General features: G+C 45.1%; 6 protein-coding genes and 2 non-coding genes across 12 annotated transcripts; 2 read left to right on the top strand and 6 right to left on the bottom strand.

Annotated features, from left to right (window-relative positions):
- Positions 1-269: 269 nt before the first annotated feature.
- Positions 270-6,418, bottom strand: RPL27A (ribosomal protein L27a). The gene is made up of 5 exons (XM_044281966.1): positions 6,331-6,418; positions 4,952-5,015; positions 1,319-1,394; positions 699-873; positions 270-436 (listed from the first exon to the last, which is right to left on the bottom strand). The coding sequence occupies exons 1-5, from the start codon at positions 6,331-6,333 to the stop codon at positions 308-310; spliced, it is 447 nt and encodes a 148-aa protein (XP_044137901.1). The 5' UTR covers positions 6,334-6,418; the 3' UTR covers positions 270-307.
- Positions 1,764-1,894, bottom strand: LOC122929856. Its single transcript, XR_006388071.1, has one exon. It is a non-coding gene; the product is annotated as a small nucleolar RNA SNORA3/SNORA45 family (small nucleolar RNA).
- LOC122929855 lies at positions 5,081-5,211 on the bottom strand. The gene has a single exon (XR_006388070.1). It is a non-coding gene; the product is annotated as a small nucleolar RNA SNORA3/SNORA45 family (small nucleolar RNA).
- Positions 6,419-6,450: 32 nt separating the features above from the next.
- Positions 6,451-50,468, top strand: TBRG1 (transforming growth factor beta regulator 1). 3 transcript variants are annotated; one of them, XM_044281968.1, is made up of 11 exons: positions 6,451-6,555; positions 8,716-8,790; positions 31,375-31,510; positions 37,281-37,351; positions 40,140-40,348; positions 43,061-43,200; positions 43,686-43,832; positions 44,093-44,190; positions 46,601-46,711; positions 46,805-46,947; positions 48,621-50,468. In XM_044281968.1, the coding sequence occupies exons 2-11, from the start codon at positions 8,723-8,725 to the stop codon at positions 48,770-48,772; spliced, it is 1,275 nt and encodes a 424-aa protein (XP_044137903.1). In that variant the 5' UTR covers positions 6,451-6,555; positions 8,716-8,722; the 3' UTR covers positions 48,773-50,468. The 3 variants fall into 3 exon arrangements, with proteins under 3 accessions (XP_044137903.1, XP_044137902.1, XP_044137904.1); XM_044281969.1 differs by lacking the exons at positions 6,451-6,555; positions 8,716-8,790 and adding an exon at positions 28,455-28,587; XM_044281967.1 differs by lacking the exons at positions 31,375-31,510; positions 37,281-37,351; positions 40,140-40,348; ... (4 more) ...; positions 46,805-46,947; positions 48,621-50,468 and adding an exon at positions 15,839-20,017.
- PANX3 (pannexin 3) lies at positions 50,118-73,607 on the bottom strand. 2 transcript variants are annotated; one of them, XM_044281974.1, is made up of 5 exons: positions 73,451-73,607; positions 58,313-58,455; positions 56,107-56,321; positions 54,048-54,721; positions 50,118-50,440 (listed from the first exon to the last, which is right to left on the bottom strand). In XM_044281974.1, the coding sequence occupies exons 2-5, from the start codon at positions 58,406-58,408 to the stop codon at positions 50,412-50,414; spliced, it is 1,014 nt and encodes a 337-aa protein (XP_044137909.1). In that variant the 5' UTR covers positions 58,409-58,455; positions 73,451-73,607; the 3' UTR covers positions 50,118-50,411. The 2 variants fall into 2 exon arrangements, with proteins under 2 accessions (XP_044137909.1, XP_044137908.1); XM_044281973.1 differs by lacking the exon at positions 73,451-73,607 and adding an exon at positions 62,719-62,991.
- A 171-nt stretch (positions 73,608-73,778) lies between these two features.
- SPA17 (sperm autoantigenic protein 17) lies at positions 73,779-175,956 on the top strand. Of its 2 annotated transcripts, XM_044281971.1 has the most exons (11): positions 73,779-73,873; positions 99,988-100,154; positions 126,958-127,133; positions 128,908-128,978; positions 133,233-133,352; positions 133,529-133,648; positions 135,025-135,165; positions 137,215-137,339; positions 140,765-141,602; positions 157,248-157,464; positions 175,534-175,956. In XM_044281971.1, the coding sequence occupies exons 3-10, from the start codon at positions 126,980-126,982 to the stop codon at positions 157,446-157,448; spliced, it is 1,770 nt and encodes a 589-aa protein (XP_044137906.1). In that variant the 5' UTR covers positions 73,779-73,873; positions 99,988-100,154; positions 126,958-126,979; the 3' UTR covers positions 157,449-157,464; positions 175,534-175,956. The 2 variants fall into 2 exon arrangements, with proteins under 2 accessions (XP_044137906.1, XP_044137905.1); XM_044281970.1 differs by lacking the exons at positions 73,779-73,873; positions 99,988-100,154 and adding an exon at positions 126,789-126,875.
- Positions 81,959-91,305, bottom strand: SIAE (sialic acid acetylesterase). Its single transcript, XM_044281972.1, has 10 exons — positions 91,185-91,305; positions 89,974-90,135; positions 86,401-86,576; positions 86,189-86,327; positions 85,475-85,670; positions 85,269-85,378; positions 84,487-84,620; positions 84,255-84,409; positions 82,673-82,868; positions 81,959-82,501 (listed from the first exon to the last, which is right to left on the bottom strand). Exons 1-10 carry the CDS (start codon positions 91,237-91,239, stop codon positions 82,271-82,273), a joined length of 1,554 nt encoding a protein of 517 aa, XP_044137907.1. The 5' UTR covers positions 91,240-91,305; the 3' UTR covers positions 81,959-82,270.
- Positions 175,957-179,070: 3,114 nt separating the features above from the next.
- VSIG2 (V-set and immunoglobulin domain containing 2) lies at positions 179,071-212,711 on the bottom strand. Its single transcript, XM_044277576.1, has 8 exons — positions 212,487-212,711; positions 209,769-210,043; positions 194,715-194,922; positions 184,329-184,536; positions 183,140-183,292; positions 181,416-181,535; positions 179,705-179,852; positions 179,071-179,179 (listed from the first exon to the last, which is right to left on the bottom strand). The coding sequence occupies exons 1-8, from the start codon at positions 212,709-212,711 to the stop codon at positions 179,071-179,073; spliced, it is 1,446 nt and encodes a 481-aa protein (XP_044133511.1).
- Positions 212,712-288,358: the final 75,647 nt, after the last annotated feature.

Consider the following 288,358-nt stretch of genomic DNA (forward strand, 5'->3'; position numbering starts at 1 on the left):
TGCAGACCATACTGCCTCCAAATGTGATCAGCTTCTCAATTAAAATAACTGCAGAACTGCTTTTACTCGGAATGTATTAGAATATGTAGTTGGTGAGGTTTCAAACCATAAAAATACATTTCATCTCCATGCGTAGTCTGATCCAGCAGTCATGTTACTCCGCCACAGTTTATCAAGAAATAGAGACAGACAGAGTTGGACATGACTCACAACTACTGTTGCCTGCAGATCTGCCACTGATGTACACAGAGGAACAATCAACCACAGAGTGTAAAGAATGGAAGTTTAATAGTTTTCTGTGCACAGTTTATGCTACCAGCACACAGGCTCCACCAACTCCTTTGATTTTCTCCTCTGCTCGGCGGCTGAAGAACTTTGCCTTTACGATGACTGGCTGTCTGGGGAGTTTGCCTTTTCCGAGAACCTTGTAGTAACCCTGGGGAGAAAGGAAGAAGCAGTGTGTAAGTAATCAGTATTAACATGCCATGGTACAGGTGTGCAATTACAGCCAGGGTTGTCACCCAGCTCTTCTAAAGTCGTAAGTCAATACAAGGCAGAGGAATGGCCATGTAGCTTAGCAACTTTGGGCGCCAGATCCTCACAGCTGAGAAAGTGGTTATCTTCGTTAAATATCCTAAAGATATACAGGGTAGTAATAGCTGCTGATTTCACAAGATTAATAAAGGGTTCCCACTTACTGCACGCACGGCATCGATGATGGGTGCTGGGCCTTCAAGGTTCTTGGCATGGGTCAGCCTGGTCTGCTCACTAACCAAGGTCCACAGTTTGTCCAGGTTGATTGTGGGGCAGAACTGTTGGTTCCTCTTCAAGTGGTAATGTCTCATACCGACCTTTCCGAAGTAACCAGGGTGGCTGGCAGAAGATAAGGAGCCAGGGTTATTGTCTGGGATGATATTGTACAATAAAACAAGTTCAATGGGAAACACGTTTCTTCCGGAAATAACAGGAGTATGCAGTCCCATGGCAGTCATAGAAAGACTGAAGCTGATCTGAAGAAATCTTAGAATGTAAGGCAAAGATGTCAAAGTTAAATGTGGTGACCGCTATAAGAGGGCCTTCTTTTCGGGTATATAACTAGCCAGACAACTGTCAGTATCACAACAAATGGGGGAGCCCAACTGTTCCCCATCTACCGAAATGGATACGACAGCCACCTATTCGTGAACATCGCTCTCCTCGCGTGCAACATCTGCATGGACAAACTAATGGCCGCCATTACTTATTTTATTGATTTATATAGTGCCACCATATTTATCAGTGTTGTACAGAGACTGCCATCACTTCTCGTAATACTTACTACTTATCAAAGTTGATTCTGTGGTGATGCATACCACCGGCATTACCGCGACCTCCAGGATGCTTTCTGTGTTTGCCTGGAAAGATCACCACGTTGTGAGAATTTGCAGCAAACAAAATCATGACCAAACCACTAAACTACATAAGCTGCTGTGCCAAGAAACCGGTATACCGGGGATTCATAGGAATGTCATTGACAAACAGGTCTCAAACATCTAGAAATATGTTCTTTGCAGACCACAGCGGTCAGTAAAAACTCCAAGCCATTTTATTCTTTAAAAAAGTAAATAAATATTATACACCATTTGAGAAAAGCGGTGCATGCTGCCAAAACATTGCACCCAATTGTTTAAATCAGTTGAGAGTTTGTGGTCTGTTTGTGTGTGGAATATCCGGATTGGTTATCCGATGATCGCCAGCACAGTGTTCAGGGTACTGGGACGACGACGTGTCACTGAGCCGGTGACTGGCTGCGCCACAATGAGAGCCCGCCAGTGAATAAAGCACAGTGATTGCTCTCCGAGAACTCTAGCACACCCAGGGCACAGACCAGCCAGGATGAGACTCTAGTCTCGGGGGATCAGAGGTAACATTACTCCTCTTCGGTATGAGTCTTAGGTAGAGGAGGTGGCTGCGGATGAATGTGTCAAACTTGCATCCAATGTATCTCCTACAGGAAACTAATAGCCAAGCACTGGCTTCATTGCAAAGCTCACAGCTGTTGCCCTGCTGTGCCAGTATTGCAGACAGCACACAGCAGGTCTGCAACATATGGGCACCGGCCGTGTGTGCACCGTACAAGACTTGAATGGGTCTGCAATCCCGATGATACAGTGCAGTGTGGAAAGGAGACAGACTCACGGAGTGCTTCCGTGGGTTTTCTGCCCGTGGATCTGCACCGCAAAAAAGTAGCACATGGACTACTTTTCTGTGGTGCTAACCGTCAGGTGCGGATCACAGACCCTATTTAAGTTAATGGGTCCACCTCTGCAGGCAGTGGGCACACATTCGGTGCCCGTGCATTGCAGTCCGCAGCACAGTCCCGTCCAGCATGTGTTCATGTGCAAGAGCCCTTAGACTGGATGGGAAGTTTACCAGAAGCGCAGAGCTCTAAGTTTAATAAGAATTGGGGTTTGTAGAGAGACACTCAGGGGCTTCATATACCAGCATTAAAAAGTTGGGTAGGAGGCATAGGGTAAGGACATGCACCTTATTTATTCACTTTGGTTTGCTCTAGGTAAATGGGCCCCATCAGCACCCTCTATCAGATGATTTTGAGCCGGGACGTGCACACCTTTATGGGGGAGGGGGTTTCAGGTTTGTATATGAAAACTAAAATCTTAGAGGACCCGTCACCACAAAACACAGTGCAATTTGACAGCATCACAGTTATACAGGTGAAACTCGAAAAATTAGAATATCGTGCAAAAGTCCATTTATTTCAATAATGCAACTTAAAGGGGTTGTCCGGGTTCAGCGCTGAACCCGGAAATACCCTTATTGTCACCCAGACAGCCCCCCTGAGGCTAGCAAATTGAGGGATGTCCGGGTTCAGAGCTGAACGGTTCCAGGGGTGGCCAACCTGTGGCCATTGAGCTAAATGTGGCTCTTTGCTTCTTCAAGTGAGGCTCTAGCTGTGAATCCAGGAAGCATGGCTCAGACGGCTCACTCTCCACCCCATGCTCAGATCTCTTTTCCTAATCAGGCACTGTTACTCCTTTGCAGCTCCAGCTCACACTTCACTACGTCCTGATGCACAGTGTGCGAACGTAGTATGGAGACTCGCACTATGACCTGACGTTGTGCTCATCAGGTCACAGTGGAGAGCGTGTCAGACCTGCAGAGTAGCAGGTGCCCGAGCAGGAGCCCAGTGCCTGATCAGGAGAGGGAAGAGATTTTTTTTAAATTATAGAACTGAGCATGGGGGTCTGATCTGAGCATGAGGGGGGTCCTGATCTGAGCATGAGGGTCTGATCTTAGCATGGGTGGGAAGATCTGAGCATGAGGGTGCAGATTTGAGCAAGGGGGTTTTGTTTGAGCATGGGAGTCATATCTGAGAAGGGGGGAGATCTGAGCATGGGGGGAGTCTGATTTGTGTTGTCTGATCCGAGCATTGGGGGTCTGATGAGGATTGGGGATCTGATTTAGGAGTCTGATCTGAGGTCTGATGAAAAATATATTTTTTCTTTACTAATGAAAAATAAAAAATATTTTTATCAGACCTCAGATGAAAAATATTTTTTCTCTCTTATTTTTCTTTGTTAAAACCTAGGTGCATCTTGTAGAACGAAAAATACGGCAACTCGTGTGTAAATGTATAGCTTGTGGCTCCTGGTAGTCCTAAGTTTCTTTTTTTGGCTCTTTGTGTATGTAAGGTTGGCCACCCCTGGCTGAACACCTTTAAAATTTGAATTTTGTGAAAAGGTTCAATATTCTAGGCTCAAAGTGTCACACTCTAGTCAGCTAATTAATCCGTACCCCCTGAGCAAAGGGTACATGAGATTGTAACTTTGGGGTTTCATAATCTGTAAGCCATAATCATCCAAATAACAAATAAAGGCTTGAGATATCTCGCTTTGCATGTAATGAGTCTCATGTTAGTTTCACCTTTTAAGTAGCATTACTGAAATAAATGAACTTTTGCACCATATTCTAATTTTTCGAGTTTCACCTGTAGAGCAGGAGAAGCTGAGCAGATATATAATGGTGGGAAAAGATTCTGTAAAACCTGCATGAACAGCTATTGGTACAGGAGGGAGGGGTGATTAGTGATTGATGGCATTGTGTGTCCATAAAAGATAGCTGTCCGTCACTGGTAACTCTTCCTCCCTGTACCGATAGCTGTTCACAGGGCTGCAGATAGAAGTGTAAAAATTACAAGTTTTACTGAATATTTTCCCACAAAAAATATATATCAATCTGCTCAGCTTCTCCTGCTCTATAACATGGTGCTGTCAGCTTGCATAGCATTTTGTGGCGACGGGTCCTCCATAGGCCTCTTTCACACAAGCGTGACGGATTAGGTCCGGATCGTCCAGTGAAACTCGCACCATTTTGCAGGTAAGTTCAGTCAGTTTTGTCTGCGATTGCGTTCAGTTTTTTCCACGCAGGTGCAATGCGTTTTGATGCAGTTTTCACGCACGTGATAAAAAGAAAAACCCTGAAGGTTTACAAACAACATCTCTTAGCAACCATCAGTGAAAAACCCATAGCATCCGCACTTGTTTCCGGATGCAATGCGTTTTTAACGCAGCCCCGTTCACTTCTAAGGGGCCAGGGCTACGTGAAAAATGCAGAATATAGAACATGCTGCGTTCTTTACGCAACGCAGAACTGATGCGTGAAAAAAAAAAAAAACAGCCCATGTACACAGACCCATTGAAATGAATGGGTCAGGATTCAGTGCGGGGCTATGCGTTCACGTCACGCATTGCACACACATGGAAAACTTGCTTGTGTGAAAGGAGGCTTAGAATTTCACCCCATTTGGAATATTGTTCCAGTTTCCAACTACACAGTATGCAATATTAAATGGTGCCATTGTCATGCTTTTGGGTCCATAACGTGATTACACTCAGTACCGCCAGTGACTACCACACGGGTATACAGTAAAAAAAAAAAAATCAATACCTACCAATACGGCCGTGGCCATGGCTGACATGTCCACGGAGCTTCCTGGTCTTCCTTAGTTTGGTCGGCTGTTAAAAAAAAAAAAAAAAAGCAGCGCAATGAGAATTTCATATTAACAAGAAGTTTCAGTATTAAATGTCACTGAGCCGGTGACTGGCTGCGCCACAGCAAGGGCCAGCCAGTGAATAAAGCGCAGTGATTGCTCTCCGAGGACTCTAGCACACCTAGGGCACAGACCAGCCAGGATGAGACTCTAGTCTCGGGGGTAAATAGCAACAGCAAGCCCATATACAGCCAGCCCAAATAGATGACAATGAAACAGCAAGCAGAGATAGTATCTGCTAGGAGATATGACAGTTTACAGAAGGATGCTCACATGACCGGCCGCCATAGACTTAAAGGGGTATTCAGTTTGTAATGAGACGTTTTTCTTTAGACAATAAGATGTTAAACAATTTCCTAATTTACATCAATTTAAAATTATCTATATTAATATCTGTTGCTGAACCTCCATAATACAACTAGTACAAACCCATATACTCAGCTGGACCCCCATATACACCGCTAGGATGAACCCCCCACTGTACCCAACACACATTAACGGCATCTATACATGCAACCGCTGCTGTACCGTAGTACAACCAGGACATACCCCACATACTCAGCCGTGCCCCCACATGCAGCTAGGAGGGGCCCCCACATACTCAGCTGTACCCCACATCCAGTTGGAGGGCCCCCACATACAGCTAGGAGGGGCCCCCACATACTCAGCTGTAACCCACATCCAGTTGGAGGGCCCCCACATACAGCTAGGAGGGGCCCCCACATACTCAGCTGTAACCCACATCCAGTTGGAGGGCCCCCACATACAGCTAGGAGGGGCCCCCACATACTCAGCTGTAACCCCCCACATACTCAGCTGTAACCCCATCCAGTTGGAGGGCCCCCACATACAGCTAGGAGGGGCCCCCACATACTCAGCTGTAACCCCCCACATACTCAGCTGTAACCCCATCCAGCTAGGAGGGGCCCCACATACTCAGCTGTAACCCCACATCCAGCTAGGAGGGGCCCCACATACTCAGCTGTACCCTAATACATCTATATCCCATCTCACACACAGCCGCACGCTGTCACATCACTCTGCGGTTGAGAACTCCGGCTCTCAGCAATGAACCAGCATGGCCGCCATCCTCTCCCAGGCCTCCAGCTCCGACCACATGCCGCTCTCCACACGTCATCCCACAAGCACAACTGAAGCCGTGCAGGACCCGAACTCCCCAGGACACCCACAGGCGACACACCAAGTCAACCCGAAAACCAGCAGCCTCTACCTCCTCTTTCTCCCGGTTGTAGCCTCCGAACTGCGGCCCCGATACCTACCATGACGGAGGCAGCGAAAGAAAGAGGGAGATCCCCTCAGATCCCGCGAGAACTTATGGAGGGCGGGGCTCAGGGGGCTAGTTGCGGAGCCAGGAGATCTCGCGAGAGTTGGTAACGTGTGGCCACTCGACAGAGGTAATGGCGAGCACTAGAGAGCGCTAGGCGGCGGACATATTGGGGAAGACACAGCACCTGGAAGTAGAGTGGATATACTGACCGCTCCTGGTATGTGTGTGGCCGGGGACACTACTGTAACACGCTGCTATCATACACTGCTGTACCCCCATATCACACTACTATCATACACTGCTGTACCCCCATATCACACTATTATACACTGCTGTACCCCCATATCACACTATCATACACTGCTGTACCCCCATATCACACTACTATCATACACTGCTGTACCCCCATATCACACTACTATCATACACTGCTGTATCCCTATATCACACTACTATCATACACTGCTGTATCCCCATATCACACTACTATCATACACTGCTGTACCCCCATATCACACTATTATACACTGCTGTACCCCCATATCACACTATCATACACTGCTGTACCCCCATATCACACTACTATCATACACTGCTGTACCCCCATATCACACTATCATACACTGCTGTACCCCCATATCACACTACTATCATACACTGCTGTACCCCCATATCACACTACTATCATACACTGCTGTACCCCCATATCACACTACTATCATACACTGCTGTATCCCCATATCACACTACTATCATACACTGCTGTACCCCCATATCACACTACTATCATACACTGCTGTACCCCCATATCACACTACTATCATACACTGCTGTATCCCCATATCACACTACTATCATACACTGCTGTATCCCCATATCACACTACTATCATACACTGCTGTACCCCCATATCACACTACTATCATACACTGCTGTACCCCCATATCACACTACTATCATACACTGCTGTATCCCTATATCACACTACTATCATACACTGCTGTATCCCCATATCACACTACTATCATACACTGCTGTACCCCCATATCACACTATTATACACTGCTGTACCCCCATATCACACTATCATACACTGCTGTACCCCCATATCACACTACTATCATACACTGCTGTACCCCCATATCACACTATCATACACTGCTGTACCCCCATATCACACTACTATCATACACTGCTGTACCCCCATATCACACTACTATCATACACTGCTGTACCCCCATATCACACTACTATCATACACTGCTGTATCCCCATATCACACTACTATCATACACTGCTGTACCCCCATATCACACTACTATCATACACTGCTGTACCCCCATATCACACTACTATCATACACTGCTGTACCCCCATATCACACTACTATCATACACTGCTGTACCCCCATATCACACTATCATACACTGCTGTACCCCCATATCACACTACTATCATACACTGCTGTACCCCCATATCACACTACTATCATACACTGCTGTATCCCTATATCACACTACTATCATACACTGCTGTACCCCCATATCACACTACTATCATACACTGCTGTACCCCCATATCACACTATCATACACTGCTGTACCCCCATATCACACTACTATCATACACTGCTGTACCCCCATATCACACTAGGTTATAATACACTGCTCATCCCCGTACATCGGTCTATAATAATACACTGCTGCATCCCCATATCACCCTAAAATAATTTACAGCCACCCCTTCCCCATATACCATTCTGCAAGTGATTTCTTGCATTGTAAAAGGCAAATAGAAGCTGTGTGACCACCAGCATGGCTGCCTCCTTGCTTTCCAGACTCATTATTCTGCCTAGTGATGGAAGACATCGCTGCTACATCATTTTCACATTTAAAGGGGTTGTCTGGAGTTTTACTATTGATGACCTATTCTCAATATTAGATTTGCAGGGGTCCCACACCTGGCAACCCCGCCGATCAGCTGTACGATGAGACGGCGCCTGTAGTGCGTCTCCCTTCTTTCTTCCTGTCCGCTCTTGCTATGATCTTTCCCATAGACAGCAGCAGCAGCGGACAGGAAGAGAGACAGGGGATGGCATATGCGCACTACACACGCTGTTTCATCATACAGCTGATCGGCAGGGTTGCCAGGTGTGGGACCCCTGCAAATCTAATATTGAAGATAGGTCATCAATAGTAAAAGCCCAGACAACCCCTTTAAAACTGTGTGACTGTCCCATGTGAACGGTAATGGCAGCCATGATGGTTGTCACCGGGCTGTTCTAGGAGTGAAGACCGTACTGAGAGCCATTTACTGGTGGTAGATGTACAGTGACGAGTCCTGGGACAGTCATCAGATTTGCTTTTGTTTTCTGCAGTGGCGAGATGACGGTGTGCGCCATGTTCGGCTGTAAGAATCGCATGCACAAGGGATGTGGGAAACACTTCTTCAGGTAATTCCTGCACATTACCCGGGGGGGCGTCCAGTAAATGGAAGTGTATAGTGTAAAGTTCAAAATCACTTCTTGCTGTCAGCGAATGGGAAAATTCTTGTTTACCTGCAGAGGCTGGAAACCAGTCCTGGCCTATTACATCTCACAGCTGAGTGTTTGTTGCAGTTGTATCCATCTTAGATAATTCACGGTTATTGGCCACAGATCGTATTGTGCATTCATGTTGTTTCTTTTTAGGTACCAGTCATTTAAAGGGGTTGTCCGAGTGTTACTGATGGCCTACCCTCAGGCAAGTTCATCCGTAGGTGATCGGTGGGGGGGCCGCCGATGAGCTGTTTGGAGAGGCTGCTGTTCTCCAGTGAGTGCTGTGGCCTCTTCCTAGACCAGTGACATCACATTCATCGATCATGTAGCCTAGGCGTAGCTCAGCCCCATGTAAGTGAAGTATGAAGCACCGCTGCAATCCAGTGGACGGGGCTGTGCTTGTTAAGCTGGTAGGAGGCCGCGACGCTTGCATTAGCACCGCGCCCTCTACCCCTTAAGGACTCGGCCCTATTTCACCTTACGGACTTGCCCATTTTTTGCAAATCTGACCAGTGCTGATAACTTTAAAACGCTTTGACTTACCCAGGCCATTCTGAGATTGTTTTTTCGTCACAAATTGTACTTCATGACACTGCTAAAATTGGGTCAAAAAAGTTTATTTTTTTGCATAAAAAAATACCATATTTACCAAAAATTTGGAAAAATTAGCAAATTTCAAAGTTTCAGTTTCTCTACTTCTGTAATACATAGTAATACCCCCAAAAATTGTGATGACTTTACATTCCCCAAATGTCTACTTCATGTTTGTAGCATTTTGGGAATGATATTTTATTTTTTGGGGATGTTACAAGGCTTAGAAGTTTAGAAGCAAATTTTGAAATTTTTCTGAAATCTTCAAAATCCCACTTTTTATGGACCAGTTCAGGTTTGAAGTCACTTTGTGAGGCTTAGATAATAGAAACCTCCCCATTCTAGAAACTACACCCCTCAAGGTATTCAAAACAGTTTTTACAAACTTTGTTGACCCTTTAGGTCTTCCACAAGACCTCATGGCAAATGGACATAAATTTTAAGAATTTTGATTTTTTGGGAAAATTTTCCAATATAATAAATTTTTTCCTGGAAAAAAACAAGGGTTAACTGCCAAACAAAACTCAAAATGGGTTGCCCTGATCCTGTAGTTTGCATAAACACCCCATATGTGGTCGTAAACTACTGTTTGGCCAAACGGGAGCAGATATAAGGAGGGGAACACCATATGGGTTTTGCAAGGCAGATTTTGCAGGACTGGTTTTGTTTATACCATGTCCCATTTCAAGCCCCCCCCCCCCCCCCTTGCACCCCTAGAATAGAAATTGCAAAAAAGTGACTCCATCTAAGAAAGTACACCCCTCAAGGTATTCAAAACTGGGTTTACAAACTTTTTAACCCTTTAGGTGTTCCACAAGAGTTAATGGCAGATGGAGAAACAATTTAAAGTAAGGGTTAACAGCCAAACAAAACTCAATATGGGTTGCCCTGATTCTGTAGTTTGCATAAACACCCCATATGTGGCCGTAAACTACTGTACAGGCACACGGTAGGGCGTAGAAGGAAAGGTGTGCCGTGTGGTATTTGGAAAGCAGATTTTGCTGGACTAGTTTATTTACACCATGTCCCATTTGAAGCCCCCCTGATGCACCTCTAGAGTAGAAACTCCATAAAAGTGACCCCATTCTAGAAACTACACCCCTTAAGGTATTCAAAACTGGTTTTACAAACTTTGTTAACCCTTTAGGTGTTCCACAAGAGTTATTGGCAAATGGAGATGAAATTCGAGAATTTAAATTTTTTGCCAAATTTTTTCCATTTACAAAGCAAGTGTTAACAGCCAAACAAAACTCTATATTTATTGCCCAGATTCTGTCGTTTGCAGAAACACCCCATATGTGGTCGTAAACTACTGTACGGGCTTACGGTAGGGCGTAGAGGGAAAGGTGCAGCGTGTGGCTTTTAGAAGGCAGATTTTGCTGGACTGGTTTATTTACACCATGTCCCATTTGAACTGAAGCCCCCCTGATGCACCCCTAGAGTAGAAAAGTTACCCCATTTTAGAAACTACAGGATAGGGTGACAGTTTTGTTGGTACTATTTTAGGGTACATATGATTTTTGGTTGCTCTATATTACACTTTTTGTGAGGCAAAGTAACAAAAAATTGCTGTTTTGGCACCATTTTTATTTTTTGTTATTTACAACATTCATCTGACAGGTTAGATCATGTGTTTTTTTTTTTATAGAGCAGGTTGTCACGGACGCGATAATACCAAATATGACAACTTTTTTTAGTTGTTTGTTTCAGTTTTACATAACAAAGCATTAAAAAAAAAAAAAGATCCTTTAGTGTCTCCACATTCTGAAAGCCATAGTTTTATTTATTTTTTGGGCGACTGTCTTGTGTAGGGGCTCATTTTTTTCGGGATGAAATGACGGTTTGATTGGCACTATTTTGGGGTGTGTATGACTTTTTGATCGCTTGCTATTACACATTTTGTGATCTAAGGTGACAAAAAATAGCTTTTTTTACACCGTTTTTATTTTTTACGGTATTCACCTGAGGGGTTAGGTCATGTGATATTTTTATAGAGCAGGTTATTACCGACGCGGTGATACCTAATATATATACTTTTTTTTATTTATGTCAGTTTTACACAATGATATCATTTTTTAAACAAAAAAAAAATCATGTTTTAGTGTCTCCATAGACTGAGAGCCATAGTTTTTTCAGTTTTTGGGTGATTATCTTGGGTAGGGTATGATTTTTGCGGGATGAGATGACTGTTTGGCACTATTTTGGGGTGCGTATGACTTTTTGATCGCTTGCTATTACACATTTTGTGATGTAAGATGACAGAAAATGGCTTTTTTTACACCGTTTTTAATTTTTTATTTTTACAGTATTCACCTGAGGGATTAGGTCATGTGATATTTTTATAGAGAACGTTAATACGGACGCGGCAATACCCAATATATAATTTTTTTTAATTTATTTAAGTTTTACACAATGATTTCATTTTTGAAACAAAAAAATAATGTTTTAGTGTCTTCATAGTATGAGAGCCATAGTTTTTTAAGTTTTTGGGCGATTGTACTATGTAGGGGCTCATTTTTTTGCGGGATGAGGTGACGGTTAGATTGGTACTATTTTTGGGGGCATATGCCATTTTGATCGATTGGTGTTGCACTTTTAGTGATGTAAGTTGACAAAAATGGCTTTTTTATACACAGTTTTTATTTTTTATGGTGTCTATCGGATGGGATGGATCATGTGATATAGAGCTATTCGTTACGGACACGGCGGTACCTAATATGTGCGTTTTTTATTTTTTTATTTTTTATTAGAAAATAAGGGGAATGGGGCTTGTTTTTTGTTTTTGTTTTTACTTGAAACTTTATTTTTTTATTCAAAACACTTTTTTGTAACTTTTTTTTTTTTAAACTTTATTTCTGTTCCACTCTTTTAGGGGTCTGATCCCCTCTGCAATGCATTACAATACATCTGTATTGTAATGCATTGCCTGTTAGTGTATGACACTGAGTCATACACTAACAGGTTGCCTAGGAGACGGGCGTGAGGCTGGATCTCCTCGGCTCCCGTAGAAGGCAGTTCCTGATGCCGTGCAGGGCATTGGGCAGCCTCTGCACGGCATCTGGCTGCCTTGTCACGCATCGGGTCCCCGCCACAGCAGCGCTGGGACTCGATGCGATCACTCACCTGCCGCAAACAACTTCTATGTCGCGGTCAGCGCAGACCGCGGCATAGAAGGGGTTAATCCGCCGGCATCGCTGTAAACAGCGATGCCGGCGGATACAGCAGGGGCCCGGCTACCAGGGACTGCCGGACCCCTGCAGTGATCGGGCGCGCACCGCTCCGGTGCCCGCCCGATCATCCCACCGTACATGTAAGGCGGAATGCATTCTGGCAATGCATCCCCTGCCGTACATGTACGGCGTTCTGCACTAAGGGGTTAAACAGCCGCGATCGGTGGGGATGCCGGGAGTTATCAGTATCTAACACTCGGAAAACCACTTTAAAGTGATGGTCTAATGATGAATTTTTTGAAAATTGGAACAGATTTACATTGGTCATAAATGATCATTTCTAGTACTATAGACACCATAATGAAATCTGGGTGATCTATGCACCAGTGTGGCAGCTTCAGGGTGTGTTTTACGCAATGGGGTTCATTAGCAAACATTTTTACAAGGTACAAATTTGCAGACAATTGGCCTTTTACTGTCTGTGTTGGTGAGCCAAACTCGCTGATTGTAGGGGGACCAGACAACTGTCTTAGGCTACTTTCACACTTGCGTTTGGGGTTCCACTTAAAGGCTCTCACAAGCGGCCCCGAACGCATCCGTACGGCCCCAATGCATTCTGAGTGGATGTGGATCCTCTCAGAATGCATCAGTCTGGCACCGTTTGACCTCCGTTCCGCTCAGCAGGCGGACACCCGAAAGCAGCTTGCAGCGTTCGGGTGTCCGCCTGGCCGTGCGGAGCCAAACGGATCTGTCCAGACTTACAATGTAAGTCAATGGGGACAGATCCGTTTGAAGTTGACACAATATGGTGCAATTTCAAACTGATCCGTCCCCCATTGACTTTCAGTGCAAAGTCTGGACGGATCCGTCTGACTAACTTTCAGACTTAGAATTTTTTATGAAAGATAATGCAGACGGATCCGTTCTGAACGGATCCCATCGTTTGCATTATAGGAGCGGATCCGTCTGTGCAGACACTAGACGGATCCGCTCCGAACGCAAGTGTGAAAGTTTGAAGTTTGATTTCAGCATGCCAAATCCTTTGTTTTCATGGGAGATTAGCGGCCAGAGGTATCTAGCTGGCAGCGGCTTACTCCCCTCTCCCCATTGAGAACACGTATAGAACAGAGCCAGTCTGAGAGTATACATGTATGGAGGAATAGGTCAGCCAACAGCTCTTTAAGGCCTTATGCACACGGCCGTTCCGTGCATTAGGGACCGCAGTTTGCGGTCCCCAATGCATGGGCAACATCCATGCGGCTGCTGGGACGGATCGAGACCCATTCAGCTTGAATGGTTCTGTGATCTGTCCGCACCTTAAAAAGATCTATATTTTTTGCGGAGGCACGGACAGAAACACCACAGAAGCACTCTGTAGGGGTTCCGTACCTCCGTTCCGCACTGCAGCTCCGGATTGCCTCCATGAGGCTGGAAGAATGACTTGTGCAGTCAGCGGGAGTGAAGTGAGTATTTTGTTCCTTTGGGGACACTTTGGAGGAGAGATTGGTGCATTATTTACTAGGGGGCACTTCATATAAAGAGACACTACTTGGGGGGGCAATATAAAAAATAAATAAATAAAACAAAAACACTACTAGGGGGCACTTTATGTAAAGCAGTCACTACGGGGGGGCATTATATCTACTGGGGCCTAAACGGGGATGATTACTAAGTAGGAGTATAAAAGGAGGCACTTTACTAAATAGGTGCACTCAATTATGCCGAAAGAAGTTGGTGATCATGGTGATCTGTGCAGGACTGAGATAAAAAAGGAAAGAGAACCACTTCAGTCAGAGGAGTCATCACCTGAGTCGGGGCCTAAATGGGATTATTAATGACTAGGTCATAAATAGTGTAGCAGTATTATTTTGCTGTTAAAGGGAACCTGTCACCGGGATTTTGGGTATAGAGCTGAGTTCATGTGTTTTTAGATGGCCGCTAGCACATCTGCAATATCCAGTCCCCATAGCTCTGTGTGCTTTTATTGTGTAAAAAAAAACCGATTTGATACATATGCAAATTAACCTGAGATGAGTCCTGTACGTGAGATGAGTCAGGGAGAGGACTCATCTCAGGTTAATTTGCATATGTATCAAATCGTTTTTTTTACACAATAAAAGCACACAGAGCTATAGGGACTGGGTATTGCGGATGTGCTAGCGGCCATCTAGCAACCCATGTCCTCAGCTCTATACACAAAATCCCAGTGACAGGTTCCCTTTAAGTTTTATTATTGGCATTGTTGGCCATGTATTTTGTAATATGCACTTTATTGTGTCTGGTTATGTGGGTGATTAACCTCCGCACTGCACCCACCCTTGGTCCGGGTGAAAAATGTCTTGTGTGAAAAAGATTGGGGACCACTGTTCTGGTAGATAATTGGTGTCCTTCAGTTGTCTGGGCTAGTGCCTGATAACATAACTGCAGTTGGTGGTGATGGCTTTTCTGCCTGTGGATGTAGACAAGAATGTTCACTGACAACTACTATGAGTGTGATGAAGAATAAAAAAAAAAATCTATTAAACAGTTGTGTGTGTATAAATATATTGTGGGGACTCGCTCTGGTAGACAGGACAAGCGGGTGCAGTATAGAGGCAAAGACGCGTTTGTAACTCAAAAACTGCAGTGTTTATTCACACTAGTTGCAGGTTCACAGTATGACAGTCCATTTTCAGTATTGGTGTTAGTTCACACACAAAACAGTTCATACAGAAAAAACATTCACCTTTTGATCCTGGGTGTTTAATCCACACCTGGCTGAATGCTCAGCCTCAGAAAGTCCACCTGCAGGCTTTAGGCGGCCTGCTCGCCCGACACACTGTCTTCAGCTTTCAGCTCACACACAGGCCTCAGATCTCAGCAGAGTTTCAGACCGCTCCAGTGTCAGAGAGGAGTAATCCCCCCATCTGACACTGCTGGCTGTTTTTTATAGGCCTGTCAAAACCTGGCCTGGACCATGGGGAGTAGTCACCCACCCAGCACTTTGACTACTCCCAGTAAGAGCCGTTCCAGATCAGCTATTTACAGCCATACTAGCTAGCAAGGTGTCAAACAGCAACTGCTGCTGACACAGAAAACTGGCTTTTACTCCACCAAGGCCAGGAACCTCGGTGACACATACCTATCATCTACAATGATTCCTTGTACCTTCTTACAATATATATATCTCAAACCAATATAAATTAGTGATTTCTAATCTGCAGGTTTCCCATGAAAGACCCAGAACGTCTCGCTAAGTGGATTGAAGCTGTCCAGAGAGATGATTGGAACCCCTCCATTCACAGCAAAGTCTGCAGTGACCACTTCACGGAGAAAGACTACATGATACGTCCTGGTGCTGCCTGTCCTTACTTGCGTATGGATGCTGTGCCCACTCCCATCTATCCTATTCAACGGAAGAAAAAGACTAAAAAGAGAAAATATACCAAGAAAACAGCAAGTGAAAATTCTGAACTCAAGGAAGTGAAGGATGGGAATATGACTCGGGAGACCCCGAGTGAGTGTGGTGTGAACTGCAGCCGTGGGGAGGAAATGGAAACACAGAGTGAAGTGAAAGTAATGGAAAGACATGTCGAAAAGCAGGGAACTCAGATGGAGGAAGGGGCACAGGGCAAGAATCAGACAGCGGAGACATGGCAGATAAAGAGTGAGGATGGAACACAGGCAGTAGATAAGCAGGTTGAGAAGCAGGTGGTGGAATTGCAGGTTGAGAAGCAACCAATGGAGTTGCAGGTTGAAAAGCAGGTGATGGAATCACAGGTTGAGACCCAGGAGGTGGAATCTCAGAATGAGAAGCAGGCAGTGGAATCACAGGTTGACAAGCAGGCGGTAGAATCACAGATTGAGAAGCAAGCAGTAGAATCACAGGTTGAAATACAGGTGTTGGAATCTCGGGGTGAGAAGCAGGAGGTGGAATCTCGGGGTGAGGAGCAGGCAGTGGAATTGCAGGTTGAGGAGGGAAGAAAAAATGAGGAGCAGACAGTTGAAGTACAAGGCGGGAAAAATGAGGAGGAAACACAGGACAAAAAGCAGATTGCAGAAGGGCAGGAAGAGAAGCAGGCAATGGAAATAAAGAACACGAAGAATGGGGAGAAAACACAGAGTGAGAAGCAGGCCGCGGAAGGTCAGAGTGAGAACATGAAGGCAGTAGCAACGAATGAGCCTCAGGTAGTAGAAACTCGGGGTGCAAATATGGAATCGGAAACCCACGATCAGCAGGAAGTGGATGCGCAGGTAACAGAAGGTGAAAGGGTGGAAACAACACAACCTGCTGAAAAGCAAACGGTGGAGGCAAGGGGCAAGAAGCAGGGGACAGGGGCACTGACTGGGAATCATTTACCAGACATGACCGTTGTAGTAAACCAGACTAGTTGGAACCTGCCACCCAGACCTCCTTGTGAGAACATGGCTGATTACATTCCTGTTGACCATGCGTACTTTGCTGTTTCTGGCGACAAGGAGAACGATGTCCCCGCCCCTGTTGCTGACCCACAAGTTGTTAAATTACGGCGAAAGATCAAAACCTTACAGAAGCAAGTTCTGCGCCAAGGAGTCAAGATCAAGAGCCTGAAAAAGACACTGGTTGATTTACGGAAGAACAACATGATGGAGAGAGATCCAGAGCAGGTGATTGCAGAGCACTGTAGTGGCCTCACTCAGGTTCTGTTCACACAGCAGCTGAAAAATGGTTACCGGCGGCACAGTGTCACCCAGTACTCCAGCCTCATGAAGGAGTTTGCTTTGAATCTGTACTATGCCTCTCCAAAGGCCTACAAATTCTGCCGCCTGTTTCTGTGTCTTCCACACCCTGTATCGCTAAGAAACTGGAAAGCGGCCACTGAGGGGAACCTGGGACCTTCAGCAGAGGAATGGGCACATGAAGAACATGCACCAGGGATATCTGCATGTGAGGGGCATTTATTGGATACTCCAATGCAGGAATTTTCTTTGCAAGGGCCATCGAGTCAAGAGGGACATTTGCCAGAGGTCACAATGGAGGAAGGACATTTATCAGTGATTTCAGTGCCAGAGGAACATTTGTCAGTGATTCCAGTGTCGGAGGAACATTTGTCAGTGATTCCAGTGCCGGAGGAACATTTGTCAGTGATTCCAGTGCCGGAGGAACATGTGTCAGTGATTCCAGTGCCGGAGGAACATTTGTCAGTGATTCCAGTGCCGGAGGAACATTTGTCAGTGATTCCAGTGCCGGAGGAACATTTGTCAGTGATTCCAGTGCCGGAGGAACATTTGTCAGTGATTCCAGTGCCGGAGGAACATTTGTCAGTGATTCCAGTGCCGGAGGAACATTTGTCAGTGATTCCAGTGCCGGAGGCACATTTGTCAGTGATTCCAGTGCCGGAGGCACATTTGTCAGTGATTCCAGTGCCGGAGGCACATTTGTCAGTGATTCCAGTGCCGGAGGCACATTTGTCAGTGATTCCAGTGCCGGAGGAACATTTGTCAGTGATTCCAGTGCCGGAGGAACATTTGTCAGTGATTCCAGTGCCAGAGGAACATTTGTCAGTGATTCCAGTGCAGGAGGGACATTTGTCATTGATTTCAGTGCAGGAAGGATGTTTGTCAATGATTCCAGTACAGGAAGGATGTTTGTCAGTGATTCCAGTGCAGGATGGACACTCATTGGTAATTCCAGTGCAGGAGGAACATTTGTCAGTAATTCCAATGCAGGAGGAATATTTTCAGGAAAAAGCACAAGAATGAACGTTGCTTCATAAAACAAAACTGCTGTGCTATCCAGTTTGTTTAAAGGAGACCTACCAAGAGCATTCTACAAAAGCAACTTTACTGCACAGAAAATCAGTTCAGCGTTGTCATAGTGTGGCTCTAAATTGCAATCAATTTCTATAATCCAGTTAACTTGAACAGTGGTAGTTATGATAGTTATTGATGGGAATGCTGATTGGGTTCCAAACAATGTTCCTGTGGCAATACTGAAATGCCACAGTACATGACAGGTAGTTTTGTCATGGGGACATCAGAACAGATTCAGAACAGAGGCTCGGTTACATGATTTGCAAACCCACAGCTTCATGATGGTAGATCTACAGCTGAAGCGTTGGGCTTCAGGGTAGTGGGAATGTCTCTATAAAAGTGAAGTCTCCTTTAAGAATATGTTAAAGGCTATGAACACATTTGGGGCATTTTTTTAGGATTGCATTTTACTAATTTTGGGCTAAAAATATATATTTTAAATAGTTCTTATTAAACATTTTCAGCCGTTTTTGAGATACAGGGGTTAAAAATCAGTCTGTTTGCAGAGTATCACTTCTCATTCCTATAAGTGACGGCTCATGTGACGCTCCTGCCCTCAGTTTGATAGTTTTTATGAGGTCAGGAGATCAGATATAAGGCTTCACATGATGGGACTGAGAAGTGATATTCTGCAACCAGACTGATTTTAAAAATCATACCCTTGTATGTCAAGAACGGCTGAAAATTGTTAATAAAGACCAACTGAAAACAATAGTTATTAGCCCAAAAGGAGTAAAATGCAATCATAAAAAAATTACTCAAAGGTGTCCATAGACTTTAAAGCTTTACTTTTCATTTTGCTTTAATTATAATTGAACTGAGTAGAATTAAAGAAGCTTTCCAGAGAGAATTTGAAAAGAAAGGGCCAAAAAATGTTACAAATTACAAAGAAGCATTACTCATCTCCGCCAGTCACCCACCCCTGCTATTCCAATGCTGCTTTGGTCCTAGCTGCTCTCAACCTGAGTGGGCATTTCAAGCATGTTAAGCTGGGACAGGTAGTGGAGAGGTGGAGAGCGCGGGGACCAGTGTCAGAGTGACATTGGCAGGGGATCGGTGGAAGTGAGTAATGCTTCTTTATTTTTTACATTTTTTGACATGTTTTTGTATTTAAATCCTCCCCAGGAAACCCCTTTAACATCTGCTACAGTAACAACGTCATAACCTCATCTCATATTTTTAAGAATCTTGCTGTGGGCCGTAGGTCTGTCATGTCCTATGCAAATAAACTGGAGATGTTGCAATACACTGCACTGGTATATGACTGATGTGCTAGTTTGTGGTGTAATCCTTATTGCTTCCCCCTCTCACTGATGTAAAGTGACTTCTGGAGGCACACAATTGTTATTTTGTTTTATTCACCAATCCCTAGATCAGTGGTGGCGAACATATGGCACGGGTGCCAGAGGCGGCACTCAAAGCCCTCTCTGTGGGCACCCACGCCCTGGAAAAAGTCTATGGTGTACCAATATGCCTTATGTCCCTTTCACATGGGCGTCGCGGAAGAGGTCAGGATGCGTTGCGGGAAGCCCGCAATTTCAGTCAGTTTTGTCTGCGATTGCGTTGTGTTGTTCAGTTTCTTCCGTGCTAGTGCAAAGCATTTTAATGGTTATAATGGAAAATAATAGCATTCTTTAATACAGAATGCTAAGTAAAATGTCCATTAAGGGTTAAAAATAATAATAAAATTACTCACCTCATCCACTTGATCGCGTAGCCGTTATTATCGTCTTTCTTCTTGCAGGACCTGCACTGACGTCGCCAAGCTCACCACATGGTGAGCACAATAACTTCAGCGCAGGTCCTTTTGCAGGTCCTGCAAGAAGAACAAAGAAGACGATAACAGGCTGTGGATGAGGTGAGTTACATTTTTTATTATTTTTTAACCCTTAATGGACATTTTACTTAGCATTCTGTATTGAAGTATGCTATTATTTTCCATTATAACCATGTTATAATGTAAAATAATAAAGTAAATGGACTTTAATGGAGTCCTGAGGATCATCTCATTATCTCCTTAATTTTCACGCAGCCCCATTCACTTCTATGGGGCATGCGTTGCGTGAAAAACGCAGAATATAGAACATGCTGCGATTTTTCACGCAACGCACAAGTGATGCGTGAAAAACATCGCTCATGTACACAGCTACACAGCCCCATTGAAACGAATGGGTCAGGATTCAGTGCAGGTGCAATGCGTTCACGTCACACATTGCACCCGCGCGGAAAACTCGCCCGTGTGAAAGGGGCCCTTAGGCCTCTTTCACACTTGCGTTTTTCCAGATCCGGCGTCAGCATGTAACACAACGCAAGTGTACTGAAAGCATTTGAAGACGAATCCGTCTTCAAAATACTTTCAGTGTTACTATGGCACCCAGGACGCTATTAAAGTCCTGGTTGCCATAGTAGGAGCGGGGGAGCGGTATACTTACAGTCCGCGCGGCTCCCGGGGCGCTCCAGAATGACGTCAGAGCGCCCCATGCGCATGGATGACGTGCCATGCGATCACGTGATCCATGCGCTTGGGGCGCCCTGACGTCACTCTGGAGCGCCCCGGGAGCCGCATGGACTGTAAGTATACTGCTCCCCCGCTCCCCACTACACTTTACCATGGCTGCCAGGACTTTAGCGTCCTGGCAGCCATGGTAACCATTCAGAAAAAGCTAAACGTCGGATCCGGCAATGCGCCGAAACGACGTTTAGCTTAAGGCCGGATCCGGATCAATGCCTTTCAATGGGCATTCATTCCAGATCCGGCCTTGCGGCAAGTCTTCAGGGTTTTTGGCCGGAGCAAAAAGCGCAGCATGCTGTGGTATTTTCTCCGGCCCAAAAACGTTCCGTTCCGGAACTGAAGACATCCTGATGCATCCTGAACGGATTTCACTCCATTCAGAATGCATTAGGATAAAACTGATCAGGATTCTTCCGGCATAGAGCCCCGACGACGGAACTCTATGCCGGAAGAAAAGAACGCAAGTGTGAAAGAGCCCTTAGACTTTTCTTGCCATTCAGCAGCGCAGGACGCACTATGAACAGCACAGGCAGCGCATTGGATGCAGGCAGGCTGTTATAGCTAAATGATAAAGTACATGGAAGATATACTATATTGGACTGTAATATTCAGGTTAAATTGTTGTGTTGGCACATTGCGATAAATAAATGGGTTTTGTTTTGCAGTTTGGGCACTTGGTCTGTAAAAGGTTTACCATCACTGCCCTAGAGTCACCATACTACTGTTAATTTGTTTTAGTCATCAGTCTGCAGAGTCACCACCACTTATTTTTTTTTCTTAAGGGCATTGTCCAGGCAGATGGCAGAAAAGCTGAATTAAAGGGAACACTGATGCACTCTACTATGCCTAGTCATGACTCTGGAATTAAGGGAAACCAAGTATTAGGCTATTTTCACACTAGCGGCAGGACGGATCCGACAGGCTGTTCACCCTGTCGGATCCGTCCTGCCGCTATTTCGCCGTTGCACCGTCGCTCCGTCCCCATTGACTCTGGGTAAATGAATCCAAATATCCAAGAGAGGAATAGGGAAACAGTGTATGCTGCACTGAGCAGGCAATATAAACCCTACCCCCAATACACATACAAGCCTCCAACCCCCACAGATAAACATACAACTGCAAAAATAGGAGCCAGAAAAAAGGTTGAAATAACAGCACCTATAGCTAGCCCATAAGCAGTATGGAGGGACAACAATAATAGTAATAAACATTAAATAAGAAAAAAATATACTATAACATATTACCTAGAGTTGATAGGAGGCACAGATGGAACAAACCCAGGTCTGGCAGAGAGCGCAACCCGATGCACGTTTCGCTCCTCCGCTTTCTCAGGGGGCGACTTTTTAGTCCGGCGGCCTCTCACCGTGAACTGCCGTCAAGTCAATGGGAACGGAGTGGCGGCATGGTGAAATAGCGGCAGGACGGATCCAACAGGGTGAACAGCCTGTCGGATCTGTCCTGCCGCTAGTGTGAAAGTACCCTTAGTCATGAGTCGCCCGTCCTGCCCTGCCATAGGTATAATACAATGTATCTCTTTCGCCTGGAGTGTCCCTAGTCGAGACTCCGTCTGCTCATTTCTGTTGCAGCATTTGGTGGTATACCATGCTAGTAATAGTGTACTTTAGAGTACAATGTCCATCACTAGATAACTCTAGAACAAGGCATTTTTCTTTGATATATTACAAAGTTTTTATAGTCTCTCGTACTATTGGTTTATACAAAGTTGTCTGAACAGTTAGTGACCATTTAAATAGACACTTAAAACCTGGTGACTGACAAATCTGTTCTTCTAAAGGGATTGGTCATTGTGAACCATGCCTTAGTGCCAACCAGATTCTGAATGCATGTTATATAGACACATTGGGGAAAAAAGGCTACAAAAGCATTGCTCAATACCTGGGTTTACATCAATCCATGGATAGATAAATTATCTCCAGATGTATAAAATTCAGGACTGTCGTTACTTTCCCTAGAAGTGGGTTTTCTGTTAAGTTGACTTCAAGAGCACAATAGGCAATCCTGAAGGAAGTAAGAAAGAATCCAAGGGTAACAGCAAAAGACTCTACAAACTGCAAAATCTCTGTTAATGTGTCCATTATTAGAAAAACACTGAACAACAATGGTGTTTTTGGAAAACCCCACAAAGAAAGATATTGCTGCCAACAAAAAAAACACCTGTATGAAAATGTTTTATGGACAGACAACAGTGGAACATATTTATCACAATGCACATCTCTATGTTTAGAGGTAAAAGAAGACACACCAACACCAAAATCTCATCCCAACTGTGAAGCATAGTGGGGGCACCATCATGGTTTGGGACTGTGTTGCTGCCTTAGGGTCTGGATATCTTGCAGTCATTGAAGAAAGATTTCTAATTTGTATCAAAACATTTTACAGGGGAATGTAAAGACAGCCGTCCATGACCTGAAGAGACATTGGATGATCCAATAAGATAACATCCCAAAGCACACAAGTAAATGAACTAAGGGTACTTTCACACTAGCGTTTTTCTTTTCCGGCGCTGAGTTCCGTCCTTGGGGCTCAATACCGGAAAAGAACTGATCAGTTTTATCCTAATGCATTCTGAATGGAGAGCAATCCGTTCAGTCTTTTTGCCATTTCAGGACAGAGAAAATACTGCAGCATGCTGCAGTTTTCTCTCCGGCCAAAAAGACTGAACCCTTGCCGGCATTTGAAAAAAATGCAAAAAAAATGTATACCGGATCCGTTTTTCCGGATTTCACCGGCGAGACGGATCCGGCATTTCGATGCATTTGTCAGATGGATCCGGATCAGTCTGACAAATGCCATCAGTTTGCATACGGAACTTCCGCAAGTACCTTAAAGAATGGTTGAAAGAAGATTTGTGTTTTGGATTGGCCTGACCTTAACCCTATCAAGATGCTGAATCATTAGCTGAAGAGGACTGTGCATGCAAGTCATCCCAGAAATATTACTAAACCGAAACACAATTGCAGGAAGGAATAGTCCAAAATTCCGTCTCAACATTGTGCAAATCCTATTTGCAGCTACAGGGAATGTTTAGTGGAGGTGATTGCTGCTAAAGGAGGACCCAACTGATTACTAAATTCAAGGGGTTCGCTTCCCTTTCTTCTCCCTGCTCTGTGGATGTTCACTCAATGTGCTAAATTAAAGACATGAACGGTATAACTGCTTTTGTTTTATTACTTCAGATTGTCTATAATTAAGACTCGGATAACAATCAGACCACATTTTATTAGCCATCAATGCAGAGATGCAGGTAATTTCAGAGGGTCTACTTACTTTTTCTTGCAATTATAATTATATATAAAAAGAAATTTCAGCAGCAAAAAGGAAGGAGGTTCAGTAACAGGAGTTTCAAAATAGTATAAACTTTAATAAACAAAAGGTTAAAATAAAATGGACATAATCATGGGGAAATAAAAAATACACATTTCGGATTGTTTCCTTAACCCCTTAAAGGGGTTATCCGAGTTATTTCTTTATTCTTTCTATGTTCCTAACTAAGCAAATGTAACAGCTTTCCAATTCACTCCCTTTATCTCCAGTGGCTGGTTTCTCAGATTTCACTGAGGGTCACATGACCTGTGATGTCAGCTTCTCTCCCTGCTCTGATAAAGGTCGTTTACAAGCCTGTAAACGAGACGTCACTGTGCTGGCCACGCCCCCCCTTCACTAGTGAGCCCTCTACTCTTTGCTAGGATACTTAACCCCTTCAGCTGCACAGCTCTGCAGCAGGGACAATTCTGGGCACTGGAGCTGAATACTAGAGAGAGCATTGCATAGGAAGGTAGGGGGAAGATCCTGTGTGTATTAGCAGTGTCATTATACAGCTGGGACTTGTAGTCCTCCACATACAACATGCTGCTGAGTCTCCCAGCAGGCAGACATGTCACTCAGGGCAGCACTTGTATCCACTCCCTTAGCAGAGCAGGGGGAGGGGCAGAGATTGTTGTTATTGCATGTAAACAAAGAGCCAGAAAAGAACCAGGGAAATTAGGAAAAATATATTTTTTTTTTGCATAAAACTTGCTTAGCTCAGTTATATATCAGATTTTCAGTGCTATATTATTTTTTTTCATAACTCGGACAACCCCTTTAAGGCCATATTTCACCTTAAGGACCAGACCATTTTTTGCAAATCTGACCAGTGTCACTTTGTGTGAATAACTTTAAAACGCTTTTTCTTATCCAGGCCGTTCATATTGTACTTCATGACACTGGTAAAATGGAGTAAAAAAAAACTCATTTTCTCTACTTCTATAATACATAGTAATACCTCCAAAAATAGTTATTACTTTACATTCCCCACATGTCTACTTTGTTTGGATCATTTTGAGAATTACATTTTATTTTTTGTGGACGTTACAAGGCTTAGACGTTTAGAAGCAAATCTTGAAATTTTCAAAAACCCACTTTTTAAGGACCAGTTTAGGTCTAAAGTCACTTTGCGAGGCTTACATAATAGAAACCACCCAAAAATGACCCCATTCTAGAAACTACACCCCTCAAGGTATTCAAAACTGATTTTACAAATATTGTTAACCCTTTAGGTGTTCCACAAGAGTTAATGGCAAATGGAGATAAAATTTGAGAATTTAGATTTTTTTTGGGCAAATTTTCCATTTTAATCCATTTTATTCAGTAACAAAGCAAGGGTTAACAGCCAAACAAAACGCTATATTTAGTGCCCTGATTCTGTAGTTTCTAGAAACACCCCATATTTGGCCGTAAACTACTGTACGGGCACACGGCAGGGCGTAGAGGGAAAGGTGCGCCGTGTGGTTTTTGGAAGGCAGATTTTACTGGACTGGTTTATTTACACCATGTCCCATTTGAAGCCCCCCTGATGCACCCCTAGAGTAGAAACTCCATAAAAGTTACCCCAATTTGGAAACCGGGATAAGGTGGCAGTTTTGTTTGAACTATTTTTAGGGTACATATGATTTTTGGTTGCTCTAGATTACATTTTTGTGAGGCAAGGTTACCAAAAATAAAAATTCTGAAATTTCATCTCCATTTACCATAAACTGTTGAGGAACACCTAAAGGGTGAATAAAGTTTGTAAAATCAGTTTTGAATACCTTGAGGGGTGTAGTTTCTTAGATGGGGTCACTTTTATGGAGTTTCTACTCTAGCGGTGCATCAGGGGGTCTTCAAATGGGACATGGTGCCAAAAAAAAAAGGCCATCAAAATCTGCCTTCCAGAAACCATATGGGGTTCCTTTCCTTCTGTGCCCTGCCGTTTGGTCGTACTGCAGTTTACGGCCACAAATGGGGTGTTTCTGTAAACTGCAGAATCAGGGTAATAAATATTAAGTTTTGTTTGGCTGTTAACCCTTGCTTTGTTACTGGAAAAAAACAAAATGGAAAATTTGCCAAAAAATTGCTGTTTTGTCACCATTTTAATTTTATTTTTTTGACCATGTTCATCGGAGGGGTTGGGTCATGGGGTATTTTTATTACTGTACAGGAGCGGCTGCATGAAGCGCATGGCGTCATAGCAACCAATGACGCAGTGCGCTCATGCTGTCAGCAGGAATCCCGGCCGGGTTTCCACGGTCCGCTCTCGGCAGCGGAACACGGCCGTGTGCATGAGGCCTAAAGAAAACTTCACATCTAGCCCAAGCAAGAACACTCTCAAGCAGGGAAATGTATCATTATCAAAATCAAGAGTGGCCTTCACCATTGTGAATCCAGGGGTTTTCTCAAGAACAGAAAAACCTACTTTATTAGAAAGCATGTAAAAAAAAATACTCTGGAACAAGGTTCTTTGGAGAAATGAAGCTAAGGGTTCATTCAGATGACTGTATGTGTTTTTGCTGTTCACAAATTGCAGATCTGCAAAACACGGATACCAGGCTGTCTGCGTTCCGTATTTTGCAAGTGCGGACAAGAATAGGACATGTTCTATCTTTTTTGCAGGGCTGTGGAGCGGAAGTATGGATGTGGACAGCACATGGTGTGCTGTCCGTGTCTTTAGCGGACCCATTTAAAAGAATGGTTTTGCATCTGTTCTGCAAAATTACCGTGGTCACATGTGAAAATATGGGAGCAATGTGCTCCCAGGCTGGGAACAGCTTCCCCTCACTAAGATCAGGGAAACTGTTTCTTGTTTAAAGGGGTTCTCCGGGCTTAACTTTTTTTTGGCTATTACAAGCTAACCGGTGGAGGAAAGATTATTGCTCACATACTTACCTACCAGAGTGCAGCCGTTCTTGAGATCTGCCTCCCGGTCACGTGGTCCCTCCAGATGGCTTTTCTGTGCTTCCTACCGAAGTCCGTCTTCTTATCTTTCTGTCTTCTCTTCCTTTCTCCAGCAGGAGATGGATTGTCATGAGTGGCGTCACCGCCTCCTGCTGGAGAAAGTGTCGGCCGGCAGTCTTCACAGTACACTAGTCTGAATGCTAGTGCGCATGTGCAGGACCGCCATCCGCTCTCTGTATCGTACAGGCTCTGTGCGAAGCCTGTACTGACTCCTGCACAGCGCGATGTAAGCACTGTGCAGGAGTGACAGCATAGCGATCAGCACTGGATGGCACAAGGGGGTCAATGTATTGCACATGGGGGCAATAGATGGCACAAGGGGCACTGGATGGCACAATGGGGGCACTGGATGGCAAAAGGGGGTCAATTGATCTTTTTTCTTGCAGCTCCGGCTAAAAACTGGTCATGTAAATACACCCTTACTAACAGTGTGCCAGTGCCCTAAAAAATAGCTATGCCCAGGAAACAGAAATAATTTTCTCCCAGGGTGCAGTGTTAACAGTGCCCCCAAGAGTAATAATGTCCCATTGTACCTATACTCGTAATCAGTCCCCCAGTATTAATACTCCTCAGGACAGTGCCGTGTAGCACCCAGAGAAAAACAAGCAGGGAGAGGTGAGTGCCAACAGCGCTTCACTCTCTCCACCTCATGCAGACTAGTGAGCGCTTCTATCATGGAACGTCTTGTAAAGTGAAAAATACACCCCCTCCCCCCCCCCCCCCCCCCCCTTAGGAGGGCACAGTTGCGACACCTATAGCTACGCTACTGGTGCCAGTCTCTCTGGTGGCTGAGACTGTGGGAGTGCACATAGGCACGCATACACAGCAGCTCCCATCCCGGCCACCTCGTATCTGCGCTGCATTGGTGGCCGTAATCTCTGGATACGAGCAGTGTAAAATGTGGTGAAAAAATAAATCCAGCCAGCAACGGAGGCAATATGGACAATCACAATACATTAGTAAGTGCCTTGTATTAACTTTCTCTAGATGATAAATGCCATTTGCTGAAGTGAGACAACTCCTTTAACATGTTCCTATAAAATAAAATAAAATGTTGGCTAGTGGAGTTTCCAAAGAAAGGACAGCTGTGGATTTTGTGCTGACAGTGAAGCAGCAGAGCCTCTGTGGTCGGCTTTATATACTGCAGGCTAGACACACGTGACTGATCACATGTGCATGACATCATCAAAGGTCCTTTAGCCCGCTGGGATCAAGCAGAAGCCTAGAGCTGACTCCTCCTCTAACTGATCACATGACCGTGACATCATCAAAGGATCTTTCGCCTATGTCCGTGTGTTGTGGTAAACTCTGCTGGTGATAGAGCTGCCTAGAAGTCCGTACAGAGCGGCTTCTCCATCTACCGCCATACTTCCAGCTGCTGCAAACATTACCTGGGTGAGTGGAGATGGTGGTTTATAATATAGGATATATTATATAATCAGCAATAAGCGATGTCTGACCTGTCCTCTGTGCGATCCGTCACAATTACCTTGTGATATTGTCACTGCGCACCCCCGCCTCCCATTCATCTGTTTCCGGGAAAGCTGAGTGCAGTGGCGTTGCTAGGGCTGGTGTCACCCGCTGCGGTAGAAAATGGTGTTCTACTGCCATAGGGGGCATCCGTTAGCTCAGCAGACCCCCCCTAGCAGTCAGAGCCTGGTCTCGGGAGGGGCACTTCCAGATTATTTTCTGTCCGCCGCCACAAAACAATGGTGTTTATAGAACAGACTACACAGTTTAGAGGTATACTGTATATTGTGTGGCACAGTGTAGAGGCATACTGTATATTGTGTGGCACAGTGTAGAGGCATACTGTATATTGTGGGGCACAGTGTAGAGTAGAGATGAGCGAACTTCTGTTTTAAGTTCGGCGTCTAAAGTTCGGGGGCGGGTTAGCGGAGAATCCCGATCTGGAACCGGATATGGATTCCGACTTCCGTTGTGGTCCGTGGTAGCGGAATCAATAATGGCCGATTATTGATTCCGCTACCACGGACCACAACGGAAGTCGGAATCCATATCCGGTTCCAGATCGGGATTCTCCGCTAACCCGCCCCCGAACTTTAGACGCCGAACTTAAAACAGAAGTTCGCTCATCTCTAGTGTAGAGGTATACTGTATATTGTGGGGCACAGTGTAGAGGTATACTGTATATTGTGTGGCACAGTGTAGAGGTATACTGTATATTGTGTGGCACAGTGTAGAGGTATACTGTATATTGTGGGGCACAGTGTAGAGGTATACTGTATATTGTGGGGCACAGTGTAGAGGTATACTGTATATTGTGTGGCACAGTGTAGAGGTATACTGTATATTGTGGGGCACAGTGTAGAGGTATACTGTATATTTTGGGGCACAGTGTAGAGGTATACTGTATATTGTGGGGCACAGTGTAGAGGTATACTGTATATTGTGGGGCACAGTGTAGAGGTATACTGTATATTGTGGGGCACAGTGTAGAGGTATACTGTATATTGTGGGGCACAGTGTAGAGGTATACTGTATATTGTGTGGCACAGTGTAGAGGTATACTGTATATTGTGGGGCACAGTGTAGCGGTATACTGTATATTGTGGGGCACAGTGTAGAGGTATACTGTATATTGTGGGGCACAGTGTAGAGGTATACTGTATATTGTGGGGCACAGTGTAGAGGTATACTGTATATTGTGGGGCACAGTGTAGAGGCATACTGTATATTGTGGGGCACAGTGTAGAGGTATACTGTATATTGTGGGGCACAGTGTAGAGGCATACTGTATATTGTGGGGCACAGTGTAGAGGCATACTGTATATTGTGGGGCACAGTGTAGAGGCATACTGTATATTGTGGGGCACAGTGTAGCGGTATACTGTATATAGTGTGACAGTACAAAAAATACCCCCTTGTAATGCCTCCCTCCCCATGTCCCAGTATTATAGTGTCAACTCCCCCCCCCCCCCTAAAAGTGCTAGTATCAAGTGCCTCTCTCCTCCCCCCCCCCCCATGTGCCAGTATCAGGTGCCAACCCCCTCCCCCCATGTGCCAGTATCAGGTGCCAACCCCCCTCCCCCCATGTGGCAGTATCAAGTGCCTTCCGCTCCCCCCATGGCAGAACAGTCGATTATTAAAAAACAAAACAGAAAAAAAAACCACCTCCATGTCAGCGATGTGATGCAGCCTCTTCCTGTATGTCCATATATGCTGGTGTAGCTGTCATGTGTATTAGATGTATTCCAGCACTGAGTTCCGTCACAGGAGCTCAATGCCGGAAAAGAACTGATCAGGCATATCCCCATGCATTCTAAATGGAGAGTAATCCGTTCAGGATGCCTTCAGTTCAGTTAGTGAACAGCGTTTCAAAATTCTGGCATTAATTTACATTGAAATGTATTGTGCCTGTGTAACAATATATTTTCCTACCCTCGTCACTTCCGGACGCACCGGAAATGACGTGAGGAGGTGTGTCTCGGCCGGTGTCCAGCTAACTCTGCTGTGAAATTTCCCTACCCCGTCGTTGTGCGCCGGCGCCGAACACCTCCTCACGTCATTTCCGGTGCGACCGGAAGTGACGAGGGTAGAGAAATCTCCCGAGGTAGGAAAATATAACGTTACATCGGATCCGGCATTAAAAATACCATAGAAATTTTGTTAGTTGGGGATATAGTTTTATTTTGATTTTGGGGGGAGGGGCGTGTTCAGCGCATAAAAATAATAAAAATGGAGAAAATGATTGTCTATTATTGCTAATGTCTTTTCTATCGAACAATTTGTGAAAATGGAAATGTAATGATGAGACATGTCAACTCATGTACAATATTGTCATTTTCTGCCAATAAAATTTGTTTAAAAAAAAATACCATAGAGTATAATAAGCAGTCGCCCTCCATTCATTGCTATGGGGCCGGCCAAAATAGCAGAGCGCTGGCTCGGCTGTTTCCATCTGCCCCATAGAAATGAATAGGAGCAGGGGCCGCTGCCCCATGTTGTCATTATATGATGCAGAATTGTGTACATCTAAGTTTAAGATACTTATCCACCTTTTTGTGGATTGTTGGGGAACCACAAGGTAAGTACTACTCTTTTTTTCATTTTGCAGGGAGTCGTAGCTTCATATCTGTTGAGGTTGAGGCCTGGGGTAGTAGTTTATTAAATTATAATAAACTTCTGGTATTTTTTTATTTTTTATTTTTTTAAATCTAGTCAGAAGATGAATCCTGCTTTCTCCTCTCGTTCCTCGTATCATGAGGCCAAGATGAGGACCAAGAAAAGAAGTCACAAGGAGAAATACCGGCTCAAGTGTCTGCGACTTAGGAGAATGGCGAAGGCTATGATCTTTGTGAGTAATTACCGTACTGTCTTTTTTTAAAAGAAATTGTATTCAATTTTTTGTAATATAAAGACATTTACAAATCCAGCAAAGCACAGGCAGTAACATGGGAAACCAAAAAGTTCACCAGAGCAGGGTGCAAGTCCCATATAAAAGTGCAGAGATACATGTCAAAATATCTGAAAATGTAACGGGGTTCCCTCAACCTGTGTCAAGCTAGGATCAGGGCAATTTTGAGCACCTGGAGTCGGCAAAAATGAACCGACTCTGACTCCTACTAAATTTAAATTGGAATAAAAAAAAAAAGTTTAAATGTCCCAATTCACTAAAAGTTATAATTAATTACTTCTCTACTGTAAGAATAAAGGCCAATGCATGCAGTGCGTCACGTGACCGTGAAGAAGCATGATTTTCATATACTTCACTATATGGCACGCAACGCACAGTTAAGGAGCGGCAATACTTATACTTTCCATTGTGTTGTGTTCCGCTGTTACAGGGAACGCAACGCCCATGGTTAACCTAGCCTCTCACTAATAACTGATTAAGTAAATGTTTTTTGCAGGACTAGAGACACTTGTATAAGAGAAGGGAATGGATAGTCAATAGTTCAAGACTGAAGCTGTAAACCATTTGAAAAACTGCTGTCATTCAGCTAAGGCTATAAAACGTGTAAACTCAGAATGTTAGCTTAAACTTTAAAAGAGACTATGGGATTCTACTAGGGAAATCATGTTTTAAAATAAATGCCCCTTCGTGGATCCTATCTTCAGCAGAAGATCAGCACACAAAGGAGAAGGCAGCAGCTTCTGCCCAACTACCTCTCTCTGCTATAAGAGCTTAGAAGAACTTGGTGGAACACATTGTGTTTGTCTTTTGCTTAAACTCTTCAATACGGTAGACTGTTGGCTTCCTAGCCAGTAGTTCTGCGGTAATGACATGTATGTTGCCTTTCTTCCCTTCAAAGAATGTATAAAATACATTTGCATATTAAATACAGAGGAGTTAATGAAGAACCCCATGGATAAAAAATGTTAAGGGCTCCTCAAGAAATCTTGGGAGACAGGGTGGCTATGTTTTAGACCGGCTTTTGCGGCGACCTACACAGCTAGGTCCCTGTCTGTATGGATTAACCAGATGAAAAACCACTTAGCAGCTGATACCCCCCCGGGAAGAAATTATCTCTTCTCTCCCAGTTTTGAAGAGGCTTCAAGTTTTCTGGCAGATGCCTCAGCAGATCTGGTGAGGCTCTCTGCCAGGTCTACTGCTCTTTCAAACGCTACCCGTAGAGCGATCTGGTTAAGGTCCTGGTCTAGTGATGCGGGCTCAAAGAGTCGCCTCTGCGCTATTCCCTGTGAGGTGAATAGGCTCTTTGGGTCCGCATTAGACAATATTTTAGATAAAGGGGTTTCCATCTAAATCCTGTTTTTTTTCATCAAAGAAAACATTTTCATTCCCAAGCCATGTTTAAACAAAATCAGATCACAAATTAGAGTTCTGTTTCCTTCCAAAGAGGGGCGCCGTAAGATTCCTTACAAACAAGATTTTTTCAGATCCTGTCAAACAGGAGGCTCTAGAATCAGAGGTCTCTTCCCTTTTAAAAAAAAATCCGTCATTACAAGGGTTCCGATAGACAGGGGGTCTACTCTCCCTTGTTCCTGATTTAAAAAAAAAAAGAAGCCAAATGGGAAGTTCAGGACAATCTCCAATCTGAAATGCCTAAATCAGTTTGTAATTTGCAAAAAATTCTAAATGAGATCTATAAGGTCTTCAGTAAATCTCCTTTTTCAGGATTTTTACATGGTAACAATCTGGCAGATGCCTATCATCATGTTCCTATCTACAGCGATCAAAAAGTTCTCAGATTCGCTGTCTACATAAAAGGAGAGCTCGGTCCCTTCCAGTATCAGGCTTTTCCCTTTGGCCTCTCCAGTGCGCCACATCTTTTCACAAAGATCATGGCAGATGTGGTAGGATACTTGCATCTGAAAGGAATAATTGTGGTCCTATTCTTTTCTTCTCGACCATCTCAGAATTGTGATAGAAACCCTTGGTTCCTTAGGATGGTTCATCAACCAGGAAAAGTCAAAACTAAACCCAAGCCAGCAGAGGTTATTTCTGGGAGTACTTCTGGACACCCAGCATCTATCTTCCTTTTTGCCCCGAGAAAAACAGATCAACCTGGTAACTCAGGTAAAAATCTTATGTTCCAAAAGGACAGCATCGATAAGAGACATCATGCGCTTGCTTGGACTTTTAACGTCAACAATACCCTCTGTGAATTGGGCTTAGGCCCACACCAGGATCCTGCAGTCTTTCCTCCTTTCATCTTGGGACAAGACACAGAGTTCCTTTGAAAATAAAATAAAGGTCCCTCACCAAGTAAAAAAATAATCACTAAGCTGGTGGATGGTGGAAAAACTTCTACAAACAGGAGTGCAGTGGCGGCCGAAGGACCAGATTACAGTGACCACTGATGCAAGCAGCAAGGGTTGGGGTGCCCATGCTCTACAAGAACTGGTACAGGGGACATGGGGTCTCCAGATGTCTTCAGCATCCTCAAATCTGAGGGAATTGACAGTTGTCTTCCGAGTCTAGGTCTGAAACCAACTATCCAACACCACCATCTCAAAGTTCTTTCAGACAAAACGACGACCGTGGCATACCTAAATTGTCAAGGGGGGGCGAGGAGCAAGGAGCAAGTCCTTGGCAGCTGTCTCAGGGATAATATTTAAGTGTGGAGAGGAGAACCTAAAGTCCATCTCGGCGGCTCATTTAAAAGGAGAAGAAAATACCTTAGCGGATTTTCTCAGCTGACAGTCTCTCAGAGAAGGAGACTGGTCATTGAATCAGGACATATTCAATCAAATCTCACAGATGTGGGGGCTTCCAGTCTGGGATCTCTTCGCGTCAAGGCAGAACAGGAAGGTAGAAAATTTCTATTCCATCTGCCCTTGGGAGAATCTAAATCAAATAGATGCTCTCTCGTTACCATGGCCCAAGGGTCCCCTCTTTGCATTTCCACCTTTCTCTCTAATCTCAAGTACTCTGAAGATACGAGAAGAAGAGGCACCGGTCATAGTGATTGCCCCATTTTGGCCGAGGAGGTCTTGGTTTCCGCTACTTTAAAAACTCTCGGCAGGGGAACCCTGCATTCTGCCTTAGGGTCCTGCCCTTCATCCCAACGTGCAGCATCTACATTTAGTGGCCTGGAAATTGAATGGGGCTTGTTAAAAAAGAAAGGGTTTTATGAGGCTGTTATATCTACACTACTACACAGTAAAAAGCAGATTACTTCAAGGATCTATCTGCGGACCTGGAATGCTTTTTTGTTATTTGCAGGTGACCGTTGGGATCCTCAGAGTAGTTTGGATGTAGGCCTTATTTTACAGTTCTTGTAATCAGAATTTGCTAAGGGGCTTAGAACCAGTACCTTCAGGTTTCGGCTCTTAGTGCCTTTCTGGATATCAAAGTGGCTGAGATTCCCCTAGTTGGTAGATTCCTAAAAGGTACAAGCAGGTTACGTTCTTTTTTTTTTTTTTTTTTTTTGTGAAAGTTCTTGGGATCTAAACTTTGTCCTTTTGGCTCTCATGTCCTTGCCCTTTTGAGCCTCTTTCAGATTTACCTTTAAGCATGTTGACTCTAAAAACCATCTTTCTTATTGCTATAACTGCGGCCAGGAGGCTGATGGAGATCCAGGCCTTCTCCTGTAAACAACCATACCTCACTGTTCTGGATGATAGGTTGATTCTTAGGCATTCCCTGCTTTTCTGCCAAAAGCTTTTTTCTAAGTTTCACTGCCAGCAGGAAATTGTATTGCCATCCTTTTGTCCATCCCCATCTTCAGATCTCTAGCCTCCACAACGGCACTGGGGTTTTCCACCCCCCCAAAAAATAAATTTTGTGTGTGGTCTATATTCACGTTTTGTGGTTGTTAAAAATTTTCACTGTGTGTTTATAAGATGTTCTGCTGTTACGGATTATCTTCTGTTCTCTGTTATTAACTGGAGTATGTAGGAGGAGGTGTCTTTATTTATTTATTTATTTGGGCTTCCGCTGTTGTTTCCTGTCCCTGGGAGGCGGGATCAAGTTTTCAGCTCCTGTATTGGCTGAACAGCAAATCTCATTAATTACCTATTTGTATGGGAGCTGGTGATATATGGCAGTGGTGGCGAACATATGCCTTTGTGTACCTGTAAGCCGTGTACCGGGGTAGGCTCCCCAGGATACAGCGAAGTCACGAATGAGGAAAGCAACTCTGACACTAGCTTTTGCAAAAACTGAATTTTACTAACGTGATAATAAACACAACCACAAATGCTGAGAATATAAAATAGGTTTACATACAACCAGCCCAAAGGCTGAGACCCCTGTGTTGCACAGCATGGCACCCCCTGATGAATGCCAGTGGGAATTTCGCGGTAATTTACCTACTGGCGAGCACAACTAAAACTGCCTTGCCGTACCTATTATTACCCTGAAACAAACACGAACAATTGTTTGGGTGCTTAGTACGGGTTAGCCTGCGGGGCAACAAAACAGTTTACAATCTTATCGTGCTCTATAATATTCCCCTTCCCATAACTATTCCGGTAGCAAGTGCCTGATTATTTCTCCTGAGCAAAACTCTGAACTGGATAGAGTTCGTGTGTGGGGGGGGGGGTGTTTATCAGCTCTCAAATGTGCAATGTCCCTTTTAGTAATGGAGTACAATGTAGTACAGTAGCAACACTTTAGGCCTGACACAAAGCAGAGACCCCAACTATCTAACTACAGGCCTGATCTAAGTCTCTAGGTGCCAATACTGCGGTAGTTGCGTGCACGATCTTACCAACCCGGGTCTGCTCTTCATCCACTGATGACCGAACAACCAATCTCTCCAACAAACATGCGGTCCCGCAGAGTATGCAGCTTTTGTTCCTTAGCTCTTGTCAGCATTCCTGGAAACGATCCTTCTTTCCCTGGACAGGATCTGGGTCTTGGACAAACGATCAGCTTCACTCAGCTGCAACTGTGGTCACTGAGGGGTTCTCTCACTCCTGGATCCATTGGATTCTCTGCTCACACACAGCTCCTCAGTCTCAGCTAGCTTGGCTCCTGTTCTCCTTCTTCATGCTCTGAAAAACCACACCTCTCATGAATATGGAAATATGTATATGCAGTCAGTCAGTTGTGCCTGGGAAACGGCAGCATCTTGTGGCCAAACAGCAGAATGTCAGTCCAGAACATTTAATTTAATCCACACACAAACAATGTTTCAACAATGGGAGCTGTTTCTCAATCTCACATATCAGTGTTGAACTGGTCAGATTTACTGTGCAGAAGTCTAGAAAAGCTAAATGTCAATGTAACTTAAACAGCTGATAAATAAATGACAGGAAGCAGCTCAAGAACTAATATACTGGGGATGGGGATCTTGCTGTCACCCGCTTTCCTTTACTCCTGAGTTAATAAAATAGTCATTAATGATAATTCACTGAATCATTACAGTTACCACTCTGTGAACATTAGGAAAGCTGAATGAAAACCCTGTGTGGCTGGAGTAGTGCACATGCTGTGTTTGGAGTAATGTCATTGTTGTATCAGAGCCTGGGAAAGCTGGGTGACAACATTGCTGGGTTGTCACCCAACCTTAGAACACTACTGAAGGACAAATATGTATACATCAATACCCATGTGAGATATTGGTTATCGCCTAGATTTCCTAGAAATTTATATAACAAAAAAAAAAATACATTTTATAAGAACCTGATGGATTTTCGTCTTCTGTGCTTTTCAGGAGAATGCAGCTCTGTGTGATGAAATCGCCCGGCTCGAAAGCAAATTTACCAGAGCAAAGGAAGAGAGAAGGTAACAAAGCAGTGGGGCGTCCATATGTTGGGCAACGGCTCATGATATAGTTCCAATTGTTTCTGGCACAGAACTGCCTGTTAATTTGGAATATCACAAGAACAGAAGTAAATTACTTTCCACAATTGAGGGGCTGTTACAATGTATCAGTCTAGAAAATCCTGCAGAAAAGATCTCTCTTCTGGCCTGACAGTTTGCTACAAATGTATCAGTCCGGAGTTCCTATTGTTTAACTTGATTAAATACGTCCACTCCTTTACTATTGATGATAGTATTGATCAATATCTGATCGTAGGGGGTCCGACACACTGAAACCCTGCTGATTAGTGTTGAGCGAACTTCTGTTTTAAGTTCGGCGTCTAAAGTTCGGCTTCCCGTTAGCGGAGAATCCCGACATGGATTCCGAATACCGTTGTGGTCCGTGGTAGCGGAATCAATAATGGCCGATTATTGATTCCGCTACCACGGACCACAACGGAATTCGGAATCCATATCTGGATTCTCCGCTAACCGGAAGCCGAACTTTAGACGCCGAACTTAAAACAGAAGTTCGCTCAACACTACTGCTGATCACTGTTTCAGAGTAGCTCTGGCGGCTGAAGTCGATGACGGGACTACATGGTTCTGTCCACTACACAATGGATAGAGCTGTGTAGGGTGGGCGGAAGAGCTACTCTGAAACAGCTGATTAGTAGGGGAATGGAGGTGTCGGTCATCTGTCAATCAGATTTTGATGGTTTATCCTAAAAAAGGCCATCAGAAGTAACAATTAGAAAAACCCCTTCTAAAGGGGTTGGCCCATCTCACACATTGCTGGCATATCTCTAGGATATGTCACATTTATATCGGGGCCCCCAAAGTGAAAAAGGTCAGAACAGCGCCCACCAGGCTTGGACTGGCCCACAGGGGAACAGGTGAATTCCCAGATGGGCCCCTTATTAAGGTGGGCACCTAGTCCTTCAACCCTTTTATGTGGCACATGGCCCAGTAGACTGACAGCACTACTCAACCAGCCTATGTTGATATGAAAACAAAGCACCCAGTTTATTATTATAGACACATTGGGTGGCTGAGATGACTTTTAGGCTAGCCATGTCCTCTTTCCCCCATGGAGCTGCCCTCTCGAAGTCACTGCATGGGCCCTTATAATTATGTAATAATCATTGTAGCGTCTTGCTACATGTAGTATTTGCATGTAGCTTTATAGTGGGCCCCCAAAATTTATTTTACTGGTGGGCCCTAGGCACCCCAGTCCGACACTGGTGGCCACCCTTTATTCACTTCTATGGAGTGCTGAAAGTAGCTGAGCACTGACTCGAACAGACCTATCCCCTTCTTCACCCAGACAGCCCCTCTAAGATAAGCATCGGAACATTTCAGTTCAGCGCAGGGCATGGGCTTTTTCATTAGGTCCGGTGACGTACCGGTCTCTGCTAGGGGAAGACTTCCGCCTAGAAGTGTTCCCAATGAGATCACCAACACTATTGGGTGGGATTTAGCACTGCCCTAGCCTGTAACACCCGGCCATTAGTGCCGGTGACGTTACCGGGAATACTGCTAGGCGGAATCCTCCGCCTAGCAGTGTAAGCTTGTAAACAAAAAAGCCCCTGCCCTGCGTGATATAGCATAAAATGCTCCGATGAGGGGATGCCTGAGTGAAGAAGGGTATATGTCCGGGTTCAGCTCTGAACCCGGACAATCCCTTTAACTCCCATAGATGTGAATGGACAGGTGGTCATGCTTGCGCTCCATTCACTTCTATTGGAGTTCCGGAAATAGCTGAGCACGCTCACTCAGCTCTTTTTGAAACTCTCACAGAAGTGAATAGAGAGCATGGTGCACGATGCACTCTCCTTTACTTTGGGGGGCTCCGTTCTAGAGATAGGTGTGGAACCTAGATGTGGGATCCGCAGCTATTTGACATATTGTATGTGCGTGAGATGTGTCAACCCCTTTAAAGGGCTTCTGTCACACCCCCCCCCTAAAATAATTTTTCATTTTTGGGCGACTTAAAATCCTTATACTGCGATTTATCAATATATAGTGGTCATACCCTTTTTCGTTCAGTAGTTTCTTCAAAAACCGCACTTTTATAATATGTAAATTACCTCTCTACCAGCAAGTAGGGCGGCTACTTGCTGGTAGCAGCCGCATCATCCTTTCAAATAAACGCCCCCTCCTCCTGTTGATTGACAGGGCCAGCGAGCGCTCTTGTCCTCTGGATGGCCCTGTCTGCGTTCTAAATCTCGCAGGGTATTAGCACTATATATTGATAAATCTCAGAATAAGGATTGTAAGTCGCCGAAAAATGACTTTAGTGGGTGACAGAAGCCCTTTAAGGTTTATTTATATAAAATGTGGGTTTTTGGATGTTCATAGAATTATATCTTGAAATGCGCACAGTTCTCTGTTCTTTTTAGGCCTCATGCACACGACCGTTGTTTTGGTCCGCATCCGAGTCGCAGTTTTTGCAGCTTGGATGCGGACCCATTCACTTCAATGGGGCCGCAAAAGATGCAGAAAGCACTCCGTGTGCTGTCCGCATCCGTTGCTCCTTTCCGTGGTCCACAAAAAAATATAACCTGTCCTATTCTTGTCTGTTTTGCGGACAAGAATAGGCAGTTATATTAAAGGCTGTCCGTGCCCTTCCGCAAATTGCGGAACGCACACAGACGCCATCCGTGTTTTGAGGATACGCAATTTGCAGACCGCAAGACACACAACGGTCGTGTGGATGTAGCTGAATACTGAATGTCAAAGTGTTTTTTATTTTAATTTTGTATTCCAGGTTTCTTTTAAAAAGGCTCCTTCAGCTCCAGGCTCTGAGCGAGGATGACCCGGCTGGAACTCAAAGCTCCAACTTATCTCTCGGCTTTGACATGTCTGGAATGAGCGATGGGAATCTGGATATGAGCCTGACCAGCGTAGTGGATGATGGTGCTGGGAAAAAGATGAAAAAAGACCGCAAGGAGAAGGGCAAAGAAAACAAGGCAGAAGGCAAGGATCACAGGAGCACATTACGCTGTGCGACCAATACACCGTACACTAGGGGAATGTTCACATGTGATGATACGCTGTGGATTTTCCATTGTGGAATTGCAGTTGAAGATCTGCAGTGCATTACAGTAACAGTGGATGCGATTTTATAACCGCTCCAAATCCTTTTCCGAGGACTGCACTCTACTTTCCAAAGAATTGACAAAATTTCATGCATGTGCTGTGGAAAAAAAATGCAGCTGAAATTGCTCTGTGGTGCAGATTTTAAATGACAGTTCTAAAAGTCGTGCAGCATATCACTTAGTAAGCATACCCTTAGACCTGGCTACACTCCGAATTTTTTTATTTTTTTTTGTACAACTGATTGATTATAATAATTGAACTACAGCTGCAGTCCAAATAAATGCACTCAGTTGAGTGCAATCTTGTGGACTGCAGCTGTCATTCAATAGTAAAACTCAATTAGTCGCGCTACAAAAAAATCTCAGTGCAGCCCAGGCCTAAGGGTCAGGGCCAGTTCTAGGTGAAATGGGGCCCTGGGGCGAAAAACAATAAGGGCCGCCCCCCCGCCCCCCCACCATCACTACAGAAATACAGCGCCCCATACCTCTTACATCCAGTGACGTCTCCTTTTATGTAGATGTTCTCTGTCCTCGTCTTCTCCTTTCAGACCAGGCCACCATTTTGTTGCCAATTTAAGTCTCTGCAGTTTGACAAAAAATAAATAAAAAAATCTTAGTTTACTACTTTTCCATCATCCTCCCATCTTCTGGACAAATCATCCTACTACCCCCAATACTGTGCCGGTGTGCTCCCCAATACTATACTGCAGAAACAGATAATACCCCTAATAATAATAGTAGTACCACACAGAGCCCCCATATAAAATAAAATACCCCTTCTTTGTGGCCTCAGTAGAAGTCCCCATAGTGCCCCATAATAATGTGCCAGTATCAAGTGTCTCTCTTCCATGTGCCAGTAATAAGTGCCTCTCCATGCCCCCACATGTGCCAGTAACAAGTGCCTCTCCATGCCCTCCATGTGTCAGTAACAAGTGCCTCTCCATGCCCTCCATGTGCCAGTATCAAGTGCCAACCCCCCCCCCATGTGCCAGGATCAAGTGCCTCCCGCTCATCCCATGTGGCAGTAAAATTCCGGTATAAAAAGAAAAACACAACACTTATACTTACCTCCATCACACAGCGATGCGATGCAGGCATCTTCCGGCCTGTGTCCCACGCTGTACGGCTCAGGCGGCGTGATGACGTCATTGCTCCGCCTGAACCGGCCTTTGATAGGCTGCGGGCCTTGAGCCGGCAGCCTATCAGAGGAACAGGAAAGGGAGACTCCTCTCCCTCCCCTGACCCACAGTCAGTATCGTCCTGAGGGTGGCGATACAGAGGACTATGGAGATGAGCGCTTCTACAATGGAAGCGTTCATCTCCTTGTGACCTGTTGATGTCGGGTGAGCTTGGGGGCCCCTAAGGACCCGGGGGCAATTGCCCACCTTGCCTCTATGGAAGCACCGACCCTGCTAAGGGTATGCCTACACAGCGACATGCACGGCACAGTAGCTGGTGTCATTTTTAGGCAACATATACACCTAATGTTAGTAAATTTGCTGGGGCTGGAGTTCTGGCACACCCTCGCTCCACCCCGTCCTCCCGCCCAACTGTCGAAAACTTTTCAACAATGGCCATGCAACTTCATATTGTCGCACGGCCTGTCAAAAAAAGGGCCGTAAGCCTGTTTTCACGTCTAAAATAGTTGCAAATCTCTTGATAAATAACCTCCATTGTTTTAGCAATGGAAAATTTCCCCATGTGGTCATATATTTGTGGCTAGGTTCATGCCCATTTATTCAAATAGGGTATAGGCAACTCAAGTTTAAATCTGTACGTTCCAATTACATGACTGGAATTTACACAGCAGCACAGAGTATTTCAGAAGAGAAACAAGCTGATCTTGTTGGCAGTCAGAGAGGGCGAGTTATTTGGTGGGAGAAGCACGATCCTCTCGGTATCGGAGTTGGCCCCTTTCACACGAGCCTGACAGATTAGGTCCGGATCGTTCAGTGAAACTCGCACCATTTTGCAAACAAGTTCAGTCACTTTTGTCTGTGATTGCTTTCAGTTTTTTCCGCGCGGGTGCAATGCGCTTTGATGCGTTTTTCACGCTCGTGATAAAAAAACTGAAGGTTTACAAACAACATCTCTTAGCAACCATCAGTGAAAAACGCAACGCACCCGCATTTGCTTCCGGATGCAATTTGTTTTTCACTGATGCCCCATTCACTTCTATGGGGCCAGGGCTGCATGAAAAACGCAGAATATAGAACATGCAGCGTTGATGCATGAAAGAAAAACGCTCATGTACACAGACCTATTGGAATGAATGGGTTAGGATTCTGTGCGGGTGCTATGTGTTCACGTCGCGCATTGCACCCGTGCGGAAAACTCACTCGTGTGAAAGGGGCCTAATTCAGGGGAGGTTTGCGCTGATCACAAACTGAGCCTGTTACATAGTGAGAGGAGCACAGAGTACTTCAGTAAAGGGTGTTCTGCTCTTGGAGGTCACAGGCTGAGACTTAAATAGTGGAATGTTCATGGTCCACCAGCAGCACAGAGTATTTCAGGTGAGAACTATCATGATGTGAGGATTGTGTTGACCTCTATGAAGAACAGAAAGTATATTTAGTGTTTTCTTTTTCAGTTATGAAGAAATTGTCCAAGAAGAAGAAAGTGAGTGAAGGAGCGATGCGCAGATGGGTGCAGCCCATTCTCCTGGACCCATGTGGTCGCCCCATATTCCCTATTATATTGGATGGTTTGACCGTCTACAGTCTGGGTGAGGTGAGGAATGTTATTATAGATTTCCTGCTATACTAGCCTCCAATCTAACCCTGCTTTCACACCTGAGCGTTTCTCAAACGCGCGTTTTTGTCGCGCGTTTTTATGCGCGTTTTTTGTAATAGTAAACGCGCGTTTGTGTGATTGACTGCAGTGTCCTATGGCCACAAACGCGCGTCAAAACGCCCCAAAGAAGCTCAAGTACTTGATTATGCGTCGGGCGTTTTACAGCGCGATCGTACGCGCTGTAAAACGCCCAGGTGAGAACCATTCCCATAGGGAAGCATTGGTTTTCATGTGTTGAGCGTTTTACAGCGTGTTTGAACGCGCTGTAAAACGCTCAGGTGTGAACTTAGGGTAAAGGTCTATGCAGCTGGTTCCACGGCTACAAAGCCCAGCATGTCGTGACAGCCATCGGCTGCTGGTAGTGGTGGTTTACACACACATTTGTAATATCAGAATCCTGATATCTTACATTTCCTCAACAGATCGTGTCCGACCGCAGTAGTTTCCATGACAAGAGCGCCATTTATCCAGTTGGCTTTTGCAGCACAAGAGTCTACGTCAGTATGAGGAGCCCTGAACAGAAGTGTTTGTATACTTGTCAGATAAAAGACGGCTGGTCTGGACCCAAGGTAACGACCCATAGGGTTCTAGAAATTATTGCTGGTCATTTTCTGCTCCTGCTGCTCTGTCCGTCCCCATGCTTTACACTGCAGCTCTGCTTGTTCAGATTGTCTGCTGTGTATAAGCACAAGCTCAGCAGGAAGTCGGTGCAAGGAGAGCTGACATCCATCATGGCAAGGTCAGAAGACTATAAATCACAAGTAACTAGCTGTGAGATGTCGGACTTTCTGCCCTATCTCTCATTTTGCCGATATCCTCTTTCTTGCAGTTTGAGATTGTGCCTGAAGATGATCCTCAGAATTCCATAATCGCCAACTCCGCTGCGGAGTGTCACGCTGCTCTTCTGAAGAACATAGGAGCCATTCAGTAAGTGTAGCTACGCTGTGTTTAGATTGACCTCAGCATCATGTCATATGCTTTAGTCACAGAGCTTCTGCTTCATTTTTAAATGCATTAGCTGACATCTCATTGCACCCATCTTCTGAACTCATTAGTGCTTTGCAGTAGGCCTATTCTGTTTGCACCAGGGACTGTACAATAACTGAATCTAGAGAAGAGGGGAAAAAAAACATCTCCCATAATGTAATTTACCGTGATGTGCTGTTAAAGGGATTCTGTCACCAGGTTTCACCCCTTTCAGATAAAAATATGCTTATGTTCAGGGTGCCTTCCACGATTCCTAATGTGGTCTTATAAATGTAATCTGTAGGCTCATTTTGCTAAAAAAAACGCTATTACTAACCTATCAATCAAAAAAATAAGGTGCCCAAGGGGATGTAAATGGATCCAAGCTCCCGGCCGCACCCGCCGCCGTTCGTGCCCAGCGCCGCCTTATAATCTTCTGTGACTCCTCCCTCCCTCCCCCCCCCCTCCTCCTGCTGTAACATCGCTGTGACGCCTCCCCCCTCCTCCTGCTGTAACATCGCTGTGACGCCTCCCCCCTCCTCCAGCTGTAACATCGCTGTGACGCCTCCTCCTGCTGTAACATCGCTGTGACGCCTCCTCCTGCTGTAACATCGCTGTGACGCCTCCCCCCTCCTCCAGCTGTAACATCGCTGTGACGCCTCCCCCCTCCTCCAGCTGTAACATCGCTGTGACGCCTCCCCCCTCCTCCAGCTGTAACATCGCTGTGACGCCTCCCCCCTCCTCCAGCTGTAACATCGCTGTGACGCCTCCCCCCTCCTCCAGCTGTAACATCGCTGTGACGCCTCCCCCCTCCTCCAGCTGTAACATCGCTGTGACGCCTCACCCCTCCTCCAGCTGTAACATCGCTGTGACGCCTCCCCCCTCCTCCTGCTGTAACATCGCTGTGACGCCTCCCGCTCTCCCCCCCTCCTCCTGCTGTAACATCGCTGTGACGCCTCCCCCCTCCTCCTGCTGTAACATCGCTGTGACGCCTCCCGCTCTCCCCCCCTCCTCCTGCTGTAACATCGCTGTGACGCCTCCCCCCTCCTCCTGCTGTAACATCGCTGTGACGCCTCCCGCTCTCCCTCCCTCCCCCCTCCTCCTGCTGTAACATCGCTGTGACGCCTCCCGCTCTCCCTCCCTCCCCCCCCTCCTCCTGCTGTAACATCGCTGTGACGCCTCCCGCTCTCCCTCCCCCCCCCCTCCTCCTGCTGTAACATCGCTGTGACGCCTCCCGCTCTCCCTCCCTCCCCCCTCCTCCTGCTGTAACATCGCTGTGACGCCTCCCTCTCTCCCTCCCCCCCCTCCTCCTGCTGTAACATCGCTGTGACGCCTCCCGCTCTCCCTCCCTCCCCCCTCCTCCTGCTGTAACATTGCGATGTTACAGCAGGAGGAGGGGGGAGGGAGGGAGAGCGGGAGGCGTCACAGCGATGTTACAGCAGGAGGAGGGGGGAGAGCGGGAGGCGTCACAGCGATGTTACAGCAGGAGGAGGGGGGAGAGCGGGAGGCGTCACAGAAGATTATGAGGCGGCGCTGGGCACGAACGGCGGCGGGCAGCTTGGATCCATTTATATCCCCTTTTTTTGATTGATAGGTTAGTAATAGCGTTTTTTTTTAGCAAAATGAGCCTACAGATTACATTTATAAGACCACATTAGGAATCGTGAAGGCACCCTGAACATAAGCATATTTTTTATCTGAAAGGGGTGAAACCTGGTGACAGAATCCCTTTAAGATTTACATCATGTCTTAAGCCTCATTCACACGTCAGTGTTCCACGGATAGCACAGGTCCCCATTCATTTTAATGTGTGTATTCACGCATCAGTGTTTTAGCACGGTCCATGGGTCCGTGTTTTTAGCACGGATGCATGCTCTATTTTGTCTGTGTTCACGGATCCATCACGCCTGTTATATTCTATGGGTCCGTGAAAGCCACGGATGCCATCAGTGTTGCGTCCGTGTTTCACGGATCATCAGGAAGAGATGCTTTGAAGATTATTTTTCAGCTGCTCAGTGTCAGTGAAACATGGACCCAACACGGATCCATCACAGACATCTTCACGGATGCATCACTGACCACCTTCTCACGGATTTGAACACGGACATGTAAATGAGGCTTTATACTGCAGCCACATCCAAAGCTTTAAATGTCTAAATGCAGCTCTGGATGTGAACCAAACATCAAGATTAGCAACTATAATGAATTTACGGTACAACTACTTACTGTAGATGTATCCTGAGGATAGGCCGTGAATCTCAAAATCCTGGTTAGGCTGTTTTCAGGTGTACACCATGTCATATACTCCAGTCACATCCAAAGCAGCTTTCACAATTGTGGCTCCTCATGTCATTATTATTTTTTTTTCCAGTGGGCAGGCTATCACAGCTCAGGAGAATACAGGTGAATACTTTTTTGGTTTCACCCATCCCACCATTCAAAACTTAATACAGAGTTGTCCGGGTGCTCGAAAGTGTGTAAGGTGAGGACTGTATATAGCTGTATATCATTCTACATCATTGGCTTATCTAAGTCCATGCAGCGTGACCAGCAGCTGCTCCCTTCTATATTTTAGTTATGAGTGGGTGAGGTTTGAAGTGTGGAAGCCTGGAGACGGATCAGTGCCTCACGAGTTGTCGGAGAACAGCCCGGCCATAAACTTTGAGGCCTTTCAGAGACAATCTTTCACAGAGATTAAACCGAACAACGTCCTAACAGGTATCATCCGGTCATCTTCTTTTTCTCTCTTTCCATCTGTATGGTTTTCCCCATATACACATGTGAACGGGAAATGCCCTGCTACATTGTGTGGATACATAATATGCAGAGAATGGGGCTATATAAAGACAAGGTAGGGGAGAAATCATCAGGCTTTAAGGTGAGGAGATCAAAGCTTTGTGCTCATGTGGTAGAAATTACCTGGAATCCACTTACTTTCTAAATAGCGATGTAGCAAAATCTGCAGCAAATCCAAGAATAAAGCAAAACGGCACACTGGATTGGAAATTTTTTCAAAAGCGCATATTTGTTTTTAGAATTACGTGTATTGGATTTTTTTAAACCGCACTCACATGCCTTGTACTGGAATTTTGTTGCTTGTTTTTGGTGCTGATTCTGCCCCAAAAATCTGCTGCAAATCTGCCAAATGTGCACATTTCTTAAAAGGACCCTTGAAATGGGATGTGAAGATTAACACAGTATATTCCTCCCTGTTATTAGCCATTTCAAGCTGGAGGCAAGCTCACTGTAGGATAGATAAGTGCAGTCTGTTGCTTCCTGTTGTCAGCCGTTTCAGGCTGCAGTGTTTTTCAAAGGTATAAAAGACAGGTCCCATATTTCCAGTGCTGAAAACCTCCAGGGACATTTACATTCATAATGCTCCTCTTATAATTCTGCTGTACCATATTAAGATGTGTAACTAATATCAGCTGCTCCTCTCATGGTGCTGTACCGTAATAAGATGTGACTGATATCAGCCGCTTCTCTTGTAACTGTACTGTAATCAGATTACTGATATCAGCCGCTCCTCTTGTAACTGTACTGTAATCAAATGTGACTAATATCAGCCGCCCCTCTTGTAACTGTACTGTAATCAGATGTGACTGATATCAGCCGCTTCTCTTGTAACTGTACTGTAATCAGATGTGAGTAATATCAGCCGCCCCTCTTGTAACTGTACTGTAATCAGATGTGACTGATATCAGCCGCCCCTCTTGTAACTACTGTAATCAGATGACTGATATCAGCCGCCCCTCTTGTAACTGTACTGTAATCAGATGTGACTGATATCAGCCGCTTCTCTTGTAACTGTACTGTAATCAGATGACTGATATCAGCCGCTCCTCTTGTAACTGTACTGTAATAAGATGTGACTGATATCAGCCACTCCACTAATAACTACGGTGTACTGTAATCAGATGACTGATATCAGCCGCTCCTCTTGTAACTGTACTGTAATAAGATGACTGATATTAGCCGCTCCTCTTGTAACTGTACTGTAATCAGATGACTGATATCAGCCGCTCCTCTTGTAACTGTACTGTAATAAGATGACTGATATCAGCCGCTCCTCTTGTAACTGTACTGTAATAAGATGACTGATATCAGCCGCTCCTCTTGTAGCTGTACTGTAATAAGATGTGACTGTTATCAGCCACTCCACTAATAACTACGGAATACTGTAATAAGATGTCACTGATAACAACCGCTCCTCTTCTTCTAACTGTACTGTAATAACACGTGACTGATATCTGCCGCTCTTCTCATTACTGTAATAAGATGTCACTGATATCAGCCATTTCTCTTAGTATTAATGCCTCTAAGCAATCTACTAGATCTTTCTTTACAAAATATATTTCTAATGTTTTACCTCCTTTTCTGTATTACGTTAGGGACATTAGACCTCCCAGAAATCCATGCCGCACACGATTATGTCTCCACCTATCAGGAGATGTTCCTTGCTCCGACCCAGCTCTCCAGGGACATCCAGCACCTGAAGTCTCCATCTGCCAACCAGTACAGCCCGCCGGGGTCTCCAGAGTAGCTGCTGGAAGTGTGTGTGTCGTATTTATTATGAATGTGAGGACACAGTGTGCACGTCGCTGATCTCTGTGTTGTACATAGAGCGGTGCTGTTACTTTGTGTTGTTTTTATTTTCTTTTTTACAATAGAAGATGAAAACACAAAGCGTCCTGGAATTAACTGGGCGTCTTCGCTTCTCATGTGACAATGTTTTACCGTATCGATCGGTGAGCAATAGAATAAGTGTAAAAATGTTCTACTTCTAGTATAGGGCTCGTCTAGTCTCGTGGAAAAAAGCACCATACTAGGAAACTTTTAATTTATGGTTGGGGAAGGAGTTCCAAATTAGGATCTTCATCTATTAGCTGGATACTTGTTTGTTACATGGCAGAACAACCCATTGATTTCAATGACAATTGTGCAATGCTTCACTTCTCCTGTGATGGCGCTGCGGGACAATTGGACACTTGATGCCGAGTACACTCACGGATAACAGACAATTATTGGGGCTCCCATCAGCTGGACCCGTCTAACAAAAAGGGTTTGTTAGTAGACAACCCCTTGAACACGTAGAAGGAGATATTGGGGATGTGGAGAGAGTAATAAAACCTGGTGTAAAGGAGAACTGACTTAGTTGCTCCTGACCACCAATCAGATTGATCCTTTCATTTTCCAAAGGAGCTTGAAAAATGAAAGGTGTAATCTGATTGGTTTCTAGGGGCAGCTAAGCCAGTTTTCCTTCACACTAGTTTTGCTTTCATTTTCCAAGTGACGTCTGCAAAATGAAAGCTGAACTCTGACTGGTTTCTGTAGGTATCTAATCCACTTTCCCCTTGCACTTATTTTGATATATTGCCCTCGTGTTAGTAAATCTTAAAACCTTAAGATTTCTGCTTGCTGTTAGTGACTAGAAATGTTGTTTAAGCTCAGAGCCTGAAAACCTATTGTCCAGCAATTCTTCTGCGCTATCCTCCAGGACGGGGAAGAAATTTGCAGTACTGATACATTTTAACAAAGCTTCAGCTGTGGGGGTAGGGCTAGGTCAGGACAGGGTTTTCAGACTCTGAAGGTAAACAAAGTATGTTTCAGTATACAGCAAGCAGAGATCTTGGAACATAAAGGGCCTAATGTACTAGAATTCTCTAAGACCTTTTGTTGCCGATAGTGACCAATCAGGGCTCCGCTTCCTTTTCTTAAACTACTGTGATAAAATGAAAGCTTTGCTGTGATTGGTTGCTGGGGGACAACAAATATATTTTTTTTTGTTTAGTTTTTTTTTTTTAGGCACTTTTGATAAATGTGCCCCATGGGCACAAGCCAAGTAAAGGTGCTATACACTTGTCTCCTGTGGTGGACAGACCCTGCCATAAAATTACTATTTCACTTTATTTATATAAATCCGTAAATAGAATTTGTGCTGTAGGGGACATTTTGGGGGTGACTATAGGAGAGGGAGGGGTCTTGCCCACAGCAGAACTCCTTCCTTCCCCCCCCCAAAAAAAAAAAAAAAAGAGGACGATCATGTCCAACGAAGATAATGTTATAACAAGCTGGAAATGATGGGTGGTGTTATCCGGCACATCACATGATCTTCTCCCTCACAAATAACCTAATAGAATGTGAAGAGGGGAACACGTCTCTCCTTCACCTGGACAGATCTTCTATGTTTTGGCCTCTTTTTTTACCATCTCTGGAAAAAAAAAAAAAAAAAAAAGCATGTCCACTAAAAGAAAATGTATAATAGTACATACATATGAAACTACAGACACATCATTAGCTGGTCTGTTATAACCCAGACAACTAGTATAGGAAAATTCCTTTAACGGGAACCGGTCACCTGGATTTTGTGTATAGAGATGAGGACATGGGCTGTTAGATCGCCGCTAGCACATCCGCAATATCCAGTCCCCATAGCTCTCTGTGCTTTTATTTTGTAAAAAAAAAAACGATTTTATAGATATGTAAATGAACCTTAGATGAGTCCTGTCTCCTCCATGCTTCAGAGAGGAGTCCAGCCATGCCCACTGTGAAGGAGCCCAGCACCACCCCGCATCCTCCGAATCTCCTCCTTGCTTCCCGACGTCACAAAGCTAGATCGCCATAATCACGCAATGAGCGAGCTAGCGCATGCGCAGTTCATTCCCTGAGGCTGATGCCAGCACAGGGAAGGAACACTATGCCGACACTGCGCATGCGCTAGCTCGCGCATCGTGAGATTACGGCACTCTAGCTTTGTGACGTCGGGTAGCAAAGAGGAGATTCGGAGGATGTGGTGCAGTGCTGGGCTCAGAGTCAGAGAACACTGGACTCCTCTCTCAAGCATGGAGGAGACCGGACTCATCTAAGTTTAGTTTACATATCTATAAAATCAGAGCTATGGGGACTGGATATTGCGGATGTGCTAGCGGCGATTGAGCAGCCCATGTCCTCAGCTCTATACCCAAAATCCCGGTGACAGGTTCCCTTTAATGCAACCTGACAAGTTCCAGATTATTGAATATTCCAGATTATTAAAAAGGATCCAAAAATTTACTTGGGCGGGGTGAGTCCACACTCATTTTTCTTCTGATGTTTTTGAGGGCTTTTGCAGCTTTGGGTATGGTTTTTCAAATTGCATCAAGCTCTGGGTCTGGCAGTTCCTCCCACCCATTGCCTAGTGTTTTTTTTGTTGTTGTTTTTTTTTGTTTGTATCTTCAAAAAAATAAAAATAAATCACTTGCAATGTGTGACATTTTTTCCCATACAGATTATTTACAAGTGGTCACGTGGACCAATAGTTGTCTCTTGGTTTACATGTGTTAATTTTACCTCTATAAAACATAACATTTATTTCCTTTAATAAAATTGTTTCTACTTGTGACGAAAATGTAAAATTCTCAGCTGTGTCTGTGAGTTTATTACTACAACCGTTGTCACTAGGATTTGCACTGTTTACCCACAGTACTAGCTAGTTAAGAGGCTCTCGTATCTTTCCTCCCTATCAGGTTCCCCTGCTCGATACGGTTACTGCCGTTATGACATGTACAAGCGCTGTTATTTCACAGCGCACTAAAGCTAGGAGTCTATCCTCTGCGGTCTGCACGATCTTCTAAACACTCCCTTTTGGGCACTTGTCCAATCGATGCTCGCCTTCTTTGCGCAGGCTCTAAAACTTAGACATGGTTTTCTCTATATACGTCTCCCACTGCGCATGTCAATGGACTTATACATTAGACGAACACTGGTCCTCCATTGCGCATGCGTTCAGTTGACATGGAGCGAGTCCAAATTCTCCATAGCGCATGCGTTCAATCTTATATGTATTTTAGACAGCGTGTGTCTGTGAGAAGTGACTATCGCGCAGACTGCAGAGGATAGGAAGACCTGATAAGAGAGAACGCTCCATAGACTCCTAGCTTTATTGCGCTGTGAAATAACAGCGCTTGTACATGTCATAACGGCAGTAACCGTATCAAAAAGGGGAACCTGTTAGGGAGGAAAGATACGAGAGCCTCTTATTAACTAGCGTGCACTGTGGGTGAACAGCGCAAATCCTAGTGACAACGGTTGTAGTAATAAACTCAGACACAGCTGAGAATTTTAAATTTTAGTCACAAGTAGAAACAATTTTATTAAAGGAAATAAATGTTACGTTTTATAGAGGTAAAATTAACACCTGTAAACCAAGAGACAACTATTGGTCCACGTGACCACTTGTAAATAATCTCTATTGCTGTGTCTCAACATGTGTTAGGCTACTTTCACACTTGCGTTCAGAGCGGATCCGTCTGGGGTCTGCCAGACGGATCCGCTCATATAATGCAGACGATGGGATCCGTTCAGAACGGATCCGTCTGCATTATATTGTAGAAAAAATTCTAAGTGTGAAAGTAGCTTCAGACGGATCCGTCCAGACTTTACATTGAAAGTCAATGGGGGACGGATCCGTTTGAAAATTTAGCCATATAGTGTCAAATTCAAACGGATCCGTCCCCATTGACTTACATTGTAAGTCTGGACGGATCCATTTGCCTCCGCACGGCCAGGCGGACACCCGAACGCTGCAAGCAGCGTTCAGGTGTCCGCCTGCTGAGCGGAGGCCAAACGCTGCCAGACTGATGCATTCTGAGCGGATCCGCATCCACACAGAATGCATAAGAGTACTTTCACACTAGCGTTTTTCTTTTCCGGCATAGAGTTCCGTCACAGGGGCTCTATACCGGAGAAGAACTGATCAGTTTTATCCCCATGCATTCTGAATGGAGAGTAATCCGTTCAGGATGCATCAGGATGTCTTCAGTTCAGTCGTTTTGACTGATCAGGCAAAAGAGAAAACCACAGCATGCTACGGTTTTCTCTCCGGCGAAAAAAAACTGAAGACATGCCTGAACGCCGGATCTGGCATTTTTTCCCATAGGAATGTATTAGCGCCGGATCCGCCATTCAGAATACCGGATCCGTCGTTCCGGCATGCGCAGATCGGTAAAAATGTGAAAAAATGTACAAGACTGATTAGTCGGTCCGCATGACAAGTGGAGAGACGGATCCGTCCTTGCAATGCATTTGTGAGACGGATCCGCATCCGGATCCGTCTCACAAATGCTTTCAGTCAGCGGCGGAACTGCCCGCCGGATCACACTGCCGCAAGTGTGAAAGTAGCCTTAGGGCTGGACGGATGCGTTCGGGGCCGCTTGTGAGAGCCTTTAAACGGAACTCACAAGCTGAGCCCCAAACGCTAATGTGAAAGTAGCCTTAACGAGTCAGCTTTGATAATTGAATTTTTTTTCCCATACAACTCTGCAGAGGAGGTGACATTCTAGGGGGGAAGAAGGGACATAAATAGATATTAAAAATGCCAGGTGCTAAATGGCCAAAAGTGCTGATCAAGTCAGGAATTTATATATATATATATATATATATATATATATATATATAATTTTATTTATTTTTTTGTACCTTCCTCTTCTTCCTGGGGAAAAAAAAAATTTAATGGCAGGACCAAAACTATGTCTGAAGATTTAGGCTACTTTCTTTCACATGGCACTGTTCTTCCAGATATGGCTGCCTGCCGTCAGACCCCATTGATCATGATGGGTCTGGCAGAGATCCGGCCACTACCCAACAAATATGCCAGGAATCCACCGGACAAAAACTGCTGCTTGCAAGAGTTTTTGTCTGGCCGATTCCCGGCATTCTATGTAAGAACAGCCTCCTGGAGAGGACAGCCGGACATGTGAACCTAGCCGGACTCCGACTATCAGAATTTCTATAGTATCATACAGAATATGTTATATTCAGCAGGACAAGGTGATTCTCACCAAAGCTGTTTGGTTTTGATGTGGGTTGTGCTTCACTCGCCACCATGTTTTCCTCACATGAAAAATCAGGAGTTGCATAATCTTCGTCCATTCCCACCAGCAGTGTCATGAAGTCCACCACGGTGTCGATCTTCTCATTGTGCCGGGCTGTCTTCTTAAGCGCACAAAGGACACTGAGGCGGCCAAAAGACTTTAGCTCGGAAATATTGGCACGGAGGAACATGATGATGATGTTCAGGTCGTTGATGGGGCAGCCAAGCATCTTGTTGGTGAGGAGATCGAAGGCGGGCAGCATCTCATAGACGTTCAGGAATTGCTTGTCCCAGTGAAACAGTTTGCTTATATTGAACAGTATGATGGGCAACAGCAGCAGGTAAACCACCGCATTGACCACACTGATCACCTGGAAGACGGACAGAGATAATAATTTGCACTTGACGAATTCGGATGTGGATGGTTCAGACACCAGAATTCCTGGCTTCACATGACAGATAAATTCTTCCTTGTTGAAGATGTTAAGATGGAAGAATCCGAGGTAGAAGCAGCTGAGGAGGATGAGAAGTAAAAGGAGGATGTTCCTGAAGATGTAGGTAAAGGCAATGTAGTGCGACCGCTGCTTGCAGCTAAGATACTTCTCCAGCAGAGGAAACTCAAAGTATCGGACGTGACGAGCACTGGAAACAAAGTAATGACAATACATTCAAAGGGGTTAATGGGAACTTGTGGCTGTGTTTTTAAAGGGGTTATCTAGGATCCTGGGGATAAGTTATCCTTATCACATCGGCAGGGGTCCCAGTCCTGGCACCCCCACCAATCACCTGCTTTAGGGAGCTGCCACGCTCACCAGAGCTCTGGTGAGGGCTGCGGACTCCCAGCAGATCACCAAGCACAGTGCTGTACATGGTATTGCAGATCAGCCCCATTCACTTCTACGGGGATGAGCTGCAACTAGGCGATGTGACCAATGTACAGTGACGTCACATAGCCTAGGAAGAGGCCGCGGCGCTCACGGGGCACCAGTCTCTTCGAATAGCTGATCTAAATATTCATGACCTATCCTGAGTGTAGGTCAGCAATATAATTTACAAATATATTATTGAGGTCAATGAAAACCTGTATAAATCCATGAGCACTAGACATGGTTCAATGTCCATAAAGTTTTTTTTTTTTTTTTTTTCCAGGAGTATAATATTGAGGACCTTTCCTTATCATCAATATTGGGTGGGTGTCTGACTTCAGGCACCCCCACCAATCAGCTGTTCGAAGAGACTATGGTGTGCAATGCGGCTTCTTCCTAGGCCAGTGACGTGGCGTTCCATGGTCATATGGCCTAGGCTAGTGATGGCTAACCTCCGGCACTCGAGCTGTGGTGAAACTACGACTCCCAGCATGCTCCATCCATTTCTGCGGAGTTCTGAGAATAACCAAGCAAGTGTGCATCTTGGGAATTGTAGTTTTACCAAAGCTGGAGTGTCGGAGGTTAGCCATCACAGACCTAGGCGCAGCTCCATGTCATTCAAGTGAAGTGCTGCAGCACTTAACAGAAGCTCCACGGCCTCTTCAAACAGCAGATCGGTGGCAGTGGCAGCAGTTGGACAACTGCCAATCAGATATTGATGACCTTTCCTGAGAATAGCCCATCAATGTTCTAACTTCTGGAAAACCCTTTAATGAAGCAAAGAAACACTCAGGCGCCTAACAATATTCCTGTATGTACAATATTTTAAAACTTTTTGGGGGTTTTCAGCCCCACTCTTTACTGGTTGGGTAGGGAGTTGGTGGCAGGTCCAGCATATTTAATATAACCTATGCCATGAAAAAGTCATAATCTATACCTGATATCTACCCCAGCTCCCTTTCTGGTATAGATTTCAGTTCTGCCCCATCTTATGCTGGGGGTGGGATAAATTAAGACAAACATGTAAAATGCTGGTCTTAATAAATGTCCCGTTTTGTTCATTCTCCATTTTCAAGATCTCTGCTTGTTGGCAGTGAATGACAATGTAAGTCCATAAGCCAGAGCTGTTCCACTGTATTTGCTGTGCTATACTCACTGCACCTTTTCAGCTCCTCCCAGAACAGCAGCGGGTCCGGGCAGGTCCTGTGGGTCTTCAGTAAATGTTGCACTAGTCTAATGGATCGATTGTAGGATTTGTCGAGCTCATCAATGATGAAGAGGAGATCTGGGTATAATGCAGATTTGGAAATATATCTCCACAGTGCAACCGGAACATACATCACCATGGCAACAACCATCAGCGTGAACGGGAACACCTAGCGAAATCAGAGGATAGAACTTAACAGAACACTATGGGGGAGACTTATCACACAGATGTAAAGGAAAACTGGCTTAGTTGCCCATAGCAACCAATCAGATTTCACCATGCATTTTCCAGAGGAGCTCTGAAAAATGAAAGGTGGAATTTAATTGGTTGCCATGGGCAACTAAGCCAGTTTTCCTTTAGCATAGTTTTACACACCAAATTATAAACTCCATTAGAAAACCCCCACAAAGAATAAATTACCTCCGTCAATTTTAGAAAAAATATAATTCAATTCATATAATACATGTAGGTAGAATAGCAGCAGGTGATACCCCAAGAGAGGACAAAGAGGAAACTGCAGAGTCCGTCAGCCTCAGAACAGAATATGATCAAACAATTAGGTCACTATCACAGTACGCCCGATGAAACCATTACTAACACCCAGGGCACAATGGCCACATACGAGTCTTTTAAAGTACATATATAAGGGCAGCATAGAGAATCCATTCATATCAATACCATCTGTAGCACGCCGACTCTGCAGTTGCCTTCTCCCAACGCCGTTTCGCCGGAAAAAAACTAAATTTTTGCTTTGCATTGCTATATTCTGACCCCCATACTATTTAAATTTTTACGTGTACGGAGCTGTCCATGATATTTAAAAAAATATATATAGAAATAATCTACAAATTCAAATCACTCCCTTATTTCTGTCGTGTGGATCAAAACATGTGGTGTCACCCTGTTGGGGGAGGTGCTGAATTTCTTTTTTTTTTTTTTTCTCCCCACGGATGCCGGGGACATGTGTTTGGGGGGCATGTCTTAAAAATTTGATAACCCATTTACTTTTTTTAAAATTATTTATGTATTTAAAATTTGGGGGAAGGGGGGTAGAATAAAAAAAAAAAAATTATATATATTTTTTAAAACTTTTTTTTTACACTTTTTAATAGTTCCCCTAGCCTAGAGAATCATTAGATTGTTTATTTCATAGACTCCAATGCATTAGCACTGGAGTCTATAAGAATTACACTAAGTTCCTATGGAGCCCTGCCACAGGCATTCACCCCTTAGAAACTAATGTGTGGCAGCCTGGTATCACTCCTGAGTAAAGGGCTGCGACACACACACTACTACTCCCCTGATTCTCACTGGCGGTAGCTGGAGCATGGCCATGCTCCTGGTCTTTAACTTACTAGATGCCATGGTCACATTTGACCACGGCATTTGAGGGGTTTAAAGGGGTTCTGCAGTTTTTTAAACTGATGATCTATACTCTGGATAGATCATCAGCATCTGATCGGCGGGGGTCCGACACCTGGGACCCCCGCCGATCAGCTGTTTGAGAAGGCAGCGGCACTGGCAGTAGCGCCGCGGCCTTCTCGCTGTTTACCGCAGGCCCAGTGACGTCACAAATAGAATTACTGGCCTGGGCGCGGCTAATCTCCATTCAAGTGAACAGAGCCCAGCCCAGCCCAGGCCATTGATACTAGTCATCACGTCACTGGGCCTGCGGTAAACAGCGAGAAGGCCGCGGCGCTACTGCCAGTGCCGCTGCCTTCTCAAACAGCTGATCAGCAGGGGTCTCAGAGGATAGATCATCAGTTTAAAAAAACTGCAGAACCCCTTTAATGTATGTGATTAACATTATTGTTGATCGCATACATTAATCCCGGGTGCCTGCTTTTTATAACGAGGAGGAGATTTATCAAAACTGGTGTGAAGGAAAACTTCTTCGTCTTCGGTGCCCATAGCAACCAATCAGATTTCACCTTTCATTTTACAATGGAGCTCTGAAAAATGAAAGGTGGAGTCTGATTGGTTGCTACAGAATGTATTTTATCCCCATAACATAATATAGGGAATGTCTTTATGTGGTGGATTTCATTGTGGAAAATTCAGCAGCATGTGAGGGCTCCTCTATACAACATGGGGCAACCACTGGTGAGTAGAGCCCTGATATGTATGGACGCCCACCCGCCCGCCCTCTTGGATTCTTACCTTATGGATCCACAGGGATGTGGATGACAGTTTGCCGTTGTCGGTGAAGTCGTGGTGCGTCAGTGACTGCCAGCAGTGTTTGTCCACATACTGCATTTGCTTCTCAGTGTAATTACTTGGAGAAAAGCAGATAATTTGTGACCCTGTAATAGAGGAAAAGTAATTTGATACTATACACACCCAGGCACCCGACAGATGCGCTATATATATCTTATATATATAAAAATTTGTTTCTGTCTGTCTAGACGTTCTTTATGCGCGACCAAACGTCTGGACCGATCTTAACCAAATTTGGCACACAGGTACATTAGGTATCCAGGAAGGTTTTAGACCTCAGCTCTCTAGGACGTACCGTTCCTGAGATATACCCAAAAAAATGACCCACATTAGCCAATACAAGCCTGCAAGTCTTTCTCTTCAAATCCCAACTGCCATCAACACAGTTTTACTCCAGGTTTCCATAACAACCCAGCCATTTTTCTTTACTGCTTAAAGGGAACCTGTCATGTGGATATTTGATTATAATCGAACTAATTATATGCAATCATTAACTACTAAAAAGTACCTTAGATGTATTCACTTACTGGTGTGACAGATGGTTATCTCATAATATACACACAAAGATGCCGCATGCTGATGAGTTGATTTGAGTCCAGCGTGATGTCATTGAGTCCAGCGTATATTTAATTTACAGCTATAGCCACTCCCCTGCCCACCTGCTGCTGATTCCTATGGAAACAAACTGTCACTCAGCAGCAGGTGGGCGGGGAGAGTCAGGAGCTCATGAATATTCAGGATTAATCATTATCAGCTGGAGCTTTTCAATACAAGATGTTGGCAGATTGACTGGGTCAATTATAGAAAGTGACCCAGCATTTTGCTAAGCGAATCAGTCACTTATTTATGTTCCCCCTAGTTAGGACACCATAAAACTGGTGACAGGTTTCCTTTAAATGGGCAGGCACTGAGGAGGTCACTGTTATTAAAGGGGCGGGCCCTATGAAGGTCCCTGTTAAAGAGGCGGACACTGAAAGTCACTGTTAAAGGAGTGGTCACTGTGAAAGTCACTGTTAAAGGGGCGGGCACTGTGAAACTCACTGTTAAAGGGGCGGTCACTTTAAAAAGTCACTGTTAAAGGGGCGGTCACTGTTAAAGGGGCGGTCACTGTGAAAGTCACAGTTAAAGGGGAGGTCACTCTGAAACATTACAGTTAAAGGGGAGGTCACTGTGAAACTCACAGTTAAAGGGGAGGTCACTGTGAAAGTCACTGTTGAAGGGGCGGTCACTGTAAAAGTCACTTTTAAAGGGGAGAGCACTGTGAAGGTCACTGTTAAAAGGGCGGGCACTGTGAAGGTCAATGTTAAAGGCGCAGCCACTGTGGAGGTCAATGTTAAAGAGGCGGGCACTGTGGAGGCCATTGTTAAAGGGGCGGGTACTGTAGAGGTCACTGTCATGGGGAAAACTGTTGATATCTTTTTACGACACACGGAAACATGAAAATGAAATATACCCATGCAAAGCCGGGTCCTTCTGCTAGTGTATATATATATATATATATAGCAGAAATGCTGGACAAGGGCAGCTGCACCCACAGTTTTATGGGCAGAAAATCCAATCCGCATGAAATCCACCCAAAACCAAACAAAGAAATCCACATAAATCCACAGTATTTATCGCAGTATTGACATACTGCAGATTTCACACACATAAAAAAAAAAAAAGCAAAGTGTACATTAAATCTGGCTAATCTCATAAGCTTTGCTGGTACATTACTACACTGGGGTTTTTCCACACAAAAATCCATGCTGAAAAACTGTGGTACTCCGCAAGGATGCAGCCACCCTTAACCCTCTTTTGCATGAGCGTGACTGATTGGCTCCGGATGCGTTCAGGGTGCGTTCAGTGAAACTCGCACACCATTTTGCAAGCAAGTTCAGTCAGTTTTGTCTGCAATTGCATTCATTTTTTTTCTGCGCAGGTGCAATGCGCTCACTAGTGTGAAAGGGGCCTTAGGCCTCTTTCACACAAGCAATATGGCATGGGGCAAATTTACTTATGGACTTGCAACACTGTTAGACGTAAAATGTGTCACAAGTCCCCTTTTGTGTCCGGCCGTGTGACACAATTTTGGCAGTGAGGGTGAAAGTCACAAAATGGATGGATGACACTTTTCATTTCATTTTATTTTGCGACTTTTTAAAACATATTTGCGACTTTTTAGTCCAAAATGCGACTTTCTTACATTAAATTTTTGACTTTCAAAATCCACAGCGGTCATAAATTACACACAAAAATTACGACACACCTTTAACCAGTCTAAAAATAATGTCAACAGACTGTTAATCAACCCACATAGAATCACATGATAAATTGAAGAAAATGATACTAACAAAATAAAACAGGCGCAAAAATACTGTTTTACACAGTCTTATTTCTTATTTTTATTTTTTGTCTCATTTACTACTGAAATTGTTCCTGTTTAGGGGGATTTTGCGCATCGTTCAACTATTATGACTAATTCAGAAGTTTTCTAATTTTTGTGACTTTTTTTCCGATCTATGTATGGTAGGTGCGCCATTTTTTTGGTTCCTGAATTCTGTTTTCAGTGGTGAACTGCAACTTTTTTTTTTTCTTGCATGCGACTTTTCTCCACAATGATGTGACTTTTTTCATTCAAAAATAAATTATACCAGTCTTAGTAAATATGAACCTGTCTATCTGAAAAACAACCACCAGAGGTTAGACTAAGACCTCATTCACATTTCCGTGTCAGCGTCACGTCCGTGAGAAAAAGCGTGTTTCTAAAGCTGTCAATGAAGGATCCGTGGTTGGTCCGTGTGTCCGTTTTTACCACCGGTGTGTCATCCGTAATTCACCCGACATTGCTCTGAAAATTTCCAAAGAATCTCCTATTAGACTTCAGTGAAAAATGGACGCAACAGGGACACAACACGGATGTGTGTCAGTGACTGTCACGGACCCATAGGCTTCAATGGGTGTGCTTGGTCCGCATCATGGATCAAAATAGTGCATGCCCCCACGGTCAGTAAAAAAATACTGAAATGTGGACAGACACATTTAAATCAATGGATACGTGTGCTGTCTGCAGAAAATGTGAACAGCACACGTCGGTGAAAAACGGAAATGTGAACAAGGCCTAATAACAATATGGCTAGTCTAATCCATCAACTGCTGTGTGACTTATAAATACTCAGCAAAAGAAAGAAGCCGGGTGAAATTTTTGGCGAAAACAGGTAAGCTTGATAAATGTGCCCCATTGTCACTCAAGCCTGCGTGAAAAACGCAGAATATAGAACATGCTGCGATTTTTCCTGAAAACAAAGATGATGCATGAAAAACAGACCCATTGAAATGGGTCAGGATTCAGTCCGGATGCTATGTGCTCACTACACGCATCAAAACCTGCTCGTGTGAAAGAGCCTTTAGGCCACCTGCACACATTGCGGTATACGCGTGTTTTTTTCACGCCGATTCCCATGCGGAAAACCCCCCAGCGTATTACAGTACCAGCAAAGTGTATGGGATTACACAAATCTCATGTACACTTTGTGGATTTTTTCTGTGCGGAAATCCTGTCAATGGAGCAAAATTGCAATACCATACACAACCCATGGCCAGGTGTGGCGCTGTTTCTGGAAGAAAGCAACCATGTTTTTCTAAAGTCCCCTCTTTGTGTGCAAAAGACTGAAATTACACTGAAAAAGCAGTTTTTGTGCAAACACAGAGCTGGATACAAAAGAGGCGAAATTACACTCAGGATTTGTAAGCCAAAACCAGGAGTGGAACCTAAAGAGAGAAAGTCTTGTGGAAATGTTAGTGCCTCTTCTGTGTTTTGGACCCACTCCTGGTTTTGGCTTACAAATACTGATGTCAAATACTGACTGTGTGAAAGTGGCCATATAGTACATTTCTTCTTTTGGGATTCACATGGACAAAAAAAAAAACTACATCAAAACTGCATGTGTGATTCTAGCCTAATGTACTTGGATTATTCCTCTACTCAGCCTGCGGGGGAGATTTATCATAACTGGTGTAAAGGGAAATTAGCTTAGTTGCCCATAGCATTTAACTTTTCATTTTCCAAAGGAGCGCTGAAAAAATAAAAAGTGAAATCTTATTGGTTGCTATGGGCAACTAAGCCAGTTTTACTTTACACCAGTTATGATAGATCTACCCCTGTGTGTCAGTCTTCACTGTAGTACTGGCATTCTCTTTCTGCACCAGGAGGCACAGAATGAACAGAAATTCTGACGCTAAAGATAAGTAGAACCTAAAATAAAGTGACTCCAAATGATACAAGATTTAAAATGAACCCTGTTGTTATTACCCATAAGGAATATGCCCCTATGGGTGAGGGCATCCAAAAGCAGTAATACAGGACATACCTGTAGAAAGTTCCCGGGCAAAGGTCAATGAGACAAGTAGCAGGGGGAGGCCAACAGAGACCACCTTAAGGATATAATCCAGGGGTAATTCCAGGCGGAGGCCTTTCTTATTTGGAGGGGTATCCGGCAGTAAAGCATCTGAGAGCATATACTCTGCTGCTCTGTTTGCTATTGACATGTTGGCTACTAATATCAGCAAAAATCCAGAAAATCAGCAAAAATAAGAAGAAAGCCCCCCAATAGTTTGTCCCTCAGCAATAACCCAGAGCCCCGGCTCAGACTGACAGCAGCCACTGCCTTCCCAGGAGCTTAAATACTGACAAGAATTCTTCCAAAAATAAATCCCTTTATTCATTAAAATACAAGAAGAGCAAAAATACCCTGAAATGTTCCTGTTGCTGCGAGCTTATAATTTACTGACCACATGTAAACCTGCAGGCTGAGCCCTGGAGGATCCATGCAGCAAATGTGACCCTGGTGTCCTGACAATTACAGGGCGCGATCTATATAGAGATCTGAGGGCTAGAAGCCTTGTCATTATCCATGTAAATACAGTGGCAGATCTGCAATAAATCCCACTGTAAAGCATCCAACATAACGCATGTTGTCAGGCTCATCCCATAGCGCCGACAGCTGACTGGAGCAGAAGCATAACTTTAAGGTCATAACTATTAGTTTGGTAGGGGTTCTACGACTGGGACCACCTTAATCATGAGAACAGGAGCCTTGTACCCCTCAGAGCCCCCAGAATGAACGGAGGGACAGGTCGGACATGTGCACTGCTGCTCCATTCATCTCTATGGGAGTTTTTGAGACAGGAGAGTACACCGATCCGCCATATCCGGAATTTCCACAGAGATGAATGGAGCAGCATGCCCGACCTGCCACTTCATTTATTTCACAGGGTTCTGAGGGGTACAGGATCACTGTACTAATGATAGGTGAGGGTCCCAGTGGCAGGACCCCCACCAATCTATTACACCCTATCCTGTGAGTAGGGGATAACGTGCAATGATCGGAATACCCCTTTAAACTGGCCATGCATATGAGATAACTGTCAGCCGAGCATGCATATATAGTGAATGGTACAAAATACCTCTGGCAGTGGCCTATCTTCTCGAGAACAAAAGGATCGGGCATGCTTAACTCCAACATGTCCAATCCTTATCTCCCTCAACATCAGTGCCGAAAGAGAGTTTGAAGGACACTATACACATAATATAAAACAATAGCAATAAATATGAACAAGACAAGTTACAAACTGGTAAAGAAGGAGAGAGGACCCTGCCTGTGCCGGCTTACAATCTACAAGGGATGGGGGATGGATACAGTGGCAGAGAGTAAAGCTGGTCATATGGTGGTATAGCGCAACAAGGTTACTGTAGGTTGTAGGCAAGGTTGGTCTGGGGTTCCTTGTGCCCACCAGTGGAAATTATTCTTGGAGGCCAACCCCCATATTATCAAATAAATCTAATAGGTTTTGATTCAAAGTAGTAGTCCCTAGTGGCAATTTGTCTCCAAAGGTAGCTTCTAATGTTTTCTTTCTCCTGGACCTTTGGGGTCCACTACAGTATCAGAGCCTGGGCCCACTGGAGGATCCTCTGGTGGGCCAAGCCAACACTGGTTGTAGGCTTGTCTGAAGAGATGGGTTTTCAGCAGGGTCGTAACCAGGTCTTATAGGGTCCCACACAGGCTCCGACTGGCCCACAGGGGTACAGGTGGGCCCCTAGTCTCCCACCCCCTGCACAAGTGGCATATAACACAGCAGACTTACCTCAACAAGCCTATGTTCAGATTATTTATTATATTTGAATGTATCCGTACAGTGGGCCCCCAAAATGAATTTTACTGGTGGGCCCCAGACACCCCAGTCCGACACTGGCCCCACAGCAAAACTTAGTATGGGACCCTTGCACCTAGAACAATGCAGATTTATGACAAATTTAAGGGGGTTTTTTTGTATAAAAATTGTAATTAAAATTCACATTGTAATAAAAAAAGTTGTCTTTGGTCTCGCACACTTTATGCAACTTTTATGTTGGAAAAAGTGACACAGGTGCTTCAAAAATAAGGTGCTCATTCTGGACGCCATATTCCTCAATGTATTTACACCAGAAAACTGGCATCCATACATCGATTGATAAACCTTCTGCTTTCAATTCTATTACAAAGCTAGCTGGCTGCCTCCAGCCACCACTCGGGGGAGCTCGTTGCATAGGAGTTAATACAACTACAATGGAAGCTGTAATAATCTATATGCTTCGAGCTCCCCCTAGTGGTGGCTGCAGTGTTTTCATGCGAGGAAGAGAAGATAATGTTCTGTGTGGGGCCACCCCATCCCCTGGGCTCCATAGCAGTCACCTAGTCTGCTTCTATTGTAGGTACGCCACTGGTTTATTTTGAAGATTTCGACAGTAGTTGAGCATCTGCTATGTTGGGGTAGAGATTTCCAGAGTATGGGGGATGCACAGGAGAAATCTTGGAGGCGATTGTGGGAAGAGGAGAGAAGGTCTTGAAGATCTTGTGAGTATCAAAGATTGTGAGTGGGAAGGTACCGAGAACATTAATAGTTTACATTGAGATACTGACAGCCCATCAGGCAAATGAGACTTCGTTACAATGTATTGGGAGCCCAGGGCAGGAGGGATTGTCCACAGTAATACATTATTATTAAAGCGCCATTCATTCCATAGCGCTGTACATATGATAAGGGGTGCACATACATAATACAGACAATTGCAGTAATCATAAACAAGTTGAGTTACAAACTGGTACAGAAGGAGAGAGGGCCCTGCACGTGAGGGCTTACAATCTACATGGTATGGGAGAAGGACACAGTAGGTGCGGGGTAAGTTGGTCATGGCGGTATAGAGGCAGCAGGGTCACTGGTTGTAGGCTTGTCTGAAGAGTTGGGTTTTCAGGTTTCTTTTGAAGGATTCCACTGTAGGTGAGAGTCTGATATGTTGGGGTAGCGAGTTCCAGAGTATGGGGGATGCACGGGAGAAATCTTGGAGTCGATTGTGGGAAGAGGCAATAAGAGGAGAGGAGAGGAGAGAAGGAGGTCTTGTGAGGATCGGAGTGCGCGTGTGGGGATGTATCGGGAAAGTAGCTCAGAGATGTAGGGAGGGGACAAGTTATGGACGGCCTTGTATGTATTTGTTAGTACTTTGAAGTTAATTAGTTGGGCAATGGGGAGCCAGTAAAGGGATTGGCAGAGGAGTAATGGGGTGAGAGGTGGATTAGTCGGGCAGCAGAGTTGAGGATAGATTGGAGGGGTGCGAGAGTGCTAGATGAAAGGCCACAGAGGAGAACGTTGCAGTAGTCTAGGCGGGAGATAATGAGCATTTTCACAGATTCAAAGTTGAGGAAAGCAAGGATGCGGGAGATGTTTTTGAGTTGGAGGCGGCAGGTGGTGGAAAGGGCTTGGATGTGCGGTCGGAAGGAAAGGGCAGAATCCAAGGTCACTCCAAGGCAGCGGGCTTTGTTGACTGGGGAGAGTGTGCAGCCATTGATCATGATAGATAGGTCTGTTGGGGGGGGGGGGGGGGGGGGTTGAACAAGATGGGGGAAAGATTATGAATTCTGTCTTATCCATGTTAAGTTTAGGAAAGCGAGAGGCGAAGAAGGATGATATAGAAGATAGACATTTTGGGATTCTTGATAGTAAGGTGGTGATGTCTGGACCAGAGAGGTAGATTTGTGTGTCGTCAGCGTAGGAGTGATAATGAGCTGTCCCAGGCCAAAAGTGTAGATTGAGAAGAGCAGGGGTCCTAGGACAGAGCCTTGCGGGACACCAACAGAGAGAGAATGAGACGAGGAGGTGGTGCGGGAGTGGGAGACGCTAAACATCCGGTCTGTGAGGTATGATGTGATCCAGGAGAGGGCCAGGTCAGTGATGCCAAGAGATGAGAGAGTTTGCAACAGAAGGGAGTGGTCAACAGTGTCGAAGGCAGAGGACAGGTCAAGGAGAAGGAGGACAGAGTATTGTTTCTTGGTTTTGGCTGTCAGTAGGTCATTGGTGACTTTGGTAAGGGCAGTCTCGGTCAAGTGGTGGGTTCGGAAGCCAGATTGTAGGCGGTCAAAGAGGGAGCAGGAGGAGAGGTGGGAGGACAGTTCTGAATGGACATGTTGTTGAAGTAGCTTTGAGGCATACGGAAGAAGTGATATGGGGCGATAACTGGACAAGGAAGATGGGTCAAGTGAAGGCTTTTTGAGGATGGGTGTAATAGTAGCATGTTTAAAAGCAGAGGGGAAGACACCAGAGTTTAGTGATAGGTTGAAGAGATGAGTTAGGGCTGGGATAAACACTGCGTTGAGGTTAGAGATGAGGTGGGATGGGATTGGGTCAAGTGCACAGGTGGTCAGATGAGATTTGGAGAGTAGAGTGGAGAGTTTTTCTTCTGTAATTGTGGAGAAGCTGGTTTTGGGAGAAGAGGACTGAGCAGTTGTGTAGAGGGTCTGTGGGGACTGTGTAGTAAAGCTTTCTCTGATGTGGACTATCTTTTGTTTGAAATATTTGGCAAAGTCCTCAGCTGAGAAGAGAGGAGAGGGTGGGGGCGCTGGGGGGCGGATAAGGGAGTTAAAAGTGCTAAAAAGTTGTTTAGAGCTGTGTGACAGGGAAGATATGAGAGATGAGAAGTAGGCCTGTTTTGCATCAGCGAGTGAGGATTTGAATATGAGAAGGGATTGCTTGTATGCGGTGAAATGATCTTTAGGCCTCATGCACACGACCGTTGTGTGCATCCGTGGCCGTTGTGCCGTTTTCCGTTTTTTTTCACTGACCCATTGACTTTCAATGGGTCCGTGGAAAAATTGGAAAATGCACCGTTTGGCAGCCGCATCCGTGATCCGTGTTTCCTGGCCATGAAAAAAATAGGACCTGTCCTATTTTTTTCACGGCCAACGGTTCACGGACCCATTCAAGTCAATGGGTCCGTGAAAAATCACGGATGCACACAAGATTGTCATCCGTGTCCGTGATCCGTGTCCGTTTTTTCCTATCATTTCAATGGCAAACTTGACTTACATTTTTTTTTCATTTTTCATGTCCGTGGATCCTCCAAAAAACAAGGAAGACCCACGGACGAAAAAACGGTCACGGATCACGGACCTACGGACCCCGTTTTTGCGGACCTTAAAAAAAAAATGGTCGTGTGCATGAGGCCTTATAAGGGGATTTTTTCCATCGCCGCTCAGCAGCCCTGGAAGCTTGGTAACGAGTCCATCAGCTGTGTCAGCAGGGCTTGTTCAAGGTGAGCCTCTGGCTGTCACTAAGACATTCCCTTTAATAAACTGCAAGCAGAGATCTTGAAAATGGTGAAGAACTGAATATTACAAAGTTCCAGAACGTTTCATTATCCCATGTTTTAGCTGTACTTGGAGAAGCCTATACATGGTCACCCAAGTTCACTGCAGTAGAACAGACTGGGAAATCTGGGTTACCTGTGATGGTTGTCACCCAGCTTTCCCTACGAAACATCTGGAGAGAACGCCTCTTGGACGTCTGTTTGCTGCGGAGTGTCTGATTCTGGGGGGCAGTGCTCTGTACACACGATTATACTGCAGAGCGGCTGTGGAATCTATAATTACATAGTGGAGGAGAGGGGCAGGGGCGCCAGTCACCACACTGGACCAGCCCCAGCCTGTAGCTGCAGCCCCTCGCACTGTGCAGACAGAGGGGGGCACAGAGTCGCTGAAATAGCCCTGCCAGGGAGAGGCGCGGTGTGCTCAGGTATATATAGAAGATCAACATAACTAAGTATACGGAAAAATCCATTACAGCATGGCCTGTAATGAGCTGATGCCCGTATAGTCCGGCACAGAGCCGCCTGGTGATGCAGAATCCTGCAGGGAAGACACATTCACATGGAACCATGAATGGAATCGTGTCAGTGTAACACTTAACCATATCATGTCCAGGTTATCACTCATTAACCCACAAGAGCCTGGACTTTCTCCATGGCACAGAAGTCCATCATTTGAGTCATATACACTCCTGTAATGAAACTGTAACATGGCCCCAAAACCGCAGCTATAAAAGTTGCTGGATTCATAAACGCTTGTCCTGTTTATTCCATTTTTTAATGCCTGTCTGATAGTTCAGAATGGCACATTATATGCACACAGACAGAGGACATGTGGTACAAAGCAAAGCACCCCTTTAATTTCTATTAGGGCATACAGAGGAAGGGGGGAGGGGGAGAATTCCCACTTTAACTCTTTATTCCCTGACTCTTTGAGCCATAGCAGAGAGCCTCTTAAAGGTCTCAGGGGCACTCAACTGGCGGACCGCGGTCTGGATTCGGTTGCCAGCTGTCCGGACCCCTGCATGTCCCACTTTCAAGTCTGTCCTGTGTCCTGAGGACACAGATCCAGTTGAATAAAATGGTGAAGCAGAGAGCAGTCAGCTTCCTGCTCGCCATTCCCGTGCTGCTCGTAGTCCAGTGCGTGCAGGTGCGATGTACTGACATCATCACGTTCTGCCACAAACAGCGGAGCACAGAGGCTCTGTTGGTCAGTAGAACATATCATAGGTGAGTTTTTACACCAGAGGCACTACTCTGTGGGGGGGGGGGGGGTAAAGGGGGCATAACTGTGTGTGTGTGGGGGGGGGGGCATATAAGGTGGCATTATCCTTTGAAGGAGGACATCTAAGTGGCAAAACTGTGAGGGGACCACTAAAGCAGACATAACTCTGTGGGGGGCACTTAACTCTGTGGTGGTGTGTGTGTGGGGGGGGGGGGGGGGGGGCATCTAACCAGGCATAAATGGGTGAGGGGCCAACTAAGGTACATAACTGTGAGGGATATAACTTTGTTTGGGGGCCATCTAAGGGGTCATAATTTGTGAAGGGGGCATCACTGTGTTTAGGGGGATGCTTAAAGAGGCATCACTATGTGTGGAGTCACTGGAGAGGGCAGCACTGTGGGGGTATAACTTTGTGGGAAGGCGTCTAAAGGTGTATAAATCTGTGGGGGTCCACTAAAGGGGGCAAAGCTTGGGGCCAGCTAGGGGGCATAAATGGGTGGTGAGCTGGGCATAGCTCTGTGAGGAGGACCACCAAAGGGTGCATAATTATTAGGCGGGCATCAATGTTGGGGCTATCTAAAGGGGCATAATCTATGAGGGGGTCACTGTGTGTGGGGGCTACTTAAAGGGGCATCATACTATGTGGGGAGAACTTAAGTGGGCAGCACTGTGTGGGGGCTTCATAATGTGTGAAGTCTACTTAAGGGTACATTATACTGTGTGGGGGACATTTAAGGGGCATCACTTTGTGAGGGGAGCATTTCAGGATACATCATACTGTGTATGGGGGGCATGTGGAGAACATCACTTTGTTCTGGGGGCTTTTAAGTGGGGTTCATTCTGTATGAGGGGCAGCTAAGGGATCATCCTACTGTGAGGGGACACTAGGGTATTCATACTCTGTGGGGAGGAACTTACTTTCTTTCACACTGGCGTTTTGTCTTTCTGTTTGTGAGATCCATCATGGGCTCTCACAAGTGGTCCAAAACAGATCAGTTTTGCCCTAATACATTCTGAATAGATACGGATCCGCTCAGAATGTATCAGTTTGCCTCCGTTCCGTCTCCATTCCGCTTTGGAGGTGGACACTAAAACACTGCTTGCGTTTGGTGTCTGTCTGACAAAACTGAGCCAAATACCAGATAATACAACCGTCTGCATCCGTTCACAACAAATCCGTTTGTATTATCTTTAACATAGCCGAGATAGATCTGTCTTGAACACCATTGAAAGTCAATGGAGGACTGATCAGTTTTTTCTATTGTGCTAGTTTGTGTCAGTGAAAACGGATCCGTCCCCATTGACTTGCATTGCGTGTCAAACGGATCCGTTCTGAATACAAACGGATCCGTTCTGAATACAAACGGATCTGTTCTGAAGGGATGCAGATGGTTGTATTATCTGAATGGATCCGTCTGTGCAGATCCATGACGGATCCGCACCAAACACGAGTGTGAAAGTAGCCTAAGGAGGCATCGCAATGTGTCAGGGGCACTAAGGAGCATCATAATGTGTGGGGGCACCAAGGGATCACCCTGCTGTGAGGGTGCACTTAGGGGTATCATACTCTGTGGAGCACTAAAGGGATATCATACTGTCTGAGGGGCATCATTATTGTTAGGGGGCACTGAAAGGACATTCTTACTCTTGGGTCTGCAGAAAGGAGATTAGGTGGGCTTGGAGGTGTGGATTGTAAAAAAATAAATAATGCAGCTCTACACGCCAATAGTGTTGTCCCTCCTTAGGCCCCTTTCACACTTGCGTTCTTGTCTTCCGGCACAGAGTTCCGTCGTCGGGGCTCTATGCCGGAAGAATCCTGATCAGTTTTATCCTAATGCATTCTGAATGGAGTGAAATCCGTTCAGGATGCATCAGGATGTCTTCAGTTCCGGAACTGAAAGTTTTTTGGCCGGAGAAAATACCGCAGCATGCTGCGCTTTTTGCTCCGGCCAAAAATCCTGAACACTTGCCGCAAGGTCCGGACTTAAGCTAAACGTCGTTTCGGCGCGTTGCCGGATGCAACGTTTAGCTTTTTCTCAATAGTTACCATGGCTGCCGGGACGCTAAAGTCCTGGCAGCCATGGTAAAGTGTAGCAGGGAGCGGGGGAGCAGTATACTTACAGTCCGTGCGGCTCCGGGGGCGCTCCAGAGTGACGTCAGGGCGCCCCAAGCGCATGGATCACGTGATCGCATGGCACGTCATCCATGTGCATGGGGCGCTCTGACGTCACTCTGGAGCGCCCCGGAGCCGCACGGACTGTAAGTATACCGCTCCCCCGCTCCCCGCTCCTACTAAGGCAAGCAGGACTTTAATAGCGTCCTGGCTGCCATAGTAACACTGAACGCATTTTGAAGACGGATCCGTCTTCAAATACTTTCAGTACACTTGCGTTTTTCCGGATCCGGCGTGTAATTCCGGCAAGTGGAGTACATGCCGGATCCGGACAACGCAAGTGTGAAAGAGGCCTTATATATTATTTTGTTTTGCAGCTCGGACCTTTGTCCTACGGCAGACTCAGGTATGTGGACCTTTACAAAAAGTACTTGAGTACCCCTGGCCTATAGTATTGTATTAAAGGAGGTAATCCCTTTAAATATGACTTTTTAGATGCTAATTAATCTAAAAATAATCACATTTGTTATTTATGTTCATTAGATTTTTATCTTCGTTTGCCCTGGAGAAGACGCCACAGCAAAGAGTGGAAATAAGAACTCCGAGTCTGGCTGTGTGGTCAGGACCGCCCCCTGACAACCGTTACCAGGCAACAAGTTGGTGGTCCTGACCAGACTGCTACAAGTTATTTTTAGCAGCTATTTATGGAAACTCACTTTTGAAATTGCAGCACTGGATCAGAGTTGGGCCGCAGTCCTCCTTCTCCAAGTCCTGACAGAAAACTGCATGCGGGTGCTATACAGTATGGTCGGGCTATAGCTTCAGTGAAAGCTCCATAAGTACCAGTCTGTGTAGCATTTTTATGGTGATTTTTGTAATTGCAACAGAGCATTTTATGAAAACCACTGCGGTTTTACTGCAATTACAAATAAGGCCCATTTCACACGGGCGTGTACCGCATTTGCAGATCCGCAATACACGGGTGCCGTTCCATGGGCAATTCACATCACGGATGCGGACCCATTCACTTCAATAGGTCCGCAAATCCGGAGATGCGGAATGGTGTGGAACGGAACCATGGAACGCTTCCGTGGGGTTTCATCCCGTACTTCCGTTCCGCAAAAAGATAGAACATATCCTATCTTTTTGCGATCCGCTGCGGCTGCCCCACGCACATGCCCATGTGAAAGAGGCCTAACACTGTGACACAAAGTAACACACCCTAAGGCCAGGTTCACATGGCGGATTCTGACAAATTCTGACACGTATTCTGTGGCAGAACCCCCTCTGGTTTCTGCCATATTTTTCATTAGGAATAGAGCTAAACCATAAACGGACACCCACCACCTTGGACAGCAGCACCTATCCGGACACTGCACCAACAAAGGACAAGTCTTTTTTTTTTTTTTTGGAGCAGTCGCAGAATCTACGTCTAATTCTGCCAGCAAAACACTCGAGACCTGATTTATCATACCTTCACTCCAGAATTCTGGCATCAAAAAGTCTCAAAATAGGACTTTTGTGACTTTTTTTACACTCACTTGTGCTAAATTTTGCGACTTTTTGCATGTATACACCACTCACTCCAGTTTTGTAATATGGGTGGGAAAGTGGGTGTGGTTAGCTATGTTAATGAGTTTTACTCCAGATTTATCATTGCTTTAAAAAAATTGTTGCAATCTCACTCCAGGAGGAGGGTGGAGTAGTAAGAGTGGAGTACAGTAGCTTCTCCAGACAGAAGTGTTAGGTTTAAGGACAAGCCAAATTTATCAAACAACATGTAACATTTGATAAATGTGGCGCAAAGTCCTCCAACACAGACTCAAGCAAAGCTGACTTCAAATATTCTCCTCATGATAAATTCCCCCCTCAATGTGAGCATGTTTGTGTGCTCTTCACACACCTTGTTTGGTCCCTGCCATTTTTCCCCTCACCCACGACAGCACCACGAGAGAGAGGATCCGCCCCCAAAGACAGGAAACCTGAAGTACAAAAAAGGTGGAGTCTCCCCTCCAACTTCAGTATGGTTTCCTGTCTTTGGAGGGGAAGCCTGTGGTACACTCTTCTCTCACCGTGGTTGCCCTTACTTACCTGCGGTCCCCAATATTGATGCACGGCACAGCAGTGCGCGATGGCTGGGGGCTCTTGAGCGCTGACGGGCATGATGCTTCCGTGCTATTAAAAGCACTAGTAAGCATCGCAGGCGCGTCTAGAAGAAGTTATAAGCATGGAGGAAGATTGTTTGGCCCGGGGGAGGAGCACCTGCTCAGACCCAGAAAGAGGCATGGAGCGCACATATGCGACGCATCATATGACGTAGGGGGATGTGCAGATAAGAGCACAGGACCCGGAAGTGAGCTGCCGGCGGGTGATTACACTGAATTCAGTGTCTGCAGCAGTGTTCCTGAAGAGCAGGACTGTTTGAATTAGGAGAGCGGCAGCCACTAAGAGGAGGAAAGGAAGGACACAGCTGAAGATCCAGTGTCCACTCTGGCCTTGGTACCTATTGGAGGGGTGAGAGGCCTTTAGCCATGTATATTTATAATTTTTTTCATGGCATTATATATATATATGTGTTTTCCAGGGAAAGCCTAAAAAAGTTTTGGCTAAAAGGCGAAATAAGGAATGTGGTATATGTAGATGTTCCCTGGCTTCTGATTATGAAAAAAGGCTATGCCAGACCTGAATTGATAAAACGGTGGAAATTTTGAAAAATGCCTTCAGTCGCTGGTCAGATCTGAAATGGACTCGTCCCTGGCTTCAAGAAAAATCAGTGCATCTAAGGAGCAGAGGCCTAAAAAAATGCAGGCTTTCAGTAATGTGGTTTCCTCAGATTCAGAAGAAGGGGAAGTTTTCCAATCATTGGAGAATCCTTATTCGGGCGACTCATCTTACTCTTCTGAAGGTGAAGGTATGGAGATAGGAAAGCCCTTTTTTCCAATTGAGGATGTAGATCGTTTGTTAAAAGCAGTTAAATCAACTATGGGAATAGAAGATTTTAAGGAACCAAAATCAGTGCAGGATATAATGTTCGGCGGCCTTGAAACAAAACATCTAAGATCTTTCCCAGTTCATAAAAATGTGTCGGCATTGATTAAAGGAGAATGGAAAAGGCCTAACAAGAGGGTTTATATTTCAAAAAATATAAAGAGAAAATATCCTTTTTCTGAAGAGGTATCAGCAACCTGGAATAAAGCTCCTAAAATAGATGTAGCTATTTCCACAGTGGCAAATAAGACATCCCTACCTTTTGAAGACATTAGATCATTAAAAGATCCCTTAGATAAAAAAAATGCAGACTTTTTTTAAAGGGGACCTGGGAAGCATCTACTTCTTTCTTCAGACCTTCTATTATATTACCTCAACCTGTACTGCTCGCTCCTTAATAATCTGATTGTCGGAGCTAGAAGATCAATTTAAAAATAAATGTCCTAGAGAGAAAATTTTAGCAGGACTTCCAACTATAAAAAAAAGCAGCAGATTCTTTGGCGGGTGCCTCGGCAGATGCAATTAAGTTAGCGGCTCGTTCTTCTTGTCTGACCAAATCTGCACGCAGAGCCTTATGGCTGAAAAATTGGAGTGGAGATCTACAATCAAAAAAGAGGCTTTGTGCAGTGCCCTCTAAAGGAGAATTTTTGTTTGGTTCATCTTTGGATGAGTTGTTAGAAAAAGCAGCAGACAAAAAGAAGAAATTTCCTGCACAGAACTTCTTTTCCTCCAGAGGAAGATTTAGTCGGTCCTGTCAAACCCATAGAGAAGGACAGAATAGAGATAAGGACTTTAAACTTAGATCCCAAAGAAGGAGGAAGGGGGGCAGAAGCTTCTTCTTCAACAAATCCTTTAGAGACGAGAAGAAATCAAGTCAACAATGACGGCAGGTGCATGAAAACTAATTTCCAGGAGTCCGTAGATTTTAGACACTTTGAGTCAAGGACTAAAACTGTAATCCTGCTCTCTCCCTTCGTCGAGATTTGTAATAGCAAATCCACCTGGATAGAAGAAAAAGCTATAGTGTCAGAAGTTCTATCCCTAAAGGAGAAAAATTTACTGGTGCCAGTACCAAACTGTCAGGATGAAGAAGGTTTTTATTCTACTCTTTTTCTAGTAAAAAAACAAAAAAAAAGGATAGGTCTTTAAGAACCATTATAAACTATAAAATCAGTGATAAATCTTATTTTTCCAGAGTGTTTCATGGCAGTGTTAGACTTAATAGACACTTATTTTCATGTCCCTGTACATCAGGAGCATCAAAAGTATTTACGGGTAGCAGTAGAGATAGAAGGAGTTATCAACCACATGCAATTCCAGGCCCTTCCCTTCGGGTTATCAATGGCTCCCAGGATTTTCACCAAAGTGGTGGCAGAAATGTCGGCTCACATTCGAGAAAAAGACATACTTCTTTATCCCATATCTAGACGACTTTTTAATTGTAGCAGAGCCCAAAGAGGCCTGCAGCAGAGCAGTGCAAGAGGAGATCCGGATCCTGGAGAAATTGGGTTGGATCCTGAACAAAGAAAAATCTAAACCGAATCCTCTTCAGCTTCAACAATTCCTGGGTCTGATTCTGGATTTCAAAAGGCAGATGTGTTTTTTACCAGAAGAAAAAATCTTGAACATAACAAAGATACAGACCTTGATCAAACGTCCAAAAATGTCATTAAGGAAAGGTATGTTGATTTTAGGAAGCCTAACTTCATGCATTCCTGTGGTCATGTGGGCCCAATTTCATTCAAGGGAACTTCAATGGGAGATATTGACAGCCTGGCAAAGGGGAAAACAGCCCTTAGAATTTAAAATAAAGATCTCAGCTCAGACGTTACACAACCTGGGATGGTGGTTGAATGTAAATAAATTGAGTCAGGGAACACCATGGATAATAATCGATTTACTATGCTTGACGACCGATGCAAGCCCTTGGGGCTGGGGCACCAATATTCAAAATTTATCCTTTCAGGGACCATGGAAGGCGATTCTGAAATCCGCCTCCTCAAATATGGCAGTGAAATTTGCAATTCTGGAGGTCCTTCCGTTAATTTCAGGCAGGAACTTGAGAATAATGTCAGACAACAGAACAGTGGTATCTTATATAAACAAACAGGGTGGTACCAGATGTAGAAGTCTGATGTCAATGCTCAGCGACATTCTTCAAATAGCAGAACAAAACTGCAAGTCTATCTTTATAGTCCACATAAAAGGGACGGAGAACGTACAGGCAGATTTTTTAAACTGTCATTTAATTTCCTATGGAGAATGGAGCCTAAATCTGAAAATATTCAGAAAAATAGCAGACAGTTGGGGGTCTTCCTTGTGTAGACCTTTTTGCTACGATTCAGAACAGAAAGGTGAAAAAAAAGTAAGTTGTCAGTAACGGATCCATAGGTTCTCCCAGCAACCCACAACCTTTCTTTCTCAGGGGCTGGTATTTCACCCTCAGGTAGACAGTCTTCATCTGACGGCCTGGAACTTGAAAGACAGCTTTTAGCTAGGAGAGGTTTTTCTGATGAATGAATAAATGCTCTCTTGAAAAGTAGGAAAAAAGTCACATTTTCAACCTATGCTAGAGTCTGGAAAAAAAAATGTTTCATTTGCAGGGTTACAATTTACGGACCTCCCATGTCCGGCGGCAGTTACTAAGATCTTGGAGTTTCTTCAGAAGGGGTTGCAGTTAGGGTTGTCCCCCAACACCTTAAAGGTTCAGGCTTCAGCACTTTTGGCTCTTTTTAATGAACAGATTTCAGCAAATACATGGGTCATAAGATTCTTTAAATCAGTCACTAAAACAGCTTTGAACTTGTCCCCAAGAGTAGCTCTGTGGGATTTGAATCTTGTTCTGAGTGCCGTTACTAAACCTCCTTTTGAACCCATTGAGCAGATTGCGATTAAGATGCTATCTCCTAAATTATGTCTCTTAGTGGCTCTTACTTCAGCCCGTAGAATTAGTGAGCTTCAGGCGATCTTTATTAATGCACCTTACACTACCATTTTAGATGATAGGGTTGTTATCAGACCTGACCCAGCATTTATTCCAAAAGTGGCAACTAGGTTTCATAGGTCTCAGGAGATTATCCTTCCATCTTTCTTTGAAAATCCAACCTAAGAGGAGGAAAAGGCTTTCCATTGCCTAGATGTTAGGAGATGTTTACTCCATTACTTATCTAAGACTGAAGGAAGTCCTCCTCGATGTTTATTCTTTTTCAGGGATTGAATAAGGGTCAGCAAACATCTAAACGAACCTTGGGAAGATGGATTACTTCAGCAGTATCTCTGGCATATTCATCTTCGGGAATTGAACCTCCAGAAGGCCTTCACACTCATTCTACTAGAGCAATCTCTACCTCTTGGGAAGAAAAAGCGGCTGTATCTATTGAGGATATCTGTAAAGCAGCAGTCTGGTCTTCACCTTCAACCTTTTTCAACCGCTATCGTCTGCAGTTGAATTCACCTTCTGATTTATATTTAGGTTCTAAGGTGCTTTCAGCTGTTATCCCACCCTAGGAGTTCCTTGGTTTTCACTCTCATGGTGCTGCCGTAGGTGAGAGGAAAAATGAAGATTACTCTTAACGGTAATTTTTTCTCTCCCTTTTTTTCTAGGTGATGGGTTGATTATTCACAGGTGTTGCAGTAAAAATAAAAATAATTATATATATATACACACACACACGATACTAACCTTAAGGGGCGGAGTTCCTAAAATTCTTAGAGAAAACATACTGAAGTTGGAGGGGAGTCTTCGCCAATCTTCATTTTTTGGTCAAAAATGCCTAAAAAAACAAGTTAATCAGCAGTTTTTGTAGCCTTTATTTTCGGGTGTTTTTGAGTCTTTTTGCCCATATTGTGTGTTTTGTGTGTTGGCTTTTAAATTTTTTTATTAACCCCTTCAGTACTGAGCCACTTTTCTTTTACCTTAAATCCCAGCCCGATTTTTGCAAATCACTTTATGTGGTGATAACTTTATCCAAGCCATTCTTAAATAGTTTTCTCGTGACACATTGTACTTCATGACCGTGGCAAATTTGAGTCAATATATTTCACCTTTATTTATAAAATAATCCAAAATTTACCAAAAAATTTGAAAAATTCACAATTTTCTAAATTAGAATTTTTCTTCTTTTAAAACAACTAGTAATTCCTCATAAAATAGTTATCAGTCAACATTCCCTATATGTCTGCTTTATGTTGGCATAATTTTGTAAATGTAATTTTAGTTTTTTAGGACGTTAGCAGGCTTAGAAGTTTATTTTTCAACAAAATTTCAAAAAACATTTTTTTAAGCACCAATTCAGTTATAAAATGATTTTGAGCGGCTTACGTAATGGAAACCACCCATGAATGACCCTATTTTAGAAACTACACCCCTTAAATTATTTAAAACTGATGTTTCAAACTTTGTTAACCCTTGAGGTGTTCCACAAGAATTAAAGGCAAATGGAGGTGGAGTTAATCAATTTTTTCTCACACAGCAAGGGTTAACAGCAAACCTCAATATATATTACTCTGATTCTGCGTTTACAGAAATACCCCATATGTGGCGTAAACTGCCCTATGGGCACGTGGCAGTGGTCAAGAGCGCCATATGGATTTTAAGGGCAGATTTTGCTAGAATGGTTTTTAGGCACCATTTTGTATTTGATGAGACCCTGACGTACCCCTACAGTGGAAACCCTCAAAAAGTGACTCCATTTTGGAGTTTATTAAGGGGGGTACTTTGACCCCCTAAGCGTTTTACAGAATTTAGAAACACTTGGCTGTGAAAATGAAAAGTTTCATTTCTTCCAAGAAAATGTTGCTTTAGCCCCAAATTTTTCATTTACACAAAAGGGTAACAGGAGAAAAATCACTCCATAATTTGTTACCCATTTTCCCCTGTATACGACAATACCCCATATGTGGTGGTAAACTGCTGTGGGGGCACATGACAGGACTCAGAAGGGAAGGAGCACCATATGGCTTTTGCAGTGCAGATTTTGATGGATTGGTTTACAGATGCCATTGTTTTTTTTTTTTTAAGTGATTGTCTTATGTGGGGGCTCATTTTTCGCGAGATAAGGTGATTTTTTCATTGGTACCATTTTGGGGTACATAAGACTTTTTGATTGCTTGGTATTGCACTTTTTGTGAGGCAAGGTGAAAAAAATGGCTGTTTTGGCATATTTTATTTTATTTTTTTACCGAATTTACCTGAGGGGGCATATAATGTGATATTTTTATAAAGCAGGTTGTTACTGACGTGGTGATACCTAATATGTCTATCATTTTTATTTTTGTTAAGTTTTACACAGTGAAAGCCCTTTTGAACAGAATAAAATCTAGTTTTTGTTTTGCCATTTTCTGAGAGCCATATTTTTTTTATTGTGTGGGCGATTGTCTTAGGTAGGGTCTAATTTTTTGCGGGATGAGATGACGGTTTGATTGGTACCATTTTGGGCTAAATATGCCTTTTTGATCACTTGGTATTACATTTTTTGTGAGGCAAGGTGACCAGAAAAAGGCTGTTTTGGCACAGTTTTTATTTATCTTTTTTTTTACGGTGTTCACCTGACAGGGTGGATCATATGATATTTTTATAGAGCCAGTCGATACGGACACGGCGATACCTAATATGTTTACTTTTCTCTTTTTTTATTACAATTTTATTTTAACTTTATTTTGGGAAAAGGACGCTTTTTTTTACTTGAAAATTTTTCTTGTAAAAATTTATTTTTATTACTTATTTTTCACCTTTATTTTTTGGGGCTCTGGTCTCCTTTACAATGCATTGCAATACTTCTGTATTGTAATGCATTGGCTGTAAGTGTCTTACCAGTGTAATACACTTACAGCTTCCTGCCTGTGAGATCCAGGGGGCTGGATCTCACAGGCTGACACGGATGGCAGCCACAATGCCTTAGGAAGGCATCGGGCTGCTGTTCAAGCCCGATAGACACCCTGCACCCGGCAGGATTCCGCACATGCCACGGTCAGCACTGACCGCAGCAGTGCAAAGGTTAATGCGCTGACATCTGTGTTTTCACCTATGCCGGCGCATATAGCAGGGGTCTGGCTATCAGTGACTGCCGGACACCTGCAGCTGATCGGGCGGGCGCAGCTCCTATAGCTGTACGGCGCTGGTATCCTACAGGTTAAAGGGTTTTTCTGAGATTTTTATACTGATGACCTATCCTCGGGGTAAGTTATCTGTACGTGGTCAGTGGTGGTTGGACAACCGGGACTCCAACTGATCAGCTGTTCGAGAAGACAGTGGTGCTTGCAGTAGCGCCGCAGCCTCCTTGCTGCTTTCCCTAGGTCAGTGACGTCACGTTCATCAGTCATGTGGCCTAAGCTGCTATACAATGTACAGCGCTCTGCTTGGTGAGCTGCGGGAAGGCCGCAGCACTACTGCGAGCGCCGATGCCTTCTCAAACAAACTGATTGTGGGGGTCCCAGGTGTCAGACCCTCACAGATCAGATATAGATGACCTAGCCAGAGGATAGGTCATCAGTATTAAAATCTCAGAAAACCCTTTTAAAGTAGGTGTCCCCCTGTGATGTCACTTCCTCTGCAGAGCTGTATGGGAAGAAAAGCATTGTTAAAAAAATGCCATTAAAAACTGCCAACATACATGGCCTATGCATTTTTTTAATGATTCGATTAAAAAAGCCTATAAAAACCCTTTGAGAGAAAAACATCAGTTGCAGAGTATAGGGCAATTTAAAAAAAAATGCCATTGACCCCCTCCCCTTCCAAAAAAAAATAAAAAAAACACACCTGAAAGGTTTAAAAACACCTATATAAAAATAAATAAATTCTGTCCTGCATTTAATACTTCCCATATACTTCTTTTGCCTAAAAAACATCAGAAAAAAAAAAACAGAGAAAAAACACAAAATGCCAGCCTAAGGGTACCTGTACATAAGTGAACATGCAGAAGATCAGCACAAATTTCAGTGCATTTCCGCACACAAACCATAACAAAAACGGCATGTGTTACTTGCTGTTTTCAGTGCGGAATTACGGTATCTCACCCTTCCATTGCAAAGGGTGAAATCTACACCAAATATTGCAAACATAATTAACATGCTGCAGATTTCTAAATCATGCACACAAACTTATTTTTTCCTTGGCTGTTACTTTTTTATTCCACAAAAGAATAGAACATGTCCTATTATTGTTCGCATTACGGACAAGGATAGGACTGTTCTATTAGGGGCTGGCTGTTCCGTTTAACAAAATGCGGAATGCACACGACCGGTATCAGAGTTTTGCGGATCCACAATTTGCAGACTGCAAAACATCCAACGGTCGTGTGCATGAGCCCTAAATAAGCAAAGTGTGCATGAGATTTGTCTAATCGCTCTGTGGTTTTTCTGCATTAGAATTTTCATGGAAAAAAAGGTGCATAATCCGCAACATGTGCAGGTATCCTAAAGGTGACAATGCAAAAGATATACCTATCAGGAAAGTATGTGAATCTAAAATGAAAATAAAGGCACACTTCTCCTGTGTGTATACAGCTCCTGTACTCCATAGTGCCCACGGAATTTAAAGACAAGCTAAAATGCTACATAAAAAAAAACCTTGATTTTGACACCTGGTTGATACATAATAGACAAACCAATCACTGACCTGTCCAGCAACCTTTATTTAATCCGTTTATTAATTATCGAAGATCAGTTCAAGGTGAAAGCTACACGGTGCAGCCACAAAAGCAGAGGGGCACTGGTCTGAGTGGCGTGAACAGGCTAGCCATCAGACCTATCCTTTCAATAGAATTATTAGTAATCTGCATAGTTGTCATTGTGTGCACCCACTGCTTCCAGCAGATCTTTCAAGGCTTTCATTATTCCCTAAATTACACATTTAAGAATTAAAAAAAAGATGAAAAAATAAATTTGCTGAGACCCCCCACCCTTCCCAAAAAAAAAAAAAAGGCATCAGTTGAAGTACTTGATGAAGAGCGGTGCCGGGAGCCTCCCATGGACACTGTATATTGGACACTGTTTGTATTCACAGGGCCAATCGGACCAGGCGTAACGGACCGCAGAGATGTGACTGCATCCTTTGAATGTGACTGTGACTACTTTAGAGGATGGTGACTCTGCTGGAGCCGGGACCCAGGTGTATTGAGATTTTCCTTTCACATTGACCCCATTGCTGCAAAATACCTGTTGGCAGAAATTGATAAATCTGTTATAATAATTGTAGGGGAGGTGACACCCTATCTACAATGGTTGGTGGATCCCGCTGATAGCATTTGGATCTTCTGACATCAGCACCCCTCCCTGGCCCAACAACTGCTACTACTTTGATGATTCTCGTTTCTTGCCCATAGTCACCTCAAAAATGTGGTCACAGGCATGGGTGATGAGCAGCTCCTGGTTGTAGGTTATGTTCATGTATGAATAGTTGTAATAGATGTCAATCGTCTCTGGAAATGGACCCTGGAAAGGGACACGTTGATCACCATATGCGATGGCCCGTGCCCCCAAATACAGTCTGAACGCCACAGTCTGCTTATCCCGTGGGTGAATACTGAGAGAGAAGAGAGAAGAGACTCAACATATAGTCATATGTATTATATATACAGCGGTACAGGACAATGACACACTGACCCGCGGAGTACTGGACAATGACAGACTGATACTTGGGGTACAGGACCATGACACACTGACACGCAGAGTACAGGACCATGACACACTGACACTTGGGGTACAGGACCATGACACACTGACACGCGGAGTACAGGACAATGACACACTGACACGCGGGGTACAGGATAATGACATGGTGGCACTCGAGGTACAGGAACCATGCCATAGTGACACTCGGGGTACAGAACAATGACACACTGACACTTGGGATGCAGGACCATGACACACTGACACGCGGGGTACAGGACAATGACAGACTGACACTTGGGGTGAAGGGCAATGACACACTGACATGCGGGGTACCAGGCAATGACACACTGACACGCGGGGTACAGGATAATGACATGGTGGCACTCGAGGTACAGGAACCATGCCATAGTGACACTCGGGGTACAGAACAATGACACACTGACACTTGGGATGCAGGACCATGACACACTGACACGCGAGGTACAGGACAATGACAGACTGACACTCGAGGTACAGGATAATGACATGGTGACACTCGAGGTACAGGAACCATGACATACGGACACTCGGGGTACTGAACAATGACACACTGACACTTGGGATGCAGGACCATGACACACTGACACGCGGAGTACAGGACAATGACACACTGACACGCGGGGTACAGGATAATGACATGGTGGCACTCGAGGTACAGGAACCATGCCATAGTGACACTCGGGGTACAGAACAATGACACACTGACACTTGGGATGCAGGACCATGACACACTGACACGCGGGGTACAGGACAATGACAGACTGACACTTGGGGTGAAGGGCAATGACACACTGACATGCGGGGTACCAGGCAATGACACACTGACACGCGGGGTACAGGATAATGACATGGTGGCACTCGAGGTACAGGAACCATGCCATAGTGACACTCGGGGTACAGAACAATGACACACTGACACTTGGGATGCAGGACCATGACACACTGACACGCGAGGTACAGGACAATGACAGACTGACACTCGAGGTACAGGATAATGACATGGTGACACTCGAGGTACAGGAACCATGACATACGGACACTCGGGGTACAGGAACCATGCCATAGTGACACTCGGGGTACAGGACAATGACACACTGACACTTGGGGTACAGTGAAATGACACTTGGGGTGCAGGGCAATGACACACTGACATGCGGGGTACAGGGCAATGACACACTGACACGCGGGGTACAGTGAAATGACACTTGGGGTGCCCACAGTTCATACAGTACATAGTAATCAGGTTCTTTGATTTTACCTTCCATAAGGAGACGTCTCATCCCCAAGGTCCATGGCCACAGCCATGAATGTATTGGGCATCTTGGGGTTCGGCGCGTAGCCGTAGTCTGCTGTTTGATGCCATCTAATTACTGGGAAGTTATCATTTGGTGGTGTTTTCTGCCATGTGCTAAGCTGAAGAAGAGGAACAGAATTTAAATCTCTTCATGTCTGGCCCTTCCCCACAATCTCTGCCTATTAAATGTTATTACCTGGACGAATCCAAAGGGGAAGTTGGGGTCTGTTTGCCCCATAGACCCCTCATGAAAGGAGCGTCTCCAGTCCTGGATGAGAGCCGGGAAAGTGCAATTATAGAGATTGGTGTTCATGCCAGTGTTCTGCTCCCCTGAATACAAGCGGACAATGTAGCAGTAATGTCCATCAGATAATGCAGAGAGGTGTGCGGTGTCCATCAGATGGAGCAGAGAGGAGAGCGGCGTCCATCAGATGGAGCAGAGAGGTGTGCGGCATCCATCAGATGGAGCAGAGAGGTGTGCGGTGTCCATCAGATGGAGCAGAGAGGAGAGCGGCGTCCATCAGATGGAGCAGAGAGGTGTGCGGCGTCCATCAGATCAAGCAGAGAGATGTGCAGTGTCCATCAGATGGAGCAGAGAGATGTGTGGCATCCATCAGATGGAGCAGAGAGATGTGCGGTGTCCATCAGATGGAGCAGAGAGGTGAGCGGTGTCCATCAGATGGAGCAGAGAGGTGTGCGGTGTCCATCAGATGGAGCAGAGAGATGTGCGGCGTCCATCAGATGGAGCAGAGAGATGTGCGGTGTCCATCAGATGGAGCAGAGAGATGTGCCACATCTATCAGATCAAGCAGAGAGATTTACGGCATCAGATGGAGCCGAGAGGTGTGTGACATCTATCAGATGTATCAGACAGGTGTGCGGCATCTACTTGATGTAGCAGAGAAGTGTGCAGTGTGTAACAGATGAGACAGGTAGGTTACAGTGTAGTGTATTTGAGATGATTTGGGGATTTTGTACCTTGATACCATATGGCTCCCTTTATCGTCATGTTCAGGAGGGGGTGGATCATGGCGTTCCACAGCACGGAGTAGTCACATGGACCGGTCACTGTATCTGTAAACTCATATCTGTAAGAGAATAGAGAATAAGTATTTACCTCAATGGCGACTTGTGATAGAATTGCCGGTTACTTCAACTGTCACCCAGTGAGTGTTATCAGTCACCTCTGGATCATCTCTTTGGGGGTCTCAGAAAGCCCACATTTGGAAAGCGCTGTTTTTGATGACCAAGCTTCGACCGGCGTTCCTCCCCACACCGATTCCACCAACCCTATTGGATACTTCAACTTTCGCGCCAAATGTCGTCCAAAGATCCAGCAGACCGCAGAAAAATATGTGAAATCACCACTTCCAAGGTTTTCTGTCCAAAAAATAATAATGTGATGATGAAGACTGGATAATAAAGAGTTTTCCACTGATTTTTGTACCTCCTAATTTAGTAAATCTGACAGTCCTATGGTGGCCACACTGTCTCCCGTTTAACCCTTCATACTTGAAGGTCACAATTTCTTATGCACATACAGCTTGTGCTGAAATTTTTTGATAAACAGCCCAGACCCCAGATGGATACATTGTACCTGCACTGATACATTGTAACAAAATCAGGACAGAAGATATATCTGTGCTGCTGATGTGTTTAACCTCACAGAAGATTGTCTAGACTGGATACAACTGTAACGAACCCCCACCTGCGAAAAATCATGATGTGTTTTCAGTCTCTGGATGTCAACAAAAATGTTCCCCATTCACTGACAGCAAGCACAGATCACTTTTTATTGCCATGATCAATCATTATTTACAGAACATCAGTGCCTATAAGAGTCCGGCTTTCCCGCCAACATTAAAATGGCATTTTTAGTTGAAAGAGGAGATGCTTACTGGGTGTGGGTACCGACCACTCCAGATCCACCTTGGCAAGGTCTAGCAGTTCTGTATCTGATGTTTCTAGTGAGGTGGTGAATAGCCGGACATAGGGGTAATGTGCACCTCGTGCCAGCTCCTGACTGGCATTAAAAATCTGGGGGAAAAAAAGAAAATGTGAAGACAATGAGATACCAGGGAGCGGACAATTGGTTTTAGGAGCCACCTACCTGGGACACGGTCATCTCCATATTACTTTGTCCCCCGCAAATCCAGACATCACCGAACAGGACGTCATCCAGGTGGATGCTTGTAACTTCTTGCTTGAAGGTTTGTTGGGCGATCAAGTGATAAGGCCCCCCATAATCCACAGGGTCCAGCAACACCTTCCAGATTCCAACATCACCTGGTGGTCACAATGACAGGCAGGACATTAAGGCCTCTTTCAGACGGGCGTTGCGGGAAAAGGTGCGGGTGCGTTGCGGGAACATGTGCGATTTTTCCGCGCGAGTGCAAAACATTATAATGCGTTTTGCACACGCGTGAGAAAAATCTTCACAGAAGTTCGGGCTTGGGATCGGTGTTCTGTAGATTGTATTATTTTCCCTTATAACATGGTTATAAGGGAAAATAATAGCATTCTGAATGCAGAATGCATAGTGCAATAGCGCTGGAGGGGTTAAAAAAATAAAATAAAATTTAACTCACCTTAATCCACTTGCTCACGCAGCCCGGCATCTCTTCTGTCAGTCTTCTGTGCTGTGTACAGGAAAAGGACCTGTGGTGAAGTCACTCCGGTCATCACATGATCTTTTACCATGGTGATGGATCATGTGATGACCGGAGTGACGTCACCACAGGTCCTTATCCTGCACACAGCACAGAAGACAGACAGAAGAGATGCCGGGCTGCGTGAGAAAGTGGATTAAGGTGAGTTAAATTATTTTAAATTTTTTTAACCCCTCCAGCGCTATTGTACTACGCATTCTGTATTCAGAATGCTATTATTTTCCCTTATAACCATGTCATAGGGAAAATAATAATGATCAGGTCTCCATCCCGATCGTCTCCTAGCAACCGTGCGTGAAAATCGCACCGCATCCGCACTTGCTTGCGGATGCTTGCGATTTTCACGCAGCCCCATTCACTTCTATGGGGCCTGCGTTGCGTGGAAAACACACAATATAGAGCATGCTGCGATTTTCACGCAACGCACAAGTGATGCGCAAAAATCACCGCTGTGCACAGCCCCATAGAAATGAATGGGTCCTGATTCAGTGCGGGTGCAATGCGTTCAACTCACGCATCGCATCCACGTGGAAAACTCACCTGTGTGAAAGGGGCCTAAGGGTTGGACCACAGCTTGATATCAGTGAATCGAAACCTGACCTAGCCCAGTTCAAAGCTGAGGGGTTGTTACAGTTGACCAGTGGTGACAAACAACCGTCTATGAGCTATACACATTAGCAGCTGTACGCCAGCTCCTAAAAGGGTTGTGCCATGATAAAAATAGAGGAGTAAGTATTTCAATGGTGGTAGTCTGACTGACAGGACCCCCACCTATAAAGGGAACTGGGGTCTTGTGCTCCTCATAAATGTCTCTATAGGAGTTACCTGAGCGTTGTTGCTGGGTTTTAGGTTCAGTTGTGAAGAAGTTTTCTGTTGCTGAAAGTGAACAAGAAAGGTTTCCTTTCACTGACAGCAAACAGAAATCTTGAGCTGAAACACAAGGGATGAGACTCGCACTACAGAATTCTGGCCTCAAAATCACAAAATAGTGCTTTAAGAGTTTTTGGGTTTACTTGTGCAAAACTTGTGCGACATTATGCATGTTAACACCACTCACTCCAGTCCATGAGAAAGAGGCCATGGTTAGCCAGCCGTGCCGATTTAGCCAGATTTATCAACAGCGACTTTTAAAAAAAAGTCTGAAAATTGGAGCAGCAACGCAGGCGAGATATTTGACTACTATTAATGGATTAAAAGGACACTATTCTGCACCAGAAGAGATGCTGCCTTTGCTTTATTTTTTTCTGTGGATTTAACAAGAAGCCTTTGGACACGGCCCCAAAAAGGCGTGCATCTGGAGACGCCGGAGGCGACTAATGGTGGGTGCTGTATATACACATCTCTTTGCATGTACTCCAATCTGGGGCTAGGGTAGTTTTCACTCCAGGCGCAAGGAGTGCTGGAGGTAAGCTTAATTTACGAGGAGGAGCACGGCTCGTCATAAATTAGGCGAATCCTCTGGCAGTGGAGGGGGGAACAAAGACCAGCTTAAAAAGCCGCTTTTTGTAAATGACCCCTATGCTTCTGTTTCCTCCATTGCCTGACATTACACAATCAGGGCACATGGCTTGTTTCAATGCGTTTCTCTAATAAATAGGTACTTTTTTGATTTCATATATTTGTTTGTCAGGCCGTCTGTACATAGTGCGAATTATGCACAATTTTTCTGTGTGGAAAAACTGCTGGGTAAGGGCTCATGCATGAGAGCGTGTGCCAGCCAGGTCCGCAATATACGGGCCCCTGCTGTTTTTGCACCTATGGGGTTTCTCTCTGTGCCCCCGCACCGCAAAAAGTAGTGCATGCACAATTTTTTTCTTTTTGGTGCGGACGGATCACAGACCTATTCAAGTTGAATGGGTCTGGATCCGTCTGTGGAATCTGCATGGATGGTGCCCGTGCATTGGGGACAGCAAATTACATTCCCCAATGCACGGAACGGCCATGTTCATGAGGCCTAATACAGTACCTGCAAACTGTATAAGATTAGACAAATCTTGTGTCTACTTTCCTATTTTAAATCTGTGCAGAATTAGGGCTCGGGCACACAAACGTATTTTTTTTCCGCTTCCATTCTTTTTGCGGACCGTATGCGGAACCATTTACTTTGATGGCGCTGTAGAAAATACAGAAGTTACTCCGTGTGCATTCCATTTCCGTTTGTCCGCATGGCCGTTCCACAAAAAAGTAGTGCATGTCCTATTATTGTCCGCAAATGACCGTCTGAGGCCCCATTCAAGTCAATGTGTCCGCAAAAAATACGGAACGCACACAGAACACATCCGTATGTCATCCGTATTTTGTGGATCCATACTGTAGAAATGCTATGCCCAGCCCATATTTCTTATGTGTTTGGTGATTAATAAGTTCCTGTTCCTGTATACAATCTGCAAAAAACAGATCAAATACGGAAACCATACGGATATGTTTTGTGCAATAACGGAACGGAAGAGGACTTAAAACAGAGAGAAAAAAACCTCAGATACGGAACAACGGATCAGTGAAAAACGGACCTGCCATGTGGATTTAGAAATCCGCAGCATGTGAATTGTTACTGCGATTTGTTGTGTGGATTTTACCTTTTGCAATGCAAGAGTGAGATCTACAGCAGAACCGCATCAAACCAGCAAGTAACATATGCGGTTTTTGGAAATGCACAGAAATCCACATCAAAATCCATCCAGAAATTCTGTTACACAACCCACACCTCGGTGGCAGGTGACCTTAGACTCTTGATAAATCTCCCCAAAGTATATTGGAAATAAAAAAAAAAACTTAATGGGGTTGTCCAGGATAAGAAAAACTTGGCTGCTTTCTTCCAAAAACAGCACCTCCCCTTTCCATTGGTTGTGTTTGGTATTGCAGCTCAGCTCCATTGAAGTCAATGGGGTAGAACTGCAATACCACACCCAACCAGTGGACAGAGATAGTGCTGTTCTTTTTAAGAAAGCAGCCATGTTTTCTAATCCTGGACAACCCCTTTAAAAAATTTGCTAAAAAGTCCTAAATATCATTACCATTGACTTTCACTGCCGTCTTTGAGATGGTGTCTATTCCTTGTATAAGTGACACTGTCACCAGGGCCCCCACTTCTCCATACCCCCACACAACCGCCTGGGTTGGCTTCTGCTGCAGAACCATGTGGTCTCCATAATAGGACGCAAATCGGAATACAGCATCTGGAACAAACAGAAACACAAAGTATCATGTTATTATACCGTCCCATGCCGCTGGTTTACCACTTGTTACTGCAAAAGTTAATCATTAGTTTTCAGCACCAGCAAACCTGTTTATCAGACTTGTTTTACTGCAATCACAAAGACGGGAGTGTTTCACGGGCGTCTGCATTCCAATAAACCTTTCTTTTAGGTCATATGGAAATCCTCCTCTATTAGCTCAAATTTGGGGCCACTGCCAGCCGCACGATCACCCCATTTATCAAAATGAAAATTTTTATGATTTCTATGCAGGATAAACATTGTAGCCCCCCCCCCCCCACTACAAACGTTGTGTTGGAGGAATAAAACAGTGGGGGTCATTCACAAAGACGAGCTTTTTACACCGTTTTTTGTGATTGCTGTCTAAAGCTATGTTCACGTAGCGGATTTTGACATTGAATATTCCATGGTGGAAACCACCACCAAATTCAGTGCTGCGGACCCAATCGTGTTTTAGCCCCCATTGAAAGGAGTTAAACCGTGAGGAGGCCAATGGTATAAATCAGGCTCATTATTATAACATGTTATAATCCCATTAGAGGCAACGATCTGGTCACTGGCTACAACCAGGCAGGAGCTGGAAGGGTTAACAACGATCATGTGATCTCCCCATCTGTCATATGACCCGGGCTGTGATTTTTCTTCCGCAGTGACTGGGTGGATGTGGAGTTATCCCAGCGACAAATTCACGCACTCTAAACCAGAGACCCTTTCCAGTGACTTTACTCCTTGCTGCAGAAGAGCTTACAGTCTATCATTCCCTTTCCGAGTCTAAGGAGGAAACACATAATTACAGGAAAATCCCTATCCAAGCACTGCAGGCAAGGTTTACCAGAAGTCTGCAAACTGCAACTCTGTCAGACTACAACTCCCATCATGTCATGACAGCTGCATGGTCACATGACTGTGGGATATAATTCTGGATACATCCAGTGCCGTGTGCCTGACTGAGCCCCAGGTATTCCCTAGATCTGCTGTAATCCTGTATCCCGCAGGAGACGGCTCGGTACCTGCACTGGTGAGCAGCAGCAGCAGCACTTGCGGCAGCAGAGGCATTGCAGTCATGTCACCGGCACTGCTGCTACATCAGGAAGTGCAGCCTTATAAGTAGAGATAAGAGGTGGGGCCCCAGCACAGGGACACAGTCCAGGATACTAAAGTATGAGGATACTCATAAAGCTGAGAGCGTGTCCTCCCCGTCATCTGCATACAATAGCAGAGCGTCAGCAATTAAAGGGACATTAGCTCTGCCACATTTCACTGTGCATCTACCTGAATACAGTCGCAACTAGTGTTGAGCGAACTTGTGTTTAAAGTTCGGCGTCTAAAGTTCGGGTTATCGAAGAATCGTGTTATGGATTCCGCTACCACGGACCATAACGGAATTTAGAATCCATAACGCGATTCTTGAATAACCCAAAGCCGAACTCTAGATGCCGAATTTAAAACACAAGTTCGCTCAACACTAGTCGCAACTCTTGGAACAATATATAGGGGGGGCACATAAGATACCACAGTCAAAAATGGGGGGAATGTGACGAATACCACACCTCGTGCCCGCTTGACGTCACCTACGTCGAGCTCACGAGACGAAGTATAGTCACTTGTGACTAAAGCGTGACGTTACGCCCTCCAGAGGAGCAGGTAAGGTCAGCTTGGTACAGTTTACACATACGCCTCCCGTCCACGCGGGCGCAGAGGCAACAAGCTGAGAGAGCCTTATCACTGCCGCAATGAAAGAGCGCTGTCTCAGCCTGGGTAAATCTGCCACCAGTTCTCGTTTGATATAAGCCGGTCCGCTAACAGGATTATATAGGGTGAGAAACCAACCCGCAGTAGCTTATAACTAGGACGAAACACGGACATGGGGATTCGTGATCGAGATACCAGAACAGCACAAGATTAAATTATATATTTAATCGCCTTAAGGGCGCACTAGATATAACACAATATACACAGAGAATATATACAGTGGTCGGAGGTTACAGATTCAGGCGATATTGGTACAACAGGGTTAAGCAGAGCAAAAGTCAGTTACCGGGTAAGATGAAAGTTCCTTTGGGTTATAATGGTGGAATAGTCCTTGGCTGCAGTCACGTGGGGGCAGTGAGGTCAGCTGGTTCCTGGTCTCTCCAAACACATTCGCACGATGTAACCCCCTTCAGAAAAGACACCGCTCGCTGGCTTGCACAGGCTTATGACCTCTAGCTGGCTGCTCTCCTCCCCGCCTATGGGTAGGGTCCACCCCTCCTTCTCTGGTTATGCGTTTTTGAGGGACCGCGCGTTCCCTATTCAGGAGGTCATACCTCTTCAATCTCGAGGCATCCAAGGTTTCTGACACAGGCAAGTAAATCAGGTCCCCACTATCAGTACACTAAGGCACCTGTGGGATAACAGAAAGTTGGCATATAGTGAAGCACTGCAGGTGCCCCGGCCGGGATGGGGGCCCGCCCCAGAATAACATAACACCGGGCCCCGCTCACTGTAATAGTAATATTCATATGTGAACAACTTGAAATCCTCTGCGATCCTCTCCCTCTGAGCTCTCTGCACTCACAAACTCAGTAGCAGGCCGGGCAGCAGCGCAACTCACTGACGTCACGCGCCTGCTCCTCCCACTTTATGAATGAAGTAGGAGGAGCAGAGGCGTGACGTCAGTGAGTTGCGCTGCCGCCCGGCCTGCTACTGAGTTTGTGAGTGCAGAGAGCTCAGAGGGAGAGGATCGCAGAGGATTTCAAGTTGTTCACATATGAATATTAGTATTACACAGTGAGCAGGGCCTGGTGTAATAGAATACAGTGACTGCACCGGGCCCGCTGCCATTACAGAACCAGATGCCGGTGTTCCGTTTACTCAGTGGCGTAGCGTGGGTAGCCAGCACCCGGGGCAAGCCAAGTATTGCGCCCCCCCCCAACCTGTGACCACGCCCCCTTTTTTTTTTTTTTTTTTTTTTTTTTTTACAAATAATGTAGTAGATGTCACCTGCAGTCCTATGTAACACCACAGATAACACAGTAATAACTCTCTGTGTACAGATACTGTAGTAGATGGGTGTGAGGCCCCAGAATTCAGGACACACACAGTGTGACCTCAAGTCTGGGGCCAGGCTGAGGCAGTGTGGGACAAATTCTATATACCCCCTCCCCCTACCCTACCGTGAAACAGATATTTGGATGGACAATGGACATAACATACATTGCTATGAAATATACAGGAGAATACAGCACCATACCTGTTACATCCAGTGACATCTCCTGTGATGTAGACTTTCCTCAACGTCCTCATTCGGAGATAGGACCATCATGACACCTTCTTTCAGCCACGTCTCGTCTCTGCAAAGTTTCGCAGAAAATGTTTTAGATGCCTCACTTTACTATCATCCTCAGATAACAGACGTCCCCCTTCCCCTGTAGTGCCCATAAGTATAATGCTCTCTGTATAACTATAATATATAATGGCCCCCTCTGTATTATTATTATAATGACCACCTCTGTAGTATTATAGTAATAATTATGGCCCCCTTCAGCCCCTCCAGCATACAGTCCTGTGTAAGATACAACACTCCCCCTGCCCCACAACAGTGCCATCCACAGAGCCCCCATAACAGTGGCATCCACAGAGCCCCCATAACAGTGCCATCCACAGAGCCCCCATAACAGTGCCATCCACAGATCCCCCATAACAGTGCCACCCACAGATCCCCCCATAACAGTGCCATCCACAGATCCCCCCATAACAGTGCAATACACAGATCCCCCCATAACAGTGCCATCCACAGATCCCCCATAACAGTGCCATCCACAGATCCCCCCATAACAGTGCCATCCACAGATCCCCTCCATAACAGTGACATCCACAGATCCCCCCATAACAGTGCCATCCACAGATCCCCCATAACAGTGCCATCCACAGATCCCCTCCATAACAGTGACATCCACAGATCCCCCCATAACAGTGTCATCCACAGATCCCCCCATAACAGTGCCATCCACAGAGCCCCCATAACACCTTTTGGTTCAAAATATTTTTTTAATTGGCTATTCCCCACCCCTCTTGTAATTGTCCCGCTACTTGTGGGCGCGCGGGAATGAGTTGAGTCACTTCGGTGGGCAATCCCGTCCTGCAGCGCGTGATCCCCATAGAAGTAAATGGGAGCATACCGCGAATGCGGCCCCCCGCTCCCATTCATTTCTATGAGGCCGACGGAAATAGCCGAGCCAGAGCTCAGCTATTTTCGCCGGCCCCATAGAAAATGTATGGAGGGCGGCTGCGCATGCGCAGTGCGCCCACCTTCACTATCGGGGCTCCGTACTCAATATAGGTGCAGGTCCCAGTGGTGGGACCCGCACGTATAAGACAATGGGGGCATATTCTAGCGATATGCCTCCATTGTCCATGATAAGAGCACAGAGATTATGATGGTGAATCAGCCTGTGTGCTCCCCAGCTCAGCTCATCAGGTGCAATCACGTCACCACATCTCGCCTGCTGCTGGGAGCAGGATGTGCTCCATTCATCGGGGGAATGGGACTAGGTGAGTATAACTTTTTTTAAATTTTATTAAGAGGGGCACTAAGAGGACATAACTACTGTGTGGGGACACTAATAGGACATAACAACTGTGTGGGGGCACTAAGTGGACATAACTACTGTGTGGGGAAACTAATAGGACATAAGTACTGGCTGGGGACACTAATAGGACATAAGTAATATGTGGGGGCACTAATAGGACATAAGTACTGTGTGGCGCACTAAGAGGGCATAGCAACTGTGTGGGAACACTAAGAAGACATAACTACTGTTTGGAGACACTATGGGGACGTCACTACTGTGTGGGGCACTAAGAGAACATAAATACTGTGTGGGGCACTAAGGGGACATAACTACTGTGTGGGAACACTAATAGGACATAAATACAGTGTGGGTGCACTAAAGGGATGTCGCTACTGTGTAGGGACACTAGGAGGACATGACTACTGTGTGGGGACACTAATAGGGCATAAATACAGTGTGGGGGCACTAAGGCGACGTCTCTACTGTGTGGGGACTCTAAGAGGACATAACTACTGTGTGGGGGCACTAAGTGGACATTACTGCTGTGTGGGGCACTACGAGGACATAACTACTGTGTGGGGACACTAAGAGGAAATAACTACTGTGTGGAGCACAAAGGGGACATAACTACTATGTAAGACAAATACTGTGTGGGGGCACTAATGGGACGTCGCTACTGTGTGGGGCACTAAGAGGACATGACTACTGTGTGGGGCACTAAGAGGACATGACTACTGTTTGGGGCACTAAGAGGACATGACTACAGTGTGGGGCACTAAGAGGACATGACTACAGTGTGGGGCACTAAGAGGACATGACTACAGTGTGGGGCACTAATAGGACATAACTACTGTGTGGGGACACTAAGGGGACGTCGCTACTGTGTAGGGGCACTAAAAGGACATAACTACTGTGTGGGGACACTAAGGGGATGTCGCTACTGTGTAGGGGCACTATGGGGACGTCACTACTGTGTGGGGCACTAAGAGAACATAAATACTGTGTGGGGCACTAAGGGGACATAACTACTGTGTGAGGACATAAATACAGTGTGGGTGCACTAAAGGGATGTCGCTACTGTGTAGGGACACTAGGAGGACATAACTACTGTGTGGGGACACTAATAGCGCATAAATACAGTGTGGGGGCACTAAGGTGACGTCTCTACTGTGTGGGGACTCTAAGAGGACATAACTACTGTGTGGGGGCACTAAGTGGACATAACTGCTGTGTGGGGCACTAAGAGGACATAACTACTATGTAGGACATAAATACTGTGTGGGGGCACTAATGGGACGTCGCTACTGTGTGGGGCACTAAGAGGACATGACTACTGTGTGGGGCACTAAGAGGACATGACTACAGTGTGGGGCACTAAGAGGACATGACTACAGTGTGGGGCACTAAGAGGACATGACTACAGTGTGGGGCACTAAGAGGACATGACTACAGTGTGGGGCACTAAGAGGACATGACTACAGTGTGGGGCACTAAGAGGACATGACTACAGTGTGGGGCACTAAGAGGACATAACTACTGTGTGGGGACACTAAGGGGACGTCGCTACTGTGTAGGGGTACTAAAAGGACATAACTACTGTGTGGGGACACTAAGGGGATGTCGCTATTGTGTAGGGGCACTAAGGGGACATAACTACTGTGTGGGGGCACTAAGGGGATGTCGCTACTGTGTAGGGGCACTAAGGGGACATAACTACTGTGTGGGGGCATGGGGGCACTAAGGGGACATAACTAGTGTGTGGGGGCACTAAGCGAACGTCGCTACTGTGTGGACAGTAAAGGGAAATAACTATTTAGTAGGGTACTAAGGAGGCCTACTGAGTGATGGCACTGAAGGAGGATTGGGCATGTATAGTTAGGCGTCGGGTGGAGTTGGAGGCATGACTTGGTGTAAAAAGAATTGTAGCGACACTGCTGCTGTTGTCCCTCCTTAGGCCTTTCACAAGGTCGGGAGGTCTTGGAAAGGTGAATACAACCTGTTGCTCCTGTTATCATCCGTTTCAGGCCGGGGAGTGGATGACTGTAGTGTTATTCAATGAGACAGAGCAAAGGATGTGCGTTGCTCTGCCATGTGGCAAGTGAGTGTTCACACTAGTGGAGTGCCGAGTTGCCGACGGTACATAAAATCCCTCCCTTCACCCAATTTTGCTAGGATATCCAGGGTGATGCAGGGGCCCTGATTCTAAAAATTAAAGTGGTTTGCCAAGATTTAGATATTGATGACCTGTCCTCAGGATTAGTGTTGAGCGAATCGAAGAATTCAGACCGAAATTTAGGAAAACTTCAGTTCACAATCAAGTTGAATTTCCTTGCGCTTTGTGGTAAGAAATCAGTTTTTCCTGAAATGGCGGCTGCACGTGTTACAAAGTGAAAGTAAGAAGCCTGGGAATGCGAGATCACCCATAATGCTGTGCAGCCAGCCAATCCGCAGATCCGCCATCCATCAGCCCTATAAATGCCTCATCCAGCGCGGTCTCCACCATTGTCCTATGAGCTGAGCATAGGAAGAGACGTGACAAGTGCGCATGCGCTAGGGACAGTGTAGGGACAGCTGCAAACTGTTAATAGGACAGTTTTGGAGAGGTTGACTGCAGGGAGAGTATCACAGTGTGCATCGACATTCAGACTTAATCTGTTCGCTTAGTGATAGTTAGTGTGCCTCAGTATTAGGGTACATTCACACAACCATATTTTTGGGTCTGCATAAAAATTGCGGAACGGGTGTGGTCGGACCCATTGATTTCAATGGGGCCGCAAAAGATGCAGACAGCACACTGTGCAGGATTAAACGATATATATATATTTTTTGCAATAATGCCGGATTATACTCAGGGGCGTAGCTATAGGGGGTGCAGAGGTAGCAGTTGCTACTGGGCCCAGGAGCCTGAGGGGCCCAAAGACCCTTGTGCCACATAAGAAGACACTGATATTATAGAAAGTGTATGCAAGTTACACCTCTGGCTGAACAGAAGGGGTTAGGTTAAGAATTTGGTATGGAGGAGGAAGGGGGGGGGGGGGGTGCAGTTTCAATTTTTGCCTCATGCAGCACGAAGGTTTGAGGGAAGGGAGGCCCAAGCTGAACTCTTGCACCAGGGCCCATGAGCCTTTAGCTACACCCCTGATTATACTGTATAATGTACCTTTAATGTTGGATTATATATATATATAACCTGCACCAGTGCTAAGTTATACTATACATAATGTACCTTTGGTGCAGGATTAAACTCTCTCTCTTTCTCTCTCTCTCTCTCTCTCTATATATATATATATATATCCTGCATCAGTACTGAGTTATACTATATATAATGTACCTTTAATGTTGGATTATTATATATACAGTACAGAGCAAAAGTTTGGACACACCTTCTCATTCAAAGAGTTTTCTTTATTTTCATGACTATGAAAATTGTAGATTCACACTGAAGGCATCAAAACTGTGAATTAACACATGTGGAATTATATACATAACAAAAAAATGTGAAACAACTGAAAATATGTAATATTCTAGGTTCTTCAAAGTAGCCACCTTTTGCTTTAATCACTGCTTTGCACACTCTTGGCATTCTCTTGATGAGCTTCAAATGGTTCACCTGAAATGGTTTTCACTTCACAGGTGTGCCCTGTCAGGTTTAATAAGTGCGATTTCTTGCCTTATAAATGGGGTTGGGACCATCAGTTGCGCTGTGGAGAAGTCAGGTGGATACACAGCTGATAGTCCTACTGAATAGACTGTTAGAATTTGTATTATGGTAAGAAAAAAGCAGCTAAGTAAAGAAAAGTGGCCATCATTACTTTAAGAAATGAAGGTCAGTCAGTCCAAAAAATTGGGAAAACTTTGAAAGTGTCCCCAAGTGCAGTCACAAAAACCATCAAGCGCTACAAAGAAACTGGCTCACATGCGGACCGCCCCAGGAAAGGAAGACCAAGAGTCACCTCTGCTGCGGAGGATAAGTTCATCCGAGTCACCAGCCTCAGAAATCGCAGGTTAACAGCAGCTCAGATTAGAGACCAGGTCATAGCCACACAGAGTTCTAGCAGCAGACACATCTCTAGAACAACTGTTAAGAGGAGACTGTGTGAATCAGGCCTTCATAGTAGAATATCTGCTAGGAAACCACTGCTAAGGACAGGCAACAAGCAGAAGAGACTTGTTTGGGCTAAAGAACACAAGGAATGGACATTAGACCAGTGGAAATCTGTGCTTTGGTCTGATGAGTCCAAATTTGAGATCTTTGGTTCCAACCACCGTGTCTTTGTGACGCAGAAAAGGTGAATTGATGGACTCTACATGCCTGGTTCCCACCGTGAAGCATGGAGGAGGAGGTGTGATGGTGTGGGTGTGCTTTGCTGGTGACACTGTTGGGGATTTATTCAAAATTGAAGGCATACTGAACCAGCATGGCTACCACAGCATCTTGCAGCGGCATGCTATTCCATCCGGTTTGCGTTTAGTTGGACCGTCATTTATTTTTCAACAGGACAATGACCCCAAACACACCTCCAGGCTGTGTAAGGGCTATTTGACCATGAAGGAGAGTGATGGGGTGCTGCGCCAGATGACCTGGCCTCCACAGTCACCGTAACTGAACCCAATCGAGATGGTTTGGGGTGAGCTGGACCGCAGAGTGAAGGCAAAAGGGCCAACAAGTGCTAAGCATCTCTGGGAACTCCTTCAAGACTGTTGGAAGACCATTTCAGGTGACTACCTCTTGAAGCTCATCAAGAGAATGCCAAGAGTGTGCAAAGCAGTAATCAAAGCAAAAGGTGGCTACTTTGAAGAACCTAGAATATGACATATTTTCTGTTGTTTCCCACTTTTTTGTTATGTATATAATTCCACATGTGTTAATTCATAGTTTTGATACCTTAATGAGAAGGTGTGTCCAAACTTTTGGTCTGTACTGTATATATATATATATATATATATATATATATATGTAAGGAAAAAGTCCAGCGGGAGCACCAACCCAGGTGTGGGTGCAGGGTCCAACGTAGGGCAACGGCAATCCCCAATAATATAGGTCAAAGAAGTAGGACGCTTTATCACAATTCCGGAGTGCAGTCCTACTTCTTTGACCTATATATATATATATCCTGCACCAGTACTGAGTTATACTATATATAATGTACCTTTAATGTTGGATTATTATATATATACATATCCTGCACTAGTACTGAGTTATGATATATATAATGTACCTTTGGTGCAGGATTATAATGTCCAGTAATAATATCAGCAGGAACGCCTCACAGTTTGAAAGCAAAGCAGTCTGTGAATCCTTTTCTGAGCCATGTCCCGCCCCATACATCCGTCACGTGATCGCCCGGTTGTCTTGGAAACGGATAGTAACAAGGAAGAGGCTTCCACCTGAGTAACTGACTATAAGCAGAAGAAGTCGTGGATCAGGTACCGGGAACCCTGTGTCATGTATACAGTATAGTTTTATGTGTAGCAGCATAGTGCTATATTACCTAATGCATATACCCCGTATTACTCTGCAGTTCTCTCATTATATCTTATCCTATACTAATTATATCATCATAGAAGGTAAATGCCGTTAATGGTATAGCTGTTGTATGTATATATTTCTATTGCATTATTGTATCTTACTATATAATACAAGTAAATAGTATGCAGTCTATCAACAGTACTGATTTATAAAGAGATTTACATTGCTTATGATTGGCACTCTTCAGAACAGAGCTGCAGTGTAAAGCATGAGGGAGGTGCAGAGCTGAGCTTCAGATAAGACATGAGGTGGATTGCAGACTACTTCATCCTCCAATAGACAGTGCAGCTCAGCTGCAGTCACTGATCATAGCTTCTTAGGCTACTTTCACATTTGCATTTGTAATTTGAGTATTGAGATCCGGCAGAGGATCTCAATACTGTAATTAAACGGATCCGTTTTGATTTTACACATCAGGATGCATCAGTTCCGTTAGGATGTGGTTGTGTGAAATCAAAATGGAAAAAAACGGATTTGTCACTACGTACATCGAAAGTAAATTGGTGACGGATCAGTTTTTTTAGGCTCCTAAAAAAATGGATCCGTCAACATTGACTTACATTGTTTTCAATGCCAGATCAGTTTTTTTCAGTTTTTATGACCGGACACAAAACCGCAGATTGCAGAGGTTTTGTGTCCTGTCACAAAACAGAATACTGCCAGAACGAAAGACATCCTAATGATCTTAAGGGTCCATTCACACGTCCGTTTTTTCTTTCCTGATCTGTTCCGTTTTTTGCGGAACAGATCAGGAGCAGATCTGGACCCATTCATTTTCAATGGGTCCTGGAAAAAATCGGACAGCACAATGTGTGCTGTCCGTTTCCGTTGTTCCGTTCCGCATGTCCGTTTAACTATAAAACATGTCCTATTCTTGTCCGCAAAATTCGGATCCTGGTACAATACAAAGTCAATGGATCCGCAAAAAACGGAAGACATTTGGATGTCATTCCGTATGTCATCCGTTTCATGCAGAATCCGTTCCTGGAAACAGATAACAAATTTTTATTTTATTTTATTTTTTCAATTTTTTTTCAAAGAAATCCAAACAACTTTATTTGATTATTGAACTTTATACATGTTTCCGGTTTTTGCGGATCCGCAAAAAACGGCTGACATACGGAAACATTTTCAGGAACAACGGATCCGCAAAAAACGGACCGAAAATCGGGATATAGGAAAATACTGACGTGTGAATGTAGCCTAATACCGGAAAACAACAACGGAAGTGTGAAAGTAGCCTTATGGAGAAGACCAAACAAGCACAAGGCTGATAAAAATCAGCTCCATCTGTCAGGAATATAATGAGGAACATTTTGCAGCTTTACAGGAGACTTTATCTCAGCTTTATCCAGAACGGCGCACAGACGTTGTCACATAGAGTGTGGGCGGGGCCATCAGCCTCAGAACATTTAGGCCCCTTTCAAACGAAAGAATTCCACACTTCGGACTTGCAGCGTGAGTATGCGACAGCTCCCGTCCTGACCTCCCAGCACTGGGACGGGGGTCGCATAGCATTGTATTGATTTATTATGATATGTAACCCTTACAGTGCTGGAATGTATTGGATAACACTGAGATAATGCTGTCAGTGTTATCCAATACATTCCAGAACTCTAAGGCCCCTTTCACACGGGCGAGAATTCCATGTGGGTGCAATGCGTGAGGTGAACGCATTGCACCCGCACTGAATCCGGACCTGTTACCTTCAGTGGGGCTGTGCAGATGAGCAGTGATTTTCACGCATCACTTGTGCAGCATGCTCTATATTCTGCGTTTTTGACTCAATGCAGGCCCCATAGAAATGAATGGGGCTGCGTGAAAATAGCAAGCATCCGCAAGCAAGTGCGGATGCGGTGCGATTTTCATGCATGGTTGCTAGGAGATGATAGGGATGAGCAACCCCGGACCCCATCAAAGTCTATTCACTGTATTATTTTCCATTATAACATTGTTATAAGGGAAAATAATAGCATTCTTAATACAGAATGCTAAGTAAAATGTGCCTTGACGGGTTAAAAACAAAACAAAAACATAACTCACCTCATCCACTTGATCGCGCAGCCAGCATCCTCCTCTCCTGCAAAAGGACCTTTGACGTAATCGTGGTAAGCGTGGTGACGTCAGTGCAGGTACTTCTGAATGAAGATAGAAGATCCTTCTATCTTCATTCAGCAGGACCTGCACTGACGTCACCACGTGGTGAGTGCGATTACCTCAAAGGTCCTTTTGCAGGTGCTCAAAGAAGAAGAAAAAAAGACGATAAGGTGAGTTATGTTTTTTTTTATTTTTTAACCCTCAGAATGCTATTATTTTCTCTTATAACAATGTTATAATGGAAAATAATATAATCTACAGAACACCAAACCCAAACTTCAGTGAAGAAGTCCGGGTTTGGGTCTGGGTACCACATTCAGTTTTTTCTCACACGCATGCAAAACGCATTGCATTCGCGCAGAAAAAACTGAACATCGGAACACAATCGCAGACAATACTGACTGCAATTGCGTGCCTACTCGCGCGGGTTTCCCGCAATTCACCCTAAACGCATTCGGCCCTCACCCGCGACACCCCTGTGAAAGAGGCCTAAGGGTTACATAGCATCATAAATCAATATAATGCTATGCGACCCGTCAGTGCTGGGAGGTCAGGACGGGAGCTGGCGCATACTCACACTGCGAGTCCGGAGTGTGGAACCCGCTCGTCTGAAAGGGACCTTATGCCAGAAGCTGGTGTAAATGATGATTGACATCTATGGAGGATGCACTTCATTTATACTGCACTTTGTTATTAAAGAAATGCCTCCTCCGTCAGCGCAGGGCCCATCAAGACTGGAGAAGCACACACCGGTCGTAATAATTCAGCATAAATGTCTCTTCCGGCAGTCTGTGCGCCAGACTCCAGCTCGGACGTAGGTTTCAGGCATCATTTACGCCAGTTTTGGGAGTAAATGATGAATGTGCTAGAGACTATGGCCTCACTCACACTCACAATATCGCCATGCCCCTTTTCGGAAACTGGTCAGAGTGGCGTAAAAGCACCAGTTGCGTCAAAATTTTGTAACAATGGTGTTTAAAAATTTGCAAAACCCCGTTGTGGCAATTTCTGATGCCAAAAACACAGTGTAGAAGGATGATCAGCATCGCACTGGCCCAGCAGAGCAGGGGAGGATCCTCCGGTGGGCCATCTGTTACATGACCTCCTGTCCGCTGCCCATTTACAGTGCTGTGAGCATAGCGCCGATTAGTTATAATGCCCAGGCCCTTCAGCAGTGCTGCCTATGTGTTTTTGCGCTGCTCATTGAGAGTAAGCAGAGAGGAGTGAGGGGCGGATGGATGCGGAGCCAGGTCAGCCTCAGGCAGGACTGTGTTGCTTCTGTGTGTGTGTGACAGTGATGATCACATGCGCGCACACATACAGGAGACTAATTTGCTGCCTGGGGGTGGGCCAGCCTGGGAGAGCTGCAGACATTCCCGAAAGTGGCATAAGTTAAAGGGTGCATTCACACGACCGTAACTGTTTTGTGGTCTGCAGATCCGCAAAATTAAATGCAGTTCATATGCATCCTGACTTTTCACTGTCCCATTGGAAAAATGCCTATGTTTGTCCTCAAAACAGACAAGAATGCAACATGTTTTATAATTTGCGGAGCAGCCACACCGATGCAGGCGGCACACGGATGAGATCCGTGTGCTGTCTGCATTTTTTTTTCCGGCCCCCAATGCACATGCACTATCCGTGCGGCTGCCGAGACAGATCCAGACCCATTCAACTTGAATGGGTCCGTGTTCTATTAGCACCGCAAAAAAATTGAACATGTTCTATTTTTTTGCGGTGCGGAGGTACGGAGAGAAACTCCACGGCAGCACTCCGTAGTGCTTCCGTGGGGTTCCGTGCCGCCATTCCGCACCACACCTTTAGGATTGCAGACCTATTCAAGTGAATGGGTCCACATCCGTGATGTGGTGCACAAGCGGCCAGTGCCCGTATAGTGTGGACCCGCTGTTTGCCTGGTAAGTATGGCAACTGTTCTGTGGTTGATGTAGATTCTGCTACATTATCTGTACTCAAAGAGCTATCACTGTGTTATATGTGATGTTACATTGGGCAGAAAGTAATATCTACTACATTACTTTTACTCAGAGAGTTATCACTGCGTTATCTGAGATGTTACATAGGACTGCAGGTAACATTACTACATTATCTGTAGTCACAGAGTTATCACAGTGTTATCTGTAGTGTTACATTGGGCAGAAAGTAATATCTACTACATTACTTTTACTCAGAGAGTTATCACTGTGTTATCTGAGATGTTACATAGGACTGCAGGTAACATTACTACATTATCTGTAGTCACAGAGTTATCACAGTGTTATCTGTAGTGTTACATTGGGCAGAAAGTAATATCTACTACATTACTTTTACTCAGAGAGTTATCACTGCGTTATCTGAGATGTTACATAGGACTGCAGGTAACATCTACTACAATATATGTATTCAGAGAGTTATCACAGTGTTATCTGTAGTGTTACATAGGACTGCAAGTAGCATCCACTACATTACTTGTACTCAGAGAGTTATCACTGTGTTATCTGAGATGTTACATAGGACTGCAAGTAACATCTACTACATTAGGGCTCATGCCCATGAACGTAAGGGCTCCGTTCCCGTTCTGCGGACTGCAACTTGGGGTCCGCAATGCACGTGCACCGACCGCAGGGCGGATCGCAGACCCATTCTTGAATGAAGTCTGTGATCCACATCCGACAGTCCGCACTGCAAAAAAGTAGTGCATGCACTACTTTTTTGCGGTCCGGAGGCACGGCTAGAAACACCACGTAAGCACTACGTAGTGCTTCCGCAGGGTTCCGATCCATGCTTCCACACCGCATCCGTGATGTGGGGTGCACACGGCCGGTGTCCCGTGTATTGCGGACCCTCCATATGCGGGCAGCAATACGGCCACGGCGGGGCAACGGCCGTGTGCATGAGCCCTTACTTGTACTCAAAGAGTTACCACTGTGCTATCTGAGATGTTACATAGGACTGCAAGTAACATCTACTACATTGTCTGTACTCAGAGAGTTATAACCGTTATCTGTGGTGTTACATAGGACTGCATGTAATATCTACCCCATTATCTGCTTTCTCTACATTGCTGTGTCCATCAAATTATCATCTTGCTACCAGTGCAGCTTATTAATTCCTGCTGGAATTTAGGCCATAAATGTCCGATTAGTGGGCGTCCAGTGTCCCCGCCGATCATCACACTGAAGGGGCCACGGTGCTCCTATGACTTCTGCATCCCCGTCATCCATGTACATATGGCTGGATCTGGGTTCGGCACAGCCGTCATATAGAGGAGCCATTGTGTCTGAGTGAATAAAAAAAAAAAATGGGGCGCATGACTTGCCTAATGCTGAAGCTCCTTTCCCTGTAATGTTTGGGGGGGACCTGGATTGCAGACCCTGTGATCAGTTTTGCGGTATGGCAGGGCACAATACAGTTTGGGTCAATGTTCATGTGTTAAGCCCTAGAAAAAGAACAGTTGAGAGTCCGTCCGCATGTAAATCTGCAGCAGCAAAATCACCCCAAGTCATGCCGCTGATTGAAAATCTGCACTGCTTTTCATACTGTGAATTTTATTCTATGCATGTGGAGGAGATTTCTTAGAACTTTATCCACTTTGCAGTTGCCGAAACACCGTAGATTTTCCGCCATAGATTTGCGTGCGACAAATCTTCAGGGTTTATGTCCTATGTGGACATACCCTAATATTTCTATGTAGCTATAGGGTTCCTCGAGTGGGCCCTGGGTATATAAATCCCCCCCTTTGTTTTTCAATTCTTTGCCAATTTCAATATCTCTACTTGCTGTCGGTGAATGGGAGCATTCTCCTTTCTAGCCCTGATACTTTGGGGACCAGTTGTTTACCAGCCACTTGGGAAAGCAGCAGAATATGGAGATGGAAAAGGGATAGAGTGATGTAATAATTGCACAGTATTGATGCTCACAATAGGATGGATAGACAGTCGTCGGCCAGACATGTGGAGAGCCCCAATGTGATGTTTGCACTGGAGCTTTAGGATATCCACGAGCCGCCTCCTGCTACAAGGAATAAGGGTTGTGATACAGCCCCACAGTGAAGCAACCACGTATGAGGGTTATAAGCAAGGATGAATGCGCCGGTCACACAGTCACAGGGTTAAAAATGGCTGTAATGTGACAAGAAGATGATCTGATGGGAAAAGACCGTTACTTATCAAAAGGACTCATTGTGGGATAAACGTCACTGAAGGCAATTTCCTAAAACATAACTTTTAGGCTAGGTCTACACGAGATGGATTTTTCTGCGACTGTTGCGTCGCAGTCGCAGCATGTTGCATGTTGCAGTGCGACACCATAGACTGCCGTTATAAAAATTGTCGCGCGACATTAGTGCAACAAAATGTTGCACTACAAATGTTGCAGTGTAGTTGTGTCGATCGTCGTGTAGACCTAGCCTTAATCTACATACTATAAAAATTCTAATGAATCAAGCAGCCACAGGCTGAATGTGATACCTATAGAGCAAAAAGCTGTCAAAACAATGGACGGTTAGCAAGAGTCAGGGGTGGGATACAACAAGATATACTATAGCTGTCCCTAATTTCGCCCTTATCCACACTGCTCAGCCCAGAGATACACCTAAAAGGTAGATATACTCTGTCCACGTGCCTAGGACGGTTAGCAAAATACAGGGACAGGACGAGAGGCTATCCCCAACAGGTTCTAAGGAATGCTTTCCAGAACACTGTAGGACGGGAGCAGAGTACCCTTTTGGTTCCTAAGGAACCTGATCCTGTGGGGGAAGGGGGGGGGGGGGAGTTATTAGAATTATCTCCACTTATGATACTGAAAATCGAAGAATAAGGGCGATAATAAATACTGGCCAATCCTCCTAATGGATCCGGACGTGGCTAATGTGGTGTCACCACGCCCCAGTATCACCTTTAGATGTGGTAGATGCATGCGAGACCGGCTAGTTCATAGTCATTTTTCACGTCAGGCCCCACTGGGTACCTGGATAGACAGGAAACCACTTTCCGTTGTGGCATTTCTCGTGGTTTCCTTATCTATCTCCCTATATGTACATCGGGTCTACCAATCAAGGTCTTGCCCCCCCCTAGCACTACTATTTAAAGGGAACCTGTCACCTCTACTATGCTACCCTCACTGAGCGTTTCTAAATGTTCATTGTGTTATCTCAAACATATAAATGACACTTTTTTAATTTTATTTGCAGACGAATTCAATAAGTATTATGCATTTTTGTACTTCCTGCCTTTTATGCAAATTAACATACAAGAGTCATATCTTACTTATGTGACCAGAGAAGAGTCATATTTTAAAGCTCTGACTCATCTCAGGTTAATTTGTATATGTATCAAATCGTTTTTTTTTACACAATAAAAGCACCCAGAGCTATGGGGACTGGGTATTGTGGATGTGCTAGTGGTCATCTAACAACCCATTTCCTCAGCTCTATACCCAAAATCCAGGTGACAGGTTCCCTTTAAATGCAGCTCTTTTCCCTGGCAAAATGGAGCTGTCTGTTTGCCCCCTGGAGCCCCCCAGCTGCGCATCTGTTATCTGTGAGAGGATATGACTTCATCCGGATCAAGTGTTTTCCTCATTATAGGAACAATAAGCATTGTATATTGGTTGCCTTTATACTATCTGTTAAATTTTTTGGTACTTCATCGCAGATTAATGCTGGTCTGGGGCGCGCCAGTATTTCGTTTATCATTCCCTATTTATGTATACGGCATCTAATTGTAATATTATCTCATATGTTGATGATAGTTTTGAGAGCGTGATATTTTATTTGTTAATAGTTCCTAGAGAGGACCCTATCTGGGAAGGGTTTTTAATATGACAACCACTTATGCCTGACCGGCTACTAACCACTCTTGTCCCAGACTAATAAAACGTAACTTTTACTTTCAAGAAACTTTATCAATGAACAACTATATGCGGTGTGTATGGGTAAAAGAGACATTTTGAAAAAGAAATGGGAAACGTGGCTGAAACAATTCCCTAATAATTAAAATCGATGAAACATATGCCAAGGACTGGTCAATCAAGATGTCACTCGGCAAGAAGAGGCATATACTGTTACCTTCTTGTATTTTATTGTTTTGTATGTTATACATTTTATTAGTATAATTGACTTGACTCAACAAATAAAATATAACAACCACTTATGCCTAACCGGCTACTCACCACTCTTGTCCCAGACTAATAAAACGTAACTTTCACTTGTTTTATTAAAACACGTGAGAAAAAGCTGTAATAAGTGAGGTAACTAAAGGATTAGAAACACTGTACCCCATGAGAGATGCTATGAATGATTGATAGGTAACGCGTATAGGCAGGCGGGAGTGCACTAGCGCCGCTCTACCTACCACCACCGTCCCTGCTGTATTCCTTAGCCTATTCTACTGTGCCTGATGTCTACTAAACCCCCATACTTGGGTGTAAATTATGGTATAGACCTGTTGGCAATGAGTGTTTTGCATCAAGCACACAGATTTTAGCCTAACTCAATGGAGTGCAGCAAATGAAAACCTAAATTCTGCCCCCCCCCCCCCCTCCCAACATGTTTCAGGGGTATCAGGCAGACTTGAGTGTCCAACGCTGGTGTAGAGAATTTATAGGCTACTCTCTCACTACCTGTGAGAAAAGAGCCAATCCTAAAGGGGTATACAGCTACCGGCTTAGTTTTACCCTATAGGGGTAGATGTTGTTGCTATGACAGGCTCGCAGCGTCACCCATAGGGGGGAGGTCCTGTATGACCTGCTGTGCAGTAGTGATCGCTGCATGAACTTACCCTCTGTGCGTACCTATTATTTCCCACTGCGCATGCGCTGGAACTTAAAAGTGAAACAGCAGCAGAGAATGATACTGCGGCTGCGCCTGTACTTAGTTCGTATATACTGAAAGTTTGTATGCGCATGCCGATTAACCATTGCGCATGTGGCAGAACTGAATAGTAAGAAAGCCGACAGAAGGTACTACTGCGGCTGCGCCCATACTTTGTTTGTATGTACCGATGGTTTGTACGCGCATGCGCTGGGACTTCATAATTAAAAACATTGTAGGGCAAGTAGTGCGATTGCGCTTATACTTAGTTCATATATGCTTAACTTTTATATGTGCATGCGCGTGCCAACTAGTCACCATTGCGCATGCAGCAGAACTTAAAAGTAAAGTGGCGACAGAGAACACTACTACGACTGTGCCCATACTTTGTTCGCATATACCAATGCATTATATGCGAGTGTGCTAAGACTTCATAGTTGCAAACGTAGTAGGGCATGTAGTGCGATTGCACCTACACTTAGTACTTATTCCATCTTTATGGCGCCTTGCGTATTTAAGGAATACACAAGCGATATGTACGGTCTCACCTATAAGATGTATTGGTACCTTTGATGCACAATGGCGATCCGAGATGCTTACAATTCTGGGGTGTGTGCAAAAAAAAACGTTAGGAGCACGTAGAGGAGATCTAGACCGAATTATCCTACAAGAAGAGAGGAGGTGGATTTACAGCCTCAGCCCTAATGGCCTCAATGAAGGCTTTACCTATTCATCATTTCTCTAAGATGAAGACAGCACAATATACTTTGTAGTTAAAAATAGAATATACTGTGAGCACGTACGAACGCTGGTTTACTTACTAATTGCCAGTAATGATTTGGTGGGCATCAAATAGAGCCCATAGAGGTAGTTGTAGTTGGGTAAAAACAAACTCGTATTAATGTCAATTACATATATGAGCTAAAAAGACAGTGTGGACGCGATGTATGACTGCTGGCGTAATGCTGCAAACCATCGTAATCATAACTATATAACTAAAAAATAATACTGTCTCAAAAACTAGGAGATATTAAATTGGAGTCTCTCAACCCTATACGACTACCAGCACAATATAGTGTATATACTTAAAGACCTCACAAAGAGATAGAGAAAGGATGTAGTCCTAAGGGGTGTGTACATTGAAGGTATAGCTGCTAGAATAATGTATGATGCATACACCAATATTAAAATACTTACACAGGCATAATAATCGCAATATATCACAGTAGGAAATAAGATAATAATCGCTGGATACCACTGCAGAGAACAAGATCATGCGCAGGCGCAAGGCGCCATAAAGATGGAATAAGTACTAAGTGTAGGTGCAATCGCACTACATGCCCTACTACGTTTGCAACTATGAAGTCTTAGCACATGCGCCTATAACACATTGGTATATGCGAACAAAGTATGGGAGCAGTCACAGTAGTGTTCTCTGTCGGCACTTTACTATTAAGTTCTGCTGCATGCGCAATGGTGACTAGTTGGCACGCGCATGTGCAAATAAACGTTAGGCATATATAAATTAAGTATAAGCACAATCACACTACTTACCCAACGTAGTTTTTTAATTATGAAGTCCCAGCGCATGCGCGTTCAAACCATCGGTACATACGAACAAAGTATGGGCGCAGCCGCAATAGTACCTTCTGTCGGCTTTCTTACTATTAAGTTCCGCCGCATGCCCAATTGGTAAATAGATAGAATAAGTACTAAGTGTAGGCGCAATCGCACTACATGCCCTACTACGTTTGCAACTATGAAGTTTCAGTACATGCGCATATAACTCATTGGTATATGAGAACAAAGTATGGGCGTAGCCGCAGTAGTGTTCTTTGTCGGCGCTTTACTATTAAGTTCTGCCGCATGCTCAATGGTGACTAGTTGGCACGCGCACATAAATGTTTGGTATACACAAACTAAGTATAAGTGCGATCGCACTACTTGCCCTACGATGTTTTTTTAACTATGAAGTCCCAGCGCATGCGCGTACAAACCATGGGTATATACGAACAAAGTATGGGCGCAGTCGCAGTAGTACCTTCTGTCGGCTTTCTACTATTAAGTTCTGCCACATGCGCAATGGTTATTAATCGGCACGCGCATACAAACTTTCGGTATATACGAACTAAGTACAGGCGCAGCCGCAGTATCATTCTCTGCTGCTGTTTCACTTTTAAGTTCCAGCGCATGTGCAGTGGGAAATAATAGGTACGCACAGAGGGTAAGTTCATGCGGCGATCACTACTGCGCAGCGGGTCATACAGGACCTCCCCACTATGGGTGACGCTGCGAGCCTGTCATAGCAACAACATCTACCCCTATAGGGTAAAACTAAGCCGGTAGCTGTATACCCCTTTAGGATTGGCTCTTTTCTCACAGGTAGTCTGCCTGATACCCCTGATGAAGCCAGAGTAGCTGGCGAAACATGTTGGGGGCAGAAATTAGGTTTTAATTTGCTGCACTCCAGCTAAAATCTGTGTGCTTGATGCAAAACACTCATTGCCAACAGGTCTATACCATAATTTACACCCAAGTATGGGGGTTTAGTAGACATCAGGCACAGTAGAATACGCTAAGGAATACAGCAGGGACGGTGGTGGTAGGTAGAGCGGCGCTAGTGCACTCCCGCCTGCCTATACGCGTTACCTATCAATCATTCATAGCATCTCTCATGGGGTACAGTGTTTCTAATCCTTTAGTTACCTCACTTATTACACCTTTTTCTCACGTGTTTTAATAAAACAAGTGAAAGTTACGTTTTATTAGTCTGGGACAAGAGTGGTGAGTAGCCGGTTAGGCATAAGTGCTTGTTATATTTTATTTGTTGAGTCAAGTCAATTATACTAATAAAATGTATAACATACAAAACAATAAAATACAAGAAAGGTAACAGTATATGCTTCTTCTTGCCGAGTGACATCTTGATTGACCAGTCCTTGGCATATGTTTCATCGATTTTAATTATTAGGGAATTGTTTCAGCCACGTTTCCCATTTCTTTTTCAAAATGTCTCTTTTACCCATACACACCGCATATAGTTGTTCATTGATAAAGTTTCTAGACACCATGTCTATAATGTCTTAGATTTTTTGAAAATTTTCTGTTTTCCAGTTTTAAAGGGCTTCTGTCATCCCACTAAAGTCATATTTTATTTTTGGGCTAGTTACATTCCTTATAGTGCGATATATGAGAATATAATGGTGTTACTTACTTTCATTCAGCCGTTTCTTATAAAAACGAAGTTTTATAATATGTAAATCAGGTCTCTACCAGCAAGTAGGGCGTCTACTTGCTGGTAGCCGCCGCAAAAAACCGCCCCCCTCGTCGTGTTGATTGACAGGGCCGGCCGCGATCTCCTTCTCCGGCCGGCCCTGTCAGCATTTTAAAAATCGCGCGCCTCTGTTCATTCGGCGCAGGCGCTCTGAGATGAGGAGGCTCGTCTCCTCAGAACTCCCTCAGTGCGCCTGCGCCGATGACATCACCGAAAGAGAAGACGTCATCGACGCAGGCGCACTGAGGGAGTTCTGAGGAGACGAGCCTCCTCATCTCAGAGCGCCTGCGCCGAATGAACAGAGGCGCGCGATTTTTAAAATGCTGACAGGGCCGGCCGGAGAAGGAGATCGCGGCCGGCCCTGTCAATCAACACGACGAGGGGGCGGTTTTTTGCGGCGGCTACCAGCAAGTAGACGCCCTACTTGCTGGTAGAGACCTGATTTACATATTATAAAACTTCGTTTTTATAAGAAACGGCTGAATGAAAGCAAGTAACACCATTATATTCTCATATATCGCACTATAAGGAATGTAACTAGCCCAAAAAAAAAAGACTTTAGTGGGGTGACAGAAGCCCTTTAAGGGGAAACGCGTTGGTCCAGTGCACGGTGTGTCACAAAGTGATAGGGCTGTGCTAGGACAGGTTAGCCTAGGCTCGTGGACAGAGTATATCTACCTTTAAGGTGTATCTCTGGGCGGAGCAGCGTGGATAAGGGCAAGAATAGGGACAGATGTATCATATACCTATCGTCTGTCCCAAATGTATTCTGTCCTAGCTTTTTGCTAACCGTCTTATGTTTTTGACAGTTATTGTTGCGCTACAGATACTCCAACGTTCTTGCTGTATTAAGGGACACTGTATGTGGTGTTAGAAAGTGATAGAGCTGTATAAGGACAGGTTAGCCTAGGCACGTGGACAGAGTATATCTATCTTTAAGGTGTATCTCTGGGCTGTGCAGTGTGGATAAGGGCGAAATTAGGGACAGCTATAGTATATCTTGTTGAATTGTCCGAGTTGTATCCCACCCCTGACTCTTGCTAACCGTCCATTGTTTTGACAGCTTTTTGCTCTATAGGTATCACATTCAGCCTGTGGCTGCTTGATTAATTTTGGATTTATATTGTAGATTAAAAGTATGTTTTAGGAAATTGCCTTCAGTGACGTCTATGCTAAATTAGCAATTTTTCCTTGGGACATCTTGGTATTCAGTGAATTCAGTGGAATAAACCATATGATGCACATAAACTGTATTGTAACAGAACACAGGGACGGTTACCTCTGATGCAGATATTGTGTAGTGTTTGTCCCTTTAATGATCGGTATAGGACTGTGATGGCTAACCTCCGGCACTCCAGCTGTGGTAAAACTCTGATTCCCAAGATGTACACTTGCTCGGCTGTTCTCAGAGCTCCATAGAAATCTATCACTGGTATAGGACCTGTCTGGCCAGTCTGACAGCCTGTGACAGGGCATTCTGGAGCACAGCCACAGCACAAGTGAAAATAGTGACACCCAGCTTCCTAAACTCAACAACTGAGGAGCTTATAGTTACTGGAGATGTTTCATTTTTAAGAAGCTTTGCTTAAATTCTGGCTATTTACTTAAAGTTCACATTAGCACCACTAGAGGGAAACATTTTTCCACGTTTATATGTTTTCCTTTTCTTTCAATCATTACAAATGCATCTCTTATACAACTAGAGCACCTGTCAGCCCCCTACAACTACTCCATTCAGCCCAGACAACTAGAGCCCCTGTCAGCCCCCACAACTAGAGCACCTGTCATCCCCCCACAACTAGAAGCCCATTCAACCCCGACAACTACAGGCCGTCAGCCCCCTACAAGTAGAGCATCTGTCAGTCCCCTAAAACTAGAAGTCCATTCAACCCAGCCAACTAGAGCCCCTGTCAGCCCCCTACAACTAGAAGCCCATTCAGCCCCAACAACTAGAGCCTCTGTCAGCCCCCTACTTTTAAAGCCCATTCAGCCCCGACAACTAGAGCCCCTGTCAGCCCCCTACAACTAGAAGCCCATTGAGCCCCGACAACTAGAGCCCCTGTCAGCCCCCTACTTTTAGAGCCCCTGTCAGCCCCCACAACTAGAGCACCTGTCATCCCCCCACAACTAGAAGCCCATTCAACCCCTACAACTACAGCCCCTGTCAGCCCCCTACAACTAGAGCATCTGCCAGTGCCCTACAACTAGAGCATGTCAGCCCCCTACAACTAGAGAATCTGTTAGCCCCCTACTACTAGAAGTCCATTCAGCCCAGACAACACCTGTCAGCCCCCTACAACTAGAGCATCTGTTAGCCCCCTACAACTAGAAGCCCATTCAGCCCCAACAACTAGAGCACCTGTCAGCCCCCTACAACTAGAAGCCCATTCAGCCCCTACAACTAGAAGCCCATTCAGCCCCCTACAACTAGAGCCCCTATCAGCCCCCTACAACTAGAAGCCCATTCAGCCCTGACAACTAGAGCCCCTGTCAACCCCCTACAACTATAGCACCTGTCAGCCCCCTACAACTAGAGCATCTGTTAGCCCCCTACAACTAGAAGCCCATTCAGCCCGACAACTAGAGCACCAGTCAGCCCCCTACAACTAGAAGCCCATTCAGCCCGACAACTAGAGCCCCTATCAGCCCTCTACAACTAGAAGCCCATTCAGCCCTGACAACTAGAGCCCCTGTCAACCCCCTACAACTAGAGCACCTGTCAGCCCCCTACAACTAGAAGCCCATTCGGCTTTGACAACTAGTGCCCAGTCAACCCCCTACAACTAGAAGCCCATTCAGCCCTGACAACTAGAGCCCCTGTCAGCCCCCTACAACTAAAAGCCCATTCAGCCCCGACAACTAGAGCCCCTGTCAGCCCCCTACAACTAGAAGCCTATTCAGCCCCGGCAACTAGTGCCCCTTTCAGCCCCCTACAACTAGAAGCCCATTCAGCCCCGACAACTAGAGCCCCTGTCAGCCCCCTACTTTTAGAGCCCCTGCTAGCCCCCACAACTAGAGCACCTGTCATCCCCCCACAACTAGAAGCCCATTCAGCCCCTAAAACTAGAGCCCCTGTCAACCCCCTACAACAATAGCCCCTGTCAGCCCCCTACAACAATAGCCCCTGTCAGCCCCCTACAACAATAGCCCCTGTCAGCCCCCTACAACAATAGCCCCTGTCAGCCCCCTACAACAATAGCCCCTGTCAGCCCTCTACAACAATAGCCCGTCAGCCCCCTACAACTAGAGCCCCTGTTAGCCCCTTACAACTAGAGCCCTGTCAGCCCCCTACAACTAGAGCCCCTGTCAGCCCCCTACAACTAGAACCCCTGTAAACCCCCTTACAACTAGAGCCCCTGTCAGCCCCCTATAACTAGAGCCCCTGTCAGCCCCCTACAACTAGAGCCCCTGTCAAACCCATACAACTAGAAGCCCATTCAGCCCCGACAACTAAAGCCCCCGTCAACTCCCTACATCTAGAGCTCGTGTCAGCCCCCTATAACTAGAGCCCCTGTCAGGCTCTTACAACTAGAGCATCTGTTAGCCCCCTACAACTAGAAGCCCATTCAGCACAGACAACTAGAACACAAGTCAGCCCCATACAACTAGAGCCTCTGTCAGCCCCCTACAACAAGAAGCCCATTCAGCCCTGGCAACTAGAGCCCCTGTCAACCCCCTACTTTTATAGCCCCTGTCAGCCCCCTACAACTAGAGCCCCTGTCAGCATCTTACACTAGAAGCCCATTTAGCACAGACAACTAGAGCCCCTGTCAGGCCCCTACAACTAGAACACCAGTAAGCTCCCAACTCAGCCCCTAAAACTAGAGCCCCTGTCAGCCCCCTACAACTAGAGCCCCTGTCAGCCCCCTTACAACTAGAGCCCCTTTCAGCCCCCTTACAACTAAAGCCCTTGTCAGCCCCCTTACAACTAGAGCCCCAGTTAGCCCCCTACAACTAGAGCCTCTGTCAGCCCCCTTACAACTAAAGCCCTTGTCAGCCCGCTACAACTAGAGCCCCAGTTAGCCCCCTACAACTAGAGCCTCTGTCAGCCCCCTACTACTAGAGTCCCTGTCAGCCCCCTTAAAATTAGAGCCCCTGTCAGCCCCCTACAACTAGAAGCCCATTCAGCTTCGACAACTAGAGCCCCTGTCAACCCCCTACAACTAGAAGCCCATTCAGCCCGACAACTAGAGCCCCTGTCAACCTCCTACAGCTGTAAGCCCATTCAGCCCCAACAACTAGAGCCCCTGTCAGCCCCCTATAACTTCAGCCCCGTTCAGCCTCTTACAACTAGAGCAACTGTCAGCCCCCTACAACTAGAAGTCCATTCAGCCCTCTTACAACTGGAGCCCCTGTCAGCCCACTACAACTAGAGCCCCTGTCAGCCCCCTACAACTAGAAGCCCATTCAGCTTTGACAACTAGAGCCCCTGTCAACCCCCCAACTAGAAGCCCATTCAACCCCAACAACTAGAGCCCCTGCCAGCCCCCTATAACTACAGCCCCAACAACTAGAGCCCCTGCCAGCCCCCTATAACTACAGTGCTCTTACAACTAGAGCACCTGTCAGCAACCTACAACTAAAAGTCCATTTAGCACAGACAACTAGAGCCCCTGTCAGGCCCCTACAACTAGAACACCAGTAAGCTCCCAACTCAGCCCCTAAAACTAGAACCCCTGTCAGCCCCCTACAACTAGAGCCCCTGTCAGCCCCCTTACAACTAGAGCCCCTGTCAGCCCCCTTACAACTAAAGCCCTTGTCAGCCCCCTTACAACTAGAGCCCCTGTCAGCCCGCTACAACTAGAGCCCCAGTTAGCCCCCTACAACTAGAGCCCCTGTCAGCCCCCTACTACTAGAGTCCCTGTCAGCCCCCTTAAAATTAGAGCCCCTGTCAGCCCCCTACAACTAGAAGCCCATTCAGCTTCGACAACTAGAGCCCCTGTCAACCCCCTACAACTAGAAGCCCATTCAGCCCGACAACTAGAGCCCCTGTCAGCCCCCTATAACTTCAGCCCCGTTCAGCCTCTTACAACTAGAGCAACTGTCAGCCCCCTACAACTAGAAGTCCATTTAGCCCCCTTACAACTGGAGCCCCTGTCAGCCCCCTTACAACTGGAGCCCCTGTCAGCCCCCTTACAACTGGAGCCCCTGTCAGCCCCCTTACAACTGGAGCCCCTGTCAGCCCTCTTACAACTATAGCCCCTGTCAGCCCACTACAACTAGAGCCCCTGTCAGCCCCCTACAACTAGAAGCCCATTCAGCTTTGACAACTAGAGCCCCTGTCAACCCCCCAACTAGAAGCCCATTCAGCCCCAACAACTAGAGCCCCTGCCAGCCCCCTATAACTACAGTGTTCTTACAACTAGAGCACCTGTCAGCAACCTACAACTAAAAGTCCATTCAGCCCAGACAACTAGAGCCCCTGTCAGCCCCCTACATCTATAACCCCTGTCAGCCCCCTATAACTAGAGCTCCTGTCCGCCTCTTACAACTAGAGCACCTGTTAGCCCCATGCAACTAGAGCCTCTGTCAGCCCCTACAACTAGAGCCCCTGTCAACCCCCTACAACTAGAGACCCTGTCAGCCCCCTACAACTAGTAGCCCATTCAGCCCAACAACTAGAGCCCCTGTCAACTCCCTATATCTAGAGCTCCTGTCAGCCCCCTACAACTAGAGCCCCTGTGAGCCTCTTACAACTAGAGCACCTGCCAGTCCCCTACAACTAGAAGTCCATTCAGCACAGACAACTAGAGCGTCTATCAGCCCCCTACAATTAGAGCCCCTGTCAGCCCCTACAACTAGAACCCCTGTCAGCCCCCTATAACTAGAGCCCCTGTCAGCTCCCTTACAGCTAGGGCCCCTGTCAGCCAAATTACAACTATGGCCCCTGTCAGCCCCCTACAACAAGAGCCCCTGTCTGCCCCCTACATCTAGAGCCCCTGTCTGCCCCCTACATCTAGAGCCCCTGTCAGCCCCCTACAACTAGAGCCCCTGTCAGCCCCCTACAACTAGAGCCCCTGTCAGCCCCCTACAACTAGAGCCCCTGTCAGCCCCCTACAACTAGAGCCCCTGTCAGCCCCCTACAACTAGAGCCCCTGTCAGCCCCCTACAACTAGAGCCCCTGTCAGCCCCCTACAATTAGAGCCCCTGTCAGCCCCTTACAACTAGAGCCCTTGTCAGCCACCTACAACTAGAGCCCCTGTCAGCCCCCTACAACTAGAGCCCCTGTCAGCCCCCTACTTCTAGAGCTCCTGTCAGCCCCCTACAACTAGAAGTCCATTCAGCCCCTACAACTAGAGCCCCTGTCAACCCCCTACAACTAGAGCACCTGTCAGCCCCCTACAACTAGAGCCCCTGTCAGTCCCATACAACTAGAAGCCCATTCAGCACAGACAACTAGAGCCCCTGTCAGCCCCCTACAACTAGAGCCCCTGTCAGCCCCCTACAACTAGAGCCCCTGTCAGCCCCCTACAACTAGAGCCCCTGACAGCCCCTTACAACTAGAGCCCCTGTCAGCCCCCTACAACTAGAGCCCCTGTCAGCCCCCTACAACTAGAGCCCCTGTCAGCCCCCTACTTCTAGAGCTCCTGTCAGCCCCCTACAACTAGAAGTCCATTCAGCCCCTACCACTAGAGCCCCTGTCAACCCCCTACAACTAGAGCACCTGTCAGCCCCCTACAACTAGAGCCCCTGTCAGTCCCATACAACTAGAAGCCCATTCAGCACAGACAACTAGAGCCCCTGTCAGCCCCCTACAACTAGAGAATCTGTTAGCCCCCTACTACTAGAAGTCCATTCAGCCCAGACAACACCTGTCAGCCCCCTACAACTAGAGCATCTGTTAGCCCCCTACAACTAGAAGCCCATTCAGCCCCAACAACTAGAGCACCTGTCAGCCCCCTACAATTAGAAGCCCATTCAGCCCCTACAACTAGAAGCCCATTCAGCCCCGACAACTAGAGCCCCTATCAGCCCCCTACAACTAGAAACACATTCAGCCCTGACAACTAGAGCTCCTGTCAACCCCCTACAACTATAGCACCTGTCAGCCCCCTACAACTAAAGCACCTGTCAGCCCCCTACAACTAGAGCATCTGTTAGCCCCCTACAACTAGAAGCCCATTCAGCCTGACAACTAGAGCACCAGTCAGCCCCCTACAACTAGAAGCCCATTCAGCCCGACAACTAGAGCCCCTATCAGCCCTCACCAACTAGAAGCCCATTCAGCCCTGACAACTAGAGCCCCTGTCAACCCCCTACAACTAGAGCACCTGTCAGCCCCCTACAACTAGAAGCCCATTCGGCTTTGACAACTAGTGCCCAGTCAACCCCCTACAACTAGAAGCCCATTCAGCCCCGACAACTAGAGCCCCTGTCAGCCCCCTACAACTAAAAGCCCATTCAGCCCCGACAACTAGAGCCCCTGTCAGCCCCCTACAACTAGAAGCCTATTCAGCCCCGACAACTAGTGCCCCTGTCAGCCCCCTACAACTAGAAGCCCATTCAGCCCCGACAACTAGAGCCCCTGTCAGCCCCCTACAACTAGAAGCCTATTCAGCCCCGACAACTAGTGCCCCTGTCAGCCCCCTACAACTAGAAGCCCATTCAGCCCCGACAACTAGAGCCCCTGTCAGCCCCCTACTTTTAGAGCCCCTGCTAGCCCACACAACTAGAGCACCTGTCATCCCCCCACAACTAGAAGCCCATTCAGCCCCTAAAACTAGAGCCCCTGTCAACCCCCTACAACAATAGCCCCTGTCAGCCCCCTACAACAATAGCCCCTGTCAGCCCCCTACAACAATAGCCCCTGTCAGCCCCCTACAACAATAGCCCCTGTCAGCCCCCTACAACAATAGCCCCTGTCAGCCCCCTACAACAATAGCCCCTGTCAGCCCTCTACAACAATAGCCCGTCAGCCCCCTACAACTAGAGCCCCTGTTAGCCCCTTACAACTAGAGCCCTGTCAGCCCCCTACAACTAGAGCCCCTGTCAGCCCCCTACAACTAGAACCCCTGTAAACCCCCTTACAACTAGAGCCCCTGTCAGCCCCCTATAACTAGAGCCCCTGTCAGCCCCCTACAACTAGAGCCCCTGTCAAACCCATACAACTAGAAGCCCATTCAGCCCCGACAACTAAAGCCCCCGTCAAATCCCTACATCTAGAGCTCGTGTCAGCCCCCTATAACTAGAGCCCCTGTCAGGCTCTTACAACTAGAGCATCTGTTAGCCCCCTACAACTAGAAGCCCATTCAGCACAGACAACTAGAACACAAGTCAGCCCCATACAACTAGAGCCTCTGTCAGCCCCCTACAACTAGAAGCCCATTCAGCCCCGGCAACTAGAGCCCCTGTCAACCCCCTACTTTTATAGCCCCTGTCAGCCCCCTACAACTAGAGCCCCTGTCAGCATCTTACACTAGAAGCCCATTTAGCACAGACAACTAGAGCCCCTGTCAGGCCCCTACAACTAGAACACCAGTAAGCTCCCAACTCAGCCCCTAAAACTAGAGCCCCTGTCAGCCCCCTACAACTAGAGCCCCTGTCAGCCCCCTTACAACTAGAGCCCCTTTCAGCCCCCTTACAACTAGAGCCCCTGTCAGCCCGCTACAACTAGAGCCCCAGTTAGCCCCCTACAACTAGAGCCCCTGTCAGCCCCCTACTACTAGAGTCCCTGTCAGCCCCCTTAAAATTAGAGCCCCTGTCAGCCCCCTACAACTAGAAGCCCATTCAGCTTTGACAACTAGAGCCCCTGTCAACCCCCCAACTAGAAGCCCATTCAGCCCCAACAACTAGAGCCCCTGCCAGCCCCCTATAACTACAGCCCCAACAACTAGAGCCCCTGCCAGCCCCCTATAACTACAGTGCTCTTACAACTAGAGCACCTGTCAGCAACCTACAACTAAAAGTCCATTTAGCACAGACAACTAGAGCCCCTGTCAGGCCCCTACAACTAGAACACCAGTAAGCTCCCAACTCAGCCCCTAAAACTAGAGCCCCTGTCAGCCCCCTACAACTAGAGCCCCTGTCAGCCCCCTTACAACTAGAGCCCCTGTCAGCCCCCTTACAACTAGAGCCCCTGTCAGCCCCCTTACAACTAGAGCCCCTGTCAGCCCCCTTACAACTAAAGCCCTTGTCAGCCCCCTTACAACTAGAGCCCCTGTCAGCCCGCTACAACTAGAGCCCCTGTCAGCCCCCTACAACTAGAGCCCCTGTCAGCCCCCTACTACTAGAGTCCCTGTCAGCCCCCTTAAAATTAGAGCCCCTGTCAGCCCCCTACAACTAGAAGCCCATTCAGCTTCGACAACTAGAGCCCCTGTCAACCCCCTACAACTAGAATCCCATTCAGCCCGACAACTAGAGCCCCTGTCAGCCCCCTATAACTTCAGCCCCGTTCAGCCTCTTACAACTAGAGCAACTGTCAGCCCCCTACAACTAGAAGTCCATTCAGCCCCCTTACAACTGGAGCCCCTGTCAGCCCGCTACAACTAGAGCCCCAGTTAGCCCCCTACAACTAGAGCCCCTGTCAGCCCCCTACTACTAGAGTCCCTGTCAGCCCCCTTAAAATTAGAGCCCCTGTCAGCCCCCTACAACTAGAAGCCCATTCAGCTTTGACAACTAGAGCCCCTGTCAACCCCCCAACTAGAAGCCCATTCAGCCCCAACAACTAGAGCCCCTGCCAGCCCCCTATAACTACAGCCCCAACAACTAGAGCCCCTGCCAGCCCCCTATAACTACAGTGCTCTTACAACTAGAGCACCTGTCAGCAACCTACAACTAAAAGTCCATTCAGCCCAGACAACTAGAGCCCCTGTCAGCCCCCTACATCTATAACCCCTGTCAGCCCCCTATAACTAGAGCTCCTGTCCGCCTCTTACAACTAGAGCACCTGTTAGCCCCATGCAACTAGAGCCTCTGTCAGCCCCTACAACTAGAGCCCCTGTCAACCCCCTACAACTAGAGACCCTGTCAGCCCCCTACAACTAGTAGCCCATTCAGCCCAACAACTAGAGCCCCTGTCAACTCCCTATATCTAGGGCTCCTGTCAGCCCCCTACAACTAGAGCCCCTGTGAGCCTCTTACAACTAGAGCACCTGCCAGTCCCCTACAACTAGAAGTCCATTCAGCACAGACAACTAGAGCGTCTGTCAGCCCCCTACAATTAGAGCCCCTGTCAGCCCCTACAACTAGAACCCCTGTCAGCCCCCTATAACTAGAGCCCCTGTCAGCTCCCTTACAGCTAGGGCCCCTGTCAGCCAAATTACAACTATGGCCCCTGTCAGCCCCCTACAACAAGAGCCCCTTTCAGCCCCCTACATCTAGAGCCCCTGTCTGCCCCCTACATCTAGAGCCCCTGTCAGCCCCCTACAACTAGAGCCCCTGTCAGCCCCCTACAACTAGAGCCCCTGTCAGCCCCCTACAACTAGAGCCCCTGTCAGCCCCCTACAATTAGAGCCCCTGTCAGCCCCGTACAATTAGAGCCCCTGTCAGCCCCCTACAATTAGAGCCCCTGTCAGCCCCTTACAACTAGAGCCCCTGTCAGCCACCTACAACTAGAGCCCCTGTCAGCCCCCTACAACTAGAGCCCCTGTCAGCCCCCTACTTCTAGAGCTCCTGTCAGCCCCCTACAACTAGAAGTCCATTCAGCCCCTACAACTAGAGCCCCTGTCAACCCCCTACAACTAGAGCACCTGTCAGCCCCCTACAACTAGAGCCCCTGTCAGTCCCATACAACTAGAAGCCCATTCAGCACAGACAACTAGAGCCCCTGTCAGCCCCGTACAAATAGAGCCCCTGTCAGCCCCCTTTCAACTAGAACCCCTGTCAGCCTCCTACAACTAGAGCCCCTATCAGCCCCCTACAATTAGAGCCCCTTTCAGCCCCCTACAATTAGAGCCCCTTTCAGCCCCCTACAATTAGAGCCCCTTTCAGCCCCCTACAATTAGAGCCCCTTTCAGCCCCCTACAATTAGAGCCCCTTTCAGCCCCCTACAATTAGAGCCCCTGTCAGCCCCCTACAACTAGAACCTTTGTCAGCCCCCTACAACTAAAGCCCATGTCAGCCCCCTTACAACTAGAAGCTCATTCAGCCCCCTACAACTAGAAGCCCATTCAGCCCGACAACTAGAGCCCCTGTCAGCCCCCAACAACTAGAGCCCCTGTTAGCCCCCTACAACTAGAGCCCCTGTCAGCCCCCTACAACTAGAGCCCCTGTTAGTCCCCTACAACTAGAGCCCCTGTTAGCCCCCTACAACTAGAGCCCCTGTTAGCCCCCTACAACTAGAAGCCCATTCAGCCCCCTACAACTAGAAGCCCATTCAGCCCCGGCAACTAGAGCCCCTGTCAACCCCCTTACATCTAGAGACCCTGTCAGTCCCCTTATAACTAGAGCCCCTGTCAGCCCCCTACAACTAGAAGCCCATTCAGCCCAACAACTAGAAACTCTGTCAGCCCCCTAGTTGTAGAGACCCTGTCAGCCCGCTACTTCTAGAGACCCTGTCAGCCCCCTACTTCTAGAGACCCTGTCAGCCCCCTACTTCTAGAGACCCTGTCAGCCCCCTACTTCTAGAGACCCTGTCAGCCCCCTACTTCTAGAGACCCTGTCAGCCTCCTACTTCTAGAGACCCTGTCAGCCCCCTACTTCTAGAGACCCTGTCAGCCCCCTACTTCTAGAGACCCTGTCAGCCCCCTACTTCTAGAGACCCTGTCAGCCCCCTACTTCTAGAGACCCTGTCAGCCCCCTACTTCTAGAGACCCTGTCAGCTCCCTACTTCTAGAGACCCTGTCAGCCCCCTACTTCTAGAGACCCTGTCAGCCCCCTACAACTAGAGCCCCTGGCAGACCCTTACAACTAGAGCACCTGTCAGCCCCCTACAACTAGAAGCCTATTCAGCACAGACAACTAGAGCCCCTGTGAGCACCCTACAAATAGAGCACCTGTCAGCCCCGTACAACTAGAAGCCAATTCAGCCCCAAAAGCTAGAGCCCTGTCAACCCCCTACAACTAGAGCCCCAGTCAACTCCTTACAACTAGAGCCCCCATCACCCCCTTACAACTAGAGCCCCCATCACCCCCTTACAACTAGAGCCCCCATCACCCCCTTACAACTATAGTCCATGTCAATCCCCTACAAATAGAAGCCCATTCAGCCCCTACAACCAGTACCCCTGTTATCACCCTACAACTAGAAGCCCATTCAGCCCCTACAACTAGAGCACCTGTCACCCTCCTACAACTAGAGCACCTGTCAGCCCCCTACAACTAGAGCCCCAGTCAACTGCCAGCAACTAGAGTCCCCATCAAACCCTTACAACTGGAGCCTACTTCAGTCCCCTACAACTAGAAGCCTTGTCAGCCCTCTACAACTAGAGCGATAGCGATTACCTACAACTAAAGCTTCTTCCAGCTACTTATATCTTTAGACCATCAGACCTCTACAACTAGAGTTCCCATCAGCCCCTTACAAATAGAGCTCTTCTCTGTCTCCTACACTAGAGGCCCCATCAAGTCCCTAAAACTAGGGGTCAGTGGTTAGCAATGGTGCCTTGCAGCTCTGGGGTCCATGTTTCAAATCCTTCCAGGAATAACATCTGAGTTTGTATGTTCTCCCAGTGTTTTGGTTTCCTCTAGGTTCTCTGGTTTCCTCAAACACAAAAATATACAAATAGGCAAATTGTCTTCGTACGGAACTGACCCTAGTGTGCACTATGTGTTTGAATTCAGCGCCTATATGGCAGCCACTGACTTCCCAGGGAGTCTCTACTACTAGAGCTCCTGTCACCTCCTTACTACTAGAGCTCCTGTCACCTCCTTACTACTAGAGCGCCTGTCACCTCCTTACTACTAGAGCTCCTGTCACCTCCTTACTACTAGAGCTCCTGTCACCTCCTTACTACTAGAGCTCCTGTCACCTCCTTACTACTAGAGCTCCTGTCACCTCCTTACTACTAGAGTTCCTGTCACCTCCTTACTACTAGAGCTCCTGTCACCTCCTTACTACTAGAGCTCCTGTCACCACTTTACTACTAGAGATCCTGTCACCTCCTTACTACTAGAGCTCCTGTCACCTCCTTACTACTAGAGCTCCTGTCACCTCCTTACTACTAGAGCTCCTGTCACCTCCTTACTACTAGAGCTCCTGTCACCTACTTACTACTAGAGCTCCTGTCCCCTCCTTACTACTAGAGCTCCTGTCACCTCCTTACTACTAGAGTTCCTGTCACCTCCTTACTACTAGAGCTCCTGTCAGCTCTCTACTACTAGAGATCCTGTCACTTCCTTACTACTAGAGCTCCTGTCACCTCATTACTACTGGAGCTCCTGTCACTTCCTTACAACTAGTGCTCCTATCACTTCCTTACTACTGGAGCTCCTGTCACTTACTACTAGAACTCCTGTCACGTCCTTACTACTAGAGCTCCTGTCACCTCCTTACTACTAGAGCTCCTGTCACCTCCTTACTACTAGAGCTCCTGTCACTTCCTTACTACTAGAGCTCCTGTCACCTACTTACTACTAGAGCTCCTGTCCCCTCCTTACTACTAGAGCTCCTGTCACCTCCTTACTACTAGAGTTCCTGTCACCTCCTTACTACTAGAGCTCCTGTCAGCTCTCTACTACTAGAGATCCTGTCACTTCCTTACTACTAGAGCTCCTGTCACCTCATTACTACTGGAGCTCCTGTCACTTCCTTACAACTAGTGCTCCTATCACTTCCTTACTACTAGAGCTTCTGTCACTTACTACTAGAACTCCTGTCACGTCCTTACTACTAGAGCTTCTGTCACTTAATTACCAGAGCTCCTGTCACTTCCTAACTACTAGAGCTCCTGTCACTTCCTTACTACTAGAGCTCCTGTCATTTCCTTACTACTAGAGCTCCTGTCACCTCCTTACTACTAGAGCTTCTGTCATCTCCTTACTACTAGAGCTTCTGTCATCTCCTTACTACTAGAGCTTCTGTCATCTCCTTACTACTAGAGCTCCTGTCACCTCCGTACTACTAGAGCTCCTGTCACCTCCTTACTACTAGAGCTCCTGTCACTTCCTTACAACTAGTGCTCCTATCACCTCATTACTACTGGAGCTCCTGTCACTTCCTTACTACTAGAGCTCCTGTCACCTCCTTACTACTAGAGCTCCTGTCACTTCCTTACTACTAGAGCTCCTGTCACTTCCTTACTACTAGAGCTCCTGTCACCTCCTTACTACTAGAGCTCCTGTCATTTCCTTACTACTGGAGCTCCTGTCACTTCCTTACTACTGGAGCTCCTGTCACCTCCTTACTACTGGAGCTCCTGTCACTTCCTTACTACTAGAGCTCCTGTCACTTCCTTACTACTAGAGCTCCTGTCACTTCCTTATGCACTTGCAGCTCCAACATCGCAAACTTCTAGATTTATTAATTAATGCAGCGTACAAGGAATCCAGTTACCATTTGCGGTTTGTTTCTGGCTGTGTGATGTCTTGTGTGTTGATGCAGCGTCTCCCATGATATTCCATGTTTTGTATTTTGTGTTTCCAGGAAGGTGCTCAACGCTAGCAAGATGTCAATTCCTTTTTCCAATACACATTATCGTATCCCGCGAGGCTTTTCTAATCTCCTGGAAGGACTGACCAGGGAGGTGCTGAGGGAGCAGCCGCAGGATATTCCACAATTTGCTACCAGATATTTTGCAGAACTTCTTAAAAAGAGACAGGGTGAGTTCCCTTCCACCGCGTCCCAAAACAATAGCTGCAAAGTGTTCTTACTGCAAACTTACTACCCTAAACCTATACTCAATCCACTGAGGAGCCACCGATGTGGTATAAGACACTGGACAGAATGCAACTCACTTGTAGCCATTAAAGGAGTTATTCCATGATTAATGTAAAAAATGAATCAGACATCATGTAGTACTTGATAATCTCATTCTAACAAAGCTAGAACCAGCCCTGCACCTCACATGGATCCAGAGTTCTCCCCATTCATTGTTTCAGTTGCTCTGCTAGATTTATATCAAGGTGGCAGCTCAGATGGCGTGTCCTTTTTGCTGCAACTCAGGCAGCATGTCCTTTCTGCTACAGCTCTCTCTCTATCCCAGCTCAGGGGGAAGTTGAAGGATGGAATTGAACATGTGCTTCCATCTCAGTGAGATGGACTGAGAAATAAGAAAAAGAACTAACAGCAGGTGGCGATATACAGATACATTTTATTGAATAACTCACTGGCTATGCTAAATATGCTGCAATTATAAAAGTATTCAGATCCAGGTGCTGGTTTGAAGTGATCCACAGTGTCAAAGGCAGAGGACAGGTCAAGGAGGCCAGAGTAACGTTGTTTGGCATTGGCAGTTAACAGATCATGGATGGCTTTGGTTAGGGCGGTTTCAGTTGAGTGGTGGAGTCAGAAGCCGGATTGTAGTTGGTCAAAGAGGGACTAGAAAGAGAGGTGGGAGGACAGTTCAAGGTGGACATGTTCAAGTAGCTTTGAGGCATATGGAAATAGTAATATGGGGTAATAGTAGTTATATTCTTGTACATAGGGGGCAGTATTATAGTAGTTATATTCTTGTACATGACAGGGGGCAGTATTATAATAGCCATAATCTAGTATATAGGAGGCAATATTATAGTATTGTACATAGAGGCAGTATTTTAGTAGTTATATTCCTGTACATAGGGGCAGTATTATAGTAGTTATATTTTTGTACATAGAGGCAGTATTATAGTAGTTATATTCTTGTACATAGAGGCAGTATTATAGTAGTTATAATCTTGTACATATAGGCAGTATTTTAGTAGCTAGATTCTTCTACATAGGGGCAGTATTATAGTAGCTAGATTCTTGTACATAGGGGGCAGTATTATAGTAGCTAGATTCTTCTACATAGGGGCAGTATTATAGTAGTTATATTCTTGTACGTAGAGGCAGTATTATAGTAGTTTTATACTTATACATGGGGGAGTAGCTTAGTAGTTATATTCTTGTACATATGTGTTCACAGTACATTGGATTATATGTGTTAAGTACTTTTAATCAATTATGATTGTAATTGCTGTTTTGTCATGGCTGTATGAGGCAGGAAGCATCTTATCTCTCAGCTGTCACTGAACTCTAGTGAAGTGTTTGCCTGCACTGTCATGATTTATGGGTTGGCAAACAAGATGGCCGCCTACACTTGAAGTAGGTGACAGACTCATTGTAATGCAGTTTTCATAATTTTCGCTAATGATAGAAAAAGCTTTCTCTCAGAACCTGCTTCCCGTGTCTATGATTCTGAATTATTTCTCAGTGACTGGAAATGAGTCATTAGTCACTTTAGGTAATTAGGGCTGAGAATGTTGTTTAGGACTTTAGTAATATTCCAACCTGAGTTTACAGCAGAGCTGTGGGTCTATAAAGTATCCAGAAGGTTCTGGTTTCTCACAGAGAGACCCCGTTAGCCACCAGTTAGATCCTTCTTGACAAGTCTGTTTTTTGTTTCCTCTACAGAGTCCGGCTTTGATCCAGCAGAATGGGGCGCCGCCCTAGAGGACAGATACTACAACAACCATTCCTTCCAGGTAAATTATCCCCTTACACCAGCAGGACAGGAACAAACTGGGTACTCAGCCCAAGTGTAGCCTTTGCATTGATTTACGTTTGGGATTTTGCAGCAACTATTTGGCGACTGAGCTGTAAAAGTCCCACAATGTAACTGTAACCATAAAGTGAAGCTCCGCCTGGAGCCAGGCTCATTATTACATAAATGCACTATGGAAGTATTAGGCCTTTAAAAAAACGGACACACTGAGTTTTCCATGGCCATTTTGCATCCATGTGTACATCTGGCCGTCTGTCTGTTATGCATCTGTTTTAATGGCCGTTAAAAACAGATACATTTCATTGTCTTTTTATTTTTAACATCCCAACCACTGCAGTGTCCTGACAGTATGCATAGTGCCCCCTGAACATCATATGGCCCCTTTAGTGCCCCCCTAGTATAAATAATGACCCCTATAGCCCCATTGACTTTAATTGGTTCTGAAAACGGCCGTGTGATGGCAGTTAAAGAAAACGGCCGTCAGACATGTCGTGTGAATTTAGCCTTAGGTTCTTTGGACTACATGAATGTTTATGTATTAATAAGTCAGGCTGTCCAAGAATGTCACAGTATAGGCTGTCAGTAGCAGTAGTAGGTCTGAATCTTGACGGTTTCCATGTAGCCACATATGTCCAATTAGGTCATATGGAAGTAATTGGGGTCACTGCCCTCTGTTAGCTGGGGTGCAGGGATGCTACACTTCTGCTGGCAGGCAGCTCATTGGTTAACTAAGTTGAGTTACAGGTCTGCCAAATCAGCATTAAATACTTTTCTGTGATCAAACGTCTTGTGCAGCCCCAACCCGAGATCTACTGGGAGCTGTAGAGTCTGTAGATTGCTGATGTTGGGAACACAAAAAGCAATCTCTGACATATGTCACCGAACGCGCTGCCCCCTCTCCTCTCCCGGCACAGCAGGAAGATAGTTTGTATCCGTCGCTCCTGCTGAAAAATGACAAGAAAAGCAAAGTTAAAAATCTCACTGAAGAAATCACAGTAAAATTAGAATTAATTATATTAACTCTCCATGTGCCTGAGAGATAGTGTGGATACAAGCAAGCAATTGGGTGGGTTCAGTAGAACAGCTGTCAGTGGAGGAAAGTCCCATATGCTGCAGGGGAGAGGTGGGACGTTGTTATTGTGCCATTGACAGAAATGTTGTGTGCTGCTTCTAAATTTTGCTAAATTGGAAGCTTGTACAACAGATATGGTCTGCCGTAGGCATAACTATAGGATATAGCTTGATACATGTATTTTAGATTGTCAGTTGTGCAGTGGTTTGATATATATATATATATATATATATATATATATACAGTACAGACCAAAAGTTTGGACACACCTTCTCATTCAAAGACTATGAAAATTGTTGATTCACACTGAAGGTATCAAAACTATGAATTAACACATGTGGAATTATATACATAACAAAAAAGTGTGAAACAACTGAAAATATGTCATATTCTAGGTTCTTCAAAGTAGCCACCTTTTGCTTTAATTACTGCTTTGCACACTCTTGGCATTCTCTTGATGAGCTTCAAGAGGTAGTCACCTGAAATGGTCTTCCAACAGTTTTGAAGGAGTTCCCAGAGATGCTTAGCACTTGTTGGCCCTTTTGCCTTCACTCTGCGGTCCAGCTCACCCCAAACCATCTCGATTGGGTTCAGGTCCGGTGACTGTGGAGGCCAGGTCATCTGGTGCAGCACCCCATCACTCTCCTTCATGGTCAAATAGCCCTTACACAGCCTGGAGGTGTGTTTGGGGTCATTGTCCTTTTGAAAAATAAATGATGGTCCAATTAAACGCAAACCGGATGGAATAGCATGCCGCTGCAAGATGCTGTGGTAGCCATGCTGGTTCAGTATGCCTTCAATTTTGAATAAATCCCCAACAGTGTCACCAGCAAAGCACCCCCACACCATCACACCTCCTCCTCCATGCTTCACAGTGGGAACCAGGCATGTAGAGCCCATCCGTTCACCTTTTCTGCGTCGCACAAAGACACGGTGGTTGGAACCAAAGATCTCAAATTTGGACTCATCAGACCAAAGCACAGATTTCCACTGGTCTAATGTCCATTCCTTGTGTTCTTTAGCCCAAACAAGTCTCTTCTGCTTGTTGCCTGTCCTTAGCAGTGGTTTCCTAGCAGATATTCTACCATGAAGGCCTGATTCACACAGTCTCCTCTTAACAGTTGTTCTAGAGATGTGTCTGCTGCTAGAACTCTGTGTGACATTGACCTGGTCTCTAATCTGAGCTGCTGTTAACCTGCGATTTCTGAGGCTGGTGACTCGGATGAACTTATCCTCCGCAGTAGAGGTGACTCTTGGTCTTCCTTTCCTGGGGCGGGCCGCATATGAGCAGTTTCTTTGTAGCGCTTGATGGTTTTTGTGACTGCACTTGGGGACACTTTCAAAGTTTTCCCAATTTTTCGGACTGACTGACCTTCATTTCTTCAAGTAATGATGGCCACTCATTTTTTTTACTTAGCTGCTTTTTTCTAGCCATAATACAAATTCTAACAGTCTATTCAGTAGGACTATCAGCTGTGTATCCACCTGACTTCTCCACAACGCAACTGATGGTCCCAACCCCATTTATAAGGCAAGAAATCCCACTTATTAAACCTGACAGGGCACACCTGTGCAGTGAAAACCATTTAGAGGTGATTACCTCTTGAAGCTCATCAAGAGAATGGCAAGAGTAAAGCAGTAATCAAAGCAAAAGGTGGCTACTTTGAAGAACCTAGAATATGACATATTTTCAGTTGTTTCACACTTTTTTGTTATGTATATAATTCCACGTGTTAATTCATAGTTTTGATGCCTTCAGTGCGAATCTACAATTTTCATAGTCATGAAAATAAGAAAACTCTTTGAATGAGAAGGTGTGTCCAAACTTTTGGTCTGTACTGTATATATAAAACTCGAAAAATTAGAATATCGTGCAAAGTTAATTTAATTCAGTAATGCAACTTAAAAGGTGAAACTAATATATGAGATAAACTCATAACATGCAAAGCGAGGTATTTCAAGCCTTTATTTGTTATAATTTGGATGATTATGGCTTATAGCTTATGAAAGCCCAAAGTCACAATTTTGAGGTACCCTTTGCTCAGGGGATTAATAAGAGTATTTTCACACTAGCGTTATTCTTTTCCGGCACTGAGTTCCGTCACAGGGGCCCTATACCGGAAAAGAACTGATCAGGCATATCCCCATGCATTCTGAACGGAGAGTAATCCGTTCAGGATGCATCAGGATGTCTTCAGTTCAGTAGTTTTGACTGATCAGGCAAAAGAGAAAACCGTAGCATGCTACGGTTTTATCTCTGGCAAAAAAAACGGAAGATTTGCCTGAATGCCGGCATTTTTTCCCATAGGAATGTATTAGTGCCGGATCCAGCATTTAAAATACTGGAATGCCGGATCTGTCCTTCTGGTCTGCGCATGCGCAGACCGGTAAAAATGTGAAAAAAGATACAAGACGGATCCGTCTGTCCGGATGCGTCTCACAAATGCTTTCAGTCACATCCAGATCACCTGTATATAGTGCACATTGTGATTGGCATGTTTTCCAACACAGTTGTGCCATTTTTAATTAGATAGATACCCAGGCCCAGATTTATCACACCTTCACTCCACAATTCTGGCGTCAAAAAGTCACATAAATAGGGCTTTTGCGACTTTTTGCACTCGCGTGTGCAAAATTTTTGTGATTGCGAAATATTTTGCGACTTTTTGCATTTTTACACCACTCACTCCAGTTTGGTATTGTGGGTGGGAAAGCGGGTCTGGTTAGCCATGTTAATGAGTTTCACTCTAGATTTATCATTGAGAAAAAAAAAAATAATGTATCAAGTAACATGAGACATTTGATAAATATGGCATAAAGTCCTCCAACGCAGACTCAAGCAAAACTGACTTCAAATTTTCCCTTCATGATAAAATCCCCCCATAAGGTTTTGTCGGTATAGGGCTTCTTCATTCTCCCCCAGAATACTGTATGTATTGATGACTGATACAAGGAGAAAATGGTGTTTGTATCATCAGCGCACATCCCCAGTGTCTCATCACCATCCCAATGAGATTAACTCGCAATACAGGGAAATTTTCCATCACACTTAAAGCCCCAAAGAGTTCAACATCCTGTTGTGTCTGTGTCACCTTCTGTTGGAAGTGTCTTGTTCGGAAAATACTGGTTTATTGCAGTAATGATGCCTTGTTGTGATTGTAGAACCCAGAGGATAAGATTTTCACTGCGCGCACACAAGATATCTTCTCCAGCGCAGCAGATGTTCAACTGTCTCAAGATCTCACCTCATCTGTCCAAGAAAAAGAGAAGGATGAATATCAGGTAGAGTAGTAGCAGGAGGACTATAAATTGGTCAGTGTTCTGGGGTATGAACCTCTAGTTAAGCAGTGTTCTAGAGTGTCATCCTCTAGTACAGGTCAGTGTTCTGGAGTGTTGTACTGTATGTAGTACATATCAATGTTCTGGAGTTTCATAGTGACATTTTGTTGTGATTGTAGAACCCAGAGGATAAGACCTTCACTGCACGCACAGAAGACATCTTCTCCAGCGCACTGGATGTTCAGCTGTCTCAAGATCTCACCTCATCTGCAGAAGAAAAAAAGGAGGATGAACAAAAGGTAGAGTAATAGCAGGAGGCCAATAAATTGGCCAGTGTTCTGGGGAGTCAACCTTTAGTCAGGTGAATTTTCTAGAGTGTCATCCTCTAGTACAGGCCATTATTCTAGAGTGTCATCCTCTAGTGCAAGTCAATGTTCTGGAGTGTTGTAGTGTAGTACAGGTCAGTGTTCTGGAGTCGTCTTGTACAGGTCGATTTTCTGGTTTCATTCTGTAGTACATGTCAGTGTTCTGGAGTGTCATCCTGTAGTACAGGTTAGTGATCCTCAGTGTCAACCCGTGATGCAGGTTAGTATTCTGCAGTGTAAGGCTACATGCACACGACCGTGCTGTATTTTGCGGGCCGCAAACTAAGGATCCGCAAAAAACGGAAGCTGCCCGTGTGCAATTTGCGGAACGAAACGGGCAGCCCATTGTAGACATGCCTATTCTTGTCCGCAAAACGGACAAGAATAGGAAATGCTATATTTTTTTGCGGGGCCACGGAACGGTGCAACGGAGTGCTGTCCGCATCTTTTGCGGCCCTATTGAAGTGAATAAGTCTGCATCCGAGCCGCAAAAACGGCGGCTCGGATGCGGACTAAAACAACGGTCGTGTGCATGAGGCCTAAGACTGTAGGACAGGTCAGTGATTCTGAGTGTCACCCTCTAGTACAGTTCAATATTCTGGAGTACAAGCCTTTAATACAGGTCAAAGTTCCAGAATAATAGCCACTAGTACAGGTGAAAGTTCCGAAGTATCAGCATCTAGTACAGGTCAGCGCTACTGAGTGTCAGCATCTAGTACAGGTCAATATTCTGCATTGTAATCCTCTGGTACAGGTCAGTGTTCTAGAACATCAGCATCTAGAACAGTTCGGTTTTTCAGAGAGTTAGCCTCTAACACAGGTCAGTGTTTCAGAGTGTCAGCCTCTAGTACAGGGCAATATTCTGGAGTGTCATCTTCTAGTACGGGTCAATGTTTTGGAGTGTCATCTTCTAGTACGGGTCAATGTTTTGGAGTGTCATCTTCTAGTACGGGTCAATGTTTTGGAGTGTCATCCTCTACTGCAGGTCAATGTTTTGGAGTGTCATCCTCTACTGCAGGTCAATGTTTTGGAGTGTCATCCTCTACTGCAGGTCAATGTTTTGGAGTGTCATCCTCTACTGCAAGGTCAATGTTTTGGAGTGTCATCCTCTAATACAGGTCAATGTTTTGGAGTGTCATCCTTTACTACAGGTCAATGTCGTGGAATGTCAGCCTTTAAAGTACAGCTCAATATTCTGGGGGGTCACCCTGCAGTAGACGATATTGTTTTTGCTTCTAGTACATGCTGAAAGATTCCAATTCATCTGTATTTTGACTTTGACAATAATGATAGTTTGCATTGATTTTTAGGTTGTTGAGGACAGCACCCTCCCTGCCCACATTGAGGATGTAAGTGATAGAAGAGAAAGTGTCCCAGTCCGGGACAACTCTGAGGACACTCTGGAGTCACACCATCCATCATCCTCCCATTTAGCAGAAGTGGAACACGAGGTATGAAGACCAGAGATATGTGGAGCTAATGTCCATAGGTGGCAGTTATATCACGGATTACCTAACCAATGAAGATTGGTGGCTGTGGACATCTCTTTGTTGTTTTCTATGCAGTATGAGCAGAGTCAAACTTCTCAAACAGATGTAAGTGCTATAGAAACTTAGAAAGAGAAAGCAAAAGATGGAAGTGTGCTATACAGGGAATTGTACAAGTACATTTTTAAGCTTTAAAGTATAAAAGAAAACTAGTAATAGGAAACAAAAAGTCATATTAAAAATTTGAAAAACTTTTCCCCTAGAGCCATAGGACATGTTGCAGTCTCAGGACTCTTTGATTCATACAGATGCATAGTCACCAGAGCCTCCCTCTGTAACTGTATTCACAGCGCCAGATTGGGAACAAACCTATTCTCCATAATGGATTTTACACGTCTAGCACTCAGCGATCCTTCTCTAATGTCATTGCAGTTTAATGAAATGCACTTTCTAGCTCCTCATGAAATATGCATGGCATTGGCTGAATTAGAAATCTTGAGATATGCTTTTTCATATGCACAAATTATAGCAAGATACGAAAACGGGTTTTGTCCTAAAATGGTGCTACTTAAAAGGACAGTGACATATCAAATATGTCTTCGTTTCCTCTAGAATCCATGGCTTTGCTGCCCACAAATGTGAGATTCTGCTGATTGGTTCAGTCCGTTCAATAATATTCTTTCCCCTCAAGATTAGTGGCACCAGAGGTATCTGGTAGCTGCTCAGCCCTTCCCTACCAAAATCGTATATACCGTATTTTAGGCGAAATAACATTTTCCTGTTTATGGCAATTGTTTGGTTGACACGATCAGCTATCTATAGATGGGTATAGAACACCTTCACATCATAGATGGAGCTTTACTAACACTAAGGGGCAAATGTAGCCCAGTACCCTCCAAAATGCCAGTATGAAAAAGGACGGAGTATTTGGCCACACCCTAACTTCTCCCATGCTGCAGCTCCCCCCAAAAAATATCCTGACCCCCTCCCACCTTAGTATTCACTTTTATTCTTTAAGTGGGAATGCAGATCAGTCTCATCTGGATAAAATGTCTATTCTGTTTCCCTCTTAAACTAGGACACAACAAAAGGGACGTATCCTAGCTCACAGCTTGTAATTATATTAATTGTCCTCAGCATTTAATTAGTGACCTTTCAGGACTTGTACCGTGACACAGTAACGAGAAAATCTCACATTGCACAGCGTATGCTATTAATTCCTGCTGATCCACCAGTCTCCGATCCTGCATGTGGGGTTTGATGGGAGGATCTTTGGTGGTAGCAACCTATAACTGACCATATCTCTAGATCAGGGATCAGCAATCTGCGGCACTCCAGGTGTTCTGAAACTACAACTCCCAGAATGATGCTCCATTCACTTTTATAAGAGTAAGGCCGAATGCACACGGCCGTGTTCCGCGGCCGAGAGCGGTCCGTGGTATGCCGGGCTGGATTCCTGTACAGAGCAGGAGCGCACGGGGTCATTGGTTGCTATGACGCCGTGCGCTTCATGCCGCCGCTGGACTACAGTAATACACTATACGAGTGTATTACTGTAGTCCAGCGGCGGCATGAAGCGCACAGCGTCATAGCAACGAATGACGCCGTGCGCTCCTGCTCTGAACAGGAATCCAGCCCGGCATACCACAGACCACTCTCGGCTGCGGAACACGGCCGTGTGCATTCGGCCTTATAAGAACAGCTGAGCAAGTTTGCATGCTGGGAGTTGTAGTTTCACAGCAGCTGGAGAGCTGAAGGTTGCCGATCCCTGCTCTAGATCAATAGGGTTAAAGGGACTATGCCCCCCAGATCTAATGTGGCACGTTCCTAAAAAGTTCAGGTGACCCTCTCTATGAGAGGTCAGAAGACCTGGAATAGAGACCCTGTCACATGCAGCCGCAGTTTGGCATATCATATGCACTGATGTCTTTATACTTGTCTGCAGCTGCTCATGGGGTTTTGTGATAATCTGCACTCATTCGTTAATGACTTGTCTGGTGGTTATTTGTGCAGCAGCAAGAGGCAAACGACACGGACAATCTGCTCCAGGAACAGTCCGCCACCGTGATACAAGCTGCGTTCCGAGGTCATCAAGTCAGAGGAAGAGTCCGGGAAATGAAGGAAGAGTCTGGAGAAAAGTGAGTGTAGTGTGAAGGATGACGTAAGGACTGTGAAGAGCAGGACCAAGAGCAATCACACTGTTACTTTACTATACTACTATACTATATTACTGCCTTTAGACACCGCTGCCTCCTAATAAAACTCTTTCTGTGATTCTGCTTGTGCTGCCTTTCTTTCACATTTCATGCTGTCTTCAGACATCTCTAGTCACAAATGAAAGCTTCTGTCTCCTGTATATTCCTCCTGCATGCCTTCCTTACAGATGATCAATACTTTGTGGCTGTTACAGTAGGGTTTCTACATTGTAGCAGATTGTGGTTGTTATCTTCACAGCACCTTTATTCCTACACCAGCAAATAGATGGCAGGCTCACTTACACAAGTAGCGTCAACTGGCGAGTTCACACAGTCATGTGACAACTAAGCTCCATCCAAGGTGGGAAAGATCTAGGCTGGAAGTGATGCCACAAAGAAAATGTTAATGTGTTCTGCTATTAAAAAATTTGCCATTCCACATATGACCAGCAGATGGCACCAGATGAGCAGCTTCCATTGTGGTTTGCAAACTACTCTAAAGGCAGATAAGTCTATACCATAAAATGACTGGAGCTGGATGACTATGCAGTAAAACTCAGAAGAACAGTTCTAATACTACTTACCACTTGTATCAGGATGCCATGTGCCTGTTTCACATATTTACAGATTTGATCTCAGGCTGCCATTACATTAGGGTGGGTTCACACGTAGGTTTTCACTGCCGTTTTTCTGCACTTTTGTGTTTTAGTGTCGTTTTTTGCTGTAAAAATGGCAACTCTAGATATTAGTTGAAAGTCTAAGAGAAATAGGAAATGCAGAACACTTGTTTGCTACTGCCGTTTTTGTTCATTAGGTGCCTTTTTTTTTTTCTTTCTAGCTTTTTTTTAAAAAAAATAGCAGCATGTTGTAGCTCTTTGTGGTTTTTTTCAGACTCTTTCACATCAAATCAAGCTAGTGGGCAAAAAAATGTCCGAATAGCACAACAAATAAAAGTGGCAGCAAAAACAACAAAAAACAAACCAGAGGGTCAAAAAATGCAAGGACTTTATCTGTCTTTTTTTTTTTACTGTAAAAAAAAAAAAGCCAGACAAAATTTTTGGGGAAAAAATGACTTTATGCAGATTATTAAGTCAGAAGTGGATTTGAAAGGAATGGGAAATGTAGAACTATTTAGTTTTTTTTGTTCAAAAAATGCATAAAACTGCCGAAAAGATTTTAAAAAAATAAAATAAAAATTGCTATGTGTGAAACCACACCTAATTCTGCAGAGTGAACCTTTATAGATCATCGTGAAAGAGAATATGACATAAATATTAAACGGATCAGCTTCAAGCTGTTGGGATTGCGCATATTTGCAGGTCAGTTTTTGAAGGGCACGCACGTCAGCTGCAGTCTGTTCATACTTTCGTTTTTCTGGAAGATTTATAGGGGCAAAAAAAAAAACAAATGTAGCCAAATAAAACAAAATGTAGAATAGTGACAATGAGACAACAGCAGCCATAACAGAAGAAGTGATGAGCGATTCATAAAAGAACAGGAAAATTCAAGGTTTATTTTTAGGATTTCTGCAGGTAGATCAGGAAGGCCTGCAAGGGGCAGCACAAAGATTGGAGGGCGGAGAGCTTGGTGATAGGGCAGCAGTGTTTAATGACTTCTAGCACTTTCTCTACTGTGCTATTTAAAAATCCAAGGGAAAGATTGAGTGTTACCCTCTGCATCCAGTAATAGCTAAGAAATGACATTAAATTCGAATTATTGTACCTAGGTGCAGATAGAAATGTCACCACCAGACACTAGAGGGAGCTGCAGTGAATGTGCAACAAGGTAGTCTAGACTGGAATGTACCACTGTCATCTGAGGGAGGTGTGGGAATGTATATTAATACATGGGTGCAACTATAGAGTTTGTATCTCTGCACCATATGAGGAGACCAGGACTATAGATAGGATCATTTACAGATTTTGCATTGGGCAAAAGAGCTTTACACTTCTCCATATATAAATCAAATTTTTCAGACAGCATTCTTGCCGTGTACTTAGAAACATTTGGAGAGTCTTTTATTAGTGCAATGTTCCCTTCTCGACAAGTGACTAGAGGCTTTAAGATTACCCCAGCCTTTATGTTGCCTAGCAACAGCAGAAACAGTACCTTAAGCTTAGCAGACTGTGTCACTGACACCAGGGAAGGGGTGTCCAACATTTAGCATTTTAGCAACGGAGCAGAGAGTGCATTCAATAACTGTACAGTTGTGGAGAGGTGTTCTAGATCTCCACCGCCATCATGTTGCCGAGCAGCAGATTATACAATCCTTGGTGGAGTGTACTATTATAAGCATGGCGGAGAGCTGTTTTACATTCCTCAATTTAAACATTACCTATGAACCACACAAAGAGAGAGATTTATCAAAACTATTGCAAAGGAAAGCCATAGTTGCCCATAGCAACCAATCAGATTGATCCTTTGATTTTCCAAAGGTGAGCTGAAAAATGAAAGGTGGAATCTGATTGGTTGCTATAGGCAACTAAGCCAGTTTTCCTTTGCACCAGTACTGATAAATTTCTCCCTTTTTCTTTGCTGACTGTACCGTTGTCAGACAGGGAAGAGGTGATGTTTATTGCCTGGCAACAAGCCATAGGCCCATACTGCCTAGCAACCGCCCAGGAAATTAGACCATATCACTGTCACCTGATGTCTTGTCTGTGGACGTTACCGAATGAACCAAAATCTTTGGAGGGGGAAGATGCTGTATATGGTGTATGTAACTGCTGCCATTTATGTTTATTGAATGGTTTACATTCGCCCATGTGAATTTATGGCAATATCAATACTACTGAAATAAAGAGTAATTCTGTCTTCTCCATTCACATGCAGGACTGCATTCAGTATTATGCTGCGTTTCTGCTATCTCTCTGGTTGCAGGAGCCCATGTGTCCGACCACCTGTGCGAACAAGCTGCTGTGTTGCATTATGGGAGATAGACTATAGATACCATGCAGTGTATAGGTGTGATGGCAAAGAAAAGATACAAAATCTACCAGAATGCAGTGCATCAAGTTGCATTTTATCACAGGAGCTAAGCTTATAGGCAGGGGCGTAGCTAAATCCTCATGGGCCCTGGTGCAAGAGTTTAGTTTTGGGCCCCCTTCCCTCAGTGCTTTGTGGCCAGGGGCAGGGAAGCATATAGTCTTCATGCTGCCTGAGGCCAAAATTGAAATGGCACTTCGCCCATGCCAAATTCTTGACCTAACCCCTTTCCTCCAGCCAGTGGTGCTCCTGGGCCCGATAGTGACTGCGTGTCCTCCTGCAGAATGTTGAATCATACTGAAGCATAAAGCATAAGGTATCTAGTGATCATTCAAACAATGTCCACATCATAATTATAACAATTATTATTTTATTTATTTCAGCAACGAGTTGTCTCTCCAAGAGTATCCAGCTTCAGATGTGACCTCAGAAGAAACTGCCCTACATCAAGAAAAAGATCAGAGTTTGGAAGAAACAGGTGCAGGCCATGTGGAAGACCTAATAGAGACCCCACAAAAAAACTCCACTCCAGTGCAATCTCATGACAACCTCAAAGAAACAAGACCATTACTGAATGATGCTGCAACAACAGAGGATATATTTGGTGGAGATACCACAGTGGATGAAGACCTGGAGAGTCAGGCCAAACAAACACAAAGTCTTCAGGATGAAGAACAGAATGAAGACAATTTAGAAAACCTGTTCATAAAAGATGAGGCTGAAGATCACGATGGACTCCAGTTTCAGGGTGAAGAAGACAATCTGGCCATAAAAGAAGACTTGGGAGATCATGATATTCAGCAGATTCACAATGAAAATGAATTCAGAGAAGATAACTCAGATAATAAAGAAGATGTAGTAGGTCAGGGCATGATGCAGACTGACAGCCTTAGAGAAGACATGCATGAAAATCTGGATAAGATGGCCACAGAAGATGATGATGAAGATCATGATGTGCAAGTTCATGAAGAAGTAAAGAATGTAATGGAATCTCAGGGACTTGAAGCTGCAGAAGGCCCTTCCTCTGCGGAGGGACCAGATACCAGTGTGACAAAGGACACACAAAGCCATGAAAATAATACTGAGGAACAACAAGAGTCAGTAAACAATCAGGACATTGAGACTGAGGGGCAACTAGAGGATGAAGGGGGTAAATCTGCAGATGCTACAATCAAGATCCCTGGAGAACAGCAAGAAGATGGGGAAGATACAAGAGAAGAGGTAACATCATAGAATATTCTTATCACCCTGTCACTTCTCCAGAAGACCTTCAGTGACTTACAGCTATAAACACATTTTTAGATAACAATTCACAACTACTGATAGAACCTTGTACAATATAAATCCTTGAGTCTTCTTCCATTTTGTGGCTCTGTTTGTCTATGAAAAGCTTGGTGACAATTTACTTGGCCACCTGTACATCTCTCACAGAGGGCAACCCAAGGACTTATATTTACTGTGATCTTCTCATTTTTGGAGGCAAAGTTCTAATACTATTTATCTATCATCTATTTTTCTCATATCAATATCCCTTTTTTCCCCCTCTATACCGATCTATTATTTGATTCTGTTCCTTGTACATTTTCTGAAATTCTCATGTTCTTTTCAAAGAATAACACCAATAAGATTATTTTTTTCAAAATAAAAATATATTGTACATAACTATCCCCTCATTTGTGATGTACACATATAGCTCAGGAGTAGTCACATCTATATAACCACTGTATTGTTCATATTCTGCCTCCCATCAGACAGTGCGAGGTCCCTCATCAGTAGTCTAGTGCTGTATTCTGGCTCATTCCTTCAGTTCTGTAAGCCTTGCCGGTTTCTCACTTCTTGTCAGTTATGTAACAGACAATATGTTACTTGAGGTTCGGGGAGGCAGAAAAGTTGCATTTCCCGGTTATTAATTTAATTGGCAGCAGTGGGATTTGAAGCTGTGAGAGACGTTAAATTTGGGAGCATGTTACATGATTGTAGATGTTTGTTGGGAACATATTGAGGGTGGAAGTGATGAGCTGTCAGTCATGGAAAAGTTATAGAAATGAGAAAATGGGTGGAGATTAAATACATGGGGGCAACTTTTTTCTCTTGACTTAAAAACCCTACAGACAGAAACCTTGCATAATTTGCTTTGCCAGGATAGGAACAGAGGATCTTTTACTTTCAATTCTTGGATTGAGAGCTTAACCTTAGAACCTGTAACATTTTGGTGCATTTTATATCCTATCAAACTCAATACCTCACAAAAATAGTTAAATTACAAACCAATAAATGGGCCCCTCCAGTGTGTCCTGTGGTAACCGGTTCATCGGATTTAGTTGTGCCTCTAGTTAAGCATTATTAGGGCATCTGAAGGATAATATTATGGTTTGGGGATTTATGGCTCAGCCCAGTCATCTAAGTTTTTAGGATAGAATTGCCATCTCCATGAAAACACAGGTTACACATTTCATGTCTTTCATATCTGACGTCATTAGTTTTTGGTTCAGTCGATTCTACTCAGTCTACAGAAGCACCAGAAGGCAGAAAAAGACAATCATTCAACCTCTGCATAGCAGCCAGAAAATCAAATCTTCTCAGCCTATGGAATCCTGTTTTCAGTTATATCAGGCAGACTAGACATTCTTTGAGAGTGTAAACCTGAGGCCACATGGCAAAAAAAGAAAAGGGTACTCTCCTTCTTCTCCTGCTAGGCCAGCTCCATTGATCGTCTTTACATGTTCTTCAGAAACCTATCATATCTGTGAAATTCCTTTAATAGGACTCTTTCACTTCAGATCAGCCCTATTACCTAGAGTAATGCATGAATAGTACACCTGAATCTGACTTTACATCAGTCATTTTTATCCCTATACTCCGGTTCCTCCTCCATGTGCCACAAACTGACCATGCAAGGACTGGAGTCCTCTCCATTGTGTGCGTGCTCTCTGGAATCTTCTCTATGTGTTGTACAGCCACCATAACTGGAGTGATTATAAAGATAAAATTTACTGATGTGAACTCAGTTTAGGTTTACTTTTTATGCATTACTGCAGTCTCTTTAAGAGGCTTTGCCATGTTTTTAACACATTATGGCTCCCCCTCCCTGATCCATTCTGTCTCCTTCAGACCACCACTGCATTTGACCCTCTCCGGTCCCCTCTTGTAAACATCTGGCATGGACAGGGGTCACATGTGCCACTGCAGCCAATGACACATTACTGCTGCTGCCAGTCATTGGCTGCAGCAACAAAGATGACCCCATCCGGCCGAAAGTGGTTTCCAAGACTTTTTAAAAAGTGTCAGAGAGCAGGGGACTTTATGAAATAAATTAAAAACCCACACCTGTGAAATGTCCTGCAACTCCCACGTGGCGGCTCCAGTCCTCACTGCTCAGATTCTCCCTGGACCTGCGGCCTTCACATGCTGTTTCTCATGTAGGTGAAGTTCATCTTTCATGTAACCACTGCAGCCAGTCACTAGACTCAGTGGTTACATATGGTTTATTCACACATGACTGAAGCCAGCAATTGATGGCAGCAGTCATGTGAATGATACGTGACCGCAGAAGGCCCAGTGGGGATCGGAGTGAGGGTTTCCTGTATTTCATATAGCACCTTGCTCTCTGGCACAATGCCTTTAATGAGGATTTCTAGTTTTCAGAGCATTTTTTTTCTAAAAAAGGTGTTGAATGGGTAAAAATTAAAGAGAAATCATTACTGACCTCACCAGTTCCCTGATGCTGCTCTGGTCCCAGCTGCTGTCTACTTCCTCTGGTCCCTATTTTAACACACAGCAAATGGCTTGGATTGCACACTTAGCCAATCCCTTGCTGCAGCGACAACCTGCTTCAGCCAGTGATTGGCTAGGTGGGCAGTCCAAACCGTTTCCTGTGTGTAGAACCTGGAACATAAAGTGAAGGTCAGCATTAGGGGATCGCTGATTTTATTTTTTATTTTTAATCTAAAACATTCACCTGAAAAACCCTTTAATCTGCCATTGATAATCCAAGACAGGGCTGCCACAGCATGTGGAATTAGACCAAAAGCAGAAGACATTCTGAAATGATATCCGACTTTCTCTGTATTTGCTTCCTTCCACCCCAACTCTCCATTCTCTCAATTCTCCACCCTCTTCATATCTGTATCTGGACCCAACTGAGAATCTCCTGGGAGGACAAATAGGATTCATTCAAGGTCTCCAGCGATTCAAGGAGTTTCATCCAAATAAAAATGGGTAATCACCTAGACTCTGGATGTCATTTTTGTCCAATTTTCTTTTTACATTTTGGTGTAGCAATATCAGATGGTATTCACTAAGATAAACTGCTTTCAAAATGCACATGATCCAATTTCCAACAAAGGGGAAAAACTGAAACAAGAAGGGACTTTTGACTGGCCTTTGGAATGTAAAAGTTAGCGGAAGAAGACAACTAGAGCATCCTGTTCTAGCTTAGATAAGGGAATAAAAGGGACAATGAGGCTGTTGCTTGCGGAGTAAATTGGAGGCAGTCATACCAGGGGTCAGTCCAGGTTTGCCTGATATCTCCTGTCTGTCCTGGAGAATAGAGGTAACATCTTGTTGACTATATACCATGACAGGCAGAGAAGTCTGGTGTCATATTTTTCCAAGCAGTTTCTATAGTTTGCTTAGTGGCCAGGAAGACATCATAGATAAGGGTTTAGATTGGGAATGTTGGGGTGGGTCTTTTTAACATGGCCTCCCAGGGGTGCTTCATTCATATAGGAATAAGTGTAGGGGTACAACCACACAGTACAGTCTAGTCACGGTCATGCTACAGTTAGGAAACGCACATAGTTACTGCATGCTTTTAGGGTGCATTTTTTGTCTGCGGTCGTTTATGAACTGTTGTGAATTTTTGTCGTTTTTTAGCATTCTGATTGACTTCAAATAGTGATACATGTGGTAAAATATTTTGTTCATCTGTTTGTGGTATATGGTTAACTGTGGTCAGCAGTCACAAGTGGGTAGGCATGTTTTATGTGTGGTCGATCACATGTACAACAGGTGCAGTCATCAGAACTTGGAAATTGCCAGGCCTGTCCTCATTGAGACCTACTTCCTCATTGACGTCTATTGGGAAATGAGATGCTGTGGTTCCCAACTGTAGCATGACCGTGCCAGGTGGTTGCGCCCTATAGCAGGGCTGCTATCAGAAATTTAAGGGCCCCATATAGGCAAATTTTGTGGTGCTCCCCTGTGGCCCCACCCAGGCTCCACGCTTTGACCCACAGCCCCACCCCAACCATTGACCCCACCCCCACTTAAACTCCCAATTTCACACTCGCCCCACATCCACTCCAGATCACACATTAAAGGTTCCCATCCTACATCATATCACATAAATAACTATTAGCATTTGTTTTGGCTAAAGGGTTTTTTAAGCAAGCAATCAGATTCCACCTTTCATTTTTCAGCGCTCCTTTGGGCAACTAAGTCAGTTTTCCTTTCCACCAGTTTTGATAAATTTCCACCATTGAGTCCTGCAAAGTTATGAGAAAATTTACTAATCAGCTAAAGGACAGATTTTCCCTTTTATGATCTAATAACGATTAATGGCTTATATGATAGAAATAAGTTGTTTCCCAGTGGCCAGAAATGCCTTCTGACGCAGCCTTGACCTCTTGCACCTTCTTCTAAATCCCTGCCAGTAACCCTGAAGAAGGTGCAAGAGGTCAATGCTGCAGCAGAAAGCATTTCTGGCCACTGGGATACAACTTATTTCTATCATATAAGCCATTAGCTGTGTGGGTGTATTATTTATTTAGCACGATTAAGACAGCACTACTAAATACCAGCAGAAGGAAAATGGATAGGCTCTGTCCTGATCCACTATTCTGTGGCTTGGATGCAGGCTATTATAGCTAATTGATAAAGTACATGGAAGATAAACTATATTGGACTGTAGTATTCAGGTTAAATTGTCGTGTTTGAGATAAATAAGTGGGTTTTGGGTTGCAGTTTTAGCATGCGGTTTCTAAAAGGTTCACCATCATTGATCTAGGTTCTTTCTGGTGGATCTTTATTGGGTGGTATGCTTGTAGATAAAGGGTGTCACAGGCAGAGTAATTTACTTCAGGCCCTCTCCATAATTTTTTGGAGTGATCTTGGAATTATTGGGGACCACAAAGCAGCTTTACATTACTGTATATATTTATTAGACCTAATAAAAATATATTGTAAGGCTGCTTTTTGGTCCCAGATACTGTAATGTCAAGATCATTCCAATCTACTATGGAGGGAGTGTGAAGCAAATGACATTTGCCTGTAGGGATGACTCTATCCAAAGTAAAGTGAGTGTAGCCTGCATCATGTCCACAACCTTCCCCCTGGAATGTGCAGTAGCCATCCCAAAGCTGGCGTCTTGATGCCGGGGCTCAAGCTCCGAATGTTTTTACATGACAACGCCCCTGGTGATAGTAATCTAACGCCTCCTCTGGGCCCCCTAAAAGAGCCTAATTGCCGGGCCCTTGACAGCAGTACCACCAGTACTGCCCTGATGGCGGCCCTACCCTATAGGTGCGTTTTCAGAGTCAAGCAATTTTTAGGCATGTTCACCAGGTCTGGGGCATATCATATGGAGTCAGGCAGCTCTGTAAACAATGACGGGAATATTTGGGAATTGCTCAATCCTCCTGGGAAGGAGTTAGGTACTAAAGCTTTAGCACTCTAGTTTGGATTAGGAGACCTGGATCCTATTTTCTAATGCTTCGTGCCAACTTTGTCGGGACTAGCTCTTCATTTTTTGCTTTGTTCAAAATAAAAATAAAAACCTTTACAAAACGGTGTGACTCTGTAGGTTATGGTTGAATCCTACACCATTATTGAACATGTTCCTCCAGAATAACCCATTGCAGCAGGAGCAGTGGCCAACACAATGTCCCTCTCACATATGTCAAAGACCCTTTTATTTGCCATTTTTCTCGGCCTTGTTTCCACTCCTGCTTCCAGTGTAGTCCTAGGTTCCTAGGCTCCTTAATCTGGATCCTTCATCTGACAGAAAAAACAAGAACCTCTATAATTAGTAAGATGTATGTTGTAAGCCCATTCTGTCTTCACACTCTACTCCTACTAGTCAACATTGAGAATGTAACGGAGCACATATACTGTATGTTTACTCTGCTGTGCTATACACATGGTGATAACGACCCCTATTCAAAGTACTAAGGGAGGGAGAGGAGAGAACTTGAGGAACTGACTAGCTAAAATTCAGCTTCCTATCTGCACTTGGCATAGGTGGAGGAAGAACCTGTCTGCTCAATGCCCTTATTAACCTGTTTGTGGGACTGTACAGGTTTGACGTCTGAGGCTGTATTCATACGCTATAATTGCATGTTCCTTTGTCACTAGTTACCTCATGTTTTCAGTGGCATGCAGGGCCGGCCTTTGGGGTGTGCGAGCTGTGCGGCCGCACAGGGCGCCATGGCAACAGGGGCGCCCGGCGGCCAACAGAGCTCGCAGTCGGTCTCTTACAGCAGGCCGACCCGAGATTGTATGAGGCGAGCCTGGCCAGCTGAGCCGCTGCAGCTGCCAGGTCAGGTTCCGGAGCGTGGAGGAGGAGCTTAGGGGCGCAGGCGCAGCGTCCAAGTGCTGCACCTTCACAGAGAGCCGCGGAAGGATCCGCTCAATGTGTGAGGGCGGCGGCCGGTGCTCTGCAGACAGGGAGGGAGCAGAAGACTTCAAATAGTGAGTACCTGTTCTTATTGTTTTTTTTACAAAATATCTTTCATTAAATGGGAGCAGGGTCTAATTAAGGGGGGCAGGGGACTGGATAAGGGTGACAGACACTGGGTATGATTAAGGGGGAAGGGGACTGGATAAGGGTGACACTGGGTATGATTAAGGGGGGCAGGGGACTGGGTAAAGGTGACACTGGGTATGATTAAGGGGGGCAGGAGACTGGCTATGGGTGACACTGGGTATGATTGTACTTGTTTGCACTTGCACTTAAATTATCTGTAATAAAAAAAAACTGTTACAAAGATTGTTTTCCTCTTTGTGTATGTTTAGGTGAACCGGGGGGGCGCCACAAGATTAGCTCGCACAGGGCGCCTGAACACCTAAGGCCAGCCCTGGTGGCATGTGTACCTCAATCTTCTAGGGGCTCATACACATGACTATATTACAGGTCTGTGCAAGTTCTGAGTTGTACAGAACCATAATATGGTGTTATTCTTTGGAGGTTTTCCTGCGTGATGCAGTATGCATGTATGGCTTTTTGTCGTATTGTGCATGGTGATTTTCTTGATGATGTTAATGAATGTTAAAAAACTGCATCCATGTTTATGGACGCCATGAGGAAGATACCATCAAAGCTGCTTAATGTTACTGATTTTCATATGGTTGTGTGTTTGTTGCCTTAATGTAAATTTTTTCCCTAGTGGTATAAAATCATTCAAGCGGGATGACGTGTTTCACCACAACCAACTGATGACACAATATTGTGGATGATCTGACAAGGAAGGTTGGGGCAGTAATATTCACATGTGTTTCCACCCAATAGTGATTTGTTCTGTCACTCAGGGGCGTAGCTATAGAGGGTGCACACCAGGCCCAGGAGCCTCAGGGGGCCCGAAGACCCTTGTGCCACATAAGAAGACACCGGTATTATAGAAATTGCATGCTGGTCAAGTTACACCTCTGGCTGGAGGGAAGGGGTTAGGTCAAGAATTTGGCATGGGGGTTTGGTGCAATTTCAATTTTTGCCCAGGCAGCACAAAAGCTATGTGCTTCCCTGCACCTGACCACCAACCACTGAGGGAAGGGAGGCCCTAGCTGAGGTCTTGCACCAGGGCCCATGAGCCTTCAGCTACGCCACTGCTGTCACTCATAAAAAGTTAAAAAACAAACCTCTGTTCTGATCAGGGGGTGCTATTATTTTTCAGTATTTGAAGGCACCTCTATTCATGTGCATGAAACTCGTATGAAAAATCTTCCATTCTTCGGTGCTACAAAATTGACTCTTTATGATCATGACCTACAATTGGAAGGGTTTTCATTGTCTGTAGATATTTGGGTGATGGTTAAACCTCCCCAATATTGAAAAAATATAAGAACCCTCGACTGGTGGTCTGAACTGGAGAACGCCGCCGTAAATGTGTTTTTATAGCAAATTATAACTTTCATATTCTGCTGCTAGGATCCTGTGTGAACCCACAATTCCCAAATCAATGTTACTATTCACTTGAAATGGTAAGGAAAAAAAACAAGTCAAAGGCGGCAGCAGCAGCACATGATGTGTTTGGAGTAGGAGGCTCTCACAGATCCCAAGTGATGTGAGTCTGCAGCTCCTAGGAAAAACAATCAGGAGATCTCAACACATAGCTCTGCTGCCTGGTCCTGTGGATTTCGGAATGAAAGCGACGTTCTGCTGAGCAGGCTGAGTGAAGGATGGGAATTTAGCAATACCAATTCAAGACAACGCAGTGCTAAAGACTCCAGAAGAAACTCCAGGAAAGGAGCACATAAGATTTTTGTATCAAGACCGAAGATACTTGGAAATCCTATACACCATGGACTGCTGCCATGTATGTAGCCACCACACCACAAACGCTTTATATGTTTGCATGAGATATGAACGTAACTAAGTTTTTGCTGTTGATGACACAAGTCATGTCAAGTGCGTCTCTTGGCATTATTTGTGCTTTAGGCTTAATCTGTTTTAAGTGGAATTGATTTTGTTGCTGTGGTTATGTTGTTGTGTGGGTGGATGTGGCTTGTAACACAATTAAAATCACTGAGAGAAGCTGGGCACTGCTCCGTACCCTGCTGACAGATCTTGTAGCGGGTCAGGCAATACCTCACATAATATGGGTCCTTCTTGTAACCATTCGCCGAAATGTAAATAAAAATGTAAAACTGTCATAGAGGATGACATTTATCTGCTGAGTGCAATGTGTTCACCTGGTCACTAGTTCCAATCACTGGAGGGGTAAGAATCATTTTGGAGATTGATTCTTGATGATTTGGTTGGGTGTGTGGTTTGAACAGGGTGACCTGGTTGGGGTTGGTGTGATGCGACAGAGAGATGAGGTTGATGGTTTAGGTGTGATCTGAGAAGAAGGTTGCTCATAATTGCGTGGGTGAAGTTTGATTTTGGTTGGTTTGATCCGAGTATGTAGGGGTTGGTGATTCGGTTCACTTGTTATTTGGGCAGTGAGTTGTGGGGGGATTTGATTTTGCATGGTTTGACACCCAGACATTGCTGTTGGTGATTTTGTTGTTTTGAGGTCTGAGGAGATTTAGTGGGGGTGGGTTTACGGTTTGGGGAATAGGTTGTACTTGATTATATTGGGAGTGATCTGTTCTCTATTTGGTGGTGGCAGGTGAATGATTGGGGGTTGGTGGTAATTTGCTTTCTTCTAATTTGGCAGCAGACTGATTGTTGGTGGTTTCCTTAGAGTGTGTTTGTGGGGGGGTTTTGACAGTAAAAAAATGGCTTTTTTTTTTATTGTAAAACTTTTTTTTTTCAAATCTTATAGAGATGCCTAAGGGAGAAACACATGGGAAACATGTATGTTGCTTATTGCTTTTTTACAAAAATGCCTAAAATGTTGAAAATGCATAAATGCAACACAAAAACACCTTGAAAAACAAAAATTCACTATAAACTTTAAAGTAACATCTGGAAAAACACTGCCCCTGTGTACAAGAATATACCGCAACTACTATAATACATCTGCCTACCTACAAGATTATAGCTACTATAATACTGCCCCCTATGTACAAAAGTATGACTATAGTAATACTGCCCCTATGTACAAGAATACAGCTACTATAGTACTGTCCCTATGTACAATAATATAACTACAATAATACTACTTCCTATGTACAAGAATATATCTACTATAATACTTCCTTTATGTACAAGAATATAACTACTAAAATACTGGCCCTATGTATAGTAATATAACTACTATAACACTGCTCCTATGTACAAGAATATAACTACTATAATTCTGCCCCTATATACCAGAATACAACAACTAAAATGCTTCCCCCCTATGGACAGGAATATGGGATTGAATACGGTATTCTTATGTGAGTAGAGCTGCTGTTGCATGTACCTGGGGTCTCAGTCACGGGGAACCATATAGCTTCTCCCACCAGTATAACCCAGGCACAGACAGCATGACGCTTGAGAAATGAAGTGTCTCCTGCAGGCTGTGATCTCAGTAGATGCTAAGTCTTACCGCTGAGCAGTATAATCAGGAAGTATTCATGTGAAATACACAAAATAGTTGCACAGAATTGCCGTACACTGATGTGAAAGCCGTTCCTGCACAAAGAAAATATAATGTGTGTCATTCTTCAGCTTCAGAACTGTTTAATTGCAGCTGGCTCTGCACCCTTAGCTTCACGCCGAGAACCTTTCAATGGTTTTGTTTGTGAAATGACATTTCGTATGTGTGGCTAATCGTGAAAAAGACTGTAGCAAGGAGCTGAAGAAAGGGTGGGGGAATTATGCCTCCACGTACTGTATGAAGGGGTCTGGCCTCAGCATTAAAGGGCATCTGTCAGCAGTTTTGTACCTATGAGACTGGCTGACCTGTTACATGTGTGCTTGGCAGCTGAAGACATCAGTGTTGGTCCCATGTACAAAGAGCCTGTTCTAGGTGAAATGGGGCCCTGGGGCGAAAAACAATAAGCCCCCCCCCCCCACGACACTTGCTGACTTTAACGTCCCCCCCCCATCATTACAGAAATACAGCTCCCCATACCTCTTACATCCAGTGACGTCTCCTTTGATGTAGATGTTCTCTGTCCTCGTCTTCTCCTTTCAGACCAGACCACCATTTTGTCGCCATTTTCCGATTCTGCAGTTTGACAACAAAAAATAATAATCTTAGTGTACTACTTTTTCATCATCCTCTCATCTTCTGGACAAATCATCCTACTACCCCCAATACTGTGCCGCTGTGCTCCCCAATACTATACTGCAGAAACACATAATACCCCTGATAATACTAGTACCACACAGAGCCCCCCATAGTGCCCCATAATAATGTGCCAGTATCAAGTGCCTCTCTTCCACCCCCCATGTGCCAGTAACAAGTGCCTCTCCATGCCCTCCCATGTGCCAGTAATAAGTGCCAACCCCCCATGTGCCAGTATCAAGTGCCTCCCCCCCATGTGCCAGTATCAAGTGCCTCCTCCCATGTGTCAGTATCAAGTGCCAAACCACCCCCATGTGTCAATATCAAATGCCAACTCCCCATGTGCCAGTTTTAAGTGCAAACCCCCCCATATGCCAGTATCAAGTGCCAATCCCCCCATGTGCCAGTATCAAGTGCCAACCCCCCACCCCCATCTGCCAGGATCAAGTTCCTTCCGCTCCCCCCATGTGGCAGTAAAAGTCCAGTATAAAAAAATAAAAATAAAAAAAACACTAATACTTACCTCCATCACACAGCGATGCGATGCAGGCCTCTTCCGGTATGTGTCCCGCGCTGTACGGCTCAGGCACAGGCCTGCACAGGCCTCTGATAGGCTGCGGGCCTTGTGCCTGCGGCATATCAGAGGAACAGGGAAGGGAGACGTCTCTCCCTCCCCTGCCCCACAGCACAGGCATCTGTATCGATGTCCTGAGTACGGCGATATAGATGACTATGGAGATGAGCGCTTCCACAATGGAAGCGTTCATCTCCGCGTGACCTGCCGCGGGCCCCCTTCCCGGAGCCGGAGCGAGGCCCCCACCAGCGCAAGGCCTCACAATAAATAAAAAAAAGGCTCGGGACTGGCCGGTGTCGGTGGTGGGCTTGGGGGCTTGCCCCCCTTGCCTATATGGAAGCGCCGGCCCTGCATGTACATATGTGCCTGCATTGCTGAGAAAAATGAAGTTTTAATATATGCAGATGAGCCTCTAGGAGCAATGGGGGCGTTGCCGTTACACCTAGAGACTCTGCTCTCTCTGCAATGGGGGTGGTCTGCACTTTAATTGACAAGACCAGGCATGATTATGTTTTCACTGCCTTGTCCTGTCAAAGTGCAGAGTGCTCAGCAGTTACAGAGAGAGCAGAGCCTCTAGGTGTAATGACAACGCCTCCATTGCTCCTAGAGGCTCATTTGCATATATTAAAACATAATTTTTCTTAGTAATTGGGGCACATATAAACATGAGACCAACACAGATGTCTTCAGCTGCCAAGTGCACATGTCACAGATCAGCCAGTTTCATAGGTACAAATCTGCTGACAGATGCCATTTAACCCCTTAGTGACCACCCATATGCTTTTTTACAGTGGTCACTAAGGGGCCTTAGGCTGTGCCGCCTCTTTTTTAAGGCGGCCCAGTCTAAGCGCTGCCGCGACCCTGCTCTAACAGCCCAGACCGGCAGGAGTGCTGATCCGGGCTGTTTAACACTTTACATGCTGCGGACAATGGCGCCCACCGCATGTAAAGTGCTGACAGAGGGACTGGACTGCCATCGGCACCCCGCAAATGCAATCGCGGGGTGACGATGTGCGTGAAGGCTGGCAAGGGTCTGATATAGGCCCCAGACCAGCCTTCAGTAATTTCCAGCAGGCTGTGACTCTCTGGTGCAGCCTGTTGGTCAATGTTAGAATAGCATTGCCATTAAAATGCAATATATAGGGATAGTGCATTGCATTTTGAAAGCAATCAAAATACAGTCTGTTATAGTTCCCCTTGTGGGACTATTAAGTGGTAAAAAAAAAAACGAAAAAAACACATTAATTAAATTTAAAAAATTCCATTAAAAAATTACACTTTTTTTTAGATTGAAAATACGCTTTTCAATTAAAAAAATAGCAAAAAAAAATATCTCCCCCATATGTTTGGTATTGTCGCATCCGTAACAACCCGGACTACATAAATATCACATACATTATCCCGTACAGTGAACGCCGTGAAAAAATACATGAAAAAATTGCTAATTTATTCCTAGTTCCCACTGAAAAACGTAATAACAAGCGAACAAAAAGCGCCATTTACTCCAAAATGATACCAATGAAAAATACAAGTTGTCCCGTAAAAATCAAGCCCTCACAAAACTCCATAGAAAGAAAAATAAAAAAGTTATGGGTCTTGGGGTTTTATTTAAAAAAAGTAGTAAAACGTTAAAAAACGATATGTATTTGGCATCACTAATCGTACATAGAGAATAAAGATATTATGTTATTTATACCGAAAAATTAACCTTGTAAAATTTATAACGTAAAAACGCAGTGAGAGTATTGCTGTTTTTCCCATGTTCCTTCTAGAAAGAGTTATGCCCCTTTTACACGGGCGAGAATTCCGTGCGGGTGGAATGCGTGAGGTGAACGCATTGCACCTGCACTGAATCCGGACCCATTCACTTCAATGGGGCTGTTCAGATGAGCGTTGATTTTCACGCATCACTTGTGCGTTGCGTGAAAATCACAGCATGTTCTATATTCTGCGTTTTTCACGCAAGGCAGGCCCCATAGAAATAAATGGGGATGCATGAAAATCGCAAGCAAGTGCGGATGCGGTGCAATTTTCACACATGGTTGCTAGGAGATGAGCAACCCCATTAAAGTCAATTTACTGTACTATTTTCCTTTATAACATGGTTAAACAGGAAAATAATTGCATTCTTAATACAGAATGCTTGCTAAAATGTGGCTTGAGGGGTTAAAAAATAAAAATAACTTGCCTCATCTGCTTGTTCGCGCAGTCGGCATGTCTTCTTTCAGGACCTGCCAAAGGACCTTTGATGACGTAATAGCGCTCACCAAGTGGTGAGCGCGGTGACGTCAGCGCAGGTCCTGCTGAATGAAGATAGAAGATTACATCATCCAAATAGAAGATTACGTCATCAAAGGTCCTTTGGCAGGTCCTGAAAGAAGAAGATGCCAGCTGCGCGAACAAGTGGATGAGGTGAGTTAATTTTTTATTTTATTTTTAACCCCTCATGCCACATTTTAGTAAGCATTCTGTATTAAGATTGCTATTATTTTCCATTATAACCATGTTATAAGAGAAAATAATAAAATCTACAGAACACCAAACCCAAACCCGAACTTCAGTGAAGAAGTCCAGGTTCGGGTACCACAATCAGTTTTTTCTCTCGCGCGTGCAAAACGCATTGCACTCGCACAGAAAAAAACTGAGCAACGCAACGCAATCGCAGTCAAAACTAAAATTGTGTACTCACTCACACAATTTTCCCTGATCGCAGACGCAACGCATCCGCGGACCTAATCAGGACATGCTCGTCTGCAAGGGGCCTTAATAAAAGTTAATCAGAAAGTTATGTGTACCCCAAAATGGCGCCATTAAAAACGACAACTTGTCCCGCAAAAAACAAGCCCTCATAAAGCTATAGAGACGGAAAAATAACAAAGTTATAGCTCTTGGAACGCGATGATGAAAAAAGGAAGAGTAAGGCCCAAAACAGGCAGGTCACTAAGGGGTTAAGTGTCCCAAACTAAAGAACATCACAGTTCCAGCATCCCAGATGTCTCCTCTCCTGAACCAGCGGTGTCTACACAACCCCCAAGATTAATATAGTTATTTTTGGTTGGGGTGGGTCATATAATAATCATTTCTGGTATAATTTAATATGCAGGTAATAGAAGAATAAAAGTACAGGAATATTCCAATAATCTGGAATTCATTGTTCCTGCTAAGAGCAAGATTATCAAACATTCTGGATTATTGGACACTAGTTTCTAGTGCTCTTGTGATCAGACATTTGCCATGTTATAAGCCGATCGGGTTCTGACTCCGGTTCTTTTACCATAATTTACTAAATCTCGCTGGTGACGCGCTTTTCCCCGCAGTGGTTGTGTTATATGGTTGTGTTGGACTGTGAGAATAGAAGACTGTACGGTGGTGGTAACTTTTAGCTGTAATACTTGAGGGCGAGTCCCCTGTCGCCCCTCCCCCCCCCTCCCCCCCATATTAAAGCTGTATGAGCAGATATTACTCTGATGTAAAGGCTTCAGCTCGTTAAGCTGCATGAAATGCGTCACGCTGGCCAGGAGTTATTTAAAATCTCAGTGTGAAACAAAGGATGAGGGGTCTTTGATCTATATTACATAACTCTATTCTATCTCACTTTAGCAATTAGGCTTCTATATACAGTCTCTACGGTGTGTTTTAGGGTCTTTCACTCATTTTATGATTCTTATTCCATTTTGTTTCATAATCTTTTATCCATCTTATGTCATGACTACCTCTCTTGTGAAGTATGAAATCCAGCCTACTTGTGCACCCCAAAACCCATGCCTGAGCCCACGTCTCTACTCTACCAACTCTCACTTGAGCAGCCCAGGCTTGCAGAACTCTCTTCTCCCTGGATGCTCTATGGGGCAGTGTAATGGTATGGCCCATTTCACACAAGCGAGCTTTCCACACGGGTGCAATGCGTGACGTAAACGCATAGCACCCGCACTGAATCCTGACCCATTCATTTCAATGGGTCAGTGTACATGAGCGGTTTTTTTTCACGCATCAGTTCTGTTCACGCAGCCCTGGCCCCATAGGAGTGAATGGGGCTTCAGTGAAAAACGCATTGCGTCCGCAAGCAAGTGTGGATGCAATGCGTTTTTCGCTGATGGTTGCTAAGAGATGTTTGTAAACCTTCAGTTTTTTTATCACGAGCGTGAAAAACGCATCAAAACGCATTGCACCCGCGCGTAAAAAAATGGAACAACTGAACGCAATCGCAGAGAAAACCGACTGACCTTGCTTGCAAAATGGTGCGAGTGTCAGTGAACTCATCCGGAGCCAATGCGTCACGCTCATGTGAAAGAGGCCTATGTTTTGTGAATTTTCCATCCTCAATTCCCCCAACACCTGACCATCATGTCATTCATACTGCATACTTGCCCTTATGTCTATGGACTGAAACACTTTGATTCTTTTCCTTTCCAGAAGGAAGCTTTCAGGAAGCAGCCAGAAGAAGCTATCGATATTGACTTGGATGACCCCGATGCCAACGCAGCCGCCGCTAAAATCCAGGCCGGTTTCCGTGGTCACATGACAAGGAAGAAAATGAAAAGTGGCGATAAAGATGTAAAGCACAAAGAGGGTAAAGAAGGCAGCAGTGCGCAGGGAGAGCATGACGGGGATTAGACCAGGATTGTATGAGGTCAGTATCTGCAGGATCTATGCACTGTAGGTATCATAATAATAATCTTTATTCATATAGCTCCACTATATTCCGCAGCTCGGCAGCCGTGTCTGATTCTAGAGCCCAAACCTTTCAGGTAATCATGAGTGTTCAGTAGTCACAACCACTTAAAGGGGTTGTTCACCTTCAGAAGGGCTTTCTGCCAGACCCTCCTACGTAGCCGGACCTGTGGAGCAAAGCATATTCACCTGCTCTCCGCTGCTGGGTTCCAAGTCCTTTGTTCCCCTATTGCCACCTCATTCTGCTCTTCGCATGTCAATGTCTTGTTTGACACAGGTCTCGTGGCCACTGAAGCCAATGACTGGCCACAGTGATGATCTGTCCCCTGTGTATCAAGTGACCCACTGCGTTCATTCATTAGCTGCAGCAGCCATGAGACCCCTATCAAACAGGATGTGAAGACCAGAGAGACAGCAGCGGTGGGGGAACAAAGGGCCCAGAAACCAGCTGCGGGAAGCAGGGGACTGTCACGGGCTACATTGCAACTTATGGTCCCAGTAAAATGACCACAACCTGTTTCTGTATACGGGAAAAGTTGTGCAAAATTTTAAAAAATTCGGACATGGTCGGATTTCTTGTGATCAATGCAAATCGCCTGTGACCTTATACTCGATAGGTAAATATTGAGGTCATGTGGCCGTATGTGTACCATGCAGCCCGAACCGTCTTGCAGAACCGTATTGTCACTGTCACCTCACGTCAGCATTCAGGATCTGTAAAAGGTCAGGCTGATCTGTGACAGCAGCATGTGGTGGATTAGTGAATGCTGGATTAAAGGAACTTTACCATACACAAGTAATTGCCCCTGTTACCTGACACAAACAATGCACTCGTTACCTTGCAGGGGTGCACAGAGTTGGGCATCAAATTAATTTTTGCCTCTAGGAATCTCACCAGGCCACTGTCCCCCTAATTGCTGAGAGTTAATGCAGTTATTTCATTCCTTACCTACAAACAGTGCAGTCAAATGCCCAGAGCCGCTGCACCGTGCCGCCTGTGACCGTGAGGGCAGAAAAATGTGCACGATGCTGAGTCCGCTGTGACCACATGCAAACAGAACCACTAAGCGAGCAGCAGGCAGCGGAGACCAGAACCTCCAATTACAAAAAACTCTAAAGCTCTCTGAGCAGTCACTGTACTCTGCAATGTTTTTTTTGCGTTTTTTTTTACGAAATTAATGCAAATAGCAACAAAAATCCTGAACTTGTAAATGCAACCTTACAAGTATCCTTATACAAAGCAAAGAAAATGCGGACACCATCAGCAGGTAGTAATAATTCCCAGATGCAGCAGCCAAACAGCAATATCTTCTCAATTTTTTAAATCTTATATTTTCTCCTCTACATAAATTACCACGTATCAACCAACACAGGGGTCTTTCTCAGACTGTACGTCTGGGGCACTCTCCTGCCATACAGACGCTCCCATGACATAATCACACAGATATCAGATTTCTTTTGTTGGATAGGAGTCAGCAACATCTTTTCATTATTGAACTCCATTAAATTAACCAACATTTATAATGGTCCTTTTATCCTGTGCCAATAATGGGGCCAACGTTTGTGGAAACACTTGTTCCCGATAATTGGCCTGCTGCGATCGCTCGCCCCCATACAGCAGAGGTGATTGATGCATGTATATGCAGCCGTCATCTCTTCTGATGATCAGACAATTATTGGAAACATTTGATTTGTTCCCAATAATTGCCTGAAACATTGGTCTATGTGAAATGACCTTAAGGCCTCATGCACATGACCATATCCACTTTGCGCTTTGCAAATCGTCAATCCACAAAATACAAATGCGATTCATGAGCCGTTGGCATTTCTTTTTGCGGACCTAATGACTTCAATGGGTCCGTGTTCTTCATTTTGCATCTTTTTGCAGAATGATTGGGTGCTTTCTGCATCCATATGTCCGTTCCGCAAGAATATAGAATATGTCCTATACTAGGCTGCAAAATGCGGACAAGGGACCCATTGAAGTCAATGCATTCACACGATGGACGATATCCATATTTTGCAGATCCTCAATTTGCGGACCGCAAAATACGGTCATGTCCATGAGGCCTTAGGCTCATCACCATAGCTATGAAATAGTAAATACTAAGCAGGTGGCTCACTCTGGTTTATCACGATCGGTGCACAGGTTCAAAAGAAACACCCCTAGTTCTAATTGGTATATAAATGTGGAATAGAACCGGCACTCAGAACTATGGGAATTCACGTGGGACCGAGATGTATAGTTACATTTTTTTATTAAACAATAGACCCTGTGTACACTGGGTTCGGGATACTTATAAAATGTCACAATCAAAAAGGTCACAATAAAACAATAAAAAACATCTAATTAAACATACTGCCCATATATTTTTCTATGCCAGGGAAAGCTGCATCCGTATCTTCCCCAATGGGTCCGACTCGTTGGGTCGCAGCTGTCTGTGGCAAAGCAAATCGGGGCTGCTTGTATCCCGATGCGGTATACAAATAGCAATTTGTCTGTGCATGCAAATCGAATGTAAACTGTAAAATATAAATAAATACACTGTCTGAAGGGTATCGCAATGCCAACGCAAATACTGGCTTGTTCTAGTATTTTTTCTTTATAGTGTCGAGATTATCCATCCACTATGATTGTCTCAAATTATCGGGTGTGCTGGATGTTGTTACAATTGTCCAGCAGGTCTGTGTAGCACACTTATTTGTATCGTTTTTGCTGTGCAACAATGTGGTGCAACTCCACTTGTCTCAGGATTTTTTGTACTCACTGTGGCCTCAATGAAGCCATTCTGCGGGAGGGTTACTGCCGTGGCGTCCCACGCTTCCACCTTTCTCCGCTATAGCTGTGATGTTTCCAGTTCTGTCCAAGTCTCGTCTCTGCTCTCGCGACGGACCTGTCTCAACAGATTGATTTACGTGAGTCCTGCACCAATCCTTGTGGTGTATGTGGCAAAGGCACGTCTTTGTAATAGATGAATAGTTCTTCTTTCAGTACATGGCCATGCACCGCCGGGATGTATATCTCACAGGTCATTGGGCGTAATACCTGTGAGATATACATCCCGGCGGTGCATGGCCATGTACTGAAAGAAGAACTATTCATCTATTACAAAGACGTGCCTTTGCCACATACACCACAAGGATTGGTGCAGGACTCACGTAAATTAATCTGTTGAGACAGGTCCGTCGCGAGAGCAGAGACGAGACTTGGACAGAACTGGAAACATCACAGCTATAGCGGAGAAAGGTGGAAGCGTGGGACGCCACAGCAGTAACCCTCCCGCAGAATGGCTTCATTGAGGCCACAGTGAGTACAAAAAATCCTGAGACAAGTGGAGTTGCACCACATTGTTGCACAGCAAAAACGATACAAATAAGTGTGCTACACAGACCTGCTGGACAATTGTAACAACATCCAGCACACCCGATAATTTGAGACAATCATAGTGGATGGATAATCTCGACACTATAAAGAAAAAATACTAGAACAAGCCAGTATTTGCGTTGGCATTGCGATACCCTTCAGACAGTGTATTTATTTATATTTTACAGTTTACATTCGATTTGCATGCACAGACAAATTGCTATTTGTATACCGCATCGGGATACAAGCAGCCCCGATTTGCTTTGCCACAGACAGCTGCGACCCAACGAGTCGGACCCATTGGGGAAGATACGGATGCAGCTTTCCCTGGCATAGAAAAATATATGGGCAGTATGTTTAATTAGATGTTTTTTTATTGTTTTATTGTGACCTTTTTGATTGTGACATTTTATAAGTATCCCGAACCCAGTGTACACAGGGTCTATTGTTTAATAAAAAAATATAGCTATGAAATAGTATGCTAGCTGCTGGACTCCCAACAGGAAAGTCCAGATAACCACAGAGTTCTGACTGTCAGTTATAACTTAGTTTTGGAGCACAACAGTACCATATACAGAACTTTGTTAAAGGGAGCCTGTCATAAACGTTATGATGCCCTTACTGAGGGCATCATCAGCACAAAGTAGTGACAGACGCAGATTTAATCAGTCTGTCTAATCTGCCAGTGTTCCATGCCTGTACATCAGTTGCTGTATAATCCTTGCATCCAGTGCTGAAGTAGAGTCACAGGCTTCCGGAGAAGAGTCCGGCTTATTTATGAGTGCCCGCAAACCTCGCCAACCCACACAGCCTTTCCCTAGGAGAAAACTGTCAAACAGCGGCAGGTGAGTGGGAGGCAAATTCTTTTCCGTCACGCACTGCAAGGATTTTACAGTAAGGGCTGCACAGGCATGTAACATTAGCAGATAAAGTGACAGACTACTCAGATCAGCATGTCTGCCACTATTTTTTGTTGCCCTCAGTGAGGCCAGCATAAAATAAATGACAGGTTACTAGTGTTCAGCGAGCATGCTCGGCTGAACAAACTGCGCTAAATAGCTTGCAATTGTTTGGCTGCTGCAGACAGCGACATTATCTGCGCTACATCTCCTGTGTAACGTGTGCGCAGTCTAAAAATATCTGTGACATCCAGTGTACTTTTTCCGTAGACGCTGCGGACAGTGACATAACCTGCGCTACATCTTCTGTATAACATTTGCGCATCCTAAAAAAATCTGACATCCAGTGTACTTTTTCCGTAGATGGTGTCCGCTGCGGACAGTGACATTACCTGCGCTACATCTCTTGTATAACGTTTGCACATCTTAAAAATATCAGTGTCATCCAGTGTACTTTTTCCGTAGACGCTGCGGACAGCGACATTATCTGCACTTCATCTCCTGTTTAACGTGTGCGCGTACTAAAAATATCTGTGACGTCCAGTGACATTACCTGCGCTACATCTCCTGTATAAAATTTTCGCAAATATCTGTGACATTGACTGTAATTTTTTCTTAGCCGCTAGTGACAGCAGCGCCATTACCTGTGGTACCTCTCCTGTATAACATTTCCGCATCCCAAATCTGTGACATTGACTGTAATTCATTTGCGCATACGCTTAAAAAAACTGCGCTACTGTACGTGTGACATACTTGCAAGCATATATACCATTTAATATGATGAAGGCGAGCAGTAAGTGCCCGTGATGCTGATGAAGCACGCAGAGGCCGTGGCCCTGGGCGCGGTGAAACTGTGCCTGCTGGCAGAGCACAAGAAACATACTCATCCACGATACCTAGCTTCATGTCCCAGTTTGCAGGGCGGCGCAGGACACCACTCTCAAAGTCACCAGTGCGAGCAGGTGATCGATTGGATTGCAGCAGATAATGCTTCCTGTCGGTTAAGCACCACCCTGTCTTCCACAAAGTCCAGTCTTAGTAGCCAAGAGTCTGGTCAACAGAATCCTCGCCCTGATCCTCCTTCCTCCCACCATGGAGAGTCTTTGCAAACAAGTGATCCCACACTCGGACATTTCGAGGAGCTCTTTTCAGTGCTATTCCTTAATTTGGGCCTCTCGCCAAGCCTGCTTGAAGAGGGATATGAGGAGATTTTGTGCCCTGATTCCCAAACTCTTGAGCATCCACAGTCAGAAGAAGATGGCGTTGGGGAACGGCAATTAGTGTTTCACGAGGTGGCTAATGATGATGAGACATAGTTGCCAATAAGTCAACTGCAATTAGTGTCTCAAGAGGTTAATAATGAGGATGAGACACAGTTGTGTGAGTGAGGTTGTTGTTAGGTCAACAAGTCAGGAGGATGAGCAGAGTGAGGAAGTGGAAGAGGAGGTGGTGGACGATTAAATTACTGACCCAACCTGGGAAGGTGGCAAGCCAAGCGAGGACAGCAGTAAAGAGGGGGAGGGATCCGCAGCACCGTAACAGGCTGGAAGAGGCAGTGGGGTGGCAAGAGGGAGAAGGCGGGCCACACCTAACAGGCCCGCAACTGTTCCCCGTAGCACCCCTTGCGGAAATCTCCCTTGCCAAGGGGTAGGTGTTCCGCAGTCTGGCGCTTTTTTGATGAAAGTGCGGATGATAAAAGAATTGTCATTTGCAACCTGTGCCATCCCAAAATGAGCATGGGCATGAACACTAGCAACCTCACCACCAACAGCATGATCCGCCACATGGCATCAAAGCATCCTAATAGGTGGGCCGAACGCCTGGGTCCACAATCGGTGTCTGCGGGTCACACCACTGCCTCCTCTTCCCCTGTGTTACGTGCTGGCCAATCCCCTGTCCAAGAAGCAGGCCCAGATGCCTGCCGCCCTGCATCTGGACTTTCGCAAGCACCATAAGCTAGCACATTCACTTCTGTGTCCCAGTGCAGCGTACAGATGTCCATACCCCAGGCCTTTGAACGAAAGCGCAAATACCCAGCCATCCACCCACAGGCCACAGCATTAAATGCGCACCTTTCCAAATTGCTGGCCTTGGAAATGTTGCCATTTAGGCCTCCTGCACACGACCGTAGGTCTCCCGTTGCCGTATTGCGGACTGCATTTGCGGATCCGCAATACACAGGCACCGTTCCGTGTGCATTCAGCATCATAGATGCGGACCCATTCACTTCAATGGGTCCGCAAATCCAGAGATGCGGAATGGTGCAGAACGGAAGCACGGAACGGAACCCTACGGAAGCACTACGGAGTGCTTCCGTGAGGTTTCGTCCCGTACTTCCGTTCCGCAAAAAGATAGAACATGTCCTATCTTTTTGCTGAACAGCTGGATCGCAGACCCATTAAAGTGAATGGGTCCACGATCCGCTCCGGCTGCCCCATGGTCGGTGTTCATGCATTGCGGCCCACATTTTGCGGGCCGCAGCACAGCCACGGGTGCACACGTTCATGTGCAGGAGGCCTTAGGCTTGTGGACACTGAGGCTTTCCGCAGCCTGATGGCGGCGACCGTCCCTCTTTACTCATTTCCCAGCCACCACTATTTTGCCCGGTGTGCTGTCCCCGCCTTACACCAGCATGTGTCCCGTAACATCACCCGTGCCCTGACCAATGCAGTTATTGGGAAGGTCCACTTAACGACTGACACATGGACAAGTGCTTGTGGCCAGGGATGCTACATTTCCCTGACCGCACACTGGGTGAACATTGTGGAGCCCGGGAGTGAGCGATACCCTGGGATGGCACAGGTGCTACTGACGCCAAGGATTGTGGGCCCTACTTCCATCAGGATTTCCGCCACCACCTACATTAGTGGCTGCCCCCTTCTCCTCCACCTCCTCCACTTCCACCTCTGAATTGTCTTGCAGCACCAGTCAGCCATCAGTCAGTAGCTGGAAGCAGTGTAGCACTGCAGTGGGGAAGCGGCAACAGACAGTTTGGAAACTAATTTGCTTAGGTGACAAACAGCACACCGCCACTGATATGTGGCAGGGTATAAGGGACCAGACTGAGCTGTGACTACAATCAGGCATGGTTGTGTCTGATAATGGCCGTAACTTGGTGGCGGCTTTGGAGCTCGGCAAGCTACTGACTGATGGCTGACTGGTGCTGCAGGTCTGTGCGGTGCATGGCCTAATGATCTGTCACTTACCAGTAGGAGGAGCTCCCGGCCGGACACAGACATCGCAGCTCGCAGGTAAGTATGAAGCTTCTACAAATTGCTAAGTAACCATGGCAACCGGGACTGCAGTAGCGTCCCGGTTGCCATGGTTACCGATCGGAGCCCCAGCGATTACACTGGGACTCCGATCGGTACTCTCCACTGCCACCAATGATAGGGGGGAGATTTTAATTAGGTGAGGGAGGGGAGAGGGCCCACTGGCCACCAACGAGTTATCTACAGCGGAGGGAGGGGGGGCCCACTGGACACCAATGAGCTAACTACAGAGGAGGGAGGGGGGGCTTGCTCCCAACAAGTTAACTACAGGGGAGGGAGGGGGGCCCACTGGCCACCAATGAGTTAACTACAGGGGAGGGAGGGGGGGCTGGCTACCAACAAGTTAACTACAGGGGAGGGAGGGGGGGCCCACTGGCCACCAATGAGTTAACTACAGGGGAGGGAGGGGGGGGGGCGGCCGCACTGGCCACCAATGAGTTAAAAACAGGGGGGGGGGGGGGGTCTGCCCCCTGCGGCCTGGCAGCACCTGCCAGGCAGCAGGGGGCAGTCATGTACACAGTTTTTCAGTATATTCTAACCTGAAGCGTCCCCATCACCATGGGAACGCCTCTGTGTTAGAATATACTGTCGGATCTGAGTAAAAACTCACCTCTGAAAAAGCTTTTATGCAGACGGATCTTCGGATCTGTCTGTATGAAAGTAACCTACGGCCACGGACACGGATGCCAATCTTGTGTGCATCCGTGTTCTTTCACGGACCCATTGACTTGAATGGGTCCGTGAACCGTTGTCCGTAAAAAAAATAGGACAGGTCATATTTTTTTGACGGACAGGAAACACGGATCACCGTCTCGGCTGCAAAACGGTGCATTTTCCGATTTTTCCACGGACCCATTGAAAGTCAATGGGTCCGCGAAAAAAAAACGGAAAACGGCACAACGGCCACGGATGCACACAACGGTCGTGTGCATGAGGCCTTAGGCTGCCCTCGCCCCTAATGTTTTAGAGAGTCATCTCAGCAGCAGACCCTCAACCCTAATGCTTTAGATGGTCAGCTCAGCAGCAGGCCCTCGCCCATAATCTTTTAGATGGTCAGCTCAGTAGCAGGCTCTCGTCCATAATGTTTTAGATGGTCAGTTCGGCAGCAGGCCATCGCCCATAATATTTTAGATGGTCAGCTCAGCAGCAGGCCCTCGCCGATAATGTTTTAGATGGTCAGCTCAGCAGCAGGCCCTCGCCGATAATGTTTTAGATGGTCAGCTCAGCAGCAGGCCCTCGCCCCTAATGTTTTAGATGGTCAGCTCAGCAGCAGGCCCTCGCCGATAATGTTTTAGATGGTCAGCTCAGCAGCAGGCCCTCGCCCCTAATGTTTTAGATGGTCAGCTCAGCAGCAGGCCCTCGCCGATAATGTTTTAGATGGTCAGCTCAGCAGCAGGCCCTCGCCCCTAATGTTTTAGATGGTCAGCTCAGCAGCAGGCCCTCGTCCATAATGTTTTAGATGGTCAGATCAGCAGCAGGCACTCGCCCCTAATGTTTTAGAGGGTCACCAGCAGGCCATCAATCATAATTTTTCAAGGGTGTGTATGATGCACTCCTTTATGTGTAATAAAAGGTGTATTGGAGTGCCGGTTCCTTGTAATTTTTGGCAGCCCTTTAGTGCATAGGCTTTATTAGAGTCCCACTACCTGTGCAATTGTACCACAAAGTGAATGAGGCCCTCCTTTATGTGATATACAGGCATTAGCTTGGATCTTGGCAAGGTGAGTATAAGATCCTTTCTATAACCATTTGCAGTCCATTTAGTATTGTCTTAATTGTAGTGAAATACACCTTTAAAAGGGTACACTCTAAATGACAGTAAAGACCTGAGCTATGTGAGAAATATCAGATTAGGGAGTGTTTTCAGCCACTGGATGTAAATAATGTTTCCTTTCAATGGCAGCAAACAGAGATCTTGAAAATGAGAATCTGAAGCAATTGAAATGTTATTATGCCAGGCGCTGCTGCTGATTGTCCGTCTGCCCGGTCACTGATTATATACATAGCGCTTCCTGCGTCCATACTTATGCCATACTCTTTATGTCAGATTAGTCTATAAATACGTAAAACCGATAACTGGAGACTTATGTTTTCCTGTCTGGATGACGGCCAAGGAATCGTCTCCTACTAGACAGTAATGAGGAAAGTCATGATAGACATATGCTGCCGTGAGTATTCTTACAGCGAGGAAGCTCGACGGTGCTTGTACCGGCATCTGCGGCGTCTTTTACACCTACATTTTATATCATCAGGTTAGTTGTAACTTAAAGAGTAGCCATCATTTCAATTTTTCATAGATAGTACAAGTGAAGCTAGGAAACGTTGTACTGCATCTTATTCTAGAATATGCCTCCTTCTCCACCTATCAGTCTGTACTTCCGCTGCCCCTTTTAACTAACTTTTCAAATCCGTCAGCAGGTCACGGAAGGATCAGGTTACCTCTGCAGCCCACAGAAGTCTAAGGGGGGTCAGTTATTAAAGAGAATCTGTCACCTGGTTTGAGCATATTAAGGTGTTACTACTGCCATGTACAATAAGATACCTTATTTCTTGCTGTAGTCTTCATTTTTAAAATCCACTTTTTATGTTATGCAAATGAGTGTCCAAGGTGCCCAGAGGGGCGGTATTATCCTAATCTGGAGCCCAGTAACTCCCCCGTATAGTGCCCAGCCGCCTTCCTTTAGAGCCTAAGCACGCCTCTTCCAGCATAAGTAACTGCTCATACCCAAACTCTTTGCCGCCGCCCCCCTCCGCTATGTGAAATCTCACGCAGGCGCAGTACCGTGCACTGCCTGCGCGATGTAGAAGCTCCTGAGGGCAACAGCTTCAAATGTGTCACTGGGAGTGCGCCGAGCATGCGCTGAGTCTAGTGACAAATTTAAAGCTATTGCCCTCAGGAGCTTCTACATCGCGCAGGCAGTCCGCGGTACTGCGCTTGCGTGAGATTTCACATAGCGGAGGGGGCGGCGGCAAAGAGTTTGGGTGTGGGCAGTTACTTATGCTGAAAGAGCTGTGCTTGTGAGGAACAGTGGGGACGGCGCATGCGCGATAGACGGGATAGCGCTGTGAATGAGGACGACGGCGCATGCGCAGCCTGTACAAGCGCGGTCCCGGCGACTGAGCCGGGTGTCAATTAGAGTGCATAGAGGCGGGGTTAGGGCAGGGGAGGTACAGCCTGAAGTGAGGGAAGGGCTACCCCCTTGACTTCTAGCGTGACTTGTGGAGCAGGAAAAGATTACTTTATAAGGCGATTTTTTTCAAGGATAAACATGACAGAAAAGCGGGACAAGGCTGTATAATAACACACTGAAGATGATCTATAAGGTACTTTTGATAGTTTATAAAGTGAAATGCAGGTGAAAGGTTCGCTATGTAAGACAGCTACTGTAGGAAGCTATCTTACATTTTGAAGCGGTGCTGGATCCGCCGAAGTTATGTAGAGGACGGCCCTGTACATAACTTCAGCGATCCCCCGCTAGCGCAGGGCCTTTTTAAAACCTAAGGCCTTTAGTTAATGTGCCCCTAAGTGTATGTCCACATGGTACAGAGAATACATCGGAAAATACTGCTTAAGATTTCATTTTGCTGCGGATCCAAAAACCATGGTGGTCATTTATTAATCTGAAATATGCCTAAATTAGGAGTATTTTAGGCGCAAATGGTGGCGCAGCGGTTAGTTACGCTGCTATCTGTGACTTTTTCCTGCTCAAGCCAGGTCTAAATTTGTGGGTGGGGTGGGGCCAGCAGGCCCATCTCATTCATTATTTTCTATGCCTCTTTTAGACGTAGTAAAAAGGTCTAGATGTAGGACAGCTCGGAAGCTGTCTTCCATTTAGAACTGGCGCTCCGGCGGATCCTCCGCCAGTTTAGGGCTTTATTAAGATCGCCGTCTAAAACGCTGGTCTTAATAAATGTGCCCCCAAATATTGTACATGCGTTTTTGCTGCAAAATGGCTTTGGATTTCATCCTCTGAAGTCCACAGTGGAGATCTGCGGTATACATTGACATGCTGCTGATTTCAGATGCACACCGCAGGTCAATTTATGTTGCAGACTTTTTACGCAGCATGTGGATGAGATTTTTTAAAATCTTTTCCACTATACTGGTACTGTTCAATGCTATGGATTTGTCAACAAATCCGCGGTGTATCTGCTATGTGTGAACATACTCAAAGGGTATGCCACATGCGAAAATTGGCAGTGTTTTGGCTGGAAATCCCCAGCAGGGTGTTTAAAATCTGCACCAGAGGTCTGCGGTGATTTGCGTTTTGCCAGTACTGCGATGCTGTGGATTTGCTGCATTAAAAATACATGAAGGCCACTCCGCAGTATTTCAGTCACATCTGAACGTACGCTAAGCTTGAGGCTACACACAGATGGGGTCATTTATCAAAATGGTGTAAAGTAGAACTGGTTTAGTTGCCCATAGCAACCAATCACATTCCACCTTTCATTTTTCACAGCTCCTTTGGAAAATGAAAGGTGGTATCTGATTGGTTGCTAAGGGCAAATAATCCAGTTCTACTTTACACTAGTTTGATAAATGACCCCAAGAGTTTTTGCAATATTTTTCCAGTTTTATCTATCGAGTTATAGTTGTTTTCCTTAGGCACGAATTGAGGGACTTTTATTAAAGTGTTTATGCTAATATTGTGGCGTAAGAAAAGGTGCACATTATCTCTCGGGCCATAATTTTACAATAATTTGCAACTTTTCACGTCTCGTCCCTTTTTAAAATTGTTGAGAAAAGTGGTTGGAGGGGACGTGGCCTCCAGCTGCCTGCCAGATTTACTATCATTACATTTGTAATGCCAGTCTTGTATCTGCCCATTAAGATACTTGATGCCACATTGATCAATGTAATGCTATTCTTGTCCACAAGTTAACCAAAAATAGTTAAAGTTAATAGTCAAAGTTAAACAGCAATTTGATAATACCAATTATTTTATATAATAAATAGGGAAGGTTTTTTTATTTGTAATATACGATACACTGCTGATACACTGCTTATACGATACACTGCAATAACTCTGTATTGCAGTGTATTGTGATAATTGTAATAGGAGTGCTGACATGGCTGTTCTGTGGGTGCTAACTGGCTGAGGTGATCAGGAAGTCTCCTCTCTCTATTTAACTGCTCAGTTGCCATGGTCAAACAAATCAAGCAACTTTGTAATAGACTGTGTCTCAATTCCTCATAATTTTCAACATCTCTGCTTACTGGCAGTAAATGCGATCATTATTTACATCCAAAGGCTAAAAACCTTTCCTAACTTAAAACCTCTCACTGCTGAGGGTTTGTTACACTGTATCACACTAGACAATCCTCTGTAACACACATCAGCAGCACAATCTCTGTCCTAATCAGATCTTCTTTTTTTTTTTTTTACAGTGTATCAGTGAAGGTAAAATTTGTCACTCTGGACTCACAACAGTTTAAGGGTCAATTCACACATCCGTGTGTGTTTTGCGGATCCACGGACAGCGGCAATGTGCGTTCCGCATTTTGCGGACCGCACATTGCCGGCACTAAAAGAATATGTCTATTCTTGTCCGCAATTGTGGACAAGAATAGGACATGTTCTATTTTTTTCGGGGACGGAATTGTGGACCCGGAAGTGCGGGTCCGCAACATAGAAATTAATGTGTCCGCAATTCTGCGGAACGAAATTGCGGACATGTGAATGGACCCTAAAGGGGTTTTCCAAGTGTTCCAGGATAGGTGATCAGTATCTGATCAGTGGGGGTCCAACTTCCGGGACCCTCTCCAATAAGCTGCTTGAAGAGGCCGCTGTGGCCTCTTCCTAGGCCAGGGACATCATGTTCATTGGTCACATGACTTAGGCACAGCTCATTCCCATTCAAGTGAGTGGGTCTGAGCTGCAATACCAAGCACAGATGTTAACCAGTATATGGGGCTGTGCATGGTAAGCTCACTCACCGGAGCACCGCTACCTCTTCTAACCGCTGGTCGGCAGGGGTGCCAGAAGTGAGAGCATGACCGATAAGATACTGATGAACTATCCTGAGGATAGGTCATCAGTATAAATCACTTGGAAACCCACTTTAAGGCCTCATGCACACGGCCGTTGTTTTGGTCCGCATCCGAGCTGCCGTTTTGGCGGCTTGGATGCGGACCCATTCACTTCAATGGGGCTGCAAAAGATGCGGACAGCACTCCGTGTGCTGTCCAGATCCGTTGCTCCGTTCTGTGGCCCCGCTAAAAAAATATAACATGTCCTATTGTTGTCCGCTTTGCGGACAAGAATAGGCATTTTTATTAAAGGCTGTCAAATAAATTGCGGAACGCGCACGGACGCCATCTGTGTTTTGCGGATCCGCGATATGCGGACCGCAAAACACACCACGGTCGTGTGTATGAGGCCTAACTCACAGAGCATTGTCTAGACTGGACACAATTGTAACAAACTTTAAGCTGTGAGAAGTACAGTATCAGAGTTTTAGCCTCAGAAAATATACCGCAATGTTCCAAATTACTGCCCGCAAGCAGAGATTGTAAAATGGTGAGGAACTGAAATAGTTTGGAAGGAAGTTGCTGCCTGGGGTATTAATTTATAGGCAAATATATGAATTTTATTGTACACTTTTCTTTACCATTTATACGATCTATGCATGAAGTCAGAGCATTGGAGCATATGTAGTTTATGACCTAATACTTCTCACACCATCGAGTTTTCCGTCCAGATGCAATGCGTGTAGTGAACGCATAGCATCCAGTCTGAATCCTGATCCATTCATTACATTTAAAGTTTTTGAACGAATCGAGTTCGGATCGATGACGACTACTTACAGTGTATCAGTTTGGCTAAGACTTGTCGGCAGAAATATATGCCCATTGCTCCGCATAGATGATTAATATATTCAGGGCATCTTTTGGCAGTTCATTATGATTTGAGGTAAATTTGCGCTACAATTTACGCCCATTTTCAGTTTAACTTATAGTAAATATTTTGGACGGATTGTTGCTCTTTTTTGAACAGTGACACAAATGAGAAAACTGTAGAACTTTTCAGGATACAATGTTTGAGCTTTATCTATATCACATTGGTCCGGCCCTTTAACACCCGTGTCCCTCTCATTATAAAGTTGTCTACATCCAATGGGGGTCATTTACTAAGTGTGCCATGCCTGGTTTAAAGACGTATAAAAAGTCGCAAGACCCTGGTTTGCAACTTTTTAAAATGCACATGTGACAATATTTTGTCACACAGCCGTTTTTGCGGCGGATTTGCCTCTTGGGAGTAGTGGGGGCTGGGACTTTGACCTGACAAATTTACCATTTTTTATGCGTAAAAAGAGGAGTGAAAACTACTCCAGCCAGTGGCACGGACTGCTGGAGGTACGCCTGATTTATGACACGATGCACGCCTCATCACAGGGGGAAAGCAAAGACCGGCATAAAAAGCCCGTCTTTGTAAATGACCCCCAATGTATCTGTTCCACCTGAAATTATCTGCATCATAGTAGTCTATTTAGACGGCCACGCTGTGCCTAAGAGCCCCCCTCCCTTTTCTCTAATGGCTCAGGCGTCCCAGTTTTGTGCAGATTCTAATGAGGTCATTAATTATCATGGAATTTCTGTGCTTCCCAAGTGGTTGGAAATTCCACTTCCAAATTTAGGTTCTCCCCTAGCAACATTATTTAATTGCTTGTTTCCAAGCAGGTTCTTATTCCACAGAGCGCACACACGCCTCACGATAAAGCGCAGGGAGCAGCGACCTGGTATCAAGTGCTGGAATAACACCATATATATACACTTTATATATACACTTATCTCATTAGAAAGACATAAGGCAGCTCTCACCTTCCCCTCCACTGTCTGACCTCTGATAACGCACCTGGATGCGATAATTTTATGAAGAAAAATTTAAGAAAAATCCAGCCCTACGATAGCAAAGAATCGTAGCTTTATTTGCATTTTTTTTAAATCTTCAGATAACAGGATAAGTTCAGTTATGCGTTTCAGACCATAGGTAATTTGCGGTCCTTCCTCATAGCACCTACACTTATCTCATTACACTGTTATTCTATATATATATATATATACCTGTCCTGTACATTATAAGGCTACTGTCAGCATGGAAGTCTATGGTGACATCCCATACTTAAAAGAAATTAGAGACCTCCCTATCCTACTGTTTGCATAGACACATAACACAGAGACACGTGGTTCATCTGATTAAAACACAGTTTTTCTTTTGTGAATCCGAGTTATGACACTTTTTCTTAATATGAAAATGAGGCATCACCATTGCTCTTGTTGCACCCAAGCTTCACTCCTTTCTGTGATCAGACCCCCCCTGATTGACAGGGATAGAAAAGCATATCTAAGGCTTCGTTCACATCAGCCTTTCCGTTCTCCTGCTCCGTTTAGGGGCAGGAGAACGGAAAGGACGGATAAGCACATAACTGACACCAAACTGAGTCAAACGGAGCCCTTAGGAGCAGGAGAACGGGAAGGCTGAACGGTGATGTGAACGAAGCCTAAGGCAGCAGAAAATACAATTGCACTTCTTTGTTTTTTGGATTCAGCTTCACTTATTTTGCACTCAGCAATGCTCAGACCCGATTTCCCACCACTTCTCTATTATCATATGGAGAGGCTCAGCAGCTCTGCTCCCCCCTCCCTTCTCTCTGTACGTTTACAAGACTCCTTCCACACATTGTCATTGAAGGAAAGCCTATGGGGTCATTTACGAACAGTTTTATCCCTCTTTTTGGCATAAAATTGTCATAGTACTCCTTTTCTACAAATGTTTAAAAGCCAGAGCGATAATATTTTATGCCAGGAAAAAGGCGCCTAAAAACGCCAGCCCCTGGATTTTCTGGCAGGCGCAAGGTCTACCAAAGATGCACCTAATTTATGACAAAGCGCATGCCCCATCATAAATTAGGTGCACCATCCAAGAATCAAGGCCGGTGTCGGGGGGAGCAGCCAATGGCAGGCAGTGATAGGGGACAAGCCTCCCTAGCGTCACCCGGACAAAAAAAACGTTGCATGCAACATTTTAGTCTGGCCAAATCCCAACATTTATGTCGGAGATCAGCTGGATCACCGCCAGATTTTATTGCAGTCGAGGGGGATCTGGCGGTGAAGGTTGAGGATCCGGTAGGCTGTTTGGTGCTGGAACAGCCTGTTGGATCTGAAAACGGAGATGTGAACGAGGCCTGAGCTGAGCGCTGGCTCGCACGTGACATGCTCAGCTGTGGGGCAAGTGAAAGCCGTGCATAAGTGGTATAGCACTCAATGATCGGCGTGGTTTGGACCCCCACCAATCAGATACATATGACCTATTGTGAGAGTACAACATCAATATTCAACTACTAGAGAATTCCTTTCATTTCTTAATACAGCTTTATCGGAGTTAAAGCTCTGTTTTTTATTAATTCCTCGCACTGACGTCGCACAGGACACAGTGCAGAGCGGAGCCCAGAAGAAGACCAGGGAGGGCGAGTACAGTCACGCAGCTCTTGCATGCTAATGACCACTTCCATAATGGAAGCGGTCATTAGCCACTTTTGGCGGAAAAAAAGGTGCATCTTATAGTCTGAAAAATACGGTAAGCAGTGCAGAATTTGGGACCTAAAAAGTGGTCTATAAAAGATTGAAATTCACTTTAAATTAAATTTCCAATTGCCCCTATAATAAACTTCAGCATATCTGTAATAGATTACATTTCAGGTTGTTTTTTACTTAGGAAACCATTAGCAAGCAGGTCAGCTACTGTTCATGAATCATAAAGGGGTTATCTAAGATTCTAATATTGATAAGGTCATCAATATGCTTAAGATAGGTCATTAATATCAAATCAGCATGGGCCCAACATCTGGGACCCCTTCCGATCAGCTGTTTGAGGAGGCCGCCACGCTGGCAGCTTACCAAGCACAGCGCCATGCATTGGATAGTGGCTATACTTAGTATTGCAGTTGAGCCTCTTTCACTTGAATGGGACTGAGCTGCATCTAAGCCATGTGACTGATGAATGTGACATCACTAATTTAGGAAGAGGCTGCAGCACTCACAAGAGTGCCATGGCCTCTTGAAACTGATTGGCAGTGGAGGCGGGGATGGACCCCGCTGAGCTGATATTGGTGACCTATCCCTATCAGAATCTCAGACAACCCTTGTAATATGGTTTACTTTCATTTAAATGAAGGTTTATTCATTAAACCTCTTCGGCCCCAATATTCTCATTATTATATGATTGCCTTGCACTAGACCGTAATGTGTTAATGTGCCAAACTGTAAGGGGAAGTTAAGGACCCATCGCCAAGGCATATATTCTGTCAGCTGTTTATAGTTAATTATATCTGTTACGGGGAAAGCTTGGTGATCAGCAATATGACCAAGAATACAGCTCTCACAAGGTTTGTTACCAAGCTTTCCTACAGTCCTGAATGACAAATTCATTTGTTCTAAATCTAATTAGTTTCCATTTACCGTTAATTTTTTTTCTCATTGACATTTTTAGGCAACCTGAATAAGACACAACTTGGGCCACAAGCAAGAACTATCTCTGCAGTGAGGTGAACCTTTCACCACCCACAAGGTGCCCTCCTGTAAGCCCCTCCCCCGAGGAACGACCACCCACTCTCTGGTCACTGGAAGATTGTGTATGTTGCTTCCCTTTATGCATTCATGTTTCTTGAGTTTCGTTCATCTTAATTTAACTTTTCATGAAAAAAAAAATGAAAAAAATCAGTCATTATTGATTGTGGTGTGGTGCGCCCTCCGCTTGCTTGCTCCTGATTTGAAACGATGTGTGCATGCTCCTCTTAGAACACAGAATGTCCCTTTATTGATGAATCTTCCATTTCCTTCAAGCTACAATAAAGAAATCTACAGACGACTAATGCCCTTCCCTCTTCCCCATCCCATCGCTTTGTGACCCCCTGCTCGGTAATCATGTATTTTGTTATATGATGTTTTCTCAAGTTGGAAAAAAAAATTTGAATAAAATCCAAAAATGGCTTCATCTTGACTTCTCTAACTGGGCTTTTATCACATCCATTGCAAAAAAGTCACATGGCTCATGGTGTATCATTATAACTGGTAACTAGAGGAAAAATGTGCCTTTCACCGCCACTATTACAGACTTTTATGGTTTAAAATCTAGATCTGAGCGCCATTGTGTCTTATACTCCTGTAAAATCCAAAGCTGCAATCGAACGTCTCTTGGTTTCCTGTTACTAGAGAGCAATGCATTGTGGGAGATGGAAGCTAGGTTCCATTAACAAATAAAATAGCGGAGAGATGCACCCGTACTGTACCAAAATAGATGGTAATAATATACGTTTCCATGTTGTGTTTTATTCCCATTAAAAGTAGTCTGGAAAGATACCACAGAGAAGTCATAGGTGGGACATGCTGGTGAACAAAATGCAACTGCAGAACTAGATGTTACTGGAGCATTACACATGATGTAGCAGCACATCTGTGAATGCAGCTTTGGATGTGACTAGTGTGTAAGACATCATGTAACTGTAGCTATAAATGCAGCTCTGTGCGTGACTGGAGACATGATGTAAAAGTACATTTAAAGGGGTTGGTCACTTTTTGGCTACTTATGACCAAGGTGTAGGCAAGATGATTATATGGCACTAATATGTGCCATTTTCTATATTTCATAAGATACAGTATGTCCCCTTATTTGCCAAGCCTTATGTGCTGTCCACACAGAGGTCCTGTCCATAAGATGGCCGCTGATGGAGGATCATGTGAGCGGACACATTACTCAGCCTCCTCCAGTCAAACACCTGCACTAAACTCCCAACAGAAGATGCAGTGTATATGAAATGGGAGGACATCACATGATGGTGATTTGCCTGGTCACATGACCCTCCGTCAGCAGCCATTTTATAGACCTCTGTGTGGACGGCACCAAAAACTTGGCAAACAAGGGGACATACCTTATACATTATAGAAAAAGGCATATCATTTCAACAAAGGCTATATTAGTAAGTGTCATAATCGTCTTACAAACACATTGGTCAGCAGTAACCCGAAAGTGGCCAACCCCTTTAAAGAAGATATAACTAAGAGGGCAGAAATGCTTTTACAAATTGACAGAGGAGGACAACATCAGAACTTGAATTTGTAGTTTATTTTTTAGTTTTTTTTCTGGGGGGGGGGGGGGGGGTGCATGAGAAGTGTCAGTATATAACAGTATACATGCCAATAATAATCAGTTTTCATTTTCCAAAGGAGCTCTAAAAATGAAAGGTGGAATCTGATTGGTTGCTATTAGAGATGAGCGAATTTCATATTTTGAAATTCGTTCACGCTTCGTTTGGATTGGTGGTAAAAGCAGAATTCCTCTATGGATTCTGTTAGCATGGACCATAACGCAATTCTATGACGGAATGCATAACGGAATAATAATAGAAGTCTATGGGCCTGCATAACGTAAACGGGACGGATCCGTTATGCAGCCCATAGACTTCTATAATGACATTCCATCATAGAATTGCATTATGGTCCGTGGTAACGGAATCCATAACGCAATTCTGCTTTTACCACCAAAATGAAGCGTGAACGAATTTCATAACATGAAATTCGCTCTTCTCTAGTTGCTATGGGGAACTAAGCCAGTTTTCCTTTACACCACTTTTAATTACTCTACCTCTTTGTGTCTGTATCCACCACTGCCGCCTGCACCAAAACCGATTAAGACAGATCTAGGACAAGCGCAAAAACAATAAGAATCGGATGAATCCTCTGTTCACTTGTCAATCAGCCAAGGGCAATTACGCAAAATGGTCAGAGAAAATAGACAATTAAAAGGACCATGACCTTCTTTTTAAATGAGAATTTTAAGAGGATGAAACCCAGAATAGTGGTGGAGCAGGAAAACCTCCCACAAGACTGGGAATGGGATGGGACACTGTGTGGAAGCAGAGCTGGGCTGGCATGTGGTTGTGATGGGGGCACTGTGGCTGCCACTGTGAGGGCATGAGAATAGGATAGTGGAGCTTTATGTACACATTTGCATATGTGCACCACACCAAAATTCTCCCTGATAACATGTATCATATCACACATATAATCTCCATGTATCAGACTATGAGGTGTAGAAGACACTTTGCTATCTGTCTGGCTGGTATTTCAGATTTAAAGGGGTTGTGTCACTTCAGTAAGTGGCATTTATCATGTACAGAAAGTTAATACAAGGCACTTACTAATGTATTGTGATTGTCCATATTGCTTCCTTTGCTGGCTGGATTCATTTTTCCATCGCATTATACACCACTCGTTTCCATGGTTACGACCACCCTGCAATCCATCAGCAGTGGCCGTGCTTGCACACTATAGAAAAAAGCACCAGTCTATGTGAGCTCCTACGGTCCCGGCCACCAGAGTGGCCGGCATTTTTTCCTATAGTGTGCAAGCTATACCACTGCTGATGGGTTGCAGGGCGGTCGTAACCATGGAAACGAGCAGTGTATAATGTGGTGGAAAAAATGAATCCAGCCAGCAAAGGAAGCAATATGGACAATCACAATACATTAGTAAGTGCCTTGTATTAACTTTCTGTACATGATAAATGCCACTTGCTGAAGTGAGACAACCCCTTTAAGGTCCTTCATGGGTCCTTCATCATGCCAGTGATAACATAGTCCTCATCTCCTTTTCACCAAATAGAAACCACTGGCTTATCTGTAGGATTGGGTGAAGGAATTGCAGTAGTGAAGAACATCTCAAATGAACTGTGAGCTCTCCAAAAAAATTAACCCTTTAAAGCAACAGTCAGTTGGAAGAAGGCACTATGTAAAAATGTAATCATGTAAAGTACATTGTCTAATACACGAGAGTAACAATAGAGGATACATCCAGGGCAGAGGGCTCACTGCCGCGCAGGCCCTGACCATCCTGGCTGAAGAGGTTAGTGTCATCAGCATCATTTATATACAGCAGATTCCTTGTATGATGTGACTGCAGGATCTCAGGATGATACAGTTCTGTCTCAAACCCACGCGTTTCATTGTCCCCACACATCACTTTTTATATATTACACAACCCGTGCCCGGTTCTCGCTTCTGTCTTGGGATCCTCGGGAATAATGAGAGTCCCTGGGACGCCTCTGCTCGTCACTCATCATTGGAGACACAGCATCCTCCCTGGGAGAATAAAGAGGAGAACATGTGTCACTTCTAGTGTCCTGGAAACAGCAGAAATAAAAAACGAGAGAACAGCACAGAGTCCTTAAAGGGGTTGTGTCATGAAACATATTCTACAGTCTCTATTTTTTGTCCGTCTTACTGAGCTGGTCGAACAAGTTTCTATTAGAAACTGTGACAGTTACAGGGAAAGAGTTGAAGCGGAAAGGACACACCCCTGAGCTGCCAGGCTGAAAAGAATCTGGCAGAACAATTGGAGCAATAAATGGGGATATATCTGGATCTATGTGCGGTACAGGGCTGGTTCTAGCTTTGTTAGAAAGCTACTGACGCCTGACCCGCAAATCTGTCTAGCTATATCACCATCTCCCATATTGCTTCATAACTAGGAAGGTATTCTGCAATGGCTTTTCCAGAAACAGATAAAACAGAAGAGCACCACACATGGACTTGGAGGGTCAGTAATAGGTGGAGGTGCATTAGGGAAAGGTGACTCTCGTAAGACACCCAATTACTGATACCAACCTGATTTCATTTCCTGGGTGATCAGATTTTGGGGCATCCTTTCTTTTCTTTCTATAAAAGAGCAAATAAAATAGAATGGCAGCGATGACAATCAGCGCCAGGAGAACCCCAACCACAGCACCGGCCACAACCCCGGCTTCACCGGCACCTGCAAAACATACACAGAGATGGGGCATATAATAAGCTGTATATATATATATATATATATATATATACAGAATAGGAGCAGTGTACAATGTAACTATTATACAGGACAGGAGAAGTGGTACTGTGCAGTGACCATATACACAGAATAAGAGCAGGTACTGAGAATTACACCTATCATACAGGACAAGAGAAGTGGTACTGTGCAGTGTGACTATATATAGAATACGAGCAGATACTGAAAATTACACCCATTGTACAGGACAAGAAGTGGTACTGTGCAGTGTCCATATATACAGAATAAGAGCAGATACTGAGAATTACACTCAGTATACAAGACAAGAGAAGTGGTACTGTGCAGTGTCCATATATACAGAATAAGAGCAGATACTGAGAATTACACCCGGTATACAAGACAAGAGAAGTGGTACTGTGCAGTGTCCATATATACAGAATAAGAGCAGATACTGAGAATTACACTCAGTATACAAGACAAGAGAAGTGGTACTGTGCAGTGTCCATATATACAGAATAAGAGCAGATACTGAGAATTACACTCAGTATACAAGACAAGAGAAGTAGTACTGTGCAGTGTCCATATATACAGAATAAGAGCAGATACTGAGAATTACACCCGGTATACAAGACAAGAGAAGTGGTACTGTGCAGTGTCCATATATACAGAATAAGAGCAGATACTGAGAATTACACCCAGTATACAGGACAGGAGAAGTGGTACTGTGCAGTGTCTATATGTACAGAATAAGAGCAGATACTGAGAATTACACCCAGTATATACAAGACAGGAGAAGTGGTACTGTGCTGTGTGAATATATATAGAATAAGAGTAGATACTGAGAATTGCAAAAAGTATACAACATAAGAGAAGTGGTACTGTGCAGTGTCCATATATATAGAATAAGAGCAGATACTGAGAATTACACCCAGTTTTTTAAGATAAGAGAAGTCTTTGCTATTATTATGAGAAGTGGTACTGTGCAGTGTCCATATATACAGAATAAGAGCAGATATTGAGGATTACACCGGATATACAAGAGAAGCGGTACCGTGCAGTGCTAATAGATGAAGAACAAGAGCAAATACTGTACTGAGAATTACAGCCGACTCATAAGAAGTGGTACTGTGCAGTGGTTCTTACTGAAAGGAGAATCCTCCTGCATTGTGGGCGTTGAGTGATGTGTTATATTGTCTGAGATAATAAACTGTATAATAAACAGGATCTAAATATTAACACTCAGTGACAACCCTGAAGATGTTGCCTAATCTCTATGACTGGTTGTCAGCACAGCACCCTATCATCTTCTATTGTGTAAAGACAAAAGAAAGTTATAGCAATGCTGAATGTGCAACTCAAAGGCTCCTCAAAGCCACATGCTAAGGCTAGGTTCACATCATCGTTTTGTTTTTCATTCTTATGATCTGTCAGAAGAACAAGAAGAAAAAAAAAGAAAAAACTGAAAAAAGGTACTTAATGGAGGACTTTTTTTCAGTCGAATATAACAGATCTCAGACGGAAATGGCTAAAAGGGATGCAAAATGACATTACTTGATACTGATATGGTCACTTGACATGTGGATTGTCCCATTTCATTGGAGGCCGTACAGCGGTAAGTACCAGACATTGGCTCAGACAGGTTAGTGAGCAGTAAGGATCCCGTTATCTCATCTGTATAAAACAAAATGTTAGCAGATAATTAATCATCCCTCTCCTGATATACTTGGTGCTGCTGGCAGAGCCTAGTCCTTCCACTATGTAACAGTCTGTGACCACCCACAAGATCAGCACGTTCCTTTCCTGAAATACTCTGTGCTACATGAGATCTACTCCTCTCACTATGTAACTCACTTTGTGATCGCCCATAAAACCAGCACTATATCAAGCAGAAATAACTTGTGCACCAGGGCGAAGAATGGTGTGCCTGCTTGGGGTTGTGCTCTATCAGACTCCCTAATAATCTCCAGGGGCAGCACGGTGGCTCAGTGGTTAGCACTGGTGCCTTGCAGCCAGGGGCGGACTGGGAACTAAAAGTGTCCCTGAAAAAAAAAAAAAGACTAAAAGTGGACCCATTTTGTAGGCAGGTCCAAATAACTGAAGACAGGGCAACACACAAGTAGGTGGGGTCAACAATAGCAGGGTGCAAAATGCCATCCCAGCAGTACCAACTAACAAAAGCTGGCCCTCTGTGGTGGCCATAAATAGCCACCATCCTCTGTCCTCCTCCCCCAGTTTTCTATGGAGCAAGAGGCTTAGGAGGTGAGATGTGGGCCACAGAAGTTGAATTCAGGAGAGCATCTGCGGTCGCTGGCTGGTTACATGGGTACCTGATTCTCATAGTGTTAATTACTGTTGAGAGCTCATTATGTACCCTGTCAGCGACAGAGAGAAGGGCTTGGGCGGCCCACTGGGAAATTTCCCTGTAGGGTCTATGGCCAATCCGCCCCTGCTTGCAGCGCTAGGGTCCTAGGTTTGAATCCAACCAAGGACAACATCTGCATGGAGTTTGTATGTTCTCCCCGTGCTTTATTTGAGAGCACAGAAGCATAAATATGTTTCAGCACTCAAGACATCATCAAGACAAAATAAAAGACTAATGAGATGAACAGCTGTAATTACACCGCACCATCACTAAAATCTAGATGGCGTGCAGGTAAACCATGACGAGTATGAGCACTCACATGACTGTCGAGGCCGCTTCAAACAGCTGGTCAGCAGGGTGACGGACCCCTTCTGATCTGATATTCATGACCAATCCAGAGGATAGGTCATCAATATCTGTACCCTAAAAACCCTTTTAAGATGCTAGCTCCATAGGGCAGGTAGTGATAGCCTACATACTCTTCTCCAGAAATACTCTGTGATGCTGGAGACTCTCCTCATCCAACTATATGACCCAATCGGTAATCTCCCACAAAATCAGTTCATACCTCACCTGAAATACTCTGTGCTGATGGGAGGACCCTCCTACTTCTACTATGTAAAGTGCCTTTTGTAAGGCCTGATTATCAGCCGACAAATGAGCAAATGCTCGTAGTAATAATTATTTGTTCCTCATTCAGTTTGCATCAGGCCATCCAAAAATGAGCGCCAGTAGACTTGTATATCATCAATCATATCTTGTTTGTGGCTGAAACTGTCCCATGTAAAAGGGGGACCCTATCTCTCAATCTGTGACCTCCCACATGATCAGCACATTAGTAACCTGTCTATGATAATAATATAACTCATCTCTTGACTTTTTACTGTCTGCAATAATAATCAAAGGTTCATACTTTCCATCATTCCTGGCAGTAGTGCAGTTTTTGCGCCCACTATGGACCAACTGTAGATGGGTGAGGGGTTACCAGTGGAGGAGCAGGTCAGGGTGGCATCTTGGCCCGTGATGGTGTTTCCATTAGACTGACATGTTGGATAAGTTGGAGGAACTGGAAAAACAAAACAAAACATTTATTCCCCTACATGAGAAACTGTTCATGTCCCATAGAGGATGACTCGTCGTGAACGAGAACAATAATACTCAAGTGGTCAGGGTTGGACTGGCCCACCAGAGTACCAGAGGATCCTCTAGTGGGCCCAAGCACTGACAATAATGCACCCCTAATATTTCAGGGCCCTTAAGGTCCTATATAGACAGAGGGTGGGCCCTCAGAATCATTTCCTCTAGTGGACCTAAGAGACTTCAGCTCGACGCTAGAAGTGGTGCCCAGTGCTGGTGCATTCTGCCAAATCAATTATCTTATAATAGGTAGACCCTGCTAGTTGTCCTCAATTCCATCCCACCCTTTGTTAAGCGAGAAGGATGACATCACCTCTGAAAGTAGATTATGTTGGTGACTTTATTTCCCATTGATATAGATAAGCAGCTGCAATGGGGCCCTGAGAGGGGTTGGTCCCATCAATTTTTGCAGAACAATTTAAAGCAGAACTTTCATCTCTAGAGCAATCATATTGCCGGTGACTGGTGGAGAAGAAATTAAATACCACGCTCTCCACTTTCCCCTATAATGGGGGGTTCAGTATCATCTTTACTATGGATTTCCTTCTCTTCTATGTATATGATTTTGCCTTTATGACTATGTCTTTAAAAGGGTTCTCCCAATATTTATGGTCTATCCTCAACATAGGTTATCAATATTAGATTGGTGGAGGTCCGATACCCCACACGATCACAGCTCTTATTCAAATTAATGGGAGCTAACCCGCAGGACCCCAGTGCCAGGAAACCACACAGTGGATGGAGCCTTCTGTCCATTGTACAGTTCTGGTACATTTGGCTGCCTAAAACAGCAGCCACAATTTTTCAGTGGGGATGCAGGGTGTTAGACCCCCACTAATTTGATATTGATGTGCTATCCTCAGGATACAGTAAGTCATAAATAAACCCCTTTAATGATAAATCTTGTATTCACTGAATGCTAGGCCTTGAGGTTGCGGTGGGATTGGGGAGGGGAATCATCTCACCGAGGACCGACAGCTGCATGATGCCTGATCCACTGCCGCTGAAATCAGGAGGATTATTTACTTCACAAACATAAGTGCCATTATCTGACCATACGATATTGGTCAGCTGGATAGAGGCGACCCCTGATGTTGGGGGGTTCTGGACAGCAGTCAGACGGTCTGCCTGGGACCCCGGTTTATACGTCTTTCCATCAGAAAAGTAATAAATCTAAATGGCAGAAGAGGAAAGCCGTAATAATATAATGTAATAAAATGTAACAGATATGTAAGATAATAGAATAAAATATAACAGAATGCAATATAACAATATGATATAAAGAAATGTAAAATAATATAACATAATATGAAGTAATAAATCATATAAATAGGCAGCATGGTGACTCAGTGTTTAGCACTGGTGCCATTCAGCGCTGGGGTCCTAGGTTTAAAGCCAACCAGGGACAACATATACATGTTCTCCCTGTGTTTGTGTGAGTTTCCGCCCGTACTCCAAACAAACACTTATAGCTAATTTGGATTATAAGCTCCATTGGTGATAGCAATTAATGATAATTAGAGATGAGCACATCAAAACATCTGAAGTGGAATTTGATCCAAAGTTAGATAGGGAGAGTGCAGGGACAGTGCATGGACAGTGTAGTGAGATCGTAGGGAGAGTTTTTACACACTGTAGGGTAAGCATAGGGACAGCACAGGGAGACTACAGGGACAGTACAGGGACTGTAATCTGAAGCTGAAGGGATCCATAGGAGACAGCCCACTTTGCATCAATCCCTGTGTAGCAATCTAATTGAACAGTGTCCACCTTGTTGAATAAATAAGCAATTATATTATGCCTTGATTCCTAAATTAGGGTGAATAAGCTAATAGTATTATTATTGGGGTGCCCACCTAGTTAAATAGATAAGCAATTCTATTACGTCTTAATACCACTCTTATTGGGGTATCCACTTTGTTTCATAGATAAGCAATTTCATTATGCCTTGATTCTCAAATATGGGTAAATAAGCAATCTAATTTTACAGTTTTTGGGGTGTCCACCCTGTTATATAGATAAGCAATTCTATTATGTCTTAATTCTCAAATTGGGGTGAATAAGGCTACTTTCACACTAGCGTTCGATCGGATCCGTTCTGAACGGATCCGATCATAATAATGCAGACGGAGGCTCCGTTCAGAACGGATCCGTCTGCATTATATTGGCATATAAAAGCTAAGTGTGAAAATAGCCTCGGACGGATCCGTCCAGACTTTCAATGTAAAGTCAATGGGGGACGGATCCGCTTGAAGATTGAGCCATATTGTGGCATCTTCAAACGGATCCGTCCCCATTGACTTACATTGAAAGTCTGGACGGATCCACACGCCTCCGCACGGCCAGGCGGACACCCGAACGCTGCAAGCAGCGTTCAGCTGTCCGCCTGTCCGTGCGGAGGCGAGCGGAGCGGAGGCTGAACGCCGCCAGACTGATGCAGTCTGAGCGGATCCGCATCCATTCAGACTGCATCAGGGCTGGACGGAAGCGTTCGGGTCCGCTCGTGAGCCCCTTCAAACGGAGCTCACGAGCGGACCGACGAACGCTAGTGTGAAAGGAGCCTAAGCTTTGTAATTTTACTGTTATTAGGATGTCCACCTTGTTTAATAGATAATTCCACAAGGCCTTGATTCTGAAATTGGGGTGATACACCTGTCTCATTCTGTTGTTTATGGCATGTCCACATTGATATTTAACCACTTCTGTTAGCCAGTTACTGTAATTGAGTGTTACAGAGCGGTCTTATTTAACACCCTGTGGGCAGTGCAAATAAATTGATTCTTCGCACAGCAGAATTGCCCACTAGTTGATCGTCATTTTTTGTTTGGAAAAGTTATTCTTTTAACATTAGTCTTGTAGCAAATAAATGATTCTTTTATTACATAAATTAGTCTTTTACAAAGTAAATTAGTCTGCTCCAGTATTACAATCCTGATCCCTATAATAAACTATGCTGAGAAGGTAACTTGTACCGGTCGGCAAAGGGTAGACACGCTGCAATCCTTTCAGAGCAGCGTGTGTGCAGCCCGGACATCTAAGGGCATCACAGAACAGATTGTGCTGAACATTACTTGGCCCTCAAGGATCTTGGACGTGGAACGCCTGCAGTCAAATAACTCCTTGTATTAAGATTAGTAGTACAAAATAACTAAATGTGATTTGCTGCAGTAATAATAATTCAACACTTCAATGAATATTCTATAGTATGGTCAGACTCCAGAAAAATTATGAACTCTGTTGATAACAGAGTTTTATATTAGAAGTCAGATTCGTACCTATGAAACTGGCTGACCTGTTATATGTGCACTTGGCAGCTGAAGGCATCTGTCACAGTCTTTGTTGTGCGCCATGACACATTAGCCGTACATGCTGGTTGCCAGGGGCAACGTGTTGTTGTTGCTGCATGTATGGTCTTTTCTCCCCTTCTCCTGGTTCCTCCCCTGTCTGGAGGGGTTAACTTCCTGGCTGGGTGTGGACACTTGGGTTTTAGCACCTGTGGCTTCCAGTACAACTGACTCCAGCCTTTGTTGGTGCTGGAGCTTTGCTCCTGTCCTGGGTGTTTTATCTGCCCAGTCCTTGAGGGCCACCTAGTGGGACAAACGGTGGGGAGTGGAGGAAAACTGCCCACCGTATAACGTGGGAAAACAGGGAAGCATTAGGAGATGACCTGCTCCCTAGCTGCTTCCAAGCATTCCTACGCTATACGGTTGGGAGTTTTCCCCCACTCCCCACCGTGACAGTATGTTCCACTAGGTGGCCCTCACTGGGCCTGGGACTGGGGCGGGCAGATAAAACACCCAGGACAGGAGCAAAGCTCCAGCACCAACAAAGGCTGGAGTACAACTGACTCCAGCCTGGAAGCCACAGGTGTTAAAACCCAAGTGTCCACACCCAGCGAGGAAGTTAACCCCTCCAGCATCAGACAGGGGAGGAACCAGGAGATGGAGAGAAAAGCCCATACATGCTGCGACAACAACGCATTGCCCCTGGCAACCAGCATGTACAGCTAATGTGTCACGGCTATCAACAAAGACCGTGACAACATCTGTGTTGGTCCTATGTTCATATCTGCCTGCATTGCTGAGAAAAATTATGTTTTGATTATTTCAAATGAGCCTCTACGAGCAACGGGGGCGTTGCCGTTGCCCTACTGCTCTCTCTGCAACTGCTGCGTCTTCTGCAATTTCATTGACAGGACCAGACATGATAACATTTTCATTGCCTGGCCCTGTCAATCAAAGTGCAGAGGGCACCGCAGTGCAGAGAGAGGAGAGCCACTAAGTGTAACGGCAATGCTCCCGTTGCTCCTAGAGTCTCATTTGCATATATTAAAACATAATTTTTCTCAGCAATGGAGGCCAACACAGATGTCTTCAGCTGCCAAACACACATGGAACAGGTCAGCCAGTCTCATAGGTACAAACCTGCTGACAGATGCCTTTTAACCACTTAAGGACCACAGGTTTATACCCCCCTAGTGACCAGGCCCTTTTTTACAAATCGGCACTCCACAACTTTAGCGGTTTATTGCTCGGTCATGCAACTTACCACCCAAATGAATTTTACCTCCTTTTCTTCTCACTAATGGAGCTTTCATTTGGTGGTATTTTATTGCCGCTGACATTTTTACTTTTTTTGTTATTAATCGAAATTTAACGATTTTTTTGCAAAAAAATGACATTTTTCACTTTCAGCTGTAAAATTTTGCAAAAAAAACGACATCCATATATACATTTTTCGCCAAATTTATTGTTCTACATGTCTTTGATAAAAAAAAAATGTTTGGGCAAAAAAAAAAAATGGTTTGGGTAAAAGTTATAGCATTTGCAAACTATGGTACAAAAATGTGAATTTCCGCTTTTTGAAACAGCTCTGACTTTCTGAGCACCTGTCATGTTTCCTGAGGTTCTACAATGCCCAAACAGTAGAAAACCCCCACAAATGACCCCATTTCGGAAAGTAGACACCCTAAGGTATTCGCTGATGGGCATAGTGAGTTCATAGAACTTTTTATTTTTTGTCACAAGTTAGCGGAAAATGATGATGATTTTTTTTTTTTTTTTTTTTCTTACAAAGTCTCATATTCCACTAACTTGCGACAAAAAATAAAAAATTCTAAAAACTTGCCATGCCCCTCACGGAATACCTTGGGGTGTCTTCTTTCCAAAATGGGGTCACTTGTGGGGTAGTTATACTGCCCTGGCAATTTAGGGGCCCAAATGTGTGAGAAGAACTTTGCAATCAAAATGTGTAAAAAATGACCGGTGAAATCCAAAAGGTGCACTTTGGAATATGTGCCCCTTTGCCCACCTTGGCTGCAAAAAAGTGTCACACATCTGGTATCGCCGTACTCAGGAGAAGTTGGGGAATGTGTTTTGGGGTGTCATTTTACATATACCCATGCTGGGTGAGAAAAATATCTTGGTCAAATGCCAACTTTGTATAAAAAAATGGGAAAAGTTGTCTTTTGCCAAGATATTTCTCTCACCCAGCATGGGTATATGTAAAATGACACCCCAAAACACATTCCCCAACTTCTCCTGAGTACGGCGATACCACATGTGTGACACTTTTTTGCTGCCAAGGTGGGCAAAGGGGCACATATTCCAAAGTGCACCTTTCAGATTTTGCAGGCCATTTTTTACACATTTTGATTGCAAGGTACTTCTCACACATTTGGGCCCCTAAATTGCCAGGGCAGTATAACTACGCCACAAGTGACCCAATTTTGGAAAGAAGACACCCCAAGGTATTCCGTGAGGGGCATGGCGAGTTCCTAGAATTTTTTATTTTTTGTCACAAGTTAGCGGAAAATGATGATTTTTTATTTTTTATCTTTTTTCCTTACAAAGTCTCATATTCCACTAACTTGCGACAAAAAATAAAAAATTCTAGGAACTCGCCATGCCCCTCACGGAATACCTTGGGGTGTCTTCTTTCCAAAATGGGGTCACTTGTGGGGTAGTTATACTGCCCTGGCAATTTAGGGGCCCAAATGTGTGAGAAGTACTTTGCAATCAAAATGTGTAAAAAATGGCCGGTGAAATCCGAAAGGTGCACTTTGGAATATGTGCCCCTTTGCCCACCTTGGCATCAAAAAAGTGTCACACATCTGGTATCGCCGTACTCAGGAGAAGTTGGGGAATGTGTTTTGGGGTATCATTTTACATATACCCATGCTGGGTGAGAGAAATATCTTGGCAAAAGACAACTTTTCCCATTTTTTTATACAAAGTTGGCATTTGACCAAGATATTTTTGTCACCCAGCATGGGTATATGTAAAATGACACCCCAAAACACATTCCCCAACTTCTCCTGAGTACGGCGATACCAGATGTGTCACACTTTTTTGCTGCCAAGGTGGGCAAAGGGGCACATATTCCAAAGTGCACCTTTCGGATTTTGCAGGGCATTTTTTACACATTTTGATTGCAAAGTTCTTCTCACACATTTGGGCCCCTAAATTGCCAGGGCAGTATAACTACGCCACAAGTGACCCCATTTTGGAAAGAAGACACCCCAAGCTATTCCGTGAGGGGCATGGCGAGTTCCTAGAATTTTTTCTTTTTTGTCGCAAGTTAGTGGAATATGAGACTTTGTAAGGAAAAAAGAAAAAAAAAGAAAAATCATCATTTTCCGCTAACTTGTGACAAAAAATAAAAAATTCTAGGAACTCGCCGTGCCCCTCACGGAATACCTTGGGGTGTCTTCTTTCCAAAATGGGGTCACTTGTGGCGTAGTTATACTGCCCTGGCAATTTAGGGGCCCAAATGTGTAAGAAGTACCTTGCAATCAAAATCTGTAAAAAATGGCCGGTGAAATCCGAAAGGTGCACTTTGCAATATGTGCCCCTTTGCCCACCTTGGCAGCAAAAAAGTGTCACACATGTGGTATCGCCGTACTCAGGAGAAGTTGGGGAATGTGTTTTGGGGTGTCATTTTACATATACCCATGCTGGGTGAGAGAAATATCTTGGCAAAAGACAACTTTTCCCATTTTTTTATACAAAGTTGGCATTTGACCAAGATATTTTTCTCACCCAGCATGGGTATATGTAAAATGACACCCCAAAACACATTCCCCAACTTCTCCTGAGTACGGCGATACCACATGTGTGACACTTTTTTGCAGCCTAGATGCGCAAAGGGGCCCAAATTCCTTTTAGGAGGGCATTTTTAGACATTTGGATCCCAGACTTCTTCTCACACTTTCGGGCCCCTAAAAAGCCAGGGCAGTATAAATACCCCACATGTGACCCCACTTTGGAAAGAAGACACCCCAAGGTATTCAATGAGGGGCCTGGCGAGTTCCTAGAATTTTTTTTTTTTTGCATAAGTTAGCGGATATTGATTTTTTTTTGTTTTTTTCCTCACAAAGTCTCACTTTCCGCTAACTTAGGACAAAAATTTCAATCTTTCATGGACTCAATATGCCCCTCACGGAATACCTTGGGGTGTCTTCTTTCCGAAATGGGGTCACATGTGGGGTATTTATACTGCCCTGGCTTTTTAGGGGCCCTAAAGCGTGAGAAGAAGTCTGGAATATAAATGTCTAAAAATGTTTACGCATTTGGATTCCGTGAGGGGTATGGTGCGTCCATGTGAGATTTTATTTTTTGACACAAGTTAGTGGAATATGAGACTTTGTAAGAAAAAACAAAAACAAACAAAAAATTTCCGCTAACTTGTGCCAAAAAAAATGTCTGAATGGAGCCTTACCAGGGGGGGGGTGATCAATGACAGGGGGGTGATCAATGACAGGGGGGTGATCACCCATATAGACTCCCTGATCACCCCCCTGTCACTGATCACCCCCCCTGTAAGGCTCCATTCAGACATCCGCATGATTTTTTACGGATCCATGGATACATGTATCGGATCCACAGAACGCATGCGGACGTCTGAATGGAGCCTTACAGGGGGGTTATCAATGACAGGGGGTGATCAGGGTAATCAGGGTGATCACCCCCCTGTCACTGATCACCCCCCCTGTAAAGCTCCATTCAGACATCCGCATGATTTTTTACGGATCCATGGATACATGGATCGGATCCACAGAACGCATGCGGACGTCTGAATGGAGCCTTACAGGGGGGTTATCAATGACAGGGGGTGATCAGGGTAATCAGGGTGATCACCCCCCTGTCACTGATCACCCCCCCTGTAAGGCTCCATTCAGACATCCGCATGATTTTTTACGGATCCATGGATACATGGATCGGATCCACAGAACGCATGCGGACGTCTGAATGGAGCCTTACAGGGGGGTTATCAATGACAGGGGGTGATCAGGGTAATCAGGGTGATCACCCCCCTGTCACTGATCACCCCCCCTGTAAAGCTCCATTCAGACATCCGCATGATTTTTTACGGATCCATGGATACATGGATCGGATCCACAAAACGCATGCGGACGTCTGAATGGAGCCTTACAGGGGGGTTATCAATGACAGGGGGTGATCAGGGTAATCAGGGTGATCACCCCCCTGTCACTGATCACCCCCCCTGTAAGGCTCCATTCAGACATCCGCATGATTTTTTACGGATCCATGGATACATGGATCGGATCCACAAAACGCATGCGGACGTCTGAATGGAGCCTTACAGGGGGGTTATCAATGACAGGGGGTGATCAGGGTAATCAGGGTGATCACCCCCCTGTCACTGATCACCCCCCCTGTAAGGCTCCATTCAGACATCCGCATGATTTTTTACGGATCCATGGATACATGGATCGGATCCACAAAACGCATGCGGACGTCTGAATGGAGCCTTACAGGGGGGTTATCAATGACAGGGGGTGATCAGGGTAATCACCCCCCTGTCACTGATCACCCCCCCTGTAAGGCTCCATTCAGACATCCGCATGTGTTTTGTGGATCCGATCCATGTATCCATGGATCCGTAAAAAATCATGCGGATGTCTGAATGGAGCCTTACAGGGGGGGTGATCAATGACAGGGGGTGATCAGGGAGTGTATATGGGTGATCACCCGCCTGTCATTGATCACCCGCCTGTCATTGATCACCCCCCTGTCATTGATCACCCCCCTGTAAGGCTCCATTCAGACATCCGCATGATTTTTTACGGATCCATGGATCGGATGCACAAAACGCATGCTGACGTCTGAATGGAGCCTTACAGGGGGGTTATCAATGACAGGGGGTGATCAGGGTAATCAGGGTGATCACCCCCCTGTCACTGATCACCCCCCCTGTAAAGCTCCATTCAGACATCCGCATGATTTTTTACGGATCCATGGATACATGGATCGGATCCACAAAACGCATGCTGACGTCTGAATGGAGCCTTACAGGGGGGTTATCAATGACAGGGGGGTGATCAGGGAGTGTATATGGGTGATCACCCGCCTGTCATTGATCACCCCCTGTAAGGCTCCATTCAGACGTCCGCATGATTTTTTACGGATCCATGGATCGGATCCACAAAACGCATGCGGACGTCTGAATGGAGCCTTACAGGGGGGTTATCAATGACAGGGGGGTGATCAGGGAGTGTATATGGGTGATCACCCGCCTGTCATTGATCACCCCCTGTAAGGCTCCATTCAGACGTCCGCATGTGTTTTGCGGATCCGATCCATGTATCCATGTATCCGTAAAAATCATGCGGACGTCTGAATGGAGCCTTACAGGGAAGTGATCAATGACAGGGGGTGATCAGGGAGTGTATATGGGTGATCACCCGCCTGTCATTGATCACCCCCCTGTAAGGCTCCATTCAGACGTCCGTATGCTTTTTGCGGATCCGATCCATGTATCCGTGGATCCGTAAAAATCATACGGACGTCTGAACGGAGCCTGACAGGGGGGGTGATCAATGACAGGGCGGTGATCAATGACAGGGGGGTGATCAGGGAGTTTATATGGGGTGATCAGGGGTTTATAAGGGGTTAATAAGTGACGGGGGGGGGGGGGGTGTAGTGTAGTGTTTGGTGCGACTGTACTGACCTACCTGAGTCCTCTGGTGGTCGATCCTAACAAAAGGGACCACCAGAGGACCAGGTAGGAGGTATATTAGACGCTGTTATGAAAACAGCGTCTAATATACCTGTTAGGGGTTAAAAAATTCGGATCTCCAGCCTGCCAGCGAGCGATCGCCGCTGGCAGGCTGGAGATCCACTCGCTTACCTTCCGTTCCTGTGAGCGCGCGCGCCTGTGTGCGTGCGTTCACAGGAAATCTCGGCTCACGCGAGATGACGCCAATCGGCGTTAGTGTGACCTGGCAGCGCCGCAGCATTGACGCCTTTCGGCGTTAGTGTGACGGCAGAAGGTTAAGTATTCATTCTCTCATTTGTTGCATTTCCCCACAATGTGGTGCTTTTCTGCACACACCTATCTGAGCAGAGCCAATAACACTGTTGATCCTTACCACCTGGTTCATGAATATAATCCCAGAGCTACAGTAAAGACTGACACATATACCACATAACTCTACATACAGTAACAATACGAGTTTAATTTCCTTTCAGGGTGCATGAAAAGATGCAAGATCATACCCATTATGGCTATACTATATCACCCAGCACGGTTTAGTTCTGGTAAGGTAACTTGCCCATGTCATATGCTATAATAATTGGTGACATGAGATGTGTCATACTAATGTGTCCCCCAAAAACTACCCTAATAAATATCAGTCCTGGAGTCGCCTTCTGTTTTCAAGCCATTAATGGGGTTTTTCCATGATCAATGTAAAAATGATATATGTAAGTATATGACGATCTCTTTCTAACAAAGCTAGAACCAACTCTGTACCTCACATGGATCCAAAGATCTCCCCATTTATTGCTCTGCTTGATTGATTTCAAGCTAGCGGCTCAGGGGGCGAGTCCTTTCTAAGGATGCATGTCCTGTCTGCTGTAGCTGGTATTCAGGTGCTAGTTTCAAAACTGTAAAAATATTGTTTGTGTGACAACCCCTTTAACAATTTTCATTCATTTCTTACAATTTTCTATTTTTTTTGGGGGGGGGGGGGGGGGGGGGGGGGATTTGCTGATGACCATTATTATTATCCTCACCTATACAGAGGTTATTACCTAGCTTTCCTAGGTTCCTGGAGGGCAACTGTGCCACAAGATATAATGATACCCTCCAGTCTTGTATCACTGTATAGTAGCACGTTTGCAGTTGGAGAGGCTGAGTGTAATGGCAGCCATTATCATTGTCACCCATCTTACCCAGGAACAGATATAACTGAGGATCAGCTAAATAACCTGAAAAATGAAGAATTTATATACACTGGTTATTCCTGGATTTTTGAGGAGGTAAAATTAAAGGGCCAGTACACCCAATACACCTCTGAACATAAATACGTTCTATTCCCTTCTTACCTGCTGCCATTTTGATGATTGGCCGTTTCCGGCTAAAAACTTCCATTCTACCACAAATTGATTACCCACGGTAGTGGAGTACAGACAAGGCAGGACCACGGTGGAGCCGGATTTTCCTACTACTATTTTCTCAGGGCTTGTCACTGTCACAGAATAAACCCAACCTGAGGAAAGATAATAATGGATACCAAGGGAGGAGTAGAAAATTCTGGTAGATATATAGATAATACAAAAATGTACAATAAAAAGACAAGTATCTGAATTCTGAAGGGACTATACACAGGGAGCCGCAACTGCTCGGCTGTTTCTGTTCTCTGACATGCTTCTGCTCTACTGTTCTGCTGCTCTACAGACAAAGCTCTGCTATCCTCTTTCTGTGCTGCTCTGCTATTCTTCTGCTGCTGTGACATTGCTGTTCAGCTCTGCCTTGCTTGTGCTGTGCTACGTTATTGTTCTGCAATTCTGCTCTGCTGTTACTAAGCACTGCTGTGCATAAGCTCTGCTATTCTGCTTTGCTGTTCATAAACTCAGTTATCTTGATGCCATGCTGCTGCTCTGCTATTCTTAAAGGGGAAGGCTCAGAATGTAAAATACAAAAAAAAACAATCTTCCTGATCTACCATCACTTCCTGGTCCCTCTTGATACACGGGAAATGACCAGTGACCGGGCAACCCCTTTAACTGGAACCTGTCCTCAGTTTTTTGTTTATCCAATTGGCTGGATAGGACGGTGGGACAGTTAAACAGCATTGTAACCATATCCCTATTGCTTTTTGTAGATTTCCCTTAGATTTGAAAGATCAAGATGTATGAAAATGCTATACCTAGAGTCATGTGGGTGGTGTGGAAGCTGAGCAGAGTCACAGAGCCATCTCTCTAAGTACGACTACTCGACAATGATTGACATCCACCTCCCCGATCTGAAATCCAAGACAAGTGAGATGACAATCAGTGAGGAGGCAGCGTGCTTACAGGGCTGACTCTGAGACTCTGCACGGCTCCTGCACCACTCACATGATTCCAGGTATCACTGCTGCACACAGCAGAAGCTTGTATTAAAGGGGTTGTCCAAGTTATTTTTTGCTCTTTGCATGTTTCTAAATAACTAAATTTAAGGGGTTTTCAATTCACTGGATTCAGTGGCCCCGCTCTCCTAGTTAGCGGAGGTCACATGACCTGTTATGTCAGTTAGCATCGGACAGATCCAGACATCTCGGGCAGGCTGCTCCCCTGCCAGAACAGCCTGATGGAGATGTATAGCGCAAATGTGAAGCAAGCCTTAGCTGTCTGCCCTGTGTCTCCCCTCCCACTATATTCTTCAGGAAAGTTTAACCCCTTCTGCCATCAGCAGCACAGACTCAGGGCTGGAGGCTCTGCCTCAGGTACTGAGCAGCTACAGGGTTTCCTCTTCTCCGGGCAGTGAAGAGAGAAATGCTGTACACAGGATCTTCCCTCCCTCCTCACCCTGCAGACACAGAGCTGACAAACACTGGAGGAGTTCTCTCCTCTGTACTCTTCTGCTGGCGCCTAAGTAGTGTCTGCAGAGCATTGCACAAGAACAGGTAGGGGGAAGAAACTGTGTGTATTAGCAGGGTCATTGTACTTTACAGCTGGAACTCGTAATCCTACACATACAACATGCTGCTGAGTATCCCAGTAGTCAGACTGCAGACAGGGCAGCAATTTAATTCACTCCCTTTGCAGATTAGGTAAAGAGAAAATGCAGTCTTTGTTGACAGCAACAAATATTCATGAGAAAACCTCAGAGAAAGTTGGTACACACCTCCACAGCTCTGCAACTGCATGTCAACAAAGGGCCAGAACCCTTTAAAGTAGGGGAGATTTAAACCCCCAGACTCCACGGATTTATACAAATATTCCAACTTAATTCGAACTCGCTTTCTTCCCCATATTAAATCATTAATTATTCTTTCAATAAGTTTAAAGTGTTTGTCATGTATCCAAATAGGTGTATTCCTGAGCACATAGAGAAATTGTGGTAATATCACCATTTTAACTAGTGAGATTCGATCAGCTCTGGATAGGGGAAGTTTCAGCCAGATTCCTATTTTAGCTCTGGTCTTTACTATTATGGGAATCAAATTAAGTTGTAGAAAATTTTCAACCCGAGGCGATATAGTCAGACCCAAATATTGGAAAGTATCAACAATATCCAACTGTATAACAGGAACCTCCTTCTGTGGCAGAGGGTCTATTGGGAGCAGACTGGTCTTGGCCCAATTTATACAAAGACCAGACACCTCACCAAATAATTTAACCATATGAATGATCCTAGGAAGAGTAGTTTCCGTATGATCTATAAAAAACAGAACATCATCTGCATATAATGAGATGCGGTCTTGTGTTCCTAACGTACCGAATCCTTTAACCTGATCATCTTGCCTGATGGCCATCGCAAGGGGTTCGATATAAATATCGAATAACAGGGGAGATAGTGGACAGCCCTGGCGGGTGCCTCTCTTTAAATCAATACTGCCGCTCAGGATTCCATTAAGACTCAGTTTTGCCCTTGGAGATCTATACAGTAGCTTAAGAGTGCGTATAAATCTTTCTCCAAAGCCCATCCTTGCAAGAACCTTCCAGAGGAAACGCCACTCCACCCTGTCAAAGGCCTTAGAGGCGTCCAATGACAGGATGGAGCGGGCAGTCCCCCCCGGGGCCTGAATATTGGAGAAGAGCCGGTGTAAATTATGATGTGTACCCTTATTTTGGATAAAGCCGCACTGATCCGAATGGACAATGGAGGAGATGACCCTGGAAAGCCTTGTTGCCAGGACCCTCGCAAGGAGCTTTACATCTGCATTGAGCAGTGAAATTGGTCTGTATGATTCTAATTCTAAGGGGTCCTTGTTTTTTTTCGGTATTAGTATTATTATGGCCTCCATCATTGAATCTGGCAGCATCCCATCCTCCACTGATTCAGCAAAGACCTCCAACAGTCTGGGAAGAATGCAGTCCCCATATTTGCTATAAAATTCATATGGAAGCCCATCTGAACCAGGGGTGGAGTTAGCCGAGCATAGTTTAGTAGCTCCCTCAAGTTCCTGCATTGAGACCTCCATTTCTAGTGCTTTCTTTTCCGACTCAGTAATAGTTGGAAACTTGATCCTATCTAAGTAGAGATCTATCTTGTCATCTGTGATGTTAGAATCAGCTTTATACAAATCAGTAAAATAATCAAGAAAGGCCTTCTCCACCGGGCCCTGTGTAGTGACTATCCTACCATCACTCAAACGAAGTTTATCTATATGTTTTTTGGGTTGTTGATTGGAGATTACCCTGGAAAGGAGTTTACCAGGTCGGCCTGATTCTGTAAAGTATTTTTGCCCTTTAAAAAAAAGGTTCTGTTGGGCCTTATCCAATAAAAAATTAGCATATATTTGTGTGGCTCTTTGCATATTTTGCCTATTCCTCTCGGTCTTGTTCCTATAGAAGGATTCTGTTGCTAACACTGCGTGTTCTTTTAGATTTTTCTGTTTCTTTCCATATTCCTGTCTAAGGTTCGCAATGTTACTAACCATCAATCCCCTCGTATACGCCTTGAAAGTATCCCATACTACTTGAGTTTTTGCTGAACCGTAGTTAATTTCCCAGAATCGACCTATTTCGTTTTGAATTGTTTCATGTGTCTTTATAACTGATAACCAATAGGGATTTAATCTAAAAGGAGATTTTGGTATATATCTTTCCTGAGATAAACATAATTCAAGTAGTATCGGAGAGTGATCAGATACTGACCTTGTTTCGTATTTCATTCGCTTTATCTGATTCACATATTTACTATTTATCAATACAAGATCTATTCTGGACAACGATTTACCTGCTTTACTAAAGCATGAGAAAGCCCTTTTCCCCTGTCCCAGATGTTCCCAAGCGTCCTCAAATCCAGCCTCCAGGCAGAACCGTGCCAGGGGGGACCCCTGGACCGGACTGTCACTCCTAGCACTCGTAGAAATCCTATCGCAAAGAGGGTCGATAACACAGTTAAAGTCGCCAATAATCAATGTTGGACATTCTGGCCATTTATCCATAAATAATAAAAGAGAATTAAGAACCGAGAAAGAAAATGGCGGTGGAATGTAGACAAAGGCCAAAATACATATCTTCCCTCCTATCTTACAGTATAAGAAAATAAATCTCCCCTGTTGGTCGACAGAGGATGCCTCACAGACGAAATCAATAAGTCTGTGTATCAACACCGTGACACCTCTCGAATAGTTGGAGAGGGTAGAATGGAACGTGTGCGCAGCCCATCCCCTGTCGAGCACTCTAGTGGTCTCCTCAGTAAGGTGGGTCTCTACCAGGCATACTATTGCTGGTAAGTGGGCCTGTGTCAAGTCAAAAATCGCTTGTCTCTTGCCTCTATCCCCCAAGCCACGTATATTCCACGCAAAAATTCTAATCAGCGTCATCAGGAAAGGTCAAAATGGAGAAATAGAAGAAAGAAGAAGAAAGAACCAAAAACGAAAAAAAGGGAAACCACACCTACTTTGACGCACCACAGCCCAACCCCACCTCCCCCTCCCCCCACCCCCCGCCTACAAGCAATCCACCACATTTGTAGTAGATTTCTTTCCTATGACCATCCCTCCCACCTTCCCCCCCACTCAGCCATCCTCATTAAGAAGCAAAGGAAAAATACATTTTGGGGGTATAAGCCCCTTGTAGTACTAATTATTCCCACCAAAACATAACCCAATTGAATTATCAATTATTTCGATCAAGCCAGTCCGCAGCTTCTTCTGGGGTGTCAAAAAAAAAGGTTTTATCATTAAAAACAATCCGCAATTTGGCTGGGAATATGAGAGAATATTTAATATCCCTTTCTCTTAGCCTCTTTTTAACGATCATAAATGTGCGTCTCTTTTCTTGTACATCTTTCGAGAAGTCGGGAAAAAAAGCCAGTCTAATCCCGTTATATATAACCGGTGGGGATTCCCTTGCCCTTCTCAGGAGGATATCTCTGTCCCCTGAAGTCAGTAGCTTGGCGAGGAATGTCCGAGGTTGTCTCCCTGGAATTGGTTTTCCCCCTGGGACCCGATGGGCTCGTTCAATCATAAAAAAGGAAGAAAATGACTCCTTCCCGAAATTCTCAAGGATTAACTTCTGTATAAATTGGGTTGGGTTTCTCTCCTCCACACCCTCTGGAATCCCAATTATTCTCACATTATATCTTCGTGACCTATCCTCAAGGTCCACTAGCTTTTTCTTCAAGAGATTATATTCTGATTTAAATGTAGATAGTTCCATATTTGTTTTTTTGGATTCCTTCTGTATAAGGGTGACGGAACTCTCAAGGAGTTTAACTCTATCTCGCATTTTGGACACATCATCTTTTATTAATCCGACGTCGACTTGAATAAACCCAAGTTGGGTTGTAACAGCTTGTATTAGATCCCCATTCTGTTTTACCGCTAGCAGTATTTCTTCTAGCGGGGAGGAGTTATCATTAGGGATGACTTCCCCCATTATGCCGTCTTCCTCTTCGGGGTATCTAGAAGCTTTTTGTAATTCTGTTACAATCACCTCAGAATCATCATCATTTTTTTTTGTGGCAAGTTCCTTTTGTCCGCCCCTCGTATTAATCCTCGGAGATCTCAAGAACTGGTCTATTTTAGTTGTTTCATAAGTTTTAGACCCCGATTTCTGACTTGAGTGGTCAGCCGATCGCCTGGGAGCTTTTGGAGCCATGGTCGGTTCCTTGGTATTTTTTTTTTTTTTTTTTTTTTTTTTTTTTTTTTTTCTCCCCTTTTCCTCCTTCTCCCTTCCCGTCTCCCCTCCTTTTCTTTATTCTCTTTTTCTTCTCCTCCTTCTCTTTACTCTCTTTTTCTTCTCCTCCTTTTCTTTTCCTCCCCCTTTCCCTGTGTGTTTTTTTTTTTTATTTTTTTTATTTTTTTACCTTTTTTGTTTTTCTTACTCTCCTTTTATATTTGTATCTCTTCTTCTCTCTTTCTTTGCTCCTTCTCCCTCTTTCGCCCCCTTCTCCTTTTTTTTTTTTTTTTTTTTTTTTTTAAAGGGTACTTTATTGCAGCTCAGCTATTGTGGTGTTATGAATCAGAGAACAGCGCACTCTTGAGGAAGCTGGTAACTAGCCATGCTCATAATAATATTTTTACTTTGTTGGAATCCGGTTTATTGAAGAGTTATGAGCACGGCTACAGAGAAACTATTAATCTACTTCTGAAAATGTGGAATACAACTAGGACATGGTTGAAGGTTAAGGGTTCATTCACATTTACGCCTCTTTGGCATAATTTCTATTTACAAAGCTTAGATGATATTGCAGCTGACATATTTTGGCAGAAGAATAAAATCTTATATATTTCACAGGTAGTTAAAGATAGAGAAATTAAATCCTTTATAGAAATGACACATAATATAAGAAATCTTTCATGGTTTAGGTACCTTCAACTTCGATCTGTATTATCCAGTTTGGATGATAAGCGATTGTTGGATATAGATAATTTATCTTTTTTGAATGAGTGGGTAGGGGGTGTACTTGTTAAAATAAAGATTTCAAATATATATAAGTTATTACTTAAGGCACGGTTTAGTGATACACATTCACCAGGACAAAAAGCGTGGGAGGCGGATTGTCCGAATTTACAAGTAGAAGGTTGGGAGAATATTTTTGGGAATTTGGTTTCAGTATCCCAGAACTTCAACCATGTTTTAATACAATTCTATATTTGTCACAGATTATATATTACTCCCTTATGGATGAATAAATGTGGGTTAAGAGATATGTCCAACTGCCCCAAATGTGACATTGTAGGAGCGGACTTCCTCCATATGATATGGACTTGTCCAGAACTCACAAACTACTGGAATAACATCAATAACTGTATTATCTACAAATTAAAAATTCGAATTCCTTTTGAACCACAAGTATTCGTGCTTAATGATCTTTCCAAATTAAAAAATCATAAGTATCAAAAGATCTTCCTGAGTAGAATATTGATGCTGGCTAGAGTACTGATCAGCCGGACCTGGTTTGCCCGTTCCACTCCAGACATCAACACATGGATAAACCTAACCGATAAGGTTAAAAACTACGAGAAAATTTTATATAAACGGAGGGAGGTTGAGGAACAGTGGAACAAGATATGGGATGGCTGGAAGATTGATTGATTAGTCGAGGTCAAGTTGGTTTATTTACGGGGGGCCTGCTTTGACGCACCACAGATTAGGGATTAGGGATTAGGGGGGAGGGAGGGGAGGGTTTTCTAAATGAAAGAAAAGATGAATTGAATATATTATAATTATATATAATTAGTTGGGACACTAAGAATTGAGAGATTGTAAAAATGTCTGTAAAAAATGTTTTGTAGTGTTTTTCCAATAAATTTTTGTTGAAGAAAAAAAAAAAAAAAAAAACAAAAAAAAAAACAAAGGGCCAGAACAATTTTTTGTTTTTACATAACTCTGACAATCCCTTTAAAAGTGTTTCCAAATGATGGCAAATATACCAAAAGTAATAAGAGAATGGTTACAATGCTCTTTACCTATCCCATCCAGTGAAGTGGAGAACTAAACAGCTGATGACAGGTTCTCCTTAAGCTCTGGTACTCTGCTCTTCTTAAAGCTTTTCTGTAAGAAGGGAAACCCCTTTTCACATATGCAGGCAAGATGCAGGATACAGAGTGCCAGAGACAGTTGGGCCTTTTGTTAACCCCTGCCTGGCCATATGAAAGCTCTTCCCACTTATTTCCCTTGTAAGTGGTCCTGATTTGCTGTTTTGGTGTTCTTAAAGGGTTTTTGTCACCAGAATTAACCCTATTAAACTTGCTGACATTAGTGCTAATGTGCAATGTGCTATGTGCAATGTGCTAATGTCAGCAGACCCTAACTCTACTATTCTAATGCTTATCGATGGGCCCCATACTGCACAATTTTAACTTTTATTATATGCAAATTAGCCTCTAGGAGGGGGGGGGGGGGTTGCTCCTGCTGCTAGAGGCTCCATTCTCCCACCTCATGTCACGCCCTGCCATCCTTGATTGACAGGGACAGCATTCATCTTCTCCTACCGGCCCTGAGACGCTGCTTGGCCCTGTCAATCAAGCATGGCAGGGCGTGACATGAGGTGGGAGAACGGAGCCTCTAGGAGCAGAAGCAACAAATCCCCCCACCCCCCCCCCCCCCCACCCCCCCGCTCCTGGAGGCTAATTTGCAGTAAGGGGGCCATCAATAAGCATAAGAATAGTAGAGTTTTAGGCCCCTTGCAGACGAGCGTTTGTCACGCTGTGAGTCCGCAGCGCAGCTCCCGGCCTGACCTCCCAGCACTGGTGGGGTCACATAGCATTATATTGATTTATGATGCTATGTAACCCTTACAGTTCTGGAATGTATTGGAGAACACATTATATATAAGGCTATGTGACCCTGTCAGTGCTGGGAGGTCAGGCAGGGAGCTACGCTGCGGACTCACAGCGTGACAAACACTGGTCTGCAAGGGGCCTTAGGGTCTGCTGACATTAGCACATCGCTAATGTCAGACAGTTTAATAGGGTTCATTTTGGTGACAGAAACCCTTTAAACTCTGCTATTCTGCTGCTCTGCTATTCCTCATCTTTGATGGTCTTTTGCTCTGCTGTACTTCTTTTCTTAAGCTCAGCTACAATATGTAAATCTTTTGCGATTTCTTGTCTCTGCTGTTCTACTGATCTTAAACTCTTGTAATTTGCCGCTTTGCTGTTTCGTAGCTCTGCTATGTTGCTGCTCTGCTATTCCTCTTCTGTTCTTAGCTTTGCGGCGGCTCCTTTTGCAATTCTGCTCTTCTATTCTGCTGCTCTGCTCATTAATAATAGGAGACGAGATTTCCATTTTGCCACTTTTCAGACCGGGAATGTGGTGTAATTATAGAGCAGATAAAATATTCTGTTCTGAGATGTAAAATCTGCATGTCTAAAAATGATCAGAATCCTTCTTGTGGTAATAAAAAAATCACAATAATCACTGGTAGACTGATAAGTGCTTTGGCCTTGGGTCTTCAATCATGTAAATAAATTTATACCGCCTCCTCACTTCATAATTTTGTGGGTTTTGTCCCAGACTCCAGTTGCATTTTAAAAGAATATGGCTGCCTGCAGTAGTGTGGCTGGGAAATGTAATGGGAGTGGGAATTTCGATTGTAAGCTCTTCTGCAACAAGGACTGATGTGAATGAACATTCCTCCTGCCTGCAGTCACCACGAGGGGGAGTTTAGACGCTAACTGCATACAGTTTTATTATGAAGTTAAATGGAAGCTATAAAAAAAATCATTTTAGTGAGCTCCCCCTAGTGGTGGTTTCAGGCAAACAGAATGTTATCATGCAGCTCTATATCTATGAAGGAGATTTGGAACTCTGTTTCAGAAAAATGTAGCTCCCACTATTATTTATTTGAAAGTGCCATTAATTCCATGGGGCTATAGAGCTAAGAGCAGGTATACATACATAATACAAACGACACAAGTGCAAGGTGCATGAATTTAGGAAGAGACTGGCACAGATAAGGAGAGGATGTTGCCCACAAGAGCTTACAATCTACAAATCCACCATGTAACGTAACAGGTAGTAACAGCAGAGGCTTGTCATTCAGCTTCCCCTCTGTAGCACATTTCTTTGTGTGTATCTGTGTATGTATACATGTTGTCATTTGTATATTTATGTGCAAGTGATTCATGTATGAGCTCGGGGGTTCCATCCAGATTCAGTTATACAGTCTGCGGACATTGTCTCTACAGTCAAATAATAGCACTTTTATAATCAGCCGCTTACCTGTGTGAGCAGCGAGTCCGAGGAGTATGAGAAGGGAACATTCGTCCAGCATGGTGCCCAGTGCCAGTTGCTATGTCTGTCTGATAGCGGAGGCTGGAACTTGTTATCTGCTTGACCATTGTGTGAGTCACTGGGACCGGCCCAACTGTACCTGTCGAGGACCTGCCATATTTGCCTAGTGCTATGCTGTGAAATTAGAAACAACTACTACAAGGTGTACAGAGGAGGAAACAAGAAAACTGAAGGTTTAAATGTGGACAGAAATATGCTGGGCAAAACCTAAAAGCCGACTATGACCTGGAGTAATACTGCCCCTTTAGCCACTGCTGTCCTCCTTACTACTCCTCTGCTTCATACAGCCTGACTTGGCAATTGCTTTAATGGGGCAGATCTTGTGTGCTAGTGACACGCTCCACTCCCGCTCAATGTGTGCTCATAATGTAACATTAAGGAGCAACCCCAGTCAGATAGACAAATTCCGTACTTTACTTACTTACATTTCCATCTATAGGGGGCAGTGATATTCTTGTACATAGGAGGGAGTGTTATAGTAGTTTTAGTCTTGTACATAGCGGCATAATTATACTAGATATATACTTGTACATATGAGGCAGTATTATATTATTTGTATTATTGTACATAGGAGCAGTATTATAGTAGTTATATTTTTGTACAGGGGAGCAGTATTATAGTGGCTATATTTTTGTACATAGAGGCAGTATTATAGTAGTTATATTTTTGTACATAGGGGGCAGTATTATAGTAGTTATATTCTTGTACATAGAGGGCATTATTATAGTAGCTATATTCTTGTTCATACGGGCACTATTACAGTAGTTATATTTTTGTACATAGGGGGCACTATTATAGTGGATATATTCTTGTACATAAAGGAAGTATTATAGTAGTTATATTCTTAACCATATTTCTTTTTATTGAGGTAAAAATTAAGGCCTCACGCCTACACATGACATCAATGCAGTGACATCAAGATTCAAGATAGTCATCCAGCTTACATATCATGTGTAAACAATACAAGCGATTGTCGCCATCCAATAGAAATATACATCAAAAGGAAAAGGGAGAGTACAGGGGGGGACATTCGGGGAGGGAGAGGTAGACAACCAGGGAAGGGAAGATTACTGCTCTATCACGTAAAATTCCTATGCAGGGCCGATCCTAGGGTCACAGGCGCCTGGGTGCAGAAATATTTCTGGCGCCCCCACATGGGCGTGGTTATCTTACTAACTCCTCCCCTTTACAATGTTTCTATGGCAACAACTTCAGCCCCCAACTTCAGCCCCACCAATTTGCTTTGACAATAACTTAGTCAATGGCTTTGACAAGTCAAAATAAATGTGGATGATGCACTGTTATGGGGGACCTGTGGATGACACACTGTTATGGGCATCTGTGGATGACGCACTGTTATGGGGGATCTGTGGATGACGCACTGTTATGGGGGATCTGTGTATGACGCACTGTTAGGGGGCATCTGTGGATGACGCACTGTTATGGGGGATCTGTGGATGACACACTGTTATGGGCATCAGTGGATTACACACGGTTATGGGGGCATCTGTGGATGACACTGTTATGGAACTTATGGGGACATCTGTGGGTGACACACTGTTATGGGGCATCTGTGGATGACACTGTTATAGGTGGCCGGGGGGATCTGTGGATGACACACATATATGGCAGGCAGCGCAAGCATCTTGTGTTATATAAATGTGTCATCATCCACATATCACTTCTCCTCCCCCCCCCCCCCATAACAGTGTCCCACCCTATTGTAAGACGTCCGTTCCTTTATGTAAGTGAGCTATTGAGCTTGTAAATAAACTTGTGCAAAGTATATGAGTAGTTAGTAACTACTCATATAGTTTGCAGTTTGCACAAGTTTATTTACAAGCTCAATAGCTCACTTACATAAGTTACTATCTTATCTAATATAATCTATCACTAATCATCACTATTCAGTATTCACTAACTTACTGCCTGGGACAGTCAGGAGTCAGGACTCAGTCAGGAGGACTCCAAATGTATTCTCACAACTTAGTACAATTCACTGTCACTGTGTTTCACAGACAGTGCAGTAGTCAATGTGCTGCAGACAGTGCACAAAAGACTGCCTGTCAATCATTCACAATCACGGTTTTCACAATCCAATCCAATTACTGTCTGTGGCACTGGCAGACTGTGGGCATGGGCGGGCAGGCAGGCGCCAGCGACAGCCAGTTGGCACTACTAGGGCGCAGGGGCGGGCACTGGCAGGCAGAAGCTGGTGGCGTGACTGGCGTGGCACTGGCAGTGCTCCAGTCCCGCTCTTCAATATTCAAAATTGGCGGCCGGCGGCAGCGTAACTGTAACGTGACGTGACGTCACTCACTACGTTACGTCGCAGTGAGCGACGTTATGCTGCCGGCCGCCGGAAGATGGGAGGCAGTCAGGCAGAGCACGGAGGCGGAGCACAGGAGGCGGAGCACGGAGGCGGAGCACGGAGGCGGAGCACAGGAGGCGGAGCACAGGAGGCAGAGCACAGGAGGCGGACTACAGGAGGCGGACTACAGGAGGCGGTCTCAGTCTCACACGTGAGTCAGTATATGTGTGTGTCTGTTCTTTGTGTCACAGTGGGCTGGCAGGAGGCGGAGCGGAGCAGTCACAGACAGTGACAGGGGTGTGAATTGATTAGGCCATACCCGGCCGGCCGGCAGTCACGGACTCGTCTCACACTGTCACGGCAGACGGCACACCCCCGGCCCCACTCGAACCCTGAGGCTGAGGCGGCCCGGCCCACCGGGCAAATGCCCGGTCTGCCCTATGGCCAGTCCGGCCCTGGCAACAGCGGTCCGGAGGTGGTTAAAAAAAAAAAAAAGTCAAAAAAAAAAAGTCCCGGCGGCTCGCTCGGCGCCTTTCGGGTGACAGCGCTGGGGTGCGGGGCACCCACTGCACCCCGTGTAGGATCGGCCCTGTTCCTATGAACTTTCCACGGGGACCACAGTTTTAAGAAGCGGGGCCGTGAGTTGGTTTCCCAGTGCGCTAGCTCCTCAAAACGGTAGATCTGATCTACTTTATCAGTCCACATAGGAAGAGACGGGGGGAATCAGTTTTCCATAAAAAGGGGACAAGTAATTTAGCTGCTGTAAGCAACATCATTGGGAGATTGTTCTTGGCGGGAGTTAGGGTGCTGTTAGGGCACCATAATAGGATAAGTTTGGCATCCAAGCTGATCTTGGTTTTGCATACACTATTGATCAGGGATTCTATCAGCTTCCAGAAGGGATGGATCTTATGACAGAGCCACCAGATATGTTAGAAGGATCCAGTTTCTATGCCACACCTCCAGCATGCTTCGGGGATTTCTGGGTTAAGTTTGTGTAAGAATTCAGGTGTTTTATACCACCTACTAAGGAGCTTAAAAGAATTCCCCTGAATCCTCACACAACGGCTGAAGCCGTGCAAGTGGGCCAGGACAAAGGCTTTCTCCGGTTCCGTTAGGGTTAAAGAAAGCTCTCGTTCCCATGAGGTCACATATCGGAGCTCTGGTGGTAAGGAGGAAAGCAGTTCCTTGTACATCTGGGACAATGATCTAAGGGGGGGCTTAGTAGCCAGGACTTTCTTCTCAAGCCAGGAAGGGGAACTACTGCCAGCAAAGGATCCAATACACAATTTAGAATCTCTTTTGAAATCTGCCAGATGGAAAAAGGGTGCAGCTTTAACCTCGGGCGGTCCATTATTAAGTCCCATTGCAAACTACCGTCTGGAGGAGGACATCCCGCAGGGACAAGTCAGCGAGCCTAGACCAAATCCCAGAGGGGTTTGACACAGAAGGGTGAATATAGCTCTGCAATAATTTGAGAGGCATACAGGGATTAGGAAAGCTAAACAGTTGGGATTGGACCATTTTGGACCATTCTACCAGCATTCCCTTCCGGACCGGAGAAGAGGCGTAGTGATTGGCTGAGAAGGGCGTAACACCCCAAAAAGTAAGCTGGTCTTGGTTGGTGAGCAGTACAGACTCAAGACGTGAGCAAAAGGAGCTAGATTGGCGGGATAGAGTGGCCACACATCTACATAACTGAACAGCAGTGTAATATGACTTTACATCTGGCATCCCAAAGCCTCCGAACCTCCTATCCCTTGTGAGGATAGAATAGGCAATGCGCAGCGATTTGCCATTCCAGAGGAAGCGTGTGAACACTCGGCGGACTTCTGTGAAGTATGAATTTGGTAGCCAAATAGGGAGGGATTGCAGCAAGTTAAAAAATTTGGGGAGGATAAAAGTTTTAAGGTAATTCTTTCTCCCAATCCATGAAACAAATGGGAGTTTCAGATTTTGTAGATGGGTGCGGACTTTTGCAAGAGCGGCACATAGTTAAGGGAGGCTAGGTCTTGGACATTAGCCGAAATATGCGTCCCCAAGAATGTAATGTCTCTGGAGGCCCAGGTAAATGGGGTGTTGCGCTTAAGACCATTGACCACAGTTTGGGGACAAGAAATGTTGAGTGCCATGGATTTCCCATAATTTATTTTAAAATTGGATATGAATCCAAAATCCTCAAATATGTTCAACAAGGGTTGGAGGTCATGACTAAAAGGTCATCCGCGAATGCTGCAGTAACATGAGTATAGGAGCCAATCTGGAGGCCTTTATTGACCGGGTCTGCTCTAATTTTACATAAAAGGGTCTCCATCACTAATATGAATAATGCAGGAGAGAGAGGACACCCTTGCCTCGTCCCATTGGTGATGTGAAATGGTGGGGATAATGCTCCATTGACTTTGACCATGGCAGAAGGGGCCGAATATAAGGTATTAATGGCACTAATAAACTGGTCCGAGAGGCCAAACCTCGACAGGGTCCGCGACATAAAGTGCCAACTGACCCTGTCGAAGGCCTTTTCCGCATCCATACTCACCAAGACCAAAGGCTTAGAGGATCTCTTGGCTCAATTGACAAGATGGAGAAGCCGTACCGTGTTTTCAGACCCCTGTCTGCCATGGACAAAACCTACTTGCTCCTCATGGACAATGTCAGGCAGAACATCCTGAAGCCTAGTAGCCAAAATCTTCGCCCACCACTTCACATCATTATTAAGCAGAGATATCGGCCTATAGTTACTGCAGCAAGTCGGATCCTTGTTTTCCTTATGGAGGACAGTAATGTGCGCCAATAAGGAGTGAGGAACAAGGGAGCCTCCTGTGAGAAGGTAATTGCACAAATTCCTGAAACGGGGAATTAAAACATCCTGAAAGGATTTATAATACGCAATGGAGAATCCATCGGGCCCAGGGCTTTTACCTGAGGGGATAGACATGAGAACCTTACGAATCTCCGAATCAGAGATGGGCCTAGTCAGAAGGGAAGCTTTGGATGAGGATATGGAAGGGAGGTTCAGGGTCTGCAAAAATTTATCTGTGGCTTCGGAGAGATCACCGGGGGTAGTCCCATTGGGAGGGGGTAAATTATACAAAGCCTCATAGAAGGCGCAAAATGCCTTGGCGACATCTGGAGTGAACTTATGCACCTTTCCTTTGGAGTCCTTAATAGAGGAAACAAAGGAGTCAGAAAACTGCTTTTTGGCAATGGCCGACATCAGTCTGTTTCCTCTATTCCCATGGGCATAGGCTTTAAAACGTGAGCGCAATACCAGCTTTGCAGAAGTGACATTTAATACATTTTTTAAACGCGTTCTGGCTTCAGTTAGCTTTGCTAGGGTGTGTATAGCCTGTGATTCCTTGTGGGAGGATTCAAGGCGAGCAATGGTCGCCAGTAAGGTATCTAAAGCTTGCGTCCTTTGCTTTTTCACATAAGCCCCCAAGGCAATGGGTTCCTCCCTTAGGACTTGTGACAGATCCATCTGTATAGACCTATATTGCTGGTTCGTCTGTTTGCCCTCATTTCACTGGATTTCCTGTCCGTATGCCCCTGTTCGTGTGTTTCCCCACATACCGATTGGAACTACTGAACGGGCGGCCACCCAGGAGAAGAGTGTGCTGCTAGTTAACCTAAATGGCCTCCTTGTTCACAAAGGACTTGAACCAACTTGACCTCCTGGTCTAATTCGTGCCATTGTGGGATGCTAAATGTCTGTGTATTGTGTCATTGTGTGTTTAAATGGTGATGTCTGTTCTGTTGTCCCCACATGTGTATTGGTGATTTCCCTCTGTCTTGGGAGATAATTGGATTATTCCTCGGGTGTCGCCAGGGCAGAGAGGAGAAAACCATAATGCATTGTGGGGATGTATTGTCTCTGTAGTGCTGCATGTCTGTCTTGTGTCACAGTCTCCATTCTGGGCCCCTAGGGGCGTGTCCACCAGATGGGGACCTGCATAAAAATGGGCGGGTAGCCCTCAATAAATCATTCCCTATTTGACTTTCAAGACGGAGCTTGGTCTCGTTTATGGAGGGATTTATTATTGGGACAGCGCTTTCGTATATTGCTAGCTGTGGAAGGAGTTCGACTGAATTGCTGATCGGGAGTTGCCACGTTCTTATGCTCCATTCGGGGGTTTGATGATCGGCAGGATTAAAAACTGCATTCCTGGAGGAAGGGGCTTATTCACTAACCAGCGGCGTCATCTACCTGGCGGTGAGAGTCGTAACAGGACTACCTTATGGGATTCTCATAATATGGAAGGAGAAGGAGAGGAGTCTGGGGTTTCATTAAGCGCAAAAAATTCAGAAATCAAGGCCTTAATTTTGCTAGCGTGGTTAGGGTCTAAAATCAAAGTTTCATTGAGAAGCCATAGGCGCTCTTTCCTCTGTGGGCCGGACAGGGAGAAGTGAATAATAACAGGGGCATGGTCGGATAATGTGATGTTACCTATCCGGGCTCCAGAGACATTACGGATATGCGAATTAGACAGGAACAGATAATCCAGTCTGTGAAAGGACAGCTTGGCATGCGAGTAAAATGTATAATCTCGGCCATTGGGGTTCAAGGTCCGCCAAACGTCAAAGACTTTGAGTTTTCTCAGGGAGATTTTTAGCCTTTTCAAGAGCTTATAAGACACAGAAGGTCTGCCCACCGAGGTGTCCACCGCTGGCTCCAGGGCAACGTTAAAGTCGCCCCCTAAAACTAATAAACCATCCGAGAAGGAGGATAATAAAGCAAGGGTCTGAACGAGCCATGGTACTTGGCCTTTATTGGGAGCGTATAAATTGGCAAAAGTCACTGGGGATTCGCCCAGTACCCCCTTCACAAAAATGTACCTACCCTCGGAGTCTGCAGAAGTAGCGGTATGCTTGAAGGGAAGGCATTTATGCACAGCTATACTAACTCCCCTACTGGCAGAGTCATGTGTACTATGAAACCACTGAACAAATTTCTTAGGGGGAAAATTGGGAATTTTGCCCGTTCTGAAATGGGTCTCTTGCAGAAACGCCACTGAGACTTTATCCCTCAGAAGGAGAGATAGTGTTTGAGACCTTTTGCATGGCTCGTTCAGCCTATGTGCATTTAGTGAGGCGACTACTATAGAAGACATTTCTGCATACAGTCAAGTGAAGAAGAGCATATGATACCCATGGATGCATGGAAAAGCACACAGTTGATATGAGCAGAGGGAAGGGAGGGGGGAGGGGGGAGAGGGGAACACAGAACAAAAAATAGGGGAGAGAACATTAAACATGATAAACTGACAAGTGACCATCTCGGACAGAGTACCCATCCGAGGTGGAATTAGTACTTTACTTATCACCAGCCAAGACAGGGTTGGACTGGCGAGGGGGCAAGTAAAGCACCTATGGTCTGTAACAAAAGAGACCGAAAACAAAAAATATGTCCAGCACCAGTATCCGTCCGGTCTTCACCCTGCAAATGGGGAACAAGGTTCGCCGCCCTAGAGGTAACGTCCAGTAACAACAACGAGACGGCACAATTCTGGTATGGCATCATAAAGGAAGCGTTAAGCCAAAATGTGAAATAGGCCGGAGAGATGAAAAATGAAAAATGAGAAAAGGCCAAGTTCGCCCATAATAACCATTATAACAGGAGGATGAGAAACAGTCATCTCCAGGTTAGGAGAATAAGATAGCAGCGATTTATGCTTACGAACACAGCCGATGCCGTCGTAGTTCAGGTTCAAGTGAGGGCCCTGTCCATCTTGCTGCGTCCCGAACGATCCGGTCTGCCCGCGGATGCCGTCTGCCAGGCAGTTACACGGGGTGGTATAGGCAGGGGGCCATCTTGGTCGGCCGGTAGCCATGAGGGGATTTCCACCGGAGGGACGTCCAGGGACCTCCAGACAGAGTCCAGATCTGCTGGTGAACGCACGGTGAGTAATTTACCATTCCTGGAGACTGCTAGCCCAAAGGGATACAGCCATCGGAACGGGTCGATGTTTTCCTCAGGACATCTAGGAGAGGCTTGAATAAGCGCCGCTTGGCCAAGGTGGATGGCGCGAGATCCCAGAACATCTGGATCGGGGTGTTCTCGTACTCAAGTACCTCCATCTCTCGTTGTCTTTTCAGGAGGGCTGCGGTGTCGACGTAGCTCAACAGGCCACAAATCACGTTGCGTGGTGGCTCTTGCGGTTTAGGCCTAGGGCGCAGCGCCCTGTGTATGCGCTCCACCACGATTCCCGCCGCTCTATCAGGTTCCAGCATCATGGAGAACAACTCTCGTGCCACTGCCGGCAAGGCCTCCGCTGCAATCGACTCAGGTAGGCCGCGAATGCGGATGTTGCGCCGGCGACTACGATTCTCCTGGTCTTCCAGCTTCAGGAAGGCATCGTTTAGTAAGGCCTTATGAGACGCCAGCACCTCCGACGCTTTACCCTCATAGGTCATGATGGCTTCTTGTGTGGTTTCTAGCGAGACCACTCTCTGACCCAGGTGCTTCATATCATCTTTGATGTCTGATAAGTCCTGTTTTAGAGGCGAGAGAGCAGATTCAAGGACCCATCGAAGGGTCAGTTCTTAGAGAGGCGGATCTCTGGGCCTCCTGTCCGATATATCGGAGCCGCTGCCTGCGTCTGAAAGTTCTCCTGCATCGGAGTCATGAGCAACAGACGCCGCCATATTGGGGCCTTTCTGCGCGGTAATCCTCAGCGTTTTCCGAAGGAACTTCTCCATCTCAGGTTGTTTGGAGTGCAGTGGGGTAGACTCTGAGCTTCCTCTGTTCTTTTCTCTGCCAGGTTTCCCCATAATCAAGCAAATTATAAGCTTAAATAGGGCAAATGAGCCGGAATGCTGGAGGAGCTCAAGCTCGTGCGGCCATTCAGCCATAGTAGTTATATTCTTGTACATAGTGGGCAGTATTATAGTAGTTATATTCTTGTACATAGGGGGCAGTATTATAGTAGTTATATTCTTATACCTTGGGGGCAATATTATAGTTGTTATTTTCTTGTATATGGGGGCAGTATTATGGTAGTAGTTAAATACTTTTACATAGGAGCAGTACTATAGTAGTTATATTCTTATACCTAGAGAGCAGTATTATGGTAGTTAGAGTATTGTGGTACTTATTTTCTTGTTCATAGGGTACCATATTATAGTAGTTAAAGTCTTGTACCTATGGAACGGTATTATAGTATATTGTTGATATAGGTGACAGTATTATAACAGTTAGTTCATACTTGGAGGGCCATTCAGAATAAAAAAATATATATATTTTCCAGAACCTTCACCCTTCATCTCTTAAGGGTCCATTCACACGTCCGTAGATGTTTTGCGGTCCACAAATTGCAAATCCGCAAAACACGGACACCGGCAATGTGCGTTCCGCATTTCGCGGACCGCACATTGCTAGCACTATGATAGAAAATGCCTTTTCTTGTCCACAATTGCGGACAAGAATAGGACATGTTCTATTTTTTTAGGGACAGAATTGCGGATCCGGAAGTGCGGATCCGGAAATGCAGATGCGGACAGCACATAGCATCCATTCTGGCCCCATTGAAAATGAATGGGTCAGCAAAATACGGAACGGATCCGGAAAAAAATTGCGAATGTGTGAATGGATCCTGTGAGATTCAGGAAAGATTGCTGCACAAGCTGTGTTAACATCATAATGAGGGGAAATGCTGTGACAGTAGACCCTGTGTTGGTACATACCCTCCCCCCCACAAGTTTATAAAGAAGGGATATCCCAAGCTGTTTCATTCCACCCCCTCTATCATTAGAATTATATGTATGGCAACATATGACAAAACATCCCCATGCTCTTTTATCTCCTCTCGTTGTTCGCTCGTGGATAATTACTGAGTTGTTTCTCTCCTGGAGACAATGTCTAATTGTTATGTTTTATAAGGGGTACATACTGTATAAGGTGTATTTTTGTGCAGGGATAAACATTTCAAATAATCTGGCGTTCTGTAGGTAGTATATTATTAAATATGCCTGATCATTAGAAGTTTTCCTGTAGGTCAACCAACATTATATAAGACTAGCTGAAGGATCCGGCTTTGCACGGGTATATTTAATCTATTTCATTTAATGTTTGTGTATGTCGTTAAAAGATATCGACAGTATCCACTATAACAGTGACCTCCACAGCCCCCACCGCTTAACACTGACTCCCCCACAGTGCCCCGTTTCCTTAAAATGGGACCTCCACAGCAGTCCACCCCCTTAAATTTGACTTTTACAGCAGCCTGCCCCTTTAACAGTGAGTTCCACAGCACCCCACCCACTTGACAGTGACCTCTGCAGGGGACTGCCCCCTTAACAGTGACCTCTACAGCACCCGCCCCTTAATACTGACCATAGGTTACAGTCCCCTTAACTGAACTCCACCATTCCCGGACTGCCTTAACAGAGACCTCCAGAGTGACTGCCCATTTAACTGTGACTGCCACAGTATCCCACTCCCTTAACAGTGACCTCCACTGTACCCCTTTCCCTTAACAGTGACCTCACAGTACCCTGCTGCCCCTATAATAGTGACCTCCACAGTCCGTTCCTCCCTTAACATTGACCTCCACAGCGGCCTGCCCCCTTAACAGCAACATCCACAGCACCCTCCCCTTTAACAGTGACCTCCACAGCGGCCTCCCCTTTATTAGTGACCTCCACAGTATCCCGTCTCCCTAACATTGATTTCCACAATAACCCGTCCCTTTAACAGTGACCTCCACAGAGCTCTGTTCTCTGAAAATGTGACTTCCACAACATCCCACCCACCTTAACAGTGACCTCTACAGCACCCCGCCCCTTAACACTGACCCCCATAGCGGACCGTCCCCCTAACTATGACCTCCACCGTTCCCTGCCCCCTTAGCAGAGACCTCCACAGTGCCCGCCCCTTTAACAATGACCTTCACAGCATCCCGTCCACTTAACAGTGACCTCCACAGTGGCCTCCCCTTTATTAGTGAGCTCTACAGTACCCCATCTCTCAGGTGCTGTGCTGTTTCCGCCCCCGATTCTTGACGGGATCACAGAGGGAGGGGGGCCCCCCTCCTTCCCCATCACCCGCTGCTCTGTTGTGGCAGCGAGTGATGGTTGCCATGGCAACCGGACGCCTTCACAAGCTTCCAGCTTGCCATGGTAAGGTTACGTCTGATCAGACTTCTGCTAAAGGCAGAAGTCTGATCAGACTAAGTGTAAAGTGAAAATTCAGTACAGTACACTATATAGTGTCCTGTATTGTATTATACAGACATCAGATCCACTGGATCTTCAAGATCCAAGTGGGTCTGGATAAAAAAAATGCAAAAAAAAGTTAAAATAAAAAACACATTTATCACTGATTAAAAATAGAAAAAAAAAATGCACTATATATGTTTGAAATCACCGCGTCCGTAATGACCTGATCTATAAAATGATCATGTTACTTTCCACGCATGGTAAACGCCATAAAAAATAAAAACTATGATGAAATTGAAATTTTGCCCACCTTACTTCCCAAAAAAGATAATAAAAGTGATCAAAAAAGTCGTATGTACGCCAAAATGGTACCAACCCAAATCGGCACCTCATCCCGCAAAAAATGAGCCCCTACATAGGACAATCGCCCCCAAAAATAAAAAAAAATATGGCTCCTAGACTATGGAGACATTAAAACATGATTTTTTTTGTTTCAAAAATGATATTATTGTGTAAAACTTAAATAAAAAAGCATTAAAAAAAGTATACATATTAAGTATCGCCGCGTCCGTAAGAACCTTCTCTATAAAAATATCACATGACCTAACCCCTCAGGTTGATACCGTAAAAAAATAAGAATAAAAACGGTGTAAAAAAAAGCCATTTTTGTCACCTTACATCACAAAAAGTGTAATAGCTAGCGATCGAAAAGTCATACGCACCCCAAAATAGTGCCAATCAAACCGTCATCTCATCCCGCAAAAATCATACTCTACCCAAGATAATCGCCCAAAAACTGAAAAAACTATGGCTCTCAGACTATGGAGACACTAAAACATGATTTTTTTGGTTTAAAAAATGAAATCATTGTGTAAAACTTACATAAATAAAAAAAAATTACATTAGGTATCGCCGTGTCCGTAATAACATGCTCTATAAAAATATCACATGACCTAACCACTCAGGTGAATACCGTAAAAAAAAAAAGTGTAAATAAAGCAATTTTTTGTCACCTTACACCACAAAAAGTGTAATAACAAGCGATCAAAAAGTCACACCCAAAATAGTGCCAATCAAACCGTCATCTCATCCTGCAAAAATGCTACCCTACCCAAGAAAATCGCCCAACACTGAAAAAACTTTGGCTCTTAGGCCTCTTTCACACGGGCGTGAGTTTTTTTGCCCGGATAAGAGCCGGGTGCGTTGCGGGAAAATGCGCGATTTTTTCTGCGCAAGTGCAAAACATTGTCATGCGTTGCACTCGCGTGAGAAAAATCTCGCATGTTTGGTACCCAAACCCGAACTTCTTCATAGAAGTTCGGGCTTGGGATTGATGTTCTGAAGACTGTATTATTTTCCCTTATAACATGGTTATAAGGGAAAATAATAGCATTCTGAATACAGAATGCATAGTAAAACAGCGCTAGAGGGGTTAAAAAAAATAAAAAAATAATTGAACTCACCTTAGTCCACTTGCTCGCGAAGCCCGGCTTCTGCTTGTGTCTCCGCTGCTGATGAACAGGACCTGGGGTGAGCTGTTCCATTAAATACAGGTTAAGGACCTTCGATGACGTCACTCCGGTCATCACATGGTACGTCACATGATCTTTTACCATGGTGATTCACCATGGTAAAAGACCATGTGATGACCGGAGTGACGTCATCGAAGGTCCTTAAGCTCTATTTAATGGAGCAGCTCACCCCAGGTCCTGTTCATCAGCAGCGGAGACACAAGGAGATGCCGGGCTTCGCGAGCAAGTGGACTAAGGTGAGTTAAATTATTATTATTATTTTTTTAACCCCTCTAGCGCTGTTTTACTATGCATTCTGTATTCAGAATGCTATTATTTTCCCTTATAACCATGTTATAAGGGAAAATAATAATGATCGGGTCTCCATCCCGATGGTCTCCTAGCAACCATGCGTGCAAATCGCACAGCATCCGTACTTGCTTGCGGATGCCATCCGATTTTCACACACCCCATTCACTTCTATGGGGCCTGCGTCACGTCAAAATCGGACAGTATAGAGCATGCTGCGATTTCAACTGAACGCACAAGTGATGCGTTAAAAACATCGCTCATGTGCACAGCCCCATAGAAATGAATGGGTCAGGATTTAGTGCGGGTGCCATACGTTCGCCGCACGGATCGCACCCGCACGGAAAACTCGCCCGTGTGAAAGGGGCCTTAGACTGTGGAGACACTAAAATATGATTTTTCTTTGTAAAAATGCTTTGTTATGTAAAACTGAAACAAACAACCAAATTTGGTATTGTCGCATCCGTGACAACCTGCTCTATAAAAATACCACATGATCTAACCTGTCAGATGAATGTTGTAAATAACACAAAATAAAAACCGTGCCAAAACAGCTATTTCTTGTTACCTTGCCTCACAAAAAGTGTAATATAAAGCAACCAAAATTCATATGTACCCTGAAATAGTACCAACAAAACTGCCACCCTATCCCGTAGTTTCCAAAATGGGGTCACTTTTTTGGAGTTTCTACTCTAGGGGTGCTTCACGGGGGCTTCAAATGGGACATGGTGTCAAAAAAACAGTCCAACAAAATTTGCCTTCCAAAAACCGTATGGCTTTCTTTTCCTTCTGCGCCCTGTCGTGTGCCCGTACAGCAGTTTATGACCACATATGGGGTGTTTCTGTAAACTACAGAATCAGGGCCATAAATATTGAGTTTTGTTTGTAACTGGAAAAAAATTATTAAAATCGAAAATCTGCCCAAAAAGTTAAATTTTATCTCTATTTTCCATTAATTCTTGTGGAACACCTAAAGGGTTAACAAAGTTTGTAAAATCAGTTTTGTATACCTTGAGGGGTGTAGTTTCTAAAATGGGGTCACTTTTTGGGAGTTTCTACTCTAGGGGTGCATCAGGGGGGCCTCAATTGGGACATGGTGTAAATAAACCAGTCCAGCAAAATCTGCCTTCCAAAAACCGTATGGCATTCCTTTCCTTTTGCGCCCTGCCGTGTGGCCATACAGCAGTTTACGACCTCATATGGGGTGTTTATGTAAACAACAGAATCAGGGCCATACATTTTGAGTTTTGTTTGGCTGTTAACCCTTGCTTTGTAACTAGAAAAAATGGATACAAATAGAAAATCTGCCAAAAAAGTGAAATTTTGAAATGTTATCTTTATTTTCCATTAACTCTTGTGGAACACCTAAAGGGTTAACAAAGTTTGTAAAATCAGTTTTGAATACCTTGAGGGGTGTAGTTTGTAAAATTGGGTCGTTTTTGGGTGGTTTCTATTATGTAAGCCTCACAAAGTGACTTCAGACCTGAACTGGTCCTGAAAAAGTGGGTTTTAGAAACTTTCTAAAAAATTTCAAGATTTGCTTCTAAATTTCTAAGCCTTCTAATGTCCCCAAAAAATAAAATGGCATTCACAAAATGATCCAAACATAAAGTAGACATATGGGGAATGTAAATTAATAACTATTTTTTTTGAGGTATTACTATGTATTATAGAACTAGAGAAATTGAAATTTGGAAAATGTATTTTTTTTACTCCATTTTACCAGTGTCATGAAGTACAATATGTGACGAAATAACAATCTCAGAATGGCCTGGATAAGTTTTAAAGTTATTAACACATAAAGTGACACTGGTCAGATTTGCAAAAAATGGCCTGGCTCTTAAGGTTAAACTCCCATAATGTGCCTGTAAAAAATGCCCCCTTAGTGCCACCAGATGCCATAATGCCCCCATAATGTGCCAATAAGAATAAAGGCCCCTTTAGAGCCCCCACTTCCCCATAGTGCCCCCCAGAAATGCCCCTATAGTGCCAGCAGATGCCCCATAGTGCCATTCTCCCCTATAGTGCCCCCCATAATGTGTAAAAAAAGAAAAGCCCCTTTAGAGCCCCCATAATGCTCCTCTTCCCCATGGTGCCCCCCCATAATGTGCAAGTAAGAAGTGCCACCCCAAAAATAATTGGGCTGTAAGAATTGTCAGATGCCCCCATAGTGCCAGCTCCCCCCCTCCAAAAAAACAAAAAAAAACACTGATACTTACTTCCATCAGCAGCGATGTGAAGCAGGCCTCTTCCGGCCTGTGTTCCTGCTGTGTGCTGCCCGGCTCAGGCGGCGCGATGATGACGTTATCGCGCCGCCTGAGCTGGCCTCTCATAGGCTGCAGGCATTAGTGCCTGCGGCCTATCAGAAGAACAGGCGAGGGACACGCCTCTCCCTCCCCTGCCGCAGCACAAATGAACGCTTCCACAATGGAAAGCCCCCCACTGCTGCCGCAATTACATCCAGGGCCGCGCCGCCTGTGGTGATCGGCGGTGCGGCCCTGAAGGATAAAAAAATATATATTGTCTGGTTGTTCTAGGGGGGGTCCAGACCCGCTGGACCTCCCTGTAGGTGCGCCACTGGCGGCAGCAGCAGCGACGTGCAGTGTGCCCTTACGCAGCGGTGTCAGATTTGTTGGCGTCGCGTGCCTTTTACTTCATTCTGATGGCTCCCCACTCACGTGTTTTCAGTTTCGCTCGGTTTTCCACTGCTGCCTTACGGCCTTAGGCCTCACCACCTCTGACTTTGGGACCCATTCCTTCCGCATAGGGGCAGCTACGGAAGCAGCCAGAGCAGGTCTCTCGGAGTCTGAATTCCAACGTATTGGCAGCGGGAGGTCAGCATGTTTTACCTCATATGTTCATCCCCACTTATTAATTTGATTTCTATTTTCAGATGCTATCCAGCCCACCATCTGCTTCCTCAGCCATTCCTATATATTTTGGACGTGCCAGCGATCTGAATACCAGCCGGGAGGCCGCAGTCTCAGCTTTTGGAATGTTCAAGTCACATGACGAGGTGTCCGGGGCTTACGCTGGTCCCAAGTCCTGCCTGAAGTGGTTAAGCTAAGTAGAGTCGCCCACTCTCCGGTCGGTTTAGTCATACATGCTCATGGGCCCCGGTGCAAGAGTTCAGCTTGGGCCCCCCTTTCCTTAGCGCTTGTGGTCAGGGGCAGGGAAACACATTGCCTTCCTGCTGCCTGAGGCAAAATTTTAAATGGTACCTTCCCCCCAATGCTTAGTTCTTGACCTAACCCCTTTCCTCCAGCCGGAGGTGTAACTTGGCCAGCATGCACTTTTCTATAATACCCGTATCTTCTTATGTAGCACAAGGGTCTTTGGGCCACCTCAGGCACCTGGGCCCGGTAGCGACTGCTACCTCTGCACCCCCTATAGCTACGCCCCTGCCGGTAATTGGATTTTACAGTAGCCTCCCCAATGACACTGACAGGAGGGTGTCCCCGCCCCCTGGACAGGAAACAACAGAGACCCTTGTTCAATCCTGACTGTAGGAAATCCCAAATAATGGGAGCATTTGTAAGGGAATTTTGACAATTCTTGCTTTTTGTAAAGGGAAGAAAAGCCTTCTAGGTCCTAAGATAAATTGTTGATGTCACGGCTTTCCTACATTTTAGTATAGTGGCGATTACTGGATCCGAGAGGCCCCTATTCTTTATAGGAAACCTGTCACCAGGATTTGATGTATATAGCTGAGGACATGGGTTGCTAGATGGCCGCTAGCACATCTGCAATACTTAGTCCCCATAGCTCTGTGTGCTTTTATTGTGTAAAAAAAATTGATTTGATCCATATGCAAATTAAGTGAGATGAGTCCAGCGTGAAGATGCCCAGCACCGCCCCGCATCTCCTCCTTGCTTCCCGACATCAGAAAGCCAGAGCGCCGTAATCTCGCGATGTGCGAGCTAGCGCATGCGCAGTTCCTTCCCTGAGGCTGATGCCAGCACAGGGAAGGAACACTATGACGACACTGCGCATGCGCTAGCTCGCGCATCGCAAGATTATGGCGCTCTGGCTTTCTGACGTCGGGGAGCAAGGAGGAGATTCTGAGGATGCGGGGCGGTGCTGGGCTCATCTCACGTACAGGACACATCTCAGGTTAATTTGCATATGGATCAAATCAGGTTTTTTTACACAATAAAAGCACACAGAGCTATTGGGACTGGGTATTGCAAATGTGCTAGCGGCCATCTAGCAACTAATGTCCTCAGCTCTATACATCAAATCCCGGTGATAGGTTCCCTTTAAAGCTAGGCATTCAATCTCCAAGCTGTCAATCTGAGTTGAGATTCGCTGGGGTGGTAAATCGGACCCTGAAACAAGAGATCTGGAAGTGCTGGGAGAGTCCAGTATTCCCCTCTTGACAGATTGAGAAGCAGTGAAAACCAGGCTCTTCTTGGCCAATAAGGAGTGATCATGATTACCTGCGCCCGTTCTTCCGCCACCTTCATTAGGGTTCTCGGAATTAAGCTGAAAGGGGGGGGGGGACGCATATAGCAGCCCCCTTGGCCATGGGCTGGTCCTGTGGGGACAGAGAACAGAATTTCTGTACCTTCCTGTTGCTCCGGTTTGCAAATAAGTCCAGGATAGGAATGCCCCATTTTGCTGTGATCAGTTGGAATACATTGAGACTCAGGGCCCAATCTCCTTCCTTTATTGTCTGCCTGCTCAAAAAATCAGCCACAAGATTTTTGCTTCCCTTTAAATGGGCTGCTGATAAGGAAGTCAGATGTTTTTCTGCCCATAAAAAAAATCCTCTTTGCGGTTGTGGCCAGAACTCTGTTCCGAGTGCCCCCCCTGTCTGTTTATGTATGCAACTGTGGTTGTGTTGTCTGATAGGATTTTTACCTGGTGCAGAGGTATCTTTGAATTGAGAGCCAGAAGAACCTTGAAAACTGCTGAAAGTTCCTTTTGGTTTGACGAGGCAGTTGCCATGGAGTTGTTCCAAACTCCTTGAACCATTAGGTCTGCCGCATGACCACCCCAGCCTTCGTTGCTGGTTTCTGTAGTAACTACTAGCAGATTCTCTTGACGCCAGTAGACTCCTGTCTATAAATATTTTTTTTATTTTCCACCAGGATAGGGACTGATGGAAGGGCTACCTTTTTTTTCCAAGGAGGCTCAAGTACCATCCCAGCAATCTAGAAGAAAAGTTTGTAGAACCCTTGTATGGCTCTGCACCCAACTGACTGCAGGTATAGAGGATGTTAGGCGACCTAAAACCGTCATGATGTTTCTTATGGTGGAAGTTTTTAACTTGCAAAATTGAGAGATCTTTTGATATATGGTCAACTGCTTTTCTTCTGGGAGGGAGGACATCAGAAGGCATGAATCCAGGAGAACATCTAAGAAGACTTTTTGTTGACCAGGGATGAAATCAGATTTTTTGTGATTTATAATCCATTCTAAAGAAAGGAAGATTTCCTTTACTTGGTCTTGGGCCTGAAATTGAAAATGACAAAGGCGGGTTGCTATGTGAACAGCAATTCTCAGGTATTTCTGGTGATTTCTGAGGATTGGCACGTAAAAATAGGCATCTTGTAAATCCACAGTTACCATATAGCAACTCTGAGGTAGAAGGTTTATTGTCAACTTGATGGTTTAAATTTTGCATTTTTTGTAAGTTAAATATTTGTGCAATTTCCTTAGATTTATAATGTCTGAATAAACCCTCCGGTATCTTGATCAGAAATACTGGAGAGTAGAATCCCCTTTTTTGTTGGTGGTCTGGAACGGCAATCAATACTTGCTTCTGAAGAAGAACAGATATTTCTGCCTCCAGGGATAGTTGTTTTTGCTTCTGAGGCAGGTGTTTGTTGATTACGTAGTAATCTTCTGGACAGGAATCGGACTCTAGACTGAACCCTCTTTGGATGGAATTTAGAATCCAGGGGAAAGTTCCTATTTTCTCCCACCCTGGAACAAAATCTTGCTCCAACCGGGAATCTGGCGTCATTAAGTGGATTTTGCCAGATTGTCTGGATTAAAGAGGAACCCTTTCCCTCTTGAGGACTGCCATTTCCCTGAGTAGTCCTTTCTCTTCTGGTCCGTCTTCTGTCTGTTCCTCTGGTTCTGAAAGGACCGTCTCTGAAGAAAAAAAAAATTATTTTCTGTAGGGAATCCTTTTTTCCTATCAGAGGCCTTTTCTAGGATATCGTCAAGGACTGACCCAAAGAGACGGTCTCCTTCAAGGGGATAGAACATAGGCAATTTTTAGATGCCGTATCCCCTAACCAGGAACAGAGCCAGATGGCCCTTCTTGTTGTATTGGAGATGGCAGCTGATCTGGCCGACAATCTCACCAAAGCACCTGAAGCATCGGCTAGAAAGTTTGTTGCTTGCTTCAACTTTGGTAGAGATGCTAAGATCTCCTCTCTAGGAGTCCCAGCTGCCAGGTGATCGTCTAAGTTACCTAGCCATGCCGACAAGGATCTAACCTTGCAGGTGGAAGAAATATTGGGACTGAACAAGACAGTATTGATCTCCCATGCTTTTTTAAGCAGGCTTTTTCATTTTTTGTCCATGGGGGTCAGCAGTAAGCACATATCCTCAAATGGAAAGGAGGTTTTCTTTGGTATACGGGCTACCGGTGCGTCAGTCTTAGGAGTTTTTTTTTCAAAAGAGTCGCATCAGAATCCGTAAAAAGATATTTCCTTTAAAAGAACTTGTAACCGGGGATCTTTTTTCCGGATCTCTCTATTCCTAAGAGTTTAGATATTTATTACTATTATTAATGGAAGACACGTCGTCTTCTCTCCCCCAGACCCTGAAACATTTGATCTTGTACCGACTGGCTCTCTTTAGGGTCTTCTATGTCCATAGTAGCCCTAAATGTTTTTAGAAGACCTTGCGATTCCTCTGGAAGGAATAATGGTCTTCCATAACCGTCTTCCGAGCATACGGAGCTGTCATCAAGGATCTCCCCTTCATCAACCTCAAATTGGTATAATTAGGAACTGTGGGATTTCTGAGAGGTAGTCTTGATTTCACCGCATTTACTTCCTCTCTAATCATATTCCTCATGGAGTCCAGAAATGAGGGAGACTCTTCAGACACTACTTTCTCTGTGCATTTTACACATAGTGACTTCTTGGACTTAGAGACAAAGACTTCCTGCATATAGCACACTTTTTGCATCCTGCGTCTCCTCCTTGTGTTCTGGAAGTGGAGGTTTCTCTGCCCTAAAACAATCAGATTATTTAAAAAAGAGCTAGTAATTTTTATATATATTAACCTCCACCACCAGACACCTATAAGTGCATTTGTAAAGGAGGAGAGCCCCCCCAAATATTATCTGCACAGGCTTCCAGGAGAGGAGGCTTACCGGGCTGAGGGCACTGGAACCAGGATCCTCCTGAGGAGTGGGTAAGAAGCCCAGGGCTGCCTTCAACAGAAGGGCTTATGCCAAAGGTCAAAGAAGGGAACCACAGCATCCCCGGAGGCCGGAGCCCACGACCTCTGCAGTGGCCCTCCCAATCCTGGGGAAATAGTAAGACCCTGCGGTAGTCTTCATAGTCTTGGCAGAAGCATCTGCGCTGTTCATGGACAGAAAACAACACTGGCTTAGGTAAGGAGAGGAGGCCTTTTCAATCTGGAGCTCTAGTGTTGTTTCCTGTGCAGGCGGTGGGGACACCATCCTGTGCCGTTGGGGAGGCGCCGGGGAAAATTATTCCTAGGGTGACTTGGCAAAGAGCTAGGGATGCGCATGCTATAGAAAGGGGTAGGAGAACAGTCAATGCGCGTATCACAAGTTTTGTACAATCCAGGGCTGGCGGGGTAGTGCGACACCACCAGCTTGAAGGCGATAACCTGCGACTGATGAGGCCGAACAGTGTCCACCTCAACAACATCAGCCTGGATATTTTTCTCTCTGGCTTGCAAGATGGGGTGGACCAGGTGTCTTGTTGAGTGGGGGTTGGAGCTCCGTGTAGGGTTATGCGGGCTCCTCTGTGGAGGTAGGTTGAGTCTATTTAAGAGGGAGAAGAAGGCAGACTTGCCCACCGATAAATTCTGTGGGACATACTGCTTCTTTAAACTCCAAGTCACTGTTTGGTATTAGAAGAGTTGGATGTTTAAAAAAATAATAATATCAATAAAGCTGTGACCGACCCTTACCCAACAAAAATGGTTGTCATGTGTATTTATTTGTTGTTGCTGCAAGCCGTCCAAGGGATGGGGGGTTAGGGGTATAATTCTCGGCAGTCCACAAAGGGCATGTAGCCAGCCTGCACAGCAACAGTGACAGGAATCACAGAGAAACAGACACAGCAAGCCACAAACACAGGCCACAGTTCACACACACCACCACAGCCAGCACGCAGTCCCAAGCAACCAGCATACACAGGTATCAGCCTGCAGCCAGAACGTGAGGGAGCCTGCAGCCAGCCTACACAGCAGTCAAGGGGAGTACACATTCACAGGCAAGTTCACACAAGACACCGCAGCCAGCACCCAGCCCCAAGCAACCAGTATACACAGGAGTCAGCCTGCAGCCAGTACACGAGAGAGCATGCAGCCGGCCTACACGGCCACAATTGTCACAGTGAACCTCACCGTGACATAAGCATACATTTATTTTCAGGTTTCACATGATGTTTGGACATGTTATCTAGAGATTTTATTTGCTCCCCTTTATCTGGTTTTGATGGCCGCACCTTCTCCCTGCAGCTACTGGTACTGAACACATCTGATTCAGCTGCCACAAGTTAAATATTAATTTCATAGAGAAGATCTAAACGTCCAGTGGACTGAATTGTGTGTGCTGCTATCAGGTGAGTTATAAGGAAAAAACAACAACTTTCACCTACAATGGCATCTTCTCCACTGATCTACTGATAAGTTAATTCACACCTCTTACCAATTACTAGCAATGGTTCAGGTTGTAAGACAGATCAATTAGACAATCATGTAGGGCACAAGTACCTGGCAGCTGAGAGATCCTCCAGGTCCCCCTTCCTCCTGTATACCATGTAAATACTGTACAAACAATATTCCATACCCCAAACTTCCTAGAGTATCCTATGTATAATGCTGGCCATAATGACCCATTAAAATAGCATTAGAGTACACCAATTAATAGTGTCATCAGAGTTCTCTCATTAATACTGCCTTCAGAATGCCCCCAATAATAGCATTATCAGAGAGCTCAAATAACTATTGCAGTACGCAGACCTGCAGGGTATTGCGATTGTGAGGTCACGGTTAATAGGCAAACGAGGGTTGCTCTTGGTTTCTCACAGTTTATGGGAGACCGTGGGCAGGCGTACAGCAGTGATGGAGAGGCTGGCACAGGAGACCTCTGGGGCACTCTCTGTGTATAGGGACCAGGCCTCATGTTGGGTGAGGTGCCCTGGATGTTGCAGATGTTTAATGTGCCGGGGGCCAGGTCCCTTTAAGATTCATGACGCCAGTGCCTGTAACGGTGGCACACCGGTTGATAGTGGTAATAAGTGAGGAACACGTTGTTGTGGTGAACCAAAACTTCCTTTTACTGGGAACAGTTAACTTTATACAGTCTTTGGTAAAGTTCCATATGACAGCAGCAGATATAAGCAGACTTCATATATATATATATGGTAGGCACAATGTTCTTGCAAGATACACAGAGGGTAAAAACACTTACAGACCAGGCTGCACTTTTCCTCAGAAATCCTGTGCACTATTCCTAGAACTCCTGGCTGTCTTTATCCTAAGGCCCGTATGCCCTAATGCTGGCTTTATCCTTGGTAGAAACTTCCTCAGGTATATATCCTTGCTTTAGGTAAAATCCTTCTGCCCTTCAGCTCTATTGTCTGTCTGGAATACTGGTTCTGCTCTGCTTGGTTATGGGAACTTGGTTTCTCAGGAGGTAACTCTTCTCCTGGTGACAATCTTCTGAGCTAACTCTGGCTCAGGAACCTCAGGCAGGCTAGACTGCACTACCTAGCCTCCTGGACTACCCTGCTCTTTCCTGTCTGGGCCTAAATATATATATTAGGGGTTCCCTAGCTCCCTCTATTGGCTAGGACACCCTAACAGGCCTGATACACAGATACACATAAAACATCATATCAAGTACAATGGTCATATTAACCCTTGTGTAGTGCCCACATTTACCTAGGGGGACACTACATACTCATTGCTGTGACGTTGCACGTCCTCGGCGCAACATAAGGGGCCCGCCCAGCTGGAAACTGCAACCTGAAAGACAAAACGAAAAGCAGGCATATACAATAATCACCACTTTTGCAGTACAAATATATCAAGCAGTTCCACTGGAAAGTGCGGTGAAAGGGGCGTCATTCTCTTCACTCAGGATAGTATAGCGTATCAAGGATAACCAGGATAGTCCATAATGATAGAAAATGCAAATATAACATAAGTTCCTGGAGGCTCAAAGAACAAAATGAGTCCGTACCCGGGTCTTTTAAATAGCTAAACAGGGGTTTCCCTGGAGGGGCTACCTGGCCCACAATGTAGTCTCCAAATCTCACAGGTGGGTGCCCCTTAGTAGACCACGTGGACCTTCTTACTGGCAGAGGTTCTTCCTGCCTTGGCTCCGGAGGGTCAGAGGAGTCCACAGGCTTTGGAGCTCTTTCAGGTGCATTCTGGGACAGGTCATCCTGGAGTTGAGGACTAGCAGGAACTGGAGCTGGTACCACCAAGTTCAACCAGGGTGTGAGGAACCAATGAAGTGGCTCTGTGTCATGTATCAGGTTCTCAACAGCCTGCATAAGGTCAGCAGGTTGGGCTGGCAACTCTGGCTCAGGAGACTCTGGCTCAATATCCTCTGCTGCAATTTCTCCTTCTATGCAGGGATTTAAACGGTTCCTGTGTACAATTTGGGAGTCTTTGTCTTCTCTGGAAATTTGATAAATGTGGCCCTCAGCATTAGGGATTGCAGAAATGACGTAGGTAGTCCTTTCCCACTTACTGTCCAATTTACTGGTTCGTGGTTATTTTTTAACCACACCATGTCTCCTAAAGGTTCCGCATAGGCAGCCAGGCCATAGTCTCTCTGCTGTCGCTCTCGGGCATTTTCCATACGCTCCTGAACAATCTCCTTAGCATTAGGAGACGTCTTTGATGCTCCACCAGCCAATAAGTCTTCGGTAGTGGATTTATGACATCAGGCACCTGTACATCCAAGGAATGGTCAGCAGGTAGCCTCCCTTGACGGCCAAACATCAGATAGAAGGGCGTGTACCCGGTGGAGCAGTGAATTGTATTGTTATAGGTATACATGAGTTGTGGCAGCAGAGTAGGCCAATTACCCCTGGTCTCAGGGGGTACTGCTCTCAGCATTTCAATGAGAGTTTGATTCATCTTTTCACAGAGTCCATTACCTTGCGGATGATAGGCGGTGGTCTGGACTTTCTGGCAATTATGTAGCACGCACATCTCTTGGAACAACTGTGATTCAAACGCAGACCCCTGGTCAGTGAGGATCCTCTCTGGGCAGCCGTAGGGCAGGAGGAAATGCTTCCAGAACGCCTCCGCCGTAGTTTTTGCTGTCAGGTCTTTCACAGGCACTGCTACGAAAAACTTAGTGAAGTGGTCAATAATGGTCATGGCATAGGTATACCCTGAGCGACTTGGCTCCAACTTCACATGATCAATGGCAACAAGTTCTAAGGGAGTTTTACTCACGATAGGATGGAGAGGCGCCCTCTGGTCATGGCCTTCACCTCTCCCCACTACACAGGCAGTACATTCCCGGCACCATCTCTCAATGTCTTCTCCAATAGAATCTCCTGCGAATAGTGGCCTCAGTTTTCTGCCCGCCGAAGTGTCCGGACTGGTTATGATACATCTCTAACACCAGACTGGCGTCTCAACGTGGTATGAGGATCTGGTATACCCTCTCGCAGGACACTGGATCTAGGCTCCTTCTAAGCAACAGACCTTTTTGAAGGAAAAGTTGGTGGCGATGTCTCCATAGTCTCAATAGTTGTGGGTCTGCACTCTTCCTGCGGACCCTCTCAGGAGTTCTACCGCTAGTAAGGAAGTCGAGCAGTTCACCGAGGACTCTACTTTCGGACTGGAGCTTGATCCACCTTTCTTGTTCACCCCTGAACTCAGGAATATTTGATGAAGGGGGATCAGCAGCTGAACGATTTTCAGTCCAAACATTATCTTGCTGAGCAAATTTGTTGTAAAACGCCGGCATCTCCACTTCTTCCCAGGTATTCTTTGATTCATCTGGTGCTTCTGTAGTGGGGAGCCGAGACAGGGCATCAGCATTATCATTGGAGCGGCCTGCTCTGTATTTCACAGTGAAGTCATAGTTGGCAAGGCGGGAGGCACATCTTTGCTCCAGCGCCCCTAACTTGGCTGTATTCAGATGCGCTGTCGGGTTGTTGTCCATGAAGGCGACAAACGGGGTGGCAGCCAGATAGTCTTTGAACTTTTCAGTTACAGTCCACACTAAAGCTAGGAACTCCAGCTTGAAAGAACTATAATTCTGATAGTTTTTCTCAGCTCCCCTCAGGGACCTACCGGCGTAGGCAATCACCGTCTCTTTGTTGTCTTGCACCTGAGCCAACACGGCTCCCAGGCCTCTTTTACTGGCATCCGTGTAGAGGTGAAACGGCTTCTGATAATCCGGGTAACCCAGGACAGGGGGTTCAGTCAGCTTCTTCTTTAGGAGCTGGAAGGCAATCTCCCGTTCTTCATTCCATTCAACAGGGATAGGAGTCTTTGGACTCTTCTTGGGATGCCCCCTTAGGAGTTCCTGGATCGGATCCGCAATTTGTGCAAAATGCGGGATGAAGCGTCTATAATATCCTGCAAAGCTGAGGAAACTTCTCCCCTCTTTCACGGTGGTGGTCATAGGCCAATTACAGACAGCAGCAAGTTTATCAGGATCAGGCTGGACTCCTTCGGCACTAACAACGTGCCCTAGATACTTTACTGCTGGTTTCAGCAGATGGCACTTGTACGGCTTGATTTTAAGGCCATATTTAACACGGACTTGAAACACTTCAGCCAGGTGTTTTAAATAGTCCTCATACATCTTGGAGTAGATAATGACGTCATCTAGGTATAATAGTACAGTCTCAAAGTTCCTATGGCCTAAACAACGCTCCATCAACCGCTGGAGTGTTACACAGTCCGAAAGGCATATAATTAAATTCAAACAGACCCATGGGCGTAGTGAAAGCGGTCTTCTCCCGAACTTCTGGGGCCATAGGTACCTGCCAGTACCCGCTAGTTAATTCCAGAGTGGAGAAGTAGGGTGATGACCCCAGGGCAGTTAAGGACTCCTCAATGCGTGGTAACGGATAAGCGTCTTTGTGGGTGATTTGATTGATTTTTCTATAATCCACGCAGAACCTTATGCTGCCATCTTTTTTTCGGACAAGAACTAGGGGCGCTGCCCAGGGACTATGTCTGTCCCGGATTATATTTTTTTTTAAAAGGCTTTATTTATACATTTTAAATCGTTGTTATAAACAAAAAACAAAACCACCGGGGACATACCCGGTAAGAGTTAGCAAAGAACATACAAACCCATCAGACAATGTCACAAAGGGTTACAATGCTATGGGACCAATATGGACACGATAAATTCCCAAATATACGATCATATGAGTGAGTACCCTATTGACCATAGTCAAGTTGAATTACTTACAGCGTCTGATTCCATGCATACACGCATACACACATACACACCGACAGTGACACGGACTTCCACTAAACACTCCGCTTCACAACTCAACCATATTGGCGTCAATCCATACCCCCCAGATCTTCTCAAATTTCTCTGGAACGCCCCTGGCCTCATAGGTATGTCCCGGATTATATTAGAGTCCTTTATCTCCTGTATCATTTCTTTTACGGATTGATAGGTAGTAGGTGGTATGGGTCTGTATCTCTCCTTGATAGGAGGATGAGAGCCAGTGGGTATGGTGTGTTTGATTACACTGACCTCTCCGTAGCCCGTGGAGTGCTTGCTAAAGGCCTTGTGGTGTTCTCTCACCAGCTTCAGGACTCCCTCTATTTGCTCCTTCGGGGTGGATTCGTTCCCCACATGAAGTTCTTCCCAACAGGATAATGAAGAAGCGCTGGCAGGGGCGCTGCTGCTCTGTGCGGTCTGGAAGTCTCCGTGGCTGGAAGACGGATAGCATCCTGAAAGGACACCTGGAAAAGCTGAGCAACGGGGCAGTGCTTAGAAAGAGTAACAGGGTGATCACCAAAATTAATCAATCGGACAGGCACTTTACCTTGAGATACAGTCACCAGACTTTTGGCTGTTCGCACGAAGGGATGATTCCACTAGGGCTTGATAGTCCTGGCCCTGGATCCCTAATACAGCACGGCACCACAGGATGATCTGATAATTTGGAGGCAGAATTACCGGCCGGTTATCCCGGATCCGGGCAGTACAGATTTCTCCTTTTTCATTTGCAAATCTTTGCTGAGCACACAGCACACTGATAGTCTTTTGAATGACTCTTTTAGAAGCAGGGGAAGCTGAAGGTATAGTTTGGTTCAATGCCTCAAGCACTTTGGAGTAACAATTTTTAAAGACATTAGTCCCTAGGATCACAGGGTGTCCCCCTTTATCTCCGGCATGTACCACAATCACACCTTGCTGTGGTAAGGTGGCTTCTCCCACCTGAAGGGTGGGTTCCCAATACCCATGGACTTTTACTGGCTTACCGTTGCTAGCAATGATATCTAGCCAGGATTCTGGTGGCTGGGTGAGGAGACTTGAATCCCAGAATTTGTCAAAGGTGGGTCGTTGGATGGTGGTGACCTGAGACCCAGTATCCAGCAGGGCTTTGAAAGGTATCCTGTTGATGAATATGTTAATTTTTGGACGAGATCCTACGTATCTGGGTATCCAGCTTGGATCCTTTGGACCTATTGTTCTACATCCCGAGGGGGGGTCCTCGGCCTTGGGGGTGGCCCGTTCAACTGCCAACACGTGATTCAGTATGTCCATACTTTTTATAATAGTGACAGACAGGCTGCTTGCGACTCTTAGACCAGTAACTCGGTCGCCCATCAGGTTCTTTGGGGTATACCTCTTTATATGCAGACGGGAGCCTTGGAGGAAGGGGGCTTTCATCTTCCAGTAACAATGGTCTCCCCCATTCCTCTATTTTCCTGCACACCTTCTCCAGGCTCTTAGTTAGATGGTTTACTTGCTCCATTAGTGCCGCCACCACATCTGTCACTGGAGCCTGCGTGGCTTGACTGACTCTAGACGGCCTCACATTGACAGTTTTTGACTGGCAGGCCTGAGGTTCAAAGGAGCCGCTGGCCCCGTGGGCGGGTTTTGGCCTAAGATACTGATGGCAGATTTGTAAGGCAGCTCTCACCTGCAATGGTGGAATCACCTGAGGTGCACGGATGCCGCCCCTGGATGCGGTAAAATCCAACATGAGAAAGAGAAAAATCCGTCTCTCTCCAGATTAAGTAAATTAACTTTATTCCAGCAAAGTAAAATCCGTACAGGTGTACATGAAACAATCTACGCGTTTCAGACCTCTGAGAAATATGGGTCCTTCCTCATGACAAACATGTTTATGAAATGGGAGCTCCCTCTTAAGTATCACAAACTAACCCCTGGTTAATGAGTATCACCTGGGAGGTGGAGACCCAGGAGGGCGTTCCCATGCACATGACAGAAAAAGAAAACCTCTTTAACAAAAAGCAAAAACCAGCATGAGGAAAAGGGAATTTAAATATAGATCAAGTCACTAAAACAGCGATCAACAGACTAAATAAAAATACAAATACAAAGAGAGCAAAAATCATGATAGCAATGAGTATATATAGCAGAAAAAAACGTCATGGTCCCATATCAATACTGTAAAATGAGATCATGGCGTTTGTTTGATCCACAGGGCTGGCGAGATTCTAACTGGAAGATCCAGAAGGCCTCCCTGTTAAGGAGTTTCCTCCTGTGATCTCCCCCCCTAGGCGTCAGAAAAACTCTTTCTATGCCCTTAACTTGTAAGTGGGACACATCACCAGCATGTGCGACTGCTAAATGCAGGCTGACTGCAGAGACATTGCGGTCTCTGTAGTGAGGCACATCAGATATGTGTCTGCGAATCCGATTTTTTAAAGGGTTGGTGGTGCAGCCCACATACAACAAGGAACATATTGAGCATGTGATGAGATACACCACATGTTTGGTGTTACAGTTGATGTAAGATTGGATATTAAAAACCCTTTCATTGTTCATGGATTTGAACGTTTTTTCAGTAGTCATGTAATGGCAACAAATACACTTTTTGTAGCCACACTTGAAATTTCCTTTATGCTGTAGCCAGGTAGCTTGTGATTTTTTGCCTACTGAAAAAAATCTAGGGCTAATAATGTTGCCTAAGGTGGGTGCCTTTTTGGCTACACACTTAATTCCGTTAGACACAATATCAGACCAATCGCCATCAAAATTGAGTACATTAAGATATTTTTTCATAATCTTACATATGGCAGAAAACTCTTGGCTATATTGTGTAACAAAATAAGTTGCTTGCTGGCTGTGATTAATATCCACTGATTCTCTATGTGCCAGGGACTGTCTTGGGAAAATGAGAGACTGTCTGTTCATTTGTGAGACCATTTTTTTGGGCATATTGTATATCCTCCTGTAGATAATCCCTACGTAACAATCTGTCAGTTATATTTGAAGCCTCTCTTTCAAAAGCCCTCTGATCGGAGCAGTTCCAACGGCTCGTATCAGTTCACCCCTGGGGATACTGTGGATGGTATGGGAAGGATGACATGACTGGGCCAAAAGTATGGTATTCCCAGCTAATTGTTTACGGTGGGTGAATGTGTTAACTACACGAGTGGAAGACTCCCCCCTCAGGCACAAATCCAAAAATTGGATCTCAGTTTGATGAGTATGAAAGACAAATTGTATATCATCCACCTTGGAATTGAAATATTCCATAAGCTCCGGTATGGACGTCACATCACCAGACCACACCATCAGTAGGTCATCGATGTAACGTCCATACCAGAGTAGGTGGTCCAGGAGTGGGAGGGTGTCGATGAGGAGAAAGTGTCCCTCCCACCACGCCATAAATATATTAGCAATGGAGGGAGAGAACTTGGCCCCCATCGACACCCCCGACACCTACAAATAAAAATCCTCACCAAACAAGAAATAATTGTGCCTGAGGAGGAAGTCCACCACGTGGACAACATATTCCCTGAGTACCTGGGTGTAATCACTGTAATGTTCAAAAAACCACCTCAGCAAAATAACAGCCAAATTATGGGGAATGTTAGTGTATAAGGACGTAATGTCCGCTGTTATCCACGAATAGTTATCCCTCCACTCAAAATCAGCAAACGCTTGTAACACTGCCCTGGTATCCTTGAGAAACCCTGGAATGAGTGGTATCAGTGGCTGTAGCAAGGAGTCCACCCACTTGGAGAAGCGCTCAGAATATGAGCCTATACCAGCCACAATGGGTCTGAGGGGTGGAGGGAATACATCTTTGTGGACTTTGGGTAATGCATGAAAGATAGGAGCTATAGGGTGTTCCACAAAGATGTATTCCTGCTCCCTAACACTGAGACAGCCACATGACACCCCAAGGTCCAGGAGCTTCTTCATTTCTGATTGGAAGGTCCTGAGAGGATCACTGGGCAGGCGAACATAAACCCTGATATCATCCAACATAGTGGCAACAAGGGATCCGTATAAGCCCTTGTCCAGTACAACCACGGACCCCCCCTTGTCTGCCTCCTTGATAATAATGTCCTCCCTTGCTCCTAAATCTCACAGAGCAATTTTTTCTGCTGCAGTCATAATGGAATATCTCTGTGTCCTAGAAGTGTCATGTAGAAGACATAATTCTTTCTCTACCAATTCTTGATATTTGTCCAAAGCAATTGATCGAGATTGAATGGGGTAAAAATCCCTGTTATGCGTTTTGAAGGACACAGAGGTATTGATGTAACCCCCCTCATCCCTAATGCCAGTTTGGAGGGAGTTACATTGAACAAGCTCAGGAAAACTCATAGTGTTACCATATAATGCAGACGTAGCTGTAACATTAACAGACTTACTACCAAGGTCGCCAGTGCATAATGCAGAGAGCGTCGCGTTATTATGTCCATGGTTAGTAACAAACTGTTGTGGAGCTTGCTGCGGAAAGGAAACAGCAATCCCATAGTTAATACCGGAGTCCCATGGCCAGCTCTTTAAAGTCCAAAAACGCACAATTGGGGTGTTGGGCCAACAGCATCCTTAGCTGGCCCCTTAAATGCTCAGTGTTTACACCCGCAAGGAACTGCTCTCTTAGAGTCCGGTCCTGGTCCTCAGCCTCCCGGCGGTCCACTTGGACCACAGCCCTCAGGGTCTCTTGCAGGGATAAAGCGAGTGACTCACCAGGCTGTTGTTTCCTGCTGAAAAATCGCATCTTAACTTCAGACACCGTTCTGGCCTCAAACGTGGTGCCGAGGCGATCAAAGATCTGTTCCAGGCTATTCTTTTCCGAGCTGGGCCATGACATGACTTCCCTGCGGGCGGCCCCTTCTTACTGTGCTAAGAGGATCTCCATTTGTTGCTCAGTGGAGATGGGGTAGAGCCGAAACAAGGCCAGTATCTGGTCTCTAAAGTCTTTTAGCTTGTGGCCTTCCCCGGAATATCGCGGGAACCAGGGGGCCCCGAAATAATATGGCATCGTCAGTGGCGCAGCGGCGGGCGCCCTGTTATCAGCGGCGTGCATTTCAGGAGGTACAACGTTCCGCTTCTTCAGGTGCGGACATTGCGTGGTCTCTGGTGGCCAGTTCCATAGGCAGACACACGCTGGCCTTCCCTTGATTAAGCGTTGCTAAGAGCGCCTACGGAGTGGGTATGACCCTTTAAGAAACGACAGAGCAGGCCAGATCTAAGTTGGACGTACTTCCCCCCCCCGGGTTAAGTCTCTTATTACTAGTGGGGGACCTTCCCCAGTCTCTTTGCAAGGATCGGAACCTCACCGGTGCGGATATATAAAGGGGCCGGTGAATACGAAAGTTTTTACTTACTCCGGCGATGCTCAGTCCCAATCTCGCGAGGTACGTGTTTACGTTGTGCGGGAGTCCCACGTGCAGCATCAGAAGATAGGCGTGGCCTCTTGGAGCTCCGAGATTCAAGGTAGGCGCTATGTTCTTTACAGACAGGGCGGTGTCTTCTTCTTGCAGGCTGGGAGGTACCTTCTCTTTGTCTTTTTCGCGCCAAACAGCCACAATGAGGCGCACTGATAATCCAGTCCAGCGGTGACTTAGAAGCGGCAAAACAGTCCACAACAATACAATTTTCGCACCGCGATTATTACAGTTCTTTGGCCCAGCCATTTTTCAAATAAACAGTTAGGGCTTGTATCAATTTATGGGCAATAACGGCACACAGTTTATATTCCACAATGGCACAGGAATGATCGGATCCTGTTTGTGACGCCAAAATATGCAGTACACAGACCTGCAGGGTATTGCGATTGTGAGGTCACGGTTAATAGGCAAACGAGGGTTGCTCTTGGTTACCCACAGTTTATGGGAGACCCTGGGCAGGCGTGCAGCAGTGATGGAGAGGCTGGCACAGGAGACCTCTGGGGCACTCTCTGTGTATAGGGACCAGGCCTCATGTTGGGTGAGGTGCCCTGGATGTTGCAGATGCTTAATGTGCCGGGGGCAAGGTCCCTTTAAGATTCGTGACGCCAGTGCCTGTAACGGTGGCACATCGGTTGATAGTGATAATAAGTGAGGAACACGTTGTTGTGGTGAACCAAAACTTCCTTTTACTGGGAACAGTTAACTTTATACAGTCTTTGGTAAAGTTCCATATGACAGCAGCAGATATAAGCAGACTTCATATATATATATGGTAGGCACAATGTTCTTGCAAGAAACACAGAGAGTAAAAACACAGACCAGGCTGCACTTTTCCTCAGAAATCCTGTGCACTATTCCTCAGAACTCCTGGCTGTCTTTATCCCAAGCCTGTATGCCCTAATGCTGGCTTTATCCTTGGTAGAAACTTCCTCAGGTATATATCCTTGCCTTAGGTAAAATCCTTCTGCCCTTCAGCTCTATTGTCTGGCTGGAATACTGGCTCTGCTCTGCTTGGTTATGGGAACTTGGTTTCTCAGGAGGTAACTCTTCTCCTGGTGACAATCTTCTGAGCTAACTCTGGCTCAGGAACCTCAGGCAGGCTAGACTGCACTACCTAGCCTCCTGGACTACCCTGCTCTTTCCTGTCTGGGCCTAAATATATATATTAGGGGTTCCCTAGCTCCCTCTACTGGCTAGGAGGAGGAACTACACCCTAACAGGCCTGATACACAGATACACATAAAACATCATATCAAGTACAATGGTCATATTAACCCTTGTGTAGTGCCCACATTTACCTAGTGGGACACTACACTATGACATCAGAATGCACCATTAATAGTGCCATCAGAGAGCCTTCAAAAAAAAAAAAAAATCAGTGTCCCATTAATAGTGCCATAAGTGCCCTAAAATGCTATTAGAGTGGTCTCATTAATAGCTCCATCAGAGTGGTCTCCTTAATAGTGCTGTTCTGCCACCCTCACACGTTGACATGAGAATGAGTTGACAGGCAGCTAAACTCTTTCCTAACAATTTACTGAGGTAGATCCGGTGGGTCCTTTACAGCTTTCATTGAAAGGATCAGTGTAAAACTACAAGGAAAATAACATTGCTTAATATGAGGCAAATATATACATGACACAGTATACATGACATAGTATAGTAAGGCATATGTAAACACAAACATATTGAAATACATATAGGCATGAATAAGGTATAGGCGGATGTGGGCAAGATGGCTGACTAACCCTGAGGGAGGCTAACCGCATGGTATACCATGGGTACAGCAAAGAGCACACCAAATGCAGAGATAACCTTGTGTAGTGATGAGAAAGGTAAGACTCACCGACTGTGCTATGGTAGGGTTAAACATCAGGATGAAGCAAATGGTGGAGAGAGACAGACAACATGTCTGGCTTCTATGAGGACAAGATGGCTTCTGCAAGAAGAAGGGGCAGGACCCAAGGGGCAAATGGGAAAACTAAGGTGGCTGGAATAGCCAAACTTAAGAGAGCTAAGCAGGAGCTTATTACTAGTATAGGAAATGGTATAAAACAGGCTGCATCAAGACAGTAGATGGAGTTGTTGGCAGAGTAATTAGCAAGGGCAAAATATTACAATGGGGAATAAGAAAATGAAAAACAATAAAACTGATATTAATGCTTGTGAAGGCATGACACTCCCTGTCTGGTATCTAAGGATACCACATATAAAACTTGAACTAAGAAATCAACAAGATAAGTTCAGAAATGGGTCTGAGAAACAGCTTTCCGCCTTGCTTGGGAATCTTGACCTCCACTTTTCTGACTTTCCCATCTTGGCTTGGGAACACTTTAGTCACCAATCCTAAAGGCCACTCATTCCTCTTTGACTGAGTGTATTTTACTAAAACAATATTTCCAGGCTCTATGTTGGGTTTACTGGCCTGCCATTTGTCTCTTGTCTGTAAAGTGGAAAGGTACAGCTTTCTCCATTTGTCCCAGAAAAGATCTGCTAGTATTTGAACCCCCTTCCACTGGGATGTATACAAGTCTTTAGCAGTAAACTCATCAGAAGGAACTGTAGTGATGTCAATTTTCTGGGTTAGAAGAGTGGAAGGAGTAAGCAAAAGTGGATCCTCTGGATCATTAGATATGGAAGTCAATGGTCTTGCATTGATTAGGGCAACTACCTCAGCCATGAAAGTTGTGAGTCTCGATGGTGAGCCTTGAAGTGCCAAGCTACAGAAGATAGAATTGAGAATTCTGCGGGCAATGCCGATCATGCGTTCCCAAGCACCTCCAATGTGTGAGATGAGTGCGGTGGGTTAAATGTCCATGTGCAGCCTTGTACAGAAAGGTGTCTCTCTACCTGGTTGACTTCAAGGTTTGAGAGAATGTTCAGTTCTTTACAAGCTCCAACAAAGTTGGTTCCCCTATTGGAGCGGATATGCTTTACATGTCCTCTGATAGAAATGAAACGTCTGAGGGCATTTATGAAACTGGATGTGTCCAATAACTTCTATATGTATGGCTCTAATGCACATGCATGTGAAAATGACAGCCCAACGCTTGCTGTTAGCTTGTAACAGCCCAGGGACCAAACACATCAAGACCCACATTAGTGAAGGGAGATTCTGTACTGAGGTGGTCCACAGGACGGTCAGCCATTTTTTGTGATTGGCATATACCACAGAGTTTCCAGCAGGGGATACAGTTATAAATTACTTTACTTACAAGTCTCTTGGCTCCTATTATCCAGAATTCGGGTGCACATAGAACTCCTTCAGTTATCAAGCGTCCTTGATGCTTAACCTGTACATGATAATACTCAACAAGTAAAGAAGCAACATGACTCTTTGGAATTATGATAGGATTTCTTGCTTTCAAGTTTTGCATTTGAAATGCTTCCCCCAACCCTAAACAGTCCCTTAGAATCTATAAACGGATAAAGCTTCTTGAGGGGACTATCTTTAGAGACTTCATTGTGATTTTGGAGAGTCTGTGCATAAGCCTAATGTTGAACACAACGGATGATAACATCTTTAGTTTGCATGAGCTCGTCCACGGAGTATGTCTTGTGGCAATAGTGCCAACCTTTGCACTGCTCTGACGTTGACTGTGCGGGTCTGAAAGATCTAACTATGTGGATCAAGCAAGCCAAGGCTCTGTATAATGATCTCCAAGTGGAGAATCTGTGGAAGTGACTGAAGCCAATATGTCTTTTGGTAACTGTTGTGCTAAGTGTGTAGACCTGGGGGCGAATCTCATTATCAGATTCAGGCTCCAATAGTTCATACGTGTGTTTCTCAAGAGTGATAGGTACTGATTTATATAAGAATGCTGGCCCATCGAGCCATGTAGTGTCTTTAAAGGGACACTGACAGGGCCAATAAGCATATTGAGGTATATATATGGCACTACAGGTCTTATAATGGGTATTACAATCATATAAGTATCCCCCCTTTCCACATTATACATACAGTAAACTTTAAGTTTTATAACCTGCTCCAACGGTCTTCAATCTGCCCAAGGGGCGGCGTTTCACCTCTCTTGCGACCAGCCAGCCTCCCCCAACTGCCGCTTTGAAGCGCCGCCCAGCTCATGAATATTCAGTTTGCTGGGCGGCTTCTGCGCTGAACAGTGCCCTGCGCATGCGCCGGATCTTGTGAAGTCGGAGACATTAAGCGCCGCCCAGCGAAGTGAATATTGATGAGCTGGGCGGCGCTTACTGTACCGGACTTCACAAGATCCGGCGCATGCGCCGGGCACTGTTAAGCAAAGCGCTTCAGAGCGGGGACCGCAGAGGCCGCCCAGCAAACTGAATATTCATGAGCTGGGCGGTGCTTCAAAGCGGCAGTTGGGGGAGGCTGGCTGGGCGCAAGAGAGGTGAAACGCCGCCCCTTGGGCAGATTGAAGACCGTTGGAGCAGGTTATAAAACTTAAAGTTTACTGTATGTATAATGTGGACAGGGGAGATACTTATATGATTGTAATACCCATTATAAGACCTGTAGTGCCATATATATACCTCAATATGCTTATTGGCCCTGTCAGTGTCCCTTTAAGGTGCGATGTAGGAACCGCCCTTGTTGCATGATCTACAGGATAGGATAGTGATCAGTTGGTACCAGAGGCGTACATAGGAATCACTGGGCCCCATAGCAAAAATCTGAATTGGGCCCCTTAACCCCGCCCACTACCCACCATGGCCCCTCCCACTTCCTGACTTTGCTCCTCCCATGCCACACCCTCATTAAATAAATTTATACATGACCTACAGAAACTGTTAGGGGTTTCCTGGGGGTGACCTGTCACATGGGATATCTGCTGCAGCCTGCAGATCTCCTTATTTGGGGTGCCATGTTAGGCTACTTTCACACTTGCGTTCGGGTCTCCGCTTGTGAGTTCCGTTTGAAGGTTCTCACAAGCGGCACCGAACGGATCCGTCCAGCCCTAATGCATTCTGAGTGGATGCGGATCCGCTCAGAATGCATCAGTATGGCTCCATCTGTCCTCCGCTCCACTCAGCAGGCGGACACCTGAACGCTGCTTGCAGCATTCGGGTGTCTGCCTGGCCGTGCGGAGGCAAACGGATCCGTCCAGAGTTACAATGTAAGTCAATGGGGACGGATCCGTTTGAAGTTGACACAGTATGGCTCAATTTTCAAACGGATCCGTCCCCCATTGACTTTCAATGTAAAGTCAAAACGGATCCGTTTGCACTATCATGAACAAAAAAAAAATATGTTTTTTTTTGTTTGTTCATGTTAATGCAAACGGATCCGTTCTGAACGGATCTAAGCGTTTGCATTATAGGTGCGGATCCGTCTGTGCAGACACCAGACGGATCCGCTCTGAACGCAAGTGTGAAAGTAGCCTTAAAGGGAATCTGTCACTAGCAATTTACCCCCAATTTTTTTTTCGTGAATCCATGTTTAACAGAGTACCTGTTTTCCATCTGTCTTGTTCTTTTGATTGCGAGTCTTGTAATTTCTTCAAAAAATCGATTCTTATGATATGCAAATGAAGCTGTAAGGAGCCCAGAGGGGCGTTATTCTTTCTCCACGGTGCCCAGGAACGCCCCTCTGAAGTGCCGTGCCCGGCTAAGTTTGAAAACTAATAACGCCTCCAAGTTCATCTAAATCGCCTCCCAGAGGCACGGCTAAGTGCCGCTCTGCGGCAAACACCCCGATCCTCCTCTCGCCGGCATCCCAAATCCCGCGCAGGCGTAGTGCCGTCAGTCATCTTATCATAGCGCAGGCAATCGCCGGCACTGCGCCTGCGCGGGATTTGGGATGCCAGCGAGAGGAGGATCGGATTTGGGAGGCGATTTAGATGAACTTGGAGGCGTTATTAGTTTTTAAATTTAGCCGGGCACGGCACTTCAGAGGGGCGTTCCTGGGCACCGTGGAGAAAGAATAACGCCCCTCTGGGCTCCTTACAGCGTCATTTACATATCATAAGAATCGATTTTTTGAAGAAATGACAAGACACAGAATAAAAAGAACAAGACAGATGGAAAAAAGGTACTCATGGATCCATGTTTAATAAAGTACCTTTTTTCCATCTGTGTTCTTCTTTTCCATGTCAGTCTTGTCCTTTCTTCTAAAAATCGATTCTTAGGATAAGCAAATGACGCTGTAAGGACTGGAGCCCAGAGGGGCGGTTTTCTTTCTCCACGGTGCCCCTCTGAAGTGCCGTGCCCGCCTAAATATGAAAACTCTAACGCCTCCATGTTTAGCTGAATCGCCTCCCAGAGGCGCGGCTAAGTCCTCAACACCCGCCCCCCCTCCTCAGCGCCGCGGTCTGCAAACACCCGATCCTCCTCTCGTCGGCGTCCCAAATCCCGCGCAGGCGCAGTGCCGGCGATTGCCTGCGCCTGCGCTCTGATAATACGGCTGAGGGCAACAGCTTCAACATCGTCACTGGGCTCGGCGCATGCCCAGTGACGATGTTGAAGAAGCTGTTGCCCTCAGCCGTATTATCAGAGCGCAGGCGCAGGCAATCACCGGCACTGCGCCTGCGCGGGATTTGGGACGCCGACGAGAGGAGGATCGGGTGTTTGCAGACCGCGGCGCTGAGGAGGGGGGCGGGTGTCTAGGGCCTTAGCCACGCCTCTGGGAGGCGATTCAGCTAAACATGGGGGGGGCCCTGGGGAGAAAAGCAGCCGCATAGCCGGCTACAGGTCATGAGTGGGCGGGGCCTTATCTGCGCTACGGGCCCCCCAGTGCCGCGGGCCCCATAGCAGTGGCGTGGTCTGCCTCTATGGGCGGTACGCCACTGGTTGGTACGTACCACCACTGTGAGGGCTGTGAAGATTTCCTAAACCTGAGCACTCTGTTGTTTACGTAGACATAGAATCTCCTAGTCTTGTTGTAAATGTAGCCTAAGACTACTTTGCTATCAGTGTAGAATTCTGAGTCATCAAGCTGTAGGTCTAGTTCTGATGTAATCAGATCTGCTAGCTCTATGGCGAGAACAGCAGCACAGAGTTCCAGTCTAGGTATGGTGGGTTCTGGACATGTCGCCAGCTTAGCTTTACCCATCACAAACCCAATGTAGACGTGACCTGGAACGTCTATGGTTTTCAAGTAAGCAACTGCGGCTATAGCTTTAACTGAGGCATCACAAAATACACACAGCCTCCTAGAGTGAACTTCTGCATGGGTGATATGTGCCTATGGCCTATGAATGTGTAGGTCAGATAATGCCTTCAGAGAGTCTCTCCATGTTACCCACAATGCTTCTTTCTCGGGGTAAAGAGGAGTGTCCCAATCACATGAGTCTGCAGTTAGTTCTCAGGTCAAGATCTTACCTTGGATGGTCACAGGTGCAGCAAATCCAAGGAGATCGCATAGACTGTTGATAGTGGACAAGACACCTCATCGTGTGAAGGGTCTTTGTTCTGAGTCGACTTGAAAAGTAAAGGTGTCAGACTGCAGCGTCCCACTCAGGACACGTGGGAACTGCAAAATTACTGAAAAACTGCTTTACTGTGTTGCATGTCATTCTGCATTACATCACCTGTTGTATCCCTGTTCATAGGCTGGTTACGTGTGTTTTATACATCCCACCACTAGAGGGGGATAGCACTCAGTCTATATAAATACCTTAGTCAGGCCTAGTGTGGGTTGTTGTTGGTGGGAGTAGCTGTTGTGGTTGCTAGTGAAATGATTCAGTTCAGTTGAGACTCCACATCACAGAGTAGTGAGTCAAGTCAGAAGCAGCTATGTGCTAGTGCCAAGGTATGAGAAGCAGGAGAGCGTGTTCCTCCTGTGATCCTCTTAGTTCCTTTCATCCTACAACCAGAGGATAGAGTTTCATCCCTGGAAGAAAACCAAGCAGAGAGACATTAGTGATAACAGCCACTACCTAAGGCTTAATGGGCACCTTTGCACATGGTGTAGGACAATCTAGCCAGTGTCGGACTGGGGTACCTAGGGACGACCAGTAAAATTTATTTTGGGGGCCCACCGTACGGATACATTCAAATATAATAAATAATCTAACATTTTTGTTATATGAACATAAACTGGTTGATGTGCTGTACATTGAATATATGTATGTAGTGTACTAAATCTAATGTGTTATGTGCCTCTTGTGCAGGGGGTGGGAGACTAAGGGCCCACCTTGCTCAGGGGCCCACTGGGGGATTCCCCTGTACCCCTGTGGGCCAGTCCGAGCCTGAATCTAGCTACAGGCAGCCTCACCATAAAGTATAGAAGACAGATTAGCTACCTGTTCAAGGGCTTGGAAGATACAGAAATTATAGGACTAAGCAAACCCAAAAAGAGTACTACAGAACCACAGCCTGAGTCAGAACCTAGCCAAACCTATTAACAGTGGATCAACAGAATTCCTCTAAATCTCAAGAGACTGTATTCTCTCTGGATGTTAATGCTGCAACTAAAACCAGCTACAGTAAAAGTTGTGAGTTGTATCCTACCACTGTCTACCTCATTCTTCAATACCATTATCACAACTGGTTGTACCACCATAAACGGTACAGGCGTTACGACAAATACCACCAAGGTACCCAGCCGCCACAACCACCGTCATCAAGGGCACCTCAACCTCCATCTAGGCTGGTGCTTCCCTACCACAGAGTGTGCCCCGGAGGATTTCGTGCTGTCTTCCTCATTACTGTGCTGCCGGCCCAGGGAGGCTTTCTGCTAACCGTGAGTAAACCAATTAACTGTATTATTACTGCCCCTCATTGGCCCACCGTGCACCTCACGTGTTGCCCCTGTGGTTCTGGCACGCCACAAGACTTGAGGTCCCAATTAAGCCCTAGGCTGCACTGCATGGGTAGAGAGTCTGTGGCTAGGTCCAGGTCTTTCAAATCACTGGTGTAGTCTTGAGTGGGAAGGGCTCCATAACAACCTTGCTGTTAGAGGCTATCTTGTGCAGTCTGAGTTTAGAGTCTTTTTGAACAGGCTGATTGCAGCTTAAGGAGATGGGAGTGATTTTAGACCATTTACATAGAAGTGTCTTTCAACAAACTGCGCCACATCCTCATCTGAGTCTTTTCCACTTTCTTGAGCTGACCGTCTTAGTCCATAAATAGCTACTGCGGGAGATGGACTGTTGCCAAAAACATGTACTTTCATGCGGTAATATATAATGTCCTTGGTAGGGTTGTTATCTCTGAGCCAGAAGAACCGCAGAAAATTCCTATGCTCTTCCTTGACAATAAAGCAGTGAAACATTTGTTGTATATCAGCAATTATGGCAATTGATTCTTTCCAGAATCTGATGAGAACACCAATAAGGGTGTTGTTGAGGTCAGGTCCTGTTAAAAGAACATCATTAAGGGAGACTCCTTCATACTGGGAGCTGGAGTCAAACACCACACGTATCTGTCCTGGCTTCTTGGGGTGGTAGACACCAGTTTTAAATTAGAGGGGCAAAGGTTTAAAGGTAATATCAGGAAGTATTACTTTACTGAGAGAGTAGTGGATGCATGGAATAGCCTTCCTGCAGAAGTGGTAGCTGCAAATACAGTGGAGGAGTTTAAGCATGGATGGGATAGGCATAAGGCCATCCTTCATATAAGATAGGGCCAGGGGCTATCCATAGTATTTAGTATATTGGGCAGACTAGATGGGCCAAATGGTTCTTATCTGCCGACACATTCTATGTTTCTATAAATATTGGTAGATACCAGCATTCTTCCCTCTCTTTCAGGGGTGGAGCTACCTCTGCGTGGCCATTTTCAAATATTTTGCCCATGAATGAAAATAAGTGTTCTTTCATTTTCCGGCCTCTTTTGGAAGTTGTGCTTTAATAAAGCAAGGCGTTTTAATACTTGCTCTCTGTTGTTGGGAAGACAGGGTCTCTGCGTTTTGAAAGGCAGGGGTGCTACCCACCTATTTGTCTCATCCCTGTGAAATCCCTGTTCTGTTAACTTTAGGAAGGTTTTATCTTCGAGTGGGCTATTTTATGATCTTCCTTTGTCCTTTGGAAGACAGTGCACCCTAGGTGATCTCTGTCGCTGTCACACGAGCAGTCTCTGGTGTAACTACCTTCCATGATGTTTGGATGTAGAGAGTGGGCAAGTTTCTCCTTTAAAGGAATTTGTTAGGACAAGGTTGCAAAAGGGATGGACGTCTGCCCTCCAGTGTGTTTAAGTAGAAAGAGTTCACAGTGTTAGGCTTGTGAACGTTTCCTAGGCAAACGTCTCCTACAATGACCCACCCTAAGTCTAACTTCTGAGCATATGGGGAATTCCGAGAGCCATTTATTTGCTTTCTCCCCTTGTGGACGCTGATGATATCTCTCCCAAGCAGAAGGACTATCTTGGCTTGGGGATCAAGTGTAGGGATAATATATGCTATGCTTTTCAAGTGTCCATGGTGGAATGCTGCTTCTGGTGTGAGAATTTCCTCCGTGTTTGGGATATGATTGCATTCAATTACTGTAGGAAGAGGCAGAGATGTTTGACCGTCTAGGGATTCAATTTGATAGCTGGTCGCCCTTCTCCCTGTTTCTTCACTCACACCAGTACACGTTTTAAGTGAATAGCTGAGTCCCTTAATCTTAAAGATGTCAAAGAAAACTGAGCTAGCGAGCTATTACTTTGATTGTCATGGATGTCATACAGTCTTGCAGCTTTTTCTTTGTGACCTACGGGGTAAACTGTAACGAGACAAATCTTGGAGCAGGATTTCCCACTGAGACCCTCCCCACAGACCTGAGTACACTGGGGTGTAACTTCAGGAGGTGCAGTATCTTTCTCCTCCCCGCCGTGCTCTGTGGTGTGGTCTGAAGGTGTAAGAGTCCATGATGCTTGCCAGAGTGTAGAGTTGTATTGTGCTCTTGGCTGTTGCACTCTGAGCAGGTAATGCTAGTTTTGCAGTCTCTAGCTAGGTGAGACATAAATGCACAACACCTGTAGCAAATGTTGCTTTCCTTGAGAAAGGATCCACGGTCCTTAAAGGGCTTCTGTCACCCCACTAAAGTCTTTTTTTTTTGCTACTTATAATCCCTATACTGCGATATATCACTATATAATGCTCTTACTCATTTTGGTTCAGTAGTTAATTAAAAAAACTGACTTTTATAATATGCAAATTACCTGTCTACCAGCAAGTAGGGCGGCTACTTGCTCGTAGCGGCCGCATCCTCCTTTCATAAAGACGCCCCCTCCTCATGTTGATTGACAGGGCCAGCAAACGCGCTCGTCCTCTGCTGGCCCTGTCTGCATTCAAAATCTGGCGCCTGCACCATACCTGTCTTCAGTCGGCGCAGGCGCACTGAGAGGAGGACGCTCTCTCGGCCGCTCCATCCTCAATGCGCCTGCGCCGATGACATCACATCTACACCCGGCGCAGGCGCACTAAGGAAGGAGCTGCCGAACAAGCGTCCTCCTCTCAGTGCGCCTGCGCTGACTGAAGACAGGTATGGCGCAGGCGCCAGATTTTGAATGCAGACAGGGCCAGCAGAGGACGAGCGCGTTCGCTGGCCCTGTCAATCAACATGCTGGTAGACAGGTAATTTACATATTATAAAAGTCTGTTTTTTTAATTAACTACTGAACCAAAATGAGTAATAGCATTATAGATTGCTATATCGCAGTATAGGGATTATAAGTAGCTAAAAAAAAAAAAACTTTAGTGGGGTGACAGCAGCCCTTTAAAGGATTTTTCTCTGAAATCTCTGCACTTTTGCAATGGGTGAGGTTTTTTGTGTAGAGGGCACTCCCTGCTTGGGTCTTTTGTTAGTGCCCTTTCAGTCTCTACAGTACTGTACGTTTTACATGAGGAATCTGTAGGAGATACATTAGTTTTGTGTACGGTGATAGGTGTGCCTTCGAGATTACGGACTAAAGCAGGCTTACCTGACTTTGGATAAGCAGAATCAAACGTAGAGAAGTCAAAGCTAGGATCATTTCTGGTCTTTGCCTGCTGGTATACAAAGTCTACAAAGAAAGAAAAGGAAACAACACATTGTGTCGTTGTTTGTAGTTAGAGTTTTTGTTGATCCACTTCTCCAGGCTGTATGGTAGCTTTTGTACTATGGATTTAATACCACAGGCTATGTCTAGGGATGTGAGGCCTAGCAGGTCTCCTTCTGCCTTGGCGACTTAGAGTTCCATTAGGAGGTCACTTAACATGTGGAAACCTTTGTTAGGAATTTTAGCAGGGTCCTCTAACCTTTTAAAGAGTGATTCCTCTATCATTTCCGGGGTGCCATAACATTAATCAAGGCTCTCCCATATCAAGTCCAAGCCTCTGCTTGGGTAGTTGATGTTGATACCTCTGATGCTGCTTGCATGTTCTGCTCACTCGTTTCCTAGCCACTCGACTAACAGATCGGTCTCTTCACTTGCGGAGAGGTCTAGGCCAGCAGTCGCATTTCTGATCGAAGCTCTCCATGCTCTGTAGCTTTCAGGACGGTCATTAAACTTCGAGAGTCCTTTGGTGAGTAGCTTGTGGCGTGCAAAGAACTTGAGGAAATCTGACAGTTCTTGAATTGATCTCTGCGTGAGTGATCTGGGGATTCATCACCACCCGATCCTTCCATCTTGAAGGCAGTGACTGTGTTGTATGAACTTGCGTGTTTGGGTGCAGGTTGCCCTGAGGATGGGATGCAGATGGAATTAGTCTCTTGCTTAACCACTTCATGACCGCCCGTAGACTATAAACGTCCTATGGGTGGATGTTTATCTCTAAATGGACGTTTTAGAACGTCCATTCAGAGATGGCAGCTGCACGCTAATCATGCAGCTGCCGGGCGGGGAGTCCGCTTCTAAAAAACTGTAAAAAAAAAAGCTATTTTTGTCACTTTACATAACAAAAAGTGCAACACCATGTGATCAAAAAGGCATACCGTATGTCCCACAAAATGGTACCAATAAAACCGTCAGAACATTGAGGCATTAAAACTCATTTTTTTGTTTCAAAAATGTTATTATTGTGTTAAAGTGAAATAAATAAAAAAAAGTATACATATTAGGTATCACCGCGTCCGTAATGACCTGCTCTATAAAAATATCACATGACCTAACCCCTCAGATGAACACCATAAAAATAAAAAAAAATAAAACAGTGCCAAAAAAGTCAATTTTTGCCACCTAACATCACATAAAGTGCAACACCAAGCGATCAAAAAGGCATATGCCCCCAAAATAGTACCAATCAAACCGTCACCTCATCCCGCAAAAAAATTAGACCCTACCTAAGACAATCAGTCAAAAAAAAACTACTATGACTCAGACAATGGAGACACTAAAATATGATTTTTTTTTTGCTTAAAAACTGCTATTATTGTGTTAAAGTGAAATAGAAAAATAAAAAAGTAGACATATTAGGTATTGCCGCGTCTGTAACAACCTGCTCTATAAAAATATCACATGACCTAACCCCTCAGGTGAACACCGTAAAAATAAAAAAAAATAAAACAGTGCCAAAAAAGTCAATTTTTGCCACCTAACATCACATAAAGTGCAACACCAAGCAATCAAAATGGTGTATGCCCCCAAAATAGTACCAATCAAACTGTCGCCTCATCCTGCAAAAACCTAGACCCTACCTAAGACAATCGGTCAAAAAATAAAAAAGCTATGGCTCTCAGACTATGGAGACACTAAAACATAATTTTTGGGGTTTAAAAAATGCTGTTATTGTATAAAACATAAATAAATAAGAAAAAGTATACATATTAGGTATTGCCACGTCTGTAACGATCTTATCTATAAAAATGTCACATAACCTAACCCCTTAGGTGAACGCTGTAAAAATAAATAAATAAATAAATAAAAACTGTGCTAAAACAACCAATTTTTGGGTCACTTTGCCCCATAAAGTGTAATAATGAATGATCAAAATACCATATGTACCCAAAAGTGGTGCCAATAAGTCAACTCTTTTGAAATTTGATCTCCATTTTCCTTTAATTCTTGCGGAACACCTAAAGGGTTAACAAAGTTTGTAAGGTTACTTTCACACTCGCGTTTTGGGTGGATCCGTCATGGATCTGCAAAAACGGATCCGTTACAATAATACAACCGCCTGCATCCGTCATGAACGGATCCGTTTGTGTTATCTGTAACATAGCCAAGACGGATCCATCATGAACTCTATTGAAAGTCAATGGGAGACGAATCAGTTTTCTATATTGCCAGATCCATCCCCGGATCCATCCCCGTTTGGCTCAGTTTCGTCAAGTGGACAGCAAAACGCTGCAGGCAGCGTTTTGTTGTCCACCTCCAGAGCAGAATGGAGACTGAACGGAGGCAAACTGATGCATTCTGAGCGGATCCTTTTCCATTCAGAATGCATTAGGGCAAAACTGATCTGTTTTGGACCGCTTATAAGAGCCCATGAGGGATCTCGCAAACGGAAAGCCAAAATACGAGTGTGAAAGTAGACAAAAATCAGTTTTGAGTAACTTTAGGGGTGTAGTTTCTACAATGGGGTCATTTATGGGGGGTTTCCACTATGTAAGCCCCACAAAGTGACTTCAGGCCTGAACTGGTCCTTAAAAAGGGGGTTTGGGGAAATTTTCTTGAAAATTTTAAGAATTGCTTCTAAAATTCTAAGCCTTCTAACGTCCTTAAAAAAAATGACATTTACAAAATGATGCCAACATAAAGTAGACGTATGGTGAATATTAAGTAATGAATATTTTATGAGGTATCACTTTCTGTTTTAAAAGCAGAGGAATTGAAATTTAGAAAATTGCTAATTTTTATTTTTTTTTTGTAAATTTGGGATTTTTTCATAAATAAAAGTGAAATATATTGACTCACATTTATGACTGTCATGAAGTACAATGTGTCACGAGAAAACAATCTCAAAATGGCTTGGATAAATAAAAGCATTTCAAAGTTATTACCACATAAAGTAACACATGTCAGATTTGCAAAATTAAGCCTGGTCAGGAAGAGGGTAAATGGCCCGGTCTGGAAGTGGTTAAAGTATAATGTTTGGTCAGTAGAGGTTGCAGGCTGTGTGACAGGTTCTTGTTGCGGCTTACCAGCAGGAGGTGACTCCACTCCTGGTGCGGAATGCAGGTAGTCGTCTGACTTGCCATGCTGTAGCACATAGTCTGTAGTCTGAGATACGTAGCAAGATGTCATGATGACTAGGTTCAGGCCCAAGTATGTTGCTGAGTCTTTCACTACTGGGGTATGCCCCTTCCTATAAAGCCTGTGCTTTGGCTTCTGCCGCCGCTGCTTCCTTATCCATAGCGAGTTTCTCAAGGTTAGCTTCTAAGAGGGATCTTTGTAGTTCTCTTTCAGCTTCTAAGCATGCCTTTTTCATTTCCAACTCCTTTTCAGCAAAGACAGCTCACTTTTGCTGCTTCCGTCCTTGCCCTGGCAATGGCTATTGCGGTGCTGCCCACTGACCTCCTTGAGGCTCCTGAGCCTGTATGGGAACGTGTTTCAAATTCCTCAGATCTTCTGTCTGTCATGATGTCTGTGTGCAGGCTTGATTGCTGAAATTGTTACTTGTGGCGGTGTTGCTGAACGGTGGCACCACGTGGGGACAGTGTACCGCCGTTTGACCTGTGAGGCGCTATCCTTCTGAATAGGGTTCTGAAGACAGCAGGCAAGAGTGCGCGGGAGGTCTCTGTAGGAAGTCTCGCTGACCTGGGCTCAGTGACTTGCTATCTAAACTTGTTGGACAAGTCAAAACATATTGAAATACATATGGGCATGAATAAGGTATAGGCAGATGTGGGCAAGATGGCTGACTAACCATGAGGGAGACTAACCGCATGGTATAAGATGGGTACAGCAAAGAGCACAGCAAATGTAGAGATAACCTTGTGTGGTGATGAAAAAGGTAAGTGAGACTCACCGACTGTGCTATGGTAGGGTTAAACATCAGGATGAAGCAAATGGTGGAGAGAGACAGACAACATGTCTGGCTTCCGTGAAGACAAGATGGCTTCCTCAAGAACAAGGGGCAAGACCCAAGGGGCAAATGGGAAAACTAAGGTGACTGGAAAGGCCAAACTTAGAGCTCAGCAGGAGCTAATTACCAGTATAGGAAATGGTATAAAACAGGCTGCATCAAGACAGTAGATGGAGTTGTTGGCAGAGTAATGAGCAAGGGCAAAACATTACAGTGGGGAATTAGAAAATACACAATAAAACAGATATTAAAGGGAATCTGTCACCTGCTTTTACCATTTTAAGCTGGCACCATCGCTATGTTGACTAAAGTACCTTATTTCCAGGAGTCGTCTTTTTACTTTATTTCGTTTTATAGTTTTGATATAAAAGCGCTTTTTATGTTATGCTAATTAGGGTCCAAGGTGCCCAAAGGGGCGTTTTTTTTCACTCTCCGGTGCCCAGTGACGCCCCCCTGCAGTGCCCAAGAACGCCTCCTGATGCTCAAATAACCTCCCACAGCCCCGGCAAACGGTTCCGCCCCCTCCCCACGTCATAGTCTACCTTATAGAAATGCCCTGTCCTTCTTCCTGTCTGCGGCCAGAAAACTCACGCAGGCGCAGTACCGCCTGCGCAATCATCAACCTCCTGAGGGCAACAGCCTCAAAAGTCTCACTGGGCATGCGCCGAGCCCAGTGATGTAACCTGAGCGCTGTTGCCCTCAGGACGTTGATGATCGCGCAGGCGCAGGTGGTGCTGCGCCTGCGCAAGTTTTCTGGACGCAGACAGGAAGAAGGACAGGGCATTTCTATAAGGTAGACTATGACGTGGGGAGGGGGCGGAACCGGTTGCCGGGGCTGTGGGAGGTTATTTGAGCATCAGGAGGCGTTCTTGGGCACTGCAGGGGGGCGTCACTGGGCACTGGAGAGTGAAAAAAACGCCCCTCTGGGCACCTTGGACCCTAATTAGCATAACACAAAAAGCGCTTTTATATCAAAACTACAAAACGAAATAAAGTAAAAAGACGACTCCTGGAAATAAGGTACTTTAGTCAACATAGCAATGGTGACAGCTTAAAATGGTAAAAGCAGGTGACAGATTCCCTTTAATGCTTGCGAAGGCATGACAAATGCTATCAATGCCCTCATTAACAGCGCCATCAGACTGGTTTCATTAATAGTGCTATCAGTGTCCTCATTAATAGCTCCATCAGAGTGGTCTCATTAATAGTGCTATCACTGCCCTCATTAATAGCACCATCAAAGTGGTCTCATTAATAGTGCTATCACTGCCCTCATTAATAACTCCATCAAAGTGGTCTCATTAATAGTGCTATCACTGCCCTCATTAATAACTCCATCAGACTGGTTTCATTAATAGTGCTATCACTGCCCTCATTAATAGTTCCATCAAAGTGGTCTCATTAATAGTGCCACCAGAGCCCTCATTAATAGCACCATCAGAGTGGTCTCGTGATTAGTGCCATCATTAATAGTGCTATCAGAGTGGTCTCATTAGTAGTGCTATTAGTGTTCTCCTTTGGCAGCCACGCTTAAAAAAAAAAGAAAAAGACATTCCTTGTCTCACCACTGCTGTGTCCCTGCTCTTTTTGAGAATGTGGTATGTATGCTGTAAAGACAGGATACAGACTGCTGTAATTAACAGAGCAGAATTGTACAAGGTTCCAAACAAATCATCAGAAGTGATTACTTTCCATGACTGCTACTAAACATGCTGTGAACAGTTAAAGGGGTTGTCCGGGTTCAGAGCTGAACTTTTTGACTGCGATTGCGTTCCGTTGTTCAGTTTTTATCGCGTGGGTGCAATGCGTTTTGCACGCGCGTGATAAAAAACTGAATGTGGTACCCAGACCCGAACTTCTTCACAGAAGTTCAGGTTTGGGTTCAAGGTTGTGTAGATTGTATTATTTTCCCTTATAATATGGTTATAAGGGAAAATAATAGCATTCTGAATACAGAATGCATAGTACAATAGGGCTGGAGGGGTTAAAAAAAAAAAAAAAAAATATTTAACTCACCTTAATCCACTTGTTCGCGCAGCCGGCATCTCTTCTGTCTTCTTTTGTGAGGAATAGGACCTTTGATGACGTCACTACGCTCATCACATGGTCCGTCACATGATCATTTACCGTGGTGATGGATCATGTGACGGACCATGTGATGAACGTAGTGACGTCATCAAAGGTCCTATTCCTCACAAAAGAAGACAGAAGAGATGCCGGCTGCGCGAACAAGTGGATTAAGGCGAGTTAAATTATATATATTTTTTTTAACCCCTCCAGCCCTATTGTACTATGCATTCTGTATCCAGAATGCTATTATTTTCCCTTATAACCATGTTATAAGGGAAAATAATAATGATCGGGTCCTCATCCTGATTGTCTCCTAGCAACCGTGCGTGAAAATCGCACCGCATCCTCACTTGCTTGCGTTCACCTCACGCATTGCACCCACGCAGAAATCTCGCCCGTGTGAAAGGGGCCTTCCTCTTTCACATGCCAGATACCAGTGATGAGTGATATTGGTGTCAGTTTGACAAAGATTTAGAGACATGGGCTAGATACCATTAAGAACATGTGACATGAAGAACCCACAAAAAAACAAGGCTAACCCCTGCACCAATTCCATAAAAATTACAAATCCTTTATTGAAAAATAATTTGAAAGTTTTCAGAAACCAGTTTAGATGCCAACATATTTCAGAAATGGTGTCCTTCCTCATGGCATGTGGATTTGTGGATTTATCTCGCATGAGCCGATGAGTAACTCCTGCACAGGAAAGCATTTTGGCCCACACGGAATGAACTGACTTAAATAACCGTAAGGGTACTTTCACACTGGTGTTATTCTTTTCCAGTACTGAAATCCAGAAAAAGGTATCAATACCGGAAAAAAACTCATCAATTTTGTCCTAATGCATTCTGAATGGAAAGCAATCCGTTCAGTATGCTTTAGGATGTATTCCGTTCCGTCCCTTGTACGGTATTTGACCGGACAAAATACTGCAGCTTGCAGGACAGAAGGGTTTCCGCCTAAACCCTGTTCAATGACCGTTGGGCCATTTTTCCACTGCCTCATTTGCTAAAAGTTGATCCTTTAGGCCTCTTTGACACAAACATATATTTTTTCAGTTTCCGTTCCGTTTTTGTGGTTTCCGTTTGAAACTATTCATTTCAATGGTTCCACAAAAAAAACGGAATGTGCTTCTTGTGCATTTTGCTTTCGTATTTCCGTATATCCGTTCCGCTAAAAGATAGAACTTGTCCTATTATTGTCTGCAAATAATGTTCCGTTGCTCCATTCAAGTCAATGGGTCTGCAAAAAATATGGAACACATCTGTATGTCATACGTTTTTTGAGAATCCATGCCCACTTTGCCCATGTGTTTACTGTTTACAAACATGACAGTACATAACAGTAATGATTAAAAATGTTATGTTTCTGTTTGCGATCCCGCAAAAAAAACGATCACATACGGAAACCATATGGAGATGTTTTTGCAGAAATATGGAATGGAAGCACAACAGAAGCAAAAAAAGGAACAACAGATCTGTGAAAAACGGACCACAAAATACAGCAAAATGCATGCGGTCGTGTGAAAGAGGCCTCAGAGGGTAGAGTCCTGACCAAGTTTTCACCTCCGGTAGAAGAGGAGATAATCCCAACTAACACTGGGCCCCCTCTTGCCCTGGGCCCCATAGCAGTTGCATGGTCTGCTGCTATGGCATTTCCACCCCTGACTCCAGCTGTTGTGAAACTACAACTCCCAGCATGCTCCTTTCACTTCTGTGAGAGTTCAGCCATGCAAGTGTGCATGATGGGAGATGTAGTTTCACAGCACCTGGAGTGCCAGAGGTTGCTGATCCCAGGCCTACAGCTATCTCACCTGTCTCTCCCATACGCACACATGTTCGGTTCGGCTGAATAAGAGAGAAGAAAGTCGCTGCCACATATTTCTGTCTGCTGCTTATTTCCTGGGAAAACAAAAGGATCAGGCAAAAAAAATAAAAAATCAATACAATCTAACATTAGATACAATATAACACTGGATACAATCTAACATTAGATACAATATAACACTGGATACAATTTAACATTAGATACAATGTAACACTGGGTACAATATAACACTGGACATAATATAACAGTAGATACAATATAACACTGGATACAATCTAACATTAGATACAATATAACACTGGACACAATCTAACATTAGATACAATATAACACTGGACACAATTTTAACATTAGATACAATATAGCACTGGGTACAATATAACAATGGACATAATATAACATTAGATACAATGTAACACTGGGTACAATATAACACTGGGTACAATATAACACTGGGTACAATATAACACTGGGTACAATAAAAGACTGGACATAATATAACATTAGATACAATATAACACTGGACACAATTGAACATTAGATACAATGTAACACTGGATACAATATAACACTGGACATAATATAACAGTAGATACAATATAACACTGGATACAATCTAACATTAGATACAATGTAACACTGGATACAATGTTACACTGGGTACAATATAACACTGGATACAATCTAACATTAGATACAATGTAACACTGGGCACAATATAACACTGTATACAATAGAACATTAGATACAATGTTATACTGAGTACAATATAACACTGGATACAATGTAACACTGGGTACAATATAACATTAGATACAATGTTACACTGGGCACAATATGACACTAGATATCATTTTACATTCTCTCTCGCTCAGTGTACAATATATTGTTAATAGGATGAGCTGAAATGTATCTAATTATACCGGGAAGCATTATGACAGATTGCTATAGGGTTTAGGTCTTTCTTGCGACGGTAGAGTCCCCAGATAATCAGGGAATTAATGCCGACAAGGATCCCACACAAGATATTTATAACTGAGAATTCATTTTTTACAAACTGCATGTGATATATGGATGATGGTTACATAACTGGAGCAGATCTGCTGAAAATATATTTCTGAATATTCCTTGCAGGCAACTGCATATAGCTCATTACATCGTGAGCATTACTTAAAGGGGTATTCCCATCACATACAATGGGGGCATATCGCTAGGATCGCGGAGAGCTGTGGCTAGAGGACCCCGGATTTATCTGGGTCCGTCCACCACTAAGCACTGCTCCAATAGAAGTGAATGCTCGGCTATTTTTGGCAGCCCCATAGAAATTAATGGGAGCAGGGGCCGCATGTGCGCAGTGAGCCCTCTGTTCATTTCCCCGCTCCGTTCTCATTGTAGGTGCGGGTCCCAGAGGTGGGACCCGCACCTATCAGACAATGGGAGCATATCCTAGCGATGTGCCGCCATTGTCTGAGATGGAAAAACTCCTTTAACCACTGGGGGCTGGGAAGGGGGATATTTACTTATGTCAGTGCTTCCATATAGCATTGCATTGGTCATATACTGTACATATATATTGTTACCTTATAGGCTGCTCTGCTTTATCACTCCTGCTGTTTTGCCTTTGTATCAGTTTTCACTTTAATTCTGGCATTCTGTTTATGAACTACAAAGCTTGGTTTTTGGATTCTGGCCAAGAGTGAAAATATCCGGTATTAATGGTCAAGTACATTATATAAAATGACAGTAATGGCTCATGCATACAATCATGTTTTTTGTCCGCATCCAATCCACATATTTTGTGTGTCGGTTGCGGACCCATTTATTTCATCCATATGGCCGTTCCAAGGCACCTGCAAGAAATAGAACATGTCCTATACTTGTCCGTATTACGGACAAGGATAGGACTGTTCTAAAAGATGGCAGGACATTCCGTTCCACAAAATGCGGAACACAGATGGGCGGTGTCCGTGTTTTGTGGATTTGCAATTCACGGACTGCAAAAAACGGCTACGGCCGTGTGCATGAGCTCTAAAACTGATGTGCTTTGGCTTGTTATGGGACCTCTTTAGAATTCCAAATATTTCTTTACTACCCAGTCCCCACTATAGCACACATAAGAGTACATTCTAAAGAGTATCTAGGCCCCATACTCAAGGGGCCCCAATCTCCATTATGATGCCTCCAGTTACTTCTGAATCATCCTATTATATTCTATGGCTTCCTAACAACATTTATAATCAGGCATCTTTGGACATGATGTCTCCATCAGCAGCGGAGGAATATCCGGCTGCACACACTGTTCATATCTCCTCTGTATCTTTTTGCTGTTGCACAGTGGGTTTACTAATTTATTATTTTGGGCCATGGATATTATTTTTTACCGCCCCCGCACCATCTGATCATTGCCGTCGTTCCAGTACAGATAATTATTTATTTACTTTCTTTTCATTTTTATTCGATACAATATTTTTACCAAATGTAAATTTCATTGAAGCAAATAAATGTATAAAGCCATGTAAATAACCATTAAAAAAAAAGGACTACAGGCCGGCACGGAAGATGGCCGCATAGAAGGAGAGCTCCCTCTCTGAACTCTCAGATTTCTCGCCCAGCGACTGCCACAGCGACTTAAAGCATCTTCACACCACCAAGAATGGCTACCAAGCAGATGGGGAAGAGGAGGGGGCCGAAAGGGGAAAGGCTCGCTGCAGCTGGAGCACTTCTTCCACGCCGACCGGACAGGCAGAGATGGCGCAACTTGAGAAGCGCTGGTAAGCAGTCCGCCCTGTTCAAACCTCCTGCCCTCAATACTGCTCCTTGCGGCAGCCTCCTCCCCGCTCCCCCCAGCGGACCAGCTATTCTCCCTGAATGGGAACTAGGACTCCCTGCATTCCTCCAGTTTGGAGGGGGATGAACTCACCTCAATAGAAGCCTCAAGCAGGCATCGGCGATCCCCAGTCCCTGGGCAAGATGGCGACCGCACCTCCTCCCCCATGAAGGAAGCAGGCGCCTTGTCAGCAGGGTCACAGCAGCAGAAGTATGAGAATCGTATCAAGGGGCAAGATGACATCCCCTCTCTGCTCAATCCTCAAACAGAGGAACCAGACATATTTTCGAATTTCCAGGCCTCAGACAACGTGGTCTCTGTGGCCACCCTCAAAGATATGTTAACTGCATTGCGCTCCTCCTTACACATGGACTTTACTAAAATCATATCCCCCTTTCATAAAGAACTCTCTGACATTGGGGACAGAGTCTCACATGTGGAATCAAAGATGGCGGCCTTTGCGGAGGCCCATAATGAAGTGGTTGACTCCAACAGTTTGGACGAGAAAGTAGACACGCTGCAAGCTAAACTCGTTGAATACGAGGACCGCAACCGCAGGAACAATAGTAAGTTTCGCAACATCCCGGAGTCAGTTCCCGGTCCGGAACTTAAAGACTATCTGCAACAATTTACCAAACATTCCTCTGGATCAACTTGCGGGATAACAGGCCGAACTGGATGGACAAATGTCTTTTTTCGGCCTTATGTACTATGTACTATGTATTTGTTCCCAGATTGCGTGGCCTACGAACTCGGTATCGATCGTGCGCATTGAGTACCTAAACCTCCCAATCTTCAGGACGCAGTTCCGCGGGACGTACTCGCACGATACACCTTCTACCACATCAAGGAGCAGCTTATGGAAAAAGCGCCGAAACAACAACCACTCCAGGAGCCATATTCTGCACTGAAACTATTTACTGATCTCTCAGCAGCCACTTTGCAGGCGCACAGACGCTTAGCGCCCCTGACATCCATCCTGAGGAAACATGCTATTCCTTATCGTTGGGGATTTCCTACAAAGATTCTCATCAACAAGAAAGGAACGTTCTTCTCAGCCTCCTCTATTGTGGAGGGCATTGCGCTGTTATCCAAATGGAACATCCCGTTGGAAGACGAACCCCCTCGGGACAACAGAGCGCCCCAAAGAAGATTACCAAAGAATGGCATGAGGTCCCCACAACATGACTGTATGTCAATTGCTAGTCTTACTTTTTTCTCTGCCTCTTCCTTCCCCGATCCACCATGGGTGAAGGAGACTGGGTGATTTTTTTCAGCCGTTGAACTGTGATGTTCACTGTTCTCACCCCCGATTTCATCTGTGCCCCTCAGAGGAACTACTATCGCTGTTTCTGGGCACAGCTAATGTTCATTTGCTGTTATGTTTTGTTTACCACTTACCATTTGTTTTTTACAGCACCGTGCAGCACCAGGAATTTGAAAGACGAGGCCTTAAGATGTACGACCGCTGGAGGAGCTGGGCAACCCCCTTATCTCCGACATAATAATACCAATAATGTAGCATATCATCAGGTACCTACCCACAATGGTTCTTAAAATATTGTCGATGAATGTGAGGGGGTTGAACAGCCCCTTCAAAAGGTCAGTGATGGGAAGAGAGTTGTGCTCCCAAAAATGTGACATTGCTTGCTTGCAGGAGACGCATGTATCATCCTCTAATCCACCCAAACTTCACCATAAAAACTATCCCACTATCATACATTCATCTTTTCCCCCAAAAAAGAGATGAGTCCTCATTGCCTTCGGACCCTCTGTAGCGGTTCAGATCTGCCAAAATTGGATTGACCCCTAAAGCCGTTATATTATAGTAAACTGTCTATTGAATGCAGTGGAGTATACTATCCTCAACCTTTAGGGCCCCAACTCTCATACCGAATGTTTTCTAAACCGCATACTTAACAAGCTAAAGAAAATCCAAAAGGGACACTTGATAATCTGCAGAGACTTCAACTCCGTATGCAATCCTTCTCTGGACTCCACCGTGAACCCCCAATCTCGCAGGATTTGGGTCGCTAAAGTGGCTTGGGCCTCAGGGGTATATGATGTATGGCGTCTCCTGCATGTTAATGAAAAGGATTATACATACTACTCGGGGGTGCATAAGACTTATTCACATATTGACGTGTTCTGGGTTGATAGGTCTCTGGTAGATAAGTCCCTAGCAGTAGAAATTGGGTCTATACAATGGTCGGACCATGCCCCAGTGGTACTAACCCTATCTGAGGGCCCCTCCAAAGTCTAAGACTAAGTTTGAAGATTGAACACCTACTTGCTATCTCTCCCATCGGTGGAAAAGGAGATAGACTCCTCCCTAGGCGAATTCTTCCCCTTGAATAACTCCCCAGATATCCATCCCTATACTTTATGGAACTGTCACAGGGCGTACATGAGGGGAGTCTTAATGAAACAGAGCATCATATGGCGTAAAAAAAGAGACAAGGATATTCAAGATGCTATGCATTCTATCCAACAACTCGAATCCCTGAATAAGCAGTCCCTCTCTGAGGCCCGCACAGCTGAGCTTACCAAAGCCAGACTACATCTAAGATCCCTCCTCATGTACGCTTATGAGAGGTCCTTGAAACGCCTTCAATTTCAGTACTATGCCCAAGATAATAAATCCGGAAAACTCCTAGCAAATAGGCTTAAACAATTAGCGCTTAAATCTAGAATACAAGGCATAAACCACCCTGTGACTGGGCAGACGGTCTCTGCCCCCAGGGATATAGCAAATGCGTTTCGAGAATACTATTCTCGCCTATATAACCTTAAAGATGACACAACCATACCACAGCCATCCTTAACAGATATAAACTCCTTTCTCAACCGAATGCATTTACCGTCTTTGTCTGCTGAGGAGTTGGAACCCCTTAACGAACCGATCTCCTTAGAAGAAATTCGCACTGTGATTCGCTCTCTCCCGCTGAATAAGGCCCCTGGCCCCGATGGCTTCTCTTCACTATACTATAAGAAATTTAGTCACCGCCTTACAGAACACCTCCACGGCCATGGAAACGGGTTCCTTCCCGGCAGAAATGTTGGAGGCTCCTATAGTCACCATCCAGAAACGTGGCAAATCTCCACTGAATACTACCAGTTATCGTACCATATCATTACTGAATTGTGATGTCAAACTGTATGCCAAGATATTAGTGAATAGGCTTTTGAACATAATTCCCTCCCTGATTTCCATAGACCAGACTGGATTTGTGCCAGGGAGATAAGCCCCGGACAACACCAGACTATTGGCGCTATTACAGATGGCTGAGCTTACAACCACCCTGACCGCGTTCTTGACGCTGGATGACGAGAAGGCATTTGATCGCGTTAGCTGGCCTTATGCCTTCTCGGCTCTCGGGCCCGATATACTCTGCCATTTCCGCCTTATACTCAAACCCCTGCGCTAGTGGAGCTCTTTCCAATGTCTTTAACTTGACAAATGGGACTAGACAGGGATGCCCGTTGTCCCCCCTGTTCTTCATCCTATCCATAGAGCCCTTAGCGGAACTGATTCGACGGGACCCGGAAGAAGTGGGCGTGGAGATGGGCTCCACTGAACACAAGGTAGCACTTTTTGCGGATGACGTAATCGTGATCTGTAAATGCCCCGAGTCATCACTTCGGAGAATGTTTGCTTTGCTACAGATATTTGGTCAGGTCTCATATTACAAACTAAATATAGACAAGTCACAATGCCTCCCTGTTAATATCCCTGCTGAACAAATGAACCGACTGAAGAATCTATTCCCACTAGACTGGCAACAGGAGAGTATATCACATCTTGGCGTACAGCTGACGCACCCAGTATCTAGGACATTTCACACTAACCCCCCCCCCCCCCCCCCCCCCCCTACTAGAAGATCTGGCTAAGGACATCAAGAATATGAGGAAACTCATCATATCTTGGTTTGGAAGAGTAGCTGCATACAAAATGTTATTTCTCCCCAGACTCCTCTACCTCTTCAGAACCTTGCCAGTCCCAATCCCGATCTCCTTTTTTAATACTGCCAAGCGGCAGATGATGAGCTTTATATGGGACTCGAAGCATCCCAGAGTAGCGTACTCCATTCTACAGAAAATAAGGAGGACTAGGGGTTCCTGACTTGAAACACTATCGCACGGCCTGCCTCTTAAACCAGCTAGCAGACAAACACTGGGTAACAATGGAAAGGACCTTGCTCACCCTCTCTTCCCTCCGCTTCCTGCTAGTGGGTACGGCGTGGAAACTCCCTCCCGTGAATCGCCCTTGCAAGCTAAAAAAAGGACTACATTCACCAAAATGACTAATGAATGAAGCCCCTCACCGGCTCCACAATGTCCCTTATCTATAACCAACTGGATAAATAAAGGTTTAGGAAAATTGAAATTTTCTATGCAATTTGCTGCTGTTTTATTTACGTCGCCCCCATAGTCTGTGGTTCTAAGGCATCATGCACATGGCTGTTTCCATATTTCAGTCTGCAAACCACATATTCACCGAAATATTACATCTATATATGTAAAAGTGAATGTTTGTGTATTTGATAGGCTCTTACATGCCTTGATGGATCTCCACCAAGCTTGGTACATGCATTCATTATCCAACTTGAAATACTGGGAGCTTGTCAAGTCCAGCTGACTGAGTTCTGAAAGGTTCTAATGAAGTAATATATTTTTGGTGCAGCTGTATACACTAATGTAACTGTAACTGCTGAGGCACTGCTTTTCACTCTGCCTCTCATCTCCCCGCATGTGCTGTCTTAAAGACAAACTGTAGCCCATAGCAACCAACCACAGCACAGCCTTCATTTTACTAAAGGTCTTCTTAGTATATAATACTGTAGACCTATGTTTACCAACCAGTGTCTCTCCCAATTGTTGCAAAATGTCAACTCTCATCATGCCCTGATGGCTTCAGGTTGTCAGAGCATAGTGTGAGTGGTAGTTTAGCAACACTTGGAGAACCACAGGTTGGTAAACATATAAGGGGTGTTCAATAAGTTATCTACCTGAATATGGAAACAACATTTTCAGAGAAAATGTAACTTACTACTTTTCAGTGTAATCTTTCTTGACTTCATCACACTTATTTCACTTAGTCTCCAGTGATCGGATGCCCTCAGAATAGAAGGAGACTTCTTGCTGCTGCAGGAACCTGTTACGGCCTCCTTGACTACTGTACATTATCATCAGGAAATCAATGCCCACGCAAAAAATTTCTTCAGGTTCCAAAAGAAAAAATAATCACTAGGAGCCGGGTCTGGAATGTAGGGTGGATGGTTAAGCTCCATGAAGCCATGGTAGCTTGCGATTTGCGAGACTTGATGGCGCATTGTCGTGAAGCAGCAACACACCTGCCGACAACTTCCAACTGCGTTCCCTTTGATTGCCTCACTTAAAGGGGTTATCCAAGATCTATAATGCCCCCCCCATATGCGCGGGTCCCTCACACAGATAGTACTTACATCGCTCCCCGGCGTGGCGGGGGGGCAGCCAATAGCAGGCCACGATGGGAACGAGCCTCCCTAGCGTCACCCACAATGGCCACAGCGAGGTAAGAACAACCTCTGTGAGGGTCCCGGACACATGGAGGGGGCATTATAGATCTTGGATAACCCCTTAAATGCCTTCATTGTTGAAGCATAGGTTGTGTGGCATGAATTCTAGTAATAAAATGCCTTCTGCATTCCCAAAAACTGTTGCCATGATCTTTCCAGCTGACTTCTGCACACAAAATTTCTTTGGCATTGACATGGACTCTTGTTAGGTCTCAGGATCATGCTGGTGGACCTATGTTTCATCACCAGTAATAATTTGAGAATAGAAATCTCCAGAATTTTCTCTGAACATGTCTAAATTCCTGGTGACTAGTTTTTGCTCATGACATGTTCATGATAAATGGGTCTGGATCCGTCTGTGGAATCTGCACAGATGTTGCCCGTGCATTGGGGACCGCAAATCACAACAGCCGTGTGCATGAGCCCTAATAGAAATCTTAATTAACTTAAAGTTACGATTTTGAGATTCCAGATTTGCTATTTGAATGGAGCTGTCGCGTTACTCCTGACATTGACTCCTCCCCTTCTGCGGCGGTACTTTGTGTATTATGTGATTGATAGTAGGTGACATTGTAACAGTTTCTTGTATCACAGCTCGCGCCATCTCATTTCCTCTCCATTAGGGGCTGTTTGTTCTGGCAGGTAGCGTTCAGCCTGGGCAGTGGGCGTACGAGCTGACAGATCACTCTCCATCCGCTCATCATGGCGCACAGGATGCCAGGCTCACTCTCTGTCTGCGCCTTTTCTTCCGCTCTGAAGTATTTATATGAAATCATCTTAGTTATGATCAGCTCTTAAGCACCCAGTGAGGAAATCTGCGCAGTTCCTTCCTTGGCTCGTTGGAATCCGTCTCCATGGCGATGCGGAACCCACAGGAATAAAATCTGCAGGCAAACTGATGGGAACAAAGGCATCTGGGACTGTCCGGAATAACGGCCTCGTTACCAGTCACCGCTCCCAATCCCCATACACTCCTCCGGCACCCGCCTGCTGGTCTCACCGGCGAACTACAGGTCACTGATAAGAATAGCACCCTCTATTGTTAGAGGGGATATCCAGTTTTATGTGTCCTCTGTGAGCTAAACTCATGAGCAGCACACATCTCTCTCCTGTCCTGACAGGTTGTTTCAATGTATTAGTGCAGGAAAAATGTTTCACTCACAGGGAATGGATATAATTTAAACAAACCCTCAGTGGTGAGATGGTTTAGGTCAGAATTGATCGGTTTTCAGCCTGTAATCCAGGGATCAGCAAACTTCGGCACTGCAGATGCTGTGAAACTACAACTCCCAGCATGAACACTTAGGGTACTTTCACACTAGCGTTAGTGTCATCCGGCAGGCAGTTCAGTCATCGGAGCTGCCTGCCGGATCCGCCGATCAGTGTGACAGCTGACAGCATGCCGGATCCGTCCTTCAGTTGTTTTGCAGTGCCGGATCCTGCACTAATGCAAGTCAATAGGAATTAATGCCAGATTCGGCATTCCGGCGACTGATCAGGCATTTTGGACGGACATAATACCGCAGCATGCTGCGGTATTATGTCCGGCCAAAACACCTGACAGTGACTAAACAGAAGGCATACTGATGCAAACTGAACGGATTTCTATCCATTCAGAATGCATTGGGATATGCCTGATCAGTTATTTTTTAGAGCCCTTTTGACAGAACTCTATGCCGGAAAATAAAAACGCTAGTTTGAAAGTACCCTTACTCCGCTGTTCTTGTGACATATATAGAAGTAAAAGTAGGAGTCTAGGAGTTGTAGTTTCAGAAAATCTGGAGTGCCGGAGTTTCCTGATCTCTGCTCTAATCTATAGAAGGGGACAGAAGACAAAAAACTGTCAGGGGTTACAATTAACTGTTTCTGTAGGATGTGATTTAGGCACTAAATCCTGCCATGTAACTGAGTGCACAGCTGCATAACAGACTCTCTCTCTCTCTCTATATATATATATATATATATATATATATATATATACAGGCCTTTTTTTCTGGCGGAACGCCCCGAAACAGCGTTCCGCCACCTATTTTCTGCCGACTCGCCCCGCCCCCCCTTTAGTTACTGGGCCCAGCCGGCCCACTGCTTAGGCTGCTTACTTGCAGCCTCTGGCACCTCCGGCTCTCCACTGGCTCAGGCCCGCCCAGCTCCCGCCCACCACTGACATCGGCGGAGAGAGTGAGAGAGCTGGCTCCACTGACAGGCCCGCCCAGCAGGCAGGGCGGCTGCTGGAGGCACGAGCAGGAGTCAGGAGGCAGTGCGGCACCAGGCAGGAAAAGGGTACAAAAGGAAAAAAAAGGAAATTTTTCATATATTTCATTTTTAAATTAAAAAAGAAAGATTGAATTGGCCAGTTAGGGGAACAGGAACAGGGAAGGAAGGGGCCAGGCCAGGCTGCGCTGCCCATGTGTGGACTAGTGCGGCGGCGGCCGCGGGCACTGGCAGCCTGGCTGTCACGACCTTCACTGGCAATGGCATGGTGGCACTAGGCAAGGCAGGCAGTGGCACTGGCACACTACTTGGGGCGGCGGGCCCCCCTTGTGCCACTGTCTGCCAGTGCCCTAATCCACACAAGGCCTTTTGGTAAGTATTCCAATTTTTTTGCACATTTTACTGCATTGCTTTTTATTTAATTCCATACATTTACTTTTATAGCCCCCCCCAAATTTTACTTGCATCCCTGTTCTCTAAAGGGGTGGTTTTAGGGGGCGGTCCTAGGGGTGGGTAGGGGCGTGGCCAGGTGAGGGGGGGGGTGAGTTCCACCACCTTTTCTCTGAGAAAAAAAGCCCTGCATATATATATATATATATATATATATATATTAGGGAAGACCCGATACCGATACCAGTATCGGCATCGGGACCGATACCGGACATTTGCACGAGTACTTGTACTTGTGCAAATGTCCCCGATACCTCTGCCGATACCTGTGCACCGCTTCCAAATGTGTCTGTCCGCGGCCTGCCCCTGCATCTCGCACTGTCGCACAGCAAAAACAGCTTCTTCTTGCTCCCAGTCTCCGCCCCTCGCCCTGATTATCAACGGCCTCCGCTGTCCCCGGTTCCTCCCATGTTTAAGACTCCGCCCACAGTCATCCGACGTGACCAGTTCTGCATGTGATGTTAGGAGGTTGTCTGGAAAGAGACTTTTCCCACGGCTGCTCTGATTCACACTTTCCGCAGCAGCCGCCACCGTCCCAGGCTCCTCCCCCCATGTTCCCGATAACTCCACCCACAGACATCTGATTTCCGAATCGGAGCACAGGAGCAAGCTAGCCGCGGGAAAAGCCTCTCCAGAGTCCAGACACCCTCCGGCCTCCTCAAACAGAGTTCGCCTGCCAGTAGTTTTAAAAGTTATAGGAACCGACCCTAGTAAGTGTATAAAGCTTAGTTAGAAGATTATAACCAACCCAAGTGGTCACAGACAAAGAAATAAAGGTGTTGTGTCTGTCTTCTATGGCCCTGGTCTTTCCCTTCCTGCCTGCAAGCTGCACATTGATCTCTAAAAGCAGGCATTAGGGCAAGAAGAAATATACATTACTGTATGATGGCAAGACTATTAAACTGAGGAGGGAAGGGCTTCAAAAATTGTTGTCCTGACTCCTTACAGTATGTCTCCTTGTGGCCCCCATACAGTCTCCTTGTGGCCCCCATACAGTCTCCTTGTGGCCCCCATACAGTATAACATCTCCTTGTGGCTGCCCCCATACAGTATAGCGTCTCCTTGTGGCTGCCCCCATACAGTATAGCATCTCCTTGTGGCTGCCCCCATACAGTATAACGTCTCCTTGTGGCTGCCCCCATACAGTATAACGTCTCCTTGTGGCTGCCCCCACACAGTATAGCACCTCCTTGTAGCTGCCCCCATACAGTATAACGTCTCCTTGTGGCTGCCCCCATACAGTATAACGTCCCCTTGTGGCTGCCCCCATACAGTATAGCGTCTCCTTGTGGCTGCCCCCATACAGTATAGCATCTCCTTGTGGCTGCCCCCATACAGTATAGCATCTCCTTGTGGCTGCCCCCATACAGTATAACGTCTCCTTTTGGCTGCCCCCATACAGTATAACGTCTCCTTGTGGCTGCCCCCATACAGTATAACGTCTCCTTGTGGCTGCCCCCACACAGTATAGCATCTCCTTGTAGCTGCCCCCATACAGTATAGCGTCTCCTTGTGGCTGCCCCATACAGTATAACGTCTCCTTGTGGCTGCCCCCATACAGTATAACGTCTCCTTGTGGCTGCCCCCATACAGTATAACGTCTCCTTGTGGCTGCCCCCATACAGTATAACGTCTCCTTGTGGCTGCCCCCATACAGTATAACGTCTCCTTGTGGCTGCCCCCATACAGTATAATGTCTCTTTGTGGCCCCCATTCAGTGTAATGTCTCCTAACTCTCCTTGGAACCTCAAGTGTTTTTTTTTTATTCATGTTGCCCATGAATTTGCCCACAGACATCTGATCTCCGAATCGGAGCACAGGAGCAAGCCAGCCACGGGAAAAGCCTCTCCAGAGTCCAGACACCCTCCTCACACAGAGTTCGCCTGCCAGGAGTTTCCAAAGGTAGAGGAACCGACCCTAGTAAATAGTAATAAAGCTTAGGAGAAATTCAGTAAAAAGAGAATATAAAATAAGATGGAGGGGGGAGGAAATGGGCATATAACAGTGTTTCCCTAACCAGTGTGCCTCCAGCAGTTGCAAAACTACACCTCCCAGCATGAAAAGGCTGTCCAGGCATTCTGGGAGATGTAGTTTTGCAACTGCTGGAGGCACATTGGTTGTGAAACATGGTTATATGCCCATTTATTAATTTACTAACCCTTGTACAAAGGAAAAGTAAACATTGCTATCAGCAACTACGCCGCTTAAAAAAAAAACTTCCACTTATATTACATAAATAGTTGATACACTGCCTCTTGTGTTGTGCTTAAACAATGTTATAGTTCTGTTTTTGGGCCTTTTGGTTGGTCAGTGGTCACAAAATAAATGTGTGTGTATTTTATTGTTAAAATTGGTATCGGTAATTGGTATCGGTGAGTACTTAAATAAAAGTATCGGTACTCGTACTCAGTCTTAAGAAAATGGTATTGGGACATCCCTAATATATATATATTATATATATATATATATATATATATATATATTAAAAAGAAGTAAAATGGGCACTCATATATCTAGATCACCAGGTAGGCAAAGTGACTCAAATATTAATTTATTAATAGCGATAAGTTGAACAAATTTATATGAGCAATACACAATAATAATGTACCCTAAATAGAACTAATTTCCCGAAATCAGCATAAAATGGTAAAACTTATAAAATTGATAAAATAAGCATTACAACTGTCCACTGTTATAGCTGATAAAAAATCCAAGTATCCAATCCAGTGTTAATAGGTCCAGTCTGGCATTAGTAGATGTAACACAGTACTTTTGTCTTCTATTATCTACAACAGTGGTTTACAGCAAATATATCTCCAGAAAATAGATAAATCAGTGAGTGAATAAATAGATGAATAGTAAGTGCACAGTGACTAATAGTGACCAATGGGTAAAATGCAGCATAAACTGCTACATAAAATCCACTGGATCAACAATATATAATTAAAAAACAATAAGTGAGATAATGTGTATGAATAAATAAATAAATATATTTCTGAAGAGTCAATAAAGTGGCTGTATACCACTGATGCCGCAGTGTTTCTTTAGTAGTAGAACATGTGGCCTAAAATCCTGGTTTGGTCCGTACAATTGTCCACAAATATATTCAGTTTGAGCAGATATCTGCCTGAATAGGCTGTATGTTTGAACAACCGCAATATAAGCGGCAGGATACTTGGGCAATGTTATAGATATGTCCAGCAATGTTGCGCAATATTCAAACAGCAAATCAAGATGTTTGGGCAGCAATATACATATATCCAGCAGTATTATGGAGCTGTATGGCTCTTACTCACATATCGTCCTATTCCCACCGTGGCGTCCCACGTAGTGTAGAAGCAAACAGGACTTGCCTTTGGATAACACAGCTGAATTAGCTGTTAACGATGCTGTATCCACCCGGCTGTGAGCAGAAGTGCTGGCTGTATCAGGCTGCAGATCCACGTCCAATGTCTTTGCTTGAGGTAGATGGATATTCTGCCTCTTTGGATCGATGATAATAGTCCTTTTAGAAAGCGCTTTCAATCCAATACCGTACGAAGTTGTTGCCGGTGAATTGTCAGATCCAATTGCTCCTTGCCAGACGCGTTTCAAAGGCTACCTGCCTTCTTCCTCAGTGGCTAATTTGGGTCTGACTAACTACATGGGATGATGGTATATGTGGATTGGGGTCGGGGATCCCGAGCACAGGGGGGGTCATAGTGCTGCTAAACAGCCCGACTAGTACTCCCCATGAGCCATGATCCAGATCCTTTGGGTCCATTTCAAGTTTACTAAAGAGCCCTTGGGAGGATAAATAGCCGGCAAGTTAGTCAGACCCAAATTAGCCACTGAGGAAGAAGGCAGGTAGCCTTTGAAACGCGTCTGGCAAGGAGCAATTGGATCTGACAATTCACCGGCAACAACTTCGTACGGTATTGGATTGAAAGCGCTTTCTAAAAGGACTATTATCATCGATCCAAAGAGGCAGAATATCCATCTACCTCAAGCAAAGACATTGGACGTGGATCTGCAGCCTGATACAGCCAGCACTTCTGCTCACAGCCGGGTGGATACAGCATCGTTAACAGCTAATTCAGCTGTGTTATCCAAAGGCAAGTCCTGTTTGCTTCTACACTACGTGGGACGCCACGGTGGGAATAGGACGATATGTGAGTAAGAGCCATACAGCTCCATAATACTGCTGGATATATGTATATTGCTGCCCAAACATCTTGATTTGCTGTTTGAATATTGCGCAACATTGCTGGACATATCTATAACATTGCCCAAGTATCCTGCCGCTTATATTGCGGTTGTTCAAACATACAGCCTATTCAGGCAGATATCTGCTCAAACTGAATATATTTGTGGACAATTGTACGGACCAAACCAGGATTTTAGGCCACATGTTCTACTACTAAAGAAACACTGCGGCATCAGTGGTATACAGCCACTTTATTGACTCTTCAGAAATATATTTATTTATTTATTCATACACATTATCTCACTTATTGTTTTTTAATTATATATTGTTGATCCAGTGGATTTTATGTAGCAGTTTATGCTGCATTTTACCCATTGGTCACTATTAGTCACTGTGCACTTACTATTCATCTATTTATTCACTCACTGATTTATCTATTTTCTGGAGATATATTTGCTGTAAACCACTGTTGTAGATAATAGAAGACAAAAGTACTGTGTTACATCTACTAATGCCAGACTGGACCTATTAACACTGGATTGGATACTTGGATTTTTTATCAGCTATAACAGTGGACAGTTGTAATGCTTATTTTATCAATTTTATAAGTTTTACCATTTTATGCTGATTTCGGGAAATTAGTTCTATTTAGGGTACATTATTATTGTGTATTGCTCATATAAATTTGTTCAACTTATCGCTATTAATAAATTAATATTTGAGTCACTTTGCCTACCTTGTGATCTAGATATATGAGTGCCCATTTTACTTCTTTTTAATACTATTGTTCTTGGTGATTGGGTACAACATCTATTTTGGTGCACCTTGCCATCCCAAACCAGAGGTGAGCCGTCCTTTATCTCTTTTATCACTAATACAGACGTGGACAAAATTGTTGGTACCCTTTGGTCAATGAAAGAAAAAGTCACAATGGTCACAGAAATAACTTTAATCTGACAAAAGTAATAATAAATTAAAATTCTATAAATGTTAACCAATGAAAGTCAGACATTGTTTTTCAACCATGCTTCAACAGAATTATGTAAAAAAATAAACTCATGAAACAGGCATGGACAAAAATGATGGTACCCCTAACTTAATATTTTGTTGCGCAACCTTTTGAGGCAATCACTGCAATCAAACGCTTCCTGTAACTGTCAATGAGACATCTGCACCTCTCAGCAGGTATTTTGGCCCACTCCTCATGAGCAAACTGCTCCAGTTGTGTCCGGTTTGAAGGGTGCCTTTTCCAGACTGCATGTTTCAGCTCCTTCCAAAGATGCTCAATAGGATTGAGGTCAGGGCTCATAGAAGGCCACTTTAGAATAGTCCAATTTTTTCCTCTTAGCCATTCTTGGGTGTTTTTAGCGGTGTGTTTTGGGTCATTGTCCTGTTGCAAGACCCATGACCTGCGACTGAGACCAAGCTTTCTGACACTGGCTAGTACATTTCTCTCTAGAATTCCTTGATAGTCTTGAGATTTCATTGTACCCTGCACAGATTCAAGACACCCTGTGCCAGACGCAGCAAAGCAGCCCCAGAACATAACAGAGCCTCCTCCATGTTTCACAGTAGGGACAGTGTTCTTTTCTTGATATGCTTCATTTTTTCGTCTGTGAACATACAGCTGATGTGCCTTGGCAAAAACTTCGATTTTTGTCTCATCTGTCCACAGGACATTCTCCCAGAAGCTTTGTGGCTTGTCAACATGTAGTTTGGCATATTCCAGTCTTGCTTTTTTATGATTCGTTTTCAACAATGGTGTCCTCCTTGGTCGTCTCCCATGTAGTCCACTTTGGCTCAAACAACGACGGATGGTGCGATCTGACACTGATGTTCCTTGAGCATGAAGTTCACCTTGAATCTCTTTAGAAGTCTTTCTAGGCTCTTTTGTTACCATTCGGATTATCTGTCTCTTAGATTTGTCATCAATTTTCCTCCTGCGGCCACGTCCAGGGAGGTTGGCTACAGTCCCATGGATCTTAAACTTATGAATAATATGTGCAACTGTACTCACAGGAACATCTAGTTGCTTGGAGATGGTCTTATAGCCTTTACCTTTAACATGCTTGTCTATAATTTTCTTTCTGATCTCTTGAGACAGCTCTTTCCTTTGCTTCCTCTGGTCCATGTCGAGTGTGGTACACACCATATCACCAAACAACACAGTGATTACCTGGAGCCATATATATAGGCCCAATGGCTGATTACAAGGTTGTAGACACCTGTGATGCTAATTAGTGGACACACCTTGAATTAACATGTCCCTTTGGTCACATTATGTTCTGTGTTTTCTAGGGGTACCATCATTTTTGTCCATGCCTGTTTCATGAGTTTATTTTTTTACATAATTCTGTTGAAGCATGGTTGAAAAACAATGTCTGACTTTCATTGGTTAACATTTATAGAATTTTAATTTATTATTACTTTTGTCAGATTAAAGTTATTTCTGTGACCATTGTGACTTTTTCTTTCATTGACCAAAGGGTACCAACAATTTTGTCCACGTCTGTATATATATATATATATATAGATTTTTCAAAGAAGAGGCAGCACTCCAAGATACGGTGAAAAACGACTCTTTTTATTTCCCCTGTGCACAGGGGAAATAAAGAGGGTCGTTTTTCACCGTATCTTGGAGTGCTGCCTCTTCTTTGAAAAATCTATAACAAATTGAACCGACAGCCTAAGGTCAGAGGATTTTTTGCACTCGGCTCCACCAGTTAAGTAGTGCTGCTGCTATTTTCTTTGTGTTTTATATATATATATATATATATATATATATATGTATATAGTAGGGATTTCCCAAATGGTAGCCTTCGGATAAATACATACACAGAAGCATTTATTCTGTGAAAATTATAGTAATAAATGTCTTTTATTGTTGACACACAACAAGTCAACAGGCTGCAGTAACCGGCTTACTTCAGCCGACACTTAATGAAAAAAAAACAATTCAGTCCCGTATCTAGTGACATCACACAGGTATTTTTAAGGCACAGTACTATAATCCCCATGGAGTGGAGGGGGATCTTGCTTTGTCCTCCGTCTCTCGGCAGAGACCCGTCGGCTTTCACTCAGCTCAAAAACTACCCAGCTATCCAGAGCTCCACCGTCAGCCAGGTAATAACACACACACACACATCTGACCCTGCTGGCTGGCTGACTTTTTGTAAGCCAGTCAAAACCTGGCCTGGACCGTGGGGAGTAGCCACCCGCCCAGCACTATGGCTACTCCCAGTAAGAGCCGTCTCAGATTAGCTTTTCGCAGCTATGCTAGCTATCAAAGTGTCCATCAGCAGCTGCTGCCGGCATATGCACTACTGGCTCCTACTTCACCGAGGCCAGGAACCTCGGTGACACATATCTTCCATCTATGATGGTCCCTTGTGCCTTTCTAAAGACTTCCCTCTCTGCCCAAAGCTAGGGGTCTAGGCAACTCCAGCAAACATGCAGTGTACTCTGGACAGGGCATCCGCATTTCCTTGTAGCCTGCCCGGCCTATACTCTACCAAAAACCTAAAGTCCTGCAGGGCTAGAAACCAACGGGTGACACGGGCATTCTTACCCTTTTTCTCTCTTAACCATTGCAGAGGGGCATGATCCGAGATCAGGGGGCCCAGTCTTAGTTGGGATTATCTCCTCTTCTACTGGAGGTGAAAACTTGGTCAGGACTCTACCCTCTAAAGGAACAACTTTTAGCAAATGAGGCAGTGGAAAGATGGCCCATTTCTATGGGGCCACACGATGTACTGCTCGGATCCGGAAATGTAGACCCACACTTATGGGTCCGCAATTCCGATCCCGAAAAAAATAGAACATGTCCTATTCTTGTCTGCAATTGTGGACAAGAATAGGCATTTTCTATTAAGTGCCGACGGTCCGCAAAATGCGGAACGCACATTGCCGGTGTCCGTGTTTTGCGGATCCGCGAATCTGCAAAACACACACGGATGTGTGAATGGACCTTAAACACTGTTGACAGTCTATAGTCTACCATAAACACTGCTGTTAGTCAGTGCATAGTCTAGTTTAAATGCTGTGGTCAGTCCATAGACTGGTGTAAATGCTGTGATCAGTCCATATTCTGGTATAAACACTGCAGTAAGTCAGTCCATTGTCACATTGGCCAGTTAGTACATAATCTGGTGCAAATTCTGGAGTCAGAGTGCCAGAGGTTAGCCATCACTGATCTAGTGTAACTTCTGCAGTCAGTCAGTCCACAGTCCAGTGTAAATCTAATAGGGTAAAAGAGTAGTGTAAAATTTTGCATTGACATAAGTATTCAGACTCTTTACTCCAGTACACCTGTATTTGGGGATTTTCTGCCATTCATCTCTGCAGATCCTCTCATGCTCTGTCACGTTGGATCGGGACAATCGGTGGACAGCCATTTTTAGGTCTCTCCAGAGATGTTCAACTGGATTCAAGTCAGGGCTCTGGTTGGTCGAATCAAGGACATTCACAGAGTTGTCCCTAAGTCACTCCTGTGTTGTCTTGGTTGTGTGCTTAGGATCATTGTCTTTGAGGTCCAGAGCAATCAGGTTTGCATTAATAATATCTCTGTACTTTGGCCCATTTAGCTTTCCCCCAACTCTGAGAAGTTTCCCTGTCCAGCCACAGCAAAACACCCCCACAGCATGATGTAGCCACTACCATGCTTTACTGTTGGGATGGTAATAGCCCACACCTGGTTTCCAGGGATGACACTTAGAATTGAGGCCAACAAGTTCAATCATGGTTTCATTAGACCAGAGGATATTGTTTCTCACAGTTTGAGAGTGCTTTAGTTGTTTTTTTTTCCAAACTCCAGGTGGGCTTTTATGTGTTTTTATGGAAGAGAGGCTCCTTTTTGGTCAATCTGCCATAAAGCTCCGATTGCTGGAGTGCTGCAGTGATAGTTGCCCTTTTGAAAGTTTCTCCTATCTTCATAGTGGTTATTTGGAGCTCAGCTAGAGTGACCATTGGGTTCTTGGTCACCTTTCTTACCAAGGCCCTTCTCCCCCAATTACCTATTTTGGTAGGGCAACCAGCTCTAGGTGTCCTGGCTGTTCAAAACCTCTACCACCTAAGAATTTTAGAGGCCACTGTACTCCTGAGATCTTTCAGTGAACAGAATTTTTTTAAACCTTCTCCAGATCTGTGCCTTCACTAAATCCTGTCTCTGTGCTGCACAGACAGTTCTTTTCTCCTTATGACTTGTTTTTTGCTCTGATATACATTGTCATCTGTAAGACCTTATATAGACAGGGTTGCATCTTTCCAAATCCTGTCCAATCATCTGAATTTACCACAGGTGACTCCAATCAAGGTGTAGAAACATCTCAAAGATGATCAAGAGAAATGGAAGGCCCCCAGACCTAAATTTCTAGTCTCATAGCAAAGGGTTGCAACTGACCACAGGGTTAAAAGTCTGTGATCAGAGTTATTGCCAGATGTCTTCTGTGTCTTCTATATGGAGAAACTGAGTGAGCTCCATCTTTAAAGGGAACCTGTCACCAGTTTTATGGTGTCCTAACTAAGGGCAACATAAATAAGCGACTGATTCGCTTAGCAAAATGCTGGGTCACTTTCTTTAATTGACCCAGTCAATCTGCCAACATCTTGTATTGAAAAGCTCCAGCTGATAATGATGAGTCATGAATATTCATGAGCTCCTGACTCTGCCCGCCCACCTGCTGCTGAGTGACAGTTTGTTTCCATAGGAATCAGCAGCCGGTGGGCAGGGGAGTGGCTATAGCTCTGAATTAAATATACGCTGGACTCGATGACATCACGCTGGACTCAAATCAGCTCATTGGCATGCGGCATCTTTGTGTGTATATTATGAGGTAACCATCTGTCACACCAGTAAGTGAATACATCTAAGACACTTTTTAGTAGTTAATGATTATATATAATTAGTTAGATTATAATCAAATATCCACATGACAGGTTCTCTTTAAAGACCTGACATCTGTCATATACTACATGTATGGCGGATGTTAGTAAGAGGTTAATAACATCATTGATAGCATGGAATGCTGGAATAAATTGAGATGTTTTGAATATTTTGCTTTCATTTGTATCATTTGCATATCATTTACATGTCTATCGATCCTATGTTTTCCATAATTCCACAACTTTTCCTTCTTGGTGCTACAATTTAAATGTTGAGAAGTGTATATACTTGTATATATAATTTTCATTTAGAAGCAATGTCTGGTGTGATTCTGCGGCTACATGAGGACGTGACTGTGACGCTTTGCGATCCACAGCGATACTAGGAAATCACAAATGCGCCATATTTCTCAATCACAAAGACAAAAGAGCCTTCACTAAGAATCTTCTCTTTCACTAAAGGAGTAACTCACAGATCAGAGGTACAATTAGCACCTTCTTGCCAAAGAATCTTCCTGCCCCATGCCAGGTTGAGTAGCCATCAATCTGGTATTCTCTTGACAGAACCTCATAAAAAACTTCCTTTCTGCAGCCATAGTGTCTCCAATACCAGCAGGGGTCTCACACCTTTAGCCTGGGCAGCGAGCTTCAGAAGAAAAGGACAGATCCTTATCACACAGCTGGTTGGTACAGGAAGGAAGATGACCTGAAAGTCCTCTTCAATCCATAAGCTTCATATTTTTCCCATATTTTCCTAATATTTCATGGGTTATGGAAATGTGAAAGGAACCATCTTTTCAGAGATGGTTTTGGTTCTCCTAACCCACCTTCTAGGAAACCCGCGGACAAATCAGAGATTCCCGCTCTGAGATATACAGTCATGTGAAAAAATTAGGACACCCTTTGAAAGCATGTGGTTTTTTGTAACATTTTTAATAAAAGGTTATTTCATCTCCGTTTCAACAATACAGAGAGATTAAAGTAATCCGACTAAACAAAGAAAACTGAAGAAAAGTCTTTTCAAGATCTTCTGTAAATGTCATTCTACAAAAATGCCTATTCTAACTGAGGAAAAAGATAGGACACCCTTGCCCCTAATAGCGAGTGTTACCTCCTTTGGCTGAAATAACTGCAGTGAGACGGTTCTTGTAGCCATCTACCAGTCTTCGACATCGGTCTGAGGAAATTTTACCCCACTCCTCAATGCAGAACTTTTTCAGCTGTGAGATGTTTGAGGGGTTTCTTGCACGTACAGCCCTTTTCAAGTCACCCCACAGCATCTCAATGGGATTCAAATCTGGACTTTGACTTGGCCATTCCAGGACTCTCCATTTCTTCTTTTTCAGCCAATCTTTGGTTGATTTACTAGTATGTTTTGGGTCATTGTCATGTTGCATGGTCCAGTTCCGCTTCAGCTTTAATTTTCTAACTGATGGTCTCACATGTTCTTCAAGCACCTTCTGATACACAGTAGAATTCATTGTGGATTCTATGATGGTGAGCTGACCAGGTCCTGCTGCAGCAAAGCAGCCCCAAACCATGACACTTCCACCTCCATGCTTCACAGTTGGTATGAGGTTCTTTTCTTGGAATGCTGTGTTTGGTTTACGCCAAACATGTCCTCTGCTGTTGTGTCCAAATAATTCAATTTTGGACTCATCTGTCCAAAGAACATTATTCCAGAAGTCCTGGTCTTTGTCAACTTTATCTCTGGCAAATGTCAGTCTGGCCTCGATGTTTCTCTTGGAAAGCAAAGGTTTCCTCCTTGCACACCTCCCATGCAAGTTAAACTTGTACAGTCTCTTTCTGATTGTAGAGGCATGTACTTCTACATCAACAGTAGCCAGAGCCTGCTGTAGTTCTCGAGATGACACTTTAGGGTTTTTGGAGACCTCTTTTAGCATCTTGCGGTCTGCTCTTGGGGTGAACTTGCTGGGGCGACCAGTCCTGGGCATGTTGGCAGTTGTTTTGAAAGCCCTCCACTTGTAGACTATCTTCCGGACAGTGGAATGGCTGATTTCAAAATCTTTTGAGATCTTTTTAAATCCCTTCCCAGACTCATAGGCTGCTACAATCTTTTTTCTGAAGTCCTCTGACAGCTCTTTTGCTCTCACCATGGTGCTCACTCTCACTTCAACAGTCAGGAGCACACCAAACTAAATGTCTGAGGTTTAAATAGGGCAAGCCTCATTCAACATGCAGAGTAACGATCTACTAATTATGTGCACCTGGTGTGATATACCTGTGTGAGATCTGAGCCAATTTAAGAGGGAATACATGTGAGGGTGTCCTATCTTTTTCCTCAGTTAGAATAGGCATTTTTGTAGAATGACATTTACAGAAGATCTTGAAAAGACTTTTCTTCAGTTTTCTTTGTTTAGTCGGATTACTTTAATCTCTCTGTATTGTTGAAACGGAGATGAAATAACCTTTTATTAAAAATGTTACAAAAAACCACATGCTTTCAAAGGGTGTCCTAATTTTTTCACATGACTGTAAAGGTTCTCAGGCACCCTGTGTTATCTTTTAGTCGTATTTGTTATCAGATGATGCGTAAAATTGTACTGATTATCAATATCAACTATATTTCTTGATTGGACGTACGGGATATGGAGAAATGGGCAAAGCAAAGATGCTGCCAGGTTTTCTCCCTATGGGGCAAAGGACTGCCCCTGTTCCAATTACACAAGGCTGGACCTGAACGTGTCATAACCACTCCCCGCTTCAGAGTAGGTAAAAACAGTGACACACTGAGGTCCTGCGTCCTTCACCTACCATCTGACGTCATCTAACATCTCGACCGCCCGCAGGGACACGGGCACCCCACCATCTTGGATTATTCTACAAAGACTTTGGCTATTACTGGACACTACCACGGTAATTCTGAACTTACAGACATTCTATTCCCTTCCACCTCTAACTATTTCTATCCAAACCAATCTGTTCACCTGGCCGGTATATTTATCTGTCAGCTTTAATATATATATTTTTGTGTGTAGTTTTAGAATAAAAACTAACGATTTCATCGTTCCAGTTTTGCCCTTGTTACTTAATGACCTGATCTATGCTAAGAACTCTGTCCTCAGAAGACATCCTACCAAATTGTGTTATTTTTATAAATTGTTATTGTACTAGCTAGGTTGCAAATAACCGTTTCGTCCCTTTAGGATTAGCTAGCCGGGGTCTCTTTGCCCTGATTCAATACGAAGAGTGGTGGCAGCAAATTAATTTGATTTCCAGTGTGAAATCAGTAATTTTATTTTTACCGATTGTACATACAATCGTGATTGCATCCTGTCTGGGCCCACCAACCAATCTTAAACGTCTTCTGTGCTCACAGTGGATTCGCCCCCAGGAGTCTCTAGTGGAGACCTGTATGGCAACTGTGGCATAGTACGACGGGATTGGCGGGTGGTCGTCACATTGTTGGCAGCTAGTGGGATAGCAGAACCCAAAACCAGGCAGAAGTCAGCTTTTGGGAGATCAGAGCACAAAGAACTGACAAGTGCAGCTTTTTGAGCAATTATAACAATAGGACAGTGGTTACTTAGTATCCTGTCCTGCGGAACTTGTGTTCCGGGTGCAAAACGGTACACATTGATAGGAATAGATTGGTTTACATTTTCCCACCTTTTCTTTGCTATATCCTATTCTTTTTCTCTTCTTTTCTGAATGTCTGATTCAGTTCCAAATTACCTAAGTTGGTCTGTCGCCGACTTACAAGCCGTGTGTGAGTCACAAGGCATTGCCATTCTGAACAAAAATCGATCACAGCTGATCAAAGCTTTGACGGAGAGAGACGGCCAAGCGATGGAGGATTCCAATCCCGTGCGGGAGGCTTCGCTGCCCCTTCGTTCAACGTCACCCAGCATCGCCAGCTATGGGAGTGCTGATGTTGCTACTTCAGCTCCGGGTGATGCAGGTACCCAGGATAACAGCATGTCCACAGCCCCTGCTAACCCTCAGCAAGGAACAAGCAGCTCTGGACTGAACTTCACTGCCTTGGGCCCTATGAGCCAGCAGTTGTTACCAGGCCTGACTGGCGCGGATTTACGTTTTTACCTGGAGATGCAGCAACAGCAGCAAAGAGAGGAGCGGCAGTTCCAGCTTCAGATGCAGCTCGAAAGAGAGGAGCGACAGCAGCAGTTCCAGCTTCAGAGAGAAGCGCTGCAGCACCAGCGTGCACTAGAACTGGCCCAAGTGAGACAGGCCGAGCGGTCTTCCTCTCCTAACACTCCTGCTGCAGGAGGCATTCCTCTACCCGGGGTCCCCAAAGCAAGGTTTCCAGTTATGGAGAAAAACGGGGACATTGATTAATATTTACGCTCGTTTGAGAGAGCGTGCCGCCAGTTTTGCATCCCTGAGGATCAGTGGGCTCTACACCTGACGCCTCAGCTGACTGGTAAAGCGCTGGATGCTTTTGCGGAACTACCCACAGACCAAGATTGCGATTATCAAACTATCAAGGATGCCATAATTGCTAAGTTCCAGTTAACCCCTGAGGTTTACCGGAGAAAGTTCCGTGCCATCCAGAAAGGATCCACAGACTCTTACGCGGATGCGGCTAGCCGCTTATGCACCACATTCCGCCAATGGACTAGAATTCTTAAGGAAAAGACTTATGCTAACCTTGAGGATTTGATGATCCATGACCAACTCCTTGCGATATGCCCTACAGATGTGAGACAGTTTGTGTTGGAGCGCAAGCCCCAGTCTGTGAAAGAAGCTGCTGAGCTGGCAGACATGTTTGTCGCAATCCGGGTACCGGACCTTCGCAAACCTGTGATGACGGACACCCGCAAGCCGGTGGTATCAGACATCCGCAAACCCCTGGTACCTGACAGCCGCAAAACTCCAGTACCCAACCAGGACAGAGCCATGTCCCAGAACTGGAGAGAAGGTAGGCCCGCTGGCCCTGGGAACCGTGAGACAACCAGGCCCTGGTGTGAGCTGTGTCGCAGGCCCGGTCACACCAAGCAAACCTGTTACGCAGGGAAGCCGGCCCAACCTCCTAGCACCGCGACGACGCCAAGCCCTAAGGGGGCCAACGTTTCCACACCTACCTCATCTGCTGTATTGCTGGTCGGAGGACCCGAGGTGCACCGCGGATCCCAGAATCACCAGCCTGTCACTGTGAACGGCCAGACTGTCATCGGATTCCGTGATACCGGTGCAGATGTCACCTTGGTCCGTTCACATCTTGTTACGGAGAAGGATATCCTTCCAGGAAAGTACCTCGCTCTGACCGGAGTTGGGGGCACTCGCACTCATGTGGCCCAAGCCCAAGTCACCATTGATTGGGGAATGGGACGACAAAAGCGGGTTGTTGGGGTCCTGGATGATATTCCCGTTGCCACAGTGCTTGGCACTGATTTGGGCAACCTTGTTTCCCATTACGAATACCCTGCAAGCGTGCAGGAGGCCCAAGCAGGACTCCCTGACCAAAACCAGGTACTGTACAGCCCTTTGGGGAAACAGGGAGACGGGGACACTTTGCCTGCTATTCCTACTGTCCCTAACGCACCTAGGGAGGTATCAGATTTAAATGTACAAGCAACCGAATGTCATTTGCCTACTTCTGCACCTGTCATTGTTGATCCGAATGCGTGTGTTAGTGTTAGCAATGGTGATATACATGATGCTGTACCTGTTCTGGCCATTACACGTTCCATGGCCAGCCGCCTGAACTCAGAACCGACCGAAGGGACCCCCTCGGGCGATTCTGACCCTCAGGCGGATGACAATGCGAGAAAGACCTTTTCATGTGATGATGATGATGATTGGGTAACTGCGCTGGTAGACGCTTCCAGTGTCGCCAGTAACCTGGACTCAGAGGGGGCTGCGGGGACAGAAACAGCCGTCCCTCCACCCACCTCTGACCCCAGCATTGAAGGTAACTCTCCACAGCTGACTTCATACGTCACTGGTCAGCTGGAGGAGACCGGTGGCACTGCATTCGTGCAGGCCTTAAACGGTGACCCTAGTCTGGAGGCACTTAGGGCCCGAGCTGGCCAGCCTCCAGGTGAGGGCACTCCATATAAAATCTATTGGGAGAACAACCAACTGTACTGTGAAGCTGTACAGCCTACAAAAGGTGGCGCAGGTGAGAACACGAGACAGCTGGTAGTCCCTAGGGAATTTCGGGCACAGGTGCTAAAAGCAGCCCACGACATTCCACTTGCAGGACATTTGGGTATCAGAAAGACCCACAAACGTGTTCAGAACCATTTTCACTGGCCCACGATGGGAACGGACATAACTAAGTACTACCGATCGTGTACCACTTGCCAGAGGGTTAAGAAGGCTGGAGGACCCCGCAAAGCTCCTTTGCAGCCACTGCCCGTGATCACAGAGCCCTTCCGGCGAGTGGCAGTGGATATAATTGGTCGTCTTCCCATTCCTAGCAGTTCTGGCAAGCGCTACATCTTGACGGTCGTGGACTATGCCACTCGTTATCCAGAGGCGGTAGCACAGTCTTCCCTTAGGTCGGCCACGGTGGCAGACGCTTTGATCGGGATTTTCTCGCGTGTAGGTTTCCCCGCCGAGATGATCTCTGATCAGGGCTCTTGCTTCATGTCGGAGCTAATGGAAGCCCTCTGTGAGAGGATGCAAATCAAGCACACCACTTCCAGTGCGTATCACCCGCAAACCAACGGCCTTTGCGAACGTTTCAACGGAACGTTAAAGCAAATGCTGGCCACGTTCGTGGAATCGCAGGGGAAGGACTGGGAGCGGCACCTGCCTCATTTGCTGTTCGCTTACAGAGAAGTGCCACAGGAGTCCACTGGGTTCTCACCCTTTGAACGCCTATATGGACGAGATGTCAGAGGGCCCTTAAAACAGATTCGGGAGACCTGGGAGGGAAAAGGTGACCCCTCAGAAGTCTCCGTGGTTGAATATGTCCTAAAATTTCGGGACAAAATGGAGTCCCTCATGACCATAGTGACGGAAAACCTGGCAAAGGCACAGGCCAAACAGAAGGCTTGGTATGATCAGCATGCCAGAGAGCGGTCATACCCAGCAGGTCAGAAGGTATACGCCCTACTCCCTGTCAGGCAGAACAAATTGCAGGCTGCCTGGGACGGGCCATACACCATTCTGAAACAGGTGAACCCAGTCACTTACCTAGTGAGTCTCGGGGGTAAGCGACAGAAACTGTTCCACGTGAACATGTTAAAAGCATACGAGGAAAGAGAGCAGTATGTATTAGCAGTGTGTAGCCAGCTAGAACCCGAAGAGCCAGATCCACTGATAGACTTGCTAGCAGAGCTACGAGACGTGGCAGATGATTGGAACATCAACCCCCACCTCTCGTACCCACAGAAGCTTCAGCTCACCACTCTCCTGAGTGCGCACAGCGCCACATTCTCAGGCATCCCTGGCCAAACCAACCTAGCAGCTCACCGAGTTGACACAGGGACCCACAAGCCCTTACGGCAGGGCCCCTATCGCACCTCACCCGAAGTGCAGGCTGAGATCAAACGAGAGATTGATGAGATGCTACAGTTAATGGTCATCCAGAAATCCTCTAGTCCATGGGCCGCCCCGGTTGTTTTAGTCCCCAAAAAGGACAAGACAACCCGGTTCTGTGTCGACTATCGGAGACTGAATGACATCACCATAACCGATGCGTATCCCATGCCTCGAATTGATGAATTGCTGGATCAGCTGGCGTCCGCCAGCTATCTAACAATCATGGACTTGAGCCGTGGATACTGGCAGATTCCGCTTGCGCCAGAGGCGAGAGCGAAATCCGCATTCATCACCCCTTTTGGCCTCTATGAGTTTACTCGTATGCCCTTTGGGATGAAGAATGCGCCCGCCACCTTTCAGCGGGCAATGAATGAACTGTTGGAAGGAATGCAAGGGTATGCCCTAGCATATCTGGACGATATAGCCATATATAGTCCAACCTGGGAAGATCACCTTGACCATCTGTCACAGGTATTGGGAAGACTGTCCGCTGCCAATCTGACCGTTAAGCCCAACAAATGTCAGATTGCCATGACAGAGGTTCAGTACTTAGGACACAGAGTAGGCAGCCAGACCCTGAAACCTCAGATAGGGAAGGTCGATGCCATTGTAGCATGGCCACGGCCTAACACCAAAAAACAAATACAGGCATTTCTGGGAACGGCAGGGTACTATAGGAAGTTTGTTCCATCCTATAGTACTCTGGCTAAACCGCTGACCGATGCAACGGGCAAAAAACAACCCAACACGGTCACATGGAACTCGGAACTAGAACAGGCATTTCGGGCCCTGAAGGAAGCGCTAGCTAGCGCTCCTGTCCTTCAAGCTCCCGACTTCTCCCGTCAGTTCCTAGTACAAACTGACGCCTCAGACCACGGTCTGGGAGCCGTCCTTAGTCAGGTGGACGCAACCGGGAATGAGCACCCTGTCCTCTACCTAAGCCGAAAACTACTTCCGCGGGAAACCGCATACTGCACCACTGAGAAAGAGTGCCTAGCGATCGTATGGGCCCTACAGAAACTACAATCGTACCTATACGGACGATCCTTTATGGTCATCACAGATCACAACCCTCTCAGCTGGCTGAAACGTACTTCTGGTACCAACGGAAAACTTCTCCGCTGGAGCTTAGCGCTCCAACAGTACGATTTCACGATTCAGCACAAACCGGGAAGTCGCCATCAGAATGCTGACGGACTTTCCCGCTGTAACGAGCTCAAATAGGGAGTTGGGATTGCTTCAGTCCCAGTCTTGCTGACCACTCCTTCCCCAATCCTCCAAAGGGGGAGGTGTGACGCTTTGCGATCCACAGCGATACTAGGAAATCACAAATGCGCCATATTTCTCAATCACAAAGACAAAAGAGCCTTCACTAAGAATCTTCTCTTTCACTAAAGGAGTAACTCACAGATCAGAGGTACAATTAGCACCTTCTTGTCAAAGAATCTTCCTGCCCCATGCCAGGTTGAGTAGCCATCAATCTGGTATTCTCTTGACAGAACCTCATAAAAAACTTCCTTTCTGCAGCCATAGTGTCTCCAATACCAGCAGGGGTCTCACACCTTTAGCCTGGGCAGCGAGCTTCAGAAGAAAAGGACAGATCCTTATCACACAGCTGGTTGGTACAGGAAGGAAGATGACCTGAAAGTCCTCTTTAATCCATAAGCTTCATATTTTTCCCATATTTTCCTAATATTTCATGGGTTATGGAAATGTGAAAGGAACCATCTTTTCAGAGATGGTTTTGGTTCTCCTAACCCACCTTCTAGGAAACCCGCGGACAAATCAGAGATTCCCGCTCTGAGATATAAAGGTTCTCAGGCACCCTGTGTTATCTTTTAGTCGTATTTGTTATCAGATGATGCGTAAAATTGTACTGATTATCAATATCAACTATATTTCTTGATTGGACGTACGGGATATGGAGAAATGGGAAAGCAAAGATGCTGCCAGGTTTTCTCCCTATGGGGCAAAGGACTGCCCCTGTTCCAATTACACAAGGCTGGACCTGAACGTGTCATAACCACTCCCCGCTTCAGAGTAGGTAAAAACAGTGACACACTGAGGTCCTGCGTCCTTCACCTACCATCTGACGTCATCTAACATCTCGACCGCCCGCAGGGACACGGGCACCCCACCATCTTGGATTATTCTACAAAGACTTTGGCTATTACTGGACACTACTACGGTAATTCTGAACTTACAGACATTCTATTCCCTTCCACCTCTAACTATTTCTATCCAAACCAATCTGTTCACCTGGCCGGTATATTTATCTGTCAGCTTTAATATATATATTTTTGTGTGTAGTTTTAGAATAAAAACTAACGATTTCATCGTTCCAGTTTTGCCCTTGTTACTTGATGACCTGATCTATGCTAAGAACTCTGTCCTCAGAAGACATCCTACCAAATTGTGTTATTTTTATAAATTGTTAATGTACTAGATAGGTTGCAAATAACTGTTTCGTCACTTTAGGATTAGCTAGCCGGGGTCTCTTCGCCCCGATTCAATACGAAGAGTGGTGGCAGCAAATTAATTTGATTTCCAGTGTGAAATCAGTAATTTTATTTTTACCGATTGTACATACAATCGTGATTGCATCCTGTCTGGGCCCACCAACCAATCTTAAACGTCTTCTGTGCTCACAGTGGATTCGCCCCCAGGAGTCTCTAGTGGAGACCTGTATGGCAACTGTGGCATAGTACGACGGGATTGGCGGGTGGTCGTCACAGTGACTACAATGATAAACTACAACTCCTCCCAGGCTGTCAAGGGGCGTCACGATGATTATAGGGGTTGAGTCGTGCACTGTGGGGAGCAACCTCTGCATATTCTATAACTGTAGTCAACACTGACTGACATACAGAGCGTGTGCTGCCATTTATATCACAGGACAAAAACTCACCTGCCCCTCAGTTACAATTTGCAAAGATTAATAAAAAAGGGATTGATTTTTTTTTTTACATCACTTCAAGATCTCTGCTTGCAGTCAGTGAATGTGAACATTGGCCCAGATTTACTAATACCTATAGATGGTGTAAGCTTAGACAGATTGTCTAGATCTGCAGCAGATTTACCACAGGGGCTCAGGCTGGATGATGAATGGGGGGC

This window comes from Bufo gargarizans, chromosome 2 (assembly GCF_014858855.1).
Source record: "Bufo gargarizans isolate SCDJY-AF-19 chromosome 2, ASM1485885v1, whole genome shotgun sequence".
Taxonomy (NCBI): Eukaryota; Metazoa; Chordata; class Amphibia; order Anura; family Bufonidae; genus Bufo; species Bufo gargarizans.

Coding starts and splice junctions, on each gene's coding strand:
- SIAE (XM_044281972.1), bottom strand. CDS start 91,239: ATGACTGCAATGCCTCTGCTGCCGCAAGTGCTGCTGCTGCTGCTCACC. Junction 85,671..86,188: donor GTGGTCGGTACCCACACCCA/GTAAGCATCTCC, acceptor TTTTTTGGACAG/AAAACCTTGGAAGTGGTGAT. Junction 84,621..85,268: donor GGGAGCCATATGGTATCAAG/GTACAAAATCCC, acceptor GCTTGTATTCAG/GGGAGCAGAACACTGGCATG.
- PANX3 (XM_044281973.1), bottom strand. CDS start 62,896: ATGTCAATAGCAAACAGAGCAGCAGAGTATATGCTCTCAGATGCTTTA. Junction 56,322..58,312: donor CATCCCTGTGGATCCATAAG/GTAAGAATCCAA, acceptor TGATTTCGCTAG/GTGTTCCCGTTCACGCTGAT. Junction 50,441..54,047: donor ATCAAAACCAAACAGCTTTG/GTGAGAATCACC, acceptor TTTTTTTTCCAG/AGATGGTAAAAAAAGAGGCC.
- VSIG2 (XM_044277576.1), bottom strand. CDS start 212,711: ATGGCTACCGGCCGACCAAGATGGCCCCCTGCCTATACCACCCCGTGT. Junction 194,923..209,768: donor CCCGATGGATTCTCCATTGC/GTATTATAAATC, acceptor TATATCTACCAG/AATTTTCTACTCCTCCCTTG. Junction 179,180..179,704: donor CACCCAGGAAATGAAATCAG/GTTGGTATCAGT, acceptor TTATTCTCCCAG/GGAGGATGCTGTGTCTCCAA.
- SPA17 (XM_044281970.1), top strand. CDS start 126,796: ATGCACTTGCAGCTCCAACATCGCAAACTTCTAGATTTATTAATTAAT. Junction 137,340..140,764: donor AAGGAAGAGTCTGGAGAAAA/GTGAGTGTAGTG, acceptor TATTTATTTCAG/CAACGAGTTGTCTCTCCAAG. Junction 141,603..157,247: donor GGGAAGATACAAGAGAAGAG/GTAACATCATAG, acceptor TTTCCTTTCCAG/AAGGAAGCTTTCAGGAAGCA.
- TBRG1 (XM_044281967.1), top strand. CDS start 8,723: ATGACGGTGTGCGCCATGTTCGGCTGTAAGAATCGCATGCACAAGGGA. Junction 8,791..15,838: donor TGTGGGAAACACTTCTTCAG/GTAATTCCTGCA, acceptor TCTAATCTGCAG/GTTTCCCATGAAAGACCCAG.
- RPL27A (XM_044281966.1), bottom strand. Junction 1,395..4,951: donor CCATGGCCACGGCCGTATTG/GTAGGTATTGAT, acceptor TGATCTTTCCAG/GCAAACACAGAAAGCATCCT. Junction 437..698: donor TCATCGATGCCGTGCGTGCA/GTAAGTGGGAAC, acceptor CTTTCTCCCCAG/GGTTACTACAAGGTTCTCGG.